Source organism: Myiozetetes cayanensis, unplaced genomic scaffold (assembly GCF_022539395.1).
Source record: "Myiozetetes cayanensis isolate MyiCay16 unplaced genomic scaffold, myiCay2020 scf1, whole genome shotgun sequence".
In the NCBI taxonomy this organism is placed as follows: domain Eukaryota; kingdom Metazoa; phylum Chordata; class Aves; order Passeriformes; family Tyrannidae; genus Myiozetetes; species Myiozetetes cayanensis.
The window spans coordinates 107299135-107544935 of NW_026086604.1; the positions used below are offsets into that span (position 1 = coordinate 107299135).

At 39.7% G+C, this 245801-nt stretch overlaps 1 protein-coding gene across 2 annotated transcripts; it reads right to left on the minus strand.

Annotated features, from left to right (window-relative positions):
• Positions 1-797: 797 nt before the first annotated feature.
• TMEM108 (transmembrane protein 108) lies at positions 798-166816 on the minus strand. Of its 2 annotated transcripts, XM_050319605.1 has the most exons (6): positions 166683-166816; positions 157892-158020; positions 91541-91622; positions 11628-12740; positions 2553-2707; positions 798-1139 (listed from the first exon to the last, which is right to left on the minus strand). In XM_050319605.1, exons 3-6 carry the CDS (start codon positions 91578-91580, stop codon positions 1017-1019), a joined length of 1431 nt encoding a protein of 476 aa, XP_050175562.1. In that variant the 5' UTR covers positions 91581-91622; positions 157892-158020; positions 166683-166816; the 3' UTR covers positions 798-1016. The 2 variants fall into 2 exon arrangements, with proteins under 2 accessions (XP_050175562.1, XP_050175572.1); XM_050319615.1 differs by lacking the exons at positions 91541-91622; positions 157892-158020; positions 166683-166816 and adding an exon at positions 18762-19105.
• Between the last annotated feature and the right edge of the window lie 78985 nt (positions 166817-245801).

The window sequence follows — 245801 nt, forward strand, 5'->3', positions numbered from 1 at the left end:
AGGACAGAAATGCCATTTTGCCCTGAAACAGTGTCCTTCCCTCTTAAGGGGGAAAGGAATGTCTCAGAGAGGAGAAGAAGGTACGAAGAAACTTGGTTCAGTGGCACAAACAGTCTGAGCACACAAGATAAATCAAACAGTGGGGAAGTGGAAATGTGATCAAAGCCACAGAATTCAACTGGTGGGAGTACCTAGTCACAAGATTTCAAGATTTCTGATAAATTCGAAGGAATTTTCTGTTCCTTTGAAGGGAACACTCTATATTTCTTCTTTTGAGGCTGCTTGATCTGCAGGAAATAATTCTAGACTTACTGGGCTGAAGTGGAGCAGCTGTGAGTCCAACATGTAGCGTGGCTAAAATATTTATGCAGGAAAAAAGGGTCATTCTTGTTCTTGCTCTTATAAAAGAGTTTTGGAGCTCAAGCTGGGAGGAGGACAATGAAAGGCTCATCACAGTTGGTGCTGAGGGAGTACCAGAGTCATGCAAAGGATAGAAGACTGGCACACGAGCCATATGGACTGCTTCTGGCAACTGAGCCAGTCCTTTCTGGTTTGTATTCTAGCTTGGCAGCATAAAGGAAATGAGTGATTGAAGTGCTTTTACAGTAGGAGAAGGGACACTCACTGAGCAGGAATGCTTATGCTCAGGCTCAGCAATGTCACGTAGGATGCAGGATGCTGTACCCAACCCATGCTGCCTTGCACCAACAGCAGCCTTACCCAGTATTTTTCCAGACCAAGTGTATTTAGCAGCAGTTTCTAAATGACAGTGAAGCAAACAGTCCATTGGACAGGTGTTTTGCTTAGAAATACCTTTATTTTATAAAGCCACAGTTTGTTCTGTAAAGTTTTACCACACTTATAAAAAAGGGTCTGACAATTCTGAGGAAGAAAAGAAAAGCTGAAAACATTTCTTGTAAGTCAGGGTTACACAAAGGTTATATTTATAATATATATATTTATTTATAATTTGGAGACAGGAGAGATGAAACTGCAGTATGCGGGGAGCTGTGGGGTCATATTTCAGAGACTTGTTCGTGTCCCACAAATAGAGTTTCTTGACAGAAGGGGTTCACGAGGACCATCCCGCTGTCGCGGTAGTCACCGTTGGCAGGGGAGCGCGGCTCGGACAGGTGATCCTAAGGGAAAAACAGAAGCAGATTGAGCACTTCACACCCCTCACTCTCCACTGGCACACAGGGCACTCCTCCCCCATCCCTCAAAGGCACCTGAATTTTGTGGGCTCTGACTCTGAAGAGCTAAGTTTGGTGAGCTGCTTTTACTGTTCTTCAGGCAGGAGGAGCTGTGAGTGAAGAGCTCCTCTGATAGTCAGGCTGATTCTGTCTCAGCCTGGGGACCCAGAAGTCAGATGCAGCAAACTTCCAGTCCCTTAGCAGACCCTGAGCATTCGCACTTCTTGGGCTTATTTTTTCACTTTCATGACTCATTGAAAGAGTTTCCTGCCTCTCACCTAGGCTTGATGCATCCTCGAAGATGCATTTTTCAGCTTCTTTTTAAGCTCAGAAAGCCACATATATGGTTCCAAGCCACCCGAGCACGCCCCAGTTCAGTCATGTTCTGATCAGGTTTAAATAATTCAGATGGCAGTTTTTGGAGACCATCCTGTATGTGAATAGGCCTATCATTTGATCCTGGTTAAGTATAGACCAGGTCCTGCCTTAGCCTAAGCAACATGATTGCCAACAAAGTAGGATTAACGAAGTGACTGTAAGCATTTGTGTAATCACAGCTCAGAGGTTCCTTTCTAAACCTTTTTTTTTTTTTTTCAGTTTAATCAGATGGGTTAGTCAGCTAGCTGATCTGAAAATCACTCTAGCATAAACCTGAACTCTCCACTGTTGCTAGGTTTTAAATAACATTTGAACTAAACTGCATTATCCTTCTCTATCCCTAAGGCCAGGGAATACATTTCTATCAGTTGCATCACCTGCCCATATGTGAATAATCCCACTGAACCAGTCAGACCCCTTAAGTAAAGGTTAACGAGTATATACGACCACTACACACTCCCACATACTGATGTTCTGATTGCTTATATACTGGGAACACTCACTCCCTGAACAGGTATTTGAGAAGTTATAGGCAGCTCCTGAGATAAAAACACATGAAATTTGCGTTATTAACTCTCACCAGCCCTCCTTCTCTGATGCTGTGTGGGACATGCACAATAGATTGAGTCAGTCACAACATGGCCCAAAGGGCCCTCCTCAAGCAGTCATGGTATGGCTAGACATTGGCCAGAGGCTCACAAGGAAGAGAAACCCAGGAACATATTCACCTACAGGTAGTTAATGGCCATCACCCCGCATCAATATGGAATATATCCACAGTGGCTGCGAATAGGATGGCAATCCAGTTTTGCTGACATATTTATCCCATCTTATACACGTGTAGGAGTGAGTCCTTCTGAAAAAGCTGTTTCTCCAAATATGCACAGGGATTTCAAGGTTTTATTACTGTGGCTTCCTCTCCCTGCTTCCCAGCATGGCTTTAGTTACAGTTTTTAGACAACAGATCTGCAAGCAAGGTACCTCTGAAGTCTCCAGTGACTGGATCTCTCTTGGTAACTCAACAGCGTGCCTGTTGAAGTAGTCCATGGTAATAGCGTTATTCCAATAGCTCAAGTTGTTTTCTGGGTTAGATGTCTTTTTCTTCCTCCTCATGCAGCACACTGTCAGCAGAACCGCTGTCAACAGAAACATGTCAAAAACGTGGTTATTTTCTTTCAATAAGGACTCATCAGTACCCTGGATTTGTGTTACTTAAGAAGAGGGCTGGTGACCTGCATTCATACGCTTCACTCAGTCAGATCTCTCCTAACAAACCTCACACAGTTATGTGAATCCAGGCCAAGCAGATGAGGCTTTGGGCTTGGCAGAATATGCAGTTTGTACTTTCTTTTTGCTGTGAGTTTATAATATTGAAGATGTGGCTGCCTGATAACTGAAAAGCTTTGATGTTGTAAATGATGGCATTTTTAATACATAAGCAGGGATTTACAGACCCTTTAGGAGAGAGGGCACTCCTCAGCAACTGTAAGGACATCTCTGTGCAGATCTTTTCTTCTTCTGATGTGTTCAGTGGCTGCAGTGATGAGCACGTTGGCAAGTGGGCACTGAGAGACACCTGTCCTAGCTTGAAGAGCAAATTCAGAAATGCTTGGTAGTTGCACATCTTCAATACCAAAATCCTGAAATACCACTGATCCCTGCCTCTGTTGCCTGCCATTCATAACTTGGATTTTGGGTGCTTTCTGACCATGCTCCAACATATCGGCAACAAGTAAGAGGAACAGATTGGCTGCTGGGCAGAATGAAACAGTGGTCAGGTAGCGTGAAGATCCCCTCCAGCACCTGTCTCATGTAGCTTACGCTTCCAGGACAGCATTAACCCCAGAGCTGGAGTTTTCCTGCCTGTCTCCATCAGCCGTATGAGGATGTGGGATAAACATATAAACACAGCCTTCTCCCCTCATTGCCTGGACACTGGGGGTATCTGAGCTTGGCTTTTTTTCTTATCTACTGAGCACACTTAAACTTCTGCAATTTGAAATATCTGAACTTAGAGCAGTTAGCCAAGACGAAGGGACCAGCAAGTGTAACTTGTTGATATAATTGTCTGTCTGGTCCCAAGGCCACAGGCATACCCGGACCCCAGAAATGCTAGGGTAATGCCCAGCAGGCAGACAAACACAAAGCTGGTTGAGTGTTATTTTCTGGAATTGCTTCTGGTTTAGTCATCTCTGTTGCAATTCAGATGGGTAATCTTTGCAATTTTTCAAGGGCCGGGCAAACCCCCTGTAACAGACTTACTGCTCCCACCGGTCCTTGCTCAGGCAGAAGCTGAGGAGTTTACAGAGCAGTAATGTATAAGCTCTGTCTATTTCTCTTACACCTGTGGAATTAATTCACCAGTTGTGCTTGTAATGTACCTTATTTAGACAGACAGGTAGCTGCACATGTACTTTGATTTGTACCCTGTGAAATGGGGAATGCCCTGCTGTGAAATCACTCCATCATTTCTAAACCCCTCATGGTAGAAAAGAAGAGGGAAAATATTCACGAAGCAGAAAAATATATTATATCCTCAGCTACAGGTAAAATTGTGTATTAGAATTACAGCCCAGAGGAAAAAAAGACTGCAGAGAGGTCAAAGCTGCTATGTTTTGACAAACATTGCAGCTACCCATGTGCCATGGGTCTAATTTCTTACCCACCTACGCACAGAAAATATCAATACGAAAGTGCAAGGCTAGAGCTCTATTTAAAACAAAATAATAAGATACTAAGAAAAAAGATTAATGGATTTCAGTTCAGGCAGTTTATGTCTCGTTCAAAGGGAAAGGTGGGCTTATGCTGTAAATCTTCTTCTAAAACTGATGGAAAAATCTCCCACACTGTTCCTGCATGTTTCAGAAAAGCAGGTCATAATCAACCTTTCCCTTACCTTTGACTCATATTACTTCAGTGTTTCTGTCACCAATACCTTTGTTTGATGACAATCCGACTCCTGCTGCTGTGCCTGTAGGCAGGCACCCAAACGGGCCACCAGAACTGCTCTCCCTGCCCAGGGAAATGCCTGTCCTGAAGGGCTGCATCTATTATCCCTCCTTTGCTGCTGTCCTCTCCATGTCCCAGTCCAGCCTGCAGGCTTGGTAAGATGAGAAAGTGAAGCAGGACCTGCATTTAGTCTTCACTGCTCCTGGAAAGAGCCAACAGCCCTTGGAGCTCTTCAGTACTCCAGCAACAAGTGATGCCTAAGGTACAGAGGATTTCTGAAGGAGTGAGTCTGGGGATATGAGAGCCCCATTAAAGTCAACTCTGTGCAAATATTTTGAAAGCCTGAGGTTTTACAGCTTATAAAATGTTGTGGCTGCTGTCAGAGAAGTACTGAATTTGGGGTTTAGGGGCTGGAAAGCCAGTGACACTGAGTCGAGTGAGATCTCAGCTTGTTCGAGCAGGAAATGGCCTTACCATGTGCAGATATGGTTGTTATACAGCAGTAATGCTCCCTCCCTAATTACACTCCTGTCCTCCAGCCTTAGTGCCCACCCGCATAAATGGATGGAAGAGTGTGGAAAACGGGTTCCTGAGCTTCCTCAAATATATATTTTAGCAGAAGGATGTCTACGTAAGCTGTCCCAATTCAAAGCAGATGAGGCCTCATTTCAGAGGGAGAGGGAGAACAGCAGGACTGGAATGTGGCTATTCCCTCTCCATCTCATATTAACTGCCCTTTTTGTAGAATCATATAACCATTTAGGTTGGAAAAGACATTTAGGATCATTGAATCCAACCATTAACTTAACACTGCCAGGTCCATCACTAAACTATGTCCTTAAGTGCCACATCTACCACATAATATGCCACATTTGGGGCTTATTGTAGTGAAATTATTGTGGCCAACATAGGACCGCTCCCTTCCAGAACAACACTTGGAATGGGATACAGCTTTACCAACATTCCTAGGTATCCATTTGCTCTCATGATTGGAATTAGGTGTATTACAGAAAAACTCTTTCCAGAGAGACAACTGTGATGGCCAGGGAGGACATATTAAGTGGATGACATACACAGAGAGCAGAGATAGCTTGGAAGAGAGAAATGGCAGTGATGACAACAACAGAGCTGAAGAGAGAGCAATAATAGTGACAATACCCTGCTAATCTCTCCCGGTATATTATGTGATATCCTTGTAAGGACGAGAAAGGGCTGCTGTTCAGTGCTGCCATATATCACCTGTTTCAGAGATGGCCAATCCTTTGGGCAGAAAAAGGACTAACTCTTCTCTGGTTTTCAAGTACTCCTCTGGTTAACTTCTGGGAGTAAAAAAAAGCTAAACTGACTTTTCCCTTTGCCTGCTCCATGCTGAAGTCAATAGCAAGTGCCACGAGAACACATCAGCATTGGCCCTGTGTCAGCTTGAAGCTCTCTGTACAGAGATTATGATACATGTTAGGAAATATCAAGGGGCTCTGCAATTGTGTAGACACTGGAGGTTCAGAGAATTTGGTTGTGTTTCTAGCCTGCATTCTTTCACCTGCTGCTAGTCTGGAGGAAGGAAAGTCAACTCACACATTCAACTCTGACTCCGGCCCCTCTCTGGCCATAAGACGAGGTACATCTGCATTATCTGTCCCCCCCAACCATGAAACAGGACATAATGCAGCCCACAAATGGGAGAGACAAGATTCTCACAGATTTATAGGCTGGTGGGAACATGACCATCACCTCCTCTGACCTGCACACCAGGAGACTTTCACCTGCTACTTTAACCATAAACTGCATTGAAGGTACTGCACATCTCACAGGAAAATACTCAGCTTCATTAAAGGACACAGAGTGACTGGACATCTATCCCATTTCCATGAAGTTTGTTTCAGTGTTTAATTTCCATTGTGGGGACATGTTTACATTCCCCTTGTTGCATAAATCTCCACCTTCCACCCTCACTTCCTCAATCTCCTTTTCCTTTTTTTTTATTAAAAGCTTTCACTATGCTATCAGAAATGTCCCCTGTACATGTGGGCTTCAGCCTCTTCTTGACATCATGACACAAATGGAATTATGTTGCATTTATCAGCTCTTAAATAATTTGCATGGCTCTTTTCTAATCTTCCAATTTTATTTTTTTTTAAAAAAACATAAACCACCAGGTTTATACTCCATATTCAATACTAGCTTCATTAATGCAGTGTAATGAGAACGTAACAACTCCCTACAGTCTTCTGGCAGTCTTTTCCTTCAACTCAAATATTTTACCAGTCTTATACCACTGCGTGCCCCCTTCCCCCACTCTCCAGCTCCCACATGAAACACAGTGTTAATAGACATAAAACTGTAAGCACTTAAAAGTCAAGCAATATTCAGGGTGAAGGACGGCCATTTACTTCTCCCTATGCCTGCAGATCAAAACATAAACCAGGTTTCCACAGAACCCTTGCCTCAATGACTAAAATAGCGCTTTTCCCATATTTCTTTCCATTTTCCTCATTTACTATTTATAGCAGTACATGCTTAGCTCTGATACAAGGTATCACAAAGGGTTTGGTTATTGACTACAGATGCTGACATCTGGAGACAGGAGGCTCTTCTCCAGCTCAGCCTGAGTTCATACCCGGGCTACATTAGACTCAGGGCTTGGGATCTTTCTTGCTTCAGCCTGAGAAGCAAACATGCTTAGGGTTTCGTGATGGAGAAAGTGGGTGAGATAATTATGGAAAGCGTCCCAGTGCATGAAATGTGAACTAAGTGGGGTTAGGTCTAAGGCAACTCTTCATATACTCTTTGAGTTCTGCTGATGCCTGTGTTCAGAGGCTCAGCCTTCCTCTCGTGTTTTCCCACGTCAGCAGAACTGACTGAATTAATTGACTTCTGAGTGTCTGATTTGCAAGTTTCTGTTCTTCCACGTTTCATTGTGTCATTCTGTAATTACAGAGACTTAAATACCAGGAGCCCAAGGACTGGGACAGTAGGTTTTACAATGAGTTCATATTGTGTCATGTTCTGCATTGCAGTGACAGGCACCTACACACGTACAACAGCATGTGCACAGAAATGTTAAAGGCTGCCTGAAGGGCACTCCAAAAACAACTTGAACTCTGACATTCAGAAAATACTGACATCACTGTATATATGATTTTCTTTTCCTGGGGAGGCAATGATATAGAATCCTTCATTTCTGCAGGCCTCCTATGGCATTAGCAACTTCACCATCCTTATTTATGCCATGAAACTCAGGTGCCAAAAGGTGAAATAATTTCCCCAGGCTCATGCAGAACATGTGGCTCATGCATTCCTATTCAAAGCATTACTTTTCTGGCTAGCACTTTAAGGGATTTCAATGGGACTCCGAAATCTCTTCATCTGTAAAGAAATATGTACTGTAAGGACAGGGAGGCTAAATCCCATCTCTTATTTCAGCAGGTGAGCTCCTGAAGCCTGGGCCTTCAAGCTAGTGCTACAGCCACTGAGCTGTGCCAGCAGCATGGCTGGAGGGACCTGCCAGTACTCAGTGGGGCTCAGATGTCAGGGCACAATGATGCTGAACAAACCCTCTGCTCCTTTCTGCTCTTCATTGCAGATCCCCACAGCAGGGATGGCCATCAAGGAGCCCCAGCAGGGTCTTTCCTCTGTGAAGAGAAGTGCAGCATCCCAAGCACTTTATCCAGTAGAGACGAGGAGCCAAGAACTCCTGTGGTCACTCTCTAGCATGTCATTTCCCCTTCTGTGGAAGCTAAAATGCCCTCAGGTTTTCATTTAACAGGTGCCTGTCACTCAAAGGTGTGACAGCGAGCAGTGTGTAGAGCTCTACTGTGTCACACGTCAGAGAGGGACAGAGGTATCTTTGCAGCACCATGATGCGTTTCCCCTTCCAAGGATTTTGGGTCGCACAAGCTGTGCCCAGAAGCCCTCCAAGAAAGCTTTTCCAGCCTCTGTGCCACTCCTGGAAGGATTATGAGGAAAGGCACAAGAGCCCCTGGCAGAGGAGGGGTGCTCTGGCCACTGTGAAGCTCTGCAAGGGCTCTGGAAGAACAGCCCGGAGGTCAGTGAGCTGGCTGCACTCAGGGGCACTCCTTGTTAGCAGGAGAAGGGAGCTGAGTTCATTGGATTCCTGCAGCTCTGCAGCCGTGCACAGGCTCCGAGTTGCGTCTTCTCACCTCATACCATGTCTTTCCAGGATGCATTGCTAAGTTCCCTGCCTCAAAGGCTGCCTCTCTGCCTAGTGCTGGGCCTTAGCCTTTCTCAAAGGTGTTGCAGCAGCAGCTCAGGGCTTGATGGCTCCCTCAGTGACTCTGGCCAGCAGTCCTGGAGGTGCCAGTCTGAGCACAGAGCCACCAGCTCGCAGCTCTGGGAAGCAGTACCTTCCCATGATAGGGGCCCTCAGTGGCTTTCTCCATGGCTTGTTCCCTCTTAGGGCAGCTCAGATATTTAAGAGCATGGGCTTGAGTCTCTATATCCAAGATACCTACATCTTTCAGCATCCCAAGGCAGGAGCACGACGGTGTTTTCTCAATCCGTGCCCACAGCAGCTGTGAGAGCCTCTCCCGGAAAATTTCACCCTTTGAAGATGAAATGAAACCCGCACAGCTGTACTCCCTCTCCCGGTGTCAGCCCCGCTGTGGATCAGAAGCGAGGAGCACACGCCGGTGCGGGGCCTCCTGTCCTCGGCTGCAGCGCTTGTGCCCGGGAGGTGGCGGCAGTCCCCTTCGCACGCCCACACCGCACACCCCGCACCGCAGAGCCCGCCCCGTACACCTTGCACTGTACACCGCACACCGTGCCTGAAGATACACGGGTGTCTGAGGGTCAGACAGTAAGGTGTCCCTCCGCTGTGGAGCCACGACTGACACCCGTGCATTTGGGTAAAAGTGCTTTGGGTTGTTACACCTTACTTGTCTTCTACAGGAATAGCCTATGCCTGTGCAACAGCACTTTTAATGGCATGGTTTAAACGGCATAACTTTTGGATGAGATCAATTTCCTAGGCACTGCAGCCAGATCCCCCAAAAATGCCATTTAAATGCTTGTCTACCATCCATTTCAATGCTGAAATACGTCTCAGGGTCTCCAGATCTTTTAAAACGAGAGTCCCATTGAAGACCATCTTCAGGAATCTGGTCTTGAAAGCAGGACTTAAATATCTGAATCATTTAAACGCTCATTAGAGCTGGTACAGATAATTTTCAAAGTAACATTTGACTTTTTAGAAAACGGAGCTTATGAATACAAGAAACAGAATAGGCAGTCAGATGAACATATACCATTATGGTGCATACGATAAAAAGAGTGTTAACACCACTATTTAATGAGTAGTGGGTTAGAAATCCTGCTAGTAGGCTCTTCGTATTATTATTATTATTGTTTTTGTTGTATTATTATTATTATTTTTGTTTACTTATTACCTCATATATACCTCATATACTTATTACCTCATGGCACTCTGCAGGCACAGACCAGTTTACACAATGGTTATGCTTCCTATGAATATGTTGTATTTTATATTTTGTATATTTGGATGATTTCTATCCAGCTCAGCTTTCTTTCTGAATATTTCTGAATATTCTGAATACTGGCCCAAAACATAATGCCTGGAAGAATTTATTTGGTTCTGTATTTCTACCAGTTGATAGACAAGTCATAGTTCATCAAATCATCAAATATCGCTGCTTCTCACCATGGGCTTCCTATATCCCAGTTTCTCCTCTCCATCTTTCACAGAAGTATGTATACACACTTCTGCTTTGGTTTCTCTTTGATTGCCCATCGTTTAGCTTCGTTCTTGCTTGTGGTTTTAATCACATTGGCAATAGCAGAACTGATGGTCCCAGAGGTGTGAGTCTAACAGATATGCTGACCCAATCCAATAATTTGCAGCTGCTGAAAGGGTTAGTTTGGCCCCCTCTCCAGGTCTGCATTCCTGCAGCCTCATCCTCTCCTGGTCTCGTGATCATCTGACCCTGTGGGGAGCTGATTCAGCTCACTGGGTGGACAGAAAGTAACAAAGAGCAAAGTGAGTATTATTTTTTGGTCACTTTATCAATCTGAAAGTGTCTTAGGAACATGTCAGGTCAGGTCCGGGCATAAGTAGAGGGGCAGGATCAGGCACCTGTGCCTCAGAGAGGGCAGAAGAGAGCAGCACTGTCCTTTTTGGCAGGAGCAAGCTGTGTGTGAGACTGACTCCGGCAGCTCATCTAGCCTTTTCCTCAGTACAATAACAGAACTAATGCTGAGTATTGTTGGCTACTACTCTTTTACATTTCCTCAGACAGCAAATACTGGGAAATGTTTGGTTTTGTTTCACTCCAGACAGATTAGAATAATCACATCCTGCAACACCAATCCTGAAACCCCAGAGAGCATGTTGTCTCACCTTGCTGATACAACCCAGCTAAGCGTGGGACATCCTGGGATCCACCCTAAGCTTTCTTATAATTTCTCATGGGTTTTTTTTGTAACTGAGTCAAATGATAAGACCCTGAGCCAGCTCTGGGAACCCAACCTGCCCTGGTCCTGCAGGTGGCTGACTCCTGGTGTCTGAAGGCCAGGGTTTCAAACTCTTCCTGTTCCCTCGGCAGCTGCAAAGTTGGAACTAAAATGAAGGAAACCAGCACTTTGTTTACCAGATGCCTAAATCTGACCCTTCATGAACTGCCTGAAATGGAATATTTTATTGCTCTGGAAAACTGGTGTTTCCTAATGTATTAATCTTTACAACCTTTGGGTTATCAGTGAGCTTTTTTAATCCAGTTCCAAGGCAGTGAATATTAATTCCTAGATTAAAGACTTGTACAGTTTTTGGTCATCATCTTATACACCTTGGAGTAAAGCTGCTTCACCTTCTAGAGATGTTCAGCCTTGTGTTACACCCTCAAATGGAGGGCCCCAAAAGATTTTTAACAGCAATAGAGCAAGTATGCTTTGAGTATAACATTTTAGCCCTGCATTTTGAAGTTAAGCAAACTTTGGTCAGTGAATGTGATGCCTGTGCTTCTCATCCATCTCAAGCTGCCCTGCCTCTGTTAGGTTTCCAGCTGGTCCTTGTATCATGGGCCAAAATCTGAATTTAAGGAAAGAGAAAGCAAAATGAAGTGGCAATTAACTTACAACATGAGGATATAGGTACGCTGATAGCCAGAATGATCCAGGCAATGTCCATCTTGCTGAGACAGATGGTTGCTCTGTGTCGGGGTTTGTCGCCCTCGGTGACATGGGAGATGTTTCCTTGCACCCCTGGTTTCCAGGTCCCAGCAGGAACCAATCTGTTCAGGAAGTTCCCAGTGGCAGTGGAGCCAGCTGTGGAAATGGAGCTGGACAACCTCGTGGCAGGTGCTGTGGAGAGAGCACTGCCTAGCAAGGTCGTGTTAGTCACCGCACTGTGCTGTGTTGGAGCTGGTCCCTTGGGGTCTCCTGCTGCCTGGGAGGAGACGCTGATGTCAAAGCTGGACTGAACCGAGTGACCGGCTGCTGCTGTTGCAGATCCAGGGCCAGCAAATAGAGGGACATTTGTACTGAGATTCAAGGTCACCCAAGAGTTGTTTTTGCTCAGCATATCCCATACGTCGTAGTGGGTGGGTTTAAAAGGCACCGACACTGCTTCAGGATCAGTTGATGGTCCAGCAGTTGTGGTGGCAAAATCTGCCTCTTGCACCACTACCTCATCCCTGTTCCCTCGCTCTGCCTCCCTAAGAGTTGCGGAGGCGTTGTGGTGGGCAGAAGGGTCTGAGAGTGTAGTTCTTGCCAGCCCTGTGCCATTTGGGTCGCTGGATGCCGTGGTCTGGGGCTGAAATGGGTGCTCTGTGAAAGGGCTCCTCAGGGTAGGGAAGGGAGAGTGCAGGGTTGTCTTTAGGTAAGGCTCTGAGGACTCTGAGAAATTGCCTTTGAAAACCTGGAATATTTTCCCCTTGGGGCGAGACTGTCCCGAGTACAAAGCACTCTGGTTGTATAAATGATATGCTTCCTTTTCACCGACGCGAGGGCCGCTCACTTGCTTTTGCCCGGTGGAAGGGGCTTTCTCCGCCAGGCTGACGGAGTGGGGAATGGCATGAGCAGACGTGGGAAGAGGTTCTGCCGTGTGGTGGTCTTTGTGGTGAGGTGGTGTTCCCATGGCTGTGATAGTGGTAGTGTTCATTGGGAAGCCCTGAGAGGAGGAGACAGTGGGAGACAGTACCTGAACAGAAAACACCAGCTCTTCTGTCAGTGCCAAGATCAGTAGAACACCTAAGGAAAAAAACACAGAGAGAGGGTGAGATGCCACAGAGGGACAAGCGGGCAGGGAATGGCATGGCTTGTGCGTCTGGCAGGAATACCTTCCTACCAAAGAACAGAAGAGTTAGCATCCGACTTTGTTGGCTTCTCTGTGAAAGTAGGAAGAGAAAGGCAAATCGGCAGGAGCTGTGGTGACTCCATGGCCATGGGAGTGATGAGGTGGAAACAGGAAGGTTACAGGGAATCTCTACAGCAAAGAGAGAGAGGAGCTTGCAGTATGGACTCACGTGACAGCTTTAAAGTGCCATAGGCAGGTGGTTTCCCTGTAGAAGCTACAAAGCATCCCGCACTGGAGGGATAGAAACAAAAGGCTTCCTCATTTTCATTGTGGACAGGAGGTCTCCAGATAAATGTCCATATCATTATGGGGAACCTTTGTCAGCTCACTCTTTTGACCGCAAAATCCTAAATTTGGCTGCCTCCAGTCTTGGCTGCCGTTAAGCAATCTGTTTTTTGAGAGAGTAGCTGCTTAGGCCTTGCCAAGAATTAGGTCAAGAAGGGATGTCTGATGAGAGGGCTTCCTAGGTTATACATGCTGTCCTCTACTCAGCAACTTTGGAAAATATAGTCACTCCAAGTGTTAAAAATTAACAAGTAAACATAGCTATCACAACCATTTTAAAAAACATCGTGCTTATGAGGAGTGTGTCTCAATCTAACACAACTGCCCTTTACACCCATATACCAGTCTGTGGTTCACATGTGCTGTGGGGTTGGATTGTGTGAAATTTGCTTCCCACCTCCCTCTGTAGTGCACATCATTTCATGAGATGCCAGATTCACACCACTGGGAACATCAATTCTTTCATTTATTCCTAGTTCAGATAATGGAGGTGGGCAGCTGTAGTATTATAAGCCTCCCCAGGATGCAGGGCTAATACACCGTGAGTTAGCGTGACCTGCAGGGACCACATCAATCACATGTCACTATTTCCGTATGTTGAAGCTGTCAAGTGTAATGTGGATCTCTGCCCGCTAGGAAGCACATGGAATAAATCCATTTTGCACACTACACTGAGCATCATCAGATGGCACCATTAGCACTGTACTAGTGTGAATTTCAACCAGCGGTGTCAAGGTGAAAAATGTTGTCACAGTCTTAACTAACCAGGGAGATGAATTCATCAAAGCAGCAGGACTCCAAGCTGGGTGATGATCACCTTCCAGCCAAGACTGTGGAGTGCCTTCCTACCCCCTTCTCTACCCTTCCTGGTCTGCCAGCTTTCTCCATGAGCGTTGTTATACCATTTATTTCAACACTATAAATGGGAATAGCTGTTATGGGCCACAGCAGAAAAGGAAGACAGGGACTTGGGAAAATGAAAGATCTTCTGATTAGTTGTCTTCTGGGCCCTAGGATTCTGTTGCATGTGGGGAAGATGGAAGTGCCATGAAACGTGTTTATTCTGAGTCCTGGGCATCATTCACACCTGTTTGTGAACAGTGTAATACACGTAGCAAAAACTTACCAAAGGAGTGGTGCCTGTTCCTCTTATCCAGCTAAATATTCTACTTTGATCACTAATCATTGTTTCTGAAACAGAACAGTGCAGAGCTCTGCAACCAACAAAATCCGCATAATCTTGCCCCCAGCAGCCTCCTGTTACTTGGAGGAGTATCCAGAAAATGAAAACACTGACTAGATGATGTAGTGAGAGCCAATTACAAGTAATGCAGTTTCCACTGCCTGATGCTAAAATTAGCTCTCTGTCTTTGTTTTTAATTTCTGGAATAAATATCTCTGCCAAAGAAACCATCGTCTGGGATACTGCTTCCCAGTTCCTAGCCAGCCACAGACAACGGGCTCTTTGCAGAACACCTCGTCAAAGAAAGAAACCACATATTCTGTACACTGAGATGAAACCAGGAGAGCGGATCAGGCTATACTCATGGAGCATCACTCTTGGAAATGAAAGGCAGGAGTCATCTTCACATTTTTGGCAGTGCTTATTCTGAGGTCAAGGTCAAAGCAGATATTCTAGTGTCCATATGGCTAATATTTCATGCCAAGACAAGTTGCTGCCACAGAGCAAATTCAAAGAGGAAAGGATGACCATTTATTTTGGATTTGGTGTGTGGAGATAATGTTCCAGGAAACTTCAGGCCTGCTGTTCTGAGCGCACAAGATACAGTGTATTGGCAGATCTTATGAGATACTAGAGCGTAAGGACTGTAATGCCTGCTAGGATTTTTGGATGTTCTTTATGTAACTACTTTTTTTCATATCTCACACACAGAAAAACATCTCTATTGGGTTAATGTTTTTCTTCAGGATACTCCTTAAGGAATAAGGAAGTTGTCAGCTGTTCTGCATATTGTGCCCTGGGGTTAGAAACCTGGGTCTTTGGCTGAAAACCTGCCTAATATCCATCTCTACTTCTTGAAATACTGATAAATCTGAGGCTTGCTGCTATAAAGATTTATAGTCTCTCTGGGCAGTCTGTTGTGGTAGCAGGTCACCACACATCAGGCACAGGAAACCAGATGCATTTCGCTAGTACCTTTAGGTGGCTTGTAAAGTATGAATAATATTTATGGGAAATACTACAACAGAAGTAATTTACCTGACAATAAACAATAACCCCCATGACATTTAACTATCTCAGGCTGTGGCAGTCAGGTTTTGCTCATCTGCCAGACGCCCTTTAACAGCCTCTGCAGAGCCACCGTGGTCCCATAAGCTACAGCTTCTTAGGATGTGTTTTTTTAATGGTCGAATAGGCCACAGTAATTCCTTCAGTGACCACCAGAGCTAACCTGTGCCCCTAACTACTGAAAAAATATTCAGCTTAGTAGATCATTGTAAAAATAGCCAGTGATGTGTATTTAGGGAGAAACAGCTGATAATAAGGACTTCACAGTGGGTTTTGCCAGCCCTTTTAAGTAGAATTTATTTGCTTTATAACTGATTAAAAGACAACCGGAAAGGAAAAGTTAAGCTGGAATTGGTATTTTGAGATGCTCTGCATCAACACCAAAGCCTGCTGGATTTACAGTGAACTGATTGCCCAGACCTTCCCCTTATTTTTCTATCACTTGAGGATATGTGATGTCTTACGAAGTGTGACTCTTACTGAAGTCCCTGATACTGGACTGCCCTTACTGGCAACTTTGGCTTAAGCCTAGGAAAATGATATTCTGAATACTAAGGTGCAGGAGGCATTTGTTACAGAGATTACCTGACCAACCCCTTCAAAGTTCCTGTCTCTGCTTCACAAACGCACCCGCACTGAGTAAAGTGCCATGGTGGGTACAATGCCAACTGCACCCTGGTGCCTCAGCTTACCCCCAAACCCACCACTACTGAAAGCAAACCTTCTCGTTGCTGTCAAGTTCTCCTGGCCAAATTTTGATATCCCACATGAGATGGTACATAGCAAATACTCTTGGTTAGTTCAAAGCGCAGTCCTTGCAGCTCTTTGCCAAAACCTTTCAGTTTTTTGGCTGCCTAAGACTCTTGGTGCTAATCTTTGTTAGAACATGAGCCCTTTGGGGTAAGGATTGGCAGTCCTTACTATCTGCTGGCGTAATGTTAATATAGACTGATGAAAGCACATTATAACAAATAATAATAATTATATTTTCAAACGTTAGTTCACACAATTAAGTTTTTTTCCACGAGGAGCTGTTTCTAAGGTACAGGAGCTCAGGATCAGAAGGGGACAAACTGGTTTGTCTTTTAAATGCTGTGTGTCAAATTCACGCTTTTGGAGTTTAATCTTATGGCTACATTAAAACCCTTCAACCCTAATAAGAAGGCTGATTGATGTGACATCTCTATGGTGTGAACTGCGGCCTTGCATAGTGCACAGTGCACCAGGAAGGCAATAATAAGTACAAAATGAATTAACTCAAGGATGAAGCACAGCAGAGTGACAGCAGAGTGTGCACAGAAGGGTGTTGATGTGCATTTAGCCATAAAAACTCCTTCCTGACAACATGGTGCGATGGTTCAAATCTCAACAGGATCTCCCTGCAGTGCTTCTTCCAGTGGTACCCTCACATGAACAATCCAGAAACAGTGTGTACAGCTGTGTATATGAAGAAAATAAAGTAGTTCCTTTACAGCAGTGTTTTAAAAGACTGTGGTTTATGTCTTTAACAAGTCTCAGAAAAGCCAGGGGTTAGGAATATTTTGCTTTCCCAGACTATGAAATCCTCAGGGTTTTACCACTTGGAAACTTCCTCATGACCCTTTTATTTGCACACAGGTGGCAGAACTGCATCCTTCCCAAACAGAAAAGGAAATCGGTTCAGGCCCCAGCAGCTTATGTTCTTTGATTTATCTCAGGGCATCGTGAGCCTCCAGCAGGATCCACGTCCTGGCACAGGACAACAGTAAAAGGTCTCCCTTAGGAGTTAATACTGCCTGGTGCTGCATGGGACACTTCATGGGCACTTCTAGAACAGCCTTTTTTGCATGACATGGCAGAGCAGGCATGTGGCTGTCGAGTCAGCTCATGCGTTCAGCGTCCCTGGGGCACCCCCTTTAAACAACACAAACTTATGTAACTGCTGATCTAAAGCCTGTGGAAAGGTTCCCAATGACTTTAGCGAGCTTTGGATCAAGTCCTAATTGCCAGAGATACAGTGGAAACTTTTGAGTTGCACATTTACATTTTCTACAGCAAATGAACATGCACAATGAGCTCAGTCTGGTGTTTGACCCCTTCTGGCCTCAGCTACCTCAGACCTTGCAGCAAGACAAACAGAGCCAGCCTGAGCAGTACATGACAAACATTTTTGCTCTAGGAAGTCAGGAAGAGCTTTTTTGTGCAGAGACCTACTGCTGGACCCATTATTTCAGACTGCCGTGGGCAAGGGAAGCAACGGGAGCTGTCCTACAAAGGACCCATTATCTACAGACCCAGGGCTTGGGTGCACATGGGCAGAGTACGGGATGCTGAAGCCTCTCCGTGCTTCCGTCTTGACTCACTAATAGTGAGAAAAGGTTGTGCAAAACCTGTTCAAAGCAACAGCAATGTTATTGTTGTAACAAAAGCTTTCTTCTCGACACTATTAACTTCTCATGTGTCTCTCAGCAAACCTAAAACGTTACAGGGAGCAAAATGAATCTTTAATAGACGGAAACTGTGCAGAAAGTATGTATTCTTACCTTCATTACGGTCACTTCTTTGTAGTCTGTCAAAGCAACACAATTTTCACCCACAATAAAGCAGCATTTGTACAAACAAAGAGTTAAGCAAATTTAATCTCCGTGACTGGTGGCAGAACAGAGGGAAGAAAAAGTAGGTTACTCTGCATAGAAAATTTTTTTCCCCTGCCAGTCTATTTGTCATGCCAGAACTCCCAGACACTGACTTACAAGTTATTGTCTCTTTTCCCCTGTAAGTATTAGATGGAATGATCATCCTGAACTTCAGTACACAAAGTATTTGGTAAAATGCAGGGAATGAGAAACACAGAGTAACAGCTCTATTTACAGCAACATAAACATCATCATCATCATCATCATAAGCTCTGGAAATCACATATACAAACACAAATTAAGCAGCACTTGCTGACACTCCCTGTGCAACAACAGTAACAGCAGATACAGTTTTCTGTATCTGTGCAAGATGCCCCAGTCAGTTAACAATATAAAAATATTGGAGAACACTATTATTGCCTTAAGATGCACTTACATCACAGAGTTCGAGAGAGTCAGTCTGAATTAAAATTAATTTCTGGTCCTCCAGGGAGTTAAACAATGGGTGATACAGAAAGGACAGTGTAGTGTAGTCACAGAGCAAGTCCCACATTGTCACACTGCACTAGAGACTGACAGATATTATGGAAATAAGTGCTTTACAAATTGCTCAGATCCCCTACTCAGCTAAATATATACAGATATTGGAGTGTTGAAGCTTGTGAAAAAGCTTACTGGGACTCCAGGACAACAGTAATTACTGAGAGGAGGGTAATAAAAAGAAAGAGCCTGACTCTAACTGCTTGTTCTAGGCAAGCACTTACCTGAAAATATCATTTGGACTTGTCAGCAGACATCCTCACCTGCTCACATCACACAGATTTGGAAGCTTCATCCCTCAGCAGAAAAAGGGAAAATACATCTTCTCTCTAATGAGGCAGCTGCACACAGGAGTTGCTGTTATTGTTGGAACTGGTTTGGAGGAATGAGGACAGAGACAGCCCAGGCAGGCGTGTCTTGCAGGGCTGTGCAGCGAGAGGGCTCACTCCTTTATGGAGTACCTTTGCAACTGCAAGGCAAGATTACTTACTGAGCCAGTCTCCCTCTCTGCCAGCAGATCGAAGGGCTGCTTGGTATTCCAGCTTGGTTTCCCATCAAGTCCAGATACAGTTTGTTTGACACGGGTCTATTCAGATGCCAGAGGATTGCTGGCAGTTCTCATTTTTTGGGAACAAAACAGCAACAAGCACCCCAGCTGCATGCCCTTGTGAGGCTGTTCTGTCCCTGTTTCAAGGCTGAGTGCCCTCCCTCCAGAGCAGTGTTCAGCTTTTTGTGTGAGGATAGATTTTACAGATCTGCCTCCTGCTTCTCTACCTCCACCAGACTTTCCACTTCATTCAATTATCTCTAATGATATTAATATTCCTGTCAGAGGAAAATACAGGGAATGAAATAGTGATTATCTTCTCTCCTTCTCCTTCCCTGGCATAAAAATGCATGTTCCGTATTTTGTTTCTTCACTCCTCAGTGGTGAATGGGCAATTTCTACTTGCAACTATAAAGAAGTCCACAGATCTGTGACTCCTAAAGCCATAATCCTGACTCCTTTCTTCCATTTCTTCTTTTCTTTTTCCGTTTGTCTCTGTCTCTTTGGCGCAGCTGGGCGTCTGGAAGAACATGCTGCCTGAAGAGCGCAAAAATATGCCCTGTGCAGCCAACTATCAATTCCTCAAAAGGCATATGGAAATGTTAAGAGAGCAACAAGTTGGGGGCTTCTTGAGAGTGGTGTAGGAATCCCCCAGGATTCAGAGTGCAATCCCCACTACTCGGTTTTTGATTCAGAGTCCCTGTTGCGTCCAGGGGTGCTGTAACAGCCTAAGCAGTTTGTGACATGGGCTCCTCACGAAATTAATTCCTAATATTTTTCTAGAGAGAAAAGCTAGTTCCTTCTTCTCTCTTATCATACCAGGTGAGAGCATCCTCATTTTTTTCAGGCCTTGGATATAAGCATGTTGTTACCAGACTTTTTGATGCTATGGTGAAATCAGAGAGAAATGATGTTGTGACAGTAGGTTTGAGATCTGGCAGCACTACGGGGCCTCCGACAGTGACCCCAGTGCTGATTTTTTGGGGACAAAATCCCTATTAGGAAGGCTAGGCAGGTGCATATATCACAAGCATATTTTACACACAGTTACACAAATGCTGTTTTCACAGCTATGAGGACATGGGAAGATAGAGTACAAATAATAACCTTAGATCTGATTTGCATTTTTGTGCTTTTGTGATGATGCTCCTTTTCTCCCTTTGCAGTTCACTTTTTGCCCTTACTGCTTCCAGTCTGAAGGTTTTTCTAGATAAAAATATTTAGTGTGTTACAAAAAAACCCCACAAACCCGGTCCTTACAAATATCAGCTTGTTTAGGAGTTTCTAGAACTCAGGGTTGATTAAGAGCTTGCTGCTCAAATAATGATTTAGCACGAAGCTGCAGCTGGCGTAACAAGAGAACCATGCCACGTATTTTAACCTTTGCTGGAAGATTTGCCACATCTGTAAGCAGTAATTCACCACAGATTTCTTCCCTGTGTGCTGTCATGGGTGGAAACATATGGCTCAAAACTGCAGAGACTGTCGTTTGGAATTTCATAATACGAAAACTCTTCATGAGGACAGAGGGTCTGTGTATTCCCTTGTCCAAAACCACATGGAACAAACCAAAAATAATTTTAAAAGCATATGAGCATTCGTTGGTCTGACAGCTCCCCCCTCACACAAAGCTTGTCCAGCCCCAGCTTTGCAAATGCACATCCCTTCCTTTCCAGCCTTTACTTGGCAGCAGTTTTTGTTGGCAGGATGCTGTTGCCAAGGGAGACAGAAAGGATGTGCAGCTGGCTTTTCTTTCACCTGCACTTATTGCTGCTGGTCCTATTTATGTTACTGCAGAACCTTTGGCTTCTAAGAGACCTACCATCAATGTCACCAGACCTTTTGAAGACTTTTGACAATGACACAAATAGCTGTGGCCTCTGATGAAAAGCTTAAAATAGGATCTTGCCAAAGAGAGGATGTAGTTGGTGTTACTGATGCTAACTCAAGCAAGGGTATCCATTTCAAAAGCAGCAATAAGGAGGGAAAAGAAGGATTCAAAGCCATCTTAAAAGGGTTTCTGAAAACTCTCCAAACAGTGAGTAACTTCAGATATGTAAAAGCTACATGCTTAGCCTAAGGTATCTGAGGCTCTGGCAGACAATTCACCCATCAACAGGCTGACTGGTACCCCAGAGAGGCTCCTCTTTTGCCATTAGCAAAAGAGGTCACATTGAGGATGATGAGCTTTAACGTCATGTCCAGCCTTCAGGTGATGAATATTACTTGAAAGGAATCCCACTTTGTATCCCTCTACGTATTTAGATGTCGTCATCATAAAACAAACCCTAAAGGGATAAATAAAAGTGATGTTTGAAAACGTAAAATGTAGTCCCCGTATTGTGATACTTTCGAGGAGATGAAATTTCACTGCTTTGGACATTCAGAACCAGTTTCTACAGAACACCAAACAACAAGCCTTATACAGCAACACTTCACTGGCACAAAGAGTAGACTAGAGCAGGGCCTGACAGCCTTTCCATGGAGATGGATTAGGAAGCATTTTTCTTTCTCGTATTAGAGGGCAAGTGGGCAGACATTAATTCAGCTGAAACTAGGAGCTGTTGCCTTTCAACAGAACAGCACACTACGGATCAGCTACACCTGACCCCTGCAAGGCAAGACGTCTGGTAGCATGAGGAAGCAGGAGCCACTTCTTCATGCATAATCCTTTTTCCAAAAAAAATCACAGCTCCTAGGCCTGCTGCACTCCTTTCAAAAACCTCCCACTTGCTGCTGGAGGTAACTAAGTAAAAGGCTTTTGATTCCAGCACCAGCTTTTCCAAACCTAATTTCTTCAGGACTAAGGCTCCAGCTGTAAGTAACACTAGCTTGCCTATCAATCAAGGACGCTTATTCTAGACTCAGGATACTCTTTCATTATGGCACAGTCATTTTTAGCTTGTCTTTTCTAAACATTTACAGGAACAGGCTGTCTATCCGTCTGTCTGTCTTTCTCAGTAACTCCTGATCCTGGCTGATTTCAAATATTGTAACATACTGTATGACAAGTGGTGAGGAGGCAGAGCAGAGCACTCTACTCGTGGATCCCTCTGCTTCTACAGTGCAGATCTTTTTTTCCTCTATTTGCAAAAGCTGTGTTTAAATTCTCCAGCTTCAGGTACAGAAACGCTCATATTGCAGCCAGAATGTGCTGCAGTTATGCACAGGCTGACTTACTTCTACAAACCTTGAAGGTATCTCTGTCATTTTATCTGTTCCCTGAAAGTAATTTGGATGATTTATTACTTATGCCCCCTTCAAACACATTATTACTTCCAAGTGCCTGAGTATCCTTGTGACAAACCTGCACTGATTTGTTATGTGGGTAGGTAACACACAATTAGAAAGTAATTATTATATTTACCTGCAGAAAGCTTTACTCTGACTTTTCAGCTGTTGCCCAGTTGAAGGGACACTTGCCTCAGAATGAGTAAATGGTGGGGGATGCTTGTGCAAGTTATTTACTGTCTCAGTTTATCATATGGGCAAGTGAGAACAAAACCAGGTCAGGATCAAGGGAGTCAGCATTTCCAGAATGGGGGACTGGTTTGGGGATACAAAGGGTCAGATGTGAATGGTAATAACTCCCAAGGTAGACTTGGGACATAACAGGGAGCGAGAGTTTCCATGTCCAGATTTTCTCCTGCAAGAACAGCACGAGGACGTAAGGTTACATATAAATCAGCCAGAAAGGCTGCTCTTATTATCTGCTGGATTACACTAACTAAGCCTCTGGAGGGGATGTAAGGTTGCTAGGGAAAGAAGGAAGCTGTTACTTTCCACTTCTGTTCATTCTTCCTACAGACTAGTGACATCTTTCCTTTGGCTTCTGGAACAAAAGTTTGTACTGCCTCTTTGCTGTCTTGAATTGAACCTGGCTTCAGTTAAACCTGATTTCAAATTAACTTCGATTTCATCATGGACCAGCTGCACTGAGCCACATGGGTGGCTATTCTGTGAACTACTCTTCAAGAAAATCTACTTACAGCCCAAGGGGGTCAGCAAAGCCCCTCCATGGCCTGCTAACAAATGGAGGTGCCTGCCTGAAGCTCTAGAGTGTCAGAGGTGCATGTTGCATTAGGACATACAAAGATAAAAAGGGAAAGATCAAGTTCCCTTCTTCAAAATGTCAGCTGCTCAATGCAGAGATGAAGAATGTGGGTTTTGCTCCATTAGGTGTAATGCAAGATTGCACAGGTACGGAAATATGGATTTTTCACCACCCTTTGAAGCTGGGTATTGGTCTGGAAGGAATGATGGTCCAACTTGGTACAGTTAATCATATGTACTTATAAGTAAGGTCACAGCACGAGCTGGATATAATTTCTGCTAATGAGAGGAGGACTCCACTGCTTATATTTCACTCAGTGTTATTGCTTCTGAATAAGATTCAAGAGGTGAAGATAAGCAATATCATACACAAAGAACAGAAGGGTGAGATGACATAGTGACACAGCATATTTGATTAGTCAGAGGATCAGTAATTAAAATGGAAATACATGTGAAGTTAGGAAGAGGATCTCACTTCATAAAAATATGCTCTATCAACTCTGCAGTTAATTCACTTCTGCAATTCATATTTCTTATTCAGCATGAATGCAGTTACATAACAAAGTAAAATGTTTTGCCTTTATGTGTGGATGGTCTCTTTTTAAATGTTCATTTCCATTAAAAAGAAATAAAAAATGCACCACCAACATATGTGTGCTATTTTTTGGAATGCTATTTTGAACATGTGTCGGTCTCGTCTTTTCACAGGAACATACTGTGATATGTATATCTGAAACATCATTTACATTCAATGATGTAAGTGTTCATAGTGGACTCAGATCATTAGAGTTTTATCCTGCCTTAAATGTGACAGGCTGGCACTGTCATATGTGCTTCTTCACACCATCAACATTGAATAACTGTTTGGAATTACAGTAATAATAATGAGCATACTCCCTATTGCAGCATTATTTGCACAGTACTTTACAGGTTAAGATATTTTATTTGTCTTTCTTTTCTGGTTAAAACTGCCACTATTTATATTCAGGAGAGAATTTAATTTACCCCTTCCTGAAATGTCATCACCTCCACACTTAAATTTTATTTTGAAAGGAAATTGGACTGACAACCCTAAAAACTTCCGATTATTCACAGAACAGCCCTTGTGAAGAGATTAAATGTACAAGCTTCTCCTTGCTGCCCTGTCAGCACACAGCCCTTCAGGGATCTTCTCCTGATGTGAAAGTTAGCTCAGCCTCAATGTTCACTCATCCTTGACTTCTGTTTCGTTAATACCAGTTATGTTGTTGGTGATACAACGTGGACATCTTATCTCTCTCCTTCCCCCTCCAGCAACTACGCTGGCAGCCTCATTTTATTTAAGTCAGGCTATAACATAGTTCCCTAAGCGCAGCACTTACTCTTCAGCTATTGCTGATGGGGCTGGAATTAGCAGGCAAAGTAGAGAGTCACTGTTCTCCTACCTCTCCCCTGCGCCATCTCCCCTCCAGCAGCTGTGCAATGCACAGCAACCTCGGAAGGCTGCTGAGAGCACCAAGTGCTCAGACACCTCTGCCTTTAAAGTACACAGACAGCCAGGGTATCCCGTGCCAAAAAAGCATCGCAGCAGCAAAGTCCTGAGGTTCTTGTCCTAAGGCTTTGCCGTGTGATATGTTTCTAGCCTCGTGATCCAACTGCTCTGCTCTTGAAGGCTATTGATTGCTTTCTCTTGGAAGGGCAGAAATGCCAGCCATGGAATGGGAACATTCGATTTTTGGGAGTGTCAGTGCCTACATCAGTGGCAGCACCTGGCTTCACTGTCCTTAATATGTGTGACTGCCTGGGTCCCAGGGAGGGCTTGAGATTTCCTGGTGCATCGGTAACAAACCTCCAACACAGCTGTGAGTTGTTTCCTTAGAAACAATGCAAGTGTGAACATACCCAGAGGTGTGCTTAGAAAGACAAATTCATCTCTGAAATAGATAATAACATGTTTTTACTGCCTACACTGCTCTGTTCCATGCTTTCCTTGGTCTGGACTTAATTTATTAATATAGAAAACATAACCTTGAAACTAGGGTACAGCAGAGCTATTGACAAACGAAGAACTTTCTGTTCAAGCACTTTGAATGAACTGCAATTAGACATCACTCTTGGTCCTCAACAGACAGATGCTGGAAGAGCTGTGTGGCAGTCAGATGTTACACTCCTGTGAAATGCAATGATAATACTGACATAAGTGTCTTGTCACGCTTTTGCCTTATTACATTTTCTCTCTCTCTCTCTCTCTTTCTAAGCATTCTCAGCTGTCATTGTACCCAAACAGTAAAATTATTCCCACAGTAAAGTGCCATATCAGAACGCAATTTTGTTTGAAGACAGAGCACTAAGTGTGGCATATCAGTGTTAAAGCTTCAGGAGAACATTAGTCCTTGCATTAGCATTAACTACCGTGGCTAAGAGAATATATTAGCAACAGCCTTAGTAAAGGTCAGGACACCGAGAGGAAGGAATATCGAGAAGCATTATGTGAAGGACACAATCTGAAGATAAAGTGCGGAGTTTCAGCCCTGTTCAATATGATTTGAAAGGACTGGATGGAAATAAATGACAAAAGGCTTGGCTGAGGGACCAATTCCAGGACCATTGACAGCAGTGTCAGGAAAAGACCCCTGGAACTCATGGTGGCTTCTGCTGCAGCATTGTAAGTTCAGGACAACTCCTCTGCAATTAGTAAGACTATTCAACATACAAATGACTCTGAGAGGAGAACACAGGAAACACTAAAGGATCTCACACAAGTAAAACACATTTGGGGGCTGAAGTCCAATGACCAAATTAGAAGTAAGAAATTATTTGAAGATCAATGGCAATTAAGAATTGGAAGGAGTAGTCAAAGGAGTGGAGAGGCTCATTTTTTGTTCTCTTCAAATCTGGGTGCTAGGTGGGCCACCTGAAGCCATCATGACAGCTTAGCACAACCTTGTTTTGGTGCTAGGTGCTTAATTCCCCCTTTTACCTAATTTTTTTGGAAATTAGTGTTCCAGTCAAATGGGAGATTTAAATAAAACTCAAGTACTTGCATACCAAAGATGTGGAAAACAGCTGCTTAGCCCAGTGTTATTCATAAACAGTAACTTGTAAATAGTGGCTACAAACAAGTGATCTGGCATGAAGCAAGGCCAGTCACTGAAATCCCTCAGATAACAAGAAAAATGCCTACGGTTGTATCTTGGTGCAATCAGAATCCGACGTCCTGTTTTGGGCACTGCCTCAGCAAGGCACTGGAGCAAGAGGTGCTTCCATCTGATGTTGGAGGCATCACCCACGTGCCAGAAGTGTCACACGTGATCACACTTTACTGAACTGGCACCGGGATGGGAGCAAGAAAATAAAGCAGGGGGAGTAGCAAAATTGACATGCACCTCTGCTCTTACAGGCCTAAACCACAGAGGAGTTTGGAGGGGACCTACAGCAAGCAGCTCTTTATGCAGATACATCAGTCTCCCAATCTGCCGTGCTTACTTACTGTATATTTATTCAAAAGTGTCCCTGCTGGGAGCTGCTCCTGCATGCTCATTCACTGTCAATTACAGTGCCAGGAACACAGCAGCACCTACAGCAACGTTTCTATTGCATTACCACTATTTCCTTAAGATGACCTTGGGTCCAAGATATATATCAGGAGTACAATAAAACAAAATTAGGAAAAAATGGCACAGCAACAGTTTCCAACAATTTGTTTGTGAAGGTGGTGTGATTTGAGCTTGCAAATTACAGGCAAACCCTTTGTACTTGCTATGGTAATATAAAGCATCTCTTACTCAGAGCCCCCTGTCAACTTCTGCCTCTGTGTAAATTAATGCTTCCAATTAGTCCTTTTTTATTGTGCATCCATCACAGGAGATTCACTGTTGTGGCTTTGAAAAATACAAATCCATATACTGGTAATTATGAAAAAATACATTTAGCAAGACACAAATGTTCCATATTTATCAACAGTGCATTGGGCACTTTACAGGTTTTTTTCTGACACATTTTTAATTTCTACAGTCAGATTCATCTTTGTCTTTAGTAACTAACTGCAGTCAAAGGCTGTATAACTCTTTGCACTGGGTTCAAGCTTGGCTACTTCATTTTTTTCAGCGTGTCCCTTGAAAAATCATCTAGCTACCAAGGCACTAACTGATCTTCCAAGCTACGTGGCACATACCGTGTAGGAGGAAAAAACTATCCAGACTTATTCCTTGAAATTACATCATATTACCTAACTTATCCAGTGCTGTTTCCAAACTTTCCCTCTTTTTATACGTAAAAATCTTTGGCACATGTTAAATATGTATGTGGAATAGCTTAGAAAGGGACTGAAAGGAGGGCAAAAAAGGAAGAATGTACCTAAGGCACTGACCAAAATTATGGTTCTCTAATAAGCCTGTGGTTTTAAGAGACATATAACTGTCACAACGATTAATTAACAGGGCTTAAATTTTTCAGGTTTAGAGTCAGTCCAGATGTGATATTTCCAAAAGACAGGAGGAGAAGGAGCAATGCAGGGCTCAGCCCTGAACTGAAACAGAGGCAGTGCTCTCTCTACTCACTCACTGGGGTCTTGGGAGTGGTTGGACATAAACACGCTTTCACCTCTGCGCTCTTGACAGTGCATGGTTAAAAAGTGAGTATGATGATAGTTCTTACAAGTTGTTTTAAAAACGATACCTGAAAACAAAAGAGGTATTTATTTTTTATCTGGAATTGTTGGAAAGCAAAACATCTGATACCATCCTTTAACCTGAGCAGGAGATTTTCAGATTCTTTTTTGCCCAGTCACCCACAGACAAGCTCTGGAGGCACAGGGAGAGCATGACCTCCCTCAACAAGACCCTTGATGTAAGATGGCTGTCTGCATAGCACTGAGTTACCTTAACAGCTCTATCTTCCTGCCAGTCATAGACTTGGATGGGAGTGTGGGTGGGACAGGCATGGGGAGGAAGGGGAAAGGGTGCAGCTGGAGAGCTCTGCCTCTTGTTTCTGGAATGGCAGAAAAGAGACATGCCCAAGGGCAGGCTGAGTCACTTTTCAGAGAGCTGCTGTGCTTAATTGCTGCTTGAAAGCGAAACATTTTAAATCTTGCTCCCTTTGTGGCTCCAGAACAACAACTGTCCAGTGAAAAAGAGGGGGTGTCACAATCTCTGGAGCCAGGTGCCAGATGTACATAGCATTAGGGCTTTCCTGCTTGCTGCCATGTAGCCCATATGGGGACCTGGGAGAAAAATCATCTGGAAAGCTTAGCAGGGATGAAACCAGCAGGTTGCTGCAGAAATTTTTCTTCAAAATCCTTTAAGTTTTAATAAAGATTCAGATCTTTTTCTAGAACAGGCTAAAAGTTTTCCTGTGTGATTCCATGGAAGCTTTTTAATTCTAGAGGGTGTTCAATTATCCACAAAAGACAGCGGTACAAAGCCAGTGGAACACAGCTCTCCAGTCACATGGATGGATGGATGAACAGATGGATGGATGGAAGAGGTTCATTTGGCTTTTTCTGCAGCAGGACTTGGGTGAGCAGGCCCCACCTAGACCCTCATTTTCAGTTCATGGCCCGGGCAACCACACATGCTCGACTGTCTTGCAGGCTCTGTAGAACAACAGACCTGACCCTCAGCTCATGTGAGATGTCTGTACTGAAACCCAAAAAGCACTGCCAAGCTGGAGCCATCCCGGGGCTGGCTTTATACCTGGACAACTGCAAGGCCAACAGCACTCTGTTGTTTCACACTGTTTTTACAACACCCATTGAGCCATCAGTGCAGATTTATCCCTCCAAAGCTCCAGTCTCATCATGATGGCACAGTTTACTGACAGGATTGTGTCAGTGCATGCTTCTCCCTACAATTCCCTTCTGAGACAGCCCTGCTGAGCTACTAGCCTTAAACAAACACATTAATTGCAAGGTGGAGGAGGAGAGGGAGGACAGAAAGGGAAGGGAGAAAGGGAGTAATATTTTTAGATGGTAGGACAAAATAATCAATTGTAATCTCTGTTTAAAAAAATGAATCACCCATTCATTCATTTGTTCTCAGGTATGAATATGATCAAACTCACCCTCCACAGAATAAGAGTTGCTGATGGCAGCTATGCAAATCCATTCCTAGCAGGTGCCTGGTGGGGTACATTTACATGTTTTCCTGTGTTGTGAGCATGATTATGCCGAAGAGTCTTCTTGTTCAAAGATGAAATCTGTGGACTGACAGGCTGTCCCTTCTGTGTACCCACAGGCACAGCCACGTTATAGCAGCAGTTGTGGGGGAATAAGGTTGGGCATATCAGTGTTACTTCTAATTAACACACACATTTATATTTCATGGGGTTCTTTTTGTTCATCTTTTTATCAATAAACAAATCAGAAAAAATGTAATCCATTACAGTTTAGATCTAGGCTCCTCTTTCAGTAAATTTATTGACCTATTTAATTTGTTGGAAATTACAAAAAAGCTACTGATGTAGTCTGCCCAAGAAAGACAATACCATGGATCAGATGAAGCATATGGAGGTGAGTCTGAAGGGTTTCTGTTGGGAGAGGAGACATAAATCCAGACATGTGAGGCTCCTTGTTAGTCTCTCTTACAGACCCTGAGCAAAATTGACTCATATGGAAGCATCATCTCTACATACAGCAAAATCTTCTACCATGTATGCATGACATACAGCTTATGAAGATAAAATCAACTTAAAAGGATGCCTCCTCATGCAAAATGAGGCCACAATTGCATTTTCTTAACTTTAAATATATGTCATGACAACTGACACTCATCTGAGGTGTAAGAATTGAGTGTTCTGACTCCAAATCACAAGAGGTAGAATCCTCTTGAACTGGGTGGATGAGAGCCCTGGCTGACAAACTGACCTCAGCTAGACCCAGAGGGCCTTGCTGAGGGACACGACTGGCAGACCAAACAGAAAATTGCGTCAGGAGATGTCAGGGGATGGCCCGGCCGTTGGAGGAGGCTTCTTTTGATGGCTTAGGAGTAGGAAGGCTTGATTTCACAACTGCTGTTCATTTACAGCTTGTCTGATAAAGCACATGACAATCCAATAACAGGCAGGGCCTAGAAAAATCTACTTTCTGTAAATATGATACGGGTTTAAGGGGTTTTAATACATCTGTTCCTTTTAACGATTTGTAGTTTATAGTGATTTTTCTTAGGTCAAGAAGCTTATTTGAAGATGAAGGGGCAGATTTGATGGGATTTTATGTGGAATTTCATGTAAGTGCTCAGCTTGACAGAAAGGCTGATTCAAACCCACTCAATGGATCTATGTGACCGATCCCTCAACATTTTGATAAGATGTAATCCATACTTGTGTTCTGGGTTTTCTAAGACTTGAAAGTTTGTCTCTTTTTATTGTCACCAATATGTCAAGTCAAAGCCCCAAACCAACACTTAAATGCCAGTATTAACTCTTTGCTACTCCCTGAAATGGGGAAGATATTAGGGACACCCCTGCAGATATCAGGCTTAAAACACTGCTGTAAGGAAGGAAAGAAGGAAGGCAGGACAAAGGAGATACCCCAAGACAGGAAGTAGGGAGAAAGACAAAGGAAGGAAAAAGGGGAACAGAGAAAAACAGGAGTGGAAAATGGCATATTTCTCACCTAGCAATACTGGATATAAGAAATATGTTCAGAATTAATAATGTTATCTGCAAAAGTTAATTGCTATCCACGGAAAAATCCTATTTCTGATCATTGCACAAACCTCCCATTGACATGGTTGAGGTATTTACTCCATGCTGAACACATATTATTTATACTTCGATTCACATTGGGCATCAGAGCTGGAACTGGGCTTTTCATGCAGAATAAATCTGAGATTTCTCTTTCAACCTCTGTTTAACATTCTAGGAAAAATGAAATTCTTCATCAATATGTACAAACTGTGCCAGGATGAGTTCTGCCCTCAGACTGGCATTTCAGTGGGGCTGTGCTGCTGTATTTCAAAGTAAAACTTAGCCTTCTACTGTAATTGCTCCCAACTCTAGAAATATTGAATTGATTTTCTTCAGATATGAACTGTTTTCTCCTTCATCACCGAGGACTATAAAACAAGCTGAGTTCAAATTTCCTAGCGTCAGCTGTTCTTGAGTTATGAGGTCAGAGAAGCTGCAACCGGAACAAATAGGAATAGCTGGTTTCTCTTCACGCCCACATATCATAAAAACAGCCAGGCTGATTTTGCTGAGAGTTCTCGAAATATTCACCTTTAGACTGAGGCCAAATCTGAAAAGTACACTACCATCCCACAGGGAATTTTCTTGATGAAATTAGGAACAAGTGAAAACTGGGGGAAAGCCTGGAAACAGAAAGATATCTGAAGCTGTAACAGTGGTTTGTTTCCACAGGAGTAATTAACAATTCCCACGCCTCTATCACAAATTAGCTTTGGAAGAGCCTACATGCTCCTGAGTGGGACCGTGCCTTTCTTCTTTCCTAGAAAGGGTATTTTTGCTCTCAACATGATATAATCATAGGCTGTTTAGGGTAATTGTAATCTTTTTCTTATGTCTGACAGACAGGAACCCTGCTACGATGACTGTTGTGAATGTTTGCAAGACTTCACCCAGATCCTTGCTCAGCGCCTGCTTTGGCAGCTCCATCTTTCAGGCTGAACCTTGCAGCCCAGACCACAGCCAGAACTACACTTGCAAAGCCTGTCCAGGGGTTTTATCATCATCTGATATATTTATGCCTTTCACATTGAGACTCATTGACTGGATGAGGGGCCTTCACTCTGTTAGGCATTGCAGGGACATTGTAGTCATTGGCTCATTCTCTGATGAACACTTGTACCTGTGCTTGTCTTCTGCAGCTTTGGTAGGAGCAAATGAGATTTTTAAAAGTTCTAGCCACTGGAAGTAAAAACCCCAAGTCCAGATGCTCATAGTGGAAGGTTCAAGCAGGAATTTGAGTCTGGTACTTAAAAAACCAGCTTGTTTTACTGCACACAAGATACACAGACAAAAAAAGCTGTTTTAGCTCTAGTCCATTTTAGCTAAAAATTATTTGCACTTGAAAACCTTCTGACCAGCTTAACTGCATGTGCATCCTTAGCCAAAGGCAGTGGTTATGAAACACTATGTAACTAGCCCATTTCACATGTCATTCCCTGGGACAGGGAATCTCTAGTACAGCATGAAGACACTGAGGATATCACATGGGGCCACATGTGAAAACATATTATTACTCAGTTGTCACGCTGTCAAAAGCTACAACCACTCACTGCTCTAGTGAGCCATGAATTACTTGTTTTGCTCCTGCTCAAGCTCTCCTGGCAGATATAGAAATACTGAGACAAAAATGCCCATATCTAGATCACCAGAAGGAAGGGATGTTGAGATGTTGAAATGCATTTTTTACAGTGATCGAGGGCAAGTGCTGTGGGCAGAAGACAGCAGATTCTCAAGGACCCAGGTGCCTGCTCTGCCATTTTTGCTTTATGCTCCTAGGGCAAAAAGCTTGCATAGTCCCCCTGTGCCATCAGGCTTCCCCATCAGGTTCAATCTCACCCTGGCGCTCTGATGATGATCAGGGCATAACAAGACACAAGGAGAAGCAGGATCTGCCTTTCCATGAGGCACCTGCAAATGCACTGAAACCACAGGGGTTGCAGAAGGTGGATTAGGACCCATTACCTTTTGGCTATTTTGAGAAACCAAGTGTAACAGTGAAGCTGTTCCTCTCAAAAATGGGTTACAGTGTTTGCTTGTTTTATGGGGATTTGGTCTCCAAGGTGCATGCATTTACCCCCATTTATCTAGTGTGGCTGACATGGGAATGCTGAGAGGGGGACAGAAAAATTAATATTAGGTTTGCCTCTCAGACTGTCAGTGAGCATGCAGCATTCTTATTTAAAAATAATAGGATAATTGTAGTTATAAAGCATCTGCAACTCAGCATTCAGAAAAACAGGAAAATTTGATTAGATAAACATTTCAAACCCCCAGAATAATGACATACTGCAATAGAAGCAACAATTAGAAAACCAAATCAGATAGATTTTAGGGAGGAGCAGGAGAGACAGGCAGTCAGCAAGGCTGATGGTTATAATCCAATAGAGAATATGTAGGATTTTGTTGAACTGAATATGAAAGAAGTTAAATTTAGTGGGCAGGTTATTTTGTGTTATTTCCAGCCTTTCCAATGGGCAGGTGATTTAGTATAGGCTCAAATGCCTGGGATGTGTATGAAGCTCTATGTTCTGGCCACAGCAAATCCTGGAGTGTGCTCTTGCTGTCCATAGTGCAAAAATAGGAGTACAGGAACTATGTCTGCACCATAGAGAGTACCTCCTGCATTATTAATTGTCAGGGATCCACTTCCTGAACATGCAGTTAATGAGTCCAGAAACTATAAACACCAAGCCACAGGCACGCCCTGTTGTGTCTACGGACAGGTGAGTGTGAAGACCCAGGCTTGGGCATCATGTGGACATTTCTGTTTTATTTCAAAATGAACCTCAGAAGCTGCATGCAAAGAACATCAGCGAACACATGGAAAGTCACCCAAGCCTCCACATCAGGTTGTGCTGCCCAGCCCATCACTGCCTTTCCAGGAGCTGCCAAAGGAACCCTCTTATGAAGTTGCAGAAGGGCTATCTGCAACTTCTGGGTGCGCAAGGATGGGAGCCTGTTTGTGTCCCCATGGTGTCCTGGCCTCCACTCACCCAAAGTGGGCTGGGGACCTAAATAAAGGGTCTAATTATGGGATGCTGCAACCAGCTGGCTTTTTAAGAATATAGTAACAGATCTGTCTATCTTATCTATCTACCTACCTACTACATATACTTTTTAATGTCTTTCTAGATATGAAAATAATCTCTATACACCAGTGTAAGATATTATGTTGTTACAATAGTTCGAAGCATTTGATGCCAGGTTTCACTGTTGCTTTGCATAGCAAGACATCCTGTAGTTTATCCAATATATTTTGATTAAAAAAATAGGTGGAGAGAGAAGTACACAGAGCTGCCCTCACTCACAGACGCAACAGCAGTTGAAGAACGATGGCATGGCAAACCAACCTCCCTCAGGTTTCTGTTCTATTTCTGTCCTCTAAAGGGTAGGAGCCCCTGCTGACTAGCTTGCTACTGAGTGATAACTGGGGTGGAAATTAAATGGCCAGAACATTTGCTTGCATGTACAGAGGGGGGCAAATAAGAAGGGAGGGGGAAACAGTTGATACATAGCAGTTGCACAGAGCAGTAAATATTAGCATCAATTTTGCTCATCACAACACAACTGCACATTCATTACAGCTTTCCACGTACCAAATCCATAAGTCTGTATGTGCTGAGCCAGTGGCTTGCCACAGCAAGCAGCAAATAATGAATGATGTATTACCTCTCTTCTAATGGATTGGTTATTTCAACCTTGATGTGATGAAAAAAATGACAGCAATTTTGCTAATACATGTGTTTTCTGCTCTCCCCCTCCTTTCAAGTAGGGCAGAAAGGTGTCCTTTAACATTTACAGCCATGGAAGAACACAATATGTATGATGGTAAGTGACTATAATGTAGTATGCCATAAACTCTAAGTACCACCTGGTTTGAAAGGAAGTTGATATGAGGTATAAAGAAGGTATTTTGCACACGACAGAGGTAATAAATCTAGAGTTTGCTGGAGGATTTAGATTCAGCTGGAAATAAATCCATTGCAAATATTTTTGAAGTATTGTATAGCTACATTAAGAAAGGATTCTGCCACTGAGTTGAACGTGCTTCTGGTTTAGCTGGTGATATTACAGCTTTGCCAGTCAAATACTGATCATATCAATCAGTATTCTGTTCATCTGGTGATGGGAAATGTATGGCATGAGCAATGTATTGCATGAGCAATGTTACTGTATTCTCTATTAAAATATAACATCCAATTTTATAGCAAAGAATTGCTGGTTCATGTCATTCTTGCAATAAAGAAGAAATTGGATGGGTGCATCATAGCCCTCTTCCTTTCTTATGCTCTGCTTGTTTGTGAGGCCAAGCTATGACCAAGAAATTTGAAAAAGCAGCCAAAAGAAATCTTCCATGAGCCTAAGCCCACTCCCAGCATGTAGCAACTGAGAGACCTTGTCCCATGGAGCTCAGAGCAATACCACCCAATTCAGCCTGCACAAACCCAGGAGAAGCCAGTGCAGTGGAGACTCCAGAGTTCATTTCAGGGCAGGTAGTGCTGGCAGATTCTTAGGATTAAAAAAGGTTCACGTTTGTTCAAGGCAAGAGGCTATGATTCAGGGTCTGATCCTGAGGCCACTGCCATCAGTAGAACCAATCTAAAGTGACTTTAGATAAAACCTCTACCTTGGTTCTCAATTTTTTGCGATTTTTTGTGTCCTACTGTGCCCCCACAGAATGGCAGAGGCCCCACACTGCTCTAATCCTTGGCAAGAGGATGAAATCATTCTGGGAACTCAAATAACTCCCATGGCATGAGGACAGCTCTGCCCTTCAGTAGGGCTGGATGCTAAGCCAGCTGTTAAACACTGCCTGCAGCCAGCTGCACATTCTCCAGCTGCTGCGGCTCTCACCCCTCAAAGAAGAGCCACCACCTCTTGGAGCTATGGCAGCTCTCCCTTCTTTTTGTTGCCTTGGACATGGAAGTCCCTGCCACCCCAAAACTTCTTGACCCTCATTGGGATATTAAATTTTCAGCATCCCTGTTGCTTATTGGGAGTTCCCAGTCTTCAAAGTTTTATCAGACCAAACAGACTGGATCCGGTGGTGGTGGGAGTCGCTCCTGATGTTTATCATTACAAATATTACCATTTTACACCACAGCTATCTTCTTTCCCTGATGAATGCTGATTAGCCTCTTTCCCTTCTGCCACTTTGCTTAAGTCACATTTGTCCTTAGAGAAAAATGTGGCAGCACCATGAACAGGAATGGAAAGAAGCTCTGTCATATGGAGAGCCTAGGATGCAACGTGATTATCGTGTTAACCAACTCGCTGCCCTTCGGATGCTTGACCCACATTCAGCAAAGTGACATCAATACAGTGCTCTGGGCACAAGCTGCAAGTCGTCAGATTGTACCAAAATGTCAAACGGCATCCTGGATGCTTCAGGAGCTGATCAGCAAAGTGCTGCACATCTGGCCAGATCCACGTGCAGCACTGCAGGGGGGCAGCAGCACTGCTCACCCACCCTCTTTTGACAGTCACTAAAATCCTCACATGAACGCCTGGGCACAAGCAAGCCAAGGAATACCTTTCACAACTTTCTACAGCAAAAATTAGATACAATAAGATTAAAATATTACATGGACATCTGGCCTTGCCTTGCTAATAGAGAGCCTTTCTCCTAGGATTTCTATAAGACCTTCTACTGAAATGCAAGTGTTTTGGGGAGCTTTGGCTTGGTAAATCAAGGATGTGAAACCATAGAGACCACTGGAGCCCTGGCAGCTCTGACTCCCAGCAGGGTCCCTTATGCTGATGAAATTCTGGCACCCATCTGTTAATGAGATGTGACCCACCCATGGTGGGAAAAGGCAGAGACTGAACCCCTTCCCCCAGCACCGGGCTATCAGTTAGAACACTTTCCTCGTGCTGTCACACACAAGCTGGGCCAGAGCCCAATCCCAGTCATTGTGTGGCAAATTCAGAGGGGACTTTGCTTTCAGTGGCTTCCTCAGGCTTGGTAGCAGCACAGCCATGCCCAGTCTTACTCTTCTAGCAAATGAAGGTTCATTTCCTACCCAGTTTATCTTTTGTCTTTTACCTAATCCATCAGTGAAGTTATAAAGTCGAATTTCCATGGCAACAGACTGAGGTCCGAGAGAAAGTACTAGGAAGGATCAAGCATATGAAGTAGCTCTGGGAAAGGGAAAGAACAAAACTATTTACAAAAATTAACAGTCATAACAGAGCAGTCATAAGGAGCAGCAGAAAAAGGACAAGTCAGATAATCTGCTCCTAGTGTGAAGACTCTGTTTGGTTTCTGAAAAAGCCTTCACTGGTGAACACACCCTTTCGTACACACAGAAACACCATTTGTTTCTTTGCTTCCTTTGAAGTCAACAGCAACTCCAGCAGGTGCAACGCATGGTCATCCAAGGAACTGCAGGGGAATTCCCAGCCATCAGGAAAATTCCTGGTATCTGCCTCTTCTCACTTAGTGAAAGCCCATCACATATTTTCACAAGCCTCTACTGAAAGAACATCACCACCTCCACAGATGGTGGGACAGACTTGGAGATTTTAAACATTTTTGTCTAAACAGAGAGCATGACAATGCATTTTTCCTTTAATCATCTTCTCAGAAGTGTGGTGACCACAGCCTAAATCCATGTTTAATTAGCTGCCAATTGCTTCCTTCCTGGCATAGCCCTAACACAGGCTCCTACCTCATGACCAGGTGCTCCCACGGGATCAGCTGCCAATGCCCCCAGCATCCATATCACATGCCCCATGGAGACAGTGGAGTCAGTAGAGTGAGCCCAAAGATGGTCAGCACAACTTCAGTGAGGGTGAGCAATGGGGGAGCCAGGTGGGAATACAGATATCCCTCAGTGATGCTGCCATCCCTTTGGGGTTGGATAAATTGTCGCACAGGAGGCTGAGTTGTTACAGGAAGGTTGGCAGTTTTCTCATATTTTTAATAGGGTCTCCTGCTGTGCCTGAGCTGCAGTCACTGAGGTGAGCCCCATGCGATGCACTGCCCTTATTTCACAGCTGTCACACAACACTGGTGCTGACACCGTCTCAAACCCAGTACCTCACCTTTTCTTTAAGCAACATCATATATTGCCTGTCCATGTTTGTTACCACCTTCCCCTTCCAGGCAATGATCTGGGCCCTACAGTTCTTCCGAGAAATCCAATTAAGGATGTTGCATGAGCCCCTCTTCAGATGAAAGCCAAAGATTCATTAAGCCACAGGCTTACTGCCTATATCCAAGGAGTGAAGCACGCACTTCCCTCCGGCAGCGCTCCCTCCCCTCCTTCCCGTGCAATCAGCACGTGCTGCACATCAGAGGAGACAAGAGGCTTTGGGGTCCCTGCGTTCTCCACCTAAGGGGAATTTTTCTTCCTTATTCAGGAAAGATAGAGGAGGTACGCAGTATCAGACCCTGAAAACATTCTGGCAATGTTTGGAGGGGAGGTAGGCAGATACGGAGAGAAACCTCGAACGCCTGTCTGGGATTTATAATGTGCACGGGTCTTTGTGACTTAAATTACTGCCGTTTTTCCGCTGCTTGATCTGAGAGCGCATTTGAGTCAATCTGAATATCAAAGAAATTCAGAAAGGCAGTGGGACAAGGAGTAGGGCAGAGAGTGACAGGAAAATAAGAAACCAGGGAGGCGGTTCAGAGATGGTATTGCAGATAGACCAGATTAAGAGATGAAAAAAAGAGGTGACGTGCCTGGCCAGCAGGCAAAACCCGCTCAACTTAAATACGCTTATTTTTGTCCACTTAATTTTCTCAAATAGACATTTTACGGTCTGTTCATAGGCTACACATACTCTATTTGAAGAAAAGGTTTTCTGACAGTGGGTGACAGGAGAGCTTTGCAGCAAACTACTATAGAGTGACCCCTGCTTTAAATCAGTTCTCCAGAACCACTTCTTCAGAATAAACTTAAGAGTTTGACCTGGCTTCCAGGGATATGTATTTTGCACACTTGACTAGATAAAAGTATAACCAAAACCTATCAGATTAAATGACCCTCTACAACCTTGAAAACTGAAGGGGAATGTATGAGTGCATGGCAGGACACAGCAGAACTACTGAGCTCTCCAGCCTTCTTCATGTGGCTGTTGATGGCTCTAGGAAGTGGAACATATTCATGTCCATAAAAAGAGCAGGGAGAGAATGACCACAGCTCCTCTGCAGAAGGACCACATGGAAGAGCTAATCACACCTGAAAAACCAAACCACTATTGCTTTTATTATTGTTCCATTTTCCCAGGAAATTACTCCTTGTCTGTAATGCCAGGAGAAGTCTTGGAGGTATTAAAGGGAGAGCATGCCAGCCCTGCGGCATGTTCCACATCACTCTGATTCTACAGAATCCTTCACTGGATCACAAAAGCAACTCTCACACATGAATAAGAACCATAGCCTGTGTTTAATTTGCAGGGATTCACCAGTAGCGGATGACAGCACTGCTAAGAAGATGATGGCTGTTTGGAAGCTTAATTACCATCGGCTTAAAGGCAGTAGGAAACATTTGCAGGTATAAAATTTTATGCATACATATTACGTGTCTGTGTATATAAATATATATCTTAACATATGTACATACACACACACACAAACCTATAGTTAGTATTTTCCCACTCAAAATTCTTATACTGCCCCTACCATGTAATTAGCATTATTATTCTAATTATTAAAATGTTCTGGTGTCTTGAACTTAAAGACAAACACATATGGTGGCTTTTATTATTAGGAGTATAAAATAATCAGTCTTTGTTTAATTCTGAGCTAAGATTCCTCTCTCTCACTTTTCCCTACATGCCATTTTGAGGATTAACTTTGCTGTGATTTCTATCCCTCTGTTATCGATATTGAAATATTCTTACTTCTCATCCTTCTTTCATTGCTCCTATTCACACATTTGCTTCACATGGTCATGGGTACTTACTGTTTTTATGATTTGCACATTTTCACCCATCTATAAATTGGCTCACATACAAGCCAGTCCAAATTACATTTTGATTAAAAAAAGAAGACAAAACAATGTCATTTTTTCCATCCAGCTTTCAGACTGCTTTTGCAATGAGCCAGCTAATGAAATCTTGACTTGTTTATCTGCAGTTTCCAGGTTGGATTATAGCTGCAGTTGGGGGCCATTTTCTGCCTCTCTGTTTTGTTGAGAATCTACTCCAAACTTGGCAGCTACTGAAAAGTTGTGTGCTCTTCTCACACCTTGTCATCTTCCATCCTTATTCAGGCATTCAACTTGGCTACCTTTTAAGGCTTAAAACTAACATATTATTGTCTCTGAAGACTCTTCAGACTTTGACTCCTACCTATTGGAGAAATTTTGATTTCTGTTTATGTACTTGCTCATAATTTGGGTTCTGTTTCCAATCTGTCACTTGCTAAACCATCTGTTCCATCTGGAACATGCCTGGCCCCAATTTGGTGGAATTCTCTTCCTTATGAAATTCATGAGATGCAGTCTGCAGATGCTTTCACTGCTTCTCTGACAAATTTACTTAATTTGGCAGCTTTGAGGTTTGCATTTTTGTCAGTTTCTAGGCCCACATCTTGTTCTTATCATTGTGCCTTAGATGGTGGAGGTATATGCAACATGGATACATATGGCACACGAGAAACCTTCCAGTTTCAACAGCTTTGACATACAAGTGAACACAAAGATTTGGCTACCTAAGATCCTTATGAGCCATTTTCCCTCAAACATACTATACAGTCACAGGCATTCCAGGGTGGAGGGGTAAGGTGAAGAAACACATAGCTGCACAGAAGGTCACCATCATCAGGTTTATATTCCAGATTCAGTGGTGCTGCAGAGAACAGCATCTAGGAAGAAGTGGATTAGCCAAGACAGTATTGGAAATATTTTACTAAGATGAGACCGTACCTTAGCCACCAGTAGATAAACCCTTTTGTCTGTGAGAATTTTTAGCTTCTCAGAAACAAAAACATCCTAAGGATCTGATTTTGGTGCTTTCCAAAACAACTAGGTTGGCCCAGTAGGCTCACAAAGACTGATGAAACTGGGCAAACTTTTAAAGGTTTATCTGAATAATCCCTGGCTAAGCAAAATATGCTGGATCAACCATGGGTAAAATGGAAGCAAACAGAGTCTGTATGCTTCTAAATTTGACATTATGAAGGTTACTCATTTCTCAATGTCCAGAATGAAATAACTTATGGGAAAAATTCCTACTTTTTTATTTGCTGACTCATTCCTTTTCTGAAACAAATTCAGCTCCGAGGAACTAATGCTTTGAGGTAAAATCATAGAAAAATATGGTCCAAAGAGCACAGATCTTATAAAATAGCCAAAATTAGAAATACATTAGATTTTATATGAAAGAAAAAATGAACTTTTCCATAAGTTTTCTCCCACACAGATTCAAATCATGAGTTTCTAGACAGAGATCATCAAGTGTGAACATGTAAAGTGAAGTACGTTAGTATGTGTCTAGTACCTTACAAAAGTAATCTGATTTCCACGAGGGTAACCCCTCCCTAGCAGAAGTAATTTGGAGAAAATGTGAAAACCCAGGTAATGAAAAACTCTAGAAACCAGATGGTACCTAAGTCCATCCTGCTGTGCTTACCTGTTTTTCTCTGCCACTCCCCCACAGCTGCTGGGGCTCAATTCACTTCATATTATGGCATTAAACAAAAGTTTTGATGACTGTCATTTAGTCTGCTAGACTGTCATCAGAAAACATTCAAAGTGAGCAGGTGGTCAGGGAGAAACCCTACCAAACCGGGTTGTGCTCTACATTGAGAATGAGAGAGGACACTGTTTACAACAACCTCCACTGAATAATTTCCTTACAGCTATCGACATTGCCATGTGCTTTGTGTGGCAACAGCAGCTCTTTGGAAAAAAACACTGCAGTAGGATAACAGCAGATAAGAAAAGGAAAATCAACAGTCTTCGCTGGTGACATTTTCTTCCTCAGCGTAGAGAGTCATGAATCTGTATTTTGCATCCTTAAACATCAACCCAACTGCCGTGGCTTGAAGTTCCTACTAAGATCGGATGATCAACCTAATACCAGGTCATGGAGGTGTACTGTATCTCCATGTCCTAACTTTACTTCAGATATGTTGTTATTGTGATTACAGCCCTGTTTAGTAATAATAATCCTCACATGATAAAGTTATGAGGTGCTATCTGAATTGATATTTGTTAATGTCATTAGTGTAAAATACTCCTTTGTAAGACCCAAAGTGCTGTGGTCTGGATTGATGCTAATGGGCAGCATCCCAGCAGGAAAATGATGTGTGCTTCATCACAAATGCTGGAATGCTGGGAGGACTTTGTCTGCCAGCCAAAATCTCTCTCCTACTGTTTATAAAGCAGCCCCCCCTCCCCTGAACTACCCCCCTTTTTACAGCTCATTACTGCGCAGTCTTTTAAAGGGATTGGCTGCTGTTCAATTTCATGGCTTCAGAGTTGCAGAAAAGCACCTTTCAGGGTGTCTAACCTTCCCTACAATCTTATGGCTACTCAGTGTGCTAGGTAAGATTTCACTACGCCTCTTGCTCAGAAATACTCTTTTTGTTGCTGCTGTGATAATCCCAAGAAAACAGAAAATCCATCAATCCTGTGTACTGCAAGTAATTAGAACTGTGGCTACATATCAGTCCTGAAAAGTTGTTTGAGTCAGGATTTTAAACATGAAATGGCTTTTGGTGGATTCAGCACTTGGTCTCTGAGTAATACAGACAATTGAGAGTGCCTCTAAAAGATGACATTTTTATTCTTTATTGTCCTCAATTAGCGTTGCTATAATTTCAAAACAAAGCTGATATCTCTGCTGTTCATAGGATACTGAGATTGTGTTGAAAGGTATCACATTGTTTGTGTTGTAACTTTTTAATTCTCCTAACAATTTTTATGATTCCCTTCAAATAATGGATCTCCCTTGTGCACTCATATTTTCACTTTTGATTGTACGCAATTAATTTTTATTACCATAAAAAAGCCTTCTGACACTCTTTTATCATAAGCTTGTTTTATTAATCTAGTCATTAGCCTATGATGAAAGTGACACCTCTAACGGCTCAGTCAAAAACATTCTACTGGCAACATATGCAGATCTGCTGTGATGCATTAATCTTTTATTAGATTACAGTTATTGTAAAGGCTGGCATTCAATTGTCTAATAGGTTTTCTTAATTCTAATCTTCTACACTCTAAAAAATAGCTAGAGGTAGGTGCTAAAAAAGGTCTGAGGCTTTACTGCAGTTGAATGGTTTCCTAGGCATGAACTGGTAATTACTTACAGGCTTTTTAGAAATTAAAAATCCTTTTATTTCATCTCCAGCCACTGCCACATTTTATTAAAACATTTGCAAATTACTGAGAGCAACAAATTATTTCTTGAATGAATTACAAAACTCAGTTAAAAGAGATGCATATGTAGATGGCTCCCACAAGCTTGTGCTGGCCACCAGTGATTTCTTCCACACCTACGGCAGGAAGGAATTTCTTTGAATTTACAGGATAGTTTTGAAAGAAAACACACCTCCTTTTGGGGTACCACTCAGCTGCAGATAAAGACTGTTCTGACCTCTGGGAGAGCTGATGAGAACCATTTCTAATCTGACTGACTCGCCTCAGCATTGAAACACCTAATACAATTATTTCCATCCTTACAAGATAGAAATTTTGTTTCTGAGCACATTTTACTTGACAGTGTGTGTTGTTTCTGGGTGAAGTCCATCCTGGGCTTTGATTTCTCAGCGCCAGGCAGGACTGAGAGTGGCTGAACCAAAAATCATTACTGGGGACGACTAGAAGTGCAAATTTAGGAGTGTATATTTTTGTGGCCTTGGTAGTTGCTGCAATAATAAAATATGTATTCACTGAATACAAATTTTAGTTAATAGTCTCATGCACTGCAGCAAGAACATAAAATGACACTAGCCTTATAACTATGGAAAACATACTAAAGACAACCAAGGAAAATAGGTTATAATTTCATAGAGTAGAATATGCTAAGGACTGAAAAAAAATGCTGTTTCCTGAGGAATTTGCCAGGGTTTTTTTTCAAGTTTTTTTCTAATGCACTTACAAATGCATAAATTGTTCTAACGCTCTTTAGGTCATAAAAAGCAAATTGGTAGGGTAAGAACTGTTTTTACTTGTCAAGTTGGGCACCCTACCTAGTTACAGAACTGAAGACAGTCTGCTTCCTTCTCACCATGCCATCGTGATCAAAGGAACAGGATGCGAAGATTTCCCTCATTGGAGCATGCTGCAATTCAAAGCCCTTTGTAGGCACCTCACAGCAAAACACAAGTGTCTGGTATGAGATGAAAAGAGAGAGCACGTGTATTTATTTATTCAGGATGGCATTTTGCAGCCCCAAAAGAAATGTAGGTATGCATGTATGCACGCATGTACATCCCTAAATGGGGGTCGCTAAGGAGGGAGTGCTGCCAGTGGGGCTCTCTCTTTCCCCTGGGCAAAACCCCAGCCTTGGAAAGGACTCATAGGCTGCCACTGGCTCCTGGTGAGGCTTTGCCATCCCTTCCTCTGTTACCAGGCAACATTATCAGCGATGCCGCACATGTGCACTGGACATTAATTACCACTTTCTGCTCGCTGTTTATATTTTCATTTATGCATTTTCCTACAGAACCATGATGCATTCTCGAGCAAATGAGATTTTCATTGAAAGGATGTTTGTACCCATAAGCTAATAGACCAAATGGGTAAAACATGCCATGGTGCAGGGAAGGAGGAAGACTCCTGTGCTCCTGCTCAGCTCCAGCCACACTGGACACAGCCTCAGCCCCAGTGTGGTTGGGAAGTGCTGCTGCCTGCAACCCGGGGCTTCCTGGCACTGTCTTCCTGCTATGGCAGGTGTTTATTATGTTGAGGAATTAAACCCTCAAACCACCAAATAAGAGTTGCATTGAGATCAGCGGCAATTTTACCTGAGCTGAGTATTTCAGCATGTGAATGTGTCACCATTCAGATAGTCAAGGTGTGACTGTGTCTAGTTTCCTAAAAACAGATGTCAAGAATTAGACATATGAAAAGGCAGGTAGTAGTTATAAAATTATTGAGTACATGTTGCAGTGAGTGCATGGTGATCTATCCCCCCGTGTAGGAGAGACAGGCACTCGTGGAACAGGAATGACATCTATATAGCAATTCCTCATTCCTTCACTCTGATATATAGAAAGGCTGTTATTCAAACAGAGATACAGTCAGGAAACATCAGAGCTTGGGGCAAGTGTATGGTGCCCCCTTTCACACAAGACAGAGCCACAGCACTGGCCATTCTCTCTCATTCTACCCAGTGGCCTCATTTTTTAGCTCCTGTTTTGAGGCCTGTTTTCTACCAGCTTTAATTACACACTCCTGTTCAAGGGAGAATGGTCACGCACTGAATGGCTATTAATGGAAACCCCGTCGGTGTGGAGGGACAGCACAGAGCTTGGCATATGGGGAATAGCAGCACTGAGCTAACCTTGCCTGGGTCAGGCACTGGTGGTGGGGCTGCAGGCAGGAGCACACGGCATTGCCACCACCTGCCCTCCTCCACTGGCCTGCACACATGTACATGCTGACTAGAAATTCTGTGCATTAAGAGACTATGGTCTGTGGAGGAAAATGTGTGGGGAATAAAAGGAAGTGAACTTGCCTGGCACATCCACTGACCCATCTTATGGCTACAGAGGTCTCAATTTCTGAGCATCAGTATCAGAAATGTCACAGCATTCTGATTTTGAACAGACTGCTACTACTACCAATCCTCCAAGAACTTACTCCCCAACCTTCACATTGTTTCAGATTGAAGTGCCCCAAATCATTAGTTCCCTTTAAAAAGCAGGTAAGGTTTTACTGTTGCAGACACTCTCCCCACCATAAAAAATATCCCCTTTTTGCTTCAGAAACACTCTTCCATCATTTCTCCATGCTAGTGTAGTCTCTGTGTCCGCAGGCAGCCTGCACTCTCTCTCTCCACACACACAATAGATGTGAAAATGTTCCAGAAGACACATGACATGATTTCAGAGAGAGAGAATCATCCATCTGTCATTACCTTGCCTCTGGTTTCACTATACTGACACAATACTTCCAGTGTCTTACAAGAACCTCCAAGAACAAATCTAGGGTATATGGCTCTTTTAATCCTCATAAATCTGGAATTATCTTAATTACCATGAAGAGACATCATTAAAAAGGAATGACTGCGTAACTACCTTCTCAACATCACTGTCACTACACTGACAATTTAATTAAAACTGCTGTGCACTTAGTTTGTATCAATAAGGAAGATACAGAATTTCTAAAATTCTCAGGCCGCACTCATCAAAATGTACCTGTGTCGCTAGTTAGAGATTACGTTATCATTCTTGAAGATATATAAATATCTCAAAAGAAAATCCTCATCTTCTTTTGGGATCTTCATGCCAGCATATAAATGGAGTTGACTAGAAATAATCATCTTTACTGCAAAAGACATGACCCTGAGTGTATGAAGGTCATGCTCATTATATAATACTCCACAATTTGTCCTGTGCTTTGCTGCCTGATAGAAAAAATGAAGAGATATGTGAGAGGATTAGAAGGCAAACAAAGAAAAGATTAATTACAAATTTATTGTGCGATTCTTTGTCAGCAGAAGTCTACTCTGATCGGGTATAAATCTGGAGCAGTTGCCTTGGTGCCTGTGGAGTTACAGGAACCAGGTGTTTACCCATCCAGAGCTGCTGCTGCTGTCCTTTCCAGAGCAAAAACTCAGGGAACTGTTTCGGAGCCTTCTGCCACATTTTGTGACTTCCTTCAAACGTGGAAGCAGCCTCAATGAAAATCTCTGCTTTACTTTTTAATAAAAATATGTTTCTAACACATGTGAGCCCTTAATGCTTCAACATTGAAAGGCAGCTACATGAGCCCCAAAAACACTTTCTAATCTCATGTTATTTAAACCAATCTCAGGATTTCTCAGAGCCTGACTAATGACTTTCAAGCACTTAAGACTGCAATGACTCCAGCTGGTGATGTGATATCCACTTATTTTATTTACTAAATTACTTTATAACAACTGCTTGCCTTTTCACATGTCTGATCCTTGACATCTGGTTTTACAAAAGCAGATACAAGGCCTGTTCCCACAGGAAAGCTGTGGCACTCCCTGCAGTCTGACCCTCCACCAGTATTTCTTCAGTCTGGACGCAGAGCACTGACAATATCCTGCCTTCACAAAGCCCAGCTTAAGAAGACTGTAAGACACACTCGGCCCAGAGAAGCAAAAGATGCTGACATAGTAAAGGAAAGGCCAAGCAATGAAGAGAAAAGTTATCTCTGAAGTCAAAGAGGTTGAAGCACACTGGAGGGGGCAAAGGTTCCCTTTGACCTCCTGTTCTTCTCTGACACGCTGGTCTCTCTGGAAAGATGAAATTCAAATATGACCCCTGCCTGTTTTCCTGGCAGGCACCTGATTTGCCGTCCTGACAGAGGGAAGCAGGAGAGTAAAGCAGACTGAGTAGTTTGCATGCAATTAGTAGGAGGAAATAGGCAGTGCTTTCAGTGTCAGCAGGTTGTATCTGCTGGAGCAAAAGCCAGCTCTCACAAACTACTGTCATGACACCTAGGAAAGAAAATATGCACTGAAAGACCTGGATGCTGTGCAATAAAGGCCAGTTCTAGGTGGAAGAGGAGGGGATCCAGGAAGAAAAGCTGACCAGGAGGTTAAGCTGTCTTGCCAGTGTAATACGCTGGGAAGGACACGGCCTGCAGCATACTTTGCCATAGCTCTCAAAAACAGCAGCCTGCTTTCTAACATTCTTTGCTGTGTATGCAGAGCATGGCTGGGGTGTCCTGGCCACAGCCCTGAGCTGATGGATGCTGCTGACTTAGAGCTACTGGACTACTAGACATGCCTCTTAGTAATGGCAAAGCAAAGATAAGGTGGTCCTGGCACCTCTTCCCTACAGCATGGCAGCCCCCAAAAAGGCCAGGTGCAGGCTAGAGCCATGTCTGTAGGTTGCCAAAAACCTTAGTCAATGGTGAGGAATTACAGCTGAAGTTTGCTGAAGAGAAAGCATCTGGGAAGAGGGAAGGTTTGCCACAAAAATAATCATTTGGGAGACTGGTTCTCTATTGTGCTTTGTTTCCACGTGGAATTCCCATAAATATGTGTTTTTCTGCTTATACTTTATTTCAGACTTCTTTTTTTGGGGGAGGGGGCTTGGGGGAACAGCGTGTGTTGTCTCCCAACAGCGTTGTTTATGTTCTCCTCATCCTGCACACCAGCTGCATGGCAACACGCTGCAGGTTGCCAATAAACACAACTGGAAGCTGATGAGACAAGATCATCTTTGAAGATTCAGGCACATTGTTCTCCTTGGGATGACATGCCATGCCAGATTAAAAGCTCCCTGTATATCCAGATGCTGGCAACAACACAGACACTTCATGCAACACAAATGCTAGACTGGTATGGCCACCTCCTGATGCAGGAACCTCAAGGTTGCTCAGCTTTTAGAGACAGATGAAGAGCATTGTCAGGATCATTTGACTTTATACACTCTCTCAAAGCAACTGTTCAGGTTTTCGTTTAAGTACTGTCTGGTTTGTTCGACTGCACATCTCATCTGTAAGGTCACCCAGTCATCTCAAGCACATACCTGGATCTCCACCTCAGACCTTCCCTTCCTCAGTACTCCTTCTGTTCCCCAAGTAATCGAGCGAAGCCCTTTGAAAACTCATGGCACTAGATGCAAGTTGTATTTGATCTTAGCTACATGTCTCACTGTGCTGGATATCAACACTGACCTGTTCCAGACTGGTGACTGTGTTTATTATATTCACCTATGTTCAGGAAATTAATTAATCAAATAAATACGCTGCTCAGCTCAGAATATATCTCAGCACCCCAAAACAATTATGGAGCAATCAAAAACTGGTCTTGCATGTAGGAAAATAAAATGCTTTTGGAAAGACAATTTACTGCACTTTAGGCTTCACGAATCTTATTAGTGCCACAAGCAGGAGTATTGGATATGGTGAAACCATGTTGATGAGTGACAAAACACTCTGGAGTGACAAAACACTCCTGCCAGTGAGGAATATACCTCACTGTGGAAAGCCTGTGCAATGCCATGATGGCCATGGGATGGGACTGTAATGATGGCATTGGGATTGGACCTGTTTCATGAAAACGGGATTATGTAAATATAAAGTCATACCGTGATGTTTGCAGCCAGTGGCATAAAGCCAACAAGCCCTGTCAGGACACACCTGCTTTGCAGGGAGGGTTCATGAAATCTTTGGTCTGCCAAAACACACTCAACTGCCCCGAGCAGCTGGAGTGCCCAGATCAGCCTGCAGAAGGCAGCACTGGCAGCCACATCATCAGGACCTCGCTCTGGGCTGGATTTAATCTTGAACTTCCTGATTAGAGGAACTCCTGGTCAGAAACTGGCTAACATTTCTTGAAAGAAATGGGGGTTTGGCTTTGAATTGTCCGCTTGAAGAGTACAAGATTAGTGTTGGAGCCCCATGCAGTTATATTTGATTGTCTCTAAGAAGAGGTCATGAATCACTTGTCTGCTTTTCCTCTGGAAGGAGGAGGTGGGAACAGCACAACTGCAGGACACTCAGACTAATCTGGGTTACATCACAACTGAGCTGTGGAGTTCTACTTTTACTTTGTTTCCTCCAAATTTCGCTAACATCACCCAGCCTTAGGAGGCAAAGTTCTTCATTTTCTTTCACCCTAAGTAATCCCAAATCAGTCACTGGGATAGCACGTGAGGTGAAACCACGATCCCGGTCACCATTGCAAATTAAACCCAGCAATGGCAATGAACAATTAAACACGTCACCTTTCAATATTTCCTCTAACTCAGTGCAAGCTCCTTCTCCCTTCAGTAATGCCACTGCCTACATTTTTGTCCTTTCCCAGTATCTCCTCATTATAGACTGGTGGGAGTGCGGATAATGTAAGGCACACAGTGGATCTATTTCAGCTGAACCAAGACTCTGGGCAATACAAGCCTTTTTCATGTAAAACATTTTTTGTCTTTCCTCAGGGTAGAGGAGGAACGGCGTGAACTGCGGTTGGTTAATTTTTATTAATGTGATCTCTCTCTCTCCTTTTATTGGTTACATATGGCCATGAAGTTGATTAGCCAAGGGAAAAGTAAAGTTACACATCATTTGTCTTCTCTTACATTTCCACTGATCAACCCATTCAACATTATCCATTTCCCATTAATTTTCTATTTGCAGCACACCTTATTTTTAGAACCATAGTTAGCAAATTGATTTGCTGCTCTTAATCAGCGGTTTCCATTTACAGCCTGGGAAGTGGGATAAGCACAGCACACTTGCCATTTCATCTCTGTCAGTGGTACTTCATGCAAAATAATTTCTACATTTGGTATGTTTTGCTGATTGAGTTTGCCTTCTGGAAGAAGAACAAGCTATACAAAAGTGCAGCCTACTCACTGGACTCTAGGCCAAACCTCTAGCATTTATTATACAGATTATAGGTCTTTCCAGCAACATTGACAGTGTGCACAAAAGTTTAAGGAAACCAAAATATCTCTGTTCAAAACCAAAATCCAGTGGTGAGAACAACATTGCCTCCTACATTCACACTGCCTTCAACCCTCAGACTTTAAATGTGATGAAATTCAACCAGAGACTCTGACTACATGATGTTATTGCTTTGGAAAAGGCATCATGAAGGTAGGATGGGATTTTTTTCAAAGCATCACAGAAGAGTGATTAGGACATAATCTGTTAATTCATCGGATTGTTCAGGCATAATGCACACAAATGATAGAGTAAGAAACATTGCTGGTTTTCTATTAACAGTTCCACATAATGCTGCCTTCCCTCCTGAGACTTGATTAAAATGTAATTTAAATTGCTCCTGTCTTAGAGCTTCATTGTCTATCATCTTGAACTGAGACAGAAGCTCCCTATTGGGAAGATGTTTAATGCCAGAACATTAACTGATCTCCTCACTTTTATTTCATTGTAGAAAAATTCCCCACCTTTCTCAGCTGATCTTGCTCATTATGGAAAGATGATGAACACAGGTGATGGCATCCAAAAGAGATGAGCTAGTCAGTAACTGATCAGCTTTTTTTTTTTTTTCTTTAGTCAGCAAAAAACACCACCAGCTCCTGTTACCACGTATTTTAGTGGACCAAAAATGCAACGCAACATAATATGATCTATTGCTGTTCTTGCAATTCTTTTCCCTAAATCAAATAAATATCAGTTGATATATATTAACTTCAAACAGGAATATGCCTTATTACAATACATCATTGCAAAAAAAAAAATAAAAGGAGTCATAACTTTCTGTCTCACTACATACTGCTTTATCAATGGAAACTATTTCTAAATAATGCATTGTGTTAAAATAATTTGAAGGTAGAACTATTTGCCATATACTCTGCTTTATGCTTGAAGGCTTTTTTTTCCCCTTTCTCTACTGAAAATAAGAATGATTTGGCAACTAAAACCATTACTCAAGCAGATTGAATGAAAGCAACCCTTTTCTTATTATCTCAGTGCAAAACCCCCATCCAAGAGACATAAATTGTTACATGGAGCTCTCTTACCACACACTAATTCAGTAACAAAGTCGATCATAACACTGCAATAGAAAACAGCAAACAGAGCTCCATAACAGAAATCAGTGATGTTTGTTACATGTTCATTTCTCTTTATTTCTTGATTCAGGAACAAAGGCAGAAATTTTTCTCAGTGTTTCACGCTGGGTCATAGCATAGTTCATTTTCACAGGAATTGGCACTGTAAGTTAACTGAAAGGAGTAATTTCATAACCATTTTCTACAGCACTGATGCTGATCTCAAGTCCAACGTTTCTGATTTTGCTCAGTATTAGAGTGCTCCACAGAACAGCCATGCAAAACCTCATCTCACTTCTATCCTCTTTACACCATTAGCACTTTTTCACTTGCATGACAACCAGGCAGCATGAATAATTTTAAATGTTTCTTTCAGAAGTGCTGTGAAATCTCACCATCTCAGATAAACATGAATCTTAAATTGCAAATCTGACTTCGGGACTTACTAACTTTCTTGGAAGACAGTACACAAGCATTGAATAAAGCTATGCCTGTATTAGTTAATTAAGTGAGACTTGGAAAGATCCCCAGGTCCTGGGTTGCAGTTGTCCACGTTATCCAAAAGCAGAAGGGTTCCCAGGCATAGCACTGGTGCTGCTCCAGCAAGGCTACCAAACTGCTGCTGAGTACAGTGGGGATCCAGCCACACTCTTCTGAAGATTGGGAGAGTTTCCCAGCCTAGAGATGTCAGTAAACTTCAGCAGCCCACTAATTCCTGCCAGTTGGCATCAGCTCCCAGGACTGTTCTCAGGCACGCTTAATTTACTAGTGTAGATACTAGCATAAATAGTTTGAAGCACCCATAAGAGATGTGGAATAAGATTAAGACCAGCTGGAACCACTTCCAGAGGTGCAATGTTAAACACATGCTGAGTGGGGGCAAGGCTGGTGAAAACAGGACCTGCCTGAGCAATCAACTTCACAACTATTTGCACAACTCGAGAATATGCAAAATACCATGCTTTTTTATTTGTATCTCAAAAAAACCCCTGCAAACTGGACACTCCCATGTTGTGAGGTACTTCAATACAGTATCAGTGAAAAGTATTGCAGGGTAGTAGTTTTGCTGTATACTCAAAATGCGTTTCCTGATTAAGAGGGGATGCTATATTCCCAGCAGCATAACCACATGCATACAAAACACTTTTTTTTGAGAAGCTAGTACTGAGCTGTAAGCCATTATGCATGAAAGAAAGCTTACAGAAACAAAGATGGGAGAGGTAATCACACAGCCACAAGCACTGAAACAAATCTGTATAAGGGTAGAGTTGTGTTTATGGTTGACAGAGCTAGTAGAAATCTGTTAAGTAGATTAAGCGGAAATATGCAGTCAGACAAAGATAAATTATCTCATTTGGCATAGTATTAAATCTAAATTGAGGTTTAAAACATAGAATGATGAAAAAATCAGAACCACTGCAAGAGAAGTTGAAAGAAGCTGGCATTTCACCACAATGAAAGGAAATTTTTTCCCTGCTCCTTCAAGACTGATTATGTAGCATTTCTATTTTAATCTCTGAATTTGAAATCATTTACCTTGAACCTCTGTGTTCTGCACTCAGAGTAGGATTTTATTCAATTTTATTCAATTATTTCAAGCATTTACCAAGTTAGCCTAACTACATTTCCTATCATGAGCAAAAGGATTCGAAGAGGGATACTGAGAATTTTGGGATTTGGTTCTTCTGACCAAGCCTTCTGAAGTAATGACACCTGACAACAGGGGACTACACAATAAGGCTAGAAATCTGATAGCACATTAAAACTGAGAAATAAACAACTTAAAATAAATATAACATGAGCTAAATGGATAAATTTTTCTCGGTGGTAATTATGACTTTAACATGGGCAGGATGACTTTTGAATTAAGCATCCAGTGTCAGTAAGAGCTGCACATTCATTCATTAAGTGTCTTGCCAACCCACTTTTGAAGAAAATTCTGATCTTCATTTCACCTTATGCATATGCATATGTAGTAAGTCTTACAGCAGCAGTGTTTTTGCCATGGAATGATAAGGGGTTTGGTATAGATATAAAGCTAAAGACTGGCTTGTTTGGAGTCACCTGTGTCACCTAGAAATGCTGACTAAGAACAGAGACCAAGCACAACCCAACTAGAGCACTAGAAGACTCCAGAAGCAAGCCCCAACATCCACATTTGCAAATAGAGTGGAGTCAGTGGTCTAAAGTGGAGCCAGAGGTGCTGAGGACCTACACATACACCTACAATGTATGTGTTTCAGGGGGCTATTTGTGATTAGCTCTAGCACACATCAGCTAGGGTACAGACTCCAGCCTAGTTTCATCCACAGGGGTCAAACTGCTGCATGCTGAGAAAGCTTCTTGATGTGAACCCAAGTGCAGCAATCACAGACAGACAGGAGATTCACTTCAAAAGTATCTTCCTAATCGAAATGAAACTGCTGACCTAGCCTACACTGACAGTCTAAACGAGAATCATCTGCTGAAATCCTGAGTGCTCTTGGGCAAAGTAATAGGACATGAATTAAATACAGTACTTTGAGGCCACATTAAGGACAGTCACACTTTAGGCACCCAAGAAATCAAGAAACCAATGACAGTGCTTGCTTACAGTTGGAAGACTTTATAGGCAGACAAAAAGAAAAATAGACAAAGGAAAAGATACTAAGTAAGACAAGAGAATTTTCACGGAAACTGTCAGCTTTGTTTTTTGTCTGGGAAGGTGCCAGCAGGAAAACCGTAATTTCTGACATCTTCCCACATAAACATCTCAGCAGAATTGGTGCCTCTTCATGTGCAATATGTGGGATGAAAAACTACCTGAAAGCAGACAGCATTCATACCTAATGTTTACATTGCTGTATGTACAAATTTCAAACTGCTTTGCATAGTTTCAGGCATGTAGCACTCTCTGAATTCAACTGAATTGAACAAGACTAAACAACCATGAGCTGCTTAAAAATTATCCTCCCTGAGTCTCAAGCAAAAACTCATTGTTTAAGATTTGATCATTATTTTTTTCCCCCTGAGATTAATTAAGGTCTTTAAGGAGCACAAGGGAAAAGAAGAAAGAGGACTTGCTCATCATATTAATGTTGCCATGTACGTGTGGCTAATTTTCAGTTGTGGCTGAGAAGTCATTCACACGTTCAGGCACACATCTGATCATGGACCTTAAGGTAATCTATCAGGTAACAATGTTACTTAGCTGGGAGAGAAATTAGACCTGAAAAACTATCACGGCATTCATAATAAGAGACAACAGACACTTTCATGAAAACCCACTAGATATCAGTGTTAAGCAGCCAGATATTAAAAAACCACTTGTTTATGCTTTAACAGAAATATATTCATGAAGGTCCAAACTATCTTTTGTTTTCTGCAGATCTACATCCTCTGCAGGATGAAGTCTACCAAATAAAGCGAAATGAAAGAATAAAAATAGTTCTTTCTTTCCTGCAGCATCAATGGAAGAAGATCTGAATTACAGTACTCCCTAGCCATAACAACCATGTTGGTTTAGTCCATCTGAGGTTCTGATTATAGAATTACGCTTCAGGTCTTTAAATCAGTGTTGAAAAAGCATAATTTAAGCAAAACTGCAGGTTAGAAAGCAGGATCTAACTAACCCTTTTTCCTCCCATAGAGCCGATTTGCATGAAACTGATTTAAAATGCAGAATAATACATGAACCGTGTGAACGGTTTAAAAGATTTATAAAATATCCTAATGCTCTCTGTAACCAGACAGCTAATTTAGAATTTTGCTGTGGATTAACTCACAAGCAGTCTAAAGTCATCTTTCCATTAGCCCACCTTGCTTAGCCAGATCCCAACCACCATGTGAGGGGTGAGCTCTCAGACATACTCATTTGCATTGGGAGGCTCAAGTGCCCTGATTAGTGTTCTCTTTTGTGACCAAGAGTCATGTTAAATGGTTTTGTTAATCTGATGTACGGGTTAGATGGGGAGGAAAACCTTCAGTCACATCAGCTTAAGAACTAACCATCATGATCGACAATAATTGATGCCTTGCACACTCTCACAGAAGCCAAGTCATGGTCCCAGAAGGACTCTGAAGGGCTAGATCCCCTCCCTCTGCTTTAGATACAGATGACTGTGACACGGGATAGTTCAGCAATGAGAAAGCCCTTCAAGTATCCAATGGAGACAAAACAATAAAATCCTATTGAAATGTAATGGCTGCTTACAGGGATATTCAATTAATCAGTTCCTGTGCACCTGAGGTAACATTAAATATTGTCTCAGCAGGGTATCCAGTAATTTGTTGAGTAATAATTACAGCTCCTAAACAGGACACAGCAGGAACACTGTTTATCCATCAATGTGCTACTGTTTGTACATGACCATAAGAGAAATTGTCTTAGGCACAGGAGAAAATACTCAGGGCTTCAAATCTTGCTCCAATGCTCTGACATCACCCCCAAGATTTACATTAGAGCTACCTTCACCCATATTAAAAACCCATGATGTATCAATAAGCTTCAGAATATTTTGACATGGGCCTCACCAGAACACAGCTCTAGGTGGATCATTATTTGGGGGCTGTGTTGCCATTTTTCCTGATGAAATAGCATGGTTTACGTGAAGAACATCCAGCTGGCAGCTCTTAACAGCTGGTGAAGCAGAGACCAATATTCAGAATCACTCCAAGTTACTGACACAATCAAAACTGATAACAGCACAAATAACAAATAAAAACTTGTTGTCAGTTTTGCTATGAAGAACTGTTTGGGGCTTTTTTGCCTTATTTTGAGAGAAGTCAAGATGACAGTGGGTGATGAGGGGTCTACTTGTCCCCATGACAGACCTTCTAGCTTGCTGTTGGGAATAACAGGATGTCAGGGAATTGTGCGTTACTGCTGCCTGTGAGCTCTTCCACTGTGAAGGTCAGGAGAGAGCCTCTTTCTGCAGAGATGACTAACAGCTATCCTTCACAAAACATTGACAGAAGAGGGATCTTGAAGAATCAGGCAGAGATTGGGATCTAGACAGATGGCCTTTGTTGAGTTTGATGCTTGAGCATATCTGTGTTGCTCAACAGTTCTGGCAAGGGATTTGGTTCCTCTGAGATGGTTATCTTCTTGTAAGTCTGTATTGGGTTTGCATGGCAAGGTTTTGGTGGTCTACCGGGCTGGCTTCTCTGAGAAGCTGCTAGAAGTTTCCCCCATGTCCAGTGGAGCCAATGCCAGCCAAGACAGACCTGCCGCTGGCCAAGGCGAAAACCATCAGTGGCAGAGCCTCTGGGACAACATTCAAGGGGGGGAAAAAACCAGCACAATAGCAATTTCAGTCAGAGAAGAGAAGTGCGAGAATATGTGACTGAAACAGCTCTGCAGACACCACAGTCAGTGGAGAAGGAAGGGCTGAAGGTACTCCAGGCTCTGGAACAGAGAAAGTCCCCTGCAGTGCATGGTGCAGCTCACAGTGAGGCAGCTGTGCCTCTGCAGCCTGTGAGGTCCACGGTGCAGCAGAAATCCAATCTGCAGCCCGTGGAGGACCCCCCACTGGAACAACTCCTGTCCAGCTGAGGAGGGGAGTGATAGAGCAGCTTTGGTGGGCACCTGGAGTCCAGCCAGAGCGCACCCTGTTTGACAAAGTCAAACTCTGATTTTCAAATACTCACATACACTCACAAAAATTCAGGAATATGCCAGAGGCATATGAATCACAGTCTTGACCATAACAGTTGAGTGGTGGCAAGGCTCAAATTCTGTTGCAAAGTACCTGAATACTAGAACATTTGTAAGACAGATGTAAATTATTTTAAAATATATGACTATTAGACTAAATAAGAAAAAGTAATCACCATTGTTGTTGTTAATTTTGAGAGACAATCTGCTTTTATTTATATTACACTCAATTTTTTTCAGTGCTTCACTTTGTGCCTTTTGTTTCTAAACATCTCAGTACAGGGGGCTCTTTGCTCGAAGCCAATATTTCAGGCTATTTACAAATTTAGGCAGAGATAAAGCCTATTATACAGACACTGTAGTCAGATTTTTCAGTTGTCCCAGTCTTACAATTCACCCCCCAGTGACTGACTCTCTAGCTATGATCTAAAAAGGAGCTGTGGAGCAGCATAACAGAGCCTAGATTATCTTCAGTGTGCCAGAATCACTTTTCTTACTGGCTTCCTAAATGTACTGTAGAACAGACTAGCTTGGGAGAACCTTGACAGCTGGTTCTTAATATGCGATGAGCAGTGGATCATAGCTCAGGTCTCTTGCCTCAGGGGTCCAGCTCTCAGGAGAAGCTGGGCACCTTGGTGGCTGCTGGAAGCATCCAAGCCAACACAAGCCAAGAGCACTGAGCCACAGCACGGCATAGTATCCACTGTGAGATGCTGATTCTTTGTGGGTCTGGCTCTTGTGAAATGAGCTGACTCATAGCCTATGGTAACTTCAGAATTGAAAGAAGGATGAAAGCTGGAAGTAGCTGTGATTCCCAGAGGTGAGGTCTTGTTAAGGTGAGAAAGAAAAATGCTGTTCGGTGAGCGCAATGAGCCAGGAAACCTTCCCTTAAAATCTAGACACACGTGTGTGTCTGTTGGAAGTATCTGCCGTCTGCATGGGCTGGTGATGAGGCTACAAGTGGGGTCAGTGCAAACTGGCAGTGCTTCAAAACATCCCAAAACAGAGCAGGAGATCAACCACCTAAAAGGCTTGTCCACCATGAGGTGTCCTGTGTCCTGAGGTGTCCTGAGTTCACATTCTTGAGCTTTTCCAACTATTTTTAAGGCTAGAAGGTTTCTTGGAAAACTAAGCTGAGCCCCAGAAGGATATTTTTTTTTTTTTTTTGGGTGAGGGTAAAGGCAATAGGTGTTGAATTTGCCCACTAAAATGCATGCTAAAGTCATATATAAAGAAATTGCCTGCTCAGAAATGGATGTTTGGACAAAATCTCACTACCCTGTCCGTTGCCAGGTATCACCTGACCCTTTTGTACTTCCAACTCAAAATTAAATGAAAAAAAAAATTAGTTTGCAGTTAGTTTAGAGAGGACAGTCATTCCACAAGATATGTCTGCTTCATGTTTTGGGAACAAAGAATTGACTTGGCATGGGATGAAGAGCATCTAGCCATACCTGACTCCTATTCAGGCAGGATTTTGATATAAATCTGTGCATTAGTCACACTGGTGCCAAGGAGATAGAAATACATATTTAAATTTTATTGCTGTAGAATAACCTTTTTGCTGCATTAAATAATGCCAAAATGCATATTAGGCAACCTCAAAATTATCCGGTTTTCAATTCAACCAGTAGCTGGCACTGTTTTCTTTTTCCAGAGCTCTGAAGGATTATGGCCTATAATATGACAACAATAGCAGAACTTTTTCAGCTGATATAGATGACTTTGCAGCAGGCATCAGCAGTAGCATTTACTTTCACCAGAGATGAAAGTGGCTTAATAAACTGCGTTTGTGTCAGTGCTGCATGATGCATGTGTACAGCATCGCCATCCAGAGAACAACAGGCAGCATGGGAATTGATGACTCAGACAGCAGAATTATGGTTATGCTGAAGGAGCAGGACTACATTCTTCAAATAGAGGTCATACCTCTCCAATTATCTGTAAGTTTCAGTTCAATTAGCTAATGATTGTTAAAATGCTACTTCTTGGACTTATGATTTGTTTATACAATTATCAAGTAATATTACAACCCGTCCTGTTCTCCTTTTTAAATATGTAACCAATATTCTGCTAAATACGATGAAGTATAGATGTATGATTCAGGAATAGATACAATCAGCTAAAAAGTATTGTGCTGAGTCCCAAAATTATCATTAGCTTTTCTGGCAAGAGCAAAATGTAAATGATGTTAAAAATAATTAAAGTTGTACATGTTTATCCTTCTGGATATATTGAAGAGATGAAGATTTAAGGATTAGAGAAGACATGCACAAATGGGATTGTGAGACAGTTCTGCACACTAATAATCATAAAAGGTAAAACTAATGTGCCTATTTACTTTGTCTGGAAATTCAATAGTATCTAGAATAGCAAGCTATATGAAAACTGAGAATCTGTAGAAATAAAACCAGCTTGGTATACAGTTCTGTACAGAAGGAGAGAGGAATAGGGTGGTGACCACAATTGGTCTGTGCTATTCTCATGGAAAGAGGAATTTAATCAGAATCATCAAGAGCCAATCTAGCACTACCTAAAAAGAAAAAAAAAGATACTGCAAACTGCTAATTAAGCTAGCTTAAAATGGAACAATGGACTCTTTTGCTTCAGGACAAAAGTCAGTCATAAGCAAATTCAAGCTAGCAGTTGTTCTCTAGGGAACCTTCTGTGCTCTCTTCTGCATTGTCCAGTATATTGGCCACTCTCAGTAAGACAGTATCAGATATACCCATAGCTAGGTGTTAGATGTGCCAAATTGGACGAGCTGGTATGTTCCTACAATATAAGAACTCTTCCCTCGTTTAAAAAAAAAAAAAATGAGTTAAGCACAATCAGCTTCTAATCATGCAGTTTTCAAAACATCCATTAAAACTAATGAATAGAAGTAATAATGGCCAGTCTTCACGAGCGAAGATCCGGGGAAGGTCTTTCCACCTTCCAGCCTGCGCATTGGATTTTTTAGGTGAGACACAGTGTGCGCGGAACTGAGCCCACCCTTTAATCCTAAGGTTCATCTGCCGGGGCCAAGCGAGCTTGGACGGTGGCAGCGAGGTCCTTAGGACGTAGATGGGTTGCCTTTAAGGGCTAATGAGCTCCATCTGCCCGGGAGTGTCCCTGACCGGGAATCAAACCCGGGTCTCGGCGGTGACAGCGCCGCACCCTTAACCACTAGACCACCAGAGGCTCCAATGAATAGAAGTAGTCAGGGAAAAAATGCAACCAGGATAGATGTGCTAAGCCTAAGGGTTTGAGGGCAGTATATCAAACATGACTTGACTCTTTTCATTCAATACAACATGATTGTTAATGAGGAACAATCAATAAATGTTCCTCAAATAAAACACCAGAGAGCTGCACCAGATAAGCAAACAAGAGGAGTTTGCCAAGAGGGGATGCACCTTTCTTTGTTATTACAATAACCATTGCTAATGCCTTGATTTAGACTCAAGGGACTCCTGTAAACATTGTTTCTCCATTCTGTTGTATAAATTAGTATATTAGAAAATCTTGTCCTAGGCATTCCTAGCTAATGGAAATTCATAATAATTTCACCGCCAAATGTTTCAGTGAAAACAAGCATCAGGGTGGATTTTCCGTGCAAGTAAAAAAATCAAAATTCCAATCAATTAGCTGTCCATCCCACAACTGCAGAGAGATTACAGAAATTTTAAACTTTAAAAGAAATCCTAAGAGATGTCTCTATTTTGTTAAACAACTTCATTTCAAATCTATATGGAAAATCTGACATTACGTTGCTCAAATGGTCCTTCAATTTTTTCTTTTTTTTTCTTTTTTGTGAACTTGGTCTATTGAGCAATTTATATTTTATTAGAACAGCACAAGCTTGAAAATTTATGCTGCGATTCAGAAGTAAGTTCTTATTCTTGAAAATACATAAGAATTAAATATATACTTTTAAATAGAGAGATATAATTCCTTTCTGTGCTTCTGTAGTCAAGAGATATTTAAGTGAAAGTCTGCAGACAAATCTACAGCTAAAAATTAAATGACTTTACCAGATGTCCATAGCAGGGACAGTCTGTAGCTCACCTATTATCTCATCTGGTCTCACCAGCTAAGTATGATTTGGTCCAGTGAACTCTAAGATGACAGACCTCTGAAAAATCATAGGTTTGGGGTACTGCTGACAGTTATATTTGTTATTTATAGGGTGGCACACTTTCCTCTCTGTCAGTACATGAGTGTGATTTTTAGATGCTGCTAGGGATGCTATTTTTTTTTCATATGAAACAGAAGGCAAGAGAATAAATATTATTTGCAAGGGTGAGACAGGGATATTCTTTCAGTTTCCATCACTGATAATAATTAACAATATATCTTTGTTTGAAGTTCAGGATTTTTTCTTTTCATATCTAGTTGTGTTCTAATTCCCTCCAGAAGAAAGTACTGTCCTGACAGACAACCAAAATTTTTGAGCAGTTGCATTGTTCCAAAGCCAGGGAAAACTCTGTTGGAAGTGCACATCAGATACTAGGTGAATATCAAGGTTTTGAGAGGTTCTGGATAGGGAGATCAAGGCAAGAAATCTGCTTGTTCTTCCTTGTAATGCAGGGTGATCATACAAAATTTTCAATGTGAACATACTCTTAGGGAGTATGTAGAAGGAGATCAGTCTGTAAACTCTTCCAGTGCCACAGACTGTACTGAAAGCCAGGAAAAGCTTTCAATGTTCATTAACTAATGTAATTCAGGGTTTTTTTCCTCCTTAAAGCTATATGAGTTGGACCATTCAGCAGTACCCATAAATATCAAACTGAAGAATGCACAATACCACAGCCTGTACCCACTAGCAGTTTCTGGGCTATTGAGAATCAATATGCAGAGTTGGGCCGTGCTCCAACTGCCCCAGCACTGGGGTCTCTTAGGACAACAGACTGTGCTGCTTTCATTTTATGCTGATTAGCACTACACCACTATTTTTTTTATGTATAGAGTTGCACCTGCACCATTGCACATGATGTGCTGCTTGCATTTTTTCACAGTCAAGCAGGTCCTAGCAATACAACAGTGGCCGGTCCCACTGAGCTCTTGCTGTCTTGGGTACAGTGACAGGAATTACTGCCGAAAGTTGAGCAGTGGTGGTGAGCTGTGCTGGAGTAAAGTTGTATGCTAAAACCAAAAATAATTTAATCCACAGTGATAACAGATGTGGATGAGAATTTCAAGACAGCACCTGAAATCCAGGACCAGCAGCAGTCCATCCAAAAAGCTCTCCAGCACATCTGCTGGAGTGTTGGTGATTTGACTCCAGAGCTGCCATCTCACCCACCAGCGCATGCTACTGCTTTGGAAACTTCAGCATTGTCCTTCTCGTGAAAGGGAAGTTGGAAATGTCTTACTCCACTCCCACCACGACCCACAAAATCTTGATATTACAAAATAGGATGATTTACAAGCTGCGTGAAGAGCAAAGAAATGGGATTTTTTGAGGTAAATTATGCCAGAGTTAATCCCACACACCTACCCTCAGTAGACCTGCGACTCTGTACAGCACACAATTTAAAAATGCCAGGACTCAAAGATCCCTTCTTGTTAGAAAAGAAGCAAACCCCACACATTTGGGGGCTTTCAAAAAAAAGAAATCTACTTTAAATGACTGTCATTTAAACTGCAGGTAAAGCTGCCAAGACCTTGTAATTACAACTACCTGAATTATACTGCAGGTATTGATCCTCCATGGTGTGGAACAAGGGTTTTATTTTGAACCCACTATTCCTTTTCACAGAACAGCTGGGGTTTGACAACAACAGACAATCAATGTCTGGGTAAACCATTGACTTTTTTTTTTTTCCCCCTCCAGTGATAATTCAATTTAGCAGCTATAAAGTACAAGTTAATTCTTTGCCTGATTGTGTTTAGGTTTTCAGAGATTTGCTGCCCTACTGTTTCAGAAAATATCCCATCTAAAATGGTCAGAGCACTTTATTCAAAATGACCAATTCCCTCCCATCAGTCTTGAGTGGGCCTCATTGTTATGAGTCTCTTTGGGATATTTCCACTGAAAAATCATATGTCTATTCCAGTTGCCATGGAACAGACAGTCTCTCCTGGTGGAAAGAAGAGCAGGCGCTGCATTGCCGAAAAAAAAAGTCCCATAAATGTATTATTACTAATAATGAAAGCTTGAATCTGCCACGTTTACACAAATCAACTTGCTGATTTTTATGGTAATTTTCTGCTTGATGAAGGAGGGTAGAACTGCTACAAAATAAACAAACAGTAAATAATAATTAAATTTTAAAAAAGAAAAGTTCTAAGAATATTGAGGTTTCAAATTTAGGCTCACATCCTGAAATCCGCTTTGGGTATACTTCAATTTGGCTCCATGGAGAACAGCTTGGATCACTGTCGTCTTAAATTGGACGTAATTGCTTTGCTATCTGTGCAGGGGAATCTGTCCATGTATGATCTCCTCTTCCCTTGCCAATTTCCAAAATTAATTTCTTGAAACATCTAGTAAAATGGGGGTGAAGGTACTTGGACAGGAATACTTTGTTTCTTGCTGTATGAGCACCTGGTGCCAGGGACCCTGTTCTTGCTTTGGCTTATAAAGAGGCACCCATAGTAATTTTGGGAGACACACATGGCACATTAGACTGCAGTGTACCAGTTAGTGGGATTTTACAGTCTGATAATTAAGAGTGCAAGGAAATAAAATAATAAAATACCACTGAACATACAGCTGTGAGAGAATGGAAAGAGCCGTATGAATGCTTCATTTTTAAACATAGCTTCATGCCTTTCTGATATTTGATTTAAAATTGCTAGTGGTTCTAGTACAGAAACAAGTAAAAACATACACACAAAAAACCCTCTTAAATTCAACCAGCACAATGCAAAAGCAGCAGTTCCAGCTCTGGAAGTGATACCTTGTGACTCATTACAAAACTGTGTTCACTCTGAATGCTAATGCTGATAAATTAAATATCATCATTTTAAGATGTTCATGATCTCATCAGAGGGAAAAAGTACAATGTGCTTTTTCACTGGCAATAGGTAACAGTAATTATTATTATATATGAAGCAATATATTAACTTATTATGAAAGGTTCCTCAAGCATACTTTTCAAGCTACCTCCTGTTTTGTGTAAAGCAGGAACAAAAGGAGAGGTTCCCTCCTAATCAGGTTTTTGATCAATATCAGGTGAGACTTTCTGACACAGCAAAAGTTACAAAACACGTAATCTATTTACTGAAACCTTCAACTTTATCTGGACAATTTCTATAACGCACTAGGGTATTTGTCCATTGCATTCTACATCCAAACAAGAACAATGCACCAAGACTGGAACATTTGGGTCAGTGGGAAGTAAATGAAGCTCAGTACCAAAACCAAGGGTATATAGATAAGAAGAGGAGAAATAGGAGACAGGGAAAAATTTTGTGGCCTTTCCCACATAATTGTAGCTCTGTGTTATATAAATTAGGTTTCATGTCCTGTGTAGTCATTAGGTATCAGAAGAGATAAAAATAGACCTTTAATTGTTATTCCTCGGTAACTTTTAAACTCAAGGTGTGACTCAAGAGAGGACTGTATCAGGGCTGGAATGTATGATGCAGGGACATCTGGAGACAATTAAAAGAGTGTAAAAATAAACTGTATGTCCTAATGTATATTTTTTGCTGTTTCCACTGTCTGTGATTCTGTGCTAACAAGCAGTTTTACAAAATCAGCTTTTAATAGCAGAGTATCAAATTAATGAGTATGACTGTGCTTGGCACATGGCACCTAATGCTTTGTAAGCATAAGGTTAGAAGAAGCACCATTTCTCTCAAAGTGACAGTATGTGCTCATCCCTGGTACAGACAAACATCTTACTCACAATGCACTGAGCGTGTTCCCAGAAGCCAATGCCAGAGCAGGACACCTCTCCTGAGCTGAAAAACCAACCCCTGTTTCTCTCAGTCTCTGTCTCTCTCCATACATGCAAAGCCTTAATCATATCAGTAACTCTATACACATTTGGAACCACACCAAAAAGTCTAGGGTTTGGTTTGTAAGGGTGATTCCAAAGGGTCAGCATGAATGCTTGTTTAATTGCCATTTTGCAAACCAACATGGACCAGATGAACAGGGCAGGACTTAGTCTGTTTCACAGAGGATGCTCGGAGCAGACTAGAAATATTTATTTTCTCAGAGAAGTCAACTGTTGTTTCCTTCAAATGTGCTTATTCTGAGAAGCCTCTAAGGCACACTCAGTCTCACAAAGAATTAAGTGGTTCCTTCCCTGCTAAAGCTCCCCAACACTTAAAGACCTTTTCATCTGCAAGCACTGCTGAAGGGAGTTGGCTTCGATCTAAAAAGAAAACCCACAAGCTGACATTAAACCACCACTTTACTTATGGCCATGAGTTCTGCTATGTTTGCATGTCCCAGTCTCTGCACAGGATGTGGGCAAGGCAGGGTGCAGGGATGGGGAAACAAGGCAAAAGATGGATGAAGTCTTTCAAGGTCAAATAGGAGATTTAAATGAGGGAGGTGGTAGTGAAGCCAGTTATTCAGAACATCATCTCAGCCCTTCTCTGCCATGCTTAAGACCAGACATGCCTCCTAGCTGGGCATTACACAGCATTGTAATGCCACTAAACAGGATCAGCAAGCCGAGTAAATGTGAGAGACAAAGAGAAGCCACACAACAAGTACAAAAATACATGAAAGAGAAAGAAACTGTCAAAAAAAAAAGTACACAAACCAGTAAGAAAACCCAAGATAAACGAAAAAAAACAATATAAACAAAGAGTATTTGAGTCTGTGATTCTTAACAGGATGAAAATGTATAAATCAATTCAATCTCATCTCTACCAGGGAAAGTGAATGAGGAAGAGGTGCACACAAACATTTCAGTGTGTGTTCAGTCTAGCTACTGAGTACTGTGATATGATATGATATGATTATATTCTTGGTCAGTTTCTAACAAAGATGACAAGTGAAGAGAAGGGGCAAAGGTTTCAGTATATACTAAAAAGGGGAAAGAAATATACATTTCACTGTCCGGTGGCATGCAATGGTGTCCTACTGCAGCCACAAAATTAAGTACTTTATTAGAAACTGTTAGCCATAGAATTTATGTTTTTTAGACTGAGCATTTTAAAAGGAGAGTGTTAGCCATAGAAGTCACGTATTTTAGTAACGTTGGAAGTTCTCAAGGGAAAGTGTGTAGCTTATAATTTCTTGTGAAGATTTGTTACAGGCAAGAATTTTGATAAAACAGAGATGCTTGCTTGCACCTGTGAAAAGAGTGATAAAAGTGAGAAAGAAGATGAAACAGACATAGTGAGATTGGGTTTAGGCCTTGAACCAGCTCCAGAAGGCAGGAAACCACGCCAGAACCAAGGAGTCAAGAGAAAAACAAGCGATTCAAGGGGGGGGTGTACTGTGGGGGAAAAAAGGATGGGACAGATGAGGTAACCCTTGAATCTGTAATTAGAGGATGGTATAAAGTTATGAAACCTGTGTGATTCGGGGTGCATTCTTTGGGATTTTTTTCCGTTGCAACCAGTGCTGCAAAAAATGTGTGTGCTTTTTGGCTTTCCATACTCAAAATGAGTCTAGAGAGTTTAATTTCCAACTTTTCAGCATCATTACCATGTGCTCAGCGAGCACTACCATTTAACTGTAGCTTATCCACTTTGGTGATAAGTAAAAAAGCTCCCTTTCTGAATAGAAACTTCATATTACTTTTCTCCCTCATAAAGCCATAGTGACTACGGGGAAACAGCAGGGGATTTCTGCCTCCCCCGATGATAAGCTCCCTACGTGAGCAGAGGGTTAATCACACAGCAACTATCTGCAGAACTTACACTTACTATACAGTTCTGAATGAAATAAAAATCAAGTTATTTACTCTTTACTGTTTAGTTAGTTTTTTTCATTCTACAGTCCTGAAGACCAGAAAGAAGAGAAATTAACACAGGATCAATTTTCCCCCTAATTAAGTAAGACAGACCAGTTGATAAGTGAAGAACTTGCACCAAAGCATTGAGCAGGACCTTGAGGGTAGAATTTGGACCTACCAGATCTCCCTCCAGTCTTGGGGAAGCCTACATTCCTACGTTGTTACAGTTTTCTAGTGCTAAAATAATGCTTTTGCTCATCTTCTCTTAGTTCAGATTTTGAATGCATTAGGACCCAGCATGGTATTGCACATGTGTGCACAGGGTTTGAAAAACAAGCCCTTCTCCTGCTTGAACTCAACAATGCCGTATCTGAGGAGAACTCTTCTGGTTGTAGTAACTTCACCCTACTCACCCTAAATGGCCTCTTTTATCTCTACATACTGATTTCCAGTGGCTTCTGAAAGGTGAGAGAGAGACCAATACCCACTGATTTGATAGATATTCAGAGATGAGAGGAATAAGCTTCCTAAAGTTAAGGTTTCCATTACTGTGGGCAACACTGATGCTGTGGTGACTGCAGAGCTCTTCAATGGTCAGTGGGGTCTGTCACATCAAAGACTAGCCTGGTCAATATGCCCTGACTGTGCAGTCAGTTTGCCTTCTAGGCTCCTGCTGACTGGGGCCAAAAAAGGGAAAACTGGGACCCTTCCTTTAAACCATGCAGCTCTTTCTGCTATGGAAGAAGCGAGTCAAAAGCTAGCCTGGATTCATTTTCTTTCCATTCTTCCATTGTACAAAATGTTCTCAGTAGAGATTAATGTCTCTTCATGATCAGGCATTACTTCATCCAAGAAAGAACTACTCAGTCACCACTCAGAGGAACAAAAGCAATCTCAGGTCAAGTCACCACCCTCCTGCTTTGATCAAGTCATTAGCTGAACTAAGTCAAGCCAAGGAAAAACAAACGTTTTGAGGAAAATGTAAAAATTTGGATCCACATTCACCAAAAATCTACAACCAGAATTACACAGAAAAGACTTCTTCAGACGTTTGTCCAATGTGAGTCCAATAATCATGCCCCACCTAAACCCCCAACCTGATGCTTCCAACTCAGGTGAACTAGAAGCCCCCAGTCACAGGATGCCTGGACCCTGTGCACAGGCTGGGCTGTGTGGCACTGCCATAGCTGGGTGGCCTTCTGGAGGGTGGTGGGGCAGCTTGAGATGGCACTCCAGCTCTGTCCTACCACTGACTTGCTAAGGGTCTTCACATAATTTGATTAGTAAGTTATCTCAATTAGGAAGTTATACTCACTATCCCTGCATAGATTTGGCTTCCCTCCTGCCAGACAGGCAGAGAAACTAATTATACATGTGATTATACCACCTATTTCTACCTACAGCACATATTAATAGCACATGAAGCACAGAAGTAGTTCAGGGGTGATTCACTTCTGGATCTCACTAATGAGGTACAAATTGTTCAGTTTATCTGCGCAAAACACCACCAGAGCCTCAGAAGGAGAAATAATGCATAAAATTATTCTTTCGTAATTGTTCATAACTATGTCTGTGTCTGAATAATCAGAGAAGCACACTGTGCCATGGAAAAGTAATTCACAGGACGCCAGTCTTTCTACTATTCACAGCCATGCTACGGGGGCAAAGGTACCTAAAATCATATGTCTGGACATTGCTGCACCTGCCATCTGCTCCTTCTGCACCTACAGAGAGGTCAACTAGAGGCATCCGTCGGTCACTACATGCAACTTTCCTCCTTGGGCTGCGCACCACTTGTATAGCTGCAAAATCAGTACATTTCAGGCGATCATTTTTCTATGAAGCATCCTACCCCTGCCAGATGTCCACTGTTAGTCTCTTACATGAGTGAGAGACCATCAACCACCTCAAAGAGATTGTTACTATCTAGGACTATCATAAATAGGAAAAATTTAAAGCAAATACGGCAAAGAAGGGATATGGAAATATTAATATAGTTCAGTAGATCAACTTTCTCATTAGAACAGATGAGAAGGGACCCAGATTGCATTTAACATCAGTATAAAATCAATGATGATCTACTCAATTAAATTTTTCTCCTCAAAATTAAATTATTAGAGCAATCAAGATGCAAATCTGGAGCTGATTGCACCAGCTATGTTCTGACAATGTCTAAATCCCCGTACTAGCAAAAGAAAGAAATTGTCAAGGATCAGAAAATAAATTAGGAGATACTTGAGGGATTTCAGTTGGAGTATTTATGTGAGTAGCTGCATGTAAAAAAACTTGCACAGATCTTACATACATGTTTCTGTACGAGCCTGTGTGAGACTATACTAATGTGGAAAGCAGGAGGAAAAACACGTTTTAATGGATACCTAGCTTAAAGTTTTGCAAATAAATGTTCTATTAAATCTATGTGTTTGCAATACAGTATCAGTATTTTATTAACTGCAGTAAGGCTGTGTATTGCCTGGCAAACTCCTGAAGAATGAACAGTGTTCAACAGCATGAACCCTAACAGAAGGACACAAGAAAGCCAGTCACAACTCACATAAGTAACTGGTTTGCATCTGTCATACCTGTCCATACCATTAGAGTATGTATAAAATAAATACATACTCTATAAAGTATATATATAATACCATAATTTATTTCAGTGGAGTGATAATGACCTAAACCAAGCTAATCATGCACTTCTTGCTGTGCACTGAGGATCTGATTTAGTGAATTAAAGAAATTTGAATGGTGTGACTCTAGACTTACTCTACTTGAAGTATAGGCAGAGAATGATCTTTAGACCCTATACAAGCATTAAAAATAATCTATTTTCATTTGTTCCTTATGGCAATGATTTGGTATCAAGTAGCTCATGAACTGAAAAATGGAAATTTAGAAAGCAACCTGAACATGTTACTCGGAGCAGCAGAAATCCCAGGGTTTCTCATGACATATTTCTTCTTGTTATGAAGTAAATGTAGCATGTTTCATGCTCTTGCATTCTCATCCACTTGTGTGAAATACTTCTTAAATGATGCTAAAAATTAATCCTCATTTCCAATGCTTCCACATTCCCACTATACATACTGTTGCTTTGTTGACTGACTTGTACTTGCTGAGCTTCCTCTTTACCAAAGCATGCTAATGTTTTTTATCTCAGTTATAACAAAAATTTTTAGATAAGAGACATTCAGGACTATTTTTTTCTTCTTCAAATATTCTGGATCTTCTCTTCAGCTGGACCTTCCATTCCCTTTTTCAGGCTAAGTATTTGATTTAGTGACTGTCAGCGTAGACACGATCACAGGAGAATGGACAGACATTGTTTGTTGGGGTTTTGTTTCTCTGGGGGTTTTTTATTTGGGTTTTTGTTTGTTTGTTTGTTTTCTTCTGTGGGAAGAATCAATATTGTTGTTTTGAGGGAAGCAGCTTGGGTAGCCACAACTCTACCTAAACTTTACAGCATTCTCCTCACAGTCTGATTAATTCCTGTTCAAATGCTAGGAAATAAAATTAAAGGAATGAAAACTGCCAGCAGTGTTTTAGAGTATTGCAATCCCAACATACATTAAAAACAGCCTAAGGGTGCTTTTAGCATACTGACTTAGAACTAAGAAAAACTCCTTTCAAACGAGAACCATTAATCCCCTCCATCACAAAAATTGGCTTTAGAGAGGAGCCATCACAAATAAAATTCCATTCAAAGCTGAATAAATAGCTAGAAGGCTGCTGAGAGGAATACTGTAGAAGAAGAGCAGTCAGACATACATTTCCAAGGCCTCTTCTTTACATCATCTCCAAACTGTGCCATGGAGCACTCTTTTTGGCTGAAGACTAGCTGTCCATTACACAGTTTAGCTTCTGCCTCTCTGTGAAGGCTGTAGGAGATACAGGTTTGTAACTCCACTGTCTCCCCACAAAATACTTCAGAAGTTCTGCAATATTTTTGTGAAATGCATTGTAGCGATATCTCCCCCATGAGGTGACAGAACAGCAGGGTATACACTTCACTCACACATATCTATCACCTTTATGTTTGTGGAGCACTTAAACAACGGGTTCCCAGCCCTTGCTGGGGGCTGTAAAGGCTTTCAGGTTGGAAACAGGAATACTGAAATTCCACTGCCCTCACCAGACTGTTATTGCAACTGCAAAGTCACTGATGACTGTTTCCATGTTGTGTCCCTTGCTGATGCACCTCCTGGAGGTAGCAACCTGAATGCATTACGGACAAAGCTGTGCATCTCCCTTTTTCCCACTGAACAATCCTACCATGTTCCTATGACAACCAGAAGTGCCAAGGTCCTCCATAAATGAAAATGGGGTCAAAGAAGGGGAAGAAAGCACAAGATTGATGCAGTTCATATGCAAACTTGCCCTAGAGGCAATATCTTAAAAATCTATAGTGCCTGATGAATGCAAGAACAGGATAGCAGATGTGTTTAACGCATGTATGGCAGGCAGGTTGAAATTCTCTTATGCTGAACAATGGAAAAATGGATTAAGTAATAGAATAGAAATAAATTAATGTTTTAAATAACTGAAATTTGTGGCAAACTCAGTAGACTACGAGGTACCAGTCTCGTGCTGGATACATACAGTTCCCAATCTAAAATTCCTGCAGTTTAATTTAAGCATCGAAGTCCTAGACCTGTCAGAAAAATACAGCCTCTCTAGTGACCAGAAGCACTACGAGTGGTATCAGTGAACCTCTAACGCATTTACTAATTTTATATATGAAAATAGCAAAAGAGGTGCTTATGACTGGTGATTTATGTCTTCATTAAAATACTTGTCCTTCAAACCAGACCCTGAAATTCATTGAAATGAATAGGGTCTTGAGATTGGAATATGCATTACAAATTTATTCATTTTTGATCTTATGTAATGACAAGCACAATACTATTGGCGTCCTAACACACCTGCATAAAAAATAGTGCCTGATGGACTAATACATACTGGCTTACTCAGAAAAGAAAGCATAAGACAGTAAATCTCTAAAGCTTGTTTACCAGAGGCTTCCACAGTATTCTGCCACAACTCAGTGCAGAGCTATCAGTTTTGAATTTTCCTAACCTGAGGAGCTCTCAGTTCAGTGTCTTGTGCATTTCAGGGCTGTCAAAATGAAACCATTGCAGCTAATAACTTTATAAAGGGATCATTTTCTCACTGCCAAATTCATGACTGTATCCTACTCTTGCACAGATGCATTGCAGAAAACATGCTTTGCTATGAAAAGGCAGCCATAGATGACTGGCCTTATGGAGCGACTTCATTTTCTTTCTCACTACAGCTGTGATGTGCAGAGAACAACACTGATCAGAGAACAGTCTTCCCCACTCTTGCTGGGTGGGCTATCCTTGACTATTCCACTCTTCTCCTTCTACCTCCAGTGGTAGTTTCCAAAGGGCTGCCAAGCAGGGCAGCTCTGCCAGACTCCTTCATCTGCACTTCCCAAGGAGCACTCAGAAATGCTGCATTAGGAAAATCTAGGTGTAGGTCCTTCTTCAGTGGCTGTAAAGGAGCTACTTCTTTTGGTAATTCAACCTTGGCTGTGGATGATGAGCAGTGAAATACATGGACCTGAAAGGCTTGGCAGGAGGTAACATCAGCATGTGAGCAGGAGGTGAACAGCTGAAGAACTGCTTGACACGGCAAAGCAGAGAGAACTCACCCTCACTGATACCATGACAGAAAAAAACACATGAGCTGAAGTCTTTCCTGGCACAATTGTCTTGTTGCTGCCTGTAAAAAAAAGCTCTTGGTCTCCTCTACCAAGTCACTTTTTCTTACTTCCCTCTTAGCACAAGAACTGATGGATGCAGAGGAAAGGCAGAGTAGTAACCATGAAATAATGCCTCCTCTGTTGTGTTTTTTTTAGCTTGCTTTTTTCCACCTGTCTTTTCTACAAAGCACACACCTACCGATGGAAGTTTCCAAAACAAGAAGACAGCACCACAGGCAAAACCGGAATAGTCAATTTTCCTCCTTTGTTTTTTCAGAAGTGTCTTTTATAGAGGTTTCCATTTCTGATTGTCAGGGGCTCTCAGCAGCAGAAAGCATGACTGAGCATTGTTATGAAATGTCAGTTTTAAAATTCCTTTTAATAATATTTAATAAAATTTATTTGTTTGAATAGCAGAAGATTTACTGCGAGTTTTAGAGTTATGTTCAAAATCCATGAACACAAAGGATGTTGAAACTATGCAAAAACGTATTGCTTTGCAAAGTAACATTAATAATATATTTGTAGATATTGAGATCCACTCTATACTAGTTGAGACAGAGGATGGACATAATGTATTCACAGGCACTGAGGATAAATCACCTCAATAAATTCTTCATGCTATACTGTAATCTCCGAAAGCTCTCTGACTGGTAAAAATCATGCTTACTGATCTGACTGCAGTTCTTCTTACAACCTTGTTATTCATCTGCCAGTGATACCTGACTTAATCGATGTCTTTATACATCTGCCACCACAAAACAACTTTACTTCACAAAGTCTTGACTGTTTTTAAAAAATACTAACACAAACCTAGATCCTTCTGCACATCCCTCCCTCATGTTCCCCCTCAGCATATCAGATCACAATTTGAAAATATACTTACCGGTGCTTTTGTTCTCACAAAGGCAGTAGTCAAAGCTTTTCAATAATTTCTACTTAATATTTAAACATAAGAAATAGTTCTTCAGAAATTATCAGTGAGATGAGCACACTACATGGCAGTCCTTCCTTAAGAATAAACATCATATGCTACTCACAGACAAATTTTAGAGAAATACACCTCTATAAGCACATGCATTACTTTCAAAATCAACTGTAAATACTACTTTGATTATTTAAGTACCGAGGTGACCCTCATGCTTGATCTGTGTTTTATTCCTTCGTGAATGCTGCTGGCCAGAACAAACACACACTGATGCATCCTTTGCGCTGGATCACGGGCTCAGCAACATCCTACTGCTATCAAAGTAGTCACTGAACAGGAATGGAAACTTTTGTCACAGCCAGCTACAATATGCCTCCAGTCCAAAAAGTGGGACACACAAATGTAGTCTGGAGATACAACAGGACCATGTGTGATCTCCATTCCTCCACGGATAGAAAGCTTGAGTCCCTTCAATCCATAGGACAAAAGGGGCTTTACACTTGCCATGCCATGCTGAAAAGCATCATCTCTGCTAGACCTAAGAATTTCATCTTGAAACACTGAAGACTGAGATTTCCCATTCTCCCATAATTCACAAGACAGGGGAGCAACAGCGACTCTGTATCATACTTTGCCGCATTGTCTGAAAAGCAGAATGCAACTTGGAAATTAAATTTTGAGAGCAATGTCTCTAGTCCATAAATTTCACATTTATAGTTAAACATGTTAAAATAGGTGTTGGTAAAGTAGTAATCAAACACCATCTGATTTCCAAATGAGGATTTGGATTCAGGAATTCATTTGGATTCATCTCCCATCCTCTGACATTTTGACAGCAGGCAACTGAGGATGCAGGGAATGTTCCCTATAAGGGACACATCCCTCCGAGGATTAAACATAGGATTATTCAACCAGAAAATTTAATTTTAAAAGACAACTACTAGGAAACAGATTTCTTTTTTCATTCACTCTTCACAGTTTCTGTAATAATCTGAATACTTCAAAAAAATAAAAGCAGAAGGATGGCATAACCAATGCCTGTTAATAGAAAAATAATTGGCTTAAATTAGGCACACATTTATATGCACAAAAAATAAATGGCCCAAGAATTCTTTTGAGAGTTACAATATTTTTAGCCATATGGTATTTCTTATTAATTGTTATAATTACTAACTAAGAGCCAAATGTATACTCCACACTGTACACATCCAAATACTGTCAACTCCTAGCCCCAAATGCTTACAGTTCGAAAGATTAAGATTAAGATTAAGACATGTAGGAACAGGAGATCCTGAGAAATGCAGTGACAAGGACAACAGCCCAAGGTCTCCTAGAAATTAGGAGGTGCTTTGGGTCTTACTCTTGCAGCTGCATCAGCTACATTCCTCTCTGAGAATGACAAAATGGGCTCTAAGCCTTTGTCCTCCACAGAGTCAGCAAAGAAAAGGAAGTAAGAAAAAGGGAACACGCTTTGAGGCTTAACAATCCATGGTGGATCTACAACATATTTTGGGCCTTTAGCAATTTATGCTAATTGAATGTAACCCTCAAGCTGTTCTTTCTGTGATGGGGCTGCTCTGGAGCACAGCCAGCCCAGAGTCCACAGACGCACAAGCTGCTGAGCTGAGCTGTGTTGTGCAGCTCTGGGTCACCACAAACCAGGGGAACTAAGCTGAAAATTTTGATGCAGCAGGGAAAACCACTGCAGGACAGGCAAGTTGCTCTGGTAGGAGTGAAGTACACTTATCTGGATGTTCTGGTTTGTGCTTGGTGCTACAGCCTTCCCAAAGCTCGCCCTGCTGCTGGGTTCACTCTCCTGCCTATTTTACATGAGGCCAGGAGCAGGGAACATGCACAGAAGGGGACAGTGGCCTTCTTAGGGTTGCAAAGGGCCATGTGAAGTCATCAGATGGTGTCATCTCCTTCTGCAAGAAAGAAGGATGTTTTCCATCTGGGAAAAACCTGTAAAGACAAGTACCCTGTAACTGAGAGAAGCTTAACTGCTGGGAGCATTAAGAGATGATCCCAATAACAATTCAGACCTAGATATATTTGCCAGAACTGCCTTTTATTTCTGACACAGATTTTCCTGAAAAAGAGCTAGTCAAGTCTACATACACTGCACACCACTCATCCCAGGTTTTCTTTGACTCTGAATCTACAAGGAAAGAAACCCACCATTTTTACTGTAGAAGCTCTTTCTTTGATGATATGCACTAAGTCTTCTCTGTCTTATCCTGCCTCCGGTTCATTTGTCTCCACCTCAGAGGGCAGAGGATTTATATCTGATTCCCTGCCAGTCACACACATGCTCAGCAGTGACTTTTTGAAACTAATGGTTCCAGTCACAAATGTCCCAAGGGCAAGGAAAGATGCACTTTAGTATGCATAGCTGAGGCCCAGGGTACTGTTACTCTATCATGTAGACGATCTCTCTCCTAAGGGATTGCATGGAAAAAAAAGAAGCTGCGAGTGTCCATTCCTATCAAGCTGTAGCCACTACTCCACTCCTGCACGTTCTCCTTGTCTGCTCCTGGGAATCAGACTTGCAGGATCCTCCTTTCCTAGAGCACCTATTGCTGTTTCTGTGGTGCAGGCTTCATCCTTAATAACTTTCAGGGCACCTCTGCGCAGTACAGACTGTAATGTGATTAACTTTATGCCTCACAACCTCAGCGCTAAGAAGTAGGTCCCAGGGCAGGGATTTAACATGAGGCTGTCAGGCATGCATAGAACCTTGATCAGAAAAACAGTTCTTCCTTCCTGAAATGGCACAACAAAACAGCTTTGAACTAGGTGAAATGGCTAGTTGCTCTAAGGAAACAATGCTGCCAAACGCCAGCACTACTGAAGTGAACAACATAAAATGGAAGATAATTGATCCATTCTACCTCCAAGACAAGGTCAAAAGATCACAGGATTTGAAGCCACTTTCCTTCTCTCCATGTGCTTTAGGGCTAAACTAACTCAGTCTATACAAACACAAGTGTTTTGCCCTGCAAGCATACAGTTGACCATTTATTACGTGTTCTCATTGTTTTTTATCTTTACGTTCTTCTCTTTGACATCTTCATTGTGATGTCTGTATGTTAAATGTTAATGCCCTCATCAACGAGAAGCTGTAACAGCATAATGAATTTGTAGCCTCTACAGGACCCAGTGAAATCTAATGCTTTAGAAGATACTGCAAAATCATCATTCTACTTCCCATGGGATGCTAACTTCAAGAAGCAGTGCCTTTTCCAAATGCATAAAGGATTAGAAACTCAATGTTAAAATACTGAGCAACCCTCACAATCTGTCTGCATGGGAATTCCAGCAATAACAAAGCCCTGGGTTGCACGAAATGGATTTATAACCTGGTCAGAAATCATGCTGTTTGTCACATAGTTTACAAAAAAGTACTGTCACTAATACTCCATGGTTCACTCTGCAAGTCACAATGAAATGTGATGTGAGGTCTTGTATAAATGCACAAGTTTTCAAACTCTTTTAGGGTCTCCTGCAATAACTCATAACTACTGATAACGTTGGCTATCAAGTTATTTAATACCAATATTCTTCAGGAACGAGAGGGAATTTCTTGTTCCTTTTCTAGCAATAAGGAATGTACATGTGTTAAAGACCTCAGTGGGATAAGAGTTTGTTGTGGGGGGTCTGAACATTTCCATGTAAGCAATATTTTAGCTTTCTGATGCAGAGAATGCTTTATTCTGCCACAGCACACACGTCTTTCTACTGATGATGGTAGTGGCTTGAAAGATATGTACATGTACCTGCAGTAGAGGTGCATATAATGAATACAGAATATGCAATAAATAGGATCAGAGCAAGTGTTTCAGTGGGTATATGAAATACACCTAAAGACTGCAATTATATCTTCAATAAGAAATTAATGTATCTGTTTTATTATAAGGAATACCTGGCCATCTCTCTACCTACCCCAGTGTTGCTTCCTTCCATGCCCCTTCTTTATTTTTTCCCTTTCCTTATAACCTGGTCACAGCAAGCACTGATTAATATTCATTAATTCTAAAGCAAAATGTTTATGCTCTGCACAGTATTACATAGCTTTGAAACAAAGTCTGCTCCCTTACATTCAAGGAAAAGGAATTAGATTTTCCAAAGTATCTTGGCACTCTGTATCAGTGACATGCCTAGCGCATTTCATAAAGGCACCTGTGGAAGTTTCCTACTTACCCACTGGGAAGAATGCAGGTTAATTTGCTTAGGTACTTAGGAAAATTCACTGAGTGCCAAAATCAGTTATTAAGCATTTGCTAATTTGGAAAACCTGGCCTCAGAAATCCTGTCCTTAGCCCTGGATATGACAGAAGCTTGGTCTTGAGTGAAAAGAGTAGCTCAAGAACCCTGCTGTCATCATACTGCAGCAGAAAAGCTCAGTGATAGCAGGGTTACACTGCACTATTCCTTCAAAACCTGGAATGGTGGGTTCCTCCTGGGCACTCGTGGTGCACATCATAGGAGATTCACCAGCTGGCGTGGAGACCCTGCACTTCCACCCTGAGGAAACATGGCCTTAGGGTTGTGGTTTCCTTGCCTTCTCTAGCTGAAGGGATGTGACACACTATAAACTTTCTCTCCTCATTCCCAGAACCTTTTGTGAACCTGGTAGAGGAATGGCTTTACGTTACTATAGCAAGGGTAGAGTATTTTTCCTGCCAAGGTCGCTTTTCAAACATCTTTTGTGGAACACATAACAAACATCTTCCTTTTATCCAAGAATAATGTGGGGAATAAAATCATGTGAAAGGAGACCGGTTTTTTCCAGACCTTTGGAGCACATCCTGCCCTTGAGGTTTCAGGCATTAGAGGATATGCATAGTTTAAATCAGTAGTGTACTACAAAACAATACATTCGCACCAATTATGTATAGGCCTTGATTTGCAAAGGAAGTTTTGCAGATGCCTGTTTTCAAAATAAAGACCAGCCGGATGCACTGCTTCCATGAGCAATGGCCTTATTCCAAAGGCTAACTTAGATGATGTTTCACAGCAAGTTTTCTTTGCAGGTGGAGTTTTGAATCCTTTCACTGGGTTGCATGGGCTTAAATTTTGGCATATGCTCAAGTTCTTTGGAGATTTTTTGTAGAACCACAGAGGACATCCACATATTTTTTATTTAGAGAAGGGATAGGGATAATACCCATCATATGCTGCCGAGTTGGATGACACTTTGATTTATGTGTATTTCTTCTGAACTGTTTCCACAGCCTGAAGTGAGCTTGGTTTTATAAATGTTTCTTGTAAATTATTTACACAGCCTGCAGTGAGCTACAGTGGACACATACATGAGTGATCACAGCTGCAATAACCTCCACAGTTAGGTCTTCCTTGCTCAAAAATAATGGGATGTAGCATGCCAAGGGGAGGCCGGAGGGAGAAAAGTTCAAAGGCTTTGCGAAAAGTCAAAGGCATTTTTAACATAAAAAAGTTTCAGCACCTAAACATGGGGAAATGTTTAAATGTAGTATAATTAGTGTATTTCAGTATAAATATCGCTGTGTTACTGATACCAGTGCTACATGTCCTCATTCATGGCAGTTCACACATGGGGTAGTATCAGATAACAATGCATATTAAGTATCTAAGAGCAGTTTTTCTGTCTTTCTCACAGAACAGGGACACTGTCACAGGCATCAGATAGTCCACGGACCTCAGACACCAGTGTGCAAGTTGACATATAAATTTTCTTATTTTGAATTACTGGAATGCAGTCCAATGGCGACTGAAGCCTATGGCTAGTGGCTGCTGTAGGCACAGTCTGCCTGGGGCTAAGAACTCAATGTACATATTTAACTGCCTTTGCTGGAGCAGGGCTTGCTTGCAATATTGTCAAAATCACACCAACGTCTCTTAGGCACAGCCAGGAAGAAAAGAAGCCTTGGGGGAAAGAAATAAATGTTTGACAGGATACTTTTGTTTTATATTGCAACATATCAAAGCAAGTTGGGAACATGAAGGTTGGGAATAAAATCCCAATCCTGCTAAAGTCAATGGGAGTTTTGCTAGTGAACTCAATAGGACCAATATTTCATGGTTGCTAGGCTCTTGCCTGCAAATCAGTAACATTTCTTCCTCTACTTGATGCTGAGTCTCGAAGATACACATATGAAATTGCAAAAGCTGATAAGTCTTTGTTCCTGAAGTTTCAATTCTATTAGAGATGTCTGAATAGACTTTTGAAATGGAAAACAGAGAAAAGTCACATTTGTACTCCTGCCTATTCACTCTCCCTCTAAAACCTCTCTCTCAAGGCTTGAGGCAAAGAGTACCAAATCTAAAATAGATTAGATAGATACATTGTTGTACAATGGGGATAACTTCAGGTCCAAAACTCAAATAATTCACAACATCAGTTGGAAATAATATTGTGGATTAATTTTTGACCTATTGGATTATGGTTTTAACAAGGCGGTAAGGAATTTTAAAACCAAATCCTTGCAGCATTTTCCAGTTTGGATAAACATACATATTTATACATATTTCTTTGATATCATTTGGTTTTGTAGTATAATGGTCACGGACATTGTTATCAGAATGTCACACAGGTGGTGTGTGAATGTTTGATGAATATAAACAGTGTGAAGTTATCTATGTTCTCATTAATCTTGAAAAATCTACAGGGTTCTAGTGCAAATAAGTACAATATAAGTATAAAATTGAAGGTGCTTAATGCCAAGAACATACTCAGACTATCAAATTATATGTGCAAAGGCAGGAATTGCTTGTTTGCCAGTCATCATCATCATCATGGCTAGGCTTCGCGAACGAAGATTTGAGAAGGGCTCTACCCACGCTTGCTACAAGCACGCTGATGGCTAAAAAGGCCAATGCGAGATAGACAAGTCCGGTTGCAGAAGGCACAGCAGAAAGACTCCCCAGGTGATACAGACGAGATGCGATTCTTTCTGCATTGTCTTTTCTCCTCGAGAGTGATCCTGCGTGTGTTCTCAAAAGCAGCAGCAGCGTTATAGATGGTGTGTCTCCAGGCCTCCCGATTGGAGGCCAGGGTAGACCAATGGTGGTGATCAATATGGCCAAGGCTGAGGGATTGTTTCAGGGAGTCCTTGTATCTCCTCTTCGGGGCTCCTCTCTTGCGGTAGCCAGTGGCAAGTTCCCCACAGAGCACGATCTTAGGGAGGCGGTAGTCCTGCATCCTGGAGACGTGCCCTGCCCAGCGCAGCTGTGTTCTCAGCAGCACGGCCTCAATGCTCGTGACTGCTGCCTGTTCAAGGACAGACGTGTTGGTCACACAGTCAGTCCAGTGGATGTTTAGAATTGAACAGAGGCAGCGCTGATGGAAGCATTCTAAGAGACACAAGTGGTGCCGATAAATGACCCATGATTCGGACCCATACAAAAGAGTAGACAGTACAACGGCTCTGTAAACGCTGATCTTTGTACTTTTCTTCAGGTGTTTGTTTTGCCACACTTTTTTATGGAGTTTACCGAAAGCTCTGTATGCCTTTGCTAACCTGTTGTCTATTTCTGCATCAATCTTACCGTCTGAGGAGATGATGCTACCCAGGTAACTAAACTGCTGGACTGATTTGAGTTCTGTTTCACCAATGGTGATATGGGGATGATGGGAGACTTCCTGAGGTGCAGACTGATATAAAACTTCTGTCTTCTTCAAGCTAACTTCCAGTCCAAACAGCTCAGCAGCCTCTGCAAAGCAGGATGTTAGACGCTGCAGAGCTACTTCTGTGTGGGCAACGAGGGCGGCATCATCAGCGTAAAGCAGCTCACGGATAAGATAATTTAAGGTCTTAGTGTGGGCCTTCAGTCGCCTTAGGTTGAACAGGCTCCCGTCCGTACGATATCGAATGTAGACACCGTTTTCATCATCGAGGTCTGCCGTGGCCCTTTGGAGCATCATGCTGAAGAAGACTGTGAATAAAGTTGGTGCAAGAACGCAGCCTTGCTTCACACCATTGGCTATTGGAAACGGCTCAGAAAGTGCGTCACCATGTCTCACTTGGCCGCGCTGGTCCTCATGAAGCGAGATGATCATTTTGAGGAACTTGGGAGGACATCCTAAACGTTCCAAAATCTGCCACAGACCTTTTCTGCTCACAGTGTCGAAAGCCTTGGTGAGATCAACAAAGGTAACATAGAGTCCTTTGTTCTGTTCCCTGCACTTCTCTTGCAGTTGTCTGAGAACAAATACCATGTCTGTGGTACCTCTGTTGGCTCGGAAACCACACTGGCTTTCAGGTAGAAGATCTTCTGCTATGGCGGGTATTAATCTGTTCAACAGAATTCTTGCAAGGATTTTACCAGCAATGGAGAGCAGAGTAATACCTCGGTAATTTGAGCAGTCTGATTTATCTCCTTTCCTCTTGTACAAGGTGACGATGACAGCGTCACGAAGGTCTGAAGGTAGTTCACCTCGTTCCCAGCAGCGCACCACAAATTCATGAAACTTAGCACAGAGTGCTTGGCCACCGTACTTCCAGATTTCAGGTGGGATTCCGTCAACCCCAGCTGCCTTGCCAATTTTCACCTGCTGTATTGCTTTAAGAGTTTCTCCCATGGTGGGGGCGGTATCCAGTTCAGTTTTCACGGGTTGTTGTGAAATGAACTGCATTGCTGAGTCTTGAACTACACGGTTAGTACTGAAGAGAGTCTGAAAGTGTTCAGACCATCGATTCAAGATGGAAACTTTATCTGTGAGAAGCATTTGGCCATCTGCACTGAGTAATGGGCTTTGAACCTGGTGTGTAGGACCGTAGGCTGTTTTCAGAGCCTCATAGAATCCCCTGTAGTCACCTGTATCTGCGCATAATTGGATTTTTTCCGCTAGATTGGTCCACCACTTGTTCTGGATGTCACGAAGTTTCTGTTGCAGCTTGCTGCATGCGAGTCGAAAGGCTGCTTTTCTTATATGACAAGATGGCTGAGCAAGGTGGGCTTGGTGAGCAGTTCTCTTCTTCCTCAACAATTCCTGGATCTCATGATTGTTTTCATCAAACCAGTCCTTGTTTTTCTTGAAGGAGAACCCTAAGGATTCTTCAGAGGACTGCAGAATGCTACTTTTAATAAGTTGCCAAAGTGCTTCGGGAGAGGAGTCTGTGGAATGAACTTCGAGCCTGGATTGAAGATTTGCCTGGAAGCTGTCCCTCACTGTAGCTGATTGAAGACTGTTAACTTGAAGTCTCCTTCTAGGAATGCTGCCCTTTTTAGGTTTGAATTTAAGGTGGAGGTTAAGTTTACAGCGCACGAGGCGATGATCCGTTTGACATTCTGCACTAGGCATCACGCGGGTGTGACGAACATCGCGGATATCTCTCTGTCGGACCAGGATATAATCAATGAGGTGCCAGTGCTTGGACCTAGGATGCATCCAGGTTGTCTTCAGACTATCTTTCTGCTGAAAGATAGTGTTGGTGATGGTAAGCTGCTGCTCAGCACAAAACTCTAGCAGAAGGCGACCATTATCATTGCAGTTCCCAACACCATGCTTGCCTAGTACTCCTTTCCAGGCTTCAGAGTTCTTTCCTACTCTGGCGTTGAAATCACCAAGGATAATGATCTTATCATCTGCAGGAACCTTTTGGATAAGGTGGCGTAGGTCGTTGTAGAATTTATCTTTTTCAGCAGGGTCAGCTTGGAGGGTTGGGGCATATATACTAAAGAGAACAGCATGTTGCTTGTTGTGTAGTGGGAGGCGTAGGGAGATGATACGATCAGAATGACCAGTTGGCAGATTTTCGAGTTTAGAGGCAATAGAGTTTTTAATCATGAAGCCAACTCCTGAGAGATGCCTTTCAGAACTGGGTTTACCTGACCAGTAGAGTGTATAACCGGCACCATGTTCTCTAAGGCTGCCTTCCTCATGAAGACGAACTTCACTGAGAGCAGCGATGTCGATGTTGAGTCGTGACAGTTCATGGGCAATTAGAGCGGAGCGACGCTCAGGACGGCCACTGTTTGCAGTATCGAGCATGGTTCTGATGTTCCAGCATGCGAGTGTTAATTTGAGTACACCTTTGGAGGCAGGTGTGTGCCTTTTGCTCTTAATCTTTATTTGACCGCAACAGAAGGTGCCTGTTGGCCGCGGCTAGCCAACCAGGTGAAGGATGGAGATGAGCTTTGGTTAGGCCACCTTTTCTAGGCCCCTCTCCGTGTGGAGCAAGCAGTGCTCTCCTTGGAAAAGGCTGCTTGGTCATTCAGGATGCTGCCGAATGAGTCTGTCATCTCCAGGGTCAGACTCAGGTGACCAATGTCCTGAACCGCCTGCATGCAGGGTTAGGACTGCAGCTTCCAGTGCACCTTATCACCTGCTGTTTCGTCCCTCACCTGTCGCTGCAGGACTTTACAAGTGTGGGTATAACCCTAGAGCCTGCGCAGTGGATTTTTTAGGTGAGGCTCAGCTTGCGCAGAACTGATCCCACCCTTTACTCCTGAGGTTCATCTGCCAGGGCCTAGCAAGCTTGGACGGTGACAGTGAGGTCCTCAGGGCGTAGGTTTGATTAGAGTATCCTTCTCTTGGATGGATGGCCTTACAGGGCTAAACGAGCTCCATCTGCCCGGGTTTGAGATTAGAGTTGTCCTTCTCCTAGGATGACTGCCGGAAGGCTAGTGACCTCATCCTGCCCATGGACACATTTGACCTTTCAGTTTTGACCTGTCTGGCATGGGAGACCCTACCGGAGGCATATGCCACCGTCAGCACAGCTCGCAACCTCATAAGGGCATACTGAAATAGTTTGGACAAGCCCTGCTCTCCCTACTTTTCCTTCACAGCTTCCTACAGTTTAACCCAGGGACACTTCCTTGCCCTGAGCACCCCTCAAGACATTAGGAGAAGAGAAAAAAAAAAACCAAAAAAACCAGAAAAAACCAAAACCAAAACCAAACAAACGAGAAAAACCACAAACAAACAAACAAAAGAAAAAACCAAAAACAAAACCAAAAACCAACAACAAACACCAGCACAAAAACCCACAACCCACAAAACAACAACAACAACAACAACAAAAATAAAAGCACACCACATTCCTGGGCAGAAGCCACTAGCAAGCCGAACCCATCATATCCCACTCCCACTGCGACAACGCCCGAAGAGCAGCGATCCCGGCATACCCCCAGGCAAGGGCGGACACACGTGTAAGCATTCACCCTAGGCTCGGGCACCCTCCACAACCCCTGCCCAGCCAAAACCCCCCAGCCTCCAGAATAAACCCACTACCCACCCCAAACCTCAGCCCCCAGCGTGCCACTGCAAGCTCCCCTTTCCACTGCCCGTCCGCGGCCCCCAGATGAGGCCGCCCCGCCGGCCCCCCCACGTTGGCCCGGGGAAGCTCCAGGTCCATCCACCCTCCCCCCTGCTCCTGCCCGGCCTGACCCGGCACGGCTCGATCAGGGGATCTCCCCCCCGCGCTGAACGGGGCCATCTACCCGCCCCCCCTCGACGGTCTGGGGAACCCCCGGGACCATCCGGCCCCCCCCCTGCACCCGCCCGGTCCGACCCGGCGCGGCCCGGCCCCACATGGCCACCGGCCATCTGCCAACCGCTCCGCCGTTCCGACGTCGAAGCACAGCTCCCGACGGCTTCTCCAGGAGGTCGACTGCACAGATCAGTGCGGCAGCCTTTCCCATGCATGCAGGGCCACGACGAGCCGCGAGAGCAGGAGCGGGTCCCTCACCACCCACCACCCAGCTGCAGGAGCACGCCGAGCGCGTGGCCGCCTGCCCGCCCGCCACCTTGGCCCCCAGCGTTTGCCAGTAGAAAGAACAGATATAGTAATGTAACTGAACTGTCTGTTGGCTTTTTATCCCAAATTCAGTGTCAAGGACTTAAACCATGACTTGAAATTCTACAGCACCAGGCCTATTCCACATCTTTCTATGTTTCAGCAAATCTGCAAGAAAAGTAGAGAACTTTTCACAGATATGTTAGTTGTTTGGGTGGGTTGCTATGTCCTAAATTTATATCTGCTCTTGGCAAACTGAAACAATAGATGTACCTCTCCAAGAGATGTACCTCGAACTTGTTACAGTGTTTGTGCTCTCTGTGAAATGCTATCAACTCATAATGCCTTTAAGGGCAGGACTGTTCATGGAACCAGCAAATTTAAAATAAATACTGAGAGCTACTCATGGGAACAATCTCAGGTTTGGAATTACAAGAGCCATACCATTCACTGAGTTGTGCTTATCTAGGCAGCAAGCAGTAACTTTTCCTCTTGTGTGTGTGTGTGCACAGCTGAAATCTCACTAAAGGGCACATCAAAGACACTGGAGCCTACATCTGATAAGAAAATGCATATTCTATTTAGTTTCTTTACAAGGTGCATTGGTTTGCTTTTAAAGCCCTCTTTAAAAAGGTCTGTTTTCCAGGACAGGATCACAAAATGGAAGGTTGCAGCTTCTTTCAAGAAGGCAGTTTTTGCTGAGAAACTGAAGCAACAGCCTTTAATTGAATTCTGGAAAAAGAAAGTGTTGATGGACTGCTTGCTGCGAGCTGCCCGATGGGCAGGCTGTTACCAAGCAATGTGACTCTCAAATACAAATGCCTCAGCCCAGCGAGTATCCCAAAAAGCTCTGTACACAATACACTGCATAGCCAGGGGCTGTTTACCTTTCTAATTTTTAAGCAAACCAGATGGAATCTGTTGCTAGATAACCACTCCCTGTTGTTGTCTTTGCTCAGGCTATACCTACTAGTCTAACAGTGTATAACAAAAACATAATTTTCTTTTCTCTCTGTGAGTCCTTGTGAATGATAGGAAGACACTGCCTGCTGATATGTATCAGGTGATCCCAAGTACCTTTAAGCTCACATCAGCTGTACATTTCTAGTGCATGGATTAATTATACATGGCTTGTGCAAGCTGAGAGCCCTCTGTGGAAGCAAGCAGGCTCATTTACACTAAGGACACAGTACCCAGTGGTCACAGGATCAGAGGGTTTGATGGGAGCTTTTGAAATCATCTAGATGACCTCTGTCTCCCTTGAGAGATGGTTTTTTTTTCCATTTGGTGCTTCAGTGGCAGACTTAAATCCTCCCGATTAGCCTGTTCTAGCATTTCAATATCCTAACCTGCTAAAGCATGCTTGCCTGATGTCTAATGTCAAGCTACCTGCTCTATAAATCCATTTCTTCATGTCTTATCTACTACTGTGGGCAGAGAACAGGTTATTCCCCTGCTTCTGGCAGTAGGTTTTTTTTGTACTGTTACCATGCCTCTTCACTTGCTTTAAATGAGCCATGCATAATTGTATAGACGAGCCATCAGTGCATACCATCTTATTAATAACACATAATTATTTCACAGACAGCACTTGGCAATAGAAACAGGAGTCACTGTGTGTGGGTTCCTATTGGATGCAAGAGGCATTAGGAGATGGTGCAGCTTAACACCTTTCAGAAGGCACTGAGAACTGGGTCTTCTGTAACACAGGAATTTGGCAAACTCACATTGCTCATCAAATATTTACGAAAAAAGGGATGAGCCCCTGCACTTACTTTATACTTGATGGAGCGCTGGCTTGTGCTAACCCTTTCTACAGGATTAACTGCATTGAAAGAGACTTAACTGAAAGGCAGCCAGGCTGCCAGTTAAAACAGAGGAAGGGGAGCTGCATCCACAGCAAGTGGAAACCAGACTTGTGACAGCCTGTGTTATAAGGCACAGCCACTCACAGCCATTTTTGCTCATTTTACCACAGTGAGTGGTACACGCTTGCAGATAGGAAACTCTTTCCATTGCTACTACTGGGCATTGTGCCAGGCTTCAGAGATGAAAGAGTGATACTTGGGAATGCACTAAGTGATAATGGCATGAAGAAACACCCAGATTGGTGTTTATTTCAGATGCTATGGTGACAGGAGCCCCTGGTGGTCTAGTGGTTAAGGGCGCGGCGCTGTCACTGCCGAGGCCCGGGTTCGATTCCCAGTCAGGGACCCTCCCCGAGCAGATGGAGCTCATTAGCCCTTAAAGGCAATCCATCTACGTCCTGAGGACCTCGCTGCCACCGTCCAAGCTTGCTTGGCCCCGGCAGATGAACCTTAGGATTAAAGGGTGGGCTCAGTTCCGCGCACACTGTGTCTCACCTAAAAAATCCAATGCGCAGGCTGGAAGGTGTAAAGACCTTCCCCGGATTTTCGCTCGCAAAGACTGGCCATTATTATTATGGTGACAGGTCCTCATACAGACCTTAGTGCTGTAATAAAAGTCCTTCCATTCGTTCAGGAAAATAAATGGCTGAAGAAGAAAGTCCCGTATACAGGTTGTGTGCCAAGAGCTTCACCTGTCCCCACATTTTTCTCCAGCTTATATGCAACTTGGAAGTCCTTAGTGAACAGTGCATGCATGGCAAATTATAGTGTGCATGTTTTATTACAGAAATGCAGACATATTGTGGCTCATGCTGTAGGGCTTAAATCACCACATTAGGTCTTTATAAAAAATGGAGATCACTCAGCCTCATGGGTAAGGCATTTGCATCTTCATCATTACAGAGGCAACAAACTTCATCCATAAAGATGTGTCTAGAACAAATGGCAGCAAATTGTGGACACATGTTTTGCTTTAATTGGTCCTCATCAACTCAATATAGCTTCTGACTTCAAAGAGCTCTTACTAAGAAACCTCTTCCAAATTTTTTGGTTTAGTCTTTTTATGTGGGATTTTTTTTAAAACGTCTTAAGAGATTTCAGATTAAATAGAATCTTTGAAGATACAGTTTGAAAGCACTGCTTCTTTACAGTTACATCACACATTTAATTACCTATTCATAAATTATGAATGACTAGAGGTAAAGTAGCATTGCCCAGAGCCCCTGTCTGGGGCCAAATGTAGCATTACAATTTTTACAAAGTCTATCTCTTGACAATTGGGAGCAGATTTAAGCCAGCTACAGCCATATTCAAAAGGGTAGCTGTTGTTAGTGCCATTTTCACAAGCTATTCTTGATCAGCATAAATGGGTGGAATGTGCTCTTTTTGGAAAACACAGCAAGAGAGTATGGATGGCAATAGAATGATTACAATAACTCATCTACAATTCACCAAAAAAAAGATACAAGCTACAATCAAAATCTTACTTAGATATGGGTCTGATTTTTAAAAATACAGCTAACAAATCCCACTGTCTGTAAAACAAACCAATATCTACTTACATCTTTCCTTCCAGCCCCAAAGCCCGGCAGCCCTCATGAGTACAAGGGTCCCACTGTCTCAGACACTGCACAAACACAGCTGAACACAGCACAGATGAACAGAGGTGGAAACGAACACACAGATGAGTGTAGCCACTACAGTAGCACAGCTGAGACTCAAGCAAAAATGTGATAAGCTTCATAACGACACACCAGTTTGGGGATGAAACTGCTTCTTCCCTCATTTCTTAGCCACAGGCACACTCACAAGCATACACAGAGTTTTGTCACTCCAGCTGATCACTGTTTCTACAAAAAACACCACTTTGTTCCAGCTGTCCTAGTTTTTGCGCGTTTATGTATGCCCTGTGTATGTATCCAGAAGAACACATATATAGGGCGCTTCTCTCTATAGCCTTAAGCCTCAATTAATCACTCACACCACAGCAGACAATATGAAAACACTGCCACGTTTTCGAGGCAGCACCACAGACCCACTTGTTGCAGTTGCAGATGGGGAAGGCAGGCAGGTGCAGGACATTGGTGAATCAGCCTGAAGTAGAATATCCTCTTTTGATACTTTCTCTGAAGGTTTGCTTTTTTTCCCTCGCTATATAGTAGCAGCAATTTTCCCCCTTTTGTGCAAATGGAACACAGAAGATCATGCTGCAGGCCCTTCTTATAGCATAAAGAACAGTTGCAGGAAACACATTAAAGTAATTTCCTCTTCCCTGGACAGAACGCACTCTGTGGAGTTTGTTTTTAACATTGTGGTGTAATTGGGGAAAAAGTGATCTTAGGTAACACACCTCAGTGCACCTAAAATAAAACTGATTTAACAGAGTTTAAGTAACTTGGAGGATCTTGTCATAGGCTTTTTATAAACCAAGCAATCAACCAGAGAAAACACTCATTGCAGACACCCAAAATACCTCTTAAATAGTTATAATTGTTGCATTTGTTAATGGTAACTACCTTTATTACATGTTTTTGCTTCACTTGGAGAAATAAAGCAGTTTGTGTATCTGTCAGTAGAATTAGTATGTTCAGAGTCCACCTTTTCAAATTACATCACAGAGTTCACGGTATATTCATACTATATGTATGTCTGTGTATAAATACATACAGTTTTCTCAGTCTCTCCCTCTTTATTTTCAGTGTTCCTCTATTTGCTGCCTAGCTGTTCAACATATTACCCTGAAAAACACAGTTTAAAGCAGTAGGGATAACAATGGGGAATGCTGCCAAGCCACGAAGCCTAATGTTAAAAACAAAAATAAAATGTTACAAAAGTCTCAACATTTTGATAGGTTGGATGTACAGTATACCTTCCTTCTTTTCCCTAAATGGTGGTAGAAAGGTACTTATACAATTCAGTTTCATATTTCCGTTACGATGTTGGTCCAGCAACTGAGATAATTTTAGAATTAAGTCACATTTCAACATGCAGAAACATGTCAAAATGCAGCAAAGTATTCTGGGTCCTTTGCTGTGGCAAAACTATCACAGCCCCCACTGCTGTCAGTGGGTTTCTGGTTATAAGTCCCCTTAAGAAGTTCTTCCCTCATTGCACACCAGCCAGGCACCCAGTCTCTGGGAGTCGAAGGTGTGCTGCTGGGCAGGGCAAGTAGGCCTAGCTTTATGCTCATGAGAGCAAAATAACCTTGGATGCACCTCTGGAGTCTCCCCTCTAAAGTCATGAAGACACACCTCTGTTTCTCCTACGTCATAGGAGAAGCTGTAGATAAGAACAGGAACATCAGCCAACCTAGCAAAGCAAAAGAAATCTCTCACTCTGTATCCTGACCACAGTGAGTAAAGCAAAGATACAATAGTAACTAGATTTCTGGAACAGTCCATAAAATATTTCTTAGGCCTAATTTTCACACACGCCAGTAAAACTAATAGTCTTTGTATCGCTCATTCCATGCATTCTAAGGATGATTTTGTGGTTTCTGTCTAGCTCGGACCATAATAAGAGAAATCCCTACAAAATTGTCTATGAAAATATGTGGTAAGAAATTCTGCTAAATTGAAGAGAAAACATTAAAAGACTTTTTTTTTTGCATTTTCATTGGAAATTAGCAATTTCCCTTGCAAAACATGACAGTAAGTGATTACATTTGTATGAAATTATTTTTTCTCTAAAATTTTGAAGAAAAGTTGTAGCTTTTGATGTTGACACTGGAAATTGTCAGTATACAGAAATGCCCCAACAGTGTCAATACACCTAAAACCTTGCCTTACTTCTATGAACGGGGGGGAGACAGTCCCCATCTACACAGTTTAAATTTCACCTGAGGCTTTTTTGCTGGAGTCTTGGATGGCCTCTTCAGAAAGACAAAACCTAGAAAAAAATCCTTGTCATATCAGGAAGTTACACAGAATTTAGGTCTGTGTGAGTCTAGAGCTCCATTCCCTCACTCACAGATCTTTTATTGAGTGACCACCACCAGACACGCCAAGTGAGATGGATCCCTCTTTTCCACTAAGAACTAGACAAAAAAAACGATTACAAAAACATTGCATTATTTCTTCCAGCCACCATCCTCTCTTTCTGTATCTCATTTTTCTGAGGGTGCTCACAGTTGCAAGGCACAACAAACCAATTTTAGTCTTGTATAAAACTGTGCAGAATCAGATGATACTTCAACTCATTTTTTAATACATTTCCAAATATTTCCATAAAGAGGATAATTTAACCTCCATATGGTTCCTCCAGGTACCTGAAGCGAGACACATGGTTAAGTACTCCCCTCAGTTGTGCCCAGCATAAATATTACTGTCTTATGTAAGAATTTGAATAGTTCTTTTCTAACAGAATAAAAATTAATATTTACTTACTAAACAGTTGGCAATAGAGGACCTGTAAGCTTCTCTTCATGGTATCATGTGGTCCTGCTGGTCTGCCAGTTTATTCATGATTCTGTCAAGAAAAAATCAAGAGAAGAAAAAAAATATTTATTACAAAATATAGGCTGTCTTGTTATACCTGTTGATTACAAAGTAAGATGAAGCTTCACAGGAAAATGACATTGATAAGCAATGGGAAATTGCATAAGTGCACTTTGGTTGTGTAAGCCATGCTCTCCAACACCTTGGCAGTGAAGGGCAGAGCTATGGCCACAAAGAGCATAAATTGCCAAGAGTATACAAAATAAACACACTGAAAATTACTTTCATTTTGTGTTTATGGCTTGATAAAATTAGTTTCATAGGAGTCTTTTTACTTTGGAGAAAGGGTCCTCACTGGAGGAGCAAATGATAGGTAAAAACACCAACAGGCAGCACAAGGGGCTGGAATCTCCTTCCTGAGCCTCACCTTTTCACATCCCTCAGGAAGTACAATGAGGAGAAAGTCTACCCTCCTTTCCCAATCAAAATTTCAGTGGTACCAAACTCTGCTGAAATGGGCAGCTCTGTCCTGGCATTTTTTAGCTTCATGTTAGTCAGTTGTTGTAGGTCATATCCCTTCCTGATATACTCTACCAGTTACCTGGGCTGCAGCTAAAACTATAGGAACTGGAGAAACTTCTCTATGTCTTTAGACATTTTCTGTTTCTTCTAAATCAAACTACTTTGGTGTAGATGGAAATCTCATAATTCTTGCATGTCTGAAAATGTGATGTGGCAAAAATATGTGACCACCCTATTTCCCTGTCTTTGCTCACTTGGGGAGTAACTCATAACATTTTATATATTTTCAGATGGCATTTTCTAATACTTGATGGGGATATTTTTTCACCTCAGTTTAAAAAACATTATGAAAAATAAATCCCAGTCATGCTGATATTAATTATTCACATTGTGAGGAAAACAAATACATAAATCACAAGTGAAACACAAATGTAGTCCCAAAGCACTGCTGTGACCAATGTCTCTGAATACCCAAAGATAACACAGTATTTAAACTCTTGATTCCATAAGAAAGGATTTGCTAAAGATTCATAACCAACTTTAAAAGGCAGGACACTGAGATCATCCTCCTAAAAGGCCTCTGGTCAATATTAAATAGCGTGTAGTTTTCAGCTCAACATATTTTCACCTTCTGAACTCCTGAGGAAATTTCTGAGTCATTTTTAACATGCACCCATATAAATCTTTCACAGCTTATTTAAAATGCAATCTTGAAGACGTAAGACAAGCAAGTCAAAACAATGAATAACACCTTCGAACTGCATAAATGCTGCAGAGTTTGTGAAAACAGAACTATGTTTGACTTTTATGTGGAAGCCTCAAAAGGATAGTGACTTTTCTTGCCTGTGCTATGTAACAAAATATTTTACTAAGTCATTTCACATGGTAATTTCTATACACAAATTACATGTATTTGGATTTTCCCACACTTTCCTCTCCGTTTAAAACTGGACCTTCAAAACGTCTGAGTAACTTGCAGAAATGTCAGTATTTGCAAGGTGTTCCTCCTACAGGAAAGCAATCACCTGTGAACTAATTTACAGTTTTTAATCAGAATCAGAGTTAGATTAATGTATAATTTGACCATGGAAACTTGTTGAGGAACTTCTGTTTACCTCTTTTTCCTTAAGGTTTACCAAATGACAAAACGGACATAGTAAAAAATCGCAGTCTGTGTGTATAAATAGACATCATATAGTCTGCTACAGCACTCTTCAAAGATGTACATACAAAAAGTCTATGTTTAGCATCCATTAAGATATTAATAAAAATATATCCAGGAAAAGACAAGAACCAGATCAGCCACTGACAATACAGATTCCATATACACAAGGACTCTGCATTTGTGTCAAAATAGAATTTACAAACATTGACCCATCTGAAGTCAAAAAATACAATAGAAAAAAGGGAGAATCTGAAACTGCAACCCTAAATCGACATTACTGACTTTGTATAATTTGAATTATGCTTGGCAACTATGATGTGACACAGTGAACCACAATTTTTTTGTATTTCTCTTCCATCTCCGTATTAATGATACCTGTAATGTATAATGGTATTTGCTTATAAATTCTGGTATTGTGGTTAAAATAAGTGGTATGCTTTAGTATATACATTTATTTAGATAGGACTCCTAACATCATTTACCCTGTGCTAAGAAATAGGAACTACTGTGCATATGTGGAAAGAAACAAAGATTATAATTTTGACTACCTTCTTCCGTTGCCCTCAGTTAGAAGATTTATCTTTTTGAACACACGGCCAGGACATGAGGGAAATGATATGTGAAACAACATAAATGCAAGGTAATCTTTACACCCTGGCATAGCTTGCTCTATCTCCATGAACCCTGAGTGGAATACAGTACCTAAGCTGCCATATTTTTTAACTTGAGAATAATTATTACTTACTTATCTCTTCCACGTCATGCAATTTTAGTCTTTCATTAGATCTTTTTAAAGCTGAGAAACATTTGTCTTTTTCTGATAATTGCCATGCTTTAAGCTGTACGTGTCCCTTCCAGTTCAGATCTGAGGAGTAGGGAACAAAGTCGCATGTAGCCACCAAAACTTGGGTGTATACTGGATTTTTATAATGCACAGTGACGTTTCTTGTTCCATCTCTACTCTGTTCCAAATTGTGCCTATGATTCTCTCTTCCCTTGTCACGGCTGCTGAGCTCTGTTCCACTTTATAGAGTGCCTGCTACAAATCCTTGAGCAACAGTAACTCACATGGAGCCTACCCTCAGTTTTGTAGGGCTAGGATTAATTTTTGCCCGTGGATGTGACTTGGCACATCCACAAATTATCATCACGGAATTCCATCTGCCATTTTTACCACCCAATCACTTCCTACCATGACTTTTCTGAGACAGCAATGAAGGGCTGAATTATTACGATTATTATAACAAATATATACCTGTTGAATATAACAACTTCTGAAGTTGCCATGGTTTCAACTCTAATTTCAGTACCTTCCAAACACGGAAAATCTTCAGTATCCCTAAGAAGACAAAGCTAAGTCCCGTGGTCAGATATTTCAATAGCTGCAGAGGAAACCTCTTTTCTGTATATCAACCCATGTCCAGTCATCATGGTACCCTCTCATGGCCCTGTAGGCACACCTAATACAAAAGTTCTTTCCCTGCAAGTACCTGAATTTTGTAGTCTTTATCTTATGAAAAACTTTTGCGGATTTTCTGTGATAAATACATTTATTTATCACAATCAAGAAAGGTTACAGATATAGTGGCTGAGAGCGCTCTAGTTCACCAAGCCATGTTCTCTTAGGTATTTGAGTCTGCAATTTTAGGCACTAATAGATTAGCATAGTTGTGCATATGCAGATGGCAAATGCAGACACAGAGCCAGTTCCTGACTTTGGGCAGATTAATGTAAAACCAGAGTATCACCACCTGTTTTAAATACACAAAGTGTTACTTAAAAAAAAAAAAAAAAAAAAAGAATGAGCAGAAGCAGAAGTGGTCTTGGAAAAAAACTGACTTGGAAAATGTGTGTTAAACTTCAATAATGCAAAATCTAATGTGAACATCTGAGTTTTGTACCCATTTTATAATCCTCACTTGATTCTTCAACACTTCCCTGAGCTTTTTTGGCAGTATGTGTCGCGGTTGAGGCGGGACACGACACAAAACCCTTGTGGATCCAGAGGCTGGAACACTTTATTGCACGATGTCTGCTGCTTTTATACACTTTTTAGGCTACACATGTCAACTCTCCACTGGTTCCCACATACATAAATATTCTTCCATTGGCCACTAACGGTGTTATATAACTCTGCTTACTGCGCATGTCACGAAACACATTTTGCTGTGTTCAGCACATTTTACCGGAAAACCATATTGTTACAACTTCCGGGTCCGGGCGTAATTCTCCCCTGAACAAAGGTTCCTGTTAACTTTAATTCTTCCTGAATCCCCCAGGCCAGCTGGGGGAGAACCACCACAAGTATGCCTCTCCAAAATACTCATTTTGAAACATGCGGAACTTTAATGTTTGAAGCCATTCTGAGTATTTGAGGAAATTATCTGTTACAAATATACCAGATTTTGGAGATTCTTAATCTTTATTTCCTAGACAATTTAATTATCTAGGAAAATAAATAATTTATTAAAAAATTAAATTATTAAAAATAAATTATTTCCTTATTTTGGTCTCCAAGTGAATGGGCATATTTGCAATTGCTCTGAACATCCACTGTTTCTCCTCTGGAAACCAGAAAATAAAGGTCTAATTATGACTTTCAGTTTACTTCTGTATTGTATTCATAAAATGCAATACAGATAAACTTTGAAACAAAGCAATAAAGATAGTGCAAGTTTGTAGTCAAATCAATTTCAAGTCTGAAGACCCATCTTCTACAGTTAAATTAATGGAAATTTGTATCCAGAAAAGGTGTCATATATCTAGCCACCTGTGTTTGAAAATATTGGTTAAGTACCTGGTCTCTGAAATGGACTCAAAGTTTTGCATTTTTTAGTGCACAACATTTCACATACAGTTTATCTTGCACAGGATGATGAATAGATGTGTGGAATCCCTGTGGACAGCTAGCAATATTGTCTTTCACAGTAAGTGATCCCCTCAACATCACAGGTAAATTAAAGAGGACAATGAAAACATAATGATGAATAGAAGACAAAGGAGTCCAAAAGAGCTGACAGCTCCCAGCCATTCGTTATGTCTGATGGGAAAAAATGCCAACCAGGTCTTAAATTAAAGAAGAAATAGAGAAAACAGAAGATGCACATTGAGGCAAAGCCAATGTTCAATGAACAACCTTTTTTCTTTGTCTGTCAAACAAAAACTAGGAGATTGAAGTAAAGAAGCTGAAGAATGGCAATGAAAAGAGGAGACAGGCAAAAGACATGCCACTCCCATCCCATGAAGCACGGGAACATTATTACGTTATTCTGACTGCCTTCTATCACCTATGGATCATTCTGGAAAGAAGCAAAAGCTATATCAAAGACAGTTTTCTACTACAGTATTTCTGGTTCCACAGAAAACAAAACAGAAAAAGCAGACACGCCCAAAACTCTTTCCATCTTCAATCTTTTTTGAATCCCCTATCAAAGTAACACAGCCTTGGTCCTTTCCATATCATACTGCCCTGTAATGTTCAATGAATTTCTACAAGAGAGCAACAGCAGAGGCTCCTCAACTCAGAGAGCTGGGACTAGCCCCAGGAGATACTGCCCCAGCATGAATTCCACCACAAAGGTCTCCATTCACTGCTTCCCGCAGGTTAGTCACTTAGTGGGTATTCCAGTGTGCCTCATAAAAGAAAGCAGGTGCACCCTTCTTGACTACAAAGGACTCAAGCACAACTTTGTGTTTTCGAGTTCTCATAGTTTGTTTCTTAATTTAATGTCCTAACTCCATAATCCAGATGTTATTTTGCAAAATTTATATCCCAAAAGCTTCAGGGCATGCTATAAAAGGATGATTAACTTGCAGCAATAAGACTCCTCCGAGCAAGAATTCTGTGTTCTTGTTCAACATGTGCCACATTGTCTGCTGTGATTTATTTTCCACTGCTTGGAACGTGCAAACCACTGTTACCATCTTTCTTCATAACATCCTGAGTTATTTTTTATATTTATATCCACTTAGATCTTTCAGCACTTTTAGAAGCAGATTTCTCTTTGCAGATCTAAGAAAGAGCAATTCACATCTACTTCCACAATTATTCTCCAAAGTGTACACCCTTTGCTTTCCTAAAGTTTGTAAAGAATAAGGTCTACCCTCGGGATATTACAGCTGATCTGAACCAGTCTTGCTGGTGTTGTGCAGGCCTGTCATATGTGCATAAGGAACAGTCAGGTAGGAACTGAACTAGATATACTGCCATGCTTTTCTTTATATACAAGACTTGCACCCTAGGGGAAATGAACTTAGAAGGAGAGAATCTCATAGCATCCAGAAGAAAACCCAACCCATCCAAAGCCTCCCTTCTCTCAATCCAGATGCAGAACATCTACAGTCCCCACTGGGTCTGAGCCTGGCTGCAGTTTTTCTTGTATTGATGTTCGAATCCGTATCTGCCCATTACCACAAAGATAAATACATATCAAGAAAAACACACACAGAAAGCAGAGTTGATATGCAAGGAAACCCTGACAGTAATTGTTCCCTCTTCCTCAGTTTCCCTACTTCATCATTAACTGTTGAAATCCCAAACCCCCATCTCTGCTAACGTAACAGTTCAAACGACTGTGTTCCCACAGGCCTTCTCCCAACTGTGACAGTACAACTCTAGGCAAGATGATCACTTAATGGCTGCTGTCATTAGCGTGGTGAGTGGAGAGCATTGACAGACAATTCATTCTTCATCACCTTCCTTTATTCACATGTCAGACCTGGGGCATGTTGATGAAAGGGAGAGGGAAGAAAGGCCTACACTGTTGGGGTTTACTGTCATAAAAACAGATGGGCATGAAGAACCTCATGTGTAGGTGACCATGGCCAGGGGAAGAACTCAGTCTGGAAAGGCCAAGTAAAACTGCTGTTGCCTTTGGCTATCTAATGCCTTGGACTATTTCTTGACTTTGTTTCTAATTATCTACCACTAACAAAAGGTAAATTTTTAAGACAGTTCCAGTGGGAGAGAAGCCTAAACAATCATTCTGGCTGCTTCTTGTTCCCAGTGGTGCAAAGACATGACTGTGTGTGTGTGTCTGTTCAGTTGTAGAATAAGAAATGAAGAAGCCTTTCCTTTCATTTATTTCCTTAACACTTGGAGAAGCTAACATCTTCATAATTATCAAACTGACTCAGTAGCTGTAGGGAGAATTAGAATTTTGTCATTAATACACGTTAGGTATGGAGAGGAGAAGACTTTTGTGTGCATTTTAAAACTTGGATATGTTTAAATATAAAACATGCAATGATAAATACTTGTGAGAAATCCCTGGGGACACCTGGCAATATTCTCTTTCCCAGTAAGTGATCTCCTGAACACATATGAATATATGGGAATATGAAACTTTGATGATGAAATTTTATTGCATATCTTGAAACATGCTATTTTGGCTAACTGAAGAAAGACAGGGTTTTTTTAATGAAATATGATAAAGGGTAAGTTGTGTAGTTCTTCAAAATTTTTGTTGTGGATCTTATGAGAGCCAAACCAAACAAAATCTTTTTATATTCATTCCAAGCTTATGATGAAAATGTCACAGGCTGCACTACACCCAAGAAGCATTCAGCAGTGTAAATTTTCTGCTCTTTGACAAGAAAACTTTATAATATTGGAAGCTCTCCTGCTAAAAGACTTTCTTGGCACACAAAACTATGCTAGTTGAGATATCTCTATAACTTCCATACCAAAAATACATCTTGATCTTCCTTCTCGAACACAGTAGGGAATGGATGCAGAAACAAGCTCCACTTCCACATCACTCTTGTGATAGTGTGTTTTCCCCAGACGATCTCACCTGCTTCAGAGTGTCCACACTGTGGGTGCTGACATTTGATTTACTCACCTAAACTCCCTCTGCAGAGAGCAGGCAGATAGGCTCCTCTGAAGCCTGATGACTGTGACCTGTTTAAAATGCCACTCTTGGAAGGAGAATGTCCATTCCTTATGTGGGGCTGTTTCTCTCCACTGAATTTCAGAGGGCTGAAAGTCAATCGATTTCAGCTTGAAACACTGAAAATGAGGATGCCAACATCTGTAAAAGGCATCTCACCCAGAGTTTTCTCCAGATCTAAAGGTTTAGGGGTTAACTTGTCTGCAGCTGTGTTAAACTGTTCCCTTTTTCCTATTGTGTGGGATATACAATAAAAAAGACTTAATGTAAAGAACAGGCAAGAAAATAGCTTTGCCTGCACTGTAATAAACACAGAGGGTTGGAAAAGGGTGTACCTTTGTGAAGCAGCTGAAATCAGGCTTTTCACATTATTCAGCTTGATTAAATGCAAATATTTCAAGTAGAGAGAAAAAATAGAGAGCAAAACAGAAGGTACTATTTTCCCCCTCTTATAATATGGTACTGTATTCCTGAGGTTGATTGATTGGGTCAAATTTTCAAGAATGGAAAGCATCAGCTGTAAACAAAGAGGAGTATGCGTGCTCTGTGTGTATGAAATCAAGGCCAAAATACCAGTTTCACAAAGATGCTTCTGTATTCAAAAATGCAAGCAAGTGCTGTGCTGACAAACATACCTGTATTGCAGTCCCAAAAACACTGTTATATGGGCCCTAGATGACTTTAAAGGAAATCTATAGTAGAGATGGAAACATCTCAGTATAACATTTTAACTGCAAGATTCTCTTTAGTGAACGCCAAAATTACCCAGCTAAACAAATAAAAGATTGAGAGATACACAAGAAGAAAAAGATTGAGATAGACTAATTAAGTTTTGGCCCATCTCTAGGGGAATTTCAACTGACCTGATGTAAGATAAGTACAGCAGATCCCAGTCCAAGTCCCACACATTTTGCCTTGCTTCTCAAATCCTTAGCTAGTTTATCAAGCACAGAAGAAATAATTGCTGATGAAGAATGCCAACATAGCACTCTTCTCACTCCTCAAGATGCTGAGTCCAGTCCACAGATGCAGCATTTCCGAAAACTGAACATGAGTGAGGAACAAAAGCTTTCAATCAGGTCAGAATCCCCTGCCTGCATATTTTGGTTGTGGCCCATCCTACTGTATCGAAGAAGATCACATAATTAAGGAGAACACAGCTATCTCGGATGCCAAAAAAATTAAAAAGCAATACATTCATTATTGCAACTTTGAATTGCACACATATGTTTATGTCTATATGTAGCTGATGATGACCATGTATTCTGTTGGTCTGCTCTTCCCTATTTATACTAGCATGCCTCTCCCAGTAAAAGAAAAATAAAATTAATAAACACATATGGCATTTTCCCTTTTTCTTTGCACTTAAAAAAATCATTATAAATTTCCCATCAAAATATATGTTTAAGAATATTTCCACGTCAGTTTTGGATTGAATGTTTAGAACAAGCTCAAATCATAATATGTAAATGTAGTGTAAGGATCTAATTTCACAATGACATGTTAAAATAGACATAAACAAGTACCTAAGATTGAAAGAAACATTTTATTATAGTTGAAAAAAAGCATGGTAGGAAAGCATAACCATCTTTTGAATTCTTAACCATTGAGTTTCAATGGTGCATTAATGTATTTAATAGTAACCCATGTTGCTAGTTTTTTTAACAGAGCATAAATTCCAAGAAAACCCAACAGGGCTTATAATGATATTTTTAGTAAAAATATCAGTTGGGTAAACAAACATGAAAGGTTAGGGTTTTTTAAGACCTCCTCATGTGTTTTGCCAGATCCTCTTGCCTCCATGACAGAGTGTTATTTCAGGGGCAATCCCAATTGAACTGTTTGCTAGTTCCCTTTGCTCAGCTATTTTAGAGCACTCATTCATCTTGAAATGAAGTCTATCACTTCAAAGACAAAAGTCTGTCTGAAGTAGCTTCTCCTATAAAATTACAATGACGTCAGCTCTAAGAATAGAGACACCTCTTGCAGATTCGGATAGATGGATGCATAAATGCATAATCATATGGCACAGAAAGTAAGATGATGTCTTGACCTACGTCTACCTGGTTAAACCTCTTTTTAACAGAGCCATTTACTATCTCCTTTATAATCAGACATTCAATATGGTAAGAAGAGAAGGGAGATGAAGTAAGTTCTGAAACATGACTGCTCTGCTTTGGAGGGCTGAACAACATACACTGAAAAATAGAAGAGTACACTGGCTTAGACCTGACATTTCATCTGAGAGTTTATTATAACTATGTCTAGTTCAAGGGACACCATTTATTTATCCTCAAATTTCAGCCCCAGGGTTTGATGTCAAAGGAAGAAGTGGTCTCAGAAAAAATAGGAGATTACCAACCAGTGACCCAGTCATTAACAGCAACCCCTTTTATAGAAAAATATTTTGCACATCATTTTGAGACAGCAGGTGGGAATAAAGTGAAAATTTAACATGGCATCAAACAGAAATATAGCCCCATAAAAATTTAGGTTTGGAGGAAGGTGGCAGAAATAGGCTCTTGGTAATTTCCAAATTATTCATTCTTGTCCATACAAGGTTACTGTAGTGCAAACACTGCATTTCATTTGAAAATGCATGTAGTGCTGTCTGATTCAATAGGAAGAGTTTCCAAGAAAATTAAATGTCAGAGCAGCACGGCTTATTGGTTTTACTCAATGTAAATTCACTTTTTACGCAACTCTGAATAATAATAATGCCCCGCTCTGTGTCAACGTGATGTCTACAACTTCAGGCTTTGGAGATGGGGACTGAAGGCAAAAGAAGGAGAGCTAGGGTAAGATGATAGGGCAAGATGCTAACCTGGCACTGTCAGGGATTTAGCTCTACATGACAGGTCTGTAGCTTTAGAGAGGATTTAGCATGCCAATCACTGTGTGTCTTATTTTCCCTTTCACTTTGTGCAGCCAGCAAGACTGCTACTGGCTAAATAGCTCATCTTCCCTCCCTCAAAGGGTTCACTTGCTTATATAGAGGTGCAAGTAAGCCAGAAGGAAACATATAAGAAAAAAAATAAGAAATCTCAAACAGCAGCATCTGAAAACACGTCATACTGTCAAGTAAGATTATCCTCAGACGCACAGTTTATTTTAATAGGTTAGTGAAAACTCTCATTTACTGCCTAGAACTGTGAAGTTCTTCCTCAGGCAAAACCCACTGACCCTGAGAGGAGATTTCAGTACAAACACAGCACCTGGCTCAGGATTCATAAAGCAGTGCAAGCAAAGGCCACCATTTCAAGAAGGTGGTTGTTGGTTTTTTGTGTTTGTTTGTTTGTTTGTTTTTCTAGCAGAGCTAAACAGCACAGGCAAGGAAAGACTAAGACTGGACATTTGATAGGTGGACTTAATGAATAAACATCTGCCTAAATAAGTCACTTCAGCTAAAATGCGATGAGGACAGTTTTAGGGGTGTTAGATATTCTTTTGTTACATTGCAACTGAGATGAGAGAAACCATATTCTGAGTTGCCCAGTGCAAACCCAGAGTAATTCCAGTGACTCTGTCTCAGTACAATGTGAATGAATATGAAAATGAACTGATGAGGGAAAATGGTGAAGAATGGCCTTGTGTAAAGTACTGAAGAGCACTGGAGAGGATCTGGTGGACACTAATTATTACAGCATGATTTTTGCAGGTACACACTTCAGTGAGACTCCCCTCTCACTGTGAAAGCTAACAGAGCCTAGCTCACATTTTGCATCTGAAAACCATCCTGGTACCTTTCTATGCCTCTTTTTTCCTACTAAAGAAAAGTCTTCAGGAAAACGGAGACTGCCTTCTCCATGTCCTGCTTGATTGCACCATGGCTTTGCTTCTGTAAATAATAATAATGGCCAGTCTTCGTGAGCGAAGATCCGGGGAAGGTCTTTACACCTTCCAGCCTGCGCATTGGATTTTTTAGGTGAGACACAGTGTGCGCGGAACTGAGCCCACCCTTTAATCCTAAGGTTCATCTGCCGGGGCCAAGCGAGCTTGGACGGTGGCAGCGAGGTCCTCAGGACGTAGATGGATTGCCTTGCAAGGCTAACAAGCTCCATCTGCCCGGGGAGTGTTTGCTTCTGTAGGCTGCAAAAAATTGGGGAAAATGTGTGGTGTTTTTTGGGTGTAATGCACTTCTGAACCATGAGTTCAGCCCTGAAAGGATGCAAGACAGCAAATGCCCAGCTATGGGTGTATTATATGACATGGTTCTCACCTCATCCCCAAATCAGCTCACACAATTGAGCAATGAGGCCAGCCAGGGACACAGTGAAGGATCCTTTTCAAATAAAACTGCAGCTTCTCTCTGCTACAAGAGCCCCTGCTCCTGGGTGCCAAGATTGCCACAACAGTTACAGACAATATGAATCAATACAAAGAAATGAGAGTCCTTCTGGTGCCTCTATCCCTGTAGTGCAAAAAACCTGTACTGGCTTCAGTATGTACGCACCATGACAGTCCAAATAATAAACTCACATACTCTGGTATTTGGTTTACTATCCAGCCTCACTCAGTGTAAGAGCAAGGACTGACCATACACATTCAGAGAGTCAAGGTCACAACAAGAAGGAACCTGCTGTTTGCTGCATCTCTGCCTTGCCACTGATGGCACTGGACAGCCCAACAAGACTGAGGTAAGGGCTTGGAAAACCACCATGGTTGTGCCTAAGGCAGTCAAAAGCTGCCCTGGAGAACTGGATTCTCTCTCAGTCTCAGTGCCCAATGCCAAGGAAGTCACAAAACCCAAATTCTGAGCAGGCGGTCATTAATTGCATCTTTGTTTGCTTAGAGCAGAGCACAGAACACCTGCGCTCTGAACTGTGGAAGCATGGAACAATTCCAACTGTGATGGACTCAGCAAAAGGCAACTCCAGAACAAAGGAAGGGCGATCAAATGCTATTTCTGGAAATCTGGGGATGAATATCTCAAGTTGGGCATCTAAATTAAATGTTCCTTGTTGACATTATGATTCTGTGCATCATTTTCCCTTGTGTATAAAGTCATCTCACCTTATTGGTACATTGTGAAGATAAATTCATTAATGTTTGTAAAGTACTCGGATGCCACAATAATGAGAGCCGCAGAAGTGCTCCCCAGGAAATTAATAACTCTGGCTTCAAAGCTGGGTCTGAATGATGTACAGTTACAGGAGGAAGAGGTGACATAATGAACTACTATGATAAAATAAAATAGTGATTCATCTGAGCAGTGTTGACTGAAATTTTTCCTTATTTAAGAGAGCTTTGCTTTGTACCCTTAACAGGTTTTTAAGTGTAACTTACACAGTTTAAAAAAAAAAAAAAAAAGGAAAATTACAAAAAAAAGGACCCCAACTCAGAAACTGTGTAACACAGCCCTACTGACACCCACACAATCCTCCAGAGAGCTGGAACCTCTAGGTACTGAACCCATATTTTAACCCTTTGTCTACTAACACTTGGCCTTGTCTCACTGCTAGTCTGGTCTTTTTTGCCAGAATCCTGCTCATCTCTCTCTTGTGTATTGCTTCTATCCCTTCTTAAAAGTCCCCTCCACTCCTCCTCAGCATCCCTCTGCTCCTACTCTCTCTGTCTCACAACTTTATTTTCACTCCTTGTCCCACTCCTCATTTTCTTTATATGGAGACCAGACCCCAGTGCTGCCCTTTCCTAAACATTTCAATACCTGAGTCAACCACCTAGGTCATGGGCACAACCATCGTAACCCCCATCTGAAGCATATTCCCTACTGACAAAATCCTAGGATAGATGAACTGCAAGTCTTAAAGAAACATATGGGCATAAGGATTTTTCAGACCAGAATGCAGTCAAATCTGACAGTTTTCCACCAAAATGAAAAAAACTTTAACCTTGACTTCCATCATAGAAACCCCTCTTACTTTTTGTCCTGCATCATCCTCTCTCCCCAATAGATTTCAATTTCCTGATCCATGATATGGAAGTCCCACAAAATAATACAAGATACTGTAACATGAAACATGATTGCCTATCCCCCTGTTTTGCTGGTTTTTTTTTCCTCAGAGACTAAATTATTTTTACTGAAATGAAAAAAAATACAGACTGAAATTTGAACAGAAATTTTCTGTGTTGGAAAATTTCATTTTGAAGGGTAGCAAAATGGTTTTACTAAGTGAGGCATCAGGCAACCTTTACCAGACTCAAGGTCAATAGAGTCCTTGTCTATATTTTTCTGCACTTAGGAAGACTGACCAACCAAATCACAACAGAACTCGAGTCCTTGCAAGTAAATAATCAAACCATCAAGTGTAAGTCCTGTAGATAAATGTGCCTGATTCTTCATATATTTCCCTCCAAATTATGTGAAAAAATCTTCTGGTCTTTGCTGGACCATACACAGAGAGGTGTATTATGATTTGCAGAATTTATCGCTGCAGCATTCTTCAATTTCACTCATATTGGAAGTTAGGAATGCAAATCTTTAACTGAAAAATATTTAAGGATATTAAAACAACATATGGAACACTTTTGCAACAAATGCATTAATTGTATGCAAACTGAATTAAGTCTTTTATTAGCATGTAATTAGGGGAAATATTAATACATTATTTTAATTTGAAAAAATCATAAGTTAGAAGCTCTGGAACAGAAAGCTGCGTAATGGCAGCTTTAACATTAAGATGTCATTGTAAAAATGAATGTATATAATGAACTCAGGAAAATAGAAATATAAGTGTCTGATCCTTTCCTTGTTTCCTGTACATCTGCATTGGAGTTTGCCTATTGTTATTCAACTAGCTAATCATCATCTTTTGTGTGGCATCACTGTGTTTTTACTCAGAGAGGCTAATCTGTGAAGACATCTGTTATTTGGTAGATAATAGGCCATTTCAAGTCTCAAAGGCCTGCAAGGCATTTCTGAAGAAGGAGAAGTAGATACATCTGTTCCCACCAGGTAGGACTACAACTGAGCCTGCTGTAACACAGCAGAACAAAACCTTCACTTGCTATTCACCAGAAGGCTAAATGGACATGGAACAATGCAAAGAAAGAGCAATTCTGGTGTAGTTTGTTAGGGCTGGGAGGAAGACTGACTTTATATAAACCATTTAATGTTTTATTGAGAAAACAGTACATCTCACACTAAAGAACAGTGAGATTTGTCATAGTGATCACAACTCCCTGGATCTATAAACCAGGCACAGTCACAAAAGCAGTGGTCCACTGAATCTGATGTTCTGTTGTTGGAAAAACTCAGTATTAGACATTTTGAGGGCAATGCAAATGCTTGATTATTCAATTGGAAAGAAAATCTTGTGTGTTGCCCCCTAATCACTTATCCATATTAACCAGTTCTCTCTGCATTCTACTGAAAATACACTACCTCTGCATTATCCATGAATCAGTTGCAGCTTTGAATAATCCTTCTTATCACAAATTCAGGAGAAACAGGACATATCTTCAGAATGCCTTAGTAACCTAGCATACAGCAGCTGCATTCTGCAAGCTTCCATTCCTTACATCTTCATCACTCTGCCAAGTCTTTCCCATTGTGCTATGAATGCAGATGAGACCCACATATTCAGATTTATCTTACCTAGTCCATTGTATTTACACTTCGGAATGGCAGTAGCCACAAACTGCAAATTCAAGGAGTTCATGTAATTTCTCACTCCACTTTCACCAACACGTGCATTTTGCAGAATCACTGCTTAAACAGGAGCTAAATTTTTGGCTTGGTTTTTTACTGCCTCAGCTCACAGGCCCAGAATACTGCAGTGACAGCAGAGTTGATGCAGCGTTGCCCTGCTCCCTGATTTGTCAACTGCAGAAATGTAAAACTGAAGAGTGACATATGACGTTGACACTTTCTGTTGGTGTGTACAACTGAAGGTGTTATTCAGTGAGACCAGTGACACATTTTTCCCACCCCAATCTTTTTTACTATTTTTGAGGTTTCAGATATTTGCCCACTCTTCTTGAAGGGAAAAAAATGGCCTTTCAACTCTTTTCTCAGAAAAACAAGGCTCCACTCAGTTTGGTGCTTCAGCCAGTTATCCACAGCCTAGCTAAATATTTTAACATGTAGATACCATCAGTGTGGTGCCATGCTCTAGGGAATAAACCCAACTCTCTTGAGAGAGCTTATTGGACCAAGCATAGTTGAGAAAGCTACAGGGCTTCCCATTCAAGGTTGTGGGTTTGGGGCAGTCAGGATCAAAGAGAACTCAGATTGGTCTGCAAAACAGCATCAAAGGACAATTAACAGGCAGGAAACCCTACTCTTGGTAAGAGATTTCTCTGGAAAATATGAACTAAGAGCTCTGGAAAACATACAGATCCTGGAAGAAATGCATTATACATTTATGGCATAAAATGCTCTACAGAGAAGAAAGAAACTTTGGAAAGGAAATAATAACAAAAATATCAACAGTAATGATACACAGTACATTATGATCCAGAGGTTTTCAAGCAATGCTGCAAACATGGTTTATAGTGTTGACCTCATCAGTGGCTATTCCTCTCTACCAATGCAGAAATCATGCATATTTATTCTTGCTTTGCAAGGGTCCATGGTGTCGCAAGGAAGTGTTACTCAGCTTAAGAGCAGATTTGAGGCAAGGCTCATCTCCCCATTTTTTAGCCATATAAAAATTAGAAAGCTGTTTACATAAGCCCCTTTTTAATCTTAACAAAGTCAGGATGAAGCCCTATCTTAAAATAGGATGGCTCACAACGCACAGGTGGCCATTTCCTCTCACTGGTGACATGGAAAGCCTCGGTGCCTTGCTCCAAGTGAACAGGACTGGTTTAGAGAGCAAAGATTTATTGGAATAGATTTCAGCCTAACTAGTTAGTCCAAAATCAGATCTGGAAACTTGAGCAGGGTTAGAAATTAAAAATCCCCCTTCCAAGTGGGTATTGCAGTGGAACATATAGGTGAGATTCTTCCCCACATGTAAAATATGCCACTCAGTCCTTGACACAGTATTGCTAAACAGATGCTAGCACTGAAGTAAATTCAGGCACAAAGCTCATCTATGAGCTGGTAAAATTATCTACAATGAACAATTTTAATAGTGGATAAATAATGAAGTATAGAGATGGCATAATCAAGGGAGAATCAAAACAAATTAAGAAAGACAAAATATCGAGAAATATCATAAAGGATTTCACAGTACCCAGACACATTCTGTTATGGAACAGTTTTCCAAGAAAAGTAGCGAGTAGAACTAGCATGTTATAAAACAGATAGGAAAAACACTTGGAAATCTATCGCCATACAGAATTACTTCACAGGAATTTGATGCTTGAATAGCCCATGTCTCTTTCTAGCTTCCATGCTTCTACTTTATTACAATCAGTTCAGTTCTGCACTTGCTTTTTCAGTCCACAAGAAATATTAAAATGAAATCTGGAGACACAGCTTGAAATTGCAAACAATGATCAATTAGCATATCTCACCATACAATTTATTACCTTTCTTTTTCATGGCCTTTGCTATGCCCTTAAGTGCCACACTGATTTACTGCAGTGTTCTACTTAATTATCTCTAGTGCTTTATTTCAGAAGTGGTACTATTCTTAGCAGTTTCTTTATTCTCTTATTTTCTGTATTGCATTCACAAGGACCATCCCCTTGTCTGTTTCAAAGCTACTGCAGCACAACCATGATCTGTAGTTTAGGAACAATGGATACATTTCAAGTATTTGCTGCAAGTTACAGAAGGCAAACTCCAAAGTTAGTTTACACCAATAGGTCTGAGAAAAGTAAAGCTAGCAAGTTGCCGCTTCCTCTCTGGAAGACACTAGGATTATTCTTGAGACTGAGACAAGACAACATACCTGAGAAATTTATTTCTTTCTGAGTCTTTAACTTAACTATAGCACCCTGCCAGGAGTCTTTCACCTGTCTCACCCGGGAGCAGAGGAACATGCAGGCTGGTACATGTGAGGACATGGTGACAGCCAGCTGTGAACACATTCAGATTGGAAATCAGGAGATAGTCATTAAGTAGCAGCTATTTCAGACTGCAGTAGTGGAATAAAAACCCCTTAATTTTTTAAAGAGAAGCTCAGTTAGTCTGACAAAGGGTGGTTGATACAGCAGTTGAGACAGAAGGGGACTGGATTCCGGGTCTGTGTTTCTCTGTTCATGGAAAGGCTGTTTTGTTAAGGTTAAGCCAAGTAATAATAGCTCTGAGATTTTGCTGTTTGTGCTCCTACATAATAGTACTTCACAGTACATGCGAAATGTAAGTAGAAAACTGCATGAATTAAAAGTGGATGAGAAGTATACCTGACATCTAAAGAGCAGACTCAAGTGCCTAACTTTATTAATAAAAGCAATGTGCATGTTGAATGAGACAGAGATTCCTACAATCCAAACCCACCACCAACAATAGAAGGTAGACTCTTGTGATGTTTACTCTTAAAAATCCAACCCAGAACTGAATTAAAAGTTACAGTCCAGAAATAAGGGTTGAATAGCCTCCCTAGAACATATATTGTTCATGCTTGAAATTCAAGATTTGCCAAAAGGCAGGAAAACATTTCTGCAAGACATAACGACGAAGACCTGCTGTAACATGGATGGAGGATACATGCTGACAACTGAACAAAAGTTGCTTGTTTACTATCAGACATTGCATGAGGAAGGGTAACCAAGGTAATAGGATATGTGTTTATGAAGGATAGAAAACATAGCTAACAACAAAACAGCTTTGAAAGAAAATGTTATTTTGTCTGCTTTCAGAATTCATGGCAAATACAATGCCATTTCTTAAATTATTCCTCATTTCCACATTCTTTATTTTTTGTGCCAATTGCTGGTCCTATCTCTAACAGGAAAGTGTCAATGTCAAAAATGAGAGACATAGTATAACTGAAAATAAATGTTAATTACTGTGGAAATTCAACTCCAGAGCTTTAATTAAAGCCTGACAAATGTATCATGGACCCCAGGCACCAGCATGGAGTACAGCCATTAGAGAGATTACTCCTCTTTCTATGGCCTCCCATGCTAACACAAAGGAAATATCAATCATGCCACAAAATGGCTTTTCCAAATCAAAGATGCCGGGAATTATTCTATTACCTTTCTCATAGATAATTTTCAGAGTTGCTGAGAGGGATTTTTATGCAAGAAAGCAGCATGTTAGCGTAAATTTTTGCTTAATTGCTAGGTTAATGTTAAATTGTAGCTTTTCTTTCAGGGAAAAATGGCAGCTGGTGAGCCCCTTTCTATAAACCTACATTTCCTCTGTAGCTTCTCAATATGTAAGTAGGTACGTGAGAGGCAAACAGCTTCAAAATGACATGTGATGAAAAGCAGCAGAGGATACTGAGATGCTTGCAGCAATCCTCTCAGGGGGGAAAGTGCAGTGGACTCCATCTAGAATTCTTCAGCAAACCCATAAATGATTTTGCTGCCCTCCATAACCAGCCTGCTGAGAAGAAATATTTCCACTGGAGTCCCCCTTAAGAGCAGTTTGGGATGATACTGTCACAACATGGATAGTATCATGTTCTTGTTTTGGGCTCTAACCTGCCAGCCACCTGGTACCAGGGCATGGGTAAGAGTCAGAAGGGGTTTCTTTTAGATATACTTTATTGCTCTAGCTGCAATTATTTCATTATCTGCTGAGCACTCAGAAGCATTGAGCAATCCTGACAAGCTAATACAGGAAGAGAGATGGATGGTTTTGCTTTTATTTGCTTAATATTTAAAGCTTTGCTTTGCAGGTGATCAAAAAATGAAAAGGAAAATATGTTCAAATATCAAGAGTTGTTTTGTTACTCCTTTTGCTGCTAAGATATTTAAATAAAGAACTTTCTCTTTCACAACCCAGGTTTTCCCCCTCTTTGATCCTAAAGCAATAATCCCATATTTATGAGATTATTTTTGTTGCCATGGAAATTAACGATGTAAGAAATTCAGCATTATCATTTCTGTATAAGCAGGCAAGATGCAATCCTCTTGAAAGACAAACATTTTCCTGACACTTCTCCCTACCCCCACCATCCTACACATATGACAGGTCACAGCACAAGAACCAGAAGACACATGTGACATGCACAGCATACCACATATGGCAAGATTCCTCATACAGATCAGACTCACAGTTCTGTTTTAATGTTAAGGGACTACTTTTAGGACTGTAGGAAAGATCCATCCCATCCTAGTGCCACAGTAGATTTCATTTGTGGCACCATAAACTGACAAAAACTCGAGACAGCAGTTTGTGGTAGTTTGGGATTACAGGACCTCACCCTACAGTGTAGTAGTCTAAAATCACCCACTACTCTCCCCAAAAAATCTGACTTCAGATTACCAAAAGCTCTTTGAGAAACAGTCTCTTCTTTCTTTGCATATGCACCGAACAGCACCATAAGCTGTAAAGTGGGAATTGAGGGTTTCAGCAGTGCAATCTCCACTCACATCCTACAGTGAGATGCTACTTACCAACACTGACTGGCAGACATCTCAGTCTTTAGTAAATCCACAAGCCATCCAGGAACAAAAACACGCTCAAAACATACTGCTTTTACGTCTTGCATATGAGGGTGGCTGATAAGCTACAGCACCCACGGCAAATTATAAGTTACTCCTCAATAAAGTATTGGTCTAAACACCTTACTTTGTAAATTTACTCTTGGCTCTTAGAGTTGTTGTTATGGAGAGAAAGGATGGAAAGCCAGGATTCAGGAGATTGCACTTTCATGCAATCTTTGAATCTCAAAAACATCCATCAAGATCCCAGGCATATCCGATGAGTCTGACTTACAGACGTACAGGAGCCAGTAAAAGAACTTGCACAAAGCTCCCTAAAAGGCCCCAAAGCACTCAGATTGACTCCCTGTTCTTACCTGAAGGTAAGTTCACCCTTCACAGTGATCCAAGTGCTTGTGGCAGGGCTGGGGATAAAACTGAATTCCTTCTTCCACTCCTTTCACACTAAATCCTTAAAGTGTCCCCCTCCCAGGCTCAGAATGGTGTCAATAAAGTAACAATCACACAACAATATTGTCTACATATTTTTGTTTATACATCTGTTTTAATAACAAGATATTCCCAATGGACAGCCACAGAAATCATGGGATTTCAAAACCCATACAATACATGATCCAAGTAACAAAGCATATTTCCTTATTCTTCTTTGCTATTCTCTCGGGTCTAACCTAAAGAGACCAAGAGAGGTAAAACTCCATGTCTCTTCAGTTCTTATATGCATTTACAAGACAAACAGCGTTTCAAGCCAACTGAGATGATGACTGTTATGATGTGGACATCTGTTTGCTGAGACTGGCACATTTGTTTCCTTACAAATGAAAGGGCCGAGAGAAGGAGCCAGTTTTTAATCATCTTTATGGATTTAATCTCACAGTAATACTCAGGAAAAATAAAAATGACACAATCTACATTCTGCTATTATTTTATAAATTTAGTGGTACAAAAAATGGTTTATCTACAGAGAATTTATCTCTTGAAGTAGGAAACAGTTTCTTGACTAAAGGTTCTATTATTTCATTCTTTATTGAAAGCAGACTAATTTTGTAGCACCACTCGGAAGGCAAAACAGGGAGCTTATGTTGAGCAATAATTCCTATTTATGTTCCTGTTTATGTATCAATATCATATTTATACATTTTTCTGACCATTCCCCATAAGCATCCACAGAAAACTACTTGTCACCCTTGTATTATGGGTGTAAATTGTACCTGGCTCTTGTAGATGCTTTAAGCCATTTACTGGAGTAGAGATGATGTTTGCAATTGACTGGATACACACACAGATTTACTTTTCTCCCTCACAATTTTCTTCTTTACTAGTATTATTTCTTTCTTCCTGTTCTTACAAGAAAGATCTTGGAAGCTCCAATTCAGACAAATTATTGAACAGCAGTTTAGAAACCTACAGTTAACAGGTTCATGTAGATTCACCATCACAGACCATCTACAGCAGCTACAGCAAAGGCCACCCATTTCTGGAACTAAAGGGATACTACCATTCACTAGCAACAGCAGACAAACTCATGTCCTCCTGTACAGCTACCACTGGGATTAACTCTACTGAGTTATAAAAGGGTGCTGCAGATCTCTCTGCCCACGTGGATGGACACAGATGAGAACAACTCTACACTGCTGCCATATTACTTAGGTTTCCCTCTCTGTTGGCCAAGTGCTGAGCTGCTCACCCCACATCATCAAAAACAACATATCCCTCCCTTTTCTAAGTAAAAGCAGTTTGGCAAAACAGAAGCCCCACGTACCTGAGGTTGTCAAACCAGAGCTACTCCCAGGAGTTCACAAGATACAAAGAATTTATTTGAAGTGGCCAAATTGTTTTTCTGAAATGAAAAGAGCACTAATGCTCAGAGAAGACACATTTGTCTGTGTTTACAAATGTTCCCCCAGCCAAGCTGTGATACCTGAACATGAATACACTGCAATTCTGATAAGAAATAGAAAGATTAATGTACTTTAAGTCCAGAGGGAAATCCCTCCAGACATTGTTTTTGAAAGGCTTAGAAATCAGCTTTTTTTTTTTCCCTGTGGTTGCCACTATTCCTTAGCAACAAAGCAAGTCTGCTGAACATGGCTCTGCTGTAACACATTCCAGAAATAACTAGCAGGGCTGGCATTGTTTGGACTAACAGGGGAAAACTAATCGGGTCATTTGCTGTGTGCTGGTGCTCTCCACCTGCTGACCACCTGCGCGTCCCCAGGACAATCCAAGAAATATCCACATACACTCACACATACACGTGTGTGTGTGTGTGTGTGTGTACCTAAATATGCATACAAGTATTTGAAGAGTGTTTATAAGGGAAGATTTTTCACAATTGTCATGTAGGGGATGGAGACAAAGATGGAGTAGGACAAAATAAAGGCTTTCCTCTGTCTCCAACAGAAGGCAGTCAGAATCCTACTGAAGCCCCAAGCACCTTTTCCTCCCACCCAAGAGCTCCAAAATGGCCAGAAAGAACCTATGTTCTTGTCCTGCAGAGAGCATGAGAACCACCCTCTCCCCCAGACTGCAAACTCCACTCCCCACAAATGGAGACAATGCAGAGAGGAGCTCATGTTGTGTTCCCACATTTCCCCATCTTTATAACAGTGTGGATGTAGCAGCTCCAAAAATCTGTAAAAAAGCTAATGCTAAAGTTCCCTTGTTGCAGCAGGGAGTGTTTGGAGACTTTCCTCCTCACTTTTCAGGGCTTGACAGTGAGATGGGATTTCAAACCAGAACTGTAATATTCTACACATTTGAACTAACCCACCATGCTTTCATCATGAAGGACACACTAGTTAAATAAAGAACTTCCTGCAATCCAGTATCAAGAGCAAGGTTTTTTTTCACTTAAGCAAATCATCAACATCATCAATATTTTTTCTGTTGCACACTGAGTTAAGGAATTTACACTTAAAATTTTCATGGGGGGGAAAACAAACAAAAACCCAACAAATCAAACTAACAAACAAAAACCTAAACCAAAACAACAACAAAACCCCCCCAACCCAAAACTCCCTAAACAAAACCTCACCTAGGTTGTAGGAAAAAAAATAGCTCAAATTGTTATTTTGTCTGATTCAACAAGGAACTATAGATCCAGGAACTACTGATTCAACAAGGAATCTATAGCTCCAGCTTCTCACAGTGAGTATTTAAATCAAGAGGACATTACATATCCTGGAGAGGGACATTATTCATCTTGTGACCAGAGACTTTATCTTGGACTTGAGAAACAGAGATTAGGCAAAATGGCTATACTTTATTAAAAGGGTACTTCCCTTTCAATGTGATAGTATTTTCTGACAAAAGTTTGTTGCACTTTGAACATCAAGGCTTGCTTTAATTTATATCTGAGAGGTCAAAGCTTGTGCTAACAGAAGTACTGACTGCACAACACTTTACGGGCAAGGACAAAATGACACCAGTGGCAACTGCTTTGCCATCAAGTAATTGTGTGAAAACTGTAACACTAGACTAGCAAAGAAGCAGGGACGGCAACTGAGAAAACAAGCCCAAAAATCAAGAGAACACAGACAGGCCCAGCCAATGCTTCATCTGTTCCAGCTAAGGCACGATATGAGAATATTCTCTCAGTGTTTTCAATGCTGTCTGTGCTGCTGCTAACATGCTACCTTGACACTGAATGGTACCATGGTACACTGAATTCAAGGTCAAAACAAGGACGAAAATTTAGCAGATTGGGACTTATTTTGATTTGATTTTTAAAGGCATGGTATAAATTGTTTTCTCTTACCTTCAGCCCAGTGGAAGTGCCTGGAAAGTGGAGAGAAGTGTAGATCACTCCTATGAAAAGTTCAGTACACCTGCCACTGCCAGCCAGAAGCTCTGAAGCTTTCCTTTCTGCTCTGACACACACTTCACTGCTGAGACAACAGCCTCCTCCAGCATGATGGTGCCTCCAGGGGAGAGGCACACACCTAATACACACTGCAATGTGTTGGATGCCCACAGGCTCAGATGCACCCTAAATTGGCAGCCATGAACCAGTTAACAAATGAATCACCTTATAAATTAAAAGCTATCTGTTAAAATCTCCTCTTTTGACAGCCTTCAATTACAATGACTTGCTCTATTCACACACAAATTAAGCATAAAAATCTGACTTTCAGCTGCTAATTAGTTGTAGAAGATAAAGTTACATTATTGTTATGGAATATTACACTTTCTGTTAATTGTTATTTACTCCCACTGTTTTAAAACCACCAGTTGATATCTAGCAATGTTAAATGCATTTCTGTAAGATAAAAAAAAAAAAAAAAGAAGTCAATATTCAGGCAACTCTTTGGAAGAAAAAATACAGTAAAATAACGTATCAGCTCTTTGGTCAAAATCAATGTATGTCTACTGAAGTCAATGGAGCCACATTGACTTTTACACATGCTGGAAATCCTCCCCAGTATTGTTTACAGCCATTAAAGACAAATCAAGCAAAAGGTGTTTGCAAGTGGCACTAGCAATGATGGAAGGACATAAAAAGGGGTCAGCAAGGGGCAAGGAAAGGAAAAAGAAGGAAGCTAAAAACTTCTTTATTGAAAAAGAAGAAAATATTCCACTAAGAATTTAACCTTTTGGCGACCTTTTCTTAATTGAAGCTTTGCCAGTTAGTACCAAAAGGCAATAACTGCCATGGTGAAAGATCCATTTATATACTTTCTCATATCACATGGAGGGTTATTAACATAAGTAGCATTAACATGTCCTAAAGCCTGCTTTTCTGGTCTGATGATTTACTTCTCGGCTTGTGTACTTAACTAAGCTGGTGCTCAGAACTCCCATACCAGTGAATAAAAGTCAAAGCCCTGCAAAGCAGACAGTTTACTGTCTTAATCTGTGCTATTTTTTATACCCGTGATAATTATAGAAATAAACACACTTTATATGTCAAGGAAATATAAAGAATGCATTGGATCGGTTTCTGTTCTTACCAACACAGCATTTTCACGAGTTATAATTTGCTTCAACTGATTTAAGAGATTCATGAGATGAAATTCAGGTTCTTCAATAAGTTCCACAGAAAGGAACACAATTCCTTCTAATGCAATATGATGGTTTTTCAATGAAAATCAGTATTTTGCTTAACTGATCCTTTTCAGTAACACTAAACTGTAATATACAATAGCATAGAATCTCAGAAGATTTGATACTATCAAATTACTGAGTACATTAAATACTAAAAAGCTACCAAGAGAGGAAAATGACTTTTAATGTTTTATTTTCTTTTTCATGTCATTGAATTGGAGTAGTGCTTCAATTCATTTTTCCAAAGCTTGGATACATATCCAGAGGAGCCTGAGGACAAATTTTGTCACTTACAAAATCTCTGGTATAATTGTCATTGATTTCAAGAGTATCAGATTTTGGATTTACATAATTTTTGGGTATAAAATACTATTTCTGTTTCCAGCAAAGTCAGTGGGGAATGTACTTATGGTAGGCTTGGGCTTTATATATGAATCAGATCATTAAATGCACATTACAACATTTTTCCATTTTATGAGTTATAACAATTGAGGTCATGAAAATCTGACCCGTCTGACATACTTCTTTTGGGTATGGTTTCAATGCAGAATGGACTATTGCAACCCATCTCTTTCTCTCATAATCTAAGATAACAGTCAGAAATCAACTAACACCTTTGCTTTCTTCTTAAAGGATGGCTACCAAAATTCCAAGTATATTTATTATAAATGGAAAGCTAGTGCCTGTCAATTTGAGAAAACGGATCAAGTGCTTAACAGGTTACATTTAACCTGGAATACAAGAGCCATGAAAATGTCTCAACTGAACACAAAGGAGATTTTAAAACTAATGGAAATGTAATCAGTGCACTTTTTTATCCTGCAGGATTCTGTTATATTGCTCCAGACTGCTCCTGCTATCTGCTGTCTCGAAAGCTCAATCTTCTCAAGCAAAAGCTTTGATCTACATATTCATTGCTAAGTAGTTTCAAGTATTAAAGAATTAATAACCATGCAGTGTATTTCCTCTTGCCTAATTCTGCATGCTGTATGGCTCTTCTAGAAAACCAAACATTATCTGTCAGACAAATGGCACCATGGTTATTTGGAACATTTAATTTGGCGGTTTTCTAGCAATTCAGTAGTATTTTCAATTATGGTAATGTAATACTGAAAACACTGGTATTGTTTGGCTACCACAGACTATTTTCTGGTACAGCATGAAAGAAACGAAGCCCACCCAGTTGCCCTGGCAAGAGTGAAACGGGCTGTTTACTACCCAGCCCACAAAGCAGAAATAAGCTGCAACTCCAATCTTTTGTTCGGTTGCTGTGGGGCATCTTCTGAACTTTCAAAGCCTCCACACAATGTGAGTTCTGTTGATCATTTAACAACTATATAACTACAATAATCTCTCCTGTTTCATCCAGACAGTAGTAGTAAACATTGCTACTCAGGAAAATTCTGCACTGTATTCAGCAATTTTTAACTAACTGCATGTGAAAAGGAGAAGTCGTAATTGCTCTTCCATCCCTAAAAGATCCAGAGTCCTGTGGTGGCATTTCATCACAACCCTGATGAAGTTAAATGAATAGTGGAGTTCATATGGATCATCCATCTCCAAAGGACCAAGGTTACTGTAGGAAGCATTCCTACCTGTGCAACTGGGAAGCTGCTGGTTTCTGAGAAGGTGATCTCATCCTGCCCTGGTGTGACAACTTGGGGCTGCTGAGAAAATCACCACCACCATCTCCATCAAAATGGGTTTTGAATATGGAGTCCTCCACACAGGAGTAGAGGTACATGAAGACTTGAGCTGAACTCCATGGAATGTAGTCCCAGGCTACATATATTAAGCAAGAAGTGTAGCCCGATAGGAATAGTTTTGTGTGAAAAACAGTGGTGCTAAAGGTCCAGCAACCACTACATATATGTTTCAGGGTGGCTTACTTGTGACTAGCTTTACTTTAGTCTCTCATGGATGGAATAAGAACAAACATTTGGATATGGAGGTGCATCTCCTGCTTTAATTTTATCCAGAAGCAGCCCAGTTAATAAGCACCAGGACTGCTGTGAACAAAAGCATAAGACAATTACAGGGATTCTCATTCAAAGCAGATTCCTAAACCAAACTCAAAGGCTAGTGCAGATGTACCCTCCACTGCCCGGCCTTCTTTTTCAGTGGGGCTGATCACTGAAAATGCAGATGTGATGTGACAACAGAAGCACGGCCAAGAAAGATGTTTATAGCAGGGTTGTGCTATTTCAGCTTCCTCCTCAACAGAGGTAAGGTTGCTGAGTTTGTGCAATGACTGGCACCTCCAGGTGCACCATGAAAATGGAAACGTTCCCCAAATTTACTCTTTATGTACTGCCATAACCATAAGTAAACTTAGGTAATTGTACTAGCTACTGAGCAGGGAGCTGTAGAGCCTGCTAAGCAGCCGACACAGCATGCAGTGATTGCTGCCGCTGGCTACGGAATCGCTGCAACTGTTCTCTCCTTTATTTTTCAGTCATAGCCAAGGGACATATACAGTGCTCACAATGTACGTTAGTGTTGGGGAAAAAAAATAAATTCCTGTCATATTCAAAGGATGAAAAGCAGAAAACATACAAACAAATAACAGAAAGAGCTACTTTAATATAGCCTTTGAATTTCTTATGCAAAAGCAATATGCCCTATCCTGCAGCTCTTGATACCCTTGCTAAGCCACTAACACAAGAACAAGAAGACTGGGCCTCAGGATATATATGCAATTAATGTAAGGATATATATGCAATTAATATAAACTCTTAAAAACATTGTTGTAGAGGATGCTAGGAGGAATGGTTAATAGCACAGCAGTGACACATGGATGATGCAAATAACCCAGCTATTTAACTGCCTGATCATAACTTGCTGGGACAGGAATCCACTGCTAAATGCCTGATTTTTTTCTGCCAGCCACTCTGTATAATAGTTATCCTTGACCTTTACAAAATGCGTGCTAGTTTACTGACTTCTCTAATGTCAACTTCAAAGCTCTCAAAACCAAAATTCCTTTCCAAAGAAGCTGGCATGAATATTTTCACTTTTGAAAATATTCTCTCCTCTCATTAAGAGGAGATAATTATATATGTATAATTATACATATATATGTATAATTTCAACAAAATAAATATGCAAATAGGTAGGACAAAAAGTCTATAGTCTGGTACATACAGGTGATCCATTTGAGACCCTCTAGATTTTTCTAGGATTGGCTGTGGATTCAGTCACAAGCTGTAACGCTGGCTCAGGATATAATTAAAGGCTTAATCTCCTCCTAGTCATCTGGGCAGTTGTAATGAAATATGCCAGTTACTCCCTACTCTTGTTTTGGAAAAATGCCCAGCAGATTACAACAGCAACAAAATTAAATTACCCATTCTATAAATCCACTTCACAGCATACTCATATTGCCCTTTACCAGTCCTGCATTAAAGCAAGAAATATTAAAACCAAAACAGCTTTCCCTGATTTTCAGATTTCATTACCCTTCAGGAAAAAAAGAAAAGTCTTGCTCAGGACTCAGTGTGTGTCACTTCGCTTTTCTGACATGTTGCTTCACACTTTTGTTGGGACACAGCTTTCTGCAGCACTAGGAGGAACACATTTTAGCTTTACATGCTAGTGACTAAGCAATATTAACTGCAGACTCTTATCCATAAAAAAAAATAACAAGGGTATAAAATATTCTTAGAAGCCAGATATCATTCCCCAAATACACTCTTTTATACCATCTGGTTTTGACCATACTGCCAGCTCCTTCTCCTATCCCTTCTCTCCTGCTAAATGTACTGCAGGTGCCAGTGACAAGTCTGAGTTGCATTTGAGTAAAAATGAGGCTGAAACACAATTAAAGTAACAGGTCCAAAATGACAAAGTGAGTGAGGAAAAGGTAAACAGCAGTAGTCTGCTGGCTTCTGAAATTGTTCAAGAGCTCAGCTGAACTCAGAAAAGTCACATCTTACGCACAAACATAAATGCTTTTACCGGCCAACACTAAAAAGTTTTCAGTCATATCCTGCTGTGATAGATCTGGCAAGGCCAAGAGTCCCATCAATACCAAATGCTGCAACTGCCTCAACAAAGCATCCCCACCTCTCTGAAGCATTGTAGTGAAGATTCACCTCTTTTTACACTAACCAGAATGCATGTTTTTTGGCACCACCAATGTGCTCTGAATAGATGTGGGAGATGAGTCTTGGTGTTCTTAGCGTAAAAGAGTACGTGTGTCAGGCCAAAGTTTAGGTGCATATTGAAAATCCATTCTGCACTAACACAACACATTTGTAACTGCCTTTCTTCCAGTACCTCCAAGAACAGAATAAGCGAGCTATACACAGCTGGTTTTATTAAGAAAAGCTGGAAGACAATCATAAATGCAATAAAAATCCAAACACTAGTGGTATTGATTAAGTCTATTTATAGAGCCGGGTGGGTTGCATTGTTAGTGATCCTGGGAAAGGAGGACCAGCAGAGTATGTACAATATCACTTGTTATTTTAAGGGATTGAATTTAATGACCATTTCATTTTTTATATTCTTCATTAAGGACTAAATTATGCTTTCAATTAGCTTAAGAGAAGTATGAAATAAAATTGTTTCCTTTGTTCTGGATTTATAAAAGATCAGAAACTACATTGTTTCAAAAACTGTTCTAATAACACATTTACACAGTAACAGGCTCATGCAAAGCCCTTGCTCCAAATACTTCAAATTCTTCAGAGGACAACACGGGGAGACACATAGCCTTTGTACTCTAATCTAGAACAGCCACTGTCTCACAGCCCATCCTCAATGCTGTTACAAAGTGACAGAGTGGAGGGAAGTCAATAAAAAACAGATGGACTCGTATTTCTGTTGTGAACTGTTCACACAGGACAAGCTTTTCAGCAATGCTCAACTCACACAAGCCCTGCTGTTAACAAGGAACCAGACTGCACCACTCAGACACATACAACACTATACCAAAAACTCCAGAATCAAATGAAAAGTTACTCCAGGGCTTCATCTGTTAACAAATCAGCATACATATTTACATTCTAAATCTGGTCTTTCCCCTTTTCACAAATCTATCACAAGAAACTTTAGACAGCACAGTGTTTGCAGAGTTGAATCCCAAGGCACGATTTTGAACAGCAGAACAAAACCCCAGTGTTTACATTTAGATCTTTGTAGATGCTTTTATGTGACAAAGATGCCCAACCTAGATGACTCATTTCTTATAAAAGCAGACAAACGTGAATACTGACGTATTGAGGCGACAGTCATTATGCTGACATATACCAAGATACAGACACCAAATGAATGCCTTAATGAGAATGGGAATTACCCTTTCTTTTGTGGGTTTTTATTCCACTCCTGCTCAGCCTCCACCAAAATGACTTTGATGATGTTATTAAAAATCACAGGTTCTTACAGAAAATGGGCTCAGAATGTCTCAAGGTAGCTATTCCATCTGCTGTAGTAAGGGCCAAATGATCTTGTTGCAAAATGGTTGCTTCTACAATCCATAAAAGTGACTGGGGGGGTGATGCAAACAGCAGTTTTGGAGAAGCTTCCAAGCAATTCATGTTTAATTTAGGAATTTGGACAGTACATTTGACACTTGATTAAATCTGAATTTCCAAATTAATCTAAAGAGCATTAAATTAGTAAGAGCACTATATCTTGCCACTGACATAACAACTCCCAGTGCCTCCCTGGGTGCTGTTAGGCACCAGCAATTGATCAGAAGTCCTGACAAAGCTCAGAGACAACTCTCCGCAGACCGATTAAATGCAGGTGCTTTTTACATCTTGTTTTCAGAGTCTGCACAAGCTTACCGTGCACCACAGCTGAGACCCATTGCACTACGCTTCTGCAGATCATTCTAAATAACCTCACTGATCACTTCAGAGACAAAGGTGTTCAGCTTTGGTTTTCGATTCCTGACACTCTGCCCCAGCTGAATTTTACACTTATCTCATATGCAACTATTTGAAAACGTATGCAAGTGCTCAAAAAGGCAAGGTCTAGCAGCAGATGTCCAGTGTTTCAAATGATACAATGCTCACGCTGGAGCTGGGGAAGCCAACAGACAGGTGTTCCTACTCCTCTGTGCTGCCAAGTCTGCCCCATTAACGCAACGAGGCTGAAGGCCATCAGTGCAACAGTCAAAACCTAATCGCCAAATGTGCCTCTTTTCTAAATAACTCTCACCAGCTGGTTACTACTTATCCCCTGATGGTGTCTGGGCACGTCCCCTCCAAAAAAGCAATCAAGCTCTTCTAATGCTGTGTGAAAAGCCAAGTCTCTTCCTTCCTCGAATCACGAACACATGATCCACCTACAGAAAGTTCACAGAGCACCAAAAAAAAATGCTCAACAACTCATTTTCTACTGCTTCTGCAAATGTGTTTATCTGACTCGTAACCAAAGGATGATAAGCCATGTTTTACCAACTTCCTCAAATTGAGTAAAGCTTCTTCAAAAACAAAAGGTTTGCTTTTTTTTTTACTGTTAGGCTTGATCATCTTAAAGGTCTTTCCCCATGTAAATCTATAGTTCTGGGGGTTTTTTTAAGGGAACGTATAGGTTTAACTGTGCTTTTGTAACTCTGTTGGAGTTCCTGCCTCTGTGGGGAAAAAAAAAAAGAAAAACCACAACACTGGGCACGGGATCAATTTAAAAATCAGCATTTGAGTTTGCTGCATATTTCAGGGAGGGACTTGGCTAAAAACATTCAGTCCTGAGTCAGGGAACAGTAAGTGCCAGCACAGGAATGCAGAAAAGTGATATAGGAGTGTAAATACCAAACCCTGGTCACATACACAACTTTTGTTACTAGGAACTTAAACACACACTTCACCTGTTTTGTTATCTCTTATCCAAGCATCCAGACTAACCTTGAGTGATGAAAAGTGATATTCCAAGTATGAGGTAGTGCTCTGAGTCAAAATAGAAGTAACTCTTACATTTTTAGCAGTGTTCCTAAGAAATCTGTAAATTATTAAGAGGGGAAAAAGAAGAGCTAATTTATTTTGATGATCTCTGTTTACTTTTTGTACCTTACCCACACAGTGCTTTATCTCATCTAACAGAACAATGCTACTTAGCTTCCAGCCTCTCAGAGGTATGCTTGAATTTTGTTTAGAAATCACAAAGCAGGAGGATTTTCTTTTTATCAGAGTAGTGTACTGGGACTCGAGAAACCTAGGCTCTCTCCCTCCACTAACAGAAATTCTTTTTGACATTTGGCAAAATGCTTTATTCCTCCACACTTCAGAAAAGAGCGTTACTGTTCTGTCATCTTGTGTGAATAGCAAAACCCCATCTGAAAAAGAGAGATACCATTCCCTTTTCGCTACCCATCGTCATGCCTGTGTATATATACACCACAGTCTCTGCAGGATTGGGACTTTTCCCCACTATGGGTTTATACAGTGTCTGTGATACAATAGGGCTCTGGTACAGCTCAAAACCTCTAGACACTACTGGAATACTAATATTAGTTCAACTCTTACCAGTGAGAAGCCAAAATTACTGAGGGAAAATAACCTGTGAAAGCTTCAAACTCCAGTCCTGCAGTCCTCGTACTGACCAAACTCTTTCTGCTACCAAGATGTCAGGCTTCAGGCATAAATAAGAAAGGCATTATTTTATCAACCAAGCTGGTAAAGCCTTTTCAGTAACAAATGTAGAGGTGGAGCCTCTGGAAACACTTCTGTGACAATAAAGGGATCTCAAACACTACCTCACTGACAAATTCGGGTTTTTAGTTATTCGAACCAGAGGATTCCATATGAAGGCAACTGCAAAGGAGAGAGCTTAATTTATCCCACATTAAGATTCAAATTGTTCAGAGCTAGACTATCACTGATTTAACTCCACTCTGCAAGATATCATGGCCTATGATTTAATTGGCCAATTAGTTATCCCTGATGAGAAATTGGTCAGAATGCTGTGCCTCATACATGAAGCAGTGGTTGTAGTAAGGGATAAAATGTGCAAGTCTAAACCAGAACATTTTATCAATCATTTGCAAAGCTGACAGCTTTAATGGGGTTTGGAATAAGGAATATATTGGCATTTCATTATTTGTCACAAACTAATAGAAAGCCCTATTAAAGTTATGTAAATTCTTTGTCCAGCATAAACAACTGATGATCCATATTCATACTTACTCCATGAGGAATAAAACACATACATTACTTCATTAGTTGGTTGGGTTTTTTTAGCTAATACTTCACACCCAGCATGGGGAAATTTATTTTTGTAAATGCCCAATTAAGCTTCCCAGTTTTCTGCTCAGTGTGCTCAGGCAAATCAGATTTCCCTTAGACTTGAAAGTCAAGCCGTGGTCAAGATGCTCCTATTTGCAGCACACAATGAGCTCTTTGTCCATCATCATTCTCTGGGTGCCTGGAACATTGGGACAAATTTATTGATACCTGAATGAAAAGCCTCAAGGATGACTGGTAAACAGAGAAAATGCACATTTTGCAAGGAAGAAAAGCATGTTTCGGTTTTGATGCCATTTTATGTCAGTTCATCCTGCCCCCAAAAGATGCAGTTCAGATAGAGGTTATTGCACAGGTACTTCCAGTGTGCTGAAAGGCCTCATACAGGACCACTGCACATGACCAGGCTGGGTGAAGCCCAGCTTTGCCTGTGTATAAGTGAGAGATGCAGGTGGCAAGACCACCCACAGAAAGAACACTGGAGTATATGTGTCCATGAAAGAACAGTCATGCACTACAACACACCCTTTGGAGCAGTATGTTCATCCAGTACGTGCTGATGCTCTTCGTGGCAAAATGTATTTTGCTCTATACGCTGTAAAACCTTTTGCTCTCATTTCTGTGTCCGTCCAATTTATCTCCTTAAGGGATGAGGACATTTCCGTCTTTTATAATGCATGTTACAATGGCTGAGCAATTCAGGCTCCATGAGGAGTTCATTGCTCATACAGCTTTGGGGGAAGTGTCACCACTGGCTACTACCTGCAGAACAAGATGAGGCCTCCGCTCTTCGAGCTGTACAAGGTGAGCAGGGGCACAGTGGATTTCCAATGTCCAGACGATGCCAAGATTCACATTAACCTTTGTTCCTTGCTTTTACCACAACCTTCTGATGGTGATGGGTTATCTCATTTATGATGCCCGAATAGAAAGGCATTGTCCTTTCTAAACCCAAAGGGAAGGATCTGCAAGTACAAGCAGCTTTGCCACTTTATCACTGAAGGGAAATACACAACACTTTGGGATTGAGTGCTCACAATACCTTACATCAGTTCCTGGGAGAGCAAAGAGGGAGAACTTGGGCTCTGATTTACCTTATTATTCAGCTGTTGTATCTGCAAGCATTTTAATTACAGGCAACATAAAACAAGAGCCCTTAATATTCTGGGGATTCACAGCTTAAGCTTAGATGTCTTTGATGCTTAGCTCCCGCTGCTTAGCTCCATCCTGCAGTGCATGTTATTTTAGGATCTTGGTCGAAAGAGGTGATACTATTGGAAATTATTATGTACAGGAGATGTTCCAAGATAGAGATATTCCAATCTCTACACAGAGACGTAAAAGATGTCAAGTGAAATCAGGCTCTTAGCCAGGCATCTTTGGCTTGTTCAGTTCATGGAGAAGGAATGTCTGAAAACTTACCAGGCACTAGGCTGCTAGTGATCCTTGTGTGTCTACAGCTGGTCAGCCACCTCACCATCTTCCAGCACATGCCCTTCTTGATTATGCAAGAGAAGTCCCCACAGACAAAGAGTGTTCAAGGCCTGTCAACTTTACTTAGCTGAATTGCCACAGTCCCACTGCACTGGCATCCAGGAAAGAGCACTGAGCCATGTGGGTTCAAACAAACTTGGGATGTGGTCCGTTTTCTTCTCTGAATGAGGGAGCTCGATTTAAAATCCACTGTGCTCAGCAGAGGATCTCCATGGGCCTTGGAGTAGACCCTTAATCACAAAACACATCTTGAAATGGAAAAAAAAATTAAAAAATAAAAAAATTCCAAGTGTTGTGCTTATGGTATTTCCACATTATCAAACTATTAAGGTGAAGTGGTGTCTGGGGAGGAGGCAGCATTTGAAAATTGCATACTGCCAGTGCTTTTAAAAATTTCTGCTACTACTGTGGAGGGTATGAATCTCATTACACTTGATAGTTTTCCTGCATATAAATGAAAGAAACCATTGAAAGGAATGAATGAGCTGAATGGAAGTTTTTTTTCTTCTCAATCATCTTCCAATTTGGTGTTTTCTGAAAGTTATTCTTGTCTCTTTGTTTCTAGTATCCTTAAGTGCCTGAAATTCTCATTGATGGAAGACAGCTGCAGCCTACTGAAGTTGACGAAAAAAATGGAAAAAATACATCTGACAACCAAACTCTGGAAAGATGCATCTCTAATGGCTTCTTTCAGCACAAAAGGAATCAGTGCAGCAAGGTAGGAGTTCTTGCTCAGCTGCTGCTTTCTGACACTTTGATGGCTGCTTGCGAGGTGATCTAGCCTGAAGGCATGGCAGGGAAGCCTCCAATCTTGTCAGATCCCATAAATGAAGCAGGACTGGAACTGGTCAGTATTTGGGTGGAAAGCTGAATTTTGCAGGAGATGATGTTGAGGATTCAGCAGATGGCAGTCTTACCTCAGAGTCAGGACTGAGGAGACCAACAAGTATTGATACTGAGGGCTAGGGGTGCCATCTTTTAGAAGTGCAAAAATCAGGTACCAGGCTGAAAAAACCCTAAGGTACATTTGAGAGATCATGACCAAATGTTAACGTTTCACTGAGAAATGACATTTTGCCAGCTGCAGAAATTCTGTGACAGTTTCAAAGGAATACTCTTATGAATCCATGACATGCTCTCAAAGTCTCGTATCTGCTGCTCCAGAGATTGCTCAGCTTAATGAAAAGTGATTTAGTGTCCATGTGTATGAGACCAGAATTTCACTGTACAAGCCACCGAATACAGTGTCAGATAGGCAGCAGATGTCACAAGAGTGACATTGAAGTATGGATTTTTTAAGTGTCAGTATTCAATCTTTCTCATATTACACAGCTAAGAGATGACTAAGCTGTGACTTTGACCATGTAATCAGAAGGGAGAGAGGTAGAAGAATTTCAATTACATCCCTGTGCAATTTATCCTGTTCCTGGGTCTGTGTAAAAGCATGCAGTCCTGAGCAGGTGGGAGATAAAAAGCTTCACCTTCTGCTACATCATGCATGTCCTGGTTAGCTAGTGAAGTTCAGCCAACATCAGTCATGAGCTGTCTGGACCAACAGCTACACTCCATGCCAAATTTTTAATGAAAGAAGGAAACTTTCATCAAGAATCATTGTCTCTCTAATTTTCCTATCTTCACTGGCCAGACATGATGCATTATTATATCAAGGTCAAGGCACCTGTCCATGTGGGCCATATAATACTTTCAATCACTTGGTCCTAAACATGAAATTACTTTGAGCTGCTGTCCAGCAGAACCCACACAAACAACTAGATGCTTTCCCCATATCAAACTCCAAGCAATTTTAATAGTTCTGGATCAAGGTCTTTTGATGTGTTTACCAAGTCTGTGATCTCTGTCCCCCTCCTTTTCTTGTCAGAGGGCCGTAGAAACTTAATCCTTGCAGCTCCAGCTCAAAGAGTTTGGAAAAGCTACAAGCTAGGAGGATATTTTGTTTTGCCAGCACTCAATACGTATAACAGGTGCCCTTTCTTTCTGGACCTATCCTACAACTTCACACCATTTTTTCCCCCAGTAAAGGAAAAAAGTGTTGATGTACATAAGTTGATACATTCATAAATACAATCATGAACGATATGCAGTTGCAGTGACCTAGGAAAAGCATGCATAGGTATGTAACTTTACTTAATGTCTGCACATGTATTTACATGCTTAAATATATGCACAGGATTTTTCAAAATTTGTACACTTAGTTGTTTAGATTTTTTCTATTTTTTCCTCCAAGAGAAAAGAAAACAAGGCACTGAACAACAATCAGTGGAGACAACGTGAAAAGGCATTAACAAAGACATTTAAAAGCAGCCCTATCAGGGAAAGAAAATTACTATTTTAACCCTTTGAAGAATTTCATCCCATTCCAGAGGAATTTCACCCCATTCCATCACAGGTTTGCTTTACTGCACCAAGCAATCAACTAGTCTTTGGTATGTGGGATCTGTACCAATGGAGAAAACGCTTCAGTACGTGGTTTACTGAAGTTGACTCTTGCTCTTTTGCTAGCAATTTATGACATTCTCATTGTATCACTGACAGAGTACTCAGAAAACCTCAGCTAACAAAAATAACAGCAAATGGTGCTGATTATATGATCAGCATACGACTGGCATGAGGAAACAGTCAAGAAATACAGAAAACAGCATTCCTGTTCACTTGTGTGGCCACCTGCAAACTATGTGTGCATATAGTTATGCCAGGACCCAGCAGCCCTGTCTTTCAAAAATACGGTCCAGTGTCATTAGGAACCTGTGAGTCCCAGACTCCTCTTTGGAAATGATGCCGCACTGCTTTTGATAAGCCTCTTTATCTCTTTGCTGCAGTTTAACTAGCTGTAAATGGAGAGAATATTATTTATCTACCTTAGGGGAAGGTTAGGATTCTTAACTACATAATAGACCGTAAGTGCTGTCATCAAATAAACCCTTTAACTGCAAAAACCTATGATGTTCGTTTCAAGGAGTTTCAGCCATTTTTTGACATAAATCTTACAAAGACAGAAAAAAATTTAACCCATTAGAAGGAGAAAAGAAAGATGGAAAGGAAATGCTTCTCAGTCATTATTTTTCAATGCAAAAAAAGGGATAAAAGTTCCACAGAGCTGGCATGGATTGCAAGGGAGGGCCATTGCTAATGGTATCAATGGTATCAGCTTTAAGACCTTATATACCTATGGCTGTATGTACAATCAAGTACAATGCCTATTCTCAATGAGAACAAAAAGTCCTCTACCTAGATTTTCTCATAAAAGAGAAAACCTGTGTTCTGCAACATTTTAGGTTTCTCAGCTTTAAACCAGCTGCTGTTCACTCTCTCCTGCTTTCAGCTAGCAATCAGGAGTGAGCAATATTCTCCTCCTGTTTTCACTATAAGTCAACCTTAGTGACCTAGCTGTCTCATAACAAAAATCTTGATTGAACAAAGAAACCATTTCTCATCCATTTCACATAATGCAGCACAAATGAAAGCCCTGGAAATGTTTTATTCCTCCATATTGCTTGTCACATGTAGCTTTTCAGCAGCACTTCATTTGTCCTCTATTCATTTCTATGCAGTGTCTTTATTATTGTCCAGGCCTAGAAGGACAGGAACTTTCTGCTATTAAAGAGTGAGAACACATTTTGAACTGCTTAGTGCCCATGGCAACCTGCAAACTTTACTGCAGCAAGAAGTCCACTGTCTGGATAAGCAGACCTAGGCAGCTGGGCTCAGCAGGACACTAGCACCCAAAGCCAGACCTGCCCTCAGGCACACCTCTCTCAGGCAGATGAATTCCTGACAACTAGATACAAAATCTTGCTGGTTTTCTTTTTAATAGATACTGCAAAAGTGCAGGTGTATTCCATCATCTAAGAGTTGCAACTTAAAAGAACTGCTTGTTTTTGAAATTCAAAGACACGACCAAATCTGCTTGCAAAAGGCACACAAAATTTCCAATGGAAAATAGTTTGAAAGAATCTCAGTGAGCTCCTACATGCAGCAAAACCAAGAGTCTCTCAAAGGATCTCTATCACTGTTATTTCTGTATAGTCACTCTTATTTCCAGCAGAAATCAGGAATTACTTCTGAAAACAATACCACTGAGTACGTTTCCTTGGTCCACTTTACATTTCATTGTGTTCATTTCAACTTTTGAATATATTTTCAAACTAACTACTGTGATATGTAGCTCTGTCCAGCTTTACCTACTCTGATCTTGCCTTTTATTTAAATCAATAACTACCTTATTTATCAAACTGTTTCCACAGTCGTAATATGAAAAAATAGCATCATATTAACTCCGAGAGATGCTCACTTCAGAGTAACATTATACACAATCCCCTCTGCAGTTTACATATTTTGAGAAAGCCTATCTTACAAGCCAGTGAAAAGGATTTACCAGCAGATTAAAGGATAAAACTGCCAAATGCACTAAAATACATGGTCGATATGCTGCTAACCACAAATCCATAAATGTTTTGCTGATAAAGCATTGCCTAAGCTTCAGTTTGTTCAGATTGCTGCTTCAGATTCCTCACGACATGATCAGCAAAATGAGGAGAAGAAATTCTACTATTTCTAGAAGAGAGGTGTTGGCTTGCCGTCATGTCTATATAACTGATTTTCAAATTCCTCTGTTGAGCTTTGAAGTGATTAAAGGAAACCAGAATGGAATTTTCCCTTTTCATTTTCTTCAGTACCCCTACATATGGAAAGTGTTTTGATTTACAGTATAGGTCTCACAGTTTAATTCCTTCTTCTTCTGCCTAGAACTGTGTGCTCCTTAAACACCAGTTGATTACTAGCTGAGCCTCCTGCCCAAGAGAAAAATGACCACATTGAAGTGCTACTTTGCTCATAAGGGTTGCAAAATCTCCACCTTTAAAGGTTTGTACGACTCAACAAGGTAAATCCACATTTAACCTCTGAGCTGGAGGTTAGACCAGGTGACCTCCAGAAATCTCTTTTGTCCCCAATTTATATGATACTACCACTTTGTATTTGGTCAGTGATTAAATTGTAGAAGGCACTGGAACCGTTATTTCTAGAGTACTCCTTTCCCACTGGAGAGTCTTCAGTGAACATTTGGAATGGAAGACTTTATTTTATGAGGATATGTTTGGAATCCCTTGCTGTCTCATATTCTCAGAAGAATATTATCTTGTGATGTTGGAAGAATGTATGCAAAAGGGAAAAATGTGAGAGACAACACTTTCTCCATGCTGACCAGAGCTAAGAAAATGATCTTCAGTGAGCAAAACAAGACATAACCATATGTGTGACTAAGAGAGAGATCTGTAGTAACTAAAAAGTCCCCTCCTTCACCATGAGCTCTTTCTCTGACAGAAGGTAGCTGAATGAAGGCATAGAAGAACTTCCAAAAATCCTTCTAGTACCCTGCGTTCTTTATATATGTAACATAGAGAGTTTATAGGACTAGTAATCTTCAACATTATAGCAACATATTTCTTAAAAAGACATTAAAAAAATCCAGAGCTCACAAATATTCTTAATTCAGACTCAAACATGAATATAAAATAATCCAATTTTAAAAAATCACCGCAGAACATCAATATGCATGTGCTAAGAAATGATAAGAGGTACCACAAATACACTGAAACCAAGGTAAAACAATAGCTTATTCACCATACTCGAATCTCCTAAGAATCTAAGCTATTAATTCCTTCTCTAGCCTTACAGTTTAGTATCAAACATTCTCTTAAGGAAACAGTCTACAAATATTCGTACATGTGATCACCTCAATCTCTAGACAAAAGTAAGCATTTAATATCTAAACATAAATTTATGCACGAAACTCACATCAGTTGCACAAAGCCTGCTCATGAAAGCGTCCCTATTGCAGCAACCATTAAAACTTGGTCTGTGTTAACCATCCCACCCATTGTGTAAGCAAAAGCAACTAAAATGGCAAAAAAACTTTCACTTCTAAATAGTTAGAATTGAGTATGCAAATATTATTGTTCAAGTTATGCATAACACTTGAAGCATAAATCATGCTAACAGCAGACAGACACTTTGATTTCTCTCTGGAGTATAATCTAGTTAGAAAGACATTGCTACAAGGTAACAGTTGTGCCAAGGTACCATTTGATATCTAAATAATTGATTTGAAAGTCTTGTTAGCTGATGACTGACCATAAAAGCATCCTGTGAGTTGGCTAAAATAGTTCAAAATCAGATCAGACACGTATGAGAGCTCTCATTAGCAATCTGTTTTTTCTGTCCCACCAGATGGGGCAAACATTCTTTAATGCTTAAATGTACTTCATCTGAAGAAATCACAAGAACAGCACTTTCTTTCCCAGTGCTAAAGGAAAAGAATATATAAAGGAATATAAAGGAAGCCAATTGTTAAACAAGCTACGCTGAGAGCTTTTCTCTGGAGTTAGGTTAGCTGCTACTAATAACAATACATACATAATTGTGTAGTCTAGTGATTTTCAATCTTTCTCTATTTGCAGACCTCCTCCAGGTGTTTTCCAAAGGAGACGAGTCTGTGTTTCAATCAATTTTAAGTGTCCTGAAGTAAACTTACTTTACTTTTATCTCTGCTATAGGACATTTAGGAAGTAGCTTAGTGGTACCCAGGGATCTGCAAATTGTGAGCTCCATGACTGCAGTGGTGCCACACATTATGAGTCTACTCATACTGGCATGGGCATGTTCTTGAGTAGGGAACCCTCAGCTAATAATTGAACTCTGCTTTCCTTGTGGAAACAATTAAACCAGCCTTCCTCAACACACCTCACAGCTATTGAGGATAGTATTAAGTTTTATACCTTTTAGCTGGTTTTGGGGGTTTTTTTGAAATAAAAGAAGACCAACTTGGATCGAATTTATCTGCCTTACTGCATATCTCACATCTCAGCTTTTTAATATGTATGATCATAAAAAAGGAACATCATGGGCATTACACATTTCACAGAAAATGTTTGCTCATGTACTTTAAAAAAATAATCTCTATTATGTACAGAAATGCATAAAAGCTTTTATCCAAGCTATTTCTACTTTTCCCCCCCCTTCAAAATAGGACCCTCCCATTATATCCTGGGCAGGCATCTCACCTGTCCATGGATCTGAAATCAAAACTAGTCAAAGACAAATCATTAGTCATTTCCAAACTGAGGACTCTTCTTTCAGTAGTGTTTCCTCAAAACTGGGAACCCTGAATGTTGTTGAAGGTGAGAAGAACTGCACTCCTTTCACTGCTCCTGGCCAGTGGTATTCAAACAGACACCTTCTTTGCATTTCAAACTTGCGTTCAGAGCATGAATGTTACAGAAGTGACAGGGTACTTTGCTAAGTCAGCTCAAAAAAGGAAGTTTGCTTCAGAAGACACTTCAAGTTCATGCCAAGAAACACTCTAATTTTTATATATTTTCTTTTTTTCTAAGAAGAGTCTAGAAAAAGATAAAAAGGACAAAATCTGATAGGCCTGCAGATAGGTTACATTCTTTCTTTGGTGACATTTATGCAAAATCAATTCAAGCTTGTTTAATGAAAATGAACAATATCAGTCCATTAGGCTATCAACTGCAAGATCACGTTTTCACAAGTGTCCACTACCTACAAAAGTGTTCATGCACTGCTTACAAGAATAAAAACATCTTTTACATACACAAACTAACACTCAGCTGCACAACCTGAGGGCTGCTATTGGCTTGCAGGCACCATAATCACACACACTTACTCAAATGTGGGTTTGTTTTCTTGCAGCCATGAGCACAACTTTGCCAGAAAACCTTTAGTGTTTGTCAGCCAGATACTAATGGTTCTCCCAGGGACTGCAGGATAAGTATCTTTTGTCCTATTTTTTGACAGAGGGCTGTAATGACAAATGCCTATTTAAAGTTTTGCCTTATTTTAGAAGTTACATTGGATATAATCAGTATATATCGATGCTACTCATGCATCCTGTTGCTACACAATCCTATAAGAACTGATGCCTTTCAAACCATTACATAAACTTACATATTTGTAAGCAGTTTCTTTAAAAATTATGACACTTGGCTTAAAGTCAAAATAAGCCTCAACTCTGCATAAACTTAATTTTTATCCTGTTATTTATTTATGCAGAATTTCTAAGATAATCTAGTCTTTACTGTTTATTATTACTTATTCCATGTCTCACAGAGCAGAGATGAGAGCCCTGTTTAGTTTGCTGACAGCCTAGCCCTTCAAACTCATAACCCTGAAAAATGAGACAGCGAGCTGGAAGAAAACCTTTAAAAACTTTATTTTACAGACCAACCACCAAAAACTCCTAAACATTGCACAGAAATAGTAGGGCCAATTTTCGCGTCAGGTTTAGATGCTACTGTGTTGTCACTTAACCTTAAAGTTGTCCTGTGTTTTGAGATTGAAAAGTCTAGAACTATACCACAAAAAAAAAGCTTCAAAATTTCATTTCATTCATAAATTAATAAAAATGTACCAAAGCAGAAAAACTACCAAATACAAGAGCAAAGTTCTGACGTGATATACCTACTTCTAAAGATCTTCTCAACAGAACATGCTTTTCAACTACAGCCAGTGTTTTACAAAATTTATTCTAATATATTGATTTTTCAGGCCACAGCTGTTGTCCTTTGGACTTCATTCACAGCTCTCTCTTCTTTTTCTTGTAATCAATGCAACTAAAGCTACTGCAATATTTACTTCTGCCAACTTAGTTCGCACAAGTCTGTTGGCCTTTTTCTTTCTTTTTGGCAAAAACACTTTATTTCTAGCTTGGCTTCAAAGTTGAATCAAAACCTTTTGCCTGTATCTCTTGTGACTACTTACTGCATATTACTTTGACACCCTCCAAACGTGGCATTTAATTCAAAGCATCGGAGCAAGCCCAATGCAACCAGGACACAGTTGTACATGTGCATGTGAAACAAAGCTGTCATAAATGTCACTGCACCAGGACTCCCGGACTCGACTGAATTATTGTAATGAGCTCAGTATCAATCAAACATGCTCATCTTGTCAGAAATAAAGCCTAGTTTCTGACTTTTAAAAATAGCTATTAACGTCAATTGTAATTCAAAGTCAATCACACCAGGAGGGCTGTGGTTGGATCTTGAAAATTTTAAGTATGACATGACAGATGGTAATTGGAGGCTTTTGTTACTTGTGCAGCAGCACCATCAGCTACTCTGCTGCCAGTATATACAAAGAGAAACACAAGCAAGGCTTTGGGTCAACATTTCATACTGAGATGAAACGCACATAGCAGCGAAGGGCTATAATAGATCCCCAAAGCAGTCCTGTAAGGGAATACCCCTGCTAAAACCTGTCTACAAGGGCAGTCAGCACTAGCTGCATCCATGTAAAAAACCACTTTATCCAAATAACATGAAGCAAGCAGTCAAGCAAACAACTCTTTCCTTACATCTAGCCTTGTACTTTATATACCAAGTAGGTATTTTTACTGAAGGTGCCTCTGGGAAGGACCAAGACTAAAAAGCTTTCTGTCTTCAGACATAAACCAACAACATAATTGAAAAGATGTTTCACAGAGATGGCCACACAAAACCCCTGAACAATGTGCTCTTTAAGGCATAAACATGACTTGCAAGCAGGTTAGAGAAAAGAAACACATGCCTAGAATCACTCTAGCTGCATTATAAAAACACTGAACAGATTTTTGGCGCAGGACAATAGCCTAAATTTATATTTCATCACAGACTGCTGTACATCTAAAAAGGAAAGGGAGGGCAGGGGTGATGAGTCCTTTCAAGGGGACACATTAAAAACACAGGATCTTGTCACTGAACCGGCATCTACTGAAGAAACCACTCAAAGCAACCAAGATACAGCAACCCTTTCTCTGCTGCAAGCCAACACACTGTTCCTGACAGAAGTCTAGCTGTCAGGCAGTACTGTAAAGGAAAGTGGCAATGAGTGCATTACTCCCTACAACAAGAATGCACCTTGTGATATACAACTGGTATTTCTTCTGGCTCCCCTAGCTCAGATGCTGCTGTCTTAGGAGAATGACAAGGTGATTCTCCATCAGGGTGTTGCCTCCTCTCTGTCTCCTCTCGTGTGACAACCATTGCTGTCATGAATGTCCCACTAAAACTGATGCTTGGCTTCTACCTCTGCTAATACTCTACTGACAGCCTTGCAACTCCAGAAAAGCACCAAGTAGGAAAAGTCAAATCTTACTAAGCTGCTAGCCTCAGTGATGTTCCCTTTTTACATCTCATGGTGAGATAATTGTTTTCACTGTCTGTACTTCTGTTATTTGGTTTTCATTTTGTCCATTGATTTATGTACAATGGCTTGTAAAGTTCATAGGTATGCAAAAAAATGATCTACAAAGCAGTCTTTCCAGAAATGAAAAATCGGCCTTTTCAGGTCTTGAGGCTTAGCTCTCTCTTAAATTCATAACGATCTACAATTCATGCAGAACTAACACAACCCAGCTTAGAATTCCCCAACAGAACATCAAAACTTTTTTGTCTTATTCAGGCACACACAGCTGAGAGGCATGTCTACCACTCATCCCTAAGTGAGGCATTTCAAGGACTGCCAGTAGTTTTTTTGCATACTCTGAAACTCTGTCCTAGCTCTCAGTGAGACTGTCTGCCTTGATCTTATAGATCTTGTGTGAAGCACAGCACAAGGTTGTAATTCAAGGCAGATACTGCTCAGTTGTTTGTCTTCTCATTAGTGTCCATCATGTGCTCTTCTCATCCTCAAAGGATGCACTACAACACTGCAGCTGCTTAAGTGGTAAATAAACAATTTTCTGTCATCCAAGTGTCCAGGATAATGCTCTCTAGTCGTTGGTACCAGCAGATAAGCAAAGCTTCCTGGAATAAGAGGTGGAACACAGAGATCATTAAAGCAAGGAAAGGTCAGTAAACAACTTGCTTTTCCTCAGACAAAACAGGACTAGAACACATAATTCTATTTTCTACATCTGTTTTTTATCTTCAGTTTTCCAAGTGAACTTACACCAAGCTTGCACAGAATCAGTAATGGAGAGTGTGATCCTATTTATGAACTGCATAGCCCATGCAGGAGGACAAGGAAAGGGACTGGCCTGCAGCCAGTGTGACTGAGCAATTTTTTTGCAGTAAAGGACCTCAGAAGCCTGAAGATTATCGGCCTTTCTTTCAATTCCATGCCTATCACAACAGATGACCTGAATTAGGACTACACTGTTTTCCTTCTCGTGTCCTTTTTTCACTGCTTGAGGAATTGTACAGGCAAAGAGAGAAAAAAAAAAAAACAGATTCAACTCTTTGTCTGAAATTGCTGGACACCGAACAGCCCTGGTCAGAGGAGTAGCTCATAACTAAAATGCATTTGACAACTGTAGGTGCCCACACCAACTGTACAAGACCTGCCCTATAAATGAAACATTCCAAAGTGCTGCATGCTGAACACAACTAGAAGCAAGCAGGACTGCTGGATGTGTGCAGGTGATGACTCGCAGTACAGTAAGGGCTCAGCCTCCGTTTAGAGGCATACCACTTCTTACTGGCTGACGTGGAGCAGATGCACTGAAGATTCATCCCTCATTGCTTATACTTCACTTGTAAAGGTTGAGGGAGAGACCTTGAAAAACACCAACTACTTCGAAAAGGAAAAAGTCAGTCAGTTGTTTATTCCTAGAGAAAGTGCTCATCCATCTAGCTAGAAAGATTATCTAGCCTGCTCTATTTCTCATCCCACCTTAGACTAAATTCTGACTTTAAATTCAGTAGGTTACCAGATCAAAGCTCCAGCCATGAGAGTGCCTAAGATTTATAATTAAATTTTCTAACCAAATCAGGCTTCCTTCCACAAAACATACAAATAACTTCCCATCCCATGACAGAATGCATCTTCAGTTGACATTCCTAAATAAATTCAGTCTACTAGCTAAGACACATTTTCAACAATTGGGGCATTTTTAACATGAAGTAATACATAGTCCAGCATTCAGAGCAAGCTTTCTTCAGGCAGCAACTCAACCCAAACAGTTTTCTTTGGTTTTCATTTTAACCAGCATACAGATCACTCCTGCCAGGCTGCAAATGAAATACTATTTTTTTCCAGGGGAACACTATTCACACAGTATTTCAAATTTTGCAAGAATAAGGATGTAAAAGGTGCCACGTTAATCCAAAAAACCCTATTCCTACTGACTGTTAGAGAGAGTCAATTTGGCATCTCTGAACTTAACCAAACTTCCTTCCTTTAACACTGTCTTTGGCTGACCATATTGGAAATAGCTATTTAACAATAAGCTTAGTGTAATTCCCCCAAAGGAACAAGGCCCAGATTTTTCAAGTGATTTTTTCAATTGATTTTTATTCATTACCAAAGCTGAGATAATTTCCAAATCACCCAAATTAGGCTCTTCAGCACGAACTGGCTTGTTTTTCTTGCTATGTAAGATTTGAATTTGACATTTCCTTTCCATAAAATTCTGTGCTACATACACTTGTGTGAGGGGGACTGTAAGAAATGTTGCAATTTCATCTTACAATTTCAAACCTATGAGTGTTTGTTTTTTTTTTTTAATAGCTAAACAGGTGAAATGCCTGAATCAATTTACTGTGAAAAGTTGCTGTGGATGTGGAGAAGGAAAGGAGGGAGAAGGGGGATGATGTCAGTTTGATAACACAGTAGAAAACATGTTTTACACAGACTGTAAGGGTCATCAATAAAAATCATGGCCATCATAAAACACTGTTACAATATACATGTGACACCCTTGCTAAGGTAGGGCTGTTGGGTTTTTAACTGCACCATGAAATATGACATTTCCTAATGTTTTATGTCAGTTAACAGTGGCAGGGCCATGTTCATTGTGCGTCTGTTCGGTTGCAATAAAGACATTTGGGATCCACTTAATTATTAAAATTGTACATCTGAGTTGTTCAGAGCTGCAGTAGGGTTTAAGATGTGCAGCTGGGCTGTGACAGTCATAGTGGGATTTTCCACTTCTCCTTGGAAAAATCTGGTGTGATGACATGGCTGAATCACAGTCAGCTTTCAGTTGCTCTTCAGACAGATTCATCTTGGTGGATGTATGATAAATTAATAAATACATGCATAAACATATAAACATTCCAAATATGTGGAGGGGAACAGAAAAAGTTGTCTATTAGAAAGTTAATTATAGCCCAGGCAGCAAGAGCAGCTTGATAGAAGGACAGGTCAATGTACAGTTGGTACTTCAAAAAAAATGAACAGAAATCAACATATCAGTCTTCCTGACTGAAAGCCATGCTGATCCACTGGCACAGCTGTAATTAGATATTTATTAGGACACTACCTGGGACCATCTAACCTTGATGGAAATGGTATTATACTGTTATTAGGAAGTAAGCCAAGCACATGAAGTGTATTTTTCCATAGGTTAAGGATGATGCCAATTTTACCAAATACTTTTCAAATCAGTTCAGATATGCTCACAATGACAAAGCACTGAAAAAAGGCCTGACCTCTCCCTTCCTTCACAGAAACTATTTAGCATCAAAGCAAAAATTCAAACGGGAGCCAATTCCTTTTGGTTAATGTTTTTGGGGAATTCAGCAACAGTTCTGCAAACAAAATAATAAAAAAGATAATTCTCAGCTTAAGAACCACAAAGTAAATTTATTAAGTTCAAAGAAAACAAGAAGTGAAGCTTCCTATGCTTGGACAAAAGAGGGGACACAGTGAAGTGACCTACATTGCACAGGAAAAAAAAAAGTACTATTATGGAAAAGACAGTCTGTTGTAAAGAGTTAAAAGAATAACCAAATGTATAGTCAATAGCTAAGGAAGAAAACTGGGAATGTTACTTCAAAAAGCAGCCATCCCACCAAATTGCTTAAAAAAGGAGTAATTTCACTGGTAGCCTGTTTCCTGAACAATGCTTTTCTTTCCCCTCTACCTTTATCTCGGAAAAGCTCCCCACCCACCCCAATGTCTTTCCTGGGTAAGAGAAGCCTGTACTGTGGCTCACTTAGAGCTATGAACCAGACAGACTGGCCAGCTGGCTTCTCCCAGGCTGCGCCTAGAACACGCAAGCTAAGGATATTTATTCATTCTTTCCCTTCCAACCAGTCATGAAGGATGTTATATTATTTTTATGGGGCTTTTTTTTTCCCCCAGTGAATTTTTGGGAGGAAAAATAAACTGGGAGTAAGATGAATAGTTTGTCGTGCTTAAGCATGGCGAAGTAATGAGACAGACTGAAGATCACTAGCTTCAGTTCAGTTGCATGGCTCATGTAAATTAATCCTTTAAATAGCCCTGAACACATAGCATATGTCTAACACACTCCAACCAACCATCACATGGCCACTGAACATACAGCTCCAGCTGCTGCTCCTATGACATCAAAGTTGCCAAGGGCATGCCAAACGGGCACTTGGAGGATTGGCCAGCACTTCTGCAGAGAACATTAACTGCTCATCAGAATGCATGGGTTTCATGAGCCTAATAAGTACAGAAGAATCTGACAAATGGATCTGAATGATTCAAGTTATGTGAGTCCCATAACAGCACAAGATACTGACAGGTAAATCTTCTTAGTAGAATCACTTTCTGATATCAGGGAAGCATGCATTAGAAAAAAAAATACTTGTATTATCATCACTGAACTCTCTCCATTTGCTCTCTGTCACCATACCATGGGAAACAGGGCCAGAATGAGCCCCTGGGACAAAAGAGTAAGTGGTCTCCTTCCTGTGCTACAAATAAAACCATGAGAAACTATATCCAGCAACAATGTCTTTAACACCAGGCTTTCTCACCTCCCTCTGATACCCAAGCAGTAAGGCTCTTACCTTTTGTGCCACAGACTAAATTGATCCCCATGATGCCTTGTACCTGGGAGTTATGAAGGTAATTTAAAGCACCTTTACCTAACAAATCAAGTGGACCACATGGTTCCTTCCACTGCTTGGGCCCTGAATTAAGAGCGTGAAAAAATTATGTTCTGCCAGTCTTATGCTCATCCACCAAAAAAACCCAGGTGCAGTTCCTTCCTCTGCAGAGCATTAACACCTGCTTTAGCAGCAAACAACCATTCAAAACGAATGCTAAAAGCCACTAGGTTTCTGTAGTGCTGGACAAGATGCTTATCGCTTCATATTTTAATCTAAAATATGAGCTTAGGTAATAGGAGAAAAGTATTTGAAACGATGACTGCTTTGGGATGTTATCAACTGGTTTTCAAAATTCTCTATGAGAGAAGTAGAAAAGATCTCAGCAAAGCAATGTCTAAAAGCCTAGACTTGAGGAGCATTTATTCTCTCTCACTAGCAGCAGCCTACTACCTTTCAGACTGTCCCTGCTCAAAGATAAGCAGTCAAGCATATGCAAAGAGGGTCTGCCTGACCACTGTGTATTTTACAGCATTATTTGTACAACTCCTTCTCAGTAGAATTATCTTAGCATGAGACTGGCATAACACAGTGTCTAATCAGCCTTATTATCCTAAATTTTCAATTGTTTCCTGGTAAGCTGCATTTATGTCTTAGCTGATTATCCACTTAAACTATCAAGTACCAATTATAAAATGCAGTAACATTAACATCACAGATGCTTGAATTCAGAGAGAAGCAACCCCAGATCATTTTTGAGAGAATAAGTTGCACTACCGAGGCAGCAGACCTCAGTATGAAATGCCTGTCTCCGTGATTTCAAATAAATAAATAAATAAATCATTCTGGTGTACAAATTACTTATTCCTAAATAAGACTTTAGTTAGAAATAAACCATGGTATGGGTCTGCTTACAGCATTACTGCAAACAGGCAATAGGATCACATTCACATAATAGTATTGGCAAGTGCAATTCCTTGTGCAGTCAACAGAAAATTGCATCTTCTAAGTCTTGTTTCATGGCTGGTCCTCATGGAATAAAGTCCCAATAATCTCGTTTTCCTTGTGCAGGGAGTTTGGAAAAATTGAAGCAGTTCTGTGGGAGACTTGAAACCTGTCCCTGTTCACTTTGCCAACCGAGTCCTCATGCTCAAACTAACTGCACACATTCAAAAGTAAAACTTGTTCAGAACATTCTCTTTGTTCCTGAAGGTGGGGTAAAGTCAATCCAAAACACTTTGGGTGTCAAGAACTGTCAAGATCAATGTGTCCCACTGTGTATCCTCGCTGCCTACATCTAAACCTTTCATTATCATTCCGATGTCCTTTCCAACCCTTTCCATACCCTTCAGAGAAGCCAACTTGTTGCACCCTGAACGCTAGAAATCAATCATGTAGGAATAGATACATTTCCGGAAGAATTTGTAACGGAAGGTTAGAACTCGGTTTTCACTGGGAAGGCTTTCTGCCTAAATGGTTACTCTTTCTCAAAGGCAGTTTCTGTGCCTTACCCCCGGCCCTGCATAGCAAGAGAAGTTTTCAGTCTTGCTCTCTGGTATGTGAGAAGACAGAGATAGCCGTCTATAGATAACAGACATACACCGAGGCCTTGGGAAGGTGGGGGAGAAACAGAAAGGATAAAAAGGGCCCTGAAGGGGTGGGAACTTGCCTTTCACTCCCTGAGGACCGGTGTGCAAACTGCACTGTAGGTTATTGTGTTCTGACCTTCTAAATAAACTATTTTTGAATTCTACCCACTGCCTTGGCATTTCTGGGGATACCTGCATATCTTACTGTGCAATCACCAAGGCTTTTAAATTATTCAAAGGCTGATTGTTCTGGTTTTGACAATTCCCAGACACACTTTGGAAGTTAGCAACCTACAAATACCACCCCAAGCAAGAAGTTTACATAGTAAAAAAAGTTTCATTACATAAGGATGAGCTGGATGTAGCTATTTGTGCCCAGTACCTGAGGGTGACCCTGAGCATGCTAGCCACATTTAATTTATTAGTGTTGATGCAGCCACACTGGCTAGGCAAAATAAATACATTCTAGCTGCAACACTATAGCTTCTCCCTTGCCACATGGCCTAATCACAAAATCAGAGAATCAGGGGATTGGAAGGGACCTCAAAGATCATCTAGTCTCAATCCCCTCCTAGCATGGGCAGGGACACCTCCCACTAGACCAGGTTGCTCAAGGCCTTATCCAACCTTACCTTGAACACTTCCAGGGATGGGGCATCCACAACCTTCCTGGGTAACCTGTTCCAGTGTCTCACCACCCTCATAGTAAAGAATTTCTTTCTAACGTCTAACCTAAATTTCTCCTCTTTCAATTTGTACCCATGTACTAATGGCATAGGACACCTTGTGGCTCCATCCTGAATATCCAAGAACAAACATGACTCAAAATACTTAAGAGGTCTGACTGCCTTTTGATCTAGAAACCTGGGTCTTTTAGCTCAGTGTGAAGAGGTCAAAGGTTTTTCCCCAGTAGTCAGCAGCTCACCATGGGCCATTCAGCAGAGGGAAGGCTCTGTCTGGGAAGGCTGGTGTTTAGTCCACTTTCAAGCTCTGCCCACCTTTGCCTTAGGTCCCCAGCTGTCCTCCTTTACTGCATATTACTTTGACAACATTACTTATCTTCCTCTGACAAACACTGCTCCCTTGTATCTTCATGCCTTCTGTTACCTCTTTCCTACCTCCCTGCTGACACACACCAATAGGCTTCTCTGTCAGTGGTGCAGCAAAAATTATTCAAGGAAATGACTTCCCTTCTTGCCTGCTCCTCCATCTGAACACTACTGCCACAAGGACAGTTGAAACTGAGGAAAGAGGAGGAAAAGGAATCTAAAAGAAAAATACACAAGACACAAAGTAAGGGGCATGAATCCTATAGTGCTGTGGAAGAGCAGGTCGGTGTTATTTTTTTGCCAGTCACTTAACAGCTTTTAGGACAGAGTCATTAAATGGTTTAAAAATTGAGTGATTTGCAAATGGAACTGATGAGCCATAGGAGAAGCAAGTGTTCAGAGAGGAGTTGCTATAATCATCTAAAAAGTGCCGTCCTGAAGCTGACCAGTGAACCATCTATCTGGTGCTTGTCTTCAAGGAACAGTATGCTTGAAAAAACCTTCTATTTCCCCTCAGGATGTAATTCCTGGGTACGGAAAAATCTTTCGTTTTCAAATGCCAGTGGCTTAACACTGCGTAAATAGCTGGGGCTCCAGAGGAGAGAATGAATGGATTTTGGTTGTAATGACAGGGTGAGAGTACAAAAGGAATTAAAAAACCTCAACAAATGATCATTTCTCCCCACACTTCTGCCTCTTCTCAAGCTGCATATGACCCCACATTTGTTGACAAGCCAAAGTAACATATAGTAAATGTATGAAAATACTTGGGGAATTACTTAGCAGCTCCCAGGAGATTTCATCCTTTCCACGGTGGCAGTAATGCTGTGCTCCACAACAGCACTAGGCTGAGGTGCATGTCCACATTTATTTCTACATCTGTACCTATCTACATAGAAATCTTTTCATTTGAGTTTCCCAAAGCATGTTACAATTAATCTGCAGAACCTTTACTAAATCAGGTAACATAACCTTCTTATGGATGGGCATACTGAAGAGCGAAGGTACTTTGAGTCACAGAGTAAACCAGTTGAACTGAGAAAATCAGTCAATCAGCTGTGAAGTTTGGAACTCTGACCCCATCCCTTCCACTTGCTAAGTCTGACAAGCCACATGCACATCCCTCAGTCCTATTTATTTTGCCTTTCCCTTTCCCCTTCATCTTCTTATTTCATCTATAGAGTGCTTTTGTCAGCACAATTCCTTAACGATTAGAACAAATGCGACTGAATACCTAGCATCTGGTTTCAAAACCAAGGATAAATCATTTGCCTTTTTAGTTTCTTTGGTTTTAATCCTACTGAGATAATTAGGTTGCCAGAACTGAAAAGGATGGGCAAGCAGCTTCACTTCCATAGGGTCAGGAAGAACAAAATTCAGGATGGACCTGCTAATCAAGCAAGATAAATGCTGGATTATACATACTTCAGTCATCCTTATAGCAGCCAGTTTAAGGGACAATAAGAGCTACAGAGACTCAAGTTTTATAACTTCTTCAGTATGTTTTCCTCTATTAAATAAGAGAAGAGAGTATAAAACCTTTCCACTTGAAGAAAGAGCTCACTTGAAACACACAGTAGAAATTATTTCTGGAGGACATTGAGTGTAATTTTGGGAAAAGTAAAGGAAACTTCATAAAACTAATATTTAAAATACAATTAAAGGTTTACTTGAGGAGTAAGTCTGGTAGACTGTGGAAAAGAAGAGAGGAGTAATAAAAAGTTATACCTGGATTAAGATGATTTTATATGAATAGGCTGGACTGCCAATTCTTTCATGTAGATTAAGAGTTATAAAATGGGAAAAGACTCATACTACAGATCAGCCTCTCTCTCTCCACATTATCAGAAGGTCAGTAATTCTGGTTACAGAACACTGCCACTTCTCTAAAAAGGAACTGAATGCCCAGGTTATCCTGGCTGACAACCTACCTACCACTGAATTTTCCCAGGAGGTTGGAATACAAAGCCCAGTGTTTACTGCCAAGCCCTTAAAACAATCACTTGATAAAACACCTGAGAAAACCCTGTGTAGCTATAAAGGGGGTAAGGAGTGAAAACTTGAGTTAGGAAGTCTTGCTGACTTGAGGCAGAAGTCTTCCAGCAAAGTGCATCTTTTCCCTTTATAAGCTCTGTTGGTGTAAATAGCATGTGGTGTACACTTACCCACTTGGCTGGTTGTGCTCTCCTGCAGCAAGAGGCTGCAGGTTACCCAGCTGACCTTCAAGAAGAAACACCTCTAGCTTTTCTGGCCCTTGCAAGTCAAGGGGTAATATTCTTTCTTTTCCAATTTCACTACTCAGCCATTAACGTTTATAAACTGCTCCATTATTACACGAAATACATAGGTTCATCTTGATCAACTCGGCAAATGTCATTCTACATTGATGAACTGCTTCCTGCAACAAAGAATGAGCCTCTTATTGAAACTCATGTAAGAACCTGAACCTTACCAAGAGAGAAGGAAGAAATTATGGGCAATCTGTCCTTCAAGTTACCAAAAAGGGTAATGGAAAATGCAGTGGAAAATACGACACCAGGAACAATCCTGATTTGGCATGGTAATAAATCAAGTCATCTATCATCTTTTTCATCATCTCCTGTTGAATTATGTGACTTGAAAGACAGTATAAATACACTGTAATTATTAATTGAAAAAAAAAAAGCTCTGAAACTACTGTTATTTCATTTCATAGGTCATAACAGATACGTTACTTGGAAACATGATTCTAGTACTTCTGTTCATACCACATAGTGAACTTGCCAAAACTGACTTAATGTAATAAGTGAGAGAGGGTATCTGAGAGGACACTGGTTTAAGTGTATAGCTGTGAAATTACATGGCCCTGAACCAAAAATAAGTAACAAAGTTGTCTGGTTTTTGAAGCAATTTATTATCTTATTACATGTCTACGGCACTCTGCATTTAGCTATTACATTTTGAATTGTATCTTCACTGAATAAAGGAGAATAAAAATATTAATAGTTGAATTTTTCCTTCCAACGAAGGCAAAGGAGTAGAGATAAAAGCTGTGGAGAGGACAAACCAGTACTTGTCATTCATCCCTAACATCCTGGAGTGTTCATTGATTTTTCTGATCTGAAGGAGACTATATTGTGTCAGCCTTTTAAATACACAAAAGTTATGCTGAAATCAAAGGATGGTGTTTTTCAGAAGACTATAAAAATGTGGTAACATAACAACTCTGTAGTACTGCAACAGTGATAGAAGAAATTCTGAGTTTGGGCAAAATAAAAATAATATAACCTCTGAGAGAAGCATTCCAACTAAAGACACTGTACAAAAACACTGCAAGTAAAAATATGATCACTAATAGCACAGGACCAAAACCTCTCACATTGACTCATGAGTAAACAGTAGAGGAAGTATCTGATTCATGTTTATTCAAGTAGTTCCAAAACAAAAACAAAAAAAAGCTGCTTTATCTTGATGAATGACACTTTCTAGATAAGTACATTTTACAACAACTTCATCCGCACTTTGGGTTACCACTGTTTTGGAGACGAGAAACCAGTATCGTGTCCAACAAAAGTCATGCCTACTTCAGTGACCTCTAGGATCACTGCAAGGCCCCACAGTTTCTAATTAACCCTATTTTCTTTCTATCAAATCTTTTTCATTTTCCTGGGATCAGTCCTGTCCAAATCATTGAAATCAATTGCAAAAAAGCATGGAACACGATTTCAACCATTAAGTCAATAGAAAATTTACTTTTAATTTCACTTAGAGATCTCCCATGCTTTTTCAAAAATATATATGATGTAGTCTGTTTTCTGCAGCCAAGACAGAGGAACAAATTACTGAAGATTGCCTCGTACTAGGTAGGGGCCAGATGATCCTTCCAGTAGAAAGTGCTGCATAAATGGGAGAAAATGCCCCTACGGATTTCCTTGAGGTGATACTTCCAATACCAGTTAAAGACAAAAAATCCAAAACCAACCAACCAAATAAAAAATGACAAACAAAAAACCACAATCAAACCCCCAAACAAATGGCAACTTAAAAATAAATAAACTACAGTTCAAAGTACAGAACAGGGCAGATAAGGCAAATAAATTCAGCCATAGGACAGGTCCCAGAAACCAGTGAACAAACATGCATAGACCCTGTATCTCTGTAACAGTTCTTGCCCCTACCCACACAGCAGTGTGGTATCAGCTAATTTTTCTGTTACTGAACAGTATTTGTGGTCAGTGTGTTATTCTGGAGTAGTCAGCATGCTACTTCATATGATGGCGATGTTGCAGCAAATCAGAGGGCAAGCCCTCTCAAAACAAAAACTAAGCTTTCATTAGCTACTTTTCTCATCACATTGTATGATGGAGATCTGAACAGAACCTACCTCTGCAGCTAGTTACTGTATTTAGAAAGGGTCTGTGGTGCCAGAATGCGAAGTGGTGGATTACTTCTGACCTTTACCAAGTTACATGTATATCCAGCTGTCAGCTACAGATGGCAAGCTCCAGTGATAAGAAATCAGCTTTAGCAGTCCTTTGGTGATCACATTTTGCAAGTTTTGCTGCAGTTATAATGCAAAAATTATTATACAATATAACCCCCCTGTATTGTACTTCACATGGTAATAAAAATATTAGATTGGAGTTGTGTAGCCTCCCTAAAGAATGAGAATCTTAGCTTTTAGCACAAAAAATGGGGGTCGTGACAGAGGGATATGAGAGAAACAGAAAATGGTTGTGTTTTGGTTGATTTTCAACAAATTAAGCAAACAGAACTAAATTGCCTTGCAGATCAGTAGGTGCATTCTATTCAAAAACGGTGCCTGAATGCTCTCAATTTTCATACACTATCGATTACATGGCAAGTAGTTCGGTCTGATTCCTTTTATATCTAACTTAAAAAGAAGGACAGTGCCAATGCCCTTTGGAAGAGATGTATGATAGGAACTACCCTTCACTTAAAATTTGATTTAGTGCCAGACTGTTTCTCCACAACAAAGGTAGAAAGTAGGTGGGTCAAGGCAAATACACAAAAGGTCCTAAGGAAGGAAACCCTGCCCAGTGATGAAATCACTCTCCCAGGAACTGAGACATATGATTTCTACTTCTGGCATTCCTATTATCATAGTATTGAGAACTTGGGAGGAGGATATATGACATATGACAGGGTTAGCTTCCATGATTTTATCCAACACTGTACTTCCACTCATAAACAGCTGTACTAATTACAATATAACTACTCACAGAGCACTGCCTAACACAGGTCAGATAGTGCCTCAGAAGGGTATTGTGAAGTTTAATTAATGCACAGAAAACACTTGGAAAGCCTGAGACTAGGTCACTGCATCACTGCAAGGTAGTATGCCACAACAGCAGAGCACTGGCACTCAAATTTCGAAGAAAAATAGCAAATTATCCCATTGTTGCAATAGATCTGAGTATTTGTCACAACCAACTAATGTATTTCATATGAGACAGGGAAAATGAAGGCGACTCAGCACAACATGAGGTTAAACTGGAGATAAAAAGCATTGAAAAAAGTCTACGAAAAATTTTCACAGCTACCGTTTCCGTGAATTCTCTCCTCACATTGAAACTCACAGCTAGCCTATGAATATCCCCTGAGGATAGCTATCCATGTCAGATTTCAGGGTATTAGATTTAACATAGAGCTTATGTTACTTGTGCAGAGTGTGAAAATCTTCCCACCCCCTCAACACCTTCCCCAACTCTCTCTCCCAAGCTCCTACCTCAGCACCAACCCTTAACGGCTGTGCTATCAGACTGAGTGCTAGACTGGTTTTGTACTATTAACTGCTGATACCTAAAATGTAAGATGGTCACTGCTGGCTGCCTTGTATCTAAAGCTAATTCTAAATGCACCATTTAGTCTAAGATTTTTGTATTCTACATATATGGCCATAGGTTCTAACAGTAGCCTTAAATCAGTAAAGCCTAGTTGTCTAGCCCTTCTGAAAACTACACATCTGTGTTTGGGTTTTTTAAGATTCTAAAAGCTTTTTAAATTTCTTCATTTACTAGCTTGTTACACAGGAAACTTGACAGAAACAACAGAACTATTCTCCTCATCTGCAGTTATTACTTTCACCATGAAGAATTACAATGGATCTTTGATACAGACACAAATTTACATACAAACTACATTTGTTTAAAACACATTTGCCCACATTCCTCTTTGCTCCACTGAAACAGAAGCACACATTATTTTTGGCAGCTTTGAGGGGAAAGATCTGCAGGAAAGTAGGCAGGATGGCTTCTCCTATACCTGGACAATTTTACTGATCAGTGTAGAGAGTCTTCATATGCTAGGGAAATTTTTAAGGAACATGTTCCTTACAGGTTTCATCACTTCACTTTCCTGTGCTTTTTCTACTTGTGCAGGAGAATATCACAACACTTCTTTCTCAGCAGCTGCTTATGTGAAGAGTTAAAGAAGGGCTATTTCATTAGGACTGCTTTGCTCCGATCTGCCATGTGTACAGCACATGACTCCTCTATTTTGGCCTTTTATTTCTGAGGTTACTTCTAAAAAGGTGCCATTTACATCAGAGAGAAATCAGGCATTAGGATTTCTTAACCTATTGCTGTATGACTTGACTTATGAAAATTACCTTATGACTTATTGAAAATTACCATCTCTATTTCTTGCCAAAATTTCTTAAACAAGTTCTGAATTTCCTTCACTCCTTCAAGCCTGAAAGTCAGGAGTCCTTCAACTTGAATCATGGGAGCAGCAACATTAAGTTAGAAAAGAATCTGGATGGAACAAGACTGGAAGCTCTTAGGAGATACCCAACAGAAATTCATTGGGAAGTTATACATGAGTGTGTGAACAGCACAAAGCATGATTTTCATGCATATACACATAACTGATGCTGCAAAAGAGAGGGATGATGCCTAATAAGTTTAGCACAAGACTATAGGCATGCTAGCATAATTTCCTTGCAGGTTGAATCACCATGGAAATCTATTTTATATGAATTAGATAAGACAAACAAAAGTTACCTACCAGCATGAAAATGTGTTTGATTTTTTTGTGTGACTGAGAAGCAGAAGGTTTCTCCTTTTCCACAGAGCAAAAGTTCAAGGATGAGACAGTCCCAGGAGGGAAACACAAAGATCCCACTTAGTGTAAAGCTGGATAAATACAGATTGATCACACGTAAGTAGACAACTAAAATTAACCTGGAAAGGTGCAGTAAGATGAAGGAAGAATTTCAAGAGCCTAAGGGGAAGAGTGGAAGATGTCACACTCTCCAAAAGGGAAAATCAAGGTCTTACCTTCATGACAGATGAAGGAAGATGTCAACTACTACTAAGAAACAGAAAACTGAAGAATACAGTATTATTAAATTGCCAAAGAAAGTGCAAAATAATAGTGTGAGGGTTCCTGCCACTTGGTACCTGACAACTTCCATTCTGAAAGCTATTAAGTTGTATGGTAGAATCAGGAAATAAAATAAACAATGTCTGCCTAAGACAACATCATGTTAAGAGAGATTCTTCTCAAAGACATGAAGAATGTATCTCAAAAGGGAAAGCAACACCTGCAAATTAATATATCTATTGTGATAGGTAAAACACCCTTCAATTTAAAGAAAAACTCTGAGAATAAGATTTTACGTGCACCATTTTTGGTGAACAGTGGTCTTTACCACAAGAGCGTGTAATAGACCAAATCAGAAAGAAGAATATAACAAGGTGACTCTGAAGTCATTCTTAGCTTTGAAAATCTCTTCTGGAGAATAGTGTGGGGAAAAAAAAGGTTCAGCACAAAACGCAGACCAGCTGAAATACCTGAAGTTTAAAGACAATATATTCTACCTTCAAGATTTGACTAAGATGAGCAAGAAAAGCCAGCAGAAGATGCAGCTAAATGAGCAAGAAGGACAATTCTTCAGAGTGTTCAGAAAAAGAACTAGGACATTATGTTAAGAGAGATTCAGAATACAACTTTCAGAAAAGCACCAATCTTTTCTCTGAATAGCTGTAAAAGAGAACAAGAGTTAGGTCACCGATACATACAAAAGGCAACACAAAAGAGGATTTAGTATATTAAATACTTGTTTGGTAGTTCACTAGGATGCCTAGACAATGCTGCCTGCTGATTATGTTGTTCAAACTAAACCAAAGTCATGTAATAGCAATAGTCTGCATTTTTTTATCAATCTGGATCTTCAGCAACTGCGCATATATTCTCTCCCTCCCTCATTTCCCAAAGTCAAACGAAACTACTGCTACTACTCCATTTAACCAAAGGAAAGATCTAAGGTGGATGAATTAGGAAATTAACTAAAGCCATGCAAAAAAACCCCTAGATCCTGTGGGTAAGGCCATGCTCAGATCTTGTCTCGTTCTCTAGAAAAAACACCACCATTCTTTCTTCTGACTAGATCTATAGTCTATCATATGTATTTGTTCCCCATGCCTATACACATTTAGAAAGAAGCCAACAATTTAAGTTTTAATCCCACACTGAAATGCATGAAAATAGGTTTTACAGAACATTTAGAAGTCAAAATCTTTCCCCACTTTTTAAGTACTTAGATTCAACAACTCAGCAGTCAGCTAGCTAGCTCTTCACAGCTTTAAACATCCCCAATATGTGTAAAAGGATGCTGGCTTTCACTTGTGAAACTTCACTTTATGTGCTTCTGCCTTCCTACTTGCAGGCACTCCTTTGACTTCTTAGCACTACTGCTGGGATGCTAAATGGTGAAAGAGTTTTTTTAAAAGAAGGTTACTTTGCATTTGTTTTTACAAAGGCTGGTTCTTAAGCAGTTTAACAACTAACTAAGTCTAAACAATTAGCACATGCATGTAAGTAGAAAAAAATCAAAAAACAAAAAGATCCCAACAAAACCAGAAACAAAAAGAAATGTTATATCACTAATGGAACTTTAAAAATTCACTTTTAGTAATATAATATGTAATTAATACCACAGACACAAAAACAAGCACACCAGTCATATTGTATACATTTTCTGTACTGAGTTAACTTCCTCTATGAGGATCTTCATTTACACAGACCTCTTTACCACAACAAGATGACGCTATCTCAGCTGCAACCTCACCTTTGCAGACAGATTAGTTTAAAAGTTCAGCTTGGCCTCCTTCTTGTAAGAAGCTGAATTCCAAAACTGAGTTTCTCTTGAATTTCTATAGTCCTCTGTACTCCAGGTACTATTTTCGGTTCTCTTCCTGAAGAGCAAATAGTTGAACTGAAGTGTGACCTTTTTACTCACTTTAAATATAACCTAGAAATGCACAGCTGAAATTTAACAGACTGATCCTTAATCTAACTGAGGATAGGCCCACTCATTCTGCAGAAAGATCAGCCCACGATGTAAGAGCATTGAGTGAATAGCCAGGTCTGGTGCTTAGTTTTAGAAGTGGAATTTAGATCTCTGCTTTGCCCTGATCCTGGGCTAATCTCAGTGGCCATCTGTAGGGGGGGGAGGGGGGGCAATAGAGGGCATTTCCCCATCCCACATAGCTGATACGAGGTTGTCCTCAAAACTAAGGCTCCTTGTGTGTTGTGAGGACCCTGAGGCTAAACAAGTAGACACCTAAAAGTATCCCACTTTTCATTTCTATGTTTAGTGAGAAACCAGAGGAAGCACTACGCATGCTGCATAACCCCAGGTTCCTGCTTCTTTCTTTCTGCCAGTACTGACAGACCCTCTTAAATGAGTCTCATAGCAAGTTTATCCTTTTATCAGATTTCCCAGTCTGATTTTACATAGTATACCAGTTTACTTTCATTACCAGCTATTGAACAAGAGGTCATACTCCCAAACTTCCTCCACTTACTGATGAATTCCCCACCACACTCGACAGCATTTAACTGCACCCACAGAACTTTTCATCCCCCACTATGCATGGTAATCTCTTACCACCCCAAAAGATATGTTATTGTTTTCTGTTAGAAATAGTAATCAAATTTGTCAAGGCCAAATCATCAAGTGGAGTGAATTATGCATATTCAATGGTATCAACGTGAATGAGATGTTATCAAAACAACTGTATTTTCCATCTAGTCATCAAGAAATAATTGCCACATCTCACATGCTGCTTGAATAGATGACTAAGTAGCAACAAGTGTTTAGGTATTCTTTACTGATGAATACTGAATACTCTCCTTGCAGAAACAAATTAAAGTTGTAATAATTCCCACATCAAAACTAGAAGAAATGCATTCTTTTTGATTGTTTACACTCTGATTTTGCTTCATAACCTTTTCCTTTTGATGGGTTTTAGTAGTAATAAATAGAGGCAAGACAAACACACCTTATTACAAGGGGGCTCTGTTGTTACTTCTGTATCTTAATGTCTGCTTTAGGAGGGCTAACTTCTGAAGCTAACTCCTTCAGGATTTAGCTCATAAAGGATCAATGACTTCTAGCATGGTCTCGAGTAGCATCAGGGGAAAAACCTTGGATTGCTAGCTGCTCTCTCATCTTTTTACTTCAGGCACCGCTGGGAAACAGTGCAAAGCAGAACTTATCATCAGGGACAAGGGATCAAGAGAGCTGAGATTAGAAAAGACAGTTTGGCTACTTTCAGTTCAAGTGGAAGTATTATAAAAAAGTCTTCCGAATTATGTCACACAGGGCAAGTGTCACTGCAGTTAGTAAGAACTTACTGTGCCAGCAACTGTCAGGACAAATTACACAGCAGGACAGGCAAGCTGTATGTCACATTCACTTCCAAAAGGAAAAGGCTTCCCCCCACTGCCAAGAAGCTGCTCCCATTTCCAAGTGGATTTAAATCAAACTGCTCTTATTCAAATCAAAACAGTGTAGAGGGAGTACTATAGTGATGCGATGGGCAATTCTTCAGATCCTTCCCCACTTGCGTGGATGAAACGCTTTGATTCTCCACCACCTTAGCAAGTAATCACCTCAGGGCTATGGAGTTGTGTATGTAAACAGCTGCCTGCAGGTTCTGGAAGCCACTGCTTCCCATGCTGAGGAAAAATGTCTCACTGTCCCTGTGCTACTGGGTCATACCCATCTAATCTTTCTTGCCTCTTTGATCATATATTCTTTGCAGAAGGCTGCATTTGCAATTTATGTGGGGACCCACCACAGTACATGGAACAACTGAGATCTCATCAAGGCCTGGGGTTCCTTAGCACTACTAGAAAAGTGAGTAACAGGAACATAAAATTCAGTGCACTGGAAAGGAGAAAGGCAGGGCTAAGTCATAAACAAAATAAATTTATTTTATTTAAATATAAGGAAATCTTTCACTGAACTGTGGACTTCTAGCAAAATAACTCATTTTGATTCAGCTATCCTGAAGCTTGAAAATAAATGTTTCAACTAAAAATTACCAGTGCTTCAATACAGAGAAAAAACACATCGCTATGTTCTGCAGTGAAAGAAAGAAAAAGCCAAAAAGTAAACAAAACCCCACAACAACAACAACAAAAAAAACCCCACACAACTATACATGAGATACAAAACATTTGGATGAATGAAGAAAATTTTTATTCAGTTTTGAACTTTTCTAATCCATGATTTCCCAGAGGTTTTCAGTTGCTTCTTCTTAAGGCTTTCATTTAAAACAGATTACTGAAAAATATTCACTGAAACTCACATAGTTTCTGTTAATACCAGAATAACTGTATTGGGTATAAACCAGAAGGTAGCTTGTTCCTTCACTTCCTAAGCTTTTTTTGGTGTTTCAATCATTTCTCAGCCAAAAAAAAAGTAAACATACATAGAAGGCTATCAAGAATCATGCCCACAAATAAAACGCAATATAAAAGCTCAGGGATTCAGAGTCTGGCTTTGAGTTAAGCCACTATTACCTCCAGTTATTTATTCTACCCTGCAGCCTCAGGCTACCATCCCACATACAAGAGTCACTGTAATAGACCATCTCAGGTGCTTTAAAGCAGAGAGTGCACAGCACTGAAAGAGCAATGAAGTTTTAAGTGAAGACCAAGACCATACACAGAAGTAGCTGGGTTGCAAGCTCACATTTCCACACAGCAACTCTGCAGGGACAATAGCCTCTGGCAAATGAAAACTAACAAAGCAACTCTGGGGCTCTAACAACATTTCTGCTGTGAAGCAGTGCCTATAAATCCAGTTAACTAAGACACTGCAGAACACTCTGACCCTGAACATTTTTCTTAGCCGGCTAGTACCAGTTCTTTTCAGAAAGTACTCAATCTGTGTGCAACTCTGTCTGTCATCGACTTGTGTTCTGAATGGCTGGGTTTGAGCTATGTCTGTGTAAGCAGAATTTGCCTCCATGTATTCATTCTCTATCACCAGAATGGCTGCTGCAAGAATGCAAATCCCATTTGGAAGGATTACTTGCCACGCAACAGCCAGAGGCCCCTGTCCAAGGCTGGGCTCCCTGCCGGGCCAAGAAGCACAAACTCAGAAGCCCCAATTCAGAGAAGGACATGATTAAAGCAGGCAAGGTGGCAGCAGGAAAGGGTATTGTGATTTCACACATGCAGAACCAAAGCTGTCATTCCCTTCCCCCCTGGCAAACACCTTGTGTAAAGGTGTTCGAACAAGAAAGCACAGGCCAGGCAGGTACTTACACTTATGGACGCTGGCCATAACTGGTGGCAATAGAGATCCTACGTACATTCCTTCATAACAACAATCATGGAAAACTACTGGAATGTTCCAAGTACTCAAGAGTTTGAACGTGTTTTTCCTTGTAACTTGTATTTGCTGTTGCTTATCTTTGTATTTTCTGAATACTTCATACATTTCATTCCTGTTATTTCAGCAGACAAGGGAGCCCTTTCTCTTTCGGCAGGATGCAGTGCAGTGCATAATCTGTTACATTCCCCACCTTAGGATCTCTTTAATTTAGTTCTTCCACAAAAGAAGAATGAGAGTGGTTGTCTCACACTTGTGAAAATGGCAGACTGATAACATTGGTGGTCAGCATTTCCATTCAGAATAGAAGCAATGGCAGTGCACTGCATAAGATTGTTTCCTTATCATTTTCACTGGCTGGTGAAAAAGGAGAAATGAATTATCATGCTGACTTCAGCTGAAAGTCTCGTCTTTAGCTTCTCTGGGTTAAAGCAGACACCAATTAAGTTCCAGTTGTAACAGCCTCTTTTTGCAACTGCACAGCTACCTGATTTGAGCTTCTGGTTAACATAGAGCTGGTATGGTTTTGCATTTGCTCTGTCGCAAATTTGTGTTGATCAGAATTATTAAAATACCAAGACGTCCCACACAGCCATTCCCCAGCCATGTAGAACTACATCATCTTGAAAATGAGAAATTTCACTTTAAAACAAGTTCAGTTCACGTGTTTCTCAAGTGTTTCTACAGTTTCAAGTAACTTCTCGAAAATCTATGTTTTGTAGCTTCCCTGAAAACCACTCAGTTAAAGTAACATTCAGAATAAGTGACAGTATATCCAGACATCAGGTAAAAGATGCCAAGAAAATGTAATAAGTTCTCCACCATCTTCAGCTTAGACCAATAAGTAGTTATTTTTATTGACAGAAAAAAAAAAGGAAAATGCAGCTCATTTTGTAAACAAACCATGTAACAATCTGAAAGTGAAAGAACACTAAAACTATATAAAGAAAATGGCATAACTTGCATCTCCAGTTAGAGACATTTTCTGGCATCCAGTTTAGAGACTTTTTCTCATGAGTAGCTGTTACATTAAGAAGTACAGGTTTCAAGTCTACTTCAATTTACAGCAATTAATAAGCACATAAAAAAAAAAGTCTTAGGTGAGTTGGAAGGTCTTCTATTAGCACATATTAAAAATAGACAACCTGTAGAGCTATCTAAACAGATACGTCACATAACAAAATCTTGAATTTTACAGGCTCTGAGGATACACATTTATCATTTGCTTTTGGAAGTTGAGGCCTTTTGGGGTCTGCATATCCTGCATTTATACACTGTTTTTTAACTGGCCAAAGTTATTAGCAGCGAACCACTAGAATGAATAAGCTTTGGAGAACACCTCCATCATCATGTTGGGCAGTGCCATGAAAGAGAGCTGCACTGCACTGAAGAGAAACAAACCAGCAGAGAAATCCTTTTGTGGCTTACCTTGTAATGGGAAGAGCAGATGCCTTCAAACATATCTATATCCATACAGCCCATTCGTTCGGATCTTCCTGGTAATAGCAACTCTTCCAGCTTCTTGTTTTCTTATTTTTATGTACCAGCTGGTGCAACCTGTACATTTACAGAAGTGGGTGTGTTATTCCAAGACGTTTATTCATCTAATTTTATAAGGCATTCAATTTAAATACATATGGCTCTGTTCCACTCTGCTCCTATTGCTCTCCAGAGCTTTCAGAGTAATGGATTACAGACCACAATGTTTCTGTGGGTTATCGATTTTGGGGAGTATAAGTAGAAGACTCTTTAGAATATCTCTGTAGATTTTTCAGACTATCACATTCCATATGTGTATATCTTATATATTTGACAACATGCTCCTATTTCATGAAATTCAAACACTTTACAAAAAAGCATGGCAAAACTTGCATCTCTGAATTGCCAGTTTCTTTGTCAATTTATCTGTTAAAGTCTGACTGTTGTGCAAAGAGACTAAGCTAAATTTAAATACTAGTTCTGGAATAGGAATGCTACAAATCTGAAAAACTGAGGTTGACAGAGTGGCCAAGATTTATGTTCAGCAATTAAGGTAACAAAAAAGAAAAAAGCGTTCCAAAAAAGTGACTTTGGCCACTGTTCAAAGCTTTTCAGGACCAGAGTGAATTAGTGGGACAATAAGAAAATTCAGTCAGAGAAATTTTTTTTTTTTTTTTAGAACTATTCTGGGAAGCACAGTGAGATTCCTCAAGTGTATCTATAGCTGCAGTGCCTTCCAGGTATCTAAATCTGGCCATCCAAATCAAAAGAATCTCTGAAAACTAAGCACCAGGTTCCCTGCTTACGCAAAAGAGTTTTCCTCTGTGAAAGCCGTGAGGGAGTCACTTATACATCACAGAATATTCTGAGTTGGAAGGGACCCACTAGGGTCATCAGGTCCAACCCTTAAGGGAACAGCCATACAGGGATCAAATCCACGACCTTGGTGTTATTAGCACGACGCTCTAACCAACTGAGCGAATCTCGGGGTATGTTTGACTCCCCGCTGCAGACTGTACAGCAGATAGAGTGTTACCGCTGTACGTGACAGATACTCCTCCCCAACCCCCAGTACCTCGAACCCTATATGCAGGGTCCACAAGCAGAACACATTTTCAGGGTGGATTTTACAGAAACGTATTTCGGTTTTCATGAAAGTTCCATTAAACAACGGCGTGCAATTATCTGTTTACCAGCAGACAGGCAGTCCACGTTAGTTCAAGAGCTGCTTTGCTGAGCTGTACTCAACTGCTCAAACAACTGCTTCTTTATGAGATTTCACCAGACAGCACTAGCTCCAGCACCATGGCACAGAAAATGGGATGCACATATGCTGCTTTCCACATCTGGGCTCCTGCTGCTTAAAAGTTGCCCCTGCTCTCCACAGAAACTGTTTATGTATGTTTCAAAGGTTAATATAGCCTTGTGTATATGCAGTTTGTAGCATAAACATCTTATGTAGGCTGCTCCCTGCCTAACTTTTTCAGTATGGAAAATTGAAAATTAACTCACTTCAGCCAGAATGCCTAAAAATCAACAGTGATGACACTTTATACTACATTAACCACTTGTAGGCTTACATCCCAGTGTAAATCCCCACCATGAAGGATGGCACACAAAGACACCTCACGGCAGAGCTGGCATGTCACACACTGATGGCACACTGGCTACATCTGATTTAATTGCTATTTAAACCTGAAACTCCCCATGGAGCCAGAAAAAGCCTTGATCCTGGGAGATGTTTCAAGGGACCTGTGCCTCCTCCTCCATGCAGACATATCTCAGATGTGAAAGGTCATGCACAATTAACCTACAGTCCTTGACTCAATCTCCAAATAAAAACCAACATCATGCAGGCGCCTCTTTAACTCTCAACAGGTATCAGGACTTGATTTCTGTGAAGTAAAAGATTCATCATTCAAAAATATTGGATAAAACAAGAGTCATGATGTAACATGGGAAAAAATACGACATACACTCTTGCAAATTAAGCACCACAACACAAACTGCTAGGAAACAACACTGACAATGCCACACTGTGCAGCTTATTGGAACATTTCCAGGATATATTTTTATTCAATCCATGGTTTTGGACCTTACTAATTAGAACAAACCCTCCTCCTTTCGGACACTGGAGCATGCAGAGACTGGCACAGGGAAGCACTTTGCATGCTGATGACACTGTATATTACGATTGCAAGACCATCCTTGGGCTGTGATTTTGGCATAATGCGGTATCACTCTGCAGAATTGAAATCCAACATAAGGTCAAATATCATCACATAAGTAAATCTGGTCTTAAAAGACTGAACTCTCCTGCCATCTCAAACCTGTTGGATGACCAGAGCCTGTAGGTCAGGAGGGGCAGCCAACAAGTCTTTTTGGCACTACACAACCAACCACCTCAGTGAGAAGGTGATCAATCTCCTTTGCTCTGTAGCACCATGGACACCTTAAGCAAGCAGGGTTCAGACAGAGGTGAGTGGCTACTGTCCTTTGAATGGTGGGCCACAGAGGAACTTCACTGAAACATGGACTAGGACCTCTCAACTTGGCAGGAAGAGGCAGCAGGTTATGAAAAGTGACGTTTGGGACACAGGCTTTGACATACACCTGAACGAAGGTAAAAAAACTCTGATGGCATATCACTCATACAATACTACTGAAGAAATGATTACAGTTAAGTGGAAAAATTGGTTGTCACGTGCAAAATTCCTATGGAATTAGGACTCTCTGTATGCACTCATGTCATTTATGTGACTGCAGGGATAGATACAAGGCAGTCTACATCAGATAAAAAAGAGGAATTAGCCAACAGCAGTAAGCAAGATGAAGAGTGAAAAGACATCTAAAACTGTTTTTTTTTTCCTGGTGGATCACTGAGATTAATTACCTTCATGATGCAGAGGCTCTGCTCAAATGCTGATAGAAACAGAAAGGAGATCCCCTTGAATCTACCACTCTAAACAGAATGCTACAATATTAGTTTGTATTCACACCTTGAATGTATACTATTTCTATTCATTTGTATATAATACTCTCATTATCTCACAGTGTTTTCCCACATAATAACAGACATTACATGAACTACAAAAAGTGCCAGTTAACTAACAAAACTGCTTGAGTGTCTTCAAGCGTCTGATTACATGATACACCTTTAACTATTTACTCAGAAACTAAAGCAAGGGGAGTTGTTTGAGAGATAACGTGCATCTTGATTAGCTACTGTCCTTATTTCACTTACCCTGTTAATCTACACTGATATAAAACACTAAAGCTGAGCAAAGGAGCATTATCAAAATTTAAAAGTGGTTGCATTGCTTTCAGCTCCACTTAGTTCTACCTCCTAAAATCTTACCATGTGAAAAGCTGATCTTAGTTTTTCAGTGTGTGCTTGTATACAGAGACTATTCTACCTCTACCTCTGTACTTTGAAGTTGCACACTATGCTATAAACCATTGTTTTAACAGCTTAGCACGGATCACATGGATCGTAGTTCAGGAGTCTTTGAAAAGGAAAACAGTATTTTATGTAGAAAAAATAAAAGTACAAAGGGCAGACAGGTACTGCTCCATTGACTTTGAGTGACCCATTTACAGTGGATGTAGATATGGATCAATAGCTGCAACTACTTCTCAACTATGAAAGATTCCCAATACACCTGCGTAATCTCCAAACATAAGGAGATATATTCTCTAATGTACATGCATACATGTGTTATGGAACACTGGAATTAATCTTATCTCATTTTAGACCATCATAAAGGACTTCTAAATGTAGTCCTGTATCATCTATTCTAGAGAACTACCGCTGGATTACAGTATGAATGTCAGGTGATCCTTTAAGTGACCACAGAAGGCTTCTTTCACCACAGATTCCCCCAGGTCTTCTACAACTAACATACTGTACTACTGTCTTGTCATAAAACTATGCTTGTTCCTTTAATGCATTATGATGCTTTACTTAAAAGCCCTTCCTGGAAAAGTCTGACTTAACAGACAGCATATAATAAGGCAGAGTGAGCTGCCCAGCCAAACCTTTTACTAAATCATAGCAAAACTGCCAGAACTTATGCCATTGCAAAGATGTTTGAAAATGCCCTGACTGCCCTGGATGCCTGGAATACCTCAGAGAAAAAAACTCACATACCCTTTTTGATTCATATTAATGTCATTGTTTATAACTACAGCATTCATTAAATCCTGCTTAAATTACCAGGCACAGGAGGCACTTGTGGATTGACATGTGGTCTTCCCTCAATAGCACTGTAATGAGGCTGAGGTAAACCAGCCTGTTGCAACCAGCATAATGTCTCCAGCTGCCTGCATTCCTCTGCACACTCCCACCCACTCCTCACCACATCTCCTACCATTTTCCCTTCATCTTTTTCTCTTCTTCCTGTCTTTCTTTAGCTCTCCCTCTCTTTTTGTACCAGTAGAGGTTGGATGCCAACTGGCTGGCAAAGCAGCTTTGCAGAGAAAGACCTGGGGCCCTCACTGGACAAGTTGACCATAGACAAGAAGCATGCCCATATGACAAAGAAGGTGAAGCCTTCTTTGTAAAGAAGGTGAAGCTAGGCTCTTCTCAGGGGCTCATTGAAAGAACAAGACAAAACAGGCACAAATAAAAATACAAGCAGTTCCATTTAAACAGAAGAAAACTCTCTCCGTGAGACTGGTCCAACATAGATAAAAGTGATCCAGAGAGGTAGTGGAGTCTCCAACCCTGGGGACTGGAAATACTTCAAAACTCAGCTGCACGCAGTCCTGTGCAACCTGCTCTAGATGCTTTGTGCAGAGGGTTGAACCACACAACCTCCAGAGGTCCCTGCAACTTCAGCCGTGCTATGAGTCTGTAAACAAAGCCTTGTTCCCTAATTAACTTTATTTTCTTTTTGAAACAAGTTGACCATAGTATGTTACTGACCTGGCTAAGTTAGAAACCTCATCCTGAACAGTGGTACAAGAATTTCAATTGAAGTCTCCATACTTCATGGATGGAACAGACTAATGAAAAAATTACTTTGAAAATTCACCTAGATGTTAGAGATGATGCTTGCTCTAAGAATCATAAAGATCCTTCTGTGCTTTTCTTGGAAGAAAAGCTCCAGTGCTCACTGCTGCTTGCAGAAAGATCAGTACTTCTACTTTCAGCATTTAATGCATTGCCCACTTGCGGCACCACATTATGTCTTGCCCTTTATATCATGCTCCCAAATGGTGACTGCCAAGGCAATTTTAGTTAGCAAATCTCTTACTCAGCCTCCCAGAACACTGCTTTCTGATGCAGAAAGAATGATGTGAGAGCATAGAGCATTCATTGTCATAATAAAGAACAAGTTGGACCCTCACCCAGTGCTCCAGAGAGCTTCACAAAGGAAAGCTGGCAAGTGGGCCATGCTCTTCTTTCAGGGAATGCTATCAGCAAAGGTCACAGTGAGTGCTTTACCTATGCATTACATATATCGTCATCAGTGGAAAGGATTATCCAGTATCAAGCAGAAATACATCACGTTCTTGCCCAAAGAGGTGGCAAAGTGTTCTGCATAATCCATTTCCTCCATCAGCCAGGACCAACAGATGAATCATTCTTTCCTATACCCATCTCTCCTTATTGCAACAGTTACCACATTCTGATCATTAATGATCCATTTGGAACACCTCTAACCTCAACATTCTGAGTTCTAGTATCTCAAACTCAGTTTGGGAAGCTTTGTTTACAACAGATTACAAAGTAGGTCTGAAATTACAACCTGGGCTCACTCTTGTTTCTTTTGAAGAATAACTCAGTCTTCAGTGAGACAAGAGAGTTAACTATGACGCCTTCTTTTTCAAGATGTTAAGTTAGAAAATTAACAAAGACTTTCATTCTTCCTATTTTGAATGTTTACTGTGGCCAGCACGTGCCTCCAAATGAGTAATTTGCAATTACCTCCCAGTAACTGTATTGTCTAATGGTTTCCTTGGAATAATTCAGGGAATACCAAGATAATTTTTGGTTCACTTTAATTTCTGTTGATTTTAACTTTAACATCTTCAGTACCAGAGTCATAAAATTGCGCCCTATCACTCAAAGGAGATCTGTTGTAGACACCACATCGTCTTTAGCTGTGCTCCTCCTCCTCCAGCTGAGCTTTGGATGCAAAAACTTAGTAACTATCCATAAAACACCCCAATTGTTGGTTATTAATTCATTAAGTTATTTAGTTAATAGAGCCAGGCATACCAGTTCATATTTTACACAAACAAGAATGTCATGAAACAATTCAGGGAAAGTTTTTACACAGGTCCACTAACTTTGACAAGAATAAATAATTCGCAAATACATACATTAGAATTTATGTGTATATCAATTGCCTCTATTTACCTGGTAGTTGATCAATCCAATTTACAGCACAGTAAAAAACTCTGGTCTACTTATAATCCACAGAGCTAGAGTGGAGCATGAGTTGGTTGGGTGTTGGTGATGCAACTGAAGTCTGTTGCATGGCCACCTAGGAGCTGCAGGCTGGGAAGAAATGTAATCTGTGCTGATTCATCTTATCTGTTAAGGTAAAACTCAGCCCTGGCAAGACCTCCAATGGAAGGCAGCACCAGAGCACATGCTACAGCAAAAGCTCTTAGGAATATTGCCTCCTGTTGCCAGGAGAGGAAAGACTGCCCAATGTTTTCAAACTTTTAAAAGCAGTGTCAATACATAAAATGTCTTTAATATATGCACATTTTTGCAGATATTTCAGCATTATATTGGCACATCATTTTTATTAGCAGAATTAAAAGACTTTGTCAATAATAAACTTGAGTTTTATTTTATTCTGCATTATGCTGCTGTAACTGCAGATCCTGGGCACAATCCCATAACTGCATCTCTACCATTGTGGCACTTGTAATTTCCTTCCCTCTTTCTTTAATCTCTCCAGCAGAAAGACTAAAGTTCAAACTATTCCATGCCTGACATTAGTCTAGAGAACATCAGTTTACAAGAGTGGAGCAAATTCCATCAGTTCTAATAGGATTAAAGGCGTTTCTGCAGTTTTCAAATCCTCAAAGTAACAAATATTTTTTTAAAGGGATGCCTGGTGTTCATACAGTTGATTAGCATGGTCCACCACAATCAGAATAGCTGGTAAGAAATTTAGCATAATCATTTCACTGCATCTGCATCAAAGGTTACTTTATGATTATGAATTACAGTAAGCCAGACACATAAACTAGAGGAGAATAGGTCACTCTGGGACAACAGCACAGTAGGTAATAGCAAATTGCTTGCATGTGTAGATTTAGGTCTAATAATGGAGTTTTTAAGTCAACAGAATATCTTCAGATACAGGTAGTGTCACTGTTACTACACTGTTAACTATTCCTGCAATTTACCTGGTTAAAATCACTCCGTAGTGATTTAAGAGTTAGAACTTAATATACATTTTTTAACAGTTGCATTTGCCTTCCAGGGGTAGTGCTGCAAAGCATTAGGGGAAAATGATAGCTTAAAAAGAAAAAAAAATGTTTCTTCAGAATTGTATTCATTAATCTACTAATTTGCACACCTTCCCCTCTCCTGCCCCTCCAAAAGAAAAGGCCATCTGTAAAATGACACCCTCATTCATCAGAAGCACATTCCCATTGCCGATTTACCTCCCGAGGCAGTCAAAGGGTCATTTTTAAACATTAAATTGTCAATAGGATAAAGAGGAACTGATCCTACTTGCTTTAATTAGCGGCTTTTTCCACAGCAGCGTCTCCATATAAAGGACTCCCTCCACAGACCTTGAATGCCTGACTGTTTTCTGCAGTTGAGAGATGAATTTCTCTGATAGAGTATATATTTTGTAGTTCTGCTGCATAAGCATGGCCATTTATTCATAGTATAGTTCAGTTTCCTTTCCAATTTTTCTCGTTTAAGTCAGTTCAACACTTAATTAGTTATCCATAGTTGTTTTATCTCTGTTACAACCCATCTATTCAATCTATGCTTTAAAATATTTTCCTGAAACAGTCATCTGGCCCCTCCTACTATTTGAGAGAAATCTATGAAGGCTATCTCTCGTAAACTGCCTAGATAAAAGGTACTGCCTATCACAGTACTACAACAGGCTTTTTCAGCTGTTACGCTTCAAGACATGCTTAAAAAAGGATGTTGTCTTACATGCAGTGTTCTACTTTAAATACAACCTGCCAGCTACAGGCTCCCAGTTCATTATGATATGGAGCAATCTCGTGCATTTGGCTGTACATTACCAATACACATCTCTGCAAGCTGGTCGTGGCAAACACCTTGTAGTTCCTGCTTCAAAAGCAAAACCATAAAAATCCTGCCTTCTGCCAGAGACATGATGCTTTTTATGCAGTGATAGATACTAATGTCACCTTTTCCCGCAGCTCCCACCCATTCGAGAAGAGTGGAAATAACCCCCGCGCGATTTTCACTACGTGCCTACCCCTGAAACTGCTTATTCACATACAACCGAGCCCACTATGCTGCAGAAGGACAGTCACAGCGCAGCGCTCCTTAAACTACCAGCGCAAGCCACCACCAGGCAGCCGCCACTCCGGATCACATCTCACAGAAGAGGAGCAAGCAGAAAAAAACCCAAGCAAACGCGCCTCGCAAGCGAAGCCCCATCCCTCTCCCTTCTCCCCATCCCTCGCCCCGGGGCTTGTGCCGCCGCGCCGAGCCCCGCATTCCCCGCCCCGGCGGCTGAGCCCCGGGAAGCAGGAGCCGGCCGCTGCCGCCGCTTACCGCTGCCCTGCTCTGCCCTGCCCTCCGCCACGCTGCGGACCGAGCGGCTCTGCTGCTGCTGCTTCTCCCTGCCTGCCTGCCGGGCACTCAGCGCCGCTCCTCGCCGCTCCCCCGGCGGCGCGGGCGGGGCTCCCGCCGGCCCGGCCTCCCCGGGAAGGGTCCCTGTCTGCGGCAGGGCGGGCGGAGACGGCGGCGGCCCCGCCGCGGGGGCGCGGAGAGGCGGTGAATGTAAATGAGGAGCTGCGGCTGCCAGGGGATGAGGGGCAGGGATTTTACCGGGGCTGGCTGGGTTGGGGGATGAGCCGTTGATTGCTCCGAGAAGGGAAACCCGGGATTTAGGGGGGGGCCGGGTGGGGAAGGTTAAATGCACAGCAGCAGCTGTTGGCAGGAATACGGCGTCACGGTGAAATCACAGGTGGCCGCCGCACGGTCCCTTTGCTACGAGCAGTTTGACGTTCTTGATGGTGGTTTGCCACTCGATTACACCGAGGCTCGTGTGCTGTCACGGCAACTCTTACAGGTTTGAACCTGGCTGGAAGAGACTCCTGCTGCTGAGTTAGGATTTTTCCCGTAGGCAAGGCAACGTTTTGTAGGGACGTTGGTGTGGCTGCTCCAAGAGAAACTGAGCCTCGGAAACGCAGATCCGGAAACAGTGCCAGCTCCCAAACCCGGTCACTTCCAGTCAAATGCCTTATCCAAGGTACTACTGCTTGCTGAAAATTTTAAGCCTTTCTTCCTCTCCCCTCCTTAGCCATAATCATGATGTGTTGGTATGTTTCTATATTAACTAATGGAGGGGAAAATCCTACTTTTCTACTTACCTTTTTTCTGCTTAGTTTTTAATTGCTATATTATTATTATCAGCCAATACAAACCCACCACATCTGTCTTCTGACAGTGTAGGCTATCTTACTTTTGATTTCTTATTACTTCAGTGGAAGTGTTGAGTGCATCAGGAATTCAGGACTTAAGAGTGCAAAGTGGTACACAGAACTTCAGATTTACATGGTAAGGTCATAGGAATCACAGAATAGTTTGTGCTGAAAGGACCTTTAAAGGTAATCTCATCCACTTGCCCTGCAGTGATCAAGGACATCTTCAACTAGATCAGGTTGCTCGGAGCCCTGTCCAACCTGGCCTTGAATGTTCCCTAGGATGGGGCATCTACCACTTCTCTGGGCAACCTTCACCAATGATTTACCACTCTCACTGTGAGGAACATATTCCTTAAATCTAATCTGAACCTACCTTCTTTTAGATTAAAACCACTACCCATGGTCATATCACAACTAAAAAGTTTGTTCTTACCTTTCTAAACCCCATTTTAAGCACTGAAAGGCCAAAATAAGGTCTCCCGAGCTGCCTTCTTGCCCAGCATTTCATTCAAGGGGCTTTACAGTCTATGCAGCCTTCCTTCCAATTAAAGAAAGATTTGCTGCTGGTAAAATATTACCAACATTAAAACTACAGATTATTTGATGAGACTTTCCTTTGTCAGTGCAAAAGCACCAACTGCTGCCTTGTTTCCTTCTCATTTCTTCTTTTGGCCAATATTTCCTTCAGGTTGCTGCATAATGATAACAAAATGAATGGAAGAGTCCATGTCATACCCCAACAACTAACATCTGTAGTTAGTTATGTTTTCAAGTCATAGTACAAGTATTAAATAATTAGGATAAATGTGCTAATTGAGCTGTAATAACAGAATAACCCATTACTGACTGGGAAGTATAAGATTCTCAGCCTCCTATATAATGAGCAAAGAGATATGAGGACAGTTGCATGGACTGGCAGCCTTCATTGTGTCTGCCAGTTTGTGGATACTCTGGTTCATAGTCAAAGAGAAAGTGAGCATCACTTTGCCTAATAATCTTCCTACCACCCTATCAAAATAAGGGAACAGCCTGAAGTTAAAAAGCACCCCTATGCTTTACACAGAAGGGATTTGTTTTGCAGAACGTCTATCAACTCTGCTGAACTTAAGAAATAATATTGCTCTGTAAAAGCTTTTTCTTCTAGAGTTGCTTAGTGCAGTTCAGGAAAAAAATTCAGCTGCTGAGAAAACATTATCCTAGGGTTCGCATAGACCACATTGGGAAACCATGTTTCAGAGAAATCACTTGTCTGTCTATGTTTGACCTACTGAGATTAACCACTATAAGGCACTTTAGTAGTTTGTTTTTAACTAGCAAGCAATAGATACTCACAGGTTAAAAGATGTTTTCTGAAGAAGACTAAGGTTCAGCCTCTTCAGAGATCTATGCTTTGAAGTGCAGTTTTGACTTATCTCTGGTCAAAAGCCAGCAAGCTTGGCTCCTTTGAGGCACTGTCATAAGTAATTATGAAGGACAAATTAAAAGGATTGGATTTTTTTCTCACCAGAACAAAATTATTCTTGATGTTATCACTGGTTATAAGAAGTTTTAAAAATCTTTACGGGATTTGTAAAAGTACAAAACATTATTCATTCTTTACCCAAAGAAAGTAATAAATAAATAAATAAATAAATAAATAAAAGGGGATTCCAAACCAAAATAAGTGTCAATTTTTAGTGCATAGAGAATCCAAATTTAACTGGTTTAGGTATAAAGTAAAATAGGTGGAAGTTGTAAAGTGAGATGAACGAGGGTATATACATGAACTTGAAGTATTCCTTAGCACTCAAGAGATCTGAAGCCTGATAGATCCCCATCAACTTCTAAGGATCAGGATGAAGTGCGCAAGCAACACTGATCCAGTGTGAATAAGATAATTCATGTAGCAGCCAGGGGAAGACATATTTTCTGAGCCTTTTCTGACAAGCCAGGTCATTTCTCCAGCTTTTTTATTTTTTTTGGTCTCCTGTCATTGGTCAGGTTGTCTCCAAGCTCCCTAGGATAGACACTGTCTTTAAAAACAGCACAGAGACTCAAAAAAATTACCAATTTCAACTGAGAATAGTAGGTACAATATAAAAAAACCACCCCAAATTTACAGAGCTGGAGCCAGAAAAATAACAAAATAATTCCAAATTTCTCAGTGTCCTTTTGAAAATATGTCCCCTCAAGGCTGCTCTCTTAGACAATGCAGGAGTTATTCTATTGCAAACTCTCAGAGCTACAGCCATGTGGAACCGTGGATGAGCCCTCTAAGATTATAACCATCCCTTCTCTCCATAGACCGGTCACGTGGTTGGTTACAAACATCCAGCAGGAGCTTAAAAATATGCAATTTTTAAAACTGAATCAGTCTGTCACTGAAAGGAAAAACTATACAGAACTCATTACACAGTATTTTTCCACCCCCCTTCTTATCCTAGAAGGACTATAATTATTCCCTGTTTCAGGAGCTGTACAGTAGTAATCCCTCTCCTCCTACATGCTTCATTTACAACTTGAGAGCTAACAGTGTATTAAATTTTTAATAAATTATACTAAAATATTGTGGCACTGTTCTAAAAATAAAACCTGAAGCTGAGTCATTAAGGATATATTCCTTACTATCCCTTAAACACATAGGGTTTTTTTACAAAAATGTCTTGGCTTATAAATATCTATGATCATAAATACTTTCAGAAAAGCACTGGCAGTGAATTGGTAGTATTTGAGTCACTTTTTTTGAGTCACAAAAGGAGAAAGCTTTTTCATTTTCACTATTAATCTCTTTTCCTTTCATCTCAAATTTCATCTCAAATTCATCTCTAGGTCTTTACAAAGTCATGAAATTATTCATGTGCTAAGAAGAATAAGGTAGTATGAAAGAAGAACCTCGCAAAGATTCAATAAAAGTAACAATAAAAATACCAGGAAGAATAAGGAAAATACTGGACTTCCATTCATTCTGGACCACAACATTGACCTGAGCCATTGTAGAAAGTTTTAAAAATAATACTTCTAATTTTGCCTCCACAGGACTAATTTTGATGGGGAGTTCAGATAACAGCAGGCAGTGGATTGTTCTTTTACTACTGTCTTTTGTATTTACACTTACACTTAACATTGCGTCCTCAAATCCATTGTTAAAATAAGTAATTAAAGTAGTCTACTTTTCAGGAATCTTGAATGTTCACCTGCTTCACTGACAATCACAGAAAGTATAAATACCCAGCACCTCTAAGACTGAGCACTGTTTACTTAAATGTCTATACATGGTCTTGGAAATCTAACATTAAGTCTACAGGCTTCAAAAACCTTAACCTTCATATCTGGGGGTTTTCTATCCTCTCCTCGTCTCTCACAAGCATCTTAAAGCACCCCAGAATTTTTAAAGAGAAAAGGAAGGACTGAAGAAGCAAAAGATGATCAGCTATGAATGCCAAAGTCATTTACACATAGGACATGCTTACATAATGGATGGTTTGAGGAAAACATTCACAGATTTTTTTTTTTTTATCCACATTGATCAAGATGGGCTCTCAGAAAGACAGGTGTTAACAGGGGAAAGTTGTTCTTGTACTAGGTGCGTGAGCATAACAGAAGTCTTTTAGTATTTAGTTAACCAACTAATATCAAAATGGAAAAGAAGCAATGTATTAAAAATACAAAGTCTTCAACAAAACACAGTAACTACCAATCTTTAAAAGTTCTCTTAGAGGGAAGAAAAAACCTTAAGCCTTGAAGAAGAATTCAAAAGACTTTGAGAGTACTTGTCCTTGGAGAAGACTACAGCTGTTTAGGTATTCTGCTGTGCTGAAGAGCACGGAGTATACCACTGAAAAGAGTAAACTAGAATATGATATTTTCAGTGCTTGTCACAACTATTTCAGTTTTGCCTCTGAATATTCCTTATTCAAAATGTGGACACTTCTCTTATGAATGTGCTTAGAAGACTATTCAAAACCAGAGGTGCTGAGGAGATATATATACCTCACCCATATCTTAATGAAATGCATTTACGAGGATGATCACTGGCAAGATTGCAGTAGCTTACATGGAGAAAAACTATTCTGAAAACACTTAAAACATGTCGTCAGAGATGTCTACTTTGAAAAAGCCTTCACCCACAAAGAATGCCTAGTACTGTTTGAGCAATCACTGCTGGTGAGAGATGTCTTCTGGAAAAGTCATCACGTCACACCAAAACGGTGAAGGTTAAAATTTCCATTTTACCACGTGTCTATCAGATTCAGGAATAACAACAGTGGCACAGCAGGGAAGAAACTCAGGCAGTCTGGACTGCAGGTGACTGAGGAGACCTCTTCTCATAGCTTGCCTAAGGCTCTTCAACAAACTGCGTATCTTCACATGTCCCATAAACTCTAGAGATTTATTGCTGCTGACTTTTCCTTCAACTTAGGTGTTTCCCTAGTTTATGTCTGTATGCTTGACAGAAATGGTCCATGACCACGTTTAGACTGGGCTTAAATATATGTTTTTCAGCAGTTGTTGGTGATCACCTAGCAAATTACCTGAGTGCTGTCGTTAAAAAAAAAAATCCACATAAATGAAACAATTAACTTTTTAAACAGGAAAAGGATTTACTTACCACAAAAACTTATCAAAACATATGTGGTTCTAATAGGTGGAATTTAGTATGGGATGTACATCTCATGGAAACTTAATGTGTAAACTATGTTATTCTTCTTATGCCCAGCTCTTAGAAACAAAAGAAAATATGATTGTAATAGTAGAAGTAAATGGCTAAATAAAACTAAAATCAATTGCAGGAAAAGATGAAAGAATATGAGATTAAAAAAAAAATCTAAGATTATTGTCCTATATGTTGCTATTTTTTTTAACTAAGTACTTAATCCTACAGCTGTGTTTTAATAACTGATATTAAGTCTGTGTCAGCATTGTGATAAAAAATCAAGGAGGCCTTTCCAGAGATCATCACCAAATCAGCAAAAAGCTAGGGCTTGCTATTTTCTTAATAAGCAACAGATAAGATACAAACTTCCCTTGTATTTAAAACCTCTCTCTTGTTCAGAAACTAAATTCATTGCTTCATTATAATTAGGACCTTTGCAGATTTCTTTATAATTGCTAATTACTTTTTAATCTCCCTGGCAATAAATAGCTTTTCTAAACTTAATTGATTTCTCTCACAAGGACTAACAGATTACCCGAGATTCTGCTCACCATCTGTCATGTAAACACAGGTAAAGTAAAATTATCCTTGCTTTGTCTTCCTAATTACATCTCTTTTCCTTTGGAGTTGTTCTTTTCAGGCTTAGAGTATCACTCAGCAGTTTTTGGTTGGATTAATTATTTGTAAAGTAACTTTTCAGAAGCAGAAATTATATACACAGTGAACAGAGACTTTCAATAAGTTGCAAAGGGTTATATTAAGCTAAAAGTTCCTCTGAAAAGATGGTGAAACTCTTATTCCTAAATATAAAAATCTCTAAAACTACAATCAGGTTCCAAATAGCAATGTATTGGATTAATTAATTATTATATTTCTCCAAATTAAGAAAACTGAAATAAGCAGTGTTATTCGTCTTCTTCTGAACTGTGCATTTCACGGAGAGAAGCGATAAAGAAGGAAAAGAGAATTCATGTTTCCAACCTCAAAGGTTGGGAAGCTTTATAATGAAAATTAATTGTCACATAACTTACAAGTCTAGGAAGTGAGACTTCAGAAACAGATGCCTGATTAAAATTGTTTGCACTGTCCCTGATCCAATTAGAAAATTATCCCCCTGCCATCGTGGCACTCTTATTTCTGGTTTTTATGAAAATATAACCAGTTAGAGCCTACTGGATGTCTTCCTTATAGCTGGATGGAAGTATTTGAACAACTGCATTAATAAAACAATTTTATAAGTCTTTTTCAAGGGCTATTAATTCAGCCATGTAAACATTAGCATTTTGTAGAGATTTTGAAGTGCATTTGGTCGCAAAACGTACTGTAGGACTTTGATTCAGTAGTGCATTAGGTGTCTGCTGGTGTGACTCCTGAAAATGCCCCAGTCAAAGCAGCTTTCCAGAAGGGTTCCACAATGGCCTCCATGTTCTTACAGTATTTTTGCTCAGTATTTTTTTCTCACTTTGTTAAGGAAAATAAAAAGAAGGTCTTCTTTCTAAATATGACTTCCAATAAATTGTGGAAGTATTGCAGCCAAATAGAAGATATGGCCAAGGTATCTGCCTTTTGTTTATTATTAAAAATAAATGTGGAATGTTGACAAAACAAATAAAATATGGGTTTTTTCAGTGGAAATAAAAAGGTAAAAATGCATATTACACCTAAAACCTGGCAGATGAGTTATGTTCTAGTATATTGATTTCTTTTGATTGTTTTTATTCACAGAGTGTTACATTTTGTTTACTTGATCAGTAGGAAAAATAAAATAGTTTTCAGAAATAGCTTTCCTTTCTTTTAGTATCTTCCAGGGATAAAGAAAAAAACCCTCTTTGTTTTCCATCCCTTTGCCATCCTACTTTTGCTTACCATTTCTACTGTTTGTTGCTTTCATCCCTGCTTGCAAAAGGTTCTCAGGCATTTTTACAGGGCCAATCTCCTAAACAATCTCTACCCATCAGTCCTGTGGGTTCAGGTGTTTGACTCTTCCAAACTTCTGAAAAAAAGTCTACCCATCTACGAGTCTCCCAGGCAACCAGCAGAAGGACAAAAGGGCATGGTCTTAAGCTGTGCCAGAGGAGGTTTAGGTTGGATATTACGAAGAAATTTTTTACAGAGAGAGTAATCAGATGTTGGAATGGGCTGCCCAGGGAAGTGGTGGATTCTCCATGCTTGGAGGTTTTTAAGATGAGACTGGATGTGGCACTCAGTGCCATGATCTAGCAACCATGGTGGCACTGGATCAAGGGTTGGCCTTGATGATCTCGGAGGTCTTTTCCAACCTGGTTGATTCTATGATTCTGTAGCTCTTAAATACAAATCTCCATCAAATCCTGCATTTGCCTTATCAGTTCTGATGATATTATTTGGATATTTATCTTGTAATGTGTATGAATTATCTGTATTAATTAACTTTGACATTAATTGCCAGACACTGCATTATGATCAGAGGAATGAGTCTCACAGAGTGCCATTCCCAGATTGAGAGGGTGCTGGACTCAGGTGATGCACTGTCAGGGCAGTCCTCAAGGTCTCGTAATAACCTTCCCACTGTCAACCAGATGTAGCTGCAGGGTGACAGATTTGCAGATGCCTGAAAGCAGATCTTCAGTCTATTGGCAAGTTCTGTGCCCTCTGAAGATCCAATACTGAAAACAAGGACACCATCCACCTTGTCTTGATTTTAGAGCAATTACAATTTACTCAGTGCATCTAGCACAATTGCTGATATTTGTGGAATTCATGCAGGGATTTTCCTGGAAAGGATAGCAAATGTTTTGGCTTCTTATTTATCTCCAGTAAAAAGGGATGTCCTAAAGGTGGGTGGATTTGTTCATAACGTGTCATACCTCAAGGTGTTTGGATGAACATTGGTCACACTCTGAAATGAAGAGCATCCAATGCATTGGGATGGCAACAGGCCAATCCTTGGAAAGAATATAGGTGAATTCAGGCTGTGAAATTTGGAGTAATGATTTACCCAGCCTTGTGGCAGCAGTGTAAGAAGTCAGGCTGGTAGATGCTGAGCCTGGACTCACAGGAGCAGGGCTTCTTTCACTTGAAACAACCAACCCAAGCGGGACTTGGGAATCCCTCCCTAAGGGTATCATGCCATGCCTTGAATTCACAGAACAGGTAGTAAACTATGTCTGAGTGTGAATGTGCACACATGCAGCAGTAAATAAATGTTATGATTTGCAGCTCAGTTCCAACATAGCATCTGTGTCCTCTTTCATCAGTGTGCCCTATTTTTTCAGCATTAGTGTCAAGCTCTTCAGCTCAAAAGCAAAAGCTTTTTCTTAGACCATTGAAGAGTTTACAGTTCCTCCATCTGTCCTGTAACTTCCTTAGTGCACATGGAAAATTGAGGTTTCCAATCTCTGTGTGTGGTTCTGTTTTGAATGCTTAATTCAACCTTGTTATTAACCCTCTAGCAATTCACAGTCCAACATCAACCAAGGTTATCCTAATGGTTTTACAGGCCTGTGGCCATATTCTGAGACTTTGAAGTCAATCATTTAGCTTGAATAAGGACTTCAGAAATGTTAAAGGTTTTGGTTAAGAACTGCAGACACAGAAACAAACAAAAAAAAATACAATGTCTCTGCATACCCCTTTTTCTCTTGAAGACAAATGGAAATACTTGCCTCATTCTTTTCTCTTCCTATGCAAGTCTGTGGTTTCATGAGGTTTACATTACTAAAAATTATCCTCTAAGGCAAAAGTTGTAGAGCCAACTTAATGGGGCTCATTTTGAAGTCAATGAGTTTCTATATGAACAGTCAAGTCATACAAGTTAAGACAGTGGAATAAGAAAGCAATAATCTAGTAATAACGAAGTGGGAAGAAGCTTGAATACTTATTAAGCCTTGCTCCCTCAGGACTCAACAATTATGTCCGAGTTTTTAAATATGCTGAGCTTCAACTTGAGTCATGTACATGTAATGGAGCAGACAAAATTTTAACAGATTCACAGTGTTTAGAGTTCTCTGAATTTTGCACTTGTGTGAGTAGTACCTCAGTATATACTTTAACTTTCTTAAACTGCCATTCAAAACCAAAATTAACTAAGGAAAACATAAAGGCAATGCTATAATCAGTCAAAAAGAATGAGTATGTTTGAGTGCTATTCTTTTTTCAATTTGCTTTGTCTTAAAGGAAGACCATGAGTAGTTTTTTCCCACTGCAGTTATTGCTGGAATAACTGAAGGAAAGAATGAAGAAACGAACAGAAAACAAAGGACATTTGTAAAACTAATATAATTTGCCCATGGAATTTTAGCACTCATGCAACATATGTTTGAATTTAAAAGTCTAAATTCTCCCTTCTCTTTCTGAATTTATTTTAGGAGACACTGACCACATTTCTGCTTTGATCTAACCATTTTTGTCCTAGACAGCTTACAGCTTTAATTATTTAGTACCTATGACAGCTAAATCCTTGGAGTTAATCCCCCTTCAATAGGAAATCTCTAAACTCGTTCTTCTTCTACCCCTCCACCCTCATCATAGACTAAAGTCAAACTTTAGCCAACCCGTAATCAACTTCTTCCAACCAGCAGTTTTACTTATTTGGTGCCTTTTGATTTATAATGCCATTCACTGTAGCACTTGCTTCATCTCAGCCCTATTCAACCTTCACCAATGGCTTGCCAGGCACTTACTTATTCATCTCCTCCAAGAAATGCTTTACCTAATGAAGAGTTGCAGTTCTCCATTTCTCAAAGTAAGGAGTGAAGGAACCTGTTTTTCTTTGTCAGCTGAATGCACATAGATATATGCACAGACATACATTTTCATTACTCACTACAGGTTTTTCCAATCACAAAAGTTTCTCTGTCTGACTGTCAGGAAATATTTGTGCTCTCACATTACTTGTATTAATATCAGCTCTGACTCCATCTATGCAAACTAGAACTGATTCTCCTGTTTCCTCCTGATTTTTATTTCCTATACTCCTAGCCAAGACAAGAAAGTTTATATGGAAAACACAATACAGCCAGGCAAAATAAAATATAGTCTAAAGAGACAAACTTGGTCAAATGTCTGTCTGAACAACACTAGAAATTATAGAAAAAAAACAACTTAGAAGTTAAAGACACAGTCATTGTGTACATAACACTGACCTACCAGTATTTTTCTACTTCCATTGCATCTACTGAATCTCTCATCCCTTTGCACATTTTCAGTGGCATCACAAGACCTCTGGCAGTGGCCCTACTGACAAGTCCAAGGATCAAGAACTTTATTTTATATGCAAGTCAGAATTTTGCTTTCAAAACAATGTATTTTCCGTTAGCTTCAAAAGTGGTTTTACCTTCTCTTTACCTGTTGCTTTCTTCCTATCTTGTTCAGTAGAATGACTAAAAATAATTACCTGGTTATAAATAACTAATGTCCCTGAATACAAGGGGAAATGAAATGAAAACTGATCTTTTACATTAGATCCAAACCTTTTAGGGACAGGTTCCTTTGTGTGCAATTGTAATTGGCCAACTTTGTGACTTAAGGGCAAGGAAGACTTAAGAAATAAAAGGAATATAAATCAGAGAGGGTAACAACCTACATCTCATTTTGAAATTAGATCTGTTTGCCTGAAACAAACAGTCTTGGTTAATAACTTTATGGCAGACATACAAATAGTATGGGGATATTTTTGTCCATAATATGAAAAAATTAAATAGAACTGAGCAATGAAGGTCTAAGGAAATACTAAAAATAGCACAAAACTGCAACAGTCAGTCATGGGACCAACGACAGTGCTAAGCGTTGTACAGAAAAAGTAACAAATTATTCCTTCAGAAGATGCAAATTCCCAAATGTTTTGTAAGGTATCTGACTTTTTTTGTCTGGAAGGACATTATGCCCTTGCGAAAAAAAAACAACCTGTGTTTTTGGTACTGGCTTTGAAGCAAACAGCTTTCTCTTGCAGAATTAGTTTTTCTTGCATTTTCCTTTAAATCAAATTTTCTTTCCAAGAGTGTTTTGTAAAGCAGCAAATGACTATGAAATATTAAAGACATGGATTTGTGTATAGGCGATTTTAATGAAAAAAGCAGGTACATGAGAAAACATACCGAGGGCATGCTGTAGCAAACAATATTTACCCTTTTTCATCAGACACCCTGATTACCAAAGTAAATAGACAAGGCATAGGTCGTACTAAGTTTCCTGATCTTTAATGGCCAGCCTTCGCGAGCGAAGATCCAGGGAAGGTCTTTCCACCTTCCAGCCTGCGCATTGGATTTTTTAGGTGAGACACAGTGTGCGCGGAACTGAGCCCACCCTTTAATCCTAAGGTTCATCTGCCAGGGCCAAGCGAGCTTGGATGGTGGCAGCGAGGTCCTTAGGACATAGATGGGTTGCCTTACAGGGCTAACGAGCTCCACCTGCCTGGGAGTGGCCCTGACCGGGAATCGAACCCAGGTCTCGGCAGTGACAGCGCCGCACCCTTAACCACAAGACCACCAGGGGATTCCTGATCTTAACACCACTCTTTTTAGCAATTAGGACCTTTGAAGGGGATGACCTGGGAAGGATTTCCTGTTCATCAAAGTAGTCTCTGCTAGAAGAAGGATTCTGCTTCTTCATGCTTAAAGAGCTGCCCAAGTTCACTAAAATATAAATGAGTATACTTGTATTTTTCTGCACACTACTCTTGTTTAAATGGGAAATGTGAGGGAAGACATAACTGAAAAACAGATGTAAGTTTGTTCAAAACATGGAGACAGATTTACAAAAGTTAATATGCATGAGAGTTTATTTTAAAGGTTGTAGTAAAACAAGACAACACAGGGGAGTCCAGAGACTCAGAGTGTCATCGTGAGGTTCTACCTAATCAAACATCCAGTGTATGTCACTGGAAATAGCGGCAACATGCTGATAAAGTGAGACATTCTTTATGCATTTATCAAACAGAAAAGTACAGGTAAGTTACCATTCGCTTTACTAATCAGAAGCAGTTCAAATCCATCTCTCTCATTTTAACTTTGTCAGCCCCTATATCCTGGTTGTTCTCCTCTCCCAATCTGCCTAGTTTACCTTGTTTTAAAAATTGTTCCTCAGAAATCATCTGCGGGGGTTTAAATGTTCCCATGATTTGCAAGCTTCTGAGAATGTTGCCTATTTGTCTTATCTTTAAAAGATCTGGGGCAAAAAATTATTAATGCTATAGAGAAATGGGAATGAGTTATTTTACAAGAAGAATAGATGCATTTTTTTAAGGGAAAATAATTTTGAGGTATTTTGTATTCAGAAGGAAGATAGTTATATCAGTCATTGCTTGTGTTAGTAAGTCTGAATTAATTACTGCAAACACAGTGCTACTATTGACTTGCTAGCTCTCCATCATGAAAACAATAGTGCATTTCGATGCATAAAATTACATAATCCTAATTTGAATTTACATAAACTTTTATAAAATCAGGGACCAACTATAATGACCTCCAACTGCACAAAATATTTCAGATAAAAAGATAACTCAAATTCCTAAATTTTATCCACTTTTCCAAAAATAAAGAGGACAATTCTGGCACATTTATTCACGTTGCAAGTACCCATCTGCAGGTGTTGCTCAACTGAAGAACAGAAAGGCATGAATCACAGAATATTCTGAGTTGGAAGGGACCCACAAGGATCATCAAGTCCAGCTCTTAAGTGAATGGCCCATACAGGAAGCAAACCTTGGTGTTACTAACACCATGCTCTGAACAACTGAGCTAATCTCAGTGTCATGGTCCTGACTGAAGGCTCATTGGTGCTACAATGGACATCTGATTATAGGAGAAATTCGACTATGTCTACAGGAGCATGGTTATAAATAGGTTGTGCTCAGCATAAGTCAAACCTGTAGGTTTTGCCCCATTGGGCATAGAAAGAAATATTGGTTCACTTTATGTCCTCCATCTTTGTTTGGAGAACTCACTTATTAATCCAACACAGGCAGCAAGCAATTCGCTGCATTTTTTCCCTGTGCTCTTATTCCTGTCAGTCCTAGTAATAGAAGACTGCCTTGTTGTTTCTTTGGATCATTACTGAAATACATTTATTCACAGCTGTCTCAGGGTTGATGAGCAGGTGTATTCTTAAATCTCTCGTTTAGTTTTCAGTGAATCATTTGGATGTTTCGGAGTTCAGTCTCTCACATCCACTCCTTCACGTCATTCAAATTTACCCTGTGCTGACAGGATTGCAGTGCCAGATTAATTACTGTGTATGAGTTTGCTTTGCTAGCAAGTAATGAGTTGAGGAAACTATGATGCATAAAAAAAGTATTGTTATGGTTCTATAAGCAAGGTCTGTAGGATGGACACATCCTTTTACTAGGTCAAATTATACAGTTAGAGAAAATGGGCAAGTTTCCAGGCACAATCATCTGGAGCCTAATTGTTTGTCCCAACTGTATTAACTAGTTTAAAACCATTCTTCATAAGCTTTGTCTCTCTGTCAGATACACACAAACACATGCACACAGAGTACTTATTTGTGTCTTGCACATTCATTTCAAATGAGGGTTTATTGGCAAGGCATTTCCAGGTTTTGTCAAGGAAAAGAAGGGGAAGGGGGGTACTAGGTAAGAAAAAAAGAGAGAACACTGAATTTTCCTGAAACTGAAGAGTAGATTTTGTTACTTGTAAATATTATCATAGAGTAGATACTGCTACATACAATCAGCTGCAAATTTCTTTTTGAGATGACTGTGATTGAGATTCCAATCTATAGACCTCTGGGCTTCATAAATTTGGATCATGACAGATTTGGAACTGCTCTGTGCTGATTTACATTCTCTCAGGTTATTCTGTTGTTGAGATGTTTACTGCACAAATTTATTAGTATGGTGTGACAACTGGGGAGAAATACAAGGGAAGTGTTGGAAATGCTAACGAACTAGTCTGGAAAAAGGAAACACCTGTGAAGAGAGGACAAAAGCCAAGGTTCTTTCTGACAAAGAAAAGTGAAACACTAGAGAAATCAAGCCAAGAAACAAGCATTTCCTAAATATTGGAGATAACAAGGCAGCCAGGAGATGGACATCTAATTCCATGATAGACGCTGGCCTATTTTACAACCTCTTGTTCTAAAAGTGCTGTACTCATAGCTAGAAAAAGAAAGGAGAAATGCCAATAGGAAGACTATCTGATTATTGTACTCAGAAAGGTTTTTACAGTTTTAAAGAGTAGATCCAGAGGTAGCTCATTCTGCAGACAAATAATATGGCCAACATTTGAATAATGAATAACACACAAAATACCCCACCCAAAAACAAGCAAGACAGAACAAAAAACCCCAACCAAAACAAACAAACAAACAAACCCAGCACAAAAAACCACCAAGGAGAGAGGCATAGCACTATGCAAAGACAAAATTCAATGCAACTTATCACATCTGAATGAAATCACACAAGTCAAGTATTCAGGAATACATTACAAAAATAAGCTTTACAGATGCCCTCTGCCAACATTTCCCCACAGTTATTTTCCCCTGACTAGGATCTGGATCCTCATCTATAACAATGTCCTTAAGTCCTCACTTATCTGTCATTTTATCATCAAGAGGTAATATTTTAAAAATTTATTTATGAACTCCAACTAAAATTACACCCTGAGTCCAACTACATAAAATTCAATAAATTTTTCTATTTTGTCCTTACTCTTACAGTCATCACAGAAGTTGTCACTGCTGAAGGCCCATCGCTTTTGATAATGTTTTTTCTTGGTGAAATCAAGAAATTCTTGTCCAAGTAGGTGACAAGAGAGCGAAGGGGTTTTTTATGTCAATTTGAGGCAGAGTGTGTCCAATATCAATCTTATGTTTAACCTGCAGGTTAAAACAGAGGTTCTACCAAAAGAAGAAGATACTTGGTATGCAAAAGGCTATGATGGACCCACTAAGTTGGTGGACCACTGAAATGGTTATTCCAGAGTAGGTCCCACATTGATGGTATTATAGAACAGAGGGAGGTACTCATGCTGCTGATGGGAAAAAAACAACCAACCAGAAAAACAAACAAAAACTCCCCCCAAATCAGCCAAAACTACCAAACAACTTGCCTGTTGTGATCATAGGATCAGGCCAAATTACGAACTGGAAAAAGTAGCCCCTGCTATGGGCCCTGGGGAAGCCAGTCTGTCCCAGCTGCTGCTGTTCCAAAAGGAAATGGCTCATCTGAGAAAATGAATGCTTTTTGTAACCAAGGTTAACATTGGCAGGGTTTATACTGTACCACAATAATGCAGTGGACATAGCCAAGATTAAAAGGATATGTGAAGCATAATTTACTTGATGGGACAATGGAAAATGCCATTTACTGCTCACCTTTCTAGCCCCATTACTCATTAGAGTAACACACAATGTTTTCTTTGAAGTCCAGAGGAGAAAGAGAGGTTTGGACAGATTTCATCAAAGTGTAAACTCCCTGCCTATGTTCCCATGCACATCAGTGTTGCTTTCAGATCACTCCTGCAAGGCTCTCACCCTGAGAGATGTTTCTTCCCTTCTTCCCCAAGCATACTCAGTCTCTGCTTTCCTCCTTTTGCCTAAGATTTTACTACATTATTAGGGCCACAAAGGTCATTAGAGGGATGGAACACCTCTACTATGAGGAATGAATGAGAGAGTTGGGGTTGTTCAGCCTGAAGAAGAGAAAGCTCCAGGGTGACCTCATTGCATCCTTTTAGTACCTAAAGGGGCCTAAAAGAAAGGTGGAGAGGGGCTTTTTAAAAGGATGTGTGATGATAGGACAAGAGGGAATGGCTTTAAACTGAAAGAGGGCAGGTTTAGATTAGATATAAGGAAGAAATTCTTTACTGTCAGGGTGGTGAGGCACTGTTGCCCAGAGAAGTTGTGAATGACCCATTTCTGGAAATGCTCAGTGCCAGGCTGGATTGGGCCCTGGGCAGCCTGGTCCAGTGGAAGTGCCAGTCCATTGTAGGGGATTGGAACTAAATGATCTTCATTGTCCCTTCCCAACACAACCCCCCAACACAAACAAATCTATGATTCTATGATTCTATGATTTTCCATTACTGAATTTCTTTGCCAACGCTATGCATTGGCAACCTTTGCAAAGTTCTCCATTCATTATTTCCACACAGCATCCTCCTTTCTGTTTATTTCTAATATACAAAGAAAATTAGGAAGGAAACCTATTATACATGACAAAGTTTCTATATTCTAGTGTGTTTAATGGAGTAATTATACACAGTTCCTTCTGTTCTCACCATGAGGAACACAACTGCTGTTTTTTTCTCTTCATTAACCCATGCCTCTCAGATCATTCTTTCTGAGCTATCTGATGCACCTGATACATGGCTGTCCCATGTAGTGCTTATTGCAGGTAAGGTGTGACAAAAATGTTCCTAAATGCGATGTCCTCTGCCACACAGCAACCAACTCTAGGGAGGGAATGCTGCTCTTTCATTCTCTAGCTTACTCTCCTATGGAAAATCTGGAGCTCTGGCTTTGCTTTCCACCAGCCCAGGAGGATCAGGCCAGCACCGTGCTTGACAGTGGGAGCACCAGCCCAAAGCCACAGGACCAGGAACAGTTACTGCACCAAATCAGCACCTACACAGCTCCTCACCACCATGGCAATGGTGGGTATGATTGTCATCCAGATGATGAAACAAAACTGATCCTTTTGGCCTTTGCAGGTCACTGAAAATCCCAGTTGCTCTGAAGAAATTGCTTCCAGTACCATGGAGGTCACAGTAAGTTATTTGTGCCCAAACTGTGCATACATATTGTCATGAAGGTGGTGACTTTGCACTGATAAACCTGAAATGCTGAATGCTACATGGCATAAAAAGGCCAGAAGTGCCTTTCTCTGAACCAGTCCAACCGGGATAATTCTATTCTAGGGACTTAAATGCCCAACAAATTTAAAATGGTTATTTGGGGTTTTTTTCCCACTTCATGCTCTAAGGTTCTATCTCCTTGCTACTTCCTATTAAATAGAACGCCTCATATTTATGTAAGAGACAAGCTCATAGACATTACACACGCATGTGTGTATGCTTTTTGATGTCCTTTGAGGTGAAAAGCAGTGTATATTAATGTGAGATTACAATCTTTTCTTCAATAAGAAATCAAAGGGAAAAAAGATCAAAAGGTACTGATTTCATATGAAAACACAATGAGAGGTCTATGTCTTCATGGTTTGTCTACCAACTTAATTATAACCTGTAATTATTATTGCCTCTTCCATGATGTATCTAGGTTGCACGTTGTAGATTATGAGAGTGATTATTCAGTATTGGTCAAACCTTAAGGTTCTAATTAATTCCTAGTACTAGTGAAATTATTAAGGTCAGTCACAGCTTTATCTACAAATGGAGCAAACCCAGACTGTTTCCTTAGCACCTGGCCTACTGCTTTATTTCACAGTTCTATTTTCATCTTTATCTTCATTGCTTTATTCGACATATAGCATCTTCACTGGCTTTGCACAAGAATGGGACTAGCAGAGATGTGTCATCTCTTGGAGTAGCTTTGCCAGGATCAGATAAGAGAAATACAGACCAGTACTGCATTGATACCACACATTGCTCATTTTTTTCAACAGACCTAATTATGAAGTATTGCTTAAGTTCCTGTTTGTTTTATTCAATTTGATTTCCAGAGAAGGTTGTCTAAGTAAGGGTGAAAAATGAGAAGCGACTTCGGGTTCTGATCCATCTTTTAGCAACCACCAATATTTAAGCAGTAAACTGAGAGATACCATCAATAGCAGAAGGCACTGAAGTGAGACTACGCAATTTCCTGTGCTTTAAATTCAATATCTCAGTAGCAATAGACAAGTTTATCCCTACATTAAATATCAAGGTTAGTTTGCGTAGCAGATTTATTGAAAATGGTGATGGGAAGCACAGTATGAAAAAGTGGAATGCAGCTAGCAGGAACTGCATAGTTTCTGGGAATCCAACAACAGGGTTATCAATACCCACCTTTTTGAATGGAAAGATGAAAGAGATGAAGGGAGTTTAAACTGAATCAAAATATAAGGTCCAAATTCTGAAACTAAATTTGGTATTTTCCCTCCATGTTCATACTTCCCTTTTGTTTACAGAGTTTGCTGTTCCAATGCTGTCATATGTCCTTGATTCATCAGGAGAGTTGAATGTGAAATCAGATTCAGATTTCTCAACTCAGCCCAAATCACAGTGCATGGCTGGTAAAAATTTCATTCAATTTACCTCTCTATTTTAACTATCTAAACAAAGTCCCACATGCATTATAAGTAAAATAAGAAATATAAAGAAGCTAACAGAATATCAGAATTTTATTACACAGAAATACTTCGAAAAATAAATGTTCCATCTGCAGACTAACAGTTAAAAAAAGGAAGTGATTTTTACTTCTTTCTCAGTAGATGGCAAGTTTTCCTTGTACTGCCTATAGGTTGCACATTTTACCTTAGTCTACATGGTGAGTGAAATCTGATTACTTTAAAGCTCAAAAATGTATCACAGAATGAATAGCTGTAAACCAGAACAGACATCTTTCTCATTAAATGATGCCAAATTACACTTCTGTCATCTCGTGGTCATGAAGGCACTAATGAAAAATGCAATGACCTCCACTACTGTACGCACTAAAAATTATAAGACCTGAACAGTCAGCAGTTAATTCTGAGCAATGCCAAGATGATTATGCATCATTGTTTTAAATTCCTTTTTGCATCATTCTGCAGATATGACTGGCATTCTACTGAAGATACAAGTTCATTCGGGGTCTCCCTTAAGGATTAGTTTAAGCTATGGAGAAAGGAGCAGAACATGTGCTGAACAATTTTTACCCAATAATAAAATGGACTGAAAATGTGACCAACCGTATTGAGTTTATATTTTATTTAAAGGAGATTGAATAAAAAGATTAAGAAATCTTGCTGAATTGCATTATTTACTCTGGAGTGCTATGGTCATGAGTATCATCCCATATTGATGTGAGAGGCACAGTTCCACTATCCTGAGTTAAAGAGCAACTTGAGTCTACCATATTCCAGACAGGACAGAAATCTAACCATCCATCACAAGAATTCACTTCTCTGGTGCCAAGAGAGGTGGAATTCTTACCTAAAGCACAGTAACTGAATCCAGAGAGTCTGAGACATCCATCCTGGAAAAGCCAGTCATGTCAGTGTAAGGTACTCATCAGATGTGACAGCACTTGCTTGAGCCCTTGCTCCATTTTCAACTGGTGTTTTCACCAGACCTGTTTTTAAACCAAATGAGTGCTTTGTTTAGTGGCTGTTAGCTCCTGTGGCATCTTTCTTCTCCTCATATGCCCCTTTTGCAGAAGTCTCTATCCTGAATGTAAAAAGCTCCTAGTATTTTTCCATCAAAATTGGCACTTTTCTGTTTTACTCTTTCTTCCTCAAAAAGACAGGATTTGAAGACATGCTTGTGCCATAATGATCTTTTCCTTAACAAGCACTTTGAAATAGTGCACAAATATGTAGGACATGCATTAAAGAGAAATAAATAGTAGGTTTGGCACCCTAACGCCAGCAGCAAATGTATTTCTCACCTAATGATAAAATTTGCTGTGCAGATAAGACAGGTAATCCTTGCAAACTTTCAAAGGTACCGGTGTACCATTAGCAAACACCATCCTCATTTTAAGAGGCTGCTTACATCTCTCTAATAGGTTCCTGAGGGTTCCCGTTTGTCAGAAACATAAATTTAAAAACCGTGAATGACAGTATAACAGAAGTTAAAAAAGAAAAGAGATCTATGATGTTCCACAACACATTCTCCTACTGAGGATTTATTTCTTTATTCTGATTTATCTGAAATGTTCAGATGTGTTCTAATTTTAGCATTTTGAGAAGCAGTTTTTTAAGAATATTTGAAGAAGTCGTCTTGCTTTTGCAACAGTGAACTCTATTGGAAGTGGTTTTCCTTAGAGAGTAAGGAGTCTAAAACATCACCAATCTGTTCCTGTGTTTGGAAATCACTTACCTACCACCTGGGAACACAACAAACTAACATATGGTACTGTCATTCTCCTGGAAGCTAGCAGAGAGGAAACATTAGCTTAGTTAGCACTAGAGAATGCTAGAAAAAAAGAGGCCCATGCTTTTTCCTAAGTGAAAATTGTACTCTTAAATGATTCTTAAAATATTGAAGCAATAATTAGAGACCAGGAGGGTTCAAGCTTGCCACACTATTTTTTTTTAAGGTAGGGACTTAAATAAGAAACAAAAGAGAAGAACAATTTAACACAATAAATAATTCATCAGTGGAACTCATGGCCACAGAAGAATACATTTATGGAGAGATTCAAAGCATTACTGGATAAATTCATGTAAGAAAAATCCTTAAATGGCTATCAGATATTAATACAGATACAAACTCCAATCTAAGAGGTACCTCTAATGTGTTAAACAGACAGAAGTTGGGAGGATGTACTGATAATAGTATCGGTGTATGCTTGTCGTTTTTTAATATTCTCTCTAAAACATCCCCTATTAGACATTGCCAAAGATACCAGGGAAGGTTGCCTTCTTGTCTGACCTGCTGTAGCTGTTCTGTGTAAGAAATGTTATTTGCAAAATCAGTAGTCATCACATAAGCTGTGAATCTAAAAGAAATAGCAAGCTATGTACCTTTATTTGTTAATTTAGTCGTGCACTTTTATTTATGTGTCTGATTACAGCTGTAAATGGCAAATTACAGGATCTCGCTTTCAAAACTTTTACTAAAGGACTTTGTAAGTATGAAACATAAACTAGTTGTGTAAAAAATGGATTTATGGCACCTTATATGTGATAGTTATGACATAATTTTATACAGGCTCCAAATTTATTTCAAGACCTTTTAGCATCTTTGTCTATCAGCCTATCACTGTGCTGGTTGCATTAAAAGGAGAAGGACACTTCCAATATACAGCAAAATATATTTGCTAAGCAGTAAAGGTAAGCAAGAGTTCAGCTAATATCCTCAGTGTCATTAGCTGGAAATCTACAATAGTCACACATAACAGGTTTTTTGTTATTGAATTGGTGGAACTAGTGAAGTAAAGTAACTTGCACACATTTGGAGAAAGAATGACCCTGACAGCACAGGTTTTAAGCCCACGTGCATACCAAAGGTTGCAGTTGGTAAACTTGCAGCCCATCTAAAATTAAGCAGATGGACTAAGAATTTACTAACATTTCAAATGCAATTGGTTTATTGATCCTGAAAGAGTGGATAAAAGATGAATGTGGTGATTATTTTCTGGAACTTAAGTGATTTTATTGGTGAAGAGCCTCAAGCTATGGGGCAAGAAACCCTCTAGAAGGGAGTCAAACAAATCTTCCTGCTGGGCTGAACCTCATCTGCCCTTCTGTATGGCAGTCCTAGTTGTGTTTAGAGACCAGAACACTACAAAGGATACAGAAAAAGCTTAGCCCTAAGCAACCTGCATGCATTTTCTTTAGTCAGTCCTTTGACTCTCACCTCTTCGAAGGATTAATGAAATTACCATTTTTTTTTATATTTTAGGGGAAGTGTATATGCAGTTTTCCTAAGCAAACCTCTTAGCAGTTTTTGTTGCTGCCTCAGAGCAGCAGTAAGATGACACCAGCAAAGATAACTCCCTCCTTGATGTATAATCTTCCATCACAATCACGTGCTAGATAGCAGCAGGGTAGATCTCAGCCAGGTAACCCTTACTTTCACCACTTCCCACAACAGCTCTAACTGAGGTGACAGTTCCATATGCTCCAGTCACATGAGATAGCCATTGGCTCCTGAGAACATACATCAGCATAATATGGCTTTGAGCTCTGTTTAAGCTGGCAGACATCTGCAGCAAGGGTGTTCAAGTCCGTACTGATGGTCTCTGCAGCTCAGGTATGCCCTGCTCTCTTCAGTGCTTCTCACCAACATATCTCTGTTTTGAACAACGATGACAAACCACCTCTGCTGTCAGTGTATTCTGACTGGCAGACTCTGCATGAGAAACAGCATGGAAAAGCAGGGTTACAGGGTCAGGTCCTCAATTGTTTTTGATCCAAATGGCTCCAGTGATGTCAGTGGATCAACATTCATTTTCATTACTGAAAGATAAGCCCTACTGTGTGTGTGAGGAAGCTATCAACTTCTTTTCTCAAAATCATATAGTGCTACACATAAGGAATTCATAGTTCCTGAACAAAGACCCAATTTCCTGGTGCTTGATCTCACTATCCTTCAGTACAGATATAGCCTTAGCCTGCTCCGTCATGACCATACAACTCTGAATAGGACTGGGATTTAAACTGAATGCTGATAGATAACATTAACAGTCTCTGTGAGGAAAGAGATAGGAGTCAATTAGCTAATGAATTCTTCCATAATGGAAGTAGTACGTGGGGAAAACCACTCAATGGAGTAGAAAAATATCTTCCTCATATTGATATACTCTTACAAGCAACATCTTGCAAAAAAAGAACTAAATGACTCCAGGCTACACTCCTGAGTGTAGCTTCCCTGAGGAAAGCAAAAAGGGAGAACACTGAGTTAAAAAGCTAATGGATCAAAACTAAACATGGTAGAATGAAAAGGGGGGTGGAGAGGTGGTAGTGGGAAGGGGGAGGTGGAGATAGAAGAAAAACAGCATTACTTAGAAAAATTCAAGGCTTAGTTAGGAGTGTGCTACATCATTGACATTTAGAAAATGACTTTCTGTTTGAATTTACGTCAGCGTCCCCAGAAAGCACTTTGAAATATGCTGAGATATGCAAGCAACTCTTTTTGCTCTACACTTGTGTATCCAGCCCTTTTGCATGTTTTCTTTTTTAAGCTCAACTTTCTGTGTGGACAATGAACCATAAGATGCAAGTGAGAAGCCTCAAGGGGAGTGGTTAAAGGGAAATGCTAGCTTATTTTTCTAGGGTCAATAGCTTCCAACACATCATTCTGGATTGCATATATGGATCATTTCATACAGAGTGGTTGCAGAGTGATGGCAACAAGGAAAGCAGCCTGGAGCTCAGTTAAGGGAAGTTGTCCTTATTTCTTTACAAGAGGATGAATCTTTCCATCATCCCTCTGGAAACAAGACTTTAAAAGTGGCACTGAGGGAAGGAGGGAACAAAAACACCATGAAGGACTGGAGAAAGAATGTCTCTTCTTGTTAAATAAGAACTCCCTAAAACTTGCCAGTGTCAAACAACCACTTTATTGTCCTATTTTGTTTCCTCCTTTATATCAAAGCACCAGATTTGCAATGACAGACGAACTAAAAGCAGATTTTGTAGTGGCCTAATGGTTAGGTATTGGCAATGGACAAGCAGGTGCTGCCATTGCCCAGAGTGAACAACAAATCCACCAACCATCTTTAACTTTACTAGATTCTTAGTAAAAGGCATGTTGCTGTCAGCAGGTCTCACACCAGGGAAACGCAATTTCACTTAATTTTTCCTTTACATTGGTATAATTGAAAGGAGGTTTAGGGCTTATAATTTCCTTATTCCATCTTGATAGCATACTCAAGCTTTACTTTGGTCTCTTGCAAAACAACGGAGAGTAAATGCATTAACAAGTAGGACCAAAAGAGAGAAGTAATCAAATGAGTTGCAGGAAATAAAACCACTTTTGTGTTTTCAGAATCCGATGTGTTAAACTAGGAGGACAGCAAGATTTATTTCTCTGTGCCATATCATCCAAAACCAGCATATCTCTCTCCAAATTTGCAATTTAATGCTAAAAAAGATTATTTACTTTCCACCCATCCTCATAAATAATGGACAAGGTCTAATTTCCGGTTCAGATTGCTGATGTTAAGATTAACAGCAGTTTACTTGCTTTGGCATGCGAATGGGGAAAAGCCAAATGACTGTCTATAAACAGAGATTGTGCAGTCTTTCCCCTCTTGCTGCAGTGGTTGCAACTACAGTTTTGGGTGCAGCCCTTAAAACTACCATTTTTTGGTTATTAACGGCTGGATGTGTTTAACTGGATGCAAGATCAAGTTTTACCTCGACTGTTTTGGAGAAGGCAGGGAAGCAGGAATACTGCCACATGCACATCTGCTCCAGAAATCCATTGCACATATTGTTCTGTCTCCTGGGATGTGCATGACTAACACGTTCTCCTGACTCCAAAAATGCAAGTAGTTCAAATGGGTTGCATGAAACTAGCTGGTAGTCAGGTCAGAGCACTTTCACTTATCCTTGCCTAGCAAGCTAGAGAAATTCTTATTTCCTGCAGGAGAGAAAGGGTTGCTCAAACTCTCCTGTTCTTCATGACATCAGAAAAGCACAGCTTAGGATTTTCAATGCCAGACTGTGACACAAATGTAGGTTTCCATTTGATTATGCTGATTTGTACAAGGAGGGGAAGGTGAATAGAATCAAAGTGGCTGGAGGTTTATCAAATATTTAATTACCAGCGCCCCCCCCCCCAAAAAAAAGAGTCTTGATAAAAGCAATATGTTCAGCTTCATTTAATTTCCAACACTTTTAACAGAGAACTAGAGAATGAAGAGTAGAATGCCATCTGCTTTGCTGACAAGACTGAAGGAAAGATGGTCATGTTTGACTACATTTGATGACAACCTGACTGACAGACAAGATCAAATAATAAAAGAAAACCAATGGAAGTGTACCCTTCTCCTCCTCCCCACATTAGAAAGCAAGTCAGAACTCTGATTTACATTGCTTTTACAAAAAAGTAATATTCATGTATTACTTTCTGCAGGTTTATTCATACTTTGAATTATTCAAAGTATGAATAATATAACATCATAGTTTTGCAGAACCAGAACCTAATACTTGGTGCCATTGAAACCAATAAGTTTTAGCTTTTGTAAAGGTTCAGAATTGAATATAACTTGAGCATAAAACAGACTCAGAAGTTGATGCTATTACTGAAGCTGCTCACATGATAAAAAAAATGTAAAGGAAGCATCATAAAGGCAACAAAATTAAACAAGCATAGGTGAATAGCATCTGTCTGCAATAATGAAAAAATAAAATGAGAAAAAGGATCTACATCTAACACCCCTTACCATTTTCATTTGTCTACTAGAGCTGATGCTTCTGGACTTTGAAAAGAGGTAGCAAAAGGCTGAGGTGTTTGGCAATAGCTTTCTTTATGCTTATCTGACTGCATCCCATCCTTTACAAGCATTTCTTGAAGTCTCAGTTAAGTTTATGCTTACATATATTTTAATTTCTTGATATTTTTTCTACAGCCATATATTCTCTTATGATGAAGCTGCCCAGTGGTATTTGAACTTGCTTCCTATATTCCTTTCTCTACTCTAAAATCCTGTTATAATGTTATTATGGCTTTTTATGGCCATTGAGAGGCCAGAAATTTGTGTTTCGAAAGCTATTGAGTCAGGAAACCTTGATGTCGTTGCAGTTAAGAGTAAATCACAGGTAGAGTGGGAGCTGCCCTCATTTCAAGTTAAGCAGGTTCTCTGGTTGTCTCACAACAATGTTTTTTCCATGATAGCTCCCAGCCATGTAGTCTCACTGTAATTTAGAACTGCTGTATCTAAGATGTCCAATAAACAGGGCAGGGAGTACATAACGAAGGTGGATTGCTGTTACTTGGTACAAATTACAGGCTTTTTTATCTCCTCTGAGGGTGCTACGTTTAGAATAACAGAGTGGATGGGCCTGGAATGCCTCTTCCTAAAAAATCTTTTGTCTGTTTGGAAACTGGTATTACCTTACCTCTGATTATTCTTCTCTAGGCTATTTTTCACATCTTCCTTGTGTAGACATCGAGGGGTTTTTCTGCTGTGTGTATGTGCTTGGCAGGGAGGGAAGTGTTGTCTGCCATTACTTATGTAGTATTATTGCAAATGTACATTTGAATATGGAAATTCTCTGTACCATGATTCTCTGTAGCAATCAGTGAAAAGTGTACTGTTAGTTTGATTGTTTTACAGAGGAAAGAAAAGGTTGAATACAACACAAGATGCATTGATTAAGGCTAGGAAATAATACTTTTAAATCCTAGAGTGAATGTTACTCACATAACCCTCCAGAATTACAACAAAATATTTTTTCAAAATGTAACAATACTAGGTTTAAATCTTTCATATTTAAGGTCTGTATTTAAAATGAGATTACTATTTTATCCTCTGCCATATGATCACCCTAGGTTGTTTAATTTTAGACCATGAACCATATTTTAACTAATACATTAAAATGTAAGATATCATCCAAAATTACTTGGGTTTTTAAATACATTGATATATGGGTTATGAACCTTACAAGGCACTTTTACTGTACCTTCATTTACTGTGAAATCCCTGCTCTCTCCAAGCTTATCACATTGTAAAACTGCATCAGAATTACATTATCCCAGAGAAACCGGCAGAACTAAAGAGGTTTAATTTCCCAGGAAGTATCTGTCTGTCTGTGGGAAAATCCTGCCTATTCCTGCTTTCTTTCTCCCAGGCTGCTAGAATCCGTGTCTCACTTTGGCAACCTACACTTTACAAGGCAGGAAACATAATATCATGGAACTGGGTGCTCTAGCATTTAGATGCTCCATCTAGCATTTAGATGCTCCAAAACACCTCCCACTGTTTTGTTTTCTTCCACTCATTGGCTCTTTCACTTGCTCCATCCTTACCTTTTCTTCTCTTTTTCCATTACACTTGACGCCAGAAGGATTTGAGCCTCCTTGCTTATGCAGGCTACAGCTCAGAACATTTCCATCCCTTGTCATGGCACATAGGGTCAACCTCAATGAATGTGAGTATTGCTTTGCCAGATTTTAGGATGGTAGGAAAAATGACAGTGTGTCATGTTTCTGATAGGAATAATTGTTACACACTCTGCAGCCAATTAATTGCATTTGGCTGAGAAGACTCAAGTAAGACTTAAAACCCTACCTTGAGTACTGCTGCAGAGCACAGTCTCTTACAGGTTTAGACTGGTCTTCAGTAGCAGGTCTTACTCTGGATTAGTGCACAGGGTCATCCCTATGTAGAACCAGAGACTGCAGAGGTGAAATCTCACTCTCCGATGTTACAGTTATTTTTATATTCTCCTTGTTATATTTGTCTCGCCTCCTTCCCCTCTGCACCTTCAGGTGAGACAGATGGCAAAGAAAACTGGTGCAACTGCATAGACTTAAAGATGCCCTTCAGTGTTTGGCTTGAAAATTGCAGCCCCTTTCAAACTTGTCTGTTCAGCACATTCAAATCTGTGACCGTGACAGGGAAAGAAAGATCGGCATTCTTGTCTACATTTTCCAGTTGGTGAGGAACCTGTAACGCAGCCAGAGGACAAAGTGCTCTCACTGGCACCGGCTTCACTGTACTAAGATGTTTCAATGGATTATGGAACATAACAAACAAAAAATTACTGCCTGGATGATAATACAACAAAAACTTTACAAAATGCTAATCAACACAATTGAATAGATCTTTTGCTCCTCAGACCCTTAAGAAGGTACTCCTCTAGACTCATTTTGGAGGTGCCTCTCTACAACACGAATTATTCAAAAAGTGTACAAACATCATCATGCAATGTAATTCCCTGGGAGCTCTAAGACCTCTGCTGCAGGCTTCTGGTCAGATGATCTCTTTTAGAGAAGTATTCTTTGTGAGGTCTCCTAATGGATTCTCAGAGCTGCATAGTGCTATTAACACCTCTGTTGCTGCCAGCCCACAGTCCCCAGGCAGGGACTCACCTGATCTTTTACATTTGGGGTCACTTACTGGACAAGTGCAGCCTGCAGTCACACCTGGGCATTCCCTACACAGCAGACCAGGGTATGAAAACTTGTGCAAGCAGGTTATGCACACCTTTGGGTCGTCTCTGAGGTTAATTAATATCCCATAACAAATAAAAAGTGGGCGTTAGTTGTTCCAAGAGTGCTGTTTAGTCAGCCCTGGAAACCTGCCAGTATACTGCAAGTATATGGAGATTTTAGGATAACATCTCCTAATTTCAGAAATATGACTCTGTGCAGCACCTGGAGGTTGTTCACACTTTTTTTTTAAACCATTTAGCCAAAGTGTTGAAGTTTCTTAGACAGCTGGTGACAGTGAGGGTACAGACTTCCTCAGAGGAAGAGTGCATCCACATGCATGAAGAGCCTTCTCTCCATTGGACACTCTCACAAGTGTCCAATACTTCTATGTACCTCTGAACTGAAGAACACGAGAATTCTGCTTTTTTTCTCATTGTGTGAATCAGAATGAACTAATATTAACATGAAAAAAGGACATCATGTTCAGCCTTTGAAGTGTTCCTTCTTGCAATTAATTAGTTTCTTCCCTTTCGTGTTGTGGTTTGTGTTTGTTTTTTTGTGAATCATAATCTCTTGGATCAAAATAGGAAGATGGTGTTTTATAGTATCCTTCTCCTTTGAAGGTGCTTTTAGAGTACTACCCTGACATGAAACAAAAGCATAATTCAAAATTTGTTGGGGTTTTATATTAAAAAAAAAAAAAGCGCCTTCTAAAGTGCAAATATATTTTAATTAAAATTAGGTTCTAGAAATTACTATTAGCTTACTTCTTCAATGTACTTTCAGGTAAAATCTACTTGCAGACAACCTGAAGAAAAAAGAAAGCCAGACAATTACATGGTTGGATTTGCAGGCTCATTTCAGGCTATCCAGTTCAACTGCGAGCTAAACTCCATGCCTTTTTTTTCTTTTGGTATTTTTTTAAATGTCTGTCTTCTCCACTCTTATTTTATTTTTCTGCAATGTTTCCTTTGTTTTTACAGCCACAGCAGTGAGGCCATTTCATTGTGAGTATGTTCCTCAGTGTTACATCTGTGTTAGAAAATACAGGGTATTGAATGCAACAATTCCCAAATAGTAAAAATTTAAATATAAATGTGCTGACTTTAAGAGAGAGGGTAGGAATCTACTGTTCTTCATGACAACAAACATTTTTTCCTACAAATTCAACTTTACTGGAAGCAAATATCAAGTGATACACAACTGATGTGCTGTGGTTGTACTGCAGTTTCTGCAGAGAATTTTGAGGATTACACTTCCCAAATAACCCCAAAATCTATTCAATATCCATTCACAGACATACAAAAAATCCATCACTGGAAAATGCTTAATAAGTCCTAATATGAGGAGAGTCTCAGAGTAAGAAAGCAATATATAAATGAGTCTTCAGATGTCTGTGCTGTAGCCAGTGTAATTTGAATAATAAATGGGAAAGAGTATTCTCACATACTCCATCAGTCTACTCAAAACCCTTGTTTTGCTAGCTTAGCAGCAGCAGTATGCACATTGTCACCAGAATCTTCTTCTGCAGAAAAAAAATGGCTCGGTATCCAACTTCTAGTGTGGAAGCCCTTGACTGAATGTCCAGTATGGATAAATACCACATAACTGCAACTCCATCTCATTTTCAGGAACATCCCCAGAGATCATGCCTCAAAGCTGTGTCCCAAAACTCACTTAATGATTTCCTCTCAGCTTCTAGGAAAAGCGAAGTTATTTTAGCACTATGTTTTATATTGAAATTAATGGATTTCTTGCAAGAAATTACACACTTTATTGGGTTTGTGTTTGCTCCCATAATATTATTAATAATTGTCACCAATATACACCTGGGAAGTCAATGATCTGAAATAAAATTTGACACTACCTAATTGGTATCGCAGACAACAATACAACTATTTTACAGGAAATGTGTCCCACCCCTTAAGAAATGGATAACATAAAATTTAGATTCCAGTTGCATCAGTTAAATTGCTGACTTGATAATCTCTTTTTGCAATGGAAAATTACATTCCCCTGAAAAAAAATAATTACCATTTCCAAGCATTTCCCTTAGCTCCTAAGACTTATATCAAGCCCTAACAAAGGATGGAATTGCCATGGCAACTGCCAATCTGCTTTCTTTTTGTTGCTGTTTTGATTTCTTACTTAGAAACCTACATAATAAACCTGTTTCTTCAAAAGACCGGCCATGGGAGAGTCAAGTCAATGCTTTTGGAGAAGACAGTGCTTTTCTACCAGATTAAGATGCTGAAAGAAATAAAAATAGCAAATGCAGATGTTAGAACCCAACTGCATTTTGAAACTTTCAAGAGAATGAGTCTTTGACACAGTCATTGAAATATCCAAAACCAAACTTCTGCTGTAGAAAGAAACATTTCTTAGCATTGCTTCTATAAGCTTTACTCACCATCAGGAGATTTCTGTTGGTCTACTGACCTCTGATATATCATGACACTGTGGCTCAGCAAAATCAGAGAACATCTTTAAGGTCTCTTTGAACCCAAAGCATTCAGTGATTCTATGATTAAAAATCAGCTTCTTGGCATGGAAACAAGACCTTGAACTTAGTCAAGTTACACCCTTAGAACACGGTAAATTCTCATCATCAAACATAATTGAATGGCAAAACCATGTGCAATTTCTGAAAGGAGTTAACTAAACTATAGAAAACAATGAATTGGGAAAAAAAAAAAAAAGCCTGTCCTTGCATACTTTTTTCATTATGAAATAATAGCTCTGAGAAGGCAATTAAATGTTTCAGCTATATGGTACTTAAGCCTTATTTTGCCTTGCCACCAAGAGTACTTTTGATGAAAATATAATCTTAAATTGTGCACAAATTGATCGAAGAAATTGTAAAGTCTGAACATTCTGGGGTTTCACTCAGAAAAAAATCACATTCTTGCCTTGGCATCCAAGAAAAAAGTTCAATTGTCATTTATTCAAAGGTTGTCATTCACCACTCGAAAATGAATGAAACAGTTAAATACCGAGAATAGTATTGTCTTCACCTGTCTTGAACTCTGTACAATTTTTCCATGTAGGATTCTTTGCCAACTTACTTAGTTTATTTTCAACTCTTCCTACAATCTCACTCTCACCTTTTATTTATATTATGTCCAAAAGCACAAGAGTTAAAAGTTTGTTCTTGAGAACAGGACAAACATGGGACTGCGGAGAAATATTTCAGAAATGTCAACTGCTTATAACATGCTGTCATTTAACTGGCCATATCAATCATCCCTGCAAGGCAGTGCTGGTTGCAGTTTTAACTGACAGTGTATAAAATAGTTTCTGTGACCTATTCCTATGAGGTTTTGGGCTTGTGGTAGTGGAATAAGGAGTTAGAAGTGGAAAGCTCACCTGTATATTCAGACTTTGTCAATATTACCTGTAATCAAACTCACCCAGCACTGCCTTCACAACAGATTGGTTTGGGATCCTTCAGAAACACTGCCACTCAACCAAGTTTTTGCTATTTTTTTCTTAAACTCAACAGGTCGGTGATAAAACTTCCAATTAAAAATTAAAAAAAAAAAAATGCTTTAAAGTCTCTGAAATTCAGTTGAAAATCCAATAGACTTTCAAACGACTCCTAGTTTTACAAGTAAGGCAGCAGGACAGAAGCATTAGCTTATGCCTAACCCACCAAACATCAGTGGTTGGTTCAATAATATAGGGAGAAGAAATGGCTTCTATATATCTATATATCTATAGATATTGAAAAAATTTCAAAGGAAGAAACAATATGATATTTGGGTTGTTAATTGCAAATTTTCATTTTAGTGCAGATTCTGGAAATTCCAGGGATTAGCTTATGTATTTGGGGCTCTGCCACTGAAGGAATTTTTTTTTACAATGTTAGACACATATCATAAAATGAAAAACTAAACAAGATCTTTTTTACTCCATAAGGGTCTCAGTTTTATACTTCATCCATTCTGATTCTAAAACACACAAAATTCCAATTCTTTCTCTTTCAAAAATGGTTTAAAACAATCTTTTCCATCACCTCTCCTTTCTATGAGAGGAAGGAATAGCAGTCTTAATCCATCCTTCTTCAGAAAACAGGTTAAAAAAAAAATCTATGAAACAAAACAGTGACCTGACTTCATCCCCAGCAACACTGGTGATTATCAGATTGGGGTTTTTGCATTTAGGAGACTTCAAACTTTTGTCTGAATTGGGGTTCTACTTGCTGCCTCATGAGTCTGGACTCCTGCACAAGCTGCAAAAATCTGTTTCTCTGCAAAAATGGAAGACCTGCACCAAAAACTGATACTTCTACATATAGATGTCTAATTTCCTTTTTTATGTATACTGTGCATATTTTAAAGGTATTTGTATATTGATTAAAAACAGCTTTGCAGTTTCTACTGTAATTACTTAGAAGTGTTTTTATAAAATATGTCATATTCAATGGCTTTTTGCCACAGAAAAGAAATTCCAGCCCTTAAGGGAAAATAGAGAACTTTAATAAAAGTTACATTTAGAACTAAATATCCTAATTCTCTAGTTCCTTAAAGTCACTTGGGCAACAGATGCAGAATTGGTTTCACCAAGATCAAACATTCTTTGCTGAATCACGTTATTAGGATATCTGCTTGTCTTCTTATTTTTGTGTTTTGTTTTGTTTTTTTAATTAAGTAGTATTTATGACAGTTTTGTGCAAATTACACCTGTGGTTTTGTTTTATTTTATTTAAGAGTGTGAATATTTTAGATCAGAGATGTATAATTACATTATACTTCATTTCTAATTTACATGTAAAAATTCTTGCTAGCTATCAGTGTGGTAGTTATTACACCAGATAGTACACATACTACTAAATACAGCAAGTAAAACACAGTTAAGGATTTTTTTAACCCAGTTTGCCCTTTGCCTAAGTGGATGACAAAACGTCGTGTACCTCAGTAGAGACAGGACCAAAGCCCATTTTGATTATAATACAAAAAACCCCAAACTATCTGGAATAAGCAATGGAGGGAAGACTTAACTGTATACTGTATATAGTTCAAGAGTAGTGTGATATTTTGTAATGGGTAAAGATGTACAGTAACCTTTAAAATCACTGTTTCTACAAAGAGAGATGCAATATCCCCTGATAGGCTGTGCTATCTCCAGCAAATGCAACTGCCTCTGAGGGCCCTGTTGATGGTTTACAATTCCCAAGACGCCAGCTGTCTTGCACCATGTTCTCACTGAACATGCATTGCTATTCTGGACTGGCACTGCTCAGTTAAGTTTGTCCCTTGTGTTTTCCACAGAGTCTTTAATGAATGTGAGCTGCCTGGAAGAAAAGCCTTTAGGAGCACAAAGCAAACGAAGGAACAAACTTTTAATCAAAGAATCTAAGTACACTCAGAGCTCGGTTGTGTGAAAGACAGAGGGAGCCAAGGGTTCTCAGCATCCCACAGGAATAAGCAAATATGATGGAAGGTGAAAAGCTTGCAGCCAGAGAGTCAAGATCACCTGTTCTCAAAAATCAGGGTTTGTAATGCATGCCATTTAAAGAATGATTCACTAATAATGGGTAATTTGCAAGAAGAAATTATGTGTCTTCTGAAATTAAAACCTTAATTAAAACCATATTAAATTTCGAGATTATAGAGTTGTAGTCTGAACCACAGGCTTTAAATGCTAGTTAATGACTTTCTGATGTCATTCCCCTAAAATGATACCAGAAATCACTTTCCCCTCTTCATGTAAAGACTCCAGAAGAAATTACACTTTGTAAATTCAGAAAAAAAAATTATCAGTGTAAGAGCAACTCCAGAATTTTCAGAAATGTTTGGCAATTTTTTTATGAATCAATCATTACAAATTTCAGTCAAACACGTTTTGAATCCCTATTGCTTAACCAGTGTTTTGCAGTAATTTTCTTAGGCTTAAAATATGCATGTGAGAACATTTCATACATGCAAAACTCATTTTATGATAGGTTTTATCGAGGAGAAAAGGAAGAGATCATTTCTTTCTTATCTGAATATGTAATTTAGACAGGCAGGATAGAAAGGTGAAAATCTCATAACCCGCCTAGGATAAAATGCAATATCCCCAGGTGATCTTCAGATCTGCAAAACAGTACTGGAATCAGGGATCTCTTTCATGTATACACACAAGATGGGTTTGTCTGCCAAACTTACTAGTTATTTTTATAACACTTGAAATCCAGTATCATACACTGATGGAAAACAATGAAATCTTGAATGTGAGTAGAAAGTCACTTTTCTTGGGATACCGTGACCATGTTCACTTGAAATAAATTTCACTTTCTGTAACAGTTCTAAATCTACTGTTATAAAATGTTGTGCACCTTCCTTTCTTGAGGACTGTACTCATATTGTGTACATAAACTGTGTTCCACACAAGACCATTTCTGTTAGTAAGTCACCCCCATCTTTAAGAAAACTGTTGGAGTGGGACATATTGGACCAGATGCTCTTCTAACATAAAGTATTATACGATTCTACTATTTTAAGACCAGACAAGTTCTGACAGAAAACAGCATATGTGGTGACATAAGATACAGTAGTGCATGAAAACCCCTCCAGAAAATCAACAATTAATGCCTGGAGCGTAAGTTTCTAAGTACTCAGAAAGGCAACAGAGAGATGATCAGGATCAGTTCAAGAAAACGGCTCTGCTGCAGAACTCAAATACAGAATTGCTAAATTACAGTACCTGAAATTATAAGTTTGGAGCTCATTTGGACATATTTGGATTTCAGAATTACATAATTAAATGGAAGAAAACCTATATATCTAATCACAAATAATCCATTTGAAACCTTTAGTGTACACTTATTTTCTATTGGGATTTTTGGTCTGATTTCACTTAGGTGTCATTCCTCTTTAGTGTCTACCTTGCAAGTGGGACTTAAAGCATCAATTACCATAACCCAGTGTTCTGAGATCTGTATCACCCATGATTACAAGGTACCCAAAGGGGATGGAAAAAGTTCTTCATAGAACATAGAAAGTTGTTCATCTAATGCAGATTAGTGATGACAGATCTGCCTTTCTGGCTCCTGCTTGAAAATATAAATTCAGAAAAAAAAAAAAAGGACCTGGTTTTAAGCCCATTGTGATCAATAGGACAAAGTTCATTAATTGAAGCGCCTGAGAAGACTCAGATGTCAATGGAAAATTACGCCTGACTCTGATTAACCCTACCAAAGAGTGGTAACTAATCATGAGATGGACATACTGTAAAAGCCAGGAGCCCTGAAAACAAAATCCTTAGCTGCTTCCGTGGTAAGTTTCCCTGAATATTCTAGGTCAGAGACTGCTTCCATCTTGAACCACTAATTCTGCTCTTGCTCTTCTCAGTGGGGCACACAGAAGTTTTTCAAAGTCACTATCAGTTTTATAACTGCAACTGAATTCACAGCTCAGAGTGCAGACTAGATCTCCAGGAAGACGTGAACATGTTCACCTGTTTTGTGTTAAGGGGATGAGGGCGATGAGCACATTTGCAAATTCTTTGCTTCCATGAGAAAATTCAAACTTCTAGCCTTTCTGTCCACCTACTACATAAGGCATTATAATGTAGCTCGTTATAATGTCTTTTAAGAGCACGTCTTTGCTGAAAGACCATATATTTAAATGTGATAGGTTCTATGGAGACAACTCACCAGCACACACGCTACTTTCCAATTTGTTATTTGCAGTATTTTCTTCTTTCTAGCAATAGAATAGAAAATTCTAATAAAGTTTATTAGTTAAAATGTGAATTTTTGTCCCTGGAGAACAAAATGAGCCAGCTGCAGGTTGTCTTTATTTTGTTTTGACTTTATTCTGTGTCCTCATTCTTAAATAAGAAATTAGTTATAGTTGAGAATGCTATTCTGTAATTAAGCTGCCACAAGGAAGATGCTGATATCTAGGAAACAACTTCACAAAGAGTCATTTCTCTTAACAAAGCCCATGTTTTATAAACAGATTGTTCTCATTTTAGGAAACTAGAGACCTTAAAAGTGTGGTATGGATGTTCCCAAGTAATGTAATTGTTCAATAACACACCATTCTAAGAATCAATATTCCATCTTTTTAAGCACTGCACTGTGCAAACAAACAACAACCACCAAAAAAAAAAGAGTGAGAAACTTCCTGACAAAATGAAAAAGAAAAGTTCAGATATCTTTCTGGATATGGTATGTTAGCAACAGAAAGAAAACCCCCTGGAAAAACATGTGGGCTTCTCGCCCAGTGGGTCATAGGTCTACATTTGACCTTTTTACAGGGCAATCAAATGCAAAATAAACCACACTTTTATCTCCTTTTCCCCTTGGATGTTTTTACATTGCTCAGTTGCTGTATCTTCCAGCAAAATTACTGCTAACCAGATGACAGTTTTAGATGTCTCTCCATAAAAAGCCAACAAAGCCCATCATCGCATCTCCATAGGTTTTAAATGATTTGGAGTTTATAGTCAAAAATGCATTTTCCAGTTCAGTGAATCCTTTTGATGACTGTTGCTCCAACATCCTTGTTGTTTGCGGTTACCAAATGGAAAGTCACCATATGACTCATAATCATTTGTATTTAATTGCAAAGATATGACTTTGGTCCAAGTGGATAGTATGGGAGGGTGAAGCAGAGGGATTATTTCCTGTTTCTAAAGCCATTATTAGATTTTTTAAATTTTTTTCAAATCCTATTCACCCCAGTTCTGAAAGTCCTTATTTGATTTCCTCTAATCTGAAATATTCCTGGGGTTTCCCTCTTGTGATGTTATTGCCTAATAAATGGTGTGGAAACTTGGAATCTTTCATAAAGGCTCCAACAACGTGAAAATAGTTTCCATAATGAATAGATTTCAATCTCTAACTCCCTCTGTAGAAATGTTTTAATCATGAAAGACAGAATGGAGTTCTCATGGGGCTGTTATTTAAAATAGTAAAGGAAAACATTTCCATCTATTTTGCACTTGTGAAATATGGCTTGGTGCTTTGTTTACAATGGGCAAGCAGACGGTTATTTTACTGAAAGAACTGACTAGCATCTTGCATAGATTTTTGAGAGAGAGTGTATTTGTGCTCTGTGAGAGTATTTCTGTTCTCAGTCTGCATCATTTGTAAGGGAATAGCCAGCATTTGGAGTAAGAAAGAATCTTTCTCTGTAAAATTTCTCACATATATTTGGAGCAAATGAATAGCTTAAATATGTACAGCAAGATTCTGTCTAATACTGTATTCTGCCATAGCTTCATGCTATTGGTGTCTCCAGAGTGAGGGTAGGGAGGATAGGGCATCAATCTGAATTTCTCATTTTCTAACTCTACATTTTGAAACACTGAAATCAGAAAAAATATATAGAAAGGCAATCAAGTTTGCAGATACTGTTAAACATCTAAAAACCATGAATCTTGGCTCTACCTGCAACGACAAAATTTCATTCCAGCTGTGCATCCTGCATTTATTAGCAATTAACACCATTTTGATTTAATTCCTTCTAGCTTCTCCTGTTCCTTTTTACATATGCGACACATACCACACAAGCATTTGAACCTAATCTTCTTGTGCAAGTGATAAATATGGATGTGATGGGAGGTTCATGACTCGGTAGACAAAAAAACCTCTGAGATTTGATTTTATGTATAATTAGGCCATGAAAATATTACCAAATTCAAGTATAAAATTTAATTACTAATCTAATACTGGATGCACAAGTAGGGAAAGAGTAACAATAGCCTTACTGACACATGTAGCTCCCTGCGACCCCAGATGTCCAGGCAAGTCCACTAATGCCAAGTGGTTTACTGATGATAACTTATTAAACTATAGATAGCCTTGCATGGGAAGAAGTAAACTGACTGGAATCTTAGCTTCAAACCAGTATTCAATAAAACCTTGAGTTTGGGTGCACTTTATTTTTCATGTTAGAATAATTTACCCTGAATGTAGCAACACATTTATAACTCAAGGAATTGTTTAAAAAGTTTTCAAGATTCTCCTGAATCAATCAACAAACAGATTGGAACATGGGATAAGCAAGAACAAGAAAAGAGAAAAAAAGAGAACAGATTCAATTTAGAATGGAAACCAAATGTTTGCCTGGGGAGAAAAACTAAACACCTTGGAAAATTGTTTAATTCAAAACAGAATATTTTTGTATCATTAATTAAAAGCTTAGTGAGAGCAGAAGCATTGCCAAATAAGTGCAAGTAAGTAAAATTTTAAAAGGTCATCTTTTCTAACTATAGTTAGAAAACCATCAAATGCCAAGCGCAATAAGACATTTGATGTTGTACTAAAGTTGTTTCAGGGGTACACATATCATCCAAATGAATCAAGATTGAAATGGCATCCATCAAGCCAGAAATCATTCAATACTATCATATTCTAAAAATATTTTCTATGTGTTTCTATTTATAGGGTCTAATAAAATGCTCTTTCTAAAATTCATGAACATTTTCTCATTTATTTTCTTCTTGAGAGTACATATTGTTATTCAAATACATTATTATATTCTAGTGTGACTATACTCTTATGGAAGAGATTTTTACAATGTGATTTAGAAAAATATCAATTTTCCATAGTGTCTTATCCTTCTGAATTTTCATCTAAAGTTCATCTAAAAATAAAGGGTTATATTAGGCATAATTTAAAACCCCCTAGGAAAAAAGGTCATCTTTTAATAAGAGAAATGTTCTTTTTATAATAATAATGTATGTGGAGTCCTACTGCTTTTATTTCTATTAGCTTGCATAAGACTTTCCCGTTGGGGTTGCATATTGATCTCCTAACTCCTGCTAAAGTGTTGCACTTTACTCTATTGACAGAAAAGGCAGCAGGATAAAGTGCTCAGGAACCTTTGAGCTAGTGATTCTGAAGAGCCCCACAAGGACCTATTATAACAAAGCAATTGGATGTTATGAAGATCATATTAAATTGAATGCAGAAAAAGGCAAGGTAGTGCACATTGGAAAGAACAATTTAAACTACTCATGTGCACTGATAACTTCTGAATTAGTTATAAGATCCCAGTGGAAAAAGAAAAAAAAAAAAAACAAATGAAGGAGTCATCAAGGAGAACTGAATAAAAACATTTGCTCAATATTCAGCCAGTACCTAAAAATCATGAAAACACATAAGTTGCATTAACAAGGAAATACAGAATACTATTAAAGCTATAACATTAATATCAAAATCACTGGTGCATCTGCGCTTTCAATATTACACGTAGGTGTATGATTTCATCCCCACAAAAATAATACAGTAGAAATAGAATAAAGGAAAAATATGACTGAGCCTCAGAGACAGGAAGAGACTGTCCTAGAACCTTTCTTAATAATGAGAACCTCAATAGAAAATAAAAATAGGGGTAGAGAAAATTAAAGTCTACTCTTTATAGGAATATTCAAATGAAAAAGCCAGAGAGATTTTTACTGAGTGTAAATAGCCTGTGTTGGAAGGAGAAAAAAAAAGATAGAAAGACTATGCCAGAAAAACAGAAAAGAAGACAAGAAGGAATTTCATCAGCTCTTCCAGGTTATCTCTCAGGCCCTAGACATCAAAAAATACGGAGTCCATTCCTCAAACCCTAGAATGAAAGTCTGTATTTCATGCTTGCTCCTAGTTCTACAGAATCTAACGCCTTTGGATATTTGGGTAAGGCCACCTGTTTGGATGGTCAAAAACCAAGACATTCAGACATAATTCTTCCAAAGAAGTATATTAAGTTATCAAGTGTTCAAAAAAGTATTAGTACTTTTACATACATTAGTACAATTAGTATTACATTTACATACAATTAGAATGCCCCACAATGTCAGAACAAGTAGCATGCACTTACCAATATTTTAAATACATTATTTATACACACACAGTACTAACTAGTGCTATAAGATATTACAAAAGCACGGTCTGGCAAAACTTCAACCGTGGTTAACCAGTAAGTAAACTTTAACCATGGTTAACCAGTAAAAAATCAGGAACTGCAGGTTCTGTACTACCTTAGGTCAGCACACCCTGTCCCACAAGCCACTCCTCATGCAACTGGCATCCTTTTTCTAGGCACAGCAACACATTACAGGAAATAAAACATGTTTCAGTGTGCGCTGTAGCATGTTTCTAAGTCAGTAAGAAACTTCCATCCAAGTGTGAAACTTTCTTTGTCACTTTTTGAGATACTCTTAAGAAACTACAGTGCTAGGTGGTAAAGCCTCAGAAGATTAATTAAAAATAGGTCATTTTCTTTCATTAAATATTTTCATAATCATCTAAAGAAAGCAATAAAAAAATTTCTACTTAATTCCTTCCAAAGAAAACCACTGAATTATATCAGATCACAACCAGTGCAGTCCTTAAATAAATTTAAATTTGAAAATAAAAGTTGACATGGCCAGTTATTCTCATGTCGACTTCACCAATGTTCTTGTTTCCTATTACCCATCATTTGATGTATCTTGGAAGTAAGTATTCTGTGTTGTTGTGGGCCAAATGGGAGAACATGAGTGTCTTGATTGTAATTCCTGTCCGGAATTTATTTTTGTTGACTGCTGACCAAGCTGTCTAAATCGCAACAATAGAAAGACAGGAATTACTTAGTCATAGTCTCTTTTCTTCTGTGTCTGTTTCAACTCCAGACATGCCTGCATACACTGAACATGAAAAGAAATGCTTATTTTCCTGCCTGGATACAGGCTCACAGTTTGTTCAATATTTCTGTCTTATGCAGACATATGGGTAGTTGACCTGTTTTATGAGGAAAAACAAGCAGCAAACATCAGACTCGTGCCAATTTTATCAATATTGGCTTTAAAAAAAACCCAAACATAAAAACTACAATCAGAAAAGTTTGCTAGACAGATTATGTGCAAAGTCTCATCTGTTGCAATTATGGATTTCTGACAATTTACAGTTGAGGGCTCTAATCACTTCTACACTACTACTACTTTAAAATTCTCCTTTTCCCAGGATTCTTCATTCTCTCCTTTCCTTTGCAGGTTTCATGTTCGAAAAGATTTACTTCACTGAAGCAAATATGACCAAAATAGTGAATATAAGAACTGAAGTTCATATGAACAAAAGAGACTACAAACAAAGAGAGTGGCTGTGATGAAACTGTCCTTATTCTGTTTTTAGGGCAGAAACAGCATCTAGGGGAAGCTGCCTCTGAAAGACATAGATGCCACATAAGCGATACCTGTAGATTTCTTTCTTCTTTACAAGCATTTGCTTCTGGGCACTTTTTGTCAAATTATTTTATCTCAAGTATTTCTGAAATGGTAACTTGAAAAGGTGAAAAAAGTAAAGTATAGCTTGAGGAGAAGTGAAAACACCACATCACTGAAGTACAGTTTGAATTTTGGTTTATGTCTTCATTACCTGATTTATATGTCCCATTTCTTTTGACAAGTCAGCCTCTCGGTCTTCAATATTACAGCTTTCAAGATTTCCCAAGAGGCATCTCAATACTCATTTACTTAGCTAGCAACCTGGCTAGCAAAAGTGTTTGTGCTTTCCTCTAGGCTAGTCTAATGCTGGAAGAGAATGCTCTCCTCAACTTCTATTATGTCAAAACTCACAGAGTAAATTTGATCTGTGTGAGGCCAAAGATAACTTTCAGTAGCTATACTGCTTTGCTGGTTGGGGAAAAAAAAAGTCAGGATTAGTACAGAAAGAAGACAGTCAAGTTATCTGTGTGGATGACAGGAAAACTGACTTGAAAGGCTAAGCTGGAACATATTTTCAGTATGTTTCTGTGAGAAACTGATACTACTGTAACCATGTTTTTGCTATCAATCATAGATTGTCTTAGACTTCTTCTAGTATCATTATTTTTTGAGCTATTATAATTCTGAGTGTTGACTAGGGTAGGATGAAAAATAAAGTCTTCCCTCAACCTTAGCTGGTTTTCCTACAATAAGCTTTCCTCAAGCTGGTAAATTACCTTCTTAACCATACAAATATTTTATAGACAGATTCAGATGCAATTACAGGAATGAGGTGGCAAAGGGATGGAAGAGAGGCAAATAACATTGATCATTTACATGAATCCAATGGTAATATCTTATTTCCAAATTGCATACCAAAACCTTAGGTATGTAATGATACTTCCAGGCAATTTTGATGGTGCTGTATTAATTTCAGTGGAATTACATGCATTTACAAGAGTAGCAAACCTGATCCATCTATTTATACTGTCAGCATTTTTCAGTTTATAAGAGAAAACTATAACTTGTTCTGACAGCTGAAAAACGAGCTTAGAAAATTAAGACTGGGTTGTTTTCCCCATCCCTCGCTTGCTGATTAGGAGCAGAGAAGCCTAGAGAGTATGGAAAGTTCCCTGCCATTACAAGTTTCAACTACAAAATAGCTGGCCTCCTAAATGGACTTAGGGAGTGAATTACTAATTGCAGATTTATTATCTGTTCTCTGCAGTAGGAACAGTTAAATCATCCAAATGCTCATTTTGACTCCATAGTCTAAGCAGCTAATCCTGGAAGCGAGCCAACAAGTAGTTACACATATTTCCAGTGTATCTTTGCATGTAATTTTTGAATGCCTTCTTATACCTTACTACTCTTGAAGACCAGATCAGCTGATCTACTAGTAGAAGACTGTCTTGGAATACCCACCTGGTCACCAGCAATTGGCAGATTTCAAATTAGTTCCTTGGAGAGGAAAAACTGGTAATGGAAGCATAAGAGCCTTCAGTGCTAACCTCATTTATATACAACAGGAGTATAAACTCCTGTTTCCCTGAACTCTAGTGATTACCTGCCTTACTATAGTCAGAACTCAACCAAAGGCTGCCTCTCCCTTAATTTTGTAAAGGTCGTTGTGACTTTGGCTTCCTTACTTTTGCTTAGTCTGCATTTGTTTCTCATTCTCTCCTTTCTTCAGCTAAGTTCCTGCATATGTTTTATCATTTCCCAAGAAAAGGCTCTAACCTAAATGGTTTCTGCTCACTCTTACCCAGGCCTGTGTTCAGCTTCTACTATTTTTGCTGTGACTGAACAAAAGGGAATTAACTGCTCCTTCATTTACACTGAGTGGAAGGAGAACTGCTCTGTACAACAAACTGTAACAAGAATTATTTATTTACACACACATAGACTTCCTGTAAAGTTTTATTTTTCTGTTTGTTTTTTTTTTAAATCCTTCATTGCATATATATTGCACATAATAGATTTTGAAACTGGTTGATTACTGATGGAATTAAGCAGTCCCTGCTGTCAGAGTTTCAGAAATGCTTGTATAAGCATATGGTCTTATTTACAGTAATTCCATCAAGGCCTTGCTTCGAGCATTAGCATGCTGTATAACAATAAAGTAAAGCTATGTAGGACACATGGCTTCTACTAACAATATTCTTCTGTAATAAATAGCAGAGTTATGAAAAGTCAAAGTACAGAACAACATACAAGTGTGAAGTCACACCATGATCTGCACAATCGTCGGATTTCACCGATGACCAACCCTACATGACAGAAGAACCACAAAGCATTAAAAGGATCAACACCAATATGACTCTAAAAAGTGGTAAGTAGAAGTGAACAACAAAATAATCACCTTTACTAGTTACCATGCTTCTCTCTCTCCCAAAACAACCCTGTACAAATGCTACAAAAATAATTCTAATAGGACTTTCAATGAAGGCAGGATGAAAAAATGATTTTCTTGGTGGCTAATTTAATTCAGATAAGTTACATATCATTGTTAGATGTGGTTCAAACCAAAACCACTTTGAACTTCTTCAAAGTTTGTCTATTTAAACTTCTAAATACATCCACCACCAAACACATAGCATGGCTGTACTTAAAAAGAATTCAAGAGGTTTATAATGCATTCATTGTTATATGCCAATTAACACCACCACATAACAGGATTTAGCATTTCCATACACTGTGATGTTGCTCAACAGAATAGCTTTTAAATTGCTTTTAAAATACTGACACCAACAAAAATTATAGAAAATATAGGCCTAAATCTTCAGGGCTGCTTACAGAAATTTAAAAAAATTCTTTACACTTAGTGTGCCATACATGTGGCTACATTTCTAAACTATCATAAAGACATGTATCTATAGCTGTATCTTTGCTTTTCAAAAGAATATATAACCCTGTGGCCAAGTTACACTGAATTAAAAAAATAGGCAAATATTGAACTATTGTTTCACAATTAAAAATATACTTAATGTTTTCAGCATTCAAGGAAATAGAGTTTTGTTATTGAATATCAATGCCGTGATGGCTAATATAAATCAATGACTGTAATTATATTTCTACCACTTTATACCTCAATTACAACAGTTACTTTACTTTTCAGTGTTTGAGATGCAATCTCTGTATTTTAAGGCAAGTGGGAACAGCAGAAATCAAGTAAAGAATTTCCGCAGTCTGTTATAGCAAATCTAAGGATAAAACAACAGAAGTTTACTTTCAGAAATTTTATTTTTGGAACACAGCTACTGGGAGGATGCAACACAAACCATAATAAGCAAAACACCTCCAGATTAGTCCAACATCAGAAAATGAAAATGACAGTCTCACACAGCTGGGTTTGCAGACAGAAACTGAAAATACCCTCAAGCCAATTGCACAAGAAGAAAAAACAACCCGTCTGTCTCAAAGAAATCTGGTTTCCCCAAAGGAAATTGCAATGCAGAAGCAAGGAGTGCTGGAAAAGACAAGATCTCAAACAAGTTTCACTGTCATACCTTTCAAGAAATCTCAACTAGATCTTCACCTGGCAGAGTCTTTAGTTTAATAAGTGAAAAGTGACCTCACCTAAAAATAAGGCTAAATAAAGATACAGGGTTTTTTTTATTGGCAGTGTTTTTCAGTACAGCTTGCTAAATAAAATACTTGTGAAATACTGAAAGAGAATTACAGCCAAATTCATCTGGAAATAAAATTATACATTCAGGTTCATGAAAATATAAATGACAAGATGATGTATAAGATATTTTAAGTATTTGACTTCTCTGGAACGAAGAGTGGGAAAACTCAAAATTACCTCATTTTTCCAGCCAAGGAGCTACTTGGAGAAACATAGCACAGTGCGAAGAAACGAACACTGTTATGGAAACATATTCATGTCTGGTTTTCCATGGAATGCTTGAGAGTTACTGAGTAGCTGGCATTCTTCAGTCACTGTTAATCCCACCAAATGGCATTACTGCACTATGACTTGGGTATGTGTGGTATCTACTTATCAAATGTTTAGAAATTAACACATCTGGACCCTGGCAGACTCGTACATTTTTGTGTAATATGAATTGTGTCTATCATAAACAATCCCTGATTAGCCAATAGATCTCCATGAACCCTGGCATAAAAATTTCTGAGTAGAATCATAGAATCATTTAGGCTGGAAAAGACCTTTCAGATCATCAGGTGCCACTGTCTTTAATATCTGTATCATATATATGGCTGAATTTTCAGCACAAAAGATACAGAGAAGGAAAAACTTGTAGCTTTGGGAGCTAGAATCTAAATAAGAGAAGGCTTTCCTGTTGCCTAGCATTTAACACAGTCAGTTATATCAGTGCAGAGACTTGAAAGACTGTATAAACAGAATAGTGTCTTTTGTAGAGACATTACAAAAACAGGACAATGGCACACACAAAGAAAAACCAGATGAAAGGTAGGCTAGCACAAAATAACCTTGATGTATTGAACTATAATAGATTCTGGTTATTTTTTTAAAAAATCATGTTCATATGTTATGAAAATGGATGAAGAGAGGAAGGATGAAAAAGGAAGAAAGAAAATGGACTTTAGAGGATTCAAATGTAGCACTTACCATGAAGGAGGTGAAATGTGTGTCCAAGACATAAAGCTGTTTCGGTACTTGCAAAATTTGTTTCTATTAACAGTTCCTATGCTTGAAGGGTGAAAGCTGAAGACTGGGTATTTGTACTTAGATTTAAAGTATTTCTTAATATTTCAAGTATTATGATTGAAAAGCAAGAACAAAGATTTCTCGGCTTAAAGATACACTTGAAACAGAGTTTCTAGCTACATGTATCTCTGCAAAAGAATCATCAGATTTGCAACTGGAGCAGGTAATACAGTGTAACTTATGGAAAAAGCTTGAACCTAATAGTCTATTAGGCCTCAGAAGATCTTCACAAAAAAGTCTGCCAGGCAGACAACAAATTATACCAAGTTTTTTTTTTCTTTTTGGCTATTTAAATTGTTTGCCACAATCTTTTTTCCTTAAAACATACACAGGCCCTGACCTTACCTCAGGAGTATTTCAGCTATAATGGTACTATTTCAAAGGGATCATGGTAACTCTGAAGAGTTAGTTACTTCCGAGACACCAAATGGACTGATTTTCTCCCAGCTGTATTTTTCTCATTCTTTTCTGTAGCTTTTGAAAAAATTGTCAGAAAATGGAGATACACTTACAATATGTTTTGTCAAAGTGCATATTGTAATTCTTAGTCCATTATATTCAGTGCCCAGAGCACTCAGTGGATGGTTGCAGATGGATTTTAAAAAATCTCAAAGAAGAACAAAGAATCAGATACGTTCTACACTCATTCTACATACAGAATATGCCTTTTCTATTCTTTCTGAGCTGACCTGCTGTTAAACTGGGTTACATTTGTTTTTCAAAAGAATTTCCACCTTGAGCATATACATCTTATGCACCTGACCCTTCAAGGTCTTTCTAATTAACGTCAGATGGTATCATCATTTGCTAAATGCACTTGGAGCTAATAAAATTTACCACTGCATTTCTAATACATTACAAGACATTTTACTTGAATTCCAATATGAAATAGATCTACTACCAGTGTAATGAAATCATTACAGCAATTAAAAAAAATACAGTTGTATAATATCCTGACCCTGTTGCAGAAAAACCTGAGTGGGATAGTGGCTAAGACAAAATAGAGAGAGCACTTCCATCAGAGACAGGCACATCTGGCAAAGGAATGGTACAAGGTTTAGGGAACTTGGCACTGTCCCAGTCTGCTACAGAGCTTAAGATCACACAAACCTAGTCTTTCTTGGGAAAAACTGTCTCCTTGGGAAAACCGTCTCCTTGGGAAAAAAAAATATCAGTTATTCAGCAATCAATATATTTGTTGTGCTGCCATATCCCCCAGCCATTCCAAATTCCTAAACTATTCCAATACTGTAGTAGAAGCAAGATCAGGAGGAGAAATAAATGTGTTTCTCAACAAAACTAAGCCATCCTTGGTTGCCAATTTGCTGATAAGCAAGGGAATGGCATACTGTTGTATATGCAGTGTACTGCTGCAAAAGGATAAACATGACTAAAGGGATATGTACTGACCTACCAAAACACTAAGGCTTTCTTCCCTGAGCATCTTGCACTCTTCATCTAGAGTCATGAGCAAAGCCAGTGCTCTGGATATTGTGTTGATGCCACCACTACCTAAAGTAATTGCATAAATACATTCAGGCATCACCTCTGTAACTGACTGCTTTGAGTCAGTTTTTCAGATCAGTAAAGTGGTTGACCAGTTGACTTCTTCACTCACATCATCCATTCTCACTAAAACTAATGCAGTCTGCTGTAGATTCGACCACTGCTAAGCAATGCCTTCTCCTTGTCTATTCAGCAAAGACCAAATGCCAGCAAACGCTCTCCTCAAAGAGATGTTGGAACTTTTGAGGATGTAGGTGCACAAACCAGTAAATCAAATAAAGATGCTTTAATATCAAGCTGAGTTTGAAATGCAAGGGAGGTGATGTTTAAAAAAAAATTCAATCTCCGATAAATATAATGTAATTAGTGAATTAATTTTTTTCAAGCTCAGAAACTATTTCCATAAATTATCAATCAATAAAAAAACCTCAAATACCTTAAAATTTTTCTCTGGTTGTACCCTTCCAAAGCTTCCAATGCACTTTAAATACTCAGACAATTGAGAAAAGCATAGTCAGGGCCTTGCAGATGCTATGATTCCTGCACAGTTTAAGACCAGCTTCCTGCAGAGTAAACAGGTCTTGCATCTAAGTAACTGATTAAAACCACTGGCTCCTTAATAAGTTGGCTGCCTTTTTTAATGTAAGCAATAACTAAGCATCTGAAAGGTACAGGCAGTGAACATACTGAACCTTTGCTGCACCACACTCAAGGTGTACCTAAAATGCAGTAAATGTGCCTGTATATAGAGGAACAGGCTCAGACACTAACAGTAGCACAGTGACTGCCTGTGCAGTATTTGGTGAGGAGCTGGGTACATATTTGGGCTTTTAGACAAAAATAGAAACTGTGCCAAAATGAGCTAGTCTGAAGCTAGCTTATATATGTCTCTATGTGCTGAGTACTGCAAGGACTGCATAGGACAGCACTGGCTTGGGATGGAAATGGAACTGGTAGGAGGAAATGGAAGATGGAGAGAGATCAGAGGAAGAGGCAGAAAGATACAGGGGGGCTATAAAGACAAAAAGGGAAGCAGATAAGAGAGATCAAAGAAAACAAAGGGGGAACAACTGCACAATTTTTGTCAGAATTCATACCTCAATTATTTATGTACTGAAGAGCCACAGCATTACAGAAAAATTATTTGCAAAGTCTCTGCTACCCTGAGCCTATAACCTTCAAAGTACAGAACCTACACAGAAAGGTATTTCCAGTGGTGAAGAGCTGGATCTACAACTTCGTGTAACGGTGAGTGGCCAAGGAAGAGACATCAGTGTATTCACTTCTGGTAACTGAATCATTAGCATGGATTTTGGCACATAGGTGCAACTAAAAGCAAATAAAATATCCCTCGACACTGTATTTTTACTTTCTTTAGAGGCTGAGAAGATTCCTTACTCTCAAAGGATGAGTAGAACATCCTTTCTGATGCACTGCCAGCAAAATAAAGCAGAGGCAGATAAAATAAAACCAGAGTAGGTGTAAAGAATGTTTTGGAAGCTGTAGTTTCAATTTCTGCTCATGAAAACCACCCACGTACGTAGAGCAAGCTGTGGCCATATGAATAGTGATACTATTTTTAGTAGCAAGGATCCAACTGGACTTTTTCTCATGCAGAATCCTGTATTATTTGAGACAAAGGAATTAGCTCTGAAAAAAAGAAAAAGTTATTGAGCAGCCAGTTTCTAAGGGGATTAATATCAACCCGAAGTATATTGATCCATAGAGAAACTACACAAGGTGATGCAAAACTACCTAATTCCTGACCATACCACCGCTTAAATGAACTTTCTAGGTGGCTGATAGGGTGTAACAAGCACCAGTACTCTTCAGGCTCTACTGCCGCAGTACACAAACTGCAATTTGGACAGTAAACCAGGCCCCAGTGCTTTATTGTATGTGATGGAGTTTATGTTTACTGTTGAATAAAAGTATCCCCTGATAGTTGGTTCTAATGTTCTTGTTTTAAACCCAGTGAGATATCCCTTTATGTCTTTGTGTGAAAAAAATGTGAAATCTCTTTCTAATTAAAGTGCATATTTAAACCTGAAATTCTCAAATAAATTTCTAACTACTGTATAATGTCAAATAATTCAAGATTGCTGAAATGCTTCAAGTTGTTTTTCTTTTTTTCTGTAGGGAATAATTTTCCATGTTGGAAGCAAGCCAAAAAGCTCAGTTTGGCCAAATAAAAAGTATTGTGAAAAAATAACTTCCTAAATTCATAAATTAAGTGATGAAAATTAAGCTGAGGGAGAAAGAAAAGAAATAGTTCTGTCTGTGTACAACAACCTTTTATAATTCAAGAATTAAATCATAAAAATGGCTAATTAAAAAAAACCCAGCACCCTACTTCTAGAGTACCTCTTTAGCTGGATGCTAATATTTTGCAATGTATCATAACACAAGTTTCTGCCACAAACAAGAATTTGTAACTGCAAGAATCTGTGCATGTGAAGAGAGGGATATAGAAATATAAACAAGCACCTGGTGTTCCTGGTCTCAAAACCATTGCTCAGATGAGAAAGCCAAAGGTTTCTATAAAGTCATACAAGCTGAGCATACCTTTTTACAATGTGGATTTAACCTCCAGCTATCTATACCTTGTCCACTTCCAAAACATGGACCCAAGCAACACCTGAAGAAGAAGCAACTGAGGGACTAGATGTCATAAGGCAGGATTTTTTTTCCTTATTTTGCTATTTTCCCCATCCTACTCCCCTAGTAGAGATTTATTCAGGCAGTGTTTCCACTAGAAGTGTAAATGCCTACCCTGATCTTATACAAAAGGCCTCACTGAGTTCTGTAAGTGGTGATGCACATCAGAAGCTTTCACGTGGCTGTGGCGTGGACTATGAGTTACACTACCAGTCACCTATGTTAAAGATAGAAGACTAATAACATAATGCTATTTACTTCAAAGGCTGCGAGAGAGTTTAAAAAAGCATTTCTGCTTTTATTCTTCGATTGCATCAGAAATATACAGCTGGTAGTTTATTTTCTAAAATGGCAACATTTTCCCTTTACTTACTGTCGTATAATATTTATAAGGCACCTCCACCTCCACCCCTGGGGTGTTTCATGAGCAATTAAAATGCAATCATCATAATAAAGAAATAAATAACCTTAATTAAAACATTGCACAGGAACCTTCCCTCAGACGCGGAGCCAGTGGGGAGCTGTCTGTCTTCATGCGATTTTACATATCTGTCAGTTAGACTGGGATTTAGATGCAACATCAGCTTTCATGGATATCATTCAGATTTATTATATTCCCTGAGGGTCATGGATTCATACCCTGTTAAACAGATTATACTCAATGTAGAATACTTATTTTTTAAGATAAGATTTTTTTAATTGCTTCTTTTTTTATTTGCTCAATTTTTTAAGAGTTCTGGGTGCATGGACCACACACAATCTCCCCTACTGCCCTGCAACCCCTCTTATCCTCCTTCTTTCAAAAATGAACAAAATATCTCTGACAGCATCACTTCACACTCCTAAATTTTGTTTTTCCACTCAGGTCTGTTGTATTATAACCCTTGGATGTCCTTTTATCATTCCTGCTTCAATACCATGTTTACCAGCCCCTCATCATTCCGGGCAAGGAATAAATCTGCAAAATATTCTCCCCCTACCTGTCACCCATCAGAAGGCCTAGGTTGTTCTCAGTTAAATTATTTTAATCCTCAGCTTTTCAGTTTTTCAGAGAAGAAGACCACAGCAAAAATATACTTCTGGTCTGAAGTACAGTTACTTTCAAAAGCATTACACTGGCCTTTTCTGTGTGTTAAAACTTCAGAACTGAAGGAAATAAAGAAAAATTATTTATTTAAGTGCTTGGGCACAGAATCACAGTTCTTCCTGGTTCAAAACTCCTATTTGACAATGCAATTTTCTCTCCGATCCCAAAGTAATTTTTTTGTGCTTTGGTTTCATTTTGTCTAAAATTTTGATATAAAATTAGCCATCCCTTTTAAATACTTCAATACATATTAAGGAAATTCTGAACAGCTTCTGATTCATCATGTCAAGTTTGTAACTTCTACCTTTAATATATGAGCTTAGCTGTCCCAGGAAACATGTCTAACACATTCCTTCCAGCATAACATCAGAACATGTAAATGCTCTGCCAATTTTGAAGAGCAGGTGGCAATAACCGTGACTTTAGAATGTCTCTGCTAGAGATACTGATCATGGTACCACCTGAGTCCAGGCCTTTAAGGATGGTCACGTGCTCTTTTACAGCTATAGCTACAGTGATGTCTATTTTCAATATAATAAATACAGGTCTTCCATCCTCCCATCCATCCTTTTCTCACGCAGCTGCAAATCCAACGCAAATAGGCACCGAAGTTTTCATGAAGCCACAGGACTAAGGGAGTGACTGAAGGGAAGATACTCCTCAAGGAACTCAGAAGCATAGAGATTAGTACTAGTGATTCATGCATCAAATTTGTTCATGGTTTCCACAGACACATGGAAAGAGGTGTATCTCACCCTCCTCCTAAGCTTCCAAGATTTTCTTTCATTTGAATAAAGAGAATCCAGGTAAGAGCTTAAATCACACTGCTAATTCCACGTTTACAATTTACTTTAATATTGCTGAGGTATATATTACATATTGTGCCTTTCATATGCATTGAATATGTTATTTTCTAGTTGTATCTGTACTGATTGGTATTCACTGAGGACCACATAGACTCATGGCTCTCAAGCTTAGTATTGAATCATTTAGACTCTGACTTATGCATTTTATTTTCAGGAGATCTCTCAAGTGCTATATAGGTTTCAGAGCAGTGGAGTACAACAGAATAACATAATTTCCTTCTTTTCCAGGAGGAATTCAGGATCTCTCCTTGCCCAAGGCATTTACTATTTATTTTCAATTAATTACTGGAAGGGAGTTTATGTGCCAGGCTTCCTCCTGTCATAACTATGTTTAGAACATATTCTCCTTTTCTAGGCTGTCCTTTTATGTTTTAATACCTCCTCTTAACTAGGGAAATGAATGATAAATAGCTAAGTGGCAACATACATAAGGACAACATGAATACAGGCAGATCTTTTATTGTCTTGCTTTGAAACAAAGCAGCTTTGTATGCCTTGATCTGCTTTATTTGTTGTACAAACGACTATTTCTTTCACAGATCTTCCTACAAGGTACTTGTGATCTGCCATCGTGCTCAGGTAAATACAGCTAAAAACTGCATTATGTTTTCTCAATAGAGCTGCATTTTTTAACTTCTGACATTGCTCCTAGGACAGTTTTACAAATTAAAATAATGGGCTGGATAAATAGAAGGCGTTATAACCTTAAGAGGATGTCACGTGCCCCTGCAGTTTATTTCTGATGTTCATGAGTGCACATGGCACACACTCTCTGAGTGTGGGCTGCTGCTTCCCCTCTGAAACAGCAACCCAAACCCCTGCTAAACTTCATGTCACCATCATTATTCCCTGTGAGCCCCTCTGTCACCTCAACCTGAAGCAGTTGCAAAAGCTGCAAGCAATAACCAGTCCTCCTTTCTTTGTCTTTGTTGCAAACAAACATTCTCCTCCCTAAAAGCAAACAAAGCAAAAAGTTTTATTTTTGCTTTTTGTCATTTCTGAAAGAGTATTTCAATTATCAAAACCAAACCCATAACAGTGATGAATGGACTGCAGCTGTTTTATACCATTTCATGTTATATTCATTCACATATAACTATTTCATGTTATAACACTGTTGATTGTTGAAACAGAAATAAAAAACATATGGCTACAAGAGGAAAAAATAACTTGTATATTGTGCAGAATATACATAACATAGATTGTCATTTTCATGCTAGTAAAAAAAGACCTTAAAACCCACACCTTTTTCTTTAAAATACAAAATTCTTCCAATAATAATTTTAAGTGAGTACAAGACAGCCACATGTTTTTGAGAGACTTCCAGACTGTCACCTGTCAACTGAATAGACATTTTTGGAGAAGAATTTATTCTGGATTACTAAAAATTGTAACCCAGATCACACTAGAATTGATACTAGATTGGAGATGTATGATTCTATTAGATCTTCCAACAGCCAGACTTGAATAGTTTAGGACAGACTGTTCTTCTAACTCTCTTTGTGAGACAATGAAGAAAGCTGGAGCTAATTTTGAACTAAAAACATGGCTAAAATTTGGTGAATGATATGCATGCATGCACATCAAAATTAATTTCATTCTAATGAGAAGGCAGAAGGTCTTTTAACATCTTGAGATTCAGAAGAAAATGTTTAAAATTTGAACTATACTTTCTTGATATAGATAATATCTTAGATACATATAAAAGAGTATATAGATGCATATTTGCATGCCCTATAAATATGTGTGCTATGTATGTGAAAATGATCAGAATTTTTATAATTATGGCATTTGCATGAATAGACGAGTTAAATGAGAGTATCCATTCTTGCCTTTATTTCTGTGAAAATTCATGGAGTAACAGGAAGGAGATGCAAGATTCTTTTGACTTTAAAATTCTATTTTAAAATGCACCTGAATGTGTGAATGTGTGTGTTTTGTTCATCTATAGCTTTGTTTAGATCAGGAAGTTAAGAGGTGAATTTGAAATTCAATAGCTAATACACACTAATTTCCTGTGTTAACACTATTTCCTGTATCAACACTAAGTATACAGAATAAATAGAATAAGTATGCAGGATAAGGTTTCACATAAATTAAGGAGATGTCCGTACTAGGAGACAGAGTGGAATTACATTTTAAAATTACAGTTACTGGTACAACTGGTGAAAGGGATGAAAAGAAAATTATCCTCTCTATATTTTAATGGCATTCAAGGAAGTTCCTACACAGAATAGTTTCAAGATTGCCATCTCACTGGGATTTATTTCACGTAGACTGAAGAAGAGTTTAACTGTTAAGAAAGAGAAACTAAAGGCTCTAATCTTATAACTGAGATGTAGATAATTTTAGCGACTGAGCTCTTAAATATCTAAATATTTTGTGTGGGTTTGTGCTACAGAAATTTTAATGAAGTCTTTATTGCTAATCTAATTGTGAAGTAATTACATGGTGACTAGATTTATCTCATGCTCCTAAGTCTCAGAGTTCCTTTTAACAGCCATTACTTCATAAAAATATTGCAAAAACATTTCTAAATGCAAATCCAATAATTTTCTCTCTTAAAGGCAAGTGGAAGTAATAATTTCTACATTCCCCATTATCTGTATTGTGGAAGCCTCTACATGTTCCAATTGATTTGAAAATACCAAAATAAATGCTCCATTATGCCATTTAATTTTCCTCATGACAGTTTCTTTCACATTAAACATTTCTTCAAGTAAAGAAGCATCGTACAGTTAATATTGAAACAATGCAGGTAAGAAATAATTGCTCCTTAGTTCCATACACAGCTAAGGTTCTTAACTCACTGAAAACTAGACAAGCTAAAATACTGCTGAAAATAAGGTTATTATTACCTGTTGGTGTCTTGCCTAACATCTACATACAGATGAAAAGATAAAAAGCATTTTACGTTTCATCCCATGGTTTGTCATAAATAATTTATTTCCATAAACTGGGGGAATCTCAAAGATTTATCTAAAGATCATCAGAAAAATTAATACTGTAATTTATTGCTGCAGTTATAAAGTATATAATGAATGAAATATGAATTCTGAATTTTAGTTTATGTTAATGTCTTAAATTTTGCAGTGTAGTACTTGAACCCTAGCAGACAACTATATTGCTAAGGTCACTTGTGAAATATTCGTGGTCATTCTTCTCATCTCACCTGACAAGGACAGATGTTCAGAATTTGTTTTACTAAACTTGTTTCCATTGATTTGAAAGTTGCACTGTCTTCCAGAATACATTCTTGCTTAAAAGAATAGCTTATTTATTCAGACTACAACCAAAAAATTTCCGGTTTAGTTCTCAATAGTGAAGTCTCTTTTAGAGCACTTATCACAGGAAAGTATCAAAGAAATTTTCATTTTCTGTTTTCCTTGTGAGAGATTTGAGTTTCAAATTTGAAGTTTTAAAGTCACAAGAGTCTAGAAAATTACTTTTGCATCTTCTTTCTTCCAAGAAACAAAATGGTGATGAACATAGTTGCAGAAACAAAGCAATATGGGTTCACACTTACAATATCTTAAGGGGCTTAAAGCAGTCAGCCTAGAAATATAGTATATAAACCACAGTGACATAGAGGATTCATTTTGCCATACTAGTAAGAAGTCTAATAACTGCAAAGTGGTGTTGACCGCTCCACCCCACAAGAAAAATTAACAAAGCTGAGGGGTTTTTCCATTTTAATTAATTATCTATTTTAATTTAACTGTTGCCATTAAGCTCTGAATTCTGCCTCTACCTTGTTGTTGCAGACTGGTAACTAGTGAAGCAGCTAAGATGTTGATTGTACTACCCATCGTTAAGTTAAAATCTGATGATGATTTGTCACACTCCCTAAAAAAATGAAGCATTAAATCCACTGCATTTGTAAAACTTCAAACTGCCAAAACTCTCAGTGTGTAAGTGAAAACTGCCATTCCATTAGACAATTAAAGCAAGTCTATAGTTCTACCAGAAACCAGAACACAGGATTCGGTCTGTAAACGGTCAGTGACATTTTAAAAATGGCCCTTGTAAGGACTAGCATTAAACTGAGGACTAAATGTAACAACTGACCTTACAAAGAAAATTTGCTGTAAATAATTGAGCACATAGCAGTTATGGATCACTGTCAGAATGGGGTCAGTGTCACTGGCAATGCAACTTCCCAAGTCAACACAGTTATGGTCTCTTACTTATATCCAATTACAGTAATCTACAAGAGTAGTGAAGCATTTTATATCGAATGACTCATTTTGTAGTAAAACTGAAATGACTGCACAAATTATTTCCTGACAGTTTATAGGAACAGGAAAAACTCTCCCTCTCCCACCAGTGTAACTCTGCAACTAGGAGCAGAGCAGCTCGTTCCCTTGCTCACAGGAAATATAAAGGGGTGACCATGTGTTAACATGTGTGTGATAGATGGATAGTTATGTGAGGAACTGAATCCTTCCAAGCTACTGCCTTATAGATACAATCTTTCAAATAATATACTGTCCTAGGCCACAAAGACAAAATATGTCCCCTAACTGGAAAGCAGAACAGGGAAGAGGGAGAATGGAAGTGAGGATTAAACATAAAACACTCCAAAAATTCAAGCAGTGATACAAAGTTGGTATTTCTTTTATTCCATCAGTTAATACCTAAGAATATACTGGAATGACAGAAAACAAATAAACTTTTCAAAAGTTCATAAACTTATCCTTTTATTTCTCTAAAACTTTTCAACTACATCTCCATATCTATAAATACACAGAGAAAAAATATATAATAAATAACTAAAAGGAGATTTGCTGCACACAAACAAGGTAATGGCATACAAAGTACAGCACAAAATTCTTTTGTATCTGCTAAAATTTACTGTCAGTTAAAATATAAACAAGCAATCAGGATGTCAGATCAAAATGGATGATATGTGAGATATGACAAAAAGAATATTTGGCATGTGTTGAAGATATTGAAAGACATGGAAAGTTTCCTTATAAGAAATATTATAGGATTATATCAATATTTGATTCTAGTAATCCACTGAATTCTTCCAAAAATGCTTATCTGCTGATGCAGAATTCTGTTCATCACTAAGCTTGTGGAAAGAAAGAACATCAGAGAGCCTGAAGGACTGACTGTAAGGGAGCTATGCTCTTTACAAGACATTCTGAACAGCTAGACAGCAGATCACAACAGCCTTTTCACACCTAAATCAGAAGACTCGTATATCTGTGATTAATGGGTATTGGTACCTGAAAGAAAGATTAGTGATTACTCTAAAGCAGTTAACAAAATATTTCTAGAAAGTCAAATAAGAAGCTAGAAATAAAGGGACTACTTCTGCAATCAAAGCAGAATAAATTTTCTTTCTTACTTAAACTATTACAAGAAGAAAGTGCTTTCCCCTTTGAAGCCTAATTAGGCATACATATTACATGTATAAGTTATCTTGTACAGGAATATAGGACAGTCAAATTCAGTAGAAGACCATTCAGGAAAGAGCATTCAGAATGTGAAGGTCAAGGGGAGTGACAAGGATGGAGTTATCCTTGTCAGTTATTGGACAGTTGCCTTGAGCCATCCTATTAGCCTACATCAAGGTTCCTGGATGAAGATGTAATATACTCAATAACATTGCTACAGGGACATTATTTATCTATAATACTGTTATTAGTTTTGAACTGAAGAGAAAATGAAAGTTAGTATGAATTCTTCTCTGGAGAGCACTTTCAGAAGCAAAGGTGAATGAGAAAACAAACAGCTTGTACTGTAATAGCCTAAAAATACTCACTAAATACTTTGTCCAGAGTTCCTTAGTCAAGATAAGAACAAAGCCTGAAGTAGAGTTATCCAAATTGTCCAATCTTTCTGCTTCTACTGGGCTTCAGTCAGAGGAGAGACAGCTCAGCACCCTGTGCACCGCAATCACCTAACTTTGACAACTGGGAGTCAGATGATTTCATCAGAATGAACCCAGACAACACTTAGATTGGATAAAATGTGTTAAATTTCTTTAAGCTGTTTAGGCTTCTCATGCTCTGTAATTACTGGAAGGGCTCTCTCAAATGGAAAATGTCCAGCAGATATTAAAAATAGCCTTATGATGAACTCAATGTAATTGTGTTGTGGATAGCATGAAATTGAATACACTAAGGCCATTAACCTTCAGTGTTCAAATACTGTTTTTCTATAATTATTTTCTGATCACACGAACCTTGTGTATCAGAGCCAACAATACACACATTACACTACTAAACAAAAGTTGAGGCCACCGGGTCAGTTGACCTTCACATTTAGCATTCATAGACAAAAATACTTTCTAAAGCATTTTTTCTTTTAGACTACTTCCTCTACTGACAGACATAATTTTCCTTCCTTTGACATGTTTTTCCCTTTACTATGTAATAAAAATGCTAGTGCAATTCTTATTGCATGGTGCATGTTAGCTGTTTTATTGCTTATGTTATGTTTGGAAATAACTGTTATATAAATTCAATTTATCCATCCTATATGTTGCAATCTTACAGGATTATAGCCCTTCATTTAAAATTCAGGGTGTAGATTATAGACTAATAAATGCTCGAAAGCACTGTATTCTTTATCATCATCCTTTCAGAACAGTGCACTTAAACAACTTCTTTTGTAATCTCTCTTTACATTACATTACATTTCCAATGCTTACAGGTCATTTCAAAATAAAACCCACTCCATGGAAATAGTTTCTTTTCTACACATTATTGTGAGAAATCTGTTTCTTTGTTTCATAACTTGATATTTTAAAAATGGTACGGTAATCCAGTTTTACTAAGAGTTAACCAACATTATAGACAGAAGAAATACTGTCAGACCAAATGGCTGAAGATGAAATGAGAAGGACAAAAGGAGGAAATGTTGCAAATCACTGATCAACTTAGGTGTCTGCATACTAAGGAAAAAAACCAAGACGTGATAGAAATCAGCATGTGATCAGGGCTGTAAAATAAGAGATCTAATTTTATAACTCATTTAGTTGCCCCTCATTTAATTTAGTTTGTTTCAGACAGACAGAAGAGAGATAAGACAAAGTTAGTTTGCACATAAAGCATTTGCTCTGAAGCCTGGAACGTGGATGAACCTACTGAAAGTACAAGAATGAAGAAGGGAAAAAAAAAAAAGGGGAACTCTTCTGGAAAGGTTACCCATGAAACCAAATCATTAAAATCAGATAAATCAAGGTTGCTGCAGGCCTTCTGCTAAATCATTTAAAACAAACTGAGTGGTGGGAATGAGGGATGTTAGTTGTTCAGGTAGCTCTTGGGGAAGGAACATGTTTTGCCTAGTCAGCTCTTAAAATGCATTGGTCAAAAAGAACTATGAACAAATACTCCTTGATATTTGTTTCTAATAATGGGAAGCAGCAGCTGGAGGTGATTGAAGTAGAAAATACCTTAGTTTTCAATAACTTCATAGGAGGATATGGAGAAAAAAGTTGTCCCCATGAAGGCAGTCAAATACTACAAGAGGCTGCTCAAAGAGGCTGCAATATCTGCCTTCTTGGAGATAGCAAACACTGGACAAGGCTGTTTGCAACTTAATCTAGTTTGACACTACTCTGACCTGGGGTTTGAGCCAGGGGATCATCCAAAAGTTCCATCCAAGCTTTAGCACTTCCTGGATTCTATGATCCTTTATGAAATGGCGGTGTTCTCAGTCTTCAGAGGGGAAAGGAGAAAGAAATTAGAATAGATACTGAAACTAAGCCTCAGTAACTTAAGAACCAAACCAGTGTATACCTAGCTCAAAATCCTACCTCCATCAGTGACTGAACTATTGACTGAAGTGCTATATTATTTTCGCATGAGAAGATTGAAAGGTAGCTAATATGGCACCAATATTTAAAAGAAAAACATTGAAGGAGACACTCAGCTTGCAGCAAAACCAATTCAGGTTAGGCATTAAAAACAATATTTTAATGATAAAGGTAGTGAATCAATAAAAAACACCGAATAGGTAAGTTGTGGAATGCTCCAACACTGAAGACTATTTAAGAATACACTGGACAGCCATGTACTCACCCAGTAATATTTACTAATACAAGTTAAACTGAATGGCTCAGCTGTCTCCTTCCACCTCACAGATTCATCAACATGACTAAAATTAAGTTATTCTTACATTTTCTTTTGATCTCTCCCTTCTATTTCCTTTAGCCATCACCAAATCTCTCTCATCAGTATTCATATATAGCAGCTGATCACTACTTTTGAGTTAGGCTTCCCTCTAAAATCTTCACATCCACATTACACTTAAATCACAATCATGTTAGGAAGTGCCACTCTGCCTCAGAGATTGTGTGCATGCTATCTAACCACAGGGTCTGGATGTCATTACCTCACAATACTGTACCCTCCTTTCTCTTGGTCCTGATCAGTGCAAGCTGGCTCTGCTCATACATATCCAGAAAGCTGCTGAAAAAGTAATTTTTCAGGTTCATATTGCAACAACTGTCTCTTTGCACCCTTCCACTCTCTGCCTCTCCTGCTGTAAGAAATCAAAAAAGACTGATATGCATTTTCAGAATGTGCACATGTACCTCTACCCCATCAAACTGTTCTTACTGACATGGTGATCTGCCAGTGCTATACTACTTCTAGGCTTACTAAATGAATAGGCAAGCAAGCAAGCTGTAACGTAATTTGTGCTTCCTTCCTTCTTGTCCCTGATACTTTGGGCATGTGTTAACTTTAACATCTGCATAGCTGCCCCATTATTCTCCTTACCTCTAGCTTTGCTTAAGCACCATTCAGAGAATTGCAAGGCTGGTTAAAGTGCTGGTATGCTAACACAAAAGACTGTCAGATTGACCAAAACCAGCCTACTGAATCTTCCTCATCCCTTTTTGGTCTTCATTTACATCCATTTTTAAATACGTGGACTTGTATGTAAGATTAAATTTGTAGGATAAAAGCAAAAATTTTTTTTCCTGTGTACACAGTTCTTAACAAAATGGGACTCACAGCATAAAAACATTCTTGCTATTAGACCCTGGCTTTTCAAACATATGTATGTATGTGTTTGATGATGTGGATCTGAAAAATCTATAGTTCATTTTCTTAGCGTTTAATGCAACACAACAAACATAAGACCAGTGATTTCCTAAATGCTCCTTTGTAAATGGGTAAGCTGCTGACTCTCCATCTCCCCTTTGCAAATAATTACGCTCTTCTGCACAAGTTATGGTTTTAAACAAAGGTAATTCAGTGTTTCTCTAGGCTTAGGTGTTGTAGATTACTGCTGAGTACATTTTATTTATGTTATTTGAAGGCCTTCTTCATAAGGACATAAAAGGCAAGTGTAGATAAACAAGACAACTATGTGGCTGAGCTGCTGGAACACAGTAAAGCCAAAATAAAACATTTTTGTAGGCATATGGCAAAGTGCTCAGTATGTCTTCCTTCAAAGAGGAGAGGTGCAATTCTGATCTTAGTTACAGCTGGTAGATCTCATCTGCCTGCAGGTGCAATTGCCTACTTGTCATGATGAATAGAAAATGTTAGAAGAATGATCACTTCTCTCCCTGCGCAAGGAGAAAAAGCAGTGTATGAATGGTGAACCTGAAATCAAGCACAGCATTTTTTTTCATTTCATTATTGCTTGAAACAAGATCAAAAACTCTGTTTCACACTGACCTTATTTTGTTAAAAGGGCTATTTTTGTGATATCAACCTTTTCTTTGCCTGCCCTGTTTTTCTAAATTGTATTAAGTTTTATTCAGTTAGATACTTGTGATCTTCTAAAACAAATGGACCAGATGATGAACTGTGATAGAAAAGCACTTAGGTGTGACTTAAAGAGGATTCTTCATGGATACAGAGTTCTGAGCTATCATATCCCAGCCGAGGGTCAAGGCCTTACTGTCATAATTCCAGAGGGACACTGAACAAACTTTGCATTAACAGCACTTGCCTTACTGGAAGGGCACTGCAAAAGGTTTTATTTCTCTCTCCTGTGTTGTGTGTATTGAAGCCCTCTCTATAAGTAAAATTCTTTTAAAGAAAACTGAGGGCACTGCAATAAATTTGATGCCAGTCCATCTAATTTATACCATTATTGGCAAGAACTCAGAATTTAAAAATATTGTAAAGTTGATATTTCTCCTTTTTTTTTTAATTAAAAAGCTTCTTTAATAAAATAATTGATCCCCATATATCAAGGGGACATATATAACACAGGGGCCTTTTTCATATTTACCAAATATTTTCTAAGGTATTAAATTAGACTGTTTTATTTTGACTAAAATACTGTGTAGTGAAATATCAGAGCTATCATATCTAAACACAAGGCTTCAGTACCTGGAGAATAATAATTTAAAAGTGTGCAAAAAGTTATTTAGCATGAAGGAAAGCATAAGAATTTTTATTTCAGTAAACATTATCCGGCATTCACACCTTTCTCACTATGCAGTGCCACAACTTTTATAGTAAAGTATTCAAACTGAAGCTGTCTCATTGTAAAAGAGTTGTGAACATTCTCCAGGAGTCTTTCAACATCTTCTGATGAGCAGCACTGTGTACCATTCAAAGTTCACTTTTCCATTTGAAGATAGCAGCAGCAAAGATCATTGGATCTTAGAATGTCCAGGGTGCCAAGGAACAGTTTATAGGGCACAGTTTCATTAAATCAGCAAAGTTCAACTGTCAAAACTTTAATGTAGTTAACCAGAAATATAAATTAGAATATATGGAAGTACTTCAATATTTCTGTAATATTCTGCAGTTTTCTGTAAAACTACAAAGGTCAAAAATCACACTGTCCCTGACTGTGGTCAAATACAATCAATCTTATATTTAAAAATAAGAAAAAAAAGATGCTAAAATCTATGATTTTTTCTGTATGTGTTTAGTTTTTTTGCTGGTGCTTGAGTCTGTAGGACTATCATTAACTTCTAAAGTCAACATAAATCTGGAAGCTTCATTTTTATCTACTTCTTCAATAAATGAAAGCTCTCAGTAGTCAAGCACTTTTAGGATCTGTAGCCATTCTTCTTAACCAGTGTATTAACAAGTTATTTGGTGTCAATTATCCCATGGCGTTAAGCTGTTTTCTCAGTAGTAAACACTGATATAAAGCAGCAGTGGGGCTGCTGACATGGTCATATCTGGGTTGAAATGACAGTCTGTATCCTCACATGACTCCAAGTCCTTGACTCACTAGGAATTAGTAGCACAGGTATACACATGTGAAACAGTCACCAGAGCTCGGAAGTAGAAAGGGTTCATAGGCTGGTTTACCTGCCCCTTAAAGAAGCAGCAGCATAATCTCTTTCTTTCTTGCCAGTCTTTAAGGAATAATTTTATGAAACTCCTTTCACCTTTGTGTACTCATTCTAGGGCGGATACAACTTGCAGCAGTTTAACTCATTGAAGGCTGTTATTTCTTGTATAATCAGTGATTGTTCATAGATCCTATCCCAGGTGGATTTGATTCAAAACCCAGAAATGTCTGGAGAAATTCATAAGCAACTGCTACACAAAGTATCAAATAGCCTCTCAATACTAGCTAGAAATCATGCAAATGTCAAATTCCAGTTTGCTGGAAACTTTGGGAAAAAAACCAGTTGATATGGATTCAAAATCATTAAGTTCAAATAATATATCTCTATTAAATGAATAAAACTATCAATATAGGATGGGAAAGAGTAATTGAAATATTTTGCTGTCATTGTGAAGTTATCAATACCACAAAATAAGGCAGCAGATTGTTGTTCTCATTCACTGGACAATAAAATTCATTGCCACTCCTTGACATAAAGCAAAACAAAAGGATGTTTGAAAGATTTTTCCCTCAGTAGAATTAAGGTATGCAATCATATGTTATCTTTGCAGGACTCAGTGGTCAGCATATATAAAAGGAAATGAGCTGCTCAATAAGATGGGAGCTTGCACCTACCACTTCATAACTTTTTCACCCAGAAATCAGGTGAGCGCTTCGTAAAATGAAGATCACTCATAACTCACTCCTTTTTTTTACTTCATTACTGTTACTCTTCTTGGCACCAGCCATCAAACACTTTGGCCAAACACTCCACCTAAACTGCAACTGGGTTGGGTTTAAGTCAGTGGAATAAAGACATTTTATATCAGCTAGAAATGCTTTTATAAAAATCAGTCTGGCACTAAGATGTAGCAGTTTGCCATCAGAAGCAGCAAAATAAATCATATAAAATATACAGTTGTATGTTATCTAATGACAAGATTGATTTATAGCTACTTGGCACAGTAATTAAGCTGATAAATTTCATTTGGTATTGTAGAAGCAGCTGCATTATTCAAAATGCATTTCACAGTTTGCTGGCCTCTAGAAATTTCTTCATTTTCTTGTCTTTTAATTGGTATCAGGCAAAGGAAAGATGGGATCAATCCAGCTACATTTGATGGAACCAGTATACCTGAGCAGTTGGAGGCTTGGGCAAACAAGTGCAGAGCTTGGTTCTGGCAAAAACATGCAATGTAGTCAATTATTTTTCTATCAATTCTGCCCCTTGCACATGCTTTTGTGGTCTCTCAGATACATCACTCTGGCTTTCTGAAACTGCATGCTCATTCATGTCCTACTTCATCTCCTTTTTTTTTTTTTTTTTTTAAATTTTATGCCTTTCATGCCATTCTGCCTTCATTTAGTGGATTTTAACTTCTGTGCCCACTCCGCCTCCCCAGTCCCCTCCCCCTTTTTCAAGATCCAGTATCCATGAAGAGAACAATGAAACATTTCAAGATCTGAAAAGAACTAAAAACCATGTAACTTGACACTAAGGTTAAAAAAAATTCCCATAAGTATGTTACAGAACAGTCCTTGAATCTAGCCCAACATTGTGGTTGAAAGAAATTCAGTGATTAAAAGAAATCTAATGCTGATTGAAAAAATTTGAGTGACTCAGAGTTTGCCATCCTAGAAAATAGAGTCATGATGTATTTACATTCCTGTTTGCAGGAATAGGGTCCAAGTTTATCATTAGTCACTAAAAGATATTTATCAGCATATATGCTCAAAGTGGTGAAAAAAAGAAAGATATACTCACAAGTCTAGGCTTCTGCAAACACAAAAAACCCTGACTTATGAAACTTGCAAAATCTCCTGTTGGAAGGCTTAAAATAACTGGTGCAAAGTCTCCTTTGCAAAATCTCACTTTTATTTCCAGAGCTTATTCAGAGACATATTAAAACTCCAAAAGAGGTTTTTGGGTTCAAACCAAACCTTGTACAGTCAAGTTAAAGAAGCTGCATTAACACAGGATTACACTTTCTTTAGAAAATTTGTGATGTGAATTGCGTAATTGAAATAATCCTACTTTTTCTTTTTTAGGATTTTTATTTTACTTCTGTTTTCCAAGGAAAGCGGTTCTCTGTTTACATCTTTTATTATATTCAGTGATGTTGCTAGTGGTTCTCTACAGTATAGGTTTTAATTCTTCACAAGTACCTTTATTTTTTTAATCTGCTTTGATATGAAACACACATTTTCTTGTAAAGAGAGTGTGTATCTTAATGGAACATCTAGGAGTCACTTCTTTCAGATTCAACTCCTTTCGGTTATAATCTATACAGCTGTATGAATAGTGGATTTTAAAATGGTATGCAGTACACATTTTTCCACAAAGTTCAGTTTTTTTCAGTCAAAATATGACTAAGCAAAATGGACATTGAGCTCTGCTTTTAGCATAATTTAAGTATTTTAACACAGTTTTTCTTGAAAGAAGTGGATAAATAAAGTAGGTGGTTTTCTACAGAATTCTGAAATGTGATGAAAATTGTGCCATGTGTGATACTATACTACAATATTCATCCCTCCTCCAGAATATGAAGAGGAGTTATTTGCATCCAGGCTGAGCTTTTCCCTGCAAAAGTAGAAACATAAACAGTAGAAAGTCTTTTCCTGTCACAGCCACATATCAAGGTGAGATGTCATTTCCAGAACTGTTTGGGTTCAGTCGTGTCTTCACAGATTTCAGGCTAATTCAGACTTGCAGGAATTACTTTGACATGAAGAGAGAAGGCCTGATGAGTGCAGGGTGTAGATTGCCAGCACTGTTAACTGTACCAGCTTTGCAGAAAAGTCATGGATGAATGACTCTTACCTATGCCTGTGTGCAGATGCTTCAGTAATTCTCAGCACTAGATACAAATGGAGAAAAAGAAGAGCTGTTGAAACTACATCTGAAGTGGATGTATTTTATCTCAGGACCAAAAGTCCAGAAGAGCAACTCAAAGAAAAATATTATGTAGCCTCATCCTTCTTTGTAAAATTGTTATCCAGTGTATTTTGTCATCCAGTAAACACATGTGCCAGCAAACATCTCTCAACTACATTTAAGATTTTGCCATCTTCCTAAAATCTTCCAAATTTATTCCATATTTCAATTTCAAATCTCTTTAATATGTATTATTTTAAAATATTTATCTAAAAGACTATAGCAAAGTTAAGCAAGAAGGACTGAAGAGAAAGATTAACTCCCCCAAAATTATTTCTTCCATCAACACAAACACAATATTTACAACAGACATTAGTGAAGATTTAGAAGGTGAGGTTCTGCAGTCTGAGTAGCACAAATCATCATTTTTTTAAGATCATCACTTTTAAGATACAAAAATGAAGAATAGAATAATCTACTCATTGGTGTTATGGGTCTAGGAAAGAATCATGTATTAGGAGAAATAATTCTTCAGGGCATTCAATATCTTTCACCTTTGGTTTCTCCTTTATACTTTTAGTGGAATTCCTATTCTCTTCTGCCAATACTACTGCTTACTCTTCATCTTCACAAGCCGACTTGAATGATTTAAAGGTAGAGTGTAGCAATAATATTTCTCATTTTCTACCTTTCCTGACAAACACAAAAAATGTTTAAAATAAATAATTATGGCTACATATTAGATTCAGCTATTTAGGCCACGTTTCTACCCTGGTTCAAATAGAGTTTAAGACCAATTCAATATTGTTCTAAGAAATCTGATGAAACAGTAAGTTAGATTTCTAGGTCACTTAGAAGGTTTTTTTTAATATTTTACCTGGTGCTTAATTAAAATATCATAACCCAAATGGAAAGTAAAGCTCTGCTTCATTATGCTATGGCCTGGAATGCATCTCTGAATGAATCAGCTCCAAGCTATAACAGGAAAACATGTTTTTGAGAGGAGCAAGCACACAGCTGTTTCACCATATGGAAGTGTAGCTGCATGAAGCTCTGTTAATATCCACTTCTCACCTCCTCACTTACATCCAAACGTGTTGCCCTGGGGCAGGCTCCTACTTTCACCTTCGCTCCCCTGCAGCCTCCTACTTTCACCATCCTTTTCCTCTTTTAATAAACACCTCAGCTGTTCCGAGGGCTCCTGCAGGTCACCCAGCCACCTGACCTTGAACACTGACAAGCATCCTACCAAATACACCAAACCTTGCACAGCTTGTTTTAGATGAACATTAGATGTCTCAGGTAACCAAATGTATATGCACCGCTTACTGGAAAAATTTAACTATTTCATGTCCTTTCCATACAGCTGGACTTCTTCAGAGAGACAATATAAGATTGTAGGGGATATATACTGCTCTTTTCACTCAGTATGATTTGATCCTCTTAGTTTTTAAGTTTTCTGTAGCAAACCTTTAAAGGAAGGTAGACGGGGCACTATGTGCAAAATACTGTGGTTTGAAAAACTAGATCATAAATTATAACAACTAATGAGGAGAAAATCTATAGAAGGAGTTAAACAGATGGACTAATATCACAAGCATGAACATGTCTAAACCAATTATCTTTACCTGATAAACTTACTGATAGGTTTCAAGTTGACAAAGAATTTATGTATCACACAGAAGGGCCGGTTACTTTCTCAGTTGAATTTGTCATGGACATAAGTAAATTCTCATTCATTAGCACTGAATTGGAGAGGACTTTTTAGCACAGATGGATTGCTTACTACATCTGGTTTTCAACAGTTTGTTTTAAACAACTGACAAAAGAAGACTCCAATTCTTCTCTCACAATGAAAATTGAAACATGCTATAAGAGAGCAAGATACCCAAACATTTAGCATATGAAAATTTCCCTAAGGTGTGACTAGCTAAATAGGTAGCTCCTCAAACCTCATGAAAATTCATGACTGCACTGAAATACCAAATCAGAACCCACTACTGAACACAGACTCTACTCAACCATCAATGAAGAAAATGTTGCTCAATTCTGTTGCTCGTTCCCTGTGGGCTGCAGGCACTGCAATCCATCTGTGCTCTCAACATTTGTCTGTGAGCTGCATTCTTAGGCTGCTATTCTGCTTTCACACCCTTCTGAAAGTGCCTAAGGAGATGCTTCATATGGAACATACAACCTTCTATGCTCAGAAAAACAAACCCTGCCATTTAAGCACCGTTCTATTTTCCAGGCTGAAGATGTAAAGACAGCTTGGCCTTTGGAAAAGTGTATCCAAATACTGCAGTATCCTCTCCAGGGTAGCAAGTTACTCTAATACTGTGTCCTAAACGGCAACAAGAGGATGACACAGAGACAGCCTTATTTCCTTGAGCACATTCTGCAGCAAATGGATCCTGAAACACAATTCCAAAAAGGTATTGCCACATTGCCAATAGAAGGAGTTTGGAGACATTTGTTTCTTAAACTAAGCACATAAGTTTGCTGTTTACTAGGTATGAATATCCACCTCAGTGCTCCTGATGCACTGAGGAAGCACTGTCATGATACCCCAAAGCAAAGGTACTTCACTTGTGCCCGGTTAATTTACAGGCCATTCAGGTACTGAGAGAGGGGAAAGAGAAGCACCTTGCCGCCTGACTTCCTGGTACAAGCTGGCCCTTAACCCAAAAACCACAGTTATTTTCTTCCATCATTTGTGTACACAATGTAAGTGTAGTAGGTTCTCAATTTCTCTTCCATGCAGATTAATTTTCAAAGAGACCTCTGAATGTTTCAAGTAGCCTTGGGCATTTCTTTAGCAGTTGAATAAGAATGAAGTGACAGGCTTTAGGGAGGATGGGGAAATAAAGTAATATTTTTTATGTTTCCTTTACTGTTAGATATCAGTAGTGTTTACTCTAACGTATCTGATCTAAAGTCACGTCAATGGAAAGGCTTCACAAGAGACTGCAACAAATTGTTTACTCAATAAAGGTCATTCAATTGGTGCTGTTCATCATTTAGTTCCATTGTGAACATAAGCCCAGCTCTGACATTTAACAATTTAAAGCTAGGTAGGGTTACTGTTTTGAAGACTATTCTCATTGCCAGACAGAATTCTAAAACTGTTTTGAAGATGTAGTGTGAAATATTTCTTTTGATTCAAAGACAGTACGTTTTTGACAGGTCTGAGCTATGCATTTCATGGCTTTATTAACTTTGTTTAAGAATAAAGTGATAATTTTCTGTTTATTAATAGACTGAAAAATGTTTTATAGCCTAGTTTCCTGTTGAAGTCATTACAAAAAGTCTTTAAAACACAAGAAGAAAAATGCAGAAAAGACTGTTTTTTCTTAGAAACTGCTCTGGGGAGTTAGGTCTCTCTTTTCATTGCCACTTGTTTTCTTTGTGCAGAGCAGAAGCTTTCTAAAAGAAGTTTAGCCCTCGTGACTGTAAAGACAGTTTTCTAATGTACTTGAGAAACCAGCAGGTGTTAAAGATTGTACTTCACACCAAGCACATTGTCTTTTCCCCATGATTTGAAACACCTGTGCTCTGCTTCCTACCACAGAGAAGTTAATGAGAGAGACTGTAGTCTTCCAGTTGCCAGAAGATACTTTCATCTGTGTTGACCCCAAGCCAAAAAGAGATCTCTTATCTTTTTCCCCTTCCTTTATCATATGTGATGTCTCTTCAGACAGCACAATTGTTGGCTTGTTTTTAAAAAAAATTTTAAAAAAAGAAAGAGAAGGTTAACATAGGAGCTGAGGGGATGAAGCACAGATAGAAGTCAGACTGGTGGCACAGAGCAATACCTAAAAGAAGGCAGAGAAATATCTGGCTATTGCAACACTTGTACTTGAGTGGTAGGAGTGAAGAGGCCCTGCTAGTGGCTATCATCTGGTTGTCTTGCGTGTACTGAAAGGTAGTGAAAGGTGATATGGGATGGGAATGAAGGCTGGGAGGGAGAAAAAATGAGTTTGTGGAAGGAAAAGGACAATAGGGCAAACAACTTTTCAGAAATTAGGTAATAGTTATGAGGTATGTCCCCTGTTTTGAAGTCTTCAAAACATTTATATCTTAAGCAGTTGTGAAATGCTTCTATGTGTGCTGCAGGGAACCTGTGGGTCCAGGTACAGAACACATACAAATAAAATTGCTGTGTAAAAATGGAGTTGATCTGTTTCTCAGATACTAGTACTATGGACACACAGCTTGTAGAGCATGCTCTGTAAATCAAGTGTATCACATAAAGATCAGATCTATTGCACTTGAGCACACAGAATCATAGAATCATTTATTTTGGGAAAGACCCTTAAAATCATTTAGTCGAACCGTAAACCTAACACTGCCAAGTCCACTACTAAACCATGTCCTTAAGCACCTTAAGCACATCCAGGGATGGTGACTCAACCACTTCCCTGGACTGTCTGTTCCAATGCTTGACAACTCTTTTGGTGAAGAAACTTTCCCTAATGTCTAATCCAAACCTTCCCTGGCATAATTTGAAGCCACTTCCTCTTGCCCTATGACTTGTTCCTTGGGAGAAGAGTCCACCACCCACCTCACTACAGCCTCCCTTTAGGTAGTTGTAGAGAGCAATAAGGTTTACCCTGAGCCTCCTTTCCTCCAGACTAAACAACTCCATCTGTCTCAGCTGCTCCTCATAAGACTTGTGCTCCAGACCCTTCTCCTTCTTCATTGCTCTTTGGATACACTGCAGCACGGCAATGTCTTTTTTGTAGTGAGGGGCCCAAAACTGATAATCTGTACAACATAAATATATTGAGTTGACCCTTCCTGCATCAAAATCAGTGCACAGGCACAGTAGAGCTGATTAGCATGTCCACAGTGGGCAGTCTTCAGCATGTCTCAAAATACAACCACCAATGTGACCTACCTGACAAGAACTGGTACCACTTCACACTGTGGAGTTACTCCTTGATCCCAGACTTCCACAAGTTCACAAGATCACCACAACATTTCCTATCCAATAATGAATATGCTCTGCTTCAAGATATGTATAGATATTCACAAGTCATAAAATAAAGCCAGTACAAATGTACAGGCAGAAAATACCGACTAACATACCACAAAAATCTCCACAAGTGCCCATTCTACAGTATTCACTACAGACAAGTCTTTTTTTCCTTCTTCCCATTCTCTCAGGTCACATTGGTACAAAACTCCTGAAATAATGTGACTTGTGGCATGAACCTGGAATGTAATCAGAGAGCTTTACACCTTCAATCTGAAGTACTCCCAGAAGAGTTACTGGAATGGCATGACTCACATGTTTCAAAGAAAAATTAACTAAACAATTTGTCATATTATAGCTGATTCGTCTAATTTCAGCACAGCCACAACACAGGTTGAGGGTGTTTAAATAAGCTGTAACTTAATTTAAAATATATGTGACCCCAGAGCCTTTCTTCATGTGAGTCACATTTTTTAAAAAGAGGTTTAAAAGAGTATATGCAGCTCCACTGTTTCCCAGCCATTCCTACTATGCAATGCTTATCTAATCTCTCTGTGTGCCAGTCAGTGGTAGCCTCAGGATATTCAGAATCTGCTGCAGTTATAAAAAGAGAAACAGCATTTTGTTTCAATACATGTCTCGTATATAGAATTTAAACACAACAGACAATGAAGTGCTAAAAAAAACCTGCTAGCCCAATAGCACAGGAAATTTTTAGGAAACTATATAGACTGACTCAAAAATATGCCACGTAATGGTTTAGAGATAAAATTCTACATCATTTGGTTGTCAGTTTCAGCTCATACATGCAGAACTAACGTAGCACACAAGTAACTATGTTCTCTATCTAATAACATGAACTCTAAATACCTAAGAGTCTTCACTCATTTCAGCAATTTCCACACTATCCAGATTAATTTCTTGAAATCATATCCTGTTCAGCAGTACAAATAATAAAATATAGCAGCACCTCTCAACAATGAGCACTTTAAGCTACACAGGTAAAAATGGAGGATCAATGGAAAACTAAAGGAACTTAGTATTTAGTTTTCAGCTAGATGAAAGGCAGGAGTTCAGGGCATCTAATCCTTTGACCCATTCAGAGCTGAAATCAGAGTTTCAAATGTACAGGCTAAGAATTTCTGGGAAACTTTCTAGTACTCATATTCTAAAAGCTGGGATTCAACATCCCACATGCAATGCCTCTCCTGGCACTTCTACCAGTAATCTAACAATGTGGGGATTTTGGAACAAACTTCTTCTCACAGGATTTCAACATAAATTCTTCTGCATTTGATGAAATCAGAAAATGTAACTGTGCTTATAACACCTAAAACCAAAGTTGCTTGTGATTGAAGATCAGGGTGACATCAACTGCAAGAAAAAAATGGCAGGAAGGAATTAGCCCCTTGGATTTCAAAGCAAATACTGACGTGATTACAGATTAGGCATGATTAAGGACATTGCTAAATTGGTACCTTAGTGAACTGCCACTATTTGCATCGTTAAGTAAAGACTGTTCTAGAAAGACACTTTGGTATGGCACCTGCTAGTCCTGTCACACCAAAATCTTAAGCCTCTTGCCCTGACAGTGCAATCTGTGGCTTTAAATGTCTAACTTCTCTAGACACTACAGGGGGCGAGCCACACTTGATCACAGAGAGAATATTGAATGGTAGAGACAACAGTTACCTGAAGGAATGATGAAGAATCACTATGGTTTTTACCTGATCACTCTTATGATCTATCAGGTGTTTCCCAGAATTAGACACCTAGAATGAAGTAGGAGTTCATTTCAACCTCATTTGGGTATCACTGAGTACATCTGGAGATAGAATACACTGGTTTTTTTAGCTTGTTGGAAGAGTGGAGTAATCCTAATCACTGAATTAGAGAATCATGATTCTTATAGTTCCTTGTGGTCCCATAAAACATGCACTTTCTGCTGTATGACATATTAGTTCTCCCCATAGAGCTGCAGAAGTTCTGAGCCCTATCAGGCTCCCTTCAGGTCCTTGGTCAGGGCACCCTTCTCAGAAACAAAAGATGCAAGACCTAATTGCTGTAGGCTAAAGCAGCCAGTGAATTCACTCAGGTACCAACACTTCCTATTGGGTGGCAGTACCATTTCTACATGTTTTCGGAGAAAATTTTGTTCAGATTTAGGATGCCTAATTTGTAAATCCAGAACAGGATAAGCTGTTGGGACACTGGCCTTTGCCAAAAAGGCATATGTTCTGGGGATGAACAATACAGCGTGAAAGTATTTATGAAATTTCATTTGGGCCCTATTGAATTTCACATTCCTACTAGCACAGGAAGGTTTTGTAAAGACCGCTCTGAAATGAACTTCAAAATTATTAGGCGCAGTCTTCAGCATATTTCTTCTGTATTCATCCCTTGTTAAGCATGGTTGTAGTTTTCTGACTCTATGCAGAAGCAATAAAGGGTATGGCAATAGCAATCTCTTGTCATTAATATAACTCTGTTTTGCTGTTTATTTGGACATTTCCTTCATTTTCACCCCACTTTTCTGGTGAATAAGATTAGTGTTCCTCAGCAGTGTGACCACACACAGTATTAATCCAATTGGTCTGGAATAAAATGACCATGAGACTGCAAAATCTGAGATGTCCTTCTCAGTTCAGTGATGATTCAGTGATGATAAAATAGATGTTCAAGAGCTCTCTTATTGCTAGGATTATAACGCACTGTGCAATTTTCTGTTAACACTCAATTCAGATTTATGACAAACTAAGGTCACTTCAAAGCTTCTTTTGAACTTTTAATGGAGAAATATCACCAAGTGACTTGCCATAAAGATTAAATAAGTTTTTCTTGTCTGTCATACTGAAGCCATTATGAATTGCACTGTTCTGAATACATTTCCTATAGGTTATGTTGAAACACGTAGTGAGTCCCTGCATTAGAAGTTACAAACACGAATATGGTTAAAGTAATGGAGAGGTTTGGAGGCAAAAGATTACTTTTCAGTGTTTTCAGTCTATTGTTTCTATTCTAAATAACAGACTGTAACAACCTTACTGCATAAGGATATCTAATCCTTCATCAAAAATCAGAAGACCTACCAGTTACGTAAGATTGCAAAGCAAAGCCCTATTTTGACTGAAATCAGTACAAAACTATACATTAATTTAATGGAAATAGCATACAGCTCTCAAAGCTAATTAGTATTGTACTTTTCAAATAACATTATCTATGACTGATAGACAAAGCACTACATTAAAACTTCAGCTTTTTTATCTAAGTGCCTCCTCTGTATTTTGTCTTGAAACATCTTCTCAAACTGACTCAATTCTTTAAGAAGCTTGATTATAGCTAGAAGCATGTAACTTCTGAACTAATGCTTTCTTAACTCTTGTGTAAGCAATTTCTCCCCTTTTCTCCCACCTCCTCTCACAACCCCATTTTCCTGAGGTCTTGCTGTCCTCTAGTGGCAAAGGGCTATGCCATATAAAGTTACGGGAGCATTTGAAAGCAGATGTCCTCTCCTTCATTATGATTTTCATTATCTCTGCTCCAGGTAATTTTCAAGCGTCTCAGCAGATGGATTCTTGAAAGAAGCTGATGATTTCAATTTGACACACTGTAATAAAGTTACTGAGTGAAACACAGCAAGTTCAGTAGCTATTTGAACTTAGAACTATGCCCCAAGGTTGAATTTGTTAGGCAGTTTACAATTAACCACCGGTATGTTGTATTAATTCTAGCTTGAAAAGAAGAAGTAGATGTACCAGAGGGTCTCGTAAATGTGCCTAGAGAAATAAATTATCTTAAGACTTTTCATGGGATTTTCAGCACATTTCTTCAGACTTCAGTTTTACAGTCCAGCTTCTAAAATTTAATTTCATGCCAAAGTCTTGCTTATGAATGTAAATTTCTAACTTGTTGAGCTAATGATGAACTACAATCAGTTTCTTAGTTACTCTGTCTCCTACACTCACAACACCTCAATTTCATGTCAGGTCACAGAAAGGTGTGTGCAAGGTGTAAGCCAGTCATAATGATGGATATAGCCAAAGCCATGCTGGGTCACATGGAAAAGGGAAGAAGAAATCTAACTCTCCATCATTTAGCAATCACCTCACAGACACCCCACATACCAGTCATTGTGTCTGGTGAATCATGGAACTGCTGATGCTTACTTAGCAGGAAGGTCTCAGAGGAGGACAGAAGCAGATGTCTTCCATGCAGATGAACAAAATGCAGGTTTCACGTCAGGGCAGAGAGGACAAAGTAATTTTCATGGTCAGGGCTAAGATATGGCAGTTTTAGGTCAGCATCTGAGTTAACAAAAAGGATGTTGTGCAGAAGTTTGGTCATTTACCTTCCATTTAAAGCATCTTCTTCTTTCAGGTCATTATCAACATTCATTCTAATCATAGCAACTTTCATTTTTACTGGGTAGTCAATCTGTGGCAAACTATCATCTTCAAATCTTTGTGAGCTTCCTCTTATCTTGCTATATCCTGACCTTGTACATTAAATTTTACTGGAATGTATAAGTAATAATATATCAGACATATTATTTTATAAAATTAATATCTGCTAACTTGCAGCTGAACTTAATAATACATGTAAAAAACCCCGTCTTCTCTCAGAGGTCTAATTCTTGCAGTTGTACTTTTCTCAATGGGATAGATCCTTAGATCTATAGAGAAATAAAGAGTAAGAAACTTCAATAATATATCATGTAGTAATAAAAGCTATATCCCCGCAGACTCCACATAAATATTTTTAAACTGTAGCCCAAGAGATTTTAAGTAACAGCAAATAAAGTATTCAGAACGTTTGCACAAAATTGGTTATGCCATAAAGCACAAAAGTCTGTGGGCTTCTACGTAATGCACACATTAAAAAAAAAAAACAAAACACATTAGAAAAAAATCCAAAACAAAACTAAAAACCAACCACAGTCTCAGTAGTAGGAGAACATTGGCAGAGTAGGTGTTCCATTGTGGATCAGAAGTACTAATTGCATACTGATGCTGAAGGGGTAGACAGAAGAGTAAATTTGTCAGAGGACCAGCCAAGGTACTGTGTTCCTCATTATGTGGATTCAGGGATGGAAAGGAGCCTGGGTCTGTTACAGCTTAAGTAATGAAGAAGCATTACAAAGTACAAGTGCTCATCTGACAGGTACCTCTGTACGACGTCTGGCTGAGGTAGATCTACTTTTCTTCATAGCAGCCAGTGTGGTGCTGCCTTTTAGATTTGTGACTGAAACAGTGTTGATAAGACACCAATGTTTTAGCTGTTGCAGAAGAGTGCTACTAAGAAGTGGAGAGCATCAAGTCACTCTCTGATACTCACTCTGCTCACCAGTGTGAAGACTGACTAGTGTGAAAAAGGTTGGGAGGGAACACAGTCAGGACAGCTGATCTGGACTAGGCAAAGGCATATTCTATGCCATATAACATGATGCTCAGTAATAAAGCTTGGGGCTCACCTTTCCAAAGAAGCTGTTCCTTAGCGACTGGCTGGACACTGGTCTGCTGGTGTGAGGTGGTGAGTGACTACCCCTGAATCACTTCTTGGTTGGTTGTTCTGCTTTCTTTTTTCTCTCTCTTTCCTCCAGTAATTATCTTTATCTCAGCCCAAAAGTTTTTCTTATTTTTGCTCCTCTAATTCTCTTCCCCATCCCACTAGGTTGGAGTAGTAAATGAGTGACTGGTGTGTGCTTAGCTGCACTCAGCATATCTCACATGTGTAATGTTTTAATAAACTGTTTAAATTAAGTAAATAATAAAAATGGTAAACATGAAGCTGCTCAAGTATCTCAGAAGTCTTCACTGACTGGTGAAGAATTTCATGGCACAAGTCACCCAATGTCAATGTCTTCAAGGGACTAAGGATTGAGATGCTCTAACTGAAACTCAAAAAATTAACATAATGACACAAATTTTTAAAGAACTTGCTATGGTGTTTTTTTCAGCAAATTATTTTCTGGGTCAATTCATTTCTGAAAGTTAAGACTTTCTCTCTTTAGGCTTATCCTCAGGCATTCTGAGACATTGTTTCCGACATTTGTGCAATGAACAGTTGGATTCCTTTCTGAATTGTCCTAATCGGTGATCTAAAGCAATCTTTGTTAGTTTGCAAATTAGATATTGAAGCAAGCTATTCTAATCTCTAAACGCTAGGAAAACCAATCCATGAAGCAACAGGGAAGCAGTGTAATTTTTCTGTTTAGAAAGGGTTGTGTTAATATGGTTTTTACTAACCATAAAAATTTCATAATGCACCCAGAGGCATCATTAGAGAAACAGCATTTTCAGTTCTTCCAATCTATTTGTTAATGTCAAGTGGATTATTAGAAGGAATTCAGGAGCTCTCACAATACTACAATTTTTATTTGAGGTTTAAAACTTGGAGATTTTGACATTCATGAACTCAGAATATGAGAATAAATCAGTTCAAGCACCAGCATGAATGTATTTTTAATTATCCCCAGAGCTCAAACAGCAGTGAAGTGCAGAAACAGCCTGATACCAACATGCAAATGAAGAAACCAAGAACCTTTGCTTTGTTACAGAATTACAGGCCTATTTGCTGAATCATGTAATACTGAGCAGGCCATGTTAGTGTCAATATTAGAGGAAGCATAGTAGCACCCTTCCTCTTCCCACAGTTGCCACATATTCTGTATCCGTCTTTCTCACTGAAGAAGGGATTAAATGGACTAGATCACAGGTGTGATTTATCAGTAAATGATATTCATACAAGAAATTATTTTTTCTGCATGAAAACAAAGGGGTGAAATCAGGGCAAACAGCACATATTACCCAAACCCAAGTTTTTACTCAGGGAACTAAACCAACATTTTTTTTTTAATTTATCCTAATGCACACAAAAGTAATTTCCCCCTCCAATACATTTTGAAACTCAGGGATGTCTCACCCAAACCCAAGTTTTTACTCAGGGAACTAAATCAACATTTTTTTTTTTAATTTATCCTAATGTACACAAAAGTAATTTCCCCCTCCAATACATTTTGAAACTCAGGGATGTCTCATTGGAGAGACATTTATAAGATTTTCTTTTCTTTGTTAAGAGGAAATGATTCCCCTGGTAATAAGTGAGGCAAAATCTATTTTAAGGTAGTGACATTTTTGTTATTCATGCCAAAGGTAGGGCAGGTTCTGGGAACAAATGGACATCCTCCTCAGCCACAGGGATCTGATCCGCTGAAATCCCTAAGCTGGATGAAGGAACCAAACAGGGTTTTTGGAGAGACAAGAGAGGAAAAATGGCATTGGGATAATTCAAGGGGCAGCTAATCCACAATTGCTGTATTCCTGAAAGGGAGGATGTTCAGAGAATTCACGAGTGTTTCATGCAAGGCCCAGAAACAGGGCAAGGTGCTGGCACTGAACTTGGGTGTGACGTGGTGTCTTGACCTAACACTCGCCTCTTGGTGGACCCACTGTCAGCTTACTCAGGTCTTCCTTGGCGAGTACCAGTTGCTCTGAAAGTTACAATTTCTGGGTGGTGAGAGAGAATTCACCCTCAAGGTCTCTACAATACAACAGCTGATGACACAACCTGTGTGCGCCTCCCTGTTGGGCTGAGAACTGGGTGATACAAGCGTGTAGACAAGCCTGCCGTGCGCCGCAGCCTGAGGGCTCCGGGCTGGGCTAACGAAAGGGAGAAATGGACACTTGAGGGGAAATAGATGTGGTGAGGAGAAAATGGACACTTACTGTGTTTGTTTTTTGTGTTTTGTTTGTTCGTTTGTTTTGTTTGTTTTTCTGCTGGCGCTGCCCTGCGGGGCTGAAGCATCTCCGGCCGCGCTGAGATGGTT

Excerpts from the sequence above, each read along its gene's own strand:
- TMEM108 (XM_050319605.1), bottom strand. The coding sequence starts at position 91,580 with ATGAAGAGAAGCTTACAGGTCCTCTATTGCCAACTGTTTA. Across the intron at positions 12,741-91,540 it reads CCTCTATTGCCAACTGTTTA|GTGTTCTACTGATCTTGGCA; the intron begins GTAAGTAAATAT and ends TTTTTTCCTTAG. Across the intron at positions 1,140-2,552 it reads AGTCACTGGAGACTTCAGAG|GATCACCTGTCCGAGCCGCG; the intron begins GTACCTTGCTTG and ends TTTTTCCCTTAG.